The sequence below is a fragment of the Rhinolophus sinicus genome, chromosome 6, assembly GCF_057876585.1.
Source record: "Rhinolophus sinicus isolate RSI-liver-muscle chromosome 6, RSI-T2T, whole genome shotgun sequence".
NCBI lineage: Eukaryota > Metazoa > Chordata > Mammalia > Chiroptera > Rhinolophidae > Rhinolophus > Rhinolophus sinicus.
In genome coordinates this window covers 10,610,623-10,898,980 of record NC_142506.1, presented here as the reverse complement: position 1 = coordinate 10,898,980, position 288,358 = coordinate 10,610,623, and the positions used below count along the sequence as shown (strand labels likewise).

General features: G+C 42.0%; 1 protein-coding gene and 2 long non-coding RNA genes across 15 annotated transcripts; 2 read left to right on the top strand and 1 right to left on the bottom strand.

Annotated features, from left to right (window-relative positions):
- Window positions 1-50,447: 50,447 nt before the first annotated feature.
- Window positions 50,448-246,487, bottom strand: LOC109443351 (uncharacterized). 13 transcript variants are annotated; one of them, XR_012490850.2, is made up of 11 exons: window positions 246,365-246,487; window positions 233,717-246,199; window positions 233,381-233,562; window positions 229,824-229,919; window positions 225,473-225,566; window positions 220,215-220,317; window positions 213,105-213,204; window positions 128,082-128,202; window positions 79,799-79,883; window positions 73,102-73,201; window positions 50,448-50,876 (listed from the first exon to the last, which is right to left on the bottom strand). XR_012490850.2 is itself a non-coding variant. In XM_088798952.1 (10 exons), exons 5-8 carry the CDS (start codon window positions 220,219-220,221, stop codon window positions 79,800-79,802), a joined length of 312 nt encoding a protein of 103 aa, XP_088655078.1. In that variant the 5' UTR covers window positions 220,222-220,317; window positions 225,473-225,566; window positions 229,824-229,919; window positions 233,381-233,562; window positions 233,717-246,347; the 3' UTR covers window positions 50,448-50,876; window positions 73,102-73,201; window position 79,799. The 13 variants fall into 13 exon arrangements, 2 of the variants coding, with proteins under 2 accessions (XP_088655078.1, XP_088655079.1); XR_012490849.2 differs by having other exon boundaries at window positions 246,302-246,390; XR_012490832.2 differs by lacking the exon at window positions 246,365-246,487 and adding an exon at window positions 227,658-227,791 and having other exon boundaries at window positions 233,717-246,348.
- Window positions 246,488-246,991: 504 nt separating this feature from the next.
- LOC141567888 (uncharacterized) lies at window positions 246,992-250,419 on the top strand. The gene is made up of 3 exons (XR_012490868.2): window positions 246,992-249,173; window positions 249,635-249,745; window positions 250,339-250,419. It is a non-coding gene; the product is annotated as an uncharacterized LOC141567888 (long non-coding RNA).
- A 2,870-nt stretch (window positions 250,420-253,289) lies between these two features.
- Window positions 253,290-255,206, top strand: LOC148757831 (uncharacterized). The gene is made up of 3 exons (XR_016021631.1): window positions 253,290-253,823; window positions 254,636-254,712; window positions 254,933-255,206. It is a non-coding gene; the product is annotated as an uncharacterized LOC148757831 (long non-coding RNA).
- The last annotated feature ends 33,152 nt before the right edge of the window (window positions 255,207-288,358 follow it).

Here is a 288,358-nt window from a genome sequence, read left to right as displayed (position 1 = left end):
CCCCGCTCAATAATGCGCCCCTTATTGTTCCTAACTCATTCTCCTCACTCTGTCACTGCTGCTTCTTGGGTCACCTCACAAATAAACCAACTCCACCCATGTTCTTGTCTCAGGCTCTGCTGTCAGGTGAACTGACAAGGTTCTCTCTAAAACATAGCTCTTTTTATGCCTTTCCCTTCCCCAAAGCCCATTTCCAGAGCCCATGGATGGCTCCTGGATTGACTCCTGGATGGCTCTGCTTGGCCTGGCCCACATGGCCCCACCGGCTCTGGTCACCTCCTTTCCTGGCAGCCCTGTCCCTCACCTCTTGGCCCCCTGTGGGCCTTTGCTCCCGCCACGCCACGCCATAGCAGTTCATGCTCTGGTACCTTCTCACAGACTTGAACATCCCTTACCTTCCCCCACTGTGAAGACCCAGGTGCTTTTCACCATTCTGCTCGCATGTCCCATCTTGTGGAAAGCCCTCCCTGACGTCCCAAGTTCAACTGGAGCTGCCGCTGGTCCAAGGTCTCACTCTTCTTCTACCTTGTACGGAATCACCTAATTCGCTATTTCACTTTCCCTCTTGACGTGACTCTTCTTTCTAGAGCAAAGTCTACATATTCCCTAGGCAGGGTTGAAACTCAATGTTCGCTGAGTACAAACATTCCTAGACCGATAAGTGGTCCACACCCCGACACCCCTCACTGTAGCATCCCATTTCTTTAAGACTTGGTCTCCTGTCCTTTCAGCCTCAGCTCCTACCACCTTTCATTCTGCTCAGAGCTTTAAGCGCACCCAGACGTTTGCCCAACACCCATGTGCTGTCTTTCTTTTTTTTTTTTTTTTTAGTCAGACCAACAGCTTTATTGAAAGATAAAGAGAGCCAAGCCCCCCACTCTCATGGCCCAGGTGGCTTTGGCCTCCAGCCTGGAGCATCTGGGCACCCTGCAGCCAGAGGTCCACCCATGTGCTCATAAGCAGCCCTGACTCTGCTCATGGTCTTCCTTTACTTGAATTGCTCCACTCCCTCTACCCAACTTCCTGACCACCAGAGCATTTCTCTCTGCCCTTCAAGACCTGTATCTAGTATACCTGTATCCTTAAACCATTTCCTGCCAGGAACTGTGCTTTATACATTGTAGGTTCTTAGGAAAGCTTGTCATCATTGGGTTGGGTGTGTTGGGAAGGGTGGGGGTTTGAATATATGTAATAAATATTTACATAAGGCTTAACATAGTCTAGGCACTATTCTGTGCCATGCACATATCAGCTAATTTAATATGAAACAATTCCTTAAGGAAGGCCTTGCTATGGTCCTCGTTTTACACATTATAAAACTGAGGTACAGGGAGGCCAAGTAACTTTTCTAAAGCTACACAACTAGAAACTGTTAGAGAAAGGATTTGAGCTCAAGCAGTTTGGCTCCAAGATCTATGCTCCTAGATGGGGGCCAAAGTTGGGACATAGGCAGCCGGCTTTGACCGTCCCTCTGAGGAGGACGAACTTTCTCTGGCAGGCACAGGGAGCCGCAGATGGCTTTGAGTTCTGACAGTGTGGGTGGAATGAGGGCGGCTCCAGGCAGGACAGGATGATAGGCCGTGGGGCATGGGATGTGACGGCTGCTCCTCAGGCGCCCAGGGCTGGGGGGGTGGGGGTGGGCGGGAGCAGCTCTTAGTTCCTGGGGGGACATTGACTGACCAAAGCACAACATGTGGGGCTTAGGAAGGTCCTTGTCTACTGAGTCTGGACTGGAAGGAAAAAGTCAAATGTTTGGTGTTTCAATCACCTTCCCCTCCTGAGCCCAGGTGACGAGGGCAGCTTGCAGGACCCTCGCGGGTGACTGGGAACATCCCTAGGGGCCTCAGCTTCAGCCTGGCCATCTTCAAGCAGGGCAAGGGAGGAGACTTCCTGGCAGGAAATTTGCTCCTGGCTTCGACCAGCCTCTCTTCTGCTCTGCCTTGGTGGGTGGGATGGGCACTAGAATAGCAAAGATAATGTTTGCTAATAGATAGGGGAGAACAGGAAGACCCGTGCACCAGCAGTCAGGAGCTTTGACTTAATTTGCTGGGTGATTTTGGTGGCAAGCCACTTCCCATCGATGGGCCTCGGTTTCCCCATTTGGGAAATGCACAGGCTGGGCTGGAAGCTCATGGCAGCCTTTCCTAGCCTGACCTTTAATGATTCTAGCTACATGTGGGTTACCTTGGGGAGCAGAATAAAGGAGGGAAATTGGGGTGGGTTATGAGCTGAGTTGTGTCCCCCCAAATTTATATATTGAAGTCTTACCCCCAATACCTCAGAATAGGAGTGTTTTTGGAGATCGGGTCTTTAAAAGAGGTAAGTAAGGTTAAATGAAGTCCTTGGGGTGGGCCCTAATCCAACCTACTTGGTGTCCTTTTAAGAAGAGAAGAGATTAGGACACAGACATACAAACACAGAGGGACGACCATGTTATGACACCAGAAGAAGACAGCCAACGACAAGACAAACAGAGAGGCCTCAGAAGAAATCCACCTACTGACACCTTGAGTTTGGACTTCCAGCCTTCAGAATTGTGAGAAAAGAAATTTCTGTTGCTCAAGCCACCCAGTCTGTAGTCCTATGTTGTGATAGCCCTAGCAAATAGATACAGAGTGCTACCACTGACCGATCCAATGGCAATGTACCCAGACACAGTAACTTATTCCCCATGGGGTCAGCCTAAACGAAACCTGAAGGGAGTTCAAGGGTCAGTGTAGGTCATCTTGGACCATGTGTGAAGCTTACTGTGTGGTCAGGGCTGCATACGTAAGCCCTAGCACTGCCTACAAACAGCTTCTAATCTTAGGAGGAGGCAAACATCCAAAGAGGTAATACTCATCCAATAGGAGCCCTGCAACGATGAAACATATACACCATGCAGACACAGGAAGTACAGGATGACTTCACAGAGAAGATCCTGTCAGCCGTGGGGCCTACCAATCAGAGAATGGATAGAAGAACATCTCAGGCAAAGAGATCAATGTATGCAAAGGCACAGAAGCACATATAATTCCATGTGGGGAGCGAGGTATGATGCTGCAGAGCAGGGCTGGGCTGAATCAGATCGGATCTTCCATGGAGGGTGGACCTCATTCTGAATGTAGATGGGGAAACTGTAGATGGTTAGGAGGAGGTTGACTAGGCATTTCAACATCAGAGGGAGTGCAGCTTATAAACATGGGGCTCAGGAGCCAGACACCTGGGTCTCAACAGTGCCCCTTACTAGCTGGGTGACTTTGGGCAGGTTATTCAACCTCTTGGAACCTCAGCGTCCTCCTGAGCAAAATGATGATGATAATTGTATCTACCTGATAAGGTGGCCATGAAGATTAAGTAGAATAAACCATACAACATGATTTGAGCAGTGTCTGGCATGGGGATGGTTCTTCATCCACTGGCTGTCTTCTCAGCCTTGGTTTTCATACCTGTTCTCCCACGTAGCAGCCAAAATGATTATTTCATCAGACCTTTCCACTTGGTGCAGTGGAAAGTGAGGTCAGTGTAGGAAATCAATCGTCACAAAGTGGAACTGGGAACTGAGAGGTGCAGAAGGTCTCTTGAAAATGCAAGGAGAACTTGCCAGGATGCATTTCTGTAGGGTTCCAGGAGGCTGGGCCTTTGGTTGGACACCATCTGAGGTCTCATAGGTTTGTGACGCATGTGGGGGAAGGAACTGAAAAGGGGACCTGAAAGATGTGTGTTCTCAGAAACAGGCAAAAGGGGCAGAAGGGGTGGAGGGGCAGTGTTTTGGACGCTGCAGAATCACCACGGATCAAGGTTGAGAGGACTGAGAGGTTATCCGGCCTGCGGATGCCAAAATGGCAGCCACCGGACTAGCCTTGCTTTGAAGACATGCTTTGTTTAACTTTACAGTGTTTGATAAGATTAAATGATGCAAATAGTTACCATCTTTTAAAAAATAATTTTAAAAATTTATTTTTAAATTGTAGTTGACATACAATATTCTATTAGTTTCAGGTATACAACATAGTGATTAGACATTTATATACCTTACGAAGTGATCGCCATGTTAAGTCTGGTAACCATCTGATACCATATACAGTTATTACAATATTAGTTACCATCTGTTTTTAAGTCAAGATTTTGTATTAAAAAATAAATCAATCCATTTTGACTCTCTTCACCCATTTTGCCCAACCCCTGACCCCCAGCCTCTGGCAACCACCAATCTGTCCTCCATATCTATGTGCTTGTTTTTTTTTTTTTTTTTTTAAGATTATACAATAAGTAAGGTCATAGAGTATTTGCCTTCTTTGGTCTGACCTGTTTCACTTAGCATAGTGCCCTCAAGGTCCATCTGTGTTGTGGCAAATGGCATGTCTAGCTTTGGATGAAATCAGAATATCTGGGAATAGTGGAGGCATCCCCATGTGGCAACTGTCTGCGGGAATTGAAAGGTAGATGCCCCCCCCCCCCATGAGGTTCTCTTAGCTCATTTTCATTCCCTGCCCCATCTCAGTAGGCGTTTTCATGTAAATTGCCAAGTCTAGGCCAATATTCTCATTTTGCAGAAGGGGAAACTGAGACCCAGAGTGGGGAGGTGACTCATTCAATTTTATGCGAGTGGTCAAGCTGAGATGGTACCCCAGGTTTCCTAAGACACATTCCATACCTCTGGTTTCTTCCTTTGCCTCCGTGCCCATGTGGGAAGGACAGAGGAGAAAGGGGATGTGGTTTATTGCAGCTTTTACCGATCATAATTTTAATAACAGCCATCTATTAAAGTCTACAAAGTGTCACAGGATTCACACATGTTTAATCCTCATAACAAACCCGGAAAGTCAATATTATTATCCCAGTTTGTCAGATGAGGAAACTGAGGCAAGAAAAGCTTGCCTAAGGTCACGAGGAGACTGAGCTGGACTTGAACCATGGTCTATGTGGTGATAAAGCGTCACAGATTTGTTGAAGGCCTGTTATGAATTGAATGCTAGGTTAAACTCTGATGATGCAAATCTTGAAAAGTCTTAGAAGCCACGGTTTGAATGGTTTATCCATGACCAATTTGGACAGTTGAGGGCCTGTCAGGGGAGGTTTGAGTTCCTGAGTCCCCCATGAGCTATATGGGAGAGGGGAGACTTGGTTTCCCTCCCTGGGACTGCCCACTCCTTCCCTCTCCGGCATTCCTCATCATGGGAGGAAGGCACCTTGGGAGGAGAGTTGGGGTTCCTGGCCAGGGCTCAGGAAGGCAGAAGAGTTTGTGAATAGAAAAGACCTGCTCATCTTCGAGACACCCCCAATGATCCCATGCTGGGTAAATAGCCCCGGCTGAGGGCTCCCTAGCACCACGAGCTGACCTTGAACATGGTAGTTGCCACTTGGTGTTGAGGCTTCCTTTAGTTGGTCTGTCTCCCTCTATAGATTGTCTGCTCCCTGAGGCCAGGGGCCCTGTCCCATCTACATCTATCTCCATCCCTTAGCACAGTGCTTGACTCACAGTGGAACCAATGGCAATGTGTCCCTGGAATGAATAAATGAATGTACGATGAGGGAAGCATTTCTTCTCTCTGGGCTTCGTCTCCTGGGATTTGAACCTTGGGTCCATACTTAGAAACCCAGTGACTTGGGCAAATTATTTAGCCTCTCTGGGCCTCAGTTTCTACCTATGTAAAACGAAGATGATGCTTATCTCATTGTTTATTGTTAGAACTGATATATTACCCGTAAAGTAATTAGCACAATATCTCGTATTGTGCTGTGTGACACAGTAGCCACTTGTCACATGGGGTTATTGAGATGAACTAAAATTAAAAGTTCAGTTCATCCATCGCACCAGCCACATTTCAAGTGTGCAGTAGTCACATGCGGCTAGTGGCTATGAGATGGGACGGCACAAATATAGAGCATATCCATCATCGCAGGAAGTTCTATTGGACAGAACTGGTCCATAGTAAGTCACTATCATTCTTATTGTTGTTGCTGCTGTCTCTCGGTTCAAAGTGGAGAACTAAAGGGGGAGACCTGCCTTCGTGGGGAAGCTGAGACCATCCCCTAAATGCACCTTCTTTCGGGAATGCCTCCCTACCCCCTCTGTCACCTGGTGACATTCCACTTGTGCTGATGCTTGGACATCAGGCTTGAAGACGCCTCCGAATGGGCTAGCCCGCCACACGGGCCCTCCCGTCTTCCACAAGTCTAGGCTTTCTTCAGGGGCTAAGACTGGTTTTGATTCACCTTTGTGTTCCCAATGCCTGGCATTGGCCAAGCACTCAAAGCGAGTTTGTTGGGGAATGAAAGTTTCCCAGGACCTAAGACAACACTTTTGCTCAGCTTTGTGGCCGCACCAAAGGGTTCCTAATACCTGATGACTTACCGTGTGGAAGGGAGAGTGGCTTGGAAGCAGGCCTGGGTTGGCGGGAGGATGAGTGGCCTTCTTGAATGATGGCGCCACCAGGGACGTGATCGGAAGCACCAGGTGAGTGGCAAAGGGAAGGTAAATGGATGTCACCAGATTAAGGGGAGAACCGTCTTATGCATGGGAGATACCCCGAGGCCTTCTTGCATCTGAAAGCAGGGACTGAGGGTTCAGCGTAGGCCTGGTGGGGGTGGGACAAGCCATAGGCATCACGTAGCGTCTGTTACAGTGTCCCCTTTCGTCTTCATTTTTGTCCTGTACTGATGGGGACTGAGGAAATGAAACTTAACCAGAATCAAATATTTTGGGTCTGTAACCTTCAAGATACTTTAGTTTGGCTTCTCTCATCATTGGAGATTATTTCTTGTATGGACATGTTTTCTTTGTCAAGTCTGTATTGTTTCAAGAAGTGGGCCTGGACATCTGAGGTAAACTGTTATATTTAACTCGAGGTGATCAGGCTTAAGCTTGTTTAATCAACTGACAGATCTAGAGGCCCATTTAGGGGGACAGATGTATCGTTTGCTCCCTGTAGTCAATTGAAGCCACCACTGCCCCCAGGCCTTCCCCTGCTCAAATCTCTCCCTGGCTTAAAAGCCATTCAGTGCCTCTTCTGGTCCATTCCCCTTTGACCTCAGGGTAAACCCCAACTCTACGCCAGGGTCCACGTGGCCCTGTGACATCCGGCCCTGCTGTCTGTCCACTGTCAGCTCCCACCCTTACCTTCTCACTCTCCTCTCACCAGCCTCACTCACCTTTCTGTTTTCCTAACTGTCTGACTCCCCAGCACCCCTGGGATTTTGCATGTGCGCTTTCCACTTCCTGCTTTACTCTGCTCCTACCTTGTCATCTGGCCAACTTCTACTCCTCAGCTTAGACGTCACTTCCGTAAACCTGCTCCCATCCCAGCACTGCAACAGTGAGCTGACCCACACCTGCCACCTGCCACCTGCCACCTATATATGGCAACTACCAGCTGAGGCCCCGACTGCTGTCTAAAGTGTAAGCTCTGAGCAGGCAGGGCTGTGACAGTCCTTTTAATGATTGTCTACTCAGTGTCTAGCCTGAGCCATAGAGGGTGCTTGGTAATACTTATTGAATGAGTCGATAAAAGGTGAATTAATAATTGTCATTATCAAGTTCATAAGTCAATCTCTGACTCTTGGGTCTGACAGTCTTGGTAATGCCTTTTAAGTCGAATGTTGAAATGACTTACTCATCACAAGCGTTTTTACAATTACTTTCCTAAAAGGGTAAAATCAATGGCTTTCTGTTCTTTTGCTTTCATGGCATAGAGGTTAAGAGCATGGAAATGCGAACCAGACCGACTGGATTCAAACTCCAGCTCTGCCGCTCAAAAGCTGTGTGATGTCTGGCAAATTAATATTTCTGGGCCTCAGGTTTCTCATCTGTCAGATAGAGATACTAATAATACTTATCTAGTGAGTTTGTTGGGAGAATTAAATCAGTTTATACTTGTAAAGAGCTTGGAACAGCACCTAACACATAGAAGCACTATATAACATTTGTTAAACAAAGTAAATAAACCATAAATCTCATAAGCAATATGGAGGTCTCTTAGACGATAACCTCCTTTTGGAGTAAAGCTGTGGCATGGTCCCAGCACAAGGCAAATTCATGAAAGAGCTTAAAGTTTATCTTCAGGGTGGGACATTCCTCTGTTCCTACCACTTTCTCACCCTCAGTGGTACCTTGTTCCTCTTGTAACTCCCAGAAATCTCATCTTCTCCCCTTCTCCATCTAACAACTGCTTTCAATTCTGCTAGAAGGCCAATTCATACGCTCATGTAAATGAGTATTGTCTTAACATGTGCCTCCTCTCCAAAGTTACTGTCTTAACATGGTCTTTTGTTCCAGAGCCTATGCTTGTCCCAATTCCAGGACTCCAGGAGGTCAGAAAGACCATCTTATATATACTATACATACTGAGTACAGCGGACCTTCACCAGCCTTATTTATCCTGTCTCCCAGAATAAGTAATTAAGAGTGGGAGGGTTAGACCCTCAGAGCTTAGCATTGAGAATCTTGGTGGTGCACTGGGAGGAGAGAGAAAAAACACACACCACTGGGCATTTAATAACAACGTTTAAAATAAAACAACCAGAATCCTAGTTAAGCCACGTTGCAGCTTCAACATTATGGAGCCCTCAGAGGCCATGTGACCCAACCTCAAAGAGGAGCTGTGGTTTCAGGTCAGAGTAGCAGCAGCCAACGAGTTAAAAAGCAAGGCTCAGTGTGGGACCCGTGGCAGGAGGCCGCCTGGAACCCATAAACGACGCCATTGTTTGAAGTTACATGCAATCAAAGAAAAAAAAAATCAAGGAAAGAAAGAAAACCAAACCACTTAAAAAATTTGGGACAATATCCCCTGCCAAACAAATTTTTTTTTTTTTTAAGAAAAAAATGCAACCTGAAGCCAATGATGCAAACAGGAAAGCAGTGTCTGGGCCTGCTCTGAGGGCAGATGGCAACCTCTTGGGTTTCACATCAGTTGGTCATTGCATAAGCAAGGTGACCTCTGGGCAGGGGCGGCCTGCTCTGTAAGAGCTACCCTTCTGCCTGGGACTTGGGCCTTGTAGTGCCCACATTCTTCGAGCCCGGAAGTGTCCTTCAAGGTGGGCATTGCTGGCTAACTCACAATGTCCCATTCGGCTGGTCTCAGTTATCCCTCATGGTGACCCTGCCAGGGTTGCAATGGATTGCTAAGCCCATTTTGTGGAAAGGCTAACACTGAGGTTCAGAAAGGTGACCTTGCATGCTTCAGGTCAGTGGATGAGGAACTGGCAGAGGCAAAGGCAGGACACAGGCCTGTCTTTTGCCATTTGGCCAGGAAAGTGTAGACGGGAAGAAAAGAAGAAGACATGCTCGTCCTTGGGAGGACTGCGAGCCTTGACCATGACGTCACCTGCCGTTTGCCGAGTGTGTCAAGTGATAGCAAACACAGGCTCTGGAACAAAAGAACGTGAACTCAAATCCCAGATCCACGTCCTGCTAACAGTGTGACCTTGAGCAAGTCACTAACCATTGCTGTGTGTCTGCTTCCTTGTCTGTAAAATGGGGAGAACAGCAGGATCTGCCTTAGGAGGTTGTGGTGGGGATGAAATGAGTTGTGGCGTGTACAATGCTTACAGCCACTCCCAACACACCCTGAGTGTTAGCTCTTATTGCTACAGCCTTTAACATAGGGTTTTATGACGAGAGGGCTTCTTTATTTTGATGCCCATTTCACATGTGATGAAATGAGGCACAGAGAGGTTATTTGTAAAGAAAATAGGTGGGTCCAGGGCTTTCGATACGAAAACTGCATTGCTCCTGGCTTCCCACGTTGGTTCCCTGGGTCAGAGTTCTTGGCCTTTCCTGCCATGGTTCACCCCAGGTGTCTCGTCAGGAGCTGCGCCAGGAGGGACACCGAGTGGAATCCTGACTCAGTGTCCCCAGTCTCCCCAGTCTCCCTTGTCTGCCCTGTTCCCTGTATTGGTGAAAGCCTCCAACCTTCTCTTCCAGGTGTTCGATGTCCTCTGCACTTGACTTGTTCTCCAGCTCTAACGGATGTGAACTCATTCCCAATGCCTAGGAAATATTAACCCCTCCTCAGCAATCAGGAGGCTGTGGCAGTGTGCTGACAATACCTTGGACCAGGATGGAGGTGGTGGTGCTGGCGATGGATAGATCTGAGGGCCCTTTAGGAGGTGAAATAGGCTGTTCCAGGCACGGTGATCGGTGCTGGAGATACAAAGATGCATAAGGCATAGAAACCCATCTTTAAGGGGCTTACAGTCTGAAAAGAGTAAGGCATGTACGGAACACATAGGTATATACACGTGCAACTGGCTGTGGTGGAATGATTGTGGAAATGGCCATCAGTTTTTGGCCTGTGCTCTATCCACACCCTTTTTGATGTGACTTCCTAGCTCTTCTGTCAAGAGACGAAGGCTATTTTCCTACCCCTTGGATCTGGGCTGGTCTTATGATGTACTTTGTCAATAAAATATGATGAAATTGATGATGTTCCATTTTTGAGGCAAGATCTTAACTGGCCTGGCCTGTTACTACCATCTCTAGGAACCTTGCAGGAATTCTAGTCGAACAAATCCAAGGCTAACCTCCTTGACGACGAGAGACCCATGGCCTCGTCATCTCTGTCACCTTCTCTCATAGCAGGCCAACTACCAAGTATGCAAATAAGCATCTTAGACCAGCTAACTCCCAGGCCTCTGGCCAGTTGACCACAGATGCATGAGTGAGTCAGCCAAGATGAGAGGAGACCTGCCCTGATGAGCAGATTGGTTCAGCCAACTCATAGACTCATGAGCAATGACAAATGCTTATTGCTCAAAGCAGGGATTGGCAAACTATGGCCTGTGGGCCAGCAATCTGCCTATTTTTGTAAGTAAAGTTTTATTAGAGCACAGTTATGCCCGTTTATTGATGTATTGTTTATAGTTTCTTTTGAGCTACAAAGGCAGCTGTGCATAGTTGCAACACCGAAAGTATGATCTGCAATGCTTAACATCGTTGTTCTCTGGTCTTTGAAGAGAATGTTTTCTGACCACTGGTTGGAAGCCATTGAGTGTGGGAATGGTTTGTTATACAGTGATAACTAACTGATACATAGGGGCGGGGACAAAGGCTCCAGTGGAAGCACAAAGGAAGAATTGATTAGTTTTCCATTGACTATGACATGGAGCAGTTGGGAGAGGTTCTGTAGAGGAAGTGATGCTAAATGTGTCTTGAACCAAGTGTCGCCTTGGGCTTAGAGGGAAATGATGAGGAAATCAAGGGCCGAAGTCACATGGCAGGTCTCCTTGTTCCTGTTCAGAATCTTTCCCCGTGTTCAAGTAGGCAATTTAACCTTTTGGGTATAAGGACCGTGTGGCCAGGCAGAGCTGAGTTTGGATTCCAGCTCTACCATTTCTGAGATGTGTGATTGTGGGCAACTTAAGTTCTCTGTACCTTAGTTTCCTCTTCCCTAAAATGTGGAAAACTCTCATAGAGTTATTACGAAAATAAATGAGATGACGGGCATAGGTTCTGGTGTATCACTTGATGATTATAAAGAAATCTGTAGCGATAGAGCCAGCTTAGAAATCCTTGCCACAGGCCTTCCTATTTGAACCAGGGTGAGAGTTTTCAGCTAAAGGAGAGTTGCTTTACTGATAGAATTTCTGGTGGGATGGATGGTTCTGGACCTATACCAGATGGTCATGAGACCGATAACCATATGGGGCCACCTGTTTCCCTGCTGGAACCATCTCACCCTGGGGACCCCTCACCACCAACAGCTTCTTGGGGCCCACACGCTGTGCTGCCTACTCTCTGTTTCACAACCCACCACCAGATGGTGGGAGAGCCTGTGGACTGAGGAGATTCGGTCACTTTGTACTTATCTCTAACTTCCTGTTTCTCTGGGCAGAGGCTGAGCCAATTCACATGCCCATTTAGAGGGTGAAGGCAAATGAAGGGTATTGAGCCAGATTCCCGAAAGTGTTCTTCCAAGCACCCAACGTATGTCAGGCCCTGTGCTGGGCTCTAGGAATCAGGGAGGAGCCAGACATGGTCTTCCCAAAATTCAGAGTCCGCTGTGTGTGGCAGACCAGAGGGCAGATGTTTTCAACAGAAGGCAGTGAATGTTGTGGCAGAGGGAAGTACGGGGCTCCAAGGCGATGCCACGTAGCTTGGGATACATAAGATGACACTCAGGTGAGTCTGAGCTGAGTCATGTGGCATAAGTAAGAACTTGCCAAAAAAGACTGAGGGAAAAAGGCATCCCAAGCAAAGCAAATGGCATGAGCAAAGGTGGAGTGACAGAACAGCACAGCCTGCGCAAGGCATGATGGGAGTCTGGTGTTGTTGGCATGGAGTTAGAGTAAGAGGAAAATAAGGTGAGCTAGCAGAGTAGGCAGGAGCTGACACCCCGTAATCATCTAAAGAATCGGAGCATCAAGGGGCAGATTAGTGATAGGGTAAATCTGTGGTGTAAAGGATCTGAGGGACCATATCCATGGGCCACGATAACGGGTGATGGTTTCTGTTTTCTTGGCCCCCAGAAAGGGCAGGGAGTGAGGAAGTTTCCAGAATCATCATGGGCCAATTAACTCTGAAGCCCACTAGGGTTTCACCATCGGGTTACATTCTATTTCTTACCAAACCCAACAGGAGATTTTATCATGTTGCTTCATAACGTCTGGTGGGACGTGGCGGGGGCTGATAAACTGTGCTGAGTGCGTGAGTTGGGGATGGGACAGAGGAAGAGAGGATGGAGACATCCCATCCTGGGCCATGTGGTTTCGAGAGGTGACAGTCGGGGTCTGGGGCAAGGCCAATCTTCAGTGCTCAGAGATGTTGGGTAAGCATTTGGAAATCCTTTCTGCTCTTCCAAATGAATGAAGAAGTGAATCCAAACCTGGAAGTGGAAATGAAAAAAAAAAAAAAAAGTCCCATCATCACTTTGGGAGCTGAGATGTCCAAGTGTCACAAAAGAAAATTTCTCAATGAGGAACTGGCCAGCAAGGGAGAAAAATACCCTTTAAAAATACTTCCTGCTAGAAGTCAAATGGTAGGCAAACAAACGTTGCACCATCAATGCAGTGTTCCTTCTGGGTTCATTTGCTCAGTTTTGAGTAGGTTGGTTTCTATAAATCCAACGTTCTGCCGCCCACCCCACTCCATTGCCAACTCCCCCAAACTCTATCCACAGAAGTTGGAACTTCCAGCGAATCAGCTTGTGCAGGCCCCAGGCAGGTACTGATGGATTCTCAATGATTGATCTGTAGGGAGTAGGGAAGGAGGCAAGCGTTTCCCCAGGTACCCAGGAGTCAACTTGGCCCAAGACATCAGAAGGCCTGGGCTCTATACCTCTGCCCTCATGCCAGCTTGTGGGGACCAACTCAGATCAGCTGAGAGCAATTCCATTTTGCACCTAGGGACAGCTGATGCACAGAACTGGGCTCATCATCTTCTGCTCCCAGGGAGACTGTAGGGAGTGTTCCCTTTGACCACTATTTGTGAACTTCCCATCGTCTGGCAGGTGCTGTGCCAGGCTCAGGGATGGGAATGTGGTGATTGAGGGCACGGACCTCTGCGTTAGGCTCACCTGGATGGAGTCCTGATTCTGCCCCTTCACCAGTTGTGTCTCCTTGGGAAAGTTGTTAACCTTTTAGAGCCTCAGTTTCCATATCTGAAAAATAGGGACCTAAAATTGATGTCACAGAAAATAAATGATGCCATGAAATTCAAGGGTTTAAGACAAGCTCAGCACATAGCTAGAGCTCAATAGGAGTGTGTACGTGTGTGTGTGTGTGTGTGTGAAAGCTCTTAAGTACCTTTGGCGTTTGTGCTGAGTATTGAGGACAAAGCAGTTTGTAGAAGACACTGGGAGTTGGGGCTTAAGAATGCCTGGCAAGCTTTTATACATTCGGTCACTCAACAAATATGTACTGAGGGTCTCGTCTGTGCCCAGCTCTGTGCCAAGCCATGGGAAAAGCTCCCAGTGGTTATTAAACAGTCACCTCTGCCAGTTTTTCTCCATGGTCCATCTAGATCCAGTCCCTGCCCTGCCTTGTGCCCTGGAAGCTGACTTTGCCAACTGCATACCCCAGCTCCCTTGTCACTTGTGTTCTGGCTGAGCCGGGCTATGGCAGGCCCTGGCAGAAGGCCAAAGGGCGGGAAGAGACAGAGAGGTTGCAGCTTTGGGGGCAGCTGTCTGTGCTCCTCTACCACAGTGGTTCCAGCACCCTCTTTCCGAACTCGGTAATACCATCTCCTCCCCCTTCTCCTTCAGGCGTGTGATGGCGTCACCCTGCTCCTAGCCCTGGTAGCCCCAGCTCCAGCCCACATCTGTAAACGGTCCCTGCATGAAATGCTCTTTAACTGCACCAGCTAAAGGGGTAGATTTTGTTTTCTGGGGCTATGCTTATGGATACACCTACTGCCCTTGTTACGACATCAGCGCTCTGCTAGGCTCGAGCTGCCTTTTCTTGGAATGAACTCCCAGCCCCCTCCTTTATTTCCTCTCTGTCGTCAACAAAGCAGCTCATCAACAGACTAGACACTGAGGTTTATTTCACCTCTGAAGATTCTAGATTTGGTTTTCAGTTCTCTGCCTGCGCGGGGGCCGGGCTCAGCTCTGGGTGGTTCCGGGGTGCTCTCCACTTTGGGGAGGAGAAGGAGGAAGATCTGTGTCTGTACCCAGCTGTCCCCTGCCTTCCAGGGGCACCAGCAGGCGGCTGTCAGCAGCCCCGTAGTTCCTCCTTCACTATTGCCCTGCCCTCGTCCTCCTTTCCCCTTCCGACTTTACTCAGCCTGCTGCCTTCTGAGGTCTCCCTTCCTCTGCCCAGGATGCGAAAGGAGACTGACAGGTCATTCTCTTGTGCAACACATATGCACGGAGCACCTACTATGTGCCTGACCCTGGTTGGAGCAATGAGGATATAGCAGTGAACAGACAGGCAGTGCCCTGCCCTCAGGGAGCTTACATTCAAATGGCAAGAGAGGGACCATAAACAGATGTCCAACCCTAATTGGTCAGGTGGCGGTCCATATTTAGATTTATAAAATGATACAGGAGAAAGAGATAAACTTTGATGGTGTGGGGTATGGGAGCTATTTTATAAAGGGTGAAGGTGGGGTCCTTGCAGGTGTGTGGGGCGAGAGCTGGGCAGAGGGAACAGCAATGGCAAAGGCGGAAGGTGTCAGGTGTATTCCCGGAAGAGAGGCTGGACAGGAGTGGAGTGAATGAGCGAAGAGAAAAGATGAGGGCAGGGAAGCAACGGAACAGCTCTTGCCAGGCCTCAAGGCCATGGGAGGAGTGGCTTTGGATTTTGTTCTGAGTGAAATGGGCAGCCTTTGGAGGAACAGAGAAGTAATAAAGACTTAGATAAACATCACTCTGGCTGTTGTGTGGAGGACATGGGAGGTCAGAGAGGATGCAGGAAACCAGAAAGGGACCAATTACAGTGACAATAAAACCTATCCCCACTGCGCCACCGCTGCATCCGAAACACAGTACAGGTTGTATTATCTGCCCAAGGGCCACAGGAGATGATGGCTGCTATTGTTCTCACAATCAGCAACCTCATTATCTCCCCACAGACAATGCAAACTTGTGGAAGTTATTTGTTTTCTGTCTTGAGACTCAGTTTCCTCATCACTAACATGGGGATAATCATACCTACCTTTTAGGGTTGCTGTCAGGATTTAAGTCACTCACACACAATCGTTATAGAAACTGAATGAGATAACTGTCATTCCCATTTTAGGGATGAGGAAACTGAGGCTCACTTATGTAACTGAAGCCACAACTTGTCTACCTGATTCGAAACATCCAGGCCTATCGGAAAGGAACAGCCCCAAATTTGGGGCTTAACATAGAGATGCCACAGTTCTGCACCTTATGGTCCCTTGGGGCTGAGGTGACCCCATGACCCTGGGCTGCTAGTCAGTGAGATTCCAGGCTCCTACCCACTTCGACCAATGAAAGCCCGGGGTCCTACTCTCCTTGACCAGTACAAGCTCATAATTCTTTCTCGTTGGCTCTGAAATAATCATGTTCACCACCTTCTCTGTGCTCTGTTGCCCTCATGGGGGTGAGTAGCTTCTATAATAAAAGCTACTATTTGTTGCATATTTTCTGGGTGTCAGACAGTATGCCAAACGTAACTGCTCTCTCCTTTAATCTCCACAACAACACCGTGAGATTGTGTTCTCATCTGTGTGACAGAGGAGGAGCTGGAGGTGTATAACAGAAAAGGTAAGTAATTTGTCCATGACCCTGTCCTCATGGCAGAACCAGGCCTTGAATCTAAGACTTTATAATTTCCATCTCCTTTGCTTCTTATTCCACTGAGTATCCGGCTTGGTCAGAGTAGTCACACATAGATTCGTCAGGGAATCAGTTAATTAATGAACTGGTTTGATTGAAAGGATACATGTTGCTGACTTGGTACCACGGGGAGAGTGGAATAGAGAGAGTGGGGAAAGAACAACTGACGGGGATGAGGTAGGTTGGGAGGAAGCCAGGGCTTGCAGGTTGGTCCGAGGCTGGTGCGGATGGCAGGACGAAGGCCCTCCTAGATGCCCACACTTGAATCCCTGGAACCTGGGAATAGGTAAACTTACAAGGCGAAAGGGACTCACAGATGTGATTAAGGGTATGGATTTTAAGATGAGAAGATTATCCTGGACTATTATGTTGGGCCCAGTCTCATTATATGAGTCCTTAAAAGTGACCTTTCCTGGCTCTGGCTGGAGGGAGAGACGCCACGAGAGAAGGGTCAGAGAGATGCAGTGTGAGATGCCATCTCTGCCATCTCTGGCTTTGAAAACGGAGGCCATGAACCAAGGAATGAGCTGGTCTCTAGAACCTGGGAAAGACAAGGAAATGGATTCTCCCCTAGAGCCTCCAGAAAGGAACCCAGCCCGGCCAACATCTTGAATTTAGCCCCATGAAACCCGCGTCGGACTTCTGATCTACAAAAGTAGGAAATAAATTCGCATTATGTAAGCTACTAAGTCTGTGGTAGTGTCTTATGGCCACAATAGAAAATGAATACAGCAGTTTATTTCAGGCTATGGGACCTCTGGTTTCTCCTTGGCAAAATGCGGACCACAAACCCTGCATTCTTGGGTGGCTGTAAGAATCGAATGAGAATGGGAGTGGGAGTTATCTGACGGGGACCCTGGCACATCGTAGATGCACAGAGACTGTTAGCTAAGCTGGAATCTGAAGGGTAAGATGTAGAGGCTTTCTCCTCTGAAATCAGGCCGTGATTGACAGCTGTCCGTCAGGATTATAGACAGCGAGCCCTGGGGATGTTCAGAGGAATGGGGGGGACTTGGTGGATTGGGCTGGTCAGAGAAGTTTCCTCAGGGGAGGTGGGGCTGGAGACATGAGTTGGAGGGCACATCACAGGAGAATTATTTTGCTATAAGATACTAAAGTCTGTTAAATCCTAGTATTAGAGTTACCATCCCACACATGTCGGGTAGATGGCTCCAGGTCAGGGGATGCTCATAGTAGCAGGGTATTGGAGTCAGGAAATACTGACTTTGGCTTCTCCCTGCGCTGCATCCCAGCTTGTCATTAACTGGTATTCTCGGAATAGCTTAAAAAACACGGATAATACACCTGCTACATGAGTTAGACAGGATAAAAATAAGTGAGATATGGATTGTAAACATTCTTCAAAGGCTGCATAGTGGTGTACACGAGTGAATAACAGTTACTCTTTTCGTGGTCCGTGCTCAGGCATCCTTGCCCTGCCATGATGACATGGCCCAACAGAACACCTTTGGATTTTGGGTGAACACCATTTTTGCAAACAGCTGTCCTGGAACGCATGGGCACTTCCTGCTATTCTCTTGTCCTACTAAAGACCCAGTTCCTCCCCAGGAAAGGTTACCCACTTTTTCTATGTGCCTTGTAACCTGGAGGGAGATGGCTTGCTCTTTTGGGGCCTTTTTTCCTTGTCAGCAAAATAAAGATGCTGCACTGGACGCCCTTTCAGGTATCCCTTAGCTCTAAGAGTCTCTAAGTCGATGTGTTTCCAAGAAAAAAAACAAAACTAAGAGTCAAAACACTGACATCACCACTTTAAGACTAGAATAATCAGGGCTACCTTTACTTGCTAGAAGCCAGACACTGTTGCTTTAATTACTCATTTAATCCTCCCAAGAATTCTAAAAGTTCAGTGCTAGTCTTATTGTCAGGCACAGAGAGGTAAGTTTTCTTGCCTCAGATCACACAGCATGCATGTGGCGTGACTGGGTTTTACCCACAGCAATTGTCCTCCACAGGCCATGCTAGTAACCAGGAGCCTTGGGCCTCTGCCGTTCTCTCTTCCATTGTTTGGGCATCATTATGAGTCCCCACCAAAAGTTGGTCATGTCTTTCTTACACCCATCTTTTCTTAGCTTTCACTCTATTTTCCTACTATTGTCAGGTCCCATTTACTGTTTCCAAGAAATTCGAGGCTGAGATGGAATCATATGCTGAGATGTTTAATACCTCTGTCTTCATGCTGTTGGACGATATGTGAGCCCTACCTTCTATCCAATTGTAAGCTGATGTTTACTGAGCACTTACTGTAAACAAGATCCATTCTAAGAACTTGACCCATGTTCATAATTTTAATTCTCACATCCATCCTGTTTGATGAGGTAGGTCCTTTTATCATCCACACTTTGCGGATGAGGAAATGAAAGCACAGAGCAAGGGTACAGTAGCGTGTCTGTCACATAGAGAGTGAGTGACATTGCTGGGATTCAAACACAGGCTGTCTGGCCACAGACACCAGGCTCTTACCCACTTCACTTTACTCTCTTTCTCAAGATAGACTTCTCTGGAAAGACATTCTGTAGAAGGGTTTTAGAAATTCTGTAATAAAAGGGTTCTGTGGTCAAATACGTTGATAAAAGTGGGATTAAATAAAGTGAAATAAGTTGCTTTACTTTTGTATTCCTTGAAGTTTTGAAAAACCAAGTGGTGATCGGGATGTTTAAGAGCAGGACAGAGCAGGCACACTTGTTAAACTTATTTGATTGTGGGGACTCTTTACTTCTGGTGGATCAGCTCACAGCACATATTTTGTGAAAATCAACTCTAGAGGCATTGCAGGGGGGAATGTTTTTGGGTGGAGGAGGCAGTTTCCAGATTCTTATTAGTCCCCCCCACCCGATTACAGTTCTCCCCCAAATATCCCACCATCACTGCACCACCAGTTCTGCTGACACTGCAGTGTACTTTCCATGTGTTTAGGGGAACTTATGTATCGAGTCTCTGAAAACTAAAGTGCACTGTTAGGGTACTACATTGATAATTTGCCATTTAAAGAAACTTTTTTTTTTCTTTTTAAAGTAAGTATTTTCTGGATTTTCTCCTGTGGATGGGAGAGAAATGTTGGACGGGGACACAATGGCAGAATAGGGTGTGGAAGTCAGAGGAGCAGATGCTGTGGTTTTTCCCAAAAGTTGCACAAAATAATAATATAACTTCTGCTTTTCATATACTCTGGGTGGCAACTGGGGAATCCAGCAGCTTGTGTGAGAGTTCAGAGTTGGCTATGATGGAGGGCAGTGCAATTGTCAAATCTGAGACGTCTGGGTTGGGTAGCCTGCTGGCCTTGCTTGCTCATGGCACCTGCTGACATGTCGTCATGCTCTGACTCTGGGATGTAAGAATTTCTCCTGTGTTGCCTCATTTTGTCGATTTCCATGTCCAAATTCGTTCTGTACATGGTTAACAAGCACCTACCATGGCCTTGCTATGAGCCGGGGGCACTATGGGTTTGGTACCCATTTAATCCACACACAAATGCCAGGCCCAGGAGCTAGAGAGTTGACTAAATCACGGTCTCTGCTTTCAAGGAGAACTCATTTACTAGAGACAACTAAGCCAAATATACAGCCAGTCATAACTTTTGGTAGAATGTAAGGGTCAACAGAGATTGGCGAACAGAAGTTTGAGAGATCGTAACTAAGTGGTGGTGGTGGTGGTGGTGGTGGTGGGTGGTGGTTCTGGAGAGTTTTCTCAATGGAGCTGTCAGGGGAATCGGGCTTTGAAAAATGAATAGAGTGTAGCTTCCCAGGGAAGTTGGTGGGAAAGACCTTCTGGGGCAGAGAACAGCCTGAGCACGGAGGGGGACTTGAGAAAGTCCAGAGGGTGTTATCAGACTGCCAGTGGCAACGTGGCACTAGACCGAAGTTCTTTTGCTGTTTCTATCACAATCAGTGACCCCTTGTATATGAGAAGCGCCCAACATTGGGGTGACAATGGAAAACTTCCCAGGTAGAGAGTTTCTAAAGAACCCAGAGAAGTTATTTTAACCTGCTGGCACCCAGTGTTTCCATCAGCAGATTGGGGACAAAGTACGTATCTCATGAGGTTAAGGTAAAGATTAAGAGTGCATTCTGCGTGTAAAGCTTTAGAGCTGTGGATGACACCTCCTAAGTGCTCAATAAATGTGATGATGGTGATGACGACGACGATGATGATGGTGGATGCTTGAAGATTTCAGTAAATAGCCTGACCACAGCATTCTCTAGGGGCAGGCATACTTCATTACTTTTGCATTTACCAGTTTCTGAGCTGATAACTTTCAGTAAATGTTTTTCAGATGACTTGAATGACTGAATGAATAAATATGAGAAAAATATCCCTTCTCTCTAGGCAGCAGAATGAGTCAATCGCCTCTTACCCTTGAGGCTCCAAACCCCAGACCCCAGTGTGTGTGGGAAGACCCCCACAAGACTGGGCCTCTATCTTCCTGTGCATCTTCTGTAAGTTACTCTCGGATAAAGAAGAACATTTGACCCCTGTTTAGAAAGATTGCCTTTCACAACTTCCCAGTTCCCTAGATGGGATTTGCTGAGCTGACAGAATGTACAGAGAAGAGCTAACTATTTTTAGGATGAACTAGAAAGATTAGAACTTTGCTCTTTCCTTGGACATCAAACCTGCAATCTGTAGGAATCCAAACAGGGATTAGTGGAGTAATTCTTAGAGCAATCTGATGAGATTAGTTTAATTCTTCCTATTTTGCAGATAGGAAAAGGGAGGGATAGAGATGCAAAGTATTTTAACCAAAGCCACAGAGAGAAAGTTAATGAAGCTGGAATTCCACCTTTGGTCTGCCTGGCTTCAAGACCCATGCTCTCTCTGAGGGTGGAAATTACAATGGACACAAATCTGAACAAAGGGGAAACACTCTAGCGCCACCGGCCAAAGAATGAAATCATCCAAGTCACGATGGATTTCTTGAGCGCACACTTTTGCACTCAGGGACTATGTCTGTGGGGAGCTCACATCCGAATAAGGGCGATGCAAGGACTTTCTGGCTTCTCATTTGCCCAGCTCTCTTGTGTTCTTTTTGGGATCTCCCCTTCCCTCTTTGCATGACACCCTGGGGTCTTGCCAGGCCAGGTTCCTGCACTCCTCTGCCCAAGGGGTAGACATTTATCCCAAATTGGAAAATCAGGCTATGGCAAAGTAAATTATAACCCACCAACTTAAAATGGCTAGAGCTGACTGGTCCTATTAGCAGCCCCTGGAAGATAGCTGCCCATGTGTTTCAGCCGTCTGGCTACTCAGTCTTTTTTTCCCCCTATGAGCTTCCAAGCGGCAATAGGTTGATTACACAGCACACATTCCAACTCCCTTCAAGCTATAATATGTTTTCTCTACTCTAGAAAGTGGAAGGCTCAAAACTCACTTTTCCAGACTTCTTTGCAGTGAGAGGGGGCCATGCAACTTAGGCAGTGGGGGGACATCTGCTAGGGATGTATCTCACCTCTCTCCTTCTTCCTACTGGAATGTGGACGTGATGGTTGGAGCTGCAGCAGATACCTTATGAGCATGAGGAAAAAGTGAAGAAAACTGTACAGACATTAGCCCTACTTGGTGACATCAAACAACAATTTTCCTTTGGGGTTCTTACTTAGACCTCCTTACTGCTTTAGACTACCTGCATTTGGGGGTTCTGTTACTTGCAGCCAAATAAACCTCTTAAGTGATACGCAATCTGTATATTTCCTTTACACTTCTTTTTAAATAAAGAGAGTGCTTGAGGTAGGCAGAGTTTCTTTAAGCAACCCAAAATACCCTAATTGATACAAGGAAAGGAGGAAAATACACAGCAAACCACACGTCAGCCAGAATAAAATATGCTCTCTCGGGGGAAGAACTGTCACAATACAAATTCATGTTGACACAGTCTGTACATTTTTCTAAGAGTTTTCTCACACATTGTTTCCTTTGACTCTCTCAGCCACCCTGTCAAGTAAGAATTATTATTATAATACCCATCTTAGAAGTGAAAAAAAACCATCTCAGGGTTTCAGCACTTTGGAAGTAAAGAAAAGGAAGTGATTAATTTTCGCTGGAGAAACTGACAGCTTCATGAAAGGTATGGCTTTGTGCTGGAGTTTGAAAGATGAACAAACTTGTAGTAAGTGGAGGAGGCAGTGGGAAGTGCATTCCTAGCTGAAGCAAGAACCACAGATCCTAGAGGCATGAGACAGGGAACACCCCCGGCTTTCCAGCAAGCTGAGGCTGGCTCTCTGAAAGGGTACGGCCAAGGAATCGATAGAACTTGTTGACTATTTCTACCTGGATATTTTTATAATAGGACAAAAACATGCTATAGGGTAATGGGAAATGCATGAAGCTGAGATACAGGAGGGTCCTGGAGGGTAACAGGGGTGTTATGTAGTTAACTGTCCCCAGTCTGTTGTTCTAAGCTTCAAGTCAGGAGCCAAAATCTTCTTGACTACAGCGTGAAATCAGGCCTCTCCAATTACTGTCCATGTTTTAATCGAACTATAAAGCCTAGTTTTATTTTACCTTGTTCTTTTTTTTTATTGCTTATTTATTGAGTGTCTACCAGGACCCAGGCAGCCAGAACGCTGAGTAACCAGACAATAGTTCCCATCCTCATGGCGCTCACAGTCTAGCTGGGAAGAGAGAGCAGTAAATACTTACTTGCCGTAAGGACAACAATGAAGATGACGGTTTAATGAGCACTAAGCAGGTCGGCCAGCATTGTATTAGATTATCTCATTTAATCTTTCCAATGACCCTATGAGGAACTTGTATATCCCCATTTTGCAGATGGGAAATCGAGGTCAAGTAAAATGCCCAAGGTCATGCAGCCAGCAAGGGGCAGAGCTGGAATTTATTTCCTCACTTTTAAACACTTGAAACACTGCATGCTTTATTCCTCCATTACACACACACACACACACACACACACACACACACACACTCCGGGAGATCCTAGAGGAGGAGCACCTAACAAGCCTAGGATTGCAGGGAGCACTTCCTGTAGAGGTGACAGAGCTGAGTCCCCAGGAAGTCTGCGATTTTGCCAGATAGAGACGGGGAGGAAGAGGCTTCCAGGCAGAGGGAAGGGCATGAACCCCGTGGTAGGTGAGAGAGTGGTGGCGGCTCTGGGGCAATGTGTTGGTTGTTCAGCATGGCTGCCATGTGGCTTTACTGGAGGGGAGGGTGAGAGATGGAGCTGGAGACATGTGTAGGGCCAGGCCAGGCAAAGCGTAGGTGCCACACTCAGGATGTCCCATTGAGTCTGGGGGGAGAAGAAGCCACTGAAGGCTTCACGGGGACAGATTTGCATTTTAGAAACGTAACTCTGCTGGCTTGTGTGCAAGGTAGCTCAAGAGGGGTGCAGATGGGCACAGTCACTGGGACCATCGTCATGGCTGGAGGAGGTGACCTGACAAACGCTCGTTCTCTGTAAAGCAAACTGGCCTTCAGGCGACGTTGTCTCATTTCCCAAAATCCTAGAAGTATGTCAGGAAATGCCTGCCTGCTGACGTTCTTATTTTCAAAAGGATGGAGGTCTTCAAAGAATGAGTTCGGCTTCTAGCTTTGTAACATGCTTCTTCAGGGGACGACCTTGAGCTGGTCTCTTTAATTCTCCTAAATCTCAGTTTTCTCATCTATAAAATGGGGCATTAACAGTGAGTGCATCACAAAGTGTAACGGGAAGTAAACAGACGAGATAAAAAGCATACACATGTGTTATAACTATTTTACACCTACTCTGTTGATCTAGTTATCTATTGCTGCATGAAAAAACAACAACCCTAAAATGTAGTGTCATAAAACAACGTTTATTTTGCTTCTGAGTCTGCAGGTTAGGCAGGGCACCACTCATTTCTGCTCTACACAGTTTCAGATGTGGCAGCTGGAAGACAAGGTTCTGGAATCATCTGAAGGCTGTTTGCCCCTAGGTCCAGAGTAGCTGCTGGCTGCTGGCTGGGACAGTAGCTGGGACCGTAGCTGGGACTGCCAGCAAAACACCTCACCTGGGCTCTTCATGTGGCTCGGCCTCCCTTATCACATGGTGCATCCTGATAGAGAGAGAACAGAAGTGGAAGCAGTATTGCTTTTTATGACGCAGGCCCTGAAATCACACAGTGTCACTGTTACTTCATTTTATTAGTTAGAAACGGGTCACTGATTCTGGACCACATTCAAGAGGAGGGAAATTAGTCTCCATCTTTTAATGGGAGGTCAAAGAATGTGCCGACATGTTTTAAACCCAACACGTTCTTGTAGCAGATTGTTACCATGAGGCAATGGGCTAGGTGGGGATGGGTGGATGTGGGCAGTAGGGAGGTGCTGTGAAGTCTCGTTCCTATCTTGTGTTGACGTTAAGGAGGTAAACAACACTGACGTGCTGACGTCGCAGCTGGCACCACCTACGATAGCACTAAGCCATTATACCATGTTTATTACATAAATGGCTCAACTCCTATATCATGTTTCAGAGCTAGAGGGGCAGTAAGAGGAATCTTTCGATTGAAAGTGGCACACCTACTTCAAGCTGACCTATACAATACAGAGAATTTATTGGCCTACGTAAGTACAAAGTCTAGCGTGTGTGCTTCAGGCAATGCTTGATCCAGCCTAGGAAGACCTGTTTTTGTCTCTATTTCTTCACTCTGTCTTCTATGGTAGTGATTTCATTTAAAGCTGGCTCTCTTTTTGGTGGCAAGATGGCTTCCAGCCCTTCCTTTGTTATGTGCTCTTTTTCGTTTGTATCCCGATGGAGACACTATCGAAACCCCAGCCTCCCACCACTTTGAAACCATCGCAATGGGTGCCTGTCCCTCTGGCGCTGAGACCTCTGAACTTCACCTCAGTCTGCGGGCTCCAGGACTGAGAGAAAGGGAAAGGCCATGGATGCCCCAGGGGAACCTGCCTTCCGTGACCCAACCACAGAGGGAAGATGAGAGACATGGGTGAGCTGGCGAGAGTCCAGAGTGCCAGGCCAAGGATTTGCAAGGGTGCTGCTGGCTGGGTCTTGCTGTTCTGGTGCCCTGGGCAATGAATGCCGTCATGCAATGAGGCCACATGCCTGCCAGAGCCCTTTGGCTGACCAGAAGAGTCTGCGAGGCAAGGGGCATTGCATCTCTGCCCTCCACCCACCCCCACTTCTGGGGCTCAGATTACTGGATGTTTCTGGAAGGAAAGGGTTCTAGAAGGAGGACTGCAGTCAGAGGGAAAAACTTTAATGGCCCCTGCCCAGCCTTCTTCTTCCCCAAGACATGAGGATTTAAAAGGCTGTGGAACCGTGTAGTGAAAGGCCTGGGTCCACAATACACGCGTTAGAGGATTATTATTATTGTTAAAAATAATAGACAGCTTTGAAGTTGGCACCTGGAGGCTCCTGCAGAGCCCAGCCATTGCCAGCAAGCTGCTGCTTTCAGATTGAGATGAAGATACAAGAGGAAGAGAGAAAAGCTGCCCCTGGAGGCTTCTTCCTGAGACTTCTGTGTCTCCTTCTTCCCTTCCAGGCTTGAAGGGAATCTGGGAGGCTTCCAGCTTACCAGGTCTGACAATGAAGTTCGCAAACTCATCCTAGAAAAAGTGCTACCTACCTCATTGCTGAATATCACGACGGTTACATCTGAAGTACTCCCCTTGGGAAGCTATGTACCGACGCCAGCGCCTAGTCCACCCTTCAAAGCAATTCTGGAACTCTTTTTCTGGAATGGCCATCATAGCTGTCATCATATTACCCTTGATGTCCTGAATGTCGTCAAAATGTCTTCCTTTCAATATTTCCTTTATCTTCAGGTAAAGAAAGAAGTCCCTGGGGGCCAGATCAGGTGATCAGGGAGGGTGTTGCAATACAGTTGTTTGTTTACTGGCTTAAAACTCCCTCACAGACAGTGCCGTGGGAGCTGGTGCATTGTCGTGATGCAAGAGCCATGAATTGTTGGTGAAAAGTTCAGGTCGTCTAACTTTTTCATGCAGCCTATTCAGCACTTCCAAATAGTAAAATCGGTTAACTGTTTGTCCAATTGGTACAAATTCATCATGAATAATCCTTCTGATATCAAAAAAGTTTAGCAGCATTGTTGCAACAAAATTCGCAAAGTTAAAAGTCAGGCCTGGTATCCAGTGCTACCTGATAGAAGAATCTGTCCTGCCTCAGTGGCACCTGTCATCACCTCCAGAGAGACAGCCAGTGGGAGGTGGGGAAACAGACGCCTCACACAAAGAAATGCTCTCCGCCCCTCCCTCCTTTACCTGTGTTCCTCCCCCTTCACTCACCTTGACTCTTTGGTCCTCGGTCTCCCGAGCCCCTGCCATTCAGGGGCGCCCCCACCCTGCTAGCCGCATCTGTTTTCCATCTGTAACACTGCTTACGTGATCTTGGAGACTCAGTCAACCCACATTATCGTTCTAAAATCCATGTCTTTCACAGAAACATCACTGTCCCAAGTGTAAACCCAACTTACTTAGGAGTGGCTGTGTATATAAACACATGATTATTAAAGTAAGAGAAGTGTGTGCATCCTCACAGAGTTGATTTCGGGTCCTCCCAGTGGTTTCCGCACCGCACGTTGGAGAGCCCTGAGGCGGCAGATGCCATCAATGCTCTGACAGAGTCCTGCCTGGTAAACTCGGTGTGTTTACCTGTGTGAGGCAATTGACTCTGATTCAATCCAAGCCTGGGGGCCATTTTGCAGATCAAGCAGCCAAGGCTCAGGAAGAGATTAAGTGACTTTCTCAAGGTTCCCAGCCAGGAAACAGTAGAATTGGCATCCAAAGTGGATCTGTGGACCCTGGGCCCCAAATACTTGGCATCCTCAAAAGCTTTTAGGCCAGTGCGCGACTCAGTGGTGGCCAAAAGGGAGCTTTTGAATGAGGAAGGCACCCTCCGGGATGTGGGGTGCTCCTGTTGAAAGACCACGGGGTGAGAACATAGACTCAGATAAGTCACTGGGGTGCAGAGTACAGCGTAGGGAACAGTGTCAATTATATTGTAAAAACTGTGTATGGTGACAGATGGGTACTAGACTTATTAGGGTGATCACTTCATAAGGTATATAAATGTTGAATCATACGTTGTATGCCTGAAACTAATATAATATTGTATGTCAACTATAATTAAAATAAATTTAAAACGAAGTTGCAATAAATAATAATAATAATAAAAGAACATACTCCTAGGAGTTCTAGAATGTTTAAATGGATCAGTGGTTTTCCAGTGGTGTTCCTGAATCCGCTCTCCTCCTCCTGAGAGTACGTTGAGGGGCTGAAATGAGGGGTATCCAGATTTTCTACGTTTCCTCTATCAAGAGCAAGTCCTCTTGCAACCTCTTTACATTATGATTTTGAGCACTATTTCATTAGGGAAAGAAGAAAAACCAAAGATTCCTTTGTTAAAAACAAGTATGAATAGCTCTGTTTTAGGTGACCCTCAAGGCTGTCCCTAATCTCATTGACTGTGGTTTTGTAATTGGAATGTGGGCACTACCCTTTCCTGGCCGTGTGGTGTTAGACAAGTCAGTCAGCATTCTGAGCCTCAGTCGCTTCCCAATGGGCCTGAGCAGAGAACCATTCCTTTGTTCTCAGGGCTGTTGTGTGGAGGATTCATAGACATGCCCCCAAGAAGAGCAAAGGATTCTGCAGGAGTCAGGGATTGGTGAAGTTGTGCAATCATCAAACATTTCTTGAGTGGCAGCTCTGGGCTGCACTCTGGCTAAGTGCTAGAGATACAAAGCGCCACTGAACACAGAGCATAGTAGGAAATAGATAAACAAACCCGGGTGCACAGTCTCCTGGGAGTTAGATAAATAAAACAAGCAGTTTCAATGTGAAAGCAATGTGTACTCCAAGGTAAGCCTGGTGGAGGGTCATCCAACCCAGCCTGAGGATGAGGAAGCAGGTGGGGGTGGTAAGAAAGTAACATCTAGCAGGAGTCTTAAAGCAGAAACAAAAAATAATAGTGATACTGGGTGCATATGTATATATATATCATTCACATAGGATTTGAGCCACATAGAATTAAAATTTCTGAGATTCCACTCTCGCTTTTGTGCAAGACAAAAGCAAATGCAAAAATTACCATTGGGCTAATGTTGCAAGCTCTTTTTTGCTCCGTGCTTTTTGCAAACAAATATTATTCAACCAACAAGTACAATAGGCCCTGTCCTCTTGAGAAAACTCAACACACTTTCAGAACTGTCATATGTGAGGGCTCTCTGAGTGTCTCCTGTGCAGCAACATGTTTGCACAAATGAAAAAGCTGGAGCCCAGAGAAGCGAGGTGTCTTCACGGAGGCCAGGAAGTACAGAAATGAGGTTCAGATCTGGGGGGTGCCTCGGGTACCACAGGCTCTGAGGGCGCTGGCATGGGAGTGGCCATGTGTGCTGGGGACACAGCCAGGTCAGCAGTCTGAGGGCCAGAGGGTGAGTCCATCACTGACTTTATCCAGCAACGGTTGCATGTGTACATGCCAACTACCCTGTTTCCTCGAAAATAAGACCTAGCCGGACAATCAGCTCTACTGCGTCTTTTGGAGCAAAAATTAATATAAAACCCGGTATTATATCATATTATATTAATTATATATTATATTATACCCAGTCTTATATTAAAGTAAAATAAGACTGGATTTATATTATATTATATTATATTATATTATATTATATTATATTATATTATACCCGGTCTTATATTATAGTAAATTCAGACCTGGTCTTATATTAATTTTTGCTCCAAAAGACACACTAGAGCTGATTGTCCGGCTAGGTCTGATTTTCAGGGAAACACGGTAGTGAGCTGTGTGCTGAGGGTACAAAGCTAAATAAACCCCTCTCCTTCTTTAAGGAGCTCATAGGACAAAGATACATAAAGTGACAATTAGAATCCACGATGCTAAGTGCCAGTGGAGTCATGTGCAAAGAGCAGTATTTGCATGTGATGCTTTGGAAAAGACACAGGCTTTGAAGGCAGGCACACCTGGGTTTCACTTCCATGCTCTGCCACTCAGTGTGTTACCCTGGGGAAGTTATTTAACCTCTCTGAGGCTCAGTTTCTGTATCCAGAAAATGGGGGGAATGTTGGTATTGATGAGTGAAGAGCACTCGTATACTGCTGAAATAACACTCGTGAAGTGCCTGACTCAGTAAGCAGAGACTATCATCACCATGATCTGTAAGAACTTGGGCAAGATATGCAACTTCTCGAAGTCCCAGGAGCTTCGAGTGTTCTCATCTGTCCACAAGGTGATAGAAGTGAGTTGGGCTTTGTGACAGGCAAATGTTAGTTATTGCTCTTAGGAGTCTTTGCTAGTCCTAATGAGGACAGAGAAGGTAAGTCAGTGGGGTGGTTTGTCACAGTCCAGTGAGGAACTGCCCAGGGCAGCCTCTCTGATCTTGTACCCTTCTCACTCGCTGCCTTCCAGAGCCCCAGACATTTCTCTCCCATCATCTGAAACCTAAGTATTTTCTGGACCATGCCCTGCAGATTCTGGGCTTGGCTTCTTTGTCAATCAGCAAAATCCTGTTAGGAGGGGGACTTGCCATCAGGCCTGAGAAAGAAGTCAGGCGTGGTTGGAATGCAGTTGCAAAAGAGGTTACAAGAGCCTGGCGAGAATGCTGAAATCAAGTGATGTCGAGAGGTTTTGTTATTTTTGAAAAAATGACTCATTCTGAGAAACCCTAACGACCTCACAGAACGTTCACCTAGTTGCCTGTATGTCTAACCCCGAGCCCACTGCAGAGAAAAACAAATCCTGTTGTCACAGCTGAAGGACAGGGGGTGGGGGCAGTGAAGGCTGGCGGTGGGAAGAGGGATGACAGTTTAATGGAGGAAGAGTTTATTTAAAGATAACTCCTGCCCTCTGAGTGGACTGTTTTAATTCTCCAAGTCCTTCTCCCTAAATTGTTCCATTTAAACCATTACAAAGCATCCATCCCCTTGAAGGTAACGTGTTCTTTGGGTTGAGCGGAGATGGCCAGGGTGGTAAGGTTATTTCCATTTGCAGTACAAAGAAATAGGTGTGTAGACAGCTTAAGCTGTTTCCCCAAGATTGGGGCGGGGGGCAGTTAGGCAGGTGAGGAAGTAAGGAGGGAGAGAAAGAGAGAGAGAGAGAGAGAGAGAGAGAGAGAGGAAAAATAAGGAGGAGAAAGGAGAAAGGAGAAGGGAGAAGAGAAGCCCCATGAATGAGAACCAAAATGAGAACCACGCTTGTTTTGTGGAGAAGCTTGTCCTGTGAAGGGCTAGTTTCAGCGAGGGTACCTATTGGCCTTGCCGGGGGATGCTCAGGAGAGTACAGGGGCAGGAGTTAGGAGATAGACTCTTGCTCTGCCTCTGTTCTTAGTTGAATGGGTGACTTTGGGGAAACAGGTCTCCTCACCAAGTCTCCACTTCCCGTCTGTAACGGCGTGGGGCTCGAATAGACTCAGAGCTTCTAAAATGCAGTAGGCATATGAATATTCTGGAAAGCTTGTTACAATACACATTGCCGGGCCCTGCTCCAGAAATTCTTATTCTGAAGGTCTAGAGAGGGGCCGGGGAATCTGTATTTGTAACAAGCTCCCAGATGAGGCTGCTGATGCTGATTGGTCACCGACCCCAACTTGAGTATCCTGGGGCTGGATGATCTTGAATGTCCCTGCCATTTCTGCTGTTCAGTGATTCAAAAAACTCAACAGCTCCCAGTCCTCGGGTCATTGAGAGGTGTGCCAAGTGCTGGGAATGCAAAAACAAACAAGCCATGGTTTCTGCCTTGTGGGTCTAGCAGTCTAGGTCAGGACACAGACAAGACGAGGAATCCCATGATCACACATGGTACACAAGGCACATGCAGAGGTGGGAGAGGTCAGCTGCCTTGTGTGGCAGTCAGGGAGGGCTTCAAGGAGGAGGGTGCTGAGGCTGGGCTTAACTTGTCACTAACCAGGAGGAAGTGCTAGAGGACAACTTCTGTGCACCATGGCATGAGGTGTGGTGTTATGCTGCTCGGAGCTCCCTTCCAGCTCTGCCCTCCAGGAGCTGGAAAGCACAGCTGCAGCTGTACCCTGCCACCCTCCAGGGTCCCGGGGAAAACGGGAGGGAGCTCATGATGGATCAGCATCCCTGGGGACCACCATCAAATATATGTATGTATGTATATATATATTTACATATATATATAATATTGTGTATCTATGTATTATATAGTATATATATTATATCGTATAAACACACAATATATCCATCTGTACACACAGAGTTGAGCCTCATAATTTAAAAATTCCCTATTAGTGAATTTGCCTACTTGCTAATATTTGCTTGTAAGCCCCAAATGAATCCTCAAGGCCCTTTCACGGTCATTTGTGGACATGTGCAGAGCAGTGAGAAGTTTTGACTCACCCAGCATGTATGTTCCCAGCTGAACGGTGCTCTACTGTCCAGTGTCAGCCCTTGTACTGTCAACAAGGATCCTTTGTGTGGTCTACTGAGTGCCGTATTTCAAGCATTTTTGTGTTTTGGAGTTGGGTGGGGGGTTGATTTTCCTGTTTAAAATATATAATGCCTTGGTGCTGCCCAGTGTTCCTCAGCATGACAAGCCGAGATGTGCCTTCTGGCAAAAACAGGTGAGTTGGCTCTGCTTTCCCACAAGCATGAGTTATCGTACTGTTAGCTGTGAGTTCAATGGTCATCAATCAATACTATATATTAAGTAAGGTTTTTGTAAGTATGTAAGCAGAAACACACATAAAACCAGGTTACGTGTTGGTTGATTGATTGATGAAAACATTTTGAACATATCTAAATAACTGAGTAAAAAAATATAAATAGACAAACAAACAAATAAATAAGCAAATGGAGCCACTTCAAAATGGAGCTGGAGCTGCCATCCCAGAGGAACTGCCTTGCACGTCTTATATCTCAAATCTTGGAATGTTAAATAACTTGCGGACTGGGCCTGAAGCAACATCGTGTCCCAAAGAACTATTTTCAAGGATAACAAGAAAGCAGATGTTATGACTACTGGACTGAGGATTACCAGACTGAAAATTAAAGACATTGTGTGGAATTAGTGTTGTGTTACCTGCACCAATAGAAATGCCTTCCTTCTACTGATGTAATTGTTCCCCTTCCCTTTCTCATAAATAGTTTTTTGCCTTTGTCTCCTAACAGGAATACTACTGGGCTTCTGCCTAAATTAATGATTCCTGAATGGTGATTCTCATTGATCTCAAATGAATACTGTTGCCTCTCCTTTTGAAAGGCTATTTTATTTCTTAGGTTAGCAACCAGAGGGTCACAGAAACCTAGCCTTTTATTTCCCCTAGGGGCAGTGATGGCACATTCACTAATTCAGTGTTCATGGCAACTTTATAAAACATAGCTATCATGAATAATGAAAATTGGTGTGTGTGTGTGTGTGCGTGCGTGTATCTATCATTAAGCCACTGCTAAGTATTTCAGTTGTTCAGTATTACAAGTTAATATATTTAACAAGATAATTCACAGTTGCAGCAAGGGTTGAATGAAATCCACATATCAAGGTAAACTTTGGAAACTTGCTTGCTGATCCTAACTGGTAGCAATTTTGCTATCCCATTGTCTGCTTAGATTTGAGAAAACTCTTCTTTCCACTTACTCATCCTGAACTTTCCCTTAGCTTCTGTGCTCACTTGAATTCGCAGTATCTCACCAACTTGGTTTAGGTACAAATTTACATCTAATAGACCTTGGTGTTACAATGTGGCTGAGTGAGATTTCAACGTGGATCACAGACGATTTTAAATTGGAGATTATTTTGGCTTTACCGCTAGGATTCTGACTCCAATTCCGACGTGAGTTTTTCTCCAACGTCATGAAGCAATTTTCCAGACACCAGCTGGGTGTCTTACAATGTACTAAATTCTGACATTATCTACCCAGAGATAGCATCAGATCCCACAGGCTCAGGGCTCTATCCCCAAGACCGCCCGCACTTCAGAGGCCAATCACAAGTCCAGGTTGTTATTTGTACGTCTGACAACCTGGCAATAAATCAGAGGTTCCCGTGATCCTCTCCTCTGGTTCAATTAATTTGTTCAAAGAACTCAGGAAACCAGTTTACTTACTAAATTACTGATTTATTACAAAGGATATTAAAGGATGTGAATCAATAACCAGATGAAGAGATACATAGAGTGAGATCCTGAATACAGGAGCTTCTGGCACCATAGAGTTTGGGGCCTGGTTCACTATCCCACAAGCTCTCTGAAAGCCCCTTTTTTTTGGAGGGGGGTGTTAGGGGTGGGGCGAGTGGTGTTTATGGAAGCTTCAGTACATAGGCATGACTGATTAACTTATTAGCCATCGGTGATTGATTCAACCTCTAGCCCCATTCCTCTCCCTAAGGTCTGAGGGTGAGCCTGAAAGTTCCAATCCTCTCATCATACTGTTGTTTCCCCTGGCAACTAGCCCCCTTCTTCAGTCGACTTAGGGGTTTTCCAAAAGTTATTTCATTAATATAACAAAATACAGCTCGATTGCTCTCATCACTTAGGAAATTCTGAGGGTTTTAGGAGCTCTGTGCCAGGAATCGGGATGAAGACCAAATATACATTTCTTATTATAAATCACATTTGTACTAATTAATGCCTGCATTTGGTAGACTGATTTAATTTTTTTGCCTGAGAGGGAAAGATGGTACGTAGACTTCAGATTTCCTTTGGGACCCTGATTTGTGAGCAGAGAAACTGAGGCAGCTGTGTCATGGCCACGCTCGGCCGTGAGCCCCTGCAGGTTAAAGCAGAAGGCCCCGCTTACCACGCCTTCACCACCCTGCTCCTTACATCTGGGCCCAGCCCTCGGCGCTGTCCCCTAGGCCACGTAAAACCTTTCTGGCTTGTTTCTGAGAAATATGCTGAGAACAGAAAGGGCCCCTACAGGCCTTCCCGGGATTGGAAGTAGACGTGACTTCCCTGGGAACCAGCTCAGCCCTGTGGCCTTCAGGACTGCGATGTCCCTACCTCACGCGGGACAGCTGTGCTGGAGGGAGTCTGGGTGCTTCTGGGCCTCTGACTCCTTCCTGTGGGTCCTTGGGGACCTCGTTGGCCAGCCGAGCGAGAGGAAGCAGTGAGGCTGAAGAAGCCAGGCGGCTGGCTGCTGTCCCACATAAACACGCTCCGTCACTGTAAATTATTTACACGCCATATGGAAACTGGACAGGCTCCCCGATGGGGCACATTAATTAGAAGTCTGATGACCCTGCCTTGGCCCAGATTCCTGGGGGCTGGGAGGGGGCTGTGGAGAGGAGCAGAGCGGGGCTGTTTCCTTTGGCTAAGCAGCCCCCTGAGGAGAAGCCTGAAGGGAGCCCTGTCTTCTCTAGGACTAGTCCAAACTCCACGGCTCAGCCCTCGAGCCCTCTTCCGTGCACAGCCCCTCAGCCTGGCTTTCTGCTTCAGGCGTGACAACGTGTCGCTGTTCTCTGCATCGTTTCCACCGCCAGACCTCTGCCTCACGTGCTCTCTGCCCTGCCTGGGATCCCTTCTCTTTCTCAGCATCCTGTAAGGCACAGGTCCAAGGTCACCTCGTTTGTGTGACCTCCCCTCTCACCCACTGGAGGCTGAGCTTGCTCCTTCCGGGTAACCCCCATAACTCTGTACGTCCTACTTAGCAGCCCAGCCTCTAGTCTAAATTCAGACACAAGCTACACCCTCTGCTGAGAGATTTGTTTCCTTGAATAGAACTAGAGACAACGATGGTGTCCCCCAAAAGCTCTGTGGGGAGGAGAGAATACGTGCCAGCTTTCCACAGTGCCTGTCATTTGTGAATCACACCACACATGCTGCCTTTTTATTATTATTATTGCTAAGATAGCACTTATTTCCCTCTGTGGTAACCACTTCTTTTGTAAGATTCTTTCTTCTTAGACTCAGAACTACTAGAATGTAGGGGCCACGGTCTTGCTCATCTCAAAACCCTCTGCTTGTAGCCCAGTGCCTGGCACTTAGCAAATGTCCAGTAAAGAGTCTATACTCAATAGCAGTACACTCAGACAGTATGCAACATTTACTGAGTGCCTACTATCTGCCAGACTGTATTAAGTCCTTGACACAAATTAACTCACTTACTACAAGGGTCCTACATGGTAGGTATCACCAGTATTCTCATTTAACAGATGAGGAAACTGAGGCACAGAGGGGCGAAGTCACTTTGCAAGGTTCCCTGTCTGGTGAGTATCAGAGCTGAGAGTCAAACTCGGAAAAGTTCAGACCTGAGTGGTTCCAGTGCTTCTCCTGGCAGCAGCACAACAACAGCACATAGTAGGTATTCAGTGAATGCTGGATAAGTGGTTGTGCCCTTTGTGTGTTGTGATTGCCCAAACTAAAGGCAGGCAAGTCACACAGATCAGCTAAAAAGGTTAAAGGTGTTTATTTGTTAAACTTATCTCTAAAAACTGTTTTCTAGAGTCTCATGTCCTATGTATCTTTTCCTGAGCTGGCCTTCTCTCGACGTAGCACTTGACCTTCCAGAGGGGAGGAGCAGCCTGTGTCTCCCAGACAGGCTCTGTGCCCAGGCTCTGTGTTGTATCCGCATGGCCATCCTTGTAGGCTGCTAGAACTCTTCCCTCTACCTAGAATTTTCCTTCCCCCCCCTCTTCTGAACCTTCCCCACTGCCACCATGGTCCTATCTGGAAAACTCTTTACATCCTGTCCTTCAAGGTCCAATGCACACTGACTCTCCTCTGGGAAATCTTGCCCAACTGCCATCCTCATTCCTAACTCTCCCACACGGGACACACATCTGAATTATTTATATACACGCACATGTGCACGTTCGTGACAAAATGGTGAATGGCAAGGGCTTTAGTGTCAGACATCTGGCTTTCAGGCTGGCTCTGCCTCCTCCTGCAAGTCTCCACGCCTGAGCCTCAGTGTTCCCATCTGTGAAATAGTACCATAGTACCTACCCTGCAGAGTTTCTGCAAAGATTAAGTGAATGAATATTTGGAGAGCACTTGGCCATGACACAGGAACATAGCTGCTGCTACATAAGTGCCTCTGTACCTTTATTCTTCAAGAAGGAGCCCTCCAAACCCTGGATTACTCCCTATGCACCTTTGTATCTCCAATGCTCATTACAGTAGTGTCTGGCACACGGCAGGTGCTTAATAAATGGAAATGCAATTCAATTTCAACAAAGTCAGCCTTGATTGAGCACCTACCCTGTACCAAGCGCTAGGTATGTGAAGATGGTGGCAGCTAAAGGTCCGGATGCCTACATATAAAGAAAGCCATTAAGAGACAGAATGAATGCCAAGATGGCACTTTCATTGGCTCATTTATTCCTTAAGACTTTTATTCACCAGGCTCTGGGGAGATAGAGATGAATAAAATGCTGTCCTGGGCCTTGGAGAGACAAGACTGGGTACAGAAAACGTACAACAGGGGCAGATGACAGCTGCTGTAGAGGTGTGTACAGGGGGACCCCAGGGCGCAGAGCACAGAGCCGCTGGACTCTGGATCCCTTTGTAAGGGATAGGGGAAGAGGCGCTAGGTGAGATGGGCTGTTCCCTTCACTGGCTGGCCCTTCTGCTTGGGATACCTCTCTTTCTCATTCTTCTTGCCTCAGATGACAGGTTCTTGCCTCAGATGGTGGGCCTCTCGGAAAGCCCACCATCACCCACCCTGTTCATTTCTTCTCAAGCACTAACCATGGCCTGCAGTGAATGAAAGAGGGGAAGGGAACTAACATTTCTTGAACACCTACTATGTTACAGGCACTGTGCTCATCAATAACGAATACCATTTAATTAATTTTCTCAATGTTCCTTATTAGTCCACATACTGATATGTCGGTAGCATTATCCTCATTTTGCAGACTACAAAAGAGAGCCCAAGCTGGCAAATGCCTTTGCCCAAGGTCACCGGCTGGAAGTGGTAGAAGGGGACTTGGAATCCAGGGTCAGCCGCCTCCCCACACCCATGGCGCTTTCATGGCAAGAAAGGAAATGGAATGAGTCGTTTACTGCCCCCAGGCATTTTCAACAAGTAAGTGATTTCCCCAATTCCTGTCCGCTGTTAATACAGAGACTTGGCAGCTGGGAATCAGGCTGCAGAAAAACAGGTTTGCTTCTTAACTCAGCAGCACCACCTGCAGGATTTGAGGGAACACTGCACAAAGGATCAGGAGCGGGTCCTCCTCTTTCTGCTGGAGGAGATCCTGAAGAAGGGACCTGAGACATCATCTAATGACCTGTCATCTTAAAAAGGGGCAAGAAAGGAACTTACTCAAAGTCACAACGTTAGTGATGGTAGGTTTGAAGCTGTATCTCTTCCAAGAGATACAGTTCAGTACCCGCCCCCCCCCCTTCATCCTTCTCTCTCGCTCTGTCATTCAGTAAACATTAATTGAGTACTTACTACGTCTTGGGCATATTCCTTCTTGTGGGATATAAATACTTATGGCTACAACGTGCCTTTCCGGATTATTGCTTAATTGCTATTAACAATGTACTTCATAATTAGAAGCAGGACGTATTGACCATCACTACATATCAGACATTCTCTCAGCTGACCCTCGCAGATGAGAAAACCAAGGCGTAGAGAGGATTGGGAATGTGCCCGGCCTGGTTCAGTAAGTTGTGGAGCTGAGAGTCAACCCTCGATGTTTCTGACCCCAGAGCCAGAGATCGTAACCACTAGGTCATAGTTACTTTTTAAAGGATCTAAGGTTAGTTCAGGAAGAGTCCATACTCTAATTAGGATTTTGCTCCTATTTCAAATAAGTCCTTCTTTCCTGTCTAAGGCTGGTGCTGACTCCTTCTCAAATTCATTGCTTCTTAAATCCGTAGTTTAGATTGAGTTTCTACCATGCACCAGGCAATGTGCTGGGTGCCAGGGACACAAAAGTGTTGGTAATTCAGTTGGGAGCTGGTGGCCTTGTAGGCGTCAGCAGTAATGCAAAGTGATGGGCAAGTCATGTTGTAACAGAAGCACTGCACAACTCCAGGCGGCGCCATGCACGCTGTAGCTGATGCCAACAGCATGTCCTGAGTTGGGCAGACCGCTGCCTTTGTGGCAGTATATGGTGGCCCTGACCCAGTGGGATGGAAACAGGGGGCAGGCGCAAGGGGTGGGGAACAGTCACTTCCGCCTCTGCAGGGTGGGGAAGCATCACAGCTAAGGGCGCTGGAGTGTGACTGCCACCGAAGCTGTACTGACGTTGATTTCCTGTTCTCTTTAACTGGGAGGTAATGGCAAGCAAGGTTTGAGGAAACAGGCCTCTGCGTTTCGACCTGCAGAGCAGAAAACTCTATTTCAGTTTCCATTTCTGCATTAGCTACCAAGTTGTATTTCGTTTTAAGTTCCCAGGAATTTTGCCTTCCTTCTCATTTTGGGGCGGTTTGTCTCTTTGGGGATAGTTGGTTCCTGAAATTGGAACTCACCAACTGCAGGTGGCATATCTATAACCAGGTCCAGTGTAGGCAACCTTGCAGCCATTTGAAGAATTAATTCTCTGCCCGAACCAGAGGGAAATGAATTCTTTGCAGCCCCCACCCCAAAGAAGTCCTCATCTCACAGACATCAGCACCCCTTTCCCCTAACTCGTCTCTCCCACCGTTCCCCTAACTCGCCTTGCCATCTAAGAGCATTTTGTGTGTGTGTGTGCAAATCCTAATTTGTTTAACTTATAGTATGAAAACAACAGGAATTTGTTTTTCAGTTTCTAAATATAAAATCATTCTATGATGACTATACTTTCCCCCGTGGCCCACCTTGAACATGCCAAATCATACCCGTCTAGGGAGAGCATGGTCCTGGGTGACAATCACACGATTGTGTTGGGCCAGTGACCAGAAGGGTGCAGAGATGTAAAGGACAAAAAAGAAAGAAAAGGACCTGCTTCTAGCCCTCCAGGAGCTCCCGGTCCATTTGTTGCTGGCCTTGCAACCACAGGAGCAAACACAGCGATGAAGGAGGACCTCCCCTCCAATTAGAAGGCAAGGAGGTCTCCCCACCACGTTCCCATAATGCAGAGCAAGGGGAAACCTCAGCCAGGGAGGCAGCGGGAGGAGACGGGGGAGGGTTCCCATCTGGTCTGCCCTGGGACAAAGATGCTGATCAGCCTCTCCGTTTCTCATTAATTCAGAAGGTCCCTTTCTTTCCCATGTTGTGGGCTAAACTAGACATTCCATAGCCAGTCTGGGAATACAATCAACCGAGATAACCTTGTTTCTTTGGGAAAATGAGTTCTAAGGTCCAAACAACTGTCTTGGAAACCAACTCTTGAAACATATCCCTTTGTGAAGTTGAAGGGCCTCCTCTATTCATCACGGTAAAGTGAATGCTGTAAAAAGAGCTATGAACGGGGAACTCAGATGCCTGCTTTCCAGGCTGCCCTAGCCAGCTGTGTCATGATCTTGGGCAACTCCCATCATTTTCCTCTTTAGGGCCTCGCCTGAAGATGGGGTGGGACGAGACGAGTTCCCACACACTGTTGGAGTCTGTCTTTGGATCTTTGAGTCTGTTATGTCACTTTCATTTCTAGCATATTATTGCATTTCTTGCTAAATAGAGTGCTTCTTTGACCCACGGCTTGTTGGCTCCAGATCCATTTGTCATGTCTGTGTCAGATAATTTCTGGCTGGGTCCAGCCAATGAGTGGTACCAGACCATTATTGAAAGGCATCAGGAAAGGAGAAACCAGGGTACGTCTCCTTCCCTCTCCCTTTGGAGGTGTCCCTGGAAGAGGTCTCATTTGTTCCTTGGCTCCAGCCCTTGTTTCTTATAGGGAAACCCCAGGCCTTGGGTTCCTGCCTCTTTCCTTTTCCCTCTAGCTAAGGGGTGGCAGTGGCTTCCGGCTATTATTAACCTCTAGGTGGCCTCATTACTTTCTGGTTGGCTTGGTAGCCCTTCTGTCACCTGTGTAACCCATTCCTCGTATTAATTTCCCCATTTCAAATTCTTAGGGTGGTTTCTGCTTACTTGGTTGGACTTTGACTGGTACATTCACACTCTTGTTGGTTTTACCTTGTAACAACCAGCAATAAAGATAATGATGATGATCTTTGTGATTATAACCCCTCACTTGGTCTATAACCTCACATATTACAAAGCTTTCACTCAGGTTCTGTAATTTGAGTCTCATAATAACAGTGTGACATAAGAAAGGCATTTATCATTAATTCCACTTTACAGAAGAGGAAATGATCTCACTGAGCTCACACAGCTGGTGCATCTTGATAGAGCTGGAGCCAGAACCCAAGCCTTTTGATTTTTCCTCTAGTTTCCTTCCCCATCTTGTCTTTCTACTTTTCATCATGATCGCCTCCCCCACTGGAATGATGCCTTAATGCTATTCCTTTAGGAGGATGTTTTCTGAAATGAGGGTCACACACCATCAGTAGAGGGTGTATTATTAATCTATTGTCATGTAACAAATTACCCCAATACTTAGTTGTTTAAAACAATATCATTTATTATTTTGGAACTAGTCCATGCACGGATGCTTTCCCCTATCCCACATTTTCTGGGTTGATTATTTCCCCAGAACTTGAGTGGTTTCAGCCTGAAAAGGTTTTGAAGTGGTTCTTTCCAACAATTTGTGATGGGTTCTGGCTGTGGAGTGAGACAGAAGGTAGCTGGCTGGTGTTTGCACTGTGGAACTCTGAACACACTGCCTTCTCTCCTCAGTAGACCCTGCACAAAAGCAGCCTCCAGCCAAGGGACGAGGCCAAGAGGGGGAAGCCTAAACTTATTTGTATTAAAATTATTAAATAGGAAAGACCACTGTGCCTTTCTCTGCACCTGACTTAGACTCTGAGTGTCTAGTGTATAACATCACACTAGAAATCAAGGCGGATCTCCGTACTGTAGAGACTCCCAATACCATTGGAAAGAAAACCATTTCCTATTCCTAAGTCTTCAGAGACCCCAGCCTTAGGGGAGGGTCAGGGTCACCATATCTGTCACACCCTCCACTTTGTCAATCATCAATAAATAGTTATTTTTACCTTACGCTCACCTTGTGCCAGCCTCTTACCCTACTGCCGAGGTGTCCCTGCCAAGGATCTCACCTCAGTTATTGCTGGAAGTCCCAGGGGACGGCTCGTGTGGACATGGGAACTCTGACCCTCAGACTCTAGAGACTGTTTACTCTTTTCATTCTCGGCTCCAGCTTTCTGCTCTGATGTTTACAGCCAAGCTTTGGCTGGTGTGGCTGGTGTCTGAGTTGGAGCAGTTGTCCCCATCCAGTGTCCCATTATGTCCCACACTGATCCAGGAAGAATGCCTGTCTCTGTGTGTATCCTGTCTACTTACAGATGCCCCAAGCAGGGCCCCCTTGCCTCTCAGCAGCATGTGGGGATTTCAGTGAAATAGTTCTATTTTTTGTTGTTGGTTGTTTTCGTCTGTTTCAGTCTCTACCCTCCCTAGTTCTAGTACAAGCTCCAAGGCAGGTATAAAAAGGCATATCAGGAAACTCCTGAGCCACTAGACTCAGGTTGTCTCTACTTTTCGCCATGATCTCACCTACCCCATCGGAATAGTGTCTTACTTAAAACCTTGTTCCTCGATGTTTTATAACGTGTGGGCACAAACCACCGGGCAAGGGTGTATTCGTTATTTTTCATTTAATTTAATGTTTTTCAATTCCAGTTGATATGCAGTGTGAGGTGTATTAGTTATTTATTGCCATATAACAAATTATCCCAACACTTAGTGGCTTAAAAAAGCGTCACTGAGGATCTCAGTTTTTCTGGGTCAGCAAACAGGAGAGGCTCCACTGGGTCCTTTGGCTCTGGGTCAGTCATGAGGCTGAAGTCAGCTCAAGGCTGGACTGATAAGGAGCTGCTCTCTAGCTAACTCATGTGGCAGTTGGCAGGATTCAGCTTCCTGCTGGCTGCTGTGCCGACGGCCTTGGGGCCTTAGGAACTGCTGGCTGGAGGCCCTCCTTGGTTTCCTGCCATGTGGGCCCCTCCAGAGAGTGTCCTACATCATGGTACGGCCTTCATCATCATGAGCAAGTGAGAACGCAAACAAGACAGGAGTGATGGTCCTTTGTAACTTGGTCTTGGAAGTGACATGTATCACTTTTGCCAAATTCCATTCATGCGAAGCCAGTAACTAGGGTCAGCCCCCACTGAGGAAGGGATGACACAACGCTTGACTCACAGGCGATGAGCATCATTGGGGACCATCTTAGAGGCTGCATAGGCATGAGTGGGAGGGGTGGGGTGAAATGAATTTTGATGGTAAGGGAATCATGATTACATGTAATCATTAACCATCTGTTTTAAGGTGTAGTGGGGAAAATGTAACTGGATGTTATTGCCGAAGAAGAGGCTGAGCGCAAAAAGGGAGTTAATTAAAAGAAAAATGTGAAGTACACGTGGCTTTCAAACATGATTGCCTGTAGGAGCTATGACTTGTTCCTAACCAATAGAACATGGCAAAAGTGATGGAATGTCGCCCTCGTGTCTAGGTTATAACACGTAAGACTCTGTCGTATGAGAGATTTTCCTGTGGGCTTGATGAAGTAACAACCTTGTTAGATTAGCCCGCATGGCAAGGAGTTGTGGGTGGCCTCCAGAATCTGAGGACAGCTACTCGCTGACAGCCAACCAGAAGTCACGATCCTCAGGAAATGCATCCTACCAATAACCTGAATGAGCTTGGAAGTAGAATCTTTCCCAGTTGAGTTTTCAGATGAGAATGCAGCCCAACTGACACTTGGGTTGTAGGCTGGAGAGACTCTAAGCACAGAACCCAGTCAAGATTTTCCTGAACTCCTGACCCACAGAAACTGCGAGAAGAGGCCTCTGACCTCTGTTTGGGAGATGCCTTTAACTGGTTGGATGCGGGGCCCACTGACGATGAGGTAGCAGTGGCAAGAGAAGGGAGGTACGAAGCAGAGCCCCAGAGAGAATTTTGAAGCCATGATAATCTGAACTCATCTCTGTGAGTCTTGGAGTATTCTTCCAATACCAAGTATTCTTTGCATTAAGAGTAATAAATCACCTCTTGTTTACAACATGGCAGGTGGTTGAGATTATTGAGTAAAAAAGAACTTCCTTGGTGCAGAAGGGAGGAAGTTAGTCAAATACTAAGCTTTGAACTTAGGTCCTTAATAGTCAGACAATGGAAAGACATAGAATGGAGAATTAATGTTTGAACTCAGATCATTCAATATGATCAGTGCCGTTAGTAATTACTCACATGCATTGAGTGACTACTGCATGTTGGGCTCTCTGCTCTATCCTTTAAATGCCTGACCTCACAACCCAATTAGTGAGGTATTCTGAGTATCTCCGATTCGTATATACAGGAACTGAGACTTAGGTTAAGTTACTTGCCTACATCCTGGGTGTAGCAAGGGCTGAGCTGGGATTTGAAGCCAGAGAAGATTCTGTGCACGTGGGAAGTTCTATAAGGTCACCACTAGGCTCGTGTGTGCCCCCTGAAATGGTTCGCGTGTGGGTTGGCCAGGAGTTAGTGGGTTGTTATTGTTAGGCTGAGGTCCTCGGTTTTATACAATGCTAGCATGAGAAGACCATCAAAACATCTGATATTGCAGAGGGCGTGTGCCAACTCACCCTGTGTGCTGAATGGTTGGAATAGCCCTAACATTCTCAACATGGGTCCAGGCTTCCCAGGAACCGTCCATCTTCCATGCAGTGGGAGGCCCTGGAGTGACGGTGTCCTGGGAGTCTGGTGACTGAGAAGCTTATTTTGAGTTCCACCCTTTGCTGGCTGTTTGACTTCAGGCAAGGGACTTAGTCACCAGAGAACATACATTTCTCATCTGTAAAATGAGGATAATGAGACCTGACTGCTGCCTTCCTCACAGGGAGGGCAGGAAGCTTCCTGAGATCACCTCACCCGAGCCTTTTGATCTGCTTGAAAGAATCCTCCTTAATTGCTCAGCCAGGTACTCGAGCAGCTGGGCAAACGTTTTATGACCCGAGATTCCCACAGCCCATAATGCGTATGCTCCCAGTTTGCAATGACAGATTCGGCTGGCTAACGTGCTGCCAGGACATCGGCAGAGATTTCTGAGTGCCTTAGTCATATCATAGGCGGTTTCCCAGGGGTGCTCTTGCCAATGCTGCCACTTATTTATGTAGTATTTCTTAAGAGTTCCTGTGCACACATGGCAATTTCTCACCCCTCCTCAGTCTTGTCTGCAGCAGTCATTTCTGGCATCATGGAATGCCACTGGCCCTCAAGGACAGCTCTTGGCTCTTTTAGCCACAGCTTGGATGTGCTCTCTGCCCTCTGGTTCCAGTTTTTAAAAACCTTTTTTTTTTAAGTGAGGAGGATGTCTGCCTTCTCATTTCTTGTCTGGACCAAAAGCTTCCTTCCTAAATGTTCTCTGTGCCTCCAGCCCGGCTTTCTCTCTCTCTCTCTCTCTCTCTCTCTCTCTCTCTCTCTCTCTCTGCCACACTGTCCCTTGATCCATAGGACATGTTGCTTTCCTCTTCAAAACCCATTAATGCTACCCCATTGTTCACACAGGAACAATAGAACACATTCACCTGGCACCGAAAGCCCTGCCCACGAGCCTCACTCAAAATCTGGCCCCCAATTGCCTTCCTTCCCTCATTTCTCATTTTTTCCTCACAGATGATTCATTTATTCAGTCAACGATTCCTCTTCCTTCGCTTATGACCTCCTGTATACCAGGTGCTGCGTTACACTTTGGGGGACAAAATAAGGTCCCTGCTCTCAGACAGCTCACGCTTCATGAGAGACACAGACACATACACTGGTGAGCGCCATAACATGGGAAATGGAAGGTGAACAAGACCCTGCTGGAGGGGAGCCAAATTCAGCCTGGGGTGAGGGTATGATGTCTACTGCCCTAGGATAGAGCTTGACAACGTGTCGGGGGTGTGGGATGGAAAATGTGTCCTGGCAAGAATGACTCCAATGTGACAGAGGGCATGGGAGTTTGGGAGACTGACATGACTATGGCAATTCATGGCTTGGCAAGAAGCCCAGTTCCTAAAGGTCCCAGGGGGCTTTGTTCAGAAGCCTGGATTTTATCCTGGAAGAAAAGGAACTAGAAGTGGGGAGGTGATACGGTTACTGCCCTCCTGACTGGGCAACCTGTCAGGTGCTCTCAGAATCCCAGGCCTTCGTCAGGGTTAGTCTTTCTTCCTGCACGGCCTTCCTTTGTCGCCCTCCTTTCCCCTTCTCCTCCTGTTATGGTTCTAGCCATGTTTCACGGTCCCCTTCCTCTGCCATCTGTTCCTTGAAGACTTTCTGGATCCCAGGGTCAGAACTTACTGTTTCTTCCTTTGGACACCTGGAGGCTATTACTTGTAAATAACCACTGATCGCATTCCACTGTGTATTTCCTGTTTGTTGTGACTGTTCGTCTCCCCCACGCTACTGACAGCTCCTTAAAGGGCATATTAGCACTAGAATAGTTACCTCTGCATGTCCCATAACACTTAGCACACAGCGCTTTGGGCCGGGCCTCCCTGAAGCTCCAGTTCCCCTGTTTATTAGCAATGTGATCTTGGACAAGTCATTTTATCTCTGAGACCTCGAGCTGTCTCATCTATAAAATGGGGATCATGATTTTTATTGCATGGGTTAATGGTGAACATTAAGTACCTAGTCAGCACGTAGTAAACATTCGTTGTCTTCCTCCCTCCCCTAATTTCTGGCTTGCAACAACACCTTGGGAGAGCATCCCGGAGGGAGGAGTGCCCCACTTTTCCCATGGGTCCAGAGGAAGTGTCGGGTGCACCTATGAGATCCCATCTGCACTGGCTTGCTGAGCCCCTGGGCGGAGAGGCAGGCTATCGGCGTGACTATTGCTGGAGACTGGTTATCAGTCATCCCCACCCATTCTAATCTGATCACGTCTTTGACACCTTCCCTGGAACACTCACCCTCAATGTACACCAAGAGAACAGGCTGAAAATCATTTGCAGAAACCAAATTAAATAATGTGAGTCTCTTTGCCTACGATTATGCCTTAAACCAAGGTGTGCCCACAGGGAGAGGAGAAACCACGATCTGTTCATGGGTCCTTTCCTTTTGCTCAGCCTGTGTACAGAATCTGTACTATGAGATTGCAAGGCACATTGTCATGGCTGTGGGGGTCCGTGTCACTACCATCATGGGCAGCAGCCTCCCCCCTACTCTGTCATCATCATCACTGCCATTTGGGTGGAGGGCGGGGCAGACCCTCACCTCCCAGGCTGTTCTTTATAAGACCCCACCTGCATGCATCGCCTCATCGGTTCCTGTGCTGCTTTAACAAATATTTGGTTCTTACAACAACCCTGTGAGGCAGGTAGAACAACTGCCATCATCTTAATTGGCAAGAAATCGAGGCACAGAGAAATTGGGTGACTTGCTCAAGTCACAGCACAAGCTGGGAACAGAGTGGGGGATCGCTGAGGCTGAGACTGAGGTTGTTTGAAGCCTGAAAAGGATTGTTTGAAAAGAACAGCCTTGTTTCTTGACAACCAGCATCAGTTCCTGTTTGGTTCTGCTGATATCATGTCACCACGATGTCTGGGGGATTTTTGAAGCACGTGTGGAAACCAGTGGCTTTTTCTACCTCCTTTTGGTTCTTGGAATACCCCCGGTGTGCCGGTGACACACAAATGTTGGAGGTGTGCATACAGATAGGAGCAGATGAAGAATAATGAGGAGATAGGGTTTGCCCTTGGGCTATGGGGCTGGTGTGATTTTTGGAATATTCCACAGGCGCTCCCCACCTTCCTGCTTTGGCACACACGTATGAAATTGCATCAACATATTTGTCCTACGGAAGTGCTGGGAACAGACTTTCTTTCTCGCTACTGCTTTCCTCATGTTTCCTCAAGGACAGAGCAGAGCTGTTGTTGTGTTGGGGATATTGGGAAAGACTGATGTTCGTCAGTTTGCATATTGAGCAGGGTTAAGATTCTAGGCCTTCGTGTCTCTTTCTTCCTTCCAGACTTGCCTGGAATCTGATACAGGTCCTTGAACTTTTACTTTTCATGCTTAAACTGCCCTCCATTTCCCTGCAGGTGTTTTAGGAAAATGTTTGGCCAAAGAGCAGAGGTGTTCCCCTCCCCTCCTTTTTTGTCAGCCTCTTAATTTTAAAAAACCTTCAATCAAACCTTTTAGCATGTGAAAGGCTTAGAATTCTAAGACATATAACTGCAAATGGATTTTTCAACAAGACTCTTTCCAATTTATAGTCCAGCTAACATTGAGATACAATCAGGTGTCAACTGTATTGCATGCTCAGCTCTCTGCTGGAGAGATTTCTTTCCTGGGATGGTTTCAAACAATTTTGAACAATGAAGATCTCCCCCGTCTCACCCACCCTTACCTTAGGAGGGAGAGATAGAAAAGCTCCTTCAGGGGCCAGGTCCTGGGACACAACCTGGTCACTGCTTGCCTGGTGGCAACGTGACCTGTTTTCCTCTTTTATACTTGAGGTAATGGACAAAAATGACATTGAACTGCTATTTCTTTTTTCTCATTTGGGGCCTGGGAGCTCGATTTCCTCTAATTTCTAACAGGTGTATCACAAAGCAGCAAGCATGGAAGAAGTCTCATGATTTACAGCAAAGTATAAAGACTTTGAAGAACACCTCATCTTTCATTCCCTTCTCTTCGTGTAACATCCATAAATTATCTCCGGGGAAAGGAGGAGCCCCAGGCTTGAGGTACCGTGTTCTCCTAGATAAAAGCTGGCAAATTCATGTTTTCCTCAAGAGAAAGATGGAAAGTCACATGACAAGCAGCTGAGATGCTTGGCTTTCAAGTCTAGGATTTCCACGTCCCAGTGCATGTGGCTTGGGGTGGCTAATCCACCTCTAGCAGCCTGACCTGTGTGGACTGTGTGGGTGGGCTCCCTTTGATGGGAGGTGGGACGCTCTGGGGCTGTGGTTCTCAAGCTGAGCTGGAGGTGGGCCCAGGCATTGGGAGGTTTTCAAAAAGCTCCCCATATCAGGCATATGGAGATGAAACCACTGCTCCAAGGCAGTCTCCAGTTCTAGAGATTCTTACAAAACATTTAAATAAAGTAAGTATTTTAATCTCTTCTATCTATTATCTGGTGGGAACAAGAATCTAGTGGTAGCAAGTACCTAGTACCTGTTGGGAGAAGTACCTAGTAGAAAAGGTACCTAGTGGGAGTAGTGGGAGAAGTACTTAGTAGGCAGAAGTACCCAGTAGGAGAAGTACTTAGTATCTAGAGGGAGACGAGGGGTGAGAAACGGGACTCCCAGCTCCAGCACCTCCTAAAAGCCTGGACTGTGTAAACCTTCACCATTTAATCTGCACACCAAACCTTTGCAGTAGGGGCCGCCATTCAAATGGAATTCAGATGACGAGAATATAACTCAGAGAAGTTTAGGGACAAGCCTAGTTTACGTGGTGGGTCGAGGCAGAACTAGGATTTGAATGCACGGCCCCTTGGTCCTAAAGCCCCATTTCTTTACCTCTTCCTGTGGATAAAATACAGTGGACCCTTCATCCCTCTTACAGCCCCTGTGGTGGCAATTTGGAACCTACTTCTCTGAGGCCTTGGATGACAGGCTCTGTTATAATTGTGCCTCTAGATTTCCCTGGGAACCCCAGGGGCAGCGGTCCTTTCCTCTTGACACAGAGGACCACCTAATAGTCCCCCACTCTCCCCATGTCAGCATCCAAATTAATCTCCCAGCCTGCCCCTCATGGAAGCAACATAACGTTTTTGATCTGCACCTCATTTTCAGCTCAGAACAAGCCGTCCCCACAACGACAGCTCCCACTGGCCTCTCGTTTCTCAGAATCCCTCCAAGAACTTGGGACTATCATGTGCAAGAAACACAGACCTGTGTACACTTTACAACATTTTCTGATTGTTCTTCTCAGCTTCTCCTGTTAAAGAACAGCTGGTGATAGCTGTGGAGAGGCTGGCGTGGCAGACTAGGAAGAACAGTAACAGAAACTCTTGGTTTCCATTAAGAGCCAATTATACAGAAACTGTGTAAGAAAACGGGTTTCACCAGGCCTGATGATATTCACTTAGGGTTTTGACTCACAGGAAACTCCATGTGTATGAACAATACGAGCTGCTGCCCCTTCCCCATGCACATCTGATGTGACCGTAGGGTGTACTCCTGCAAGTGGTCCATCCTGTTGAAAGTCAGGCCCATCTGGGGATCATGGACAATTCTGGGCGTTGGCTTAGAGAAAACCAGGCACAGATTGGATGGTGTTTAGACGATGGCAGCTGGCATGGTCGAGGGATTTAAATGATGTATGAAAACTAAAAGAAATAAGATGAAGAAAGTTTGCATAACTTGGAGGGGACTTGGGAAAGAGAAATAGATGCATTCATTTTATATTTTATTTTCTTGAGATTGCATTCATTTATAGCATGATAGAAGTTTTTAGATATATTTTTTATGGCCTCAAGGGCAGCTCACTGTGTGTCAGGCAAGGCCAGGATTGTTGCAGGAACAAAATAGGCCACAAAGATTGAGTGGCTTAATAAAATCATGGTTTATTTCTCAGTCTGCAGACTGTGAGTACCCCTTAATTTTCTAGCAACACCACCTGGAACGTACAGCCTTTAGCACAGCTGCAGCAGGGGAGAGAGAGATGGAAGAGGCATCCAGCTTCAAGTTGCCTCAGTCCGGACGTGACAAAATCATTTGACTTGTGAAGCCAAAAACATTTACTCTCTGGCACTTTGGAGAAAAATTTGCCAGCTCTGAAATACAGAATCAGCTGGCTTCTGAAGTCTTTCCCTTTTCCTTTATTTAACATGACTTCTACAATACCATGTGCCAAACACGGTATTGTTTTACAAATATCTGTATAAAGCGATCAAATCTTTGTAATAACCCTATGAGGTTTATATTGTTAGCCCCATTTTTCAGATCAGGAAATTGACATCTATCGATGTTAACTAAATTGTCCAAAGTCACACTATTAGTGTGTGGCTGACGCAGGATTCAAAGGCAGGCATCGGGGTTCCAGAGTCGTTGCTCTAAACACTGCAACACGCACGTCACACACGCTTGTTACAAAACTCAGGTTCAAGGCGCTTGGGGTGGTGAGAGGTTGGAATCCATGAAGACCATCAGCTCACAGGGCAGCAGAGCTGGAGAAGGCTCAGAGAGCCCTGGGGGCCAAGGCTCTACTTTATCAGGACATGGCAGTTTCTGGGGAAACTGAGGCCCATGACAGTTTCCATGACAGGAAGTGAGGTGTTCGAACTTTCCCGGCAAGATCTGGGTGCTTTAGGAGATTAAAGGTGGCTGGACCATAGCTCTTAGAAATGATAACATCAACAAAGGTTTATTTTTTTATTACAGAAATTTAAAAACATACATAAAAGTAGAGTGAATGGTTTAACGGAGCCATGCAGCCTTCACCCAATCTCATCCCTACTTTCATCTCCCAATAATTTTAGAGGAGGGAGTACAATTAAAAAAAAAGAAATCCTAGACATCCTGATATTTTATACATAAACACCCCAGAGTTCAAGTTCATTTTGATGGAGCATTTGGAGGAGAAAATGAGGCATCGACCGGGGCAGAACTGGCCGCTGTGACTGGGGTGGGTTCTGCTGTTTTCGGCAATGAGCCAAAGGAAGGTTTGCACAGCCGGCCCTCCTTCCCTGGGCTTTGATTCCAGCCTGCGGCCTCCCCCCCATGAATAATGCCAGGCTGGCCAGACTCAGGCAGCTCCCGGTGGAAAACACTCCTTGTGAACTGCTGTCTGCAACCAGGATGATAAAAAAAGAAATCTTGAGTGAATCCCTTATTCACCACCACCGTCCTTCCCCAGAGGCAGCCTTCTGACCGCTGCGGGGCCTCAGCCCTGCCCATGGGTGTCCGTGGATGTCAGCGGACTCATCCATGCCATCCCTGCTATCGTAGTCACCCACGCCTGTCATTTTCTAGCACCGTGACTCAGCTGGCTGAGAGGGAAAGAAAGACCTTGGAGAGACACATCTTTAATCAAATCGTCACAGCCACTCTCTCGGAAGCAAAATCCTTTCCCCGTGAACTCTCCTCGGAGCCCCCAAGAGAAGGGGTGTGAAAGGCCGCTGGTCAGATGGTGCCAGGCTCTGGGTCAGGTCTAGGCAGCCCGCGGAATTCTGGAAACCCTCTGCTCCTGCTCTGCAGTGTGGCTGCTGGGTCTTCTCCACTGTGCTGGGTGGGGCCCTCCAATAGCCACGGAGAGAAAGCTGTCTACTCAGCACCTGAAGAAGCATCCTTCTCTGGAGGCAGCCAAGGCATGAAGCAGAAGGAGGACCATTGCCTGGGACCCTTGAGCATCTTCACTCTTTGCCCACGCCCGGGCCTGATAATGACAATGACACTTACACACAGCTGGCTCCTCCTGGAGCCCTGCTTCCTGCCCCTGGGTGGGGCATGAGCACTGTGCTGGGGGTCCCCCACCTCCACTGTAGCCCATCACCTCCCCGTCACCCAAGGCTTTGTTCTTCACACAGCAGCCTGGGCGATGCTTCCACATGGTAGAACAGTTCACAACACTCCCCTGTTAAAAATTCTCCAGGGGCTTCTCTTGGCACTTAAAAATCCATCTCATCACCCCCCTGACCTACAGCTTTGATATTTCAAGTGTGGCTCACCAGCCTTGGGGTGGAGGAGTGGGGGAGGGGGGCTTGTGAGAGAAGCAGAGTCTCAAGTCCCATCCAGACTTGCCAAATCAGAAGCTGTGGTTCAGCGAGATCCCAGGTGATCCATTTCACATTACAGAGTGAGACGCCCCCGCAACCTACAAGGGCCCAATGGATGGAGACCCACTTTGACTGCTTATTAAAATAACTCGGGGTTTTTTTATAACGATAACAACCAACCCCAGGCCCCAGGGATCCTGGTTCTGTCGCTTCTCACGGCCATCTAGAAGGTAGGTATTATTGGTCCTACATTTGTAATTGAGGAAGTCAAATCTCAGATTGAGTATGGTGCCCAAGAGCATCCTACCGTGAGGAAGCTGAGACTATGGATGGATTCATCTCTGGGTGAAGAGACCAAAGGCAAGAGACATCGAGAGCACGGTCTCTACATTCAGACTTGCCTGAGTTGGAGTCCTGGCTGCACCACATACAAATTGGGCAAATTATTTATCATTAGAGCTTCATTTTCCTTATTTGTGAAACAAGGATAAAATAAAGAACCCATGTCCTGGTGATGTTTAGGAAGATTAAATAAGATAACACTGTGAGTGTGGTCCTTGCAATAGGCTCAGAGCTTAGTAATGTTACCTGGTATTATTATCGTTGTATTAACTACTTCTCACCCTCAACGTTTGGTCCTTTTATGCAACAGAAGCTCGGAATTACCTGGTTCTAAGATTTTTCTCTAGTGGTTCCATGGCCAATGTGGCACAGGGAAAAAGGCATGAGGTTTAGAGTTCTCTTGTTTGTTTTGTTATGTGATTGAAGCGGGGCTCTAGGCCTCTCTAATCCTCTGTGTTCCTATCTGTGAAATGGGGACATGAACACCCATCTCCAGAGTTAGGATGAATACAGGATATGATGTCAGGCACAGGCCGGGTCATACTGCGCCTGGATATGTTGAAATGGGCTGATCCTGTTAGAATGTGACTCATGTGTACAGTATCAAAGCACGTCCCTTGAAATTTCACCCTACGGATAACAATAACTTTGAGCAGCGAGGCCCTCAGAGGATAAGATTAGTTCCTCTCTTCTGACAGGAATAGAATGTCGACATTCTACGTAGATTTCACTCTTTTCTAATGTTGAGGGACTTGAGGATCCAAAGATGAATGAAACGCAATGGGCTACCAACCAGTGACACCTCAGCCTCATCTAAGAGGCAGCGAGCACAGGTTCTGGGGGTCCACTGTGTGGATGCACAGTGATTCTACCCTCACTAGCTGTGTGACTTTAGGCAGATGGTTTAACCTCTCTGTTCTTCATTTTCCTTGACTATAAATTGGGGACATACCATTCACCCCACAGAGGGATGGTAAGGGCAGAATACGTTAATAAATGCAAGTGCCTGGAGTTGGGTTGAGCACATAGCAAGAGCTCCGTGATTGCTCTAGTCTCATCCTCCCCACTTAGCTGAATTGACTCCTTTGTGTTCCCATCTCACAGGACGTGTAATGTCTTATTTGTCAATCTCCTTTCCCCATGAGCTCATCCCTGTGTTCCTGGCGCCGAGCAGCAGAGAGCCTGACACATACTTTGGGCTTACAATTATTATTATTTTTTTGTCGGAAGGGATGAGAGAGCTGAGCCATCAGCTGACGTGAGCGAGAGGCCGGCAGACGAGCCTCCCAGGAATTAGACACCAATCAGAAAGACCTTTGGCCACAGTCGAGGAACGCCTGGTCGCAGACCTGGACTGACCTCGTAGCTTCAGAGGGGGGAGTACTCAGAAACAGGGAGACAGCTCATCAACACCTGTTCTACTTCAGGGGCTGGGCATACACACACCCCTGCATTAGGTCTGTGGTGCTGCAAAGCTGGGCAGGTTAACAATTATCACCAAGAAAGAAAAGACTCTGATGGCAACCAAGCATAGAACCTTCGGGGTTTTTACTTTTCTCATCAAACTCTCTTTCTGTCCACCCTGAATCAGGTGGGAAGGAGGCTTCCAGCCTTTCAAAATCTTCAGAGTGGAGCATCAGTCAGAAAACCAAATTTTCTCTTGCTAAAACTGGCTTTGATGCATTTTAGGTAATCAAATTCTGTCTTTTTACCAAAGTCTAAATCACTTAGGAGTCCCTTCCTGTGAAGAGGTGGGAAAAATCCTTTCCTTAGGTACATTTTCATATTAATTTTTAATTTAGCAAATGCTCATAGAGCGGTACCCTGCCAGCACATATTTAAGTCCTGTCTTACTATTAGCTCATTCTAACCTTTGTAATGACCTTTGAGACAGGGAGGATTATCACATTTTATAGATGAGGAAACCGAGGCACATAGAGGTAAAATGTATTGCCCAAGGTCCATAGGTGGTGTCAGAAAGGTGACAGTCTACTAGCTTGGCTCCAGAATCTGGGTCAGAACCCCTATGCCATCTCATTTAAGTCTCACAACCACCCTGCAAGGTAAATATTGTTCCCATTTACTCAGAGAAAGTTCAGTTTGCTCAAGGTCACACAGATAGAAGTGACAGGGCTACAGTTGGAATTTACTTTTGTCTGACTCCAAAGTGACTGCAGGCCGAACTCCCCGCTCAGTCCATGGAAGAAGAATGTTCTACCTTTATAGGTGTAGATACTATGGGCACTTTCCTCCAATCTCCCGTAGGTGATCAGGAGAGCCCCACTACTCGAATTCTCCTTTCTCTTTTTCCATTTTCTTTCTTTATCTCCACTTATCACTGTGTGGGAACCTCTAGTTGAATGTTGAATGGCAGGGTTGATAATCAAGGCATCTTTGTCTGTCTTCCATGATAAAGGGACTGCTGTTAGTGTTTTCCTTTCTTTTCCAAGATCATTGATTTGCTGTTGGCTCCTTGGTGTCTAGACAGAGCTCTGCATAGGGAGGAAAAAGATGGGGTCCTGACTGGGGCTCTTGCTTGCAAGAGAACTTGGACAAGTCACCTCATTTCTCTGATCTTCAGTGTTAACATTTAGAATGAAATAAGATTTAGGCTTGGTTGACTGGATTTTTCATTTAGTTGTTTTATAAGCTGCAGAATATTTCAATTACTGAAAATCTTAGAAGTACCTCCGAATGCAAAAATAGGTGCCACGCTTGTTATTGTGTCATGCAGGCCACGGAGGGCTCTGCAGGGCTGAAGTTGGAAACTCACTGGGTTAGGTAACAACAAACTTTGGACGATTGTGTGAACCCAACAGGATGAGTGTATTAGTTTCTTAGGGCTGTGGCAACAAGTTACCACACATTTGGTGGCTTAAAACAACAGAAGTGTATTCTCTTACAGTTCTGGATGCCAGAACTGTGAAATCAAAGTGTTGGCAGCATTGTACTCAATCCAAGGATTCTAGGGGAGACTCCTTCTTTGCTGCCTCCTGAACCTCTGTGGCCCTGGCAATCCTTGGCATTCCTTGGGTGTGGCTATCTAACGCCAATCTCTGCCTCCATCTTCCCATGGCCTGCTCCTCTGTGTTCTGTGTCTTCTCTTTTATCTCTGACAAGGACACTTGTCATTGGGTCCACCTGGCTCATCCAGGATGTTCTTAACTCAAGATCCTTAACTTACATCTGCAAAAACCCTTTTTCCAAATAAGGTCCTATTCAGAGGTTCCAGGGATTTGGATGTGGACATATCTTTTGGGGGCCACCATTCAACCCACTACAATCAGCAACAACTTTTATGCATGTACTATACGCCTGGCATTGTGCTAAGCATGCCATAGATACAGAGATGGTCATGACAGACATGCTTCCCCCGGGAGGCTCCAGGTTCATCTGAGAATCTCTACTACATTTCAGACATCAGCATTGAGGCTATCCTTCCTCCCTTCTTTTCTTCCTCCTTCCTTTCCTTTCTCGCTCCTTCTCTCCCAACTCCCTCCCCGTCTCCCTCCCTCCTAAAGATGGGTTTATTGAGATATAATTTCCATTCAGTAATATTCACCCTGTTTAGGTATACAGGTGAGGAAACAGGCTTGGAGAGGTAAAATAATTTGCTCAAGCACACACAGAGTAGAAGGGGCAAAGGTCAGGATTTGAACCTATTTTCCCTATCTCCAGGGACTGCTTACTAAACCATCCGTCTACATGGTCTCCTCTCTCCCTCTGGGCACCACCAACTCCTCATCTGTCAAATAAGGAGACTGACAAGATGATTTCTAGAAGCTCCTAGAGGGCTAACTTACGAGCCTCCTATGGTGAAGTGCCGTGAAGCACTCCTTATTCAAAGGAACCCTTCAGTGCCAGGAGAATCTTTCTGAAATAGAAACTTGTGTCTCCTCTGACCATTTAGCCTACTTGTGTGTGCACCCGGTTAAGTGGATTTACAGCTCATGATTCTCATTACAGTTTAACTCATTCTCACAAAATGGACAAGCAATTTAAATGATTTCTGTGAAGAAACTGCAAGCTGAAGACATAGTAATGATGTGAGCCCAAGGGAAGAGGGGTGAAAGGCTAACTTGATGCTTCTGCAACTGCTGGTGCTTGCTGCTTTTCAGCTAATTATAGGATAAAAAATAATGGCAGTCTAATTACATCAACCATAAAATTTGTCAAAAGACTTAGAAAAACTATTGAAAAGACCATGTGAAATACAGTCTCTCATCCGCTATCATTAATGACGACTTTCCCCTTTGAGTAAATATTGTATCTTGAAATAGGTAATGAGAGTATGAAGCCATTGCACTTAGCAAGACATTTAAAAACTTTTTTCCTATTTGAAGTCATGATCTACTCAATCCATTCCTTTACAAAATTTGATTGAATTTGATAATTTTGAATTTTTTCCTTAATAGTGAAAGTGAAAGTCCATAATACATTGGTCAAACACTTGCTCCTTTTGCTATGGTGAAAATGGCTGAAAAGATATTTGAAAACTACATAGTGAAACATTAAAATGGACTCCTTGGTCATTGAATATTGTTAGGAGATGCATAGAACTTGTCACTGAATAGTTGAAAAAACATTAAGACAAATAGTGGGAGAGGTTTGCAATAGAATTACTTGAAAGTACAGGTATTTCCAACATATTTCAGGTTACAACATTTCTAGAGTCTTCATTTCAATAATGAAATACATTAGAAGACCCTTTCTTGTGAACTCTTAAAGGAAAGATGTACCAGAAAAAAAAAAATCTCAATAGTAAATGAGTTTCTTAACAAAAAGCAATATTTTTGGTATTTGTGTTGACTGATGTGAAGGTAAAGAAAAAAAATAAAGGTAAATTTCCTGAGCTAGCACCTCATGTGAAATTTATCTGCTGCAACTCTATAGTAAGATATTAGAATCAAGACGTTAAAGCCACAAAGCACAGAGCACAGTAGGATGTCACTGATATAGATTATTATACACAGGCAAGAAGTTTAAATTACAGCAGAATTTTTATAATTATATACAGAATGCACCTGAAAATAGTTTGTGCAAGTACAGATTCCCTCATTCTCTTTTGGCAAAGTAATTGAAATAATTGGTGAACATAAAATCAAGGGTTCCAAGTTATTTGACCTTTTCAAAGATGTAAAGTGACTGTTGGGAGTAAGCTATAGCAGATATCTTTAAAAAAACCCACAAACATGCACTTAGGTTGTCCCTTCAGAGTAAGTGTCACAATTTCATAGTGAATGAGATAGTAACTCCTGTTCAAAAGAAACTTGTTAACCACAACGAGACACCATTATTTCTGCACCAAAATGGCTAAAATGAAAACACAGACAACACCAAGAGTAGATGAGAACAAGGAGCCCTCAGAACTCCCACAGTAGTGGGAGGGTAAATCCACGGAACCAGTTCAGCAACAGTTTGGCAGTGTCCATAAAAGGAAAACATAAGCAAACCCAATGACCCAGAGATTCTACTCTAAGGGAAATCCCTGACGGAAATGCAAACAGATGCTCACCAAAAGAGAGGCACTGAAATGCACACAGCAATACTATTCATAATACATGGTCACTAGAAATTATCCAAATGTTCACCAAAAGTGAAATGAATAAACTTAGTGTTGTGTATACTACATGCAGTAAGAAAAAATGCTCCCTCCTAGAGAGATCCAAGATGGAGGGGTAGATAAACACTGTGCCTGCGTCCTTCCATGAACACATGAAAATTACAACAAAATTATAGAACAATCAACCTGGAAAACCATCTGAAGTCTAACCAAACAGAAGTCCTATAACTAAAAATATAAAGAAGCCACGTCAAGACTGGTAGGATGGATGGAGAGGTGGAACAGGCCCCAAATTTCCTTGTGGTGGTTGAGAATCAGGAGGGATATCTCAGCTGTGGAGGTTCCCCTGAGGAAGCCCAGCACCCCCACAATAGGCTCCCCAACCCAGAATATTAATGCTGGGAAGCAGAGCCCCCACACATCTGGCTGTGAAAAACAGTTGGGGTTCCAACAATTTGGGTGGGAGGGAAGGCTGCAGGAAACCCAGACGTCCTCTTAAATGGCCATGCACAGACTCACTCGCACAGGCACTCATCTTGGGTTCCAACGGAGGGACGATGACTCAGGGGGGCTTGGAGACATATGGTGGGCAGACTGAGGTGTGTGACTTCAGGGGGAGGACTGTAGGACAGTTGGCATTTTCCCAGTGAGTGGTGCTTCTCCCAAGCAGCCAGCTGGGGGCACCATCTTTCCTATGTTGAACCCACCCTCACAGGCTAAATCTGAGTCTGATTCACCTGGTGAGCTTTGCTGCTCTGCCCTGCTGATTCAGTTGGGACCCTGCCCCACCCAAGTCATGCACGCTGGAGGCACTTTCTCTGTGAGCAGCCAGCCCCTCCCGCATTGCACTCTTCCTTGGAAAACTGTCGGGCCCCAGGTGGACAGTGACTGGCCTGTGTGTGTTTGAGACTTCTACTGAGTCACTCCAGGTTCAGCACTGGCACCAAATGAGAGTTTACATTAACCTGGTGACCAGAACTCTACCCACTCTAATGACTTCCTGAGACCCTGCCTCACCCAACTTGAGTACCACATGAGGCTTTATCAGTGGCTGAACCTCAAGGGAGTCAGCAAGTGGAAGCAGGCTTCTGGGTGTCCTGGCTTTTTGTGAAGTTATCCCAGGCCTGGTACTGGTGGCAGCCATACTCAGTTTAGAGCGTGACATCTCCCACGCACCTCCAGGGTTAGCACAGGCAGCGATCAATTGTGGATTATTTTATAGCTCCTACCATGTAGCCTCCAGCAAGTCACAGGCAGTGGGTGACCTTGGCCTACACCAGAGCCCTTCTCAAGAGGCCCGAAACCTACATATTTGGAGGTTTGATTCAGACCACAGCAGAGCACTGCCCAATTAACCCCACAGCTGACACACCCAAAGGGTGGTCTCAACAGGCACCAGAGCCCACTAGTGCGAATCTTACTCAGTGGGGTAAGCCTCTTACACAGCAGCCCATAAGCTGTGCACTGACCAAATTCCACAGCCAGTCAGCCTGAGGGTCAATCCCACCCACTGATAATAGCAATCAAGGCTCAACTATAACAGGAGGGCACACACAAGGGACATTCCTGGAGCAACTGGAGCAGGTGACCAGGGAGACTCTGCCAGAGCCCTACAGGGCATCTACTACTTAAGACCACCTGGTAAGAGACATAGCAGATCTATGTAATACGCAGAAACAAACAGAGAGGCAGCTTAAGTGAAGAAACAAAGTGTCCTAAATGAAAGAACAGGAGAAAACTCCAGAGAAAGAACTAAACAAAACAAAGGCAATCAACCTACCAGAGATAGAGTTCAAAAACAATTGTTTTAAGGATGCTCAAGGTACTTAGTGAGAAATTCAACAAAGAGATAGCAAGCAAAAAAAAACCCACCATATATATATATACAATAACTGAAATGAAGAATGCACTATAAGGAATCACCAGCAGACTAGATGAAGCAGAGAATTGAATCAACAATTCAATTGAAGACAATATAGCAGAAAACACCCAATCAGAATAGCAAAAGGAAAAAAGAAAAAAAATGAGGATAGTTTAAGAGGCTTCTGAGACAACATCAAACATAACAACATTTGCATCACAGGGGTACCAGAAGGAGAAGAGAGAAAGCAAGAGATTGAGAACCTATTTGAAGAAATCATGACTGAAAACTTTCTTAACCTGGCAAAGCAAATAGACATACAAGCCCAGGAAGTACAGAGAGTCCCAAACAAGGTGAACCCAAACAGGCCCACACCCAGACACATTATAATTAAAATGACAAAGGTTAAAGACAAAGAGAGAATCCTAAAAGCAGCAAGTAACTTATAAGTGAGCTCCCATAAGATTGTCAGCTGATTTCTCAACAGAAACTTTGCAGGCCAGAAGGGATTGGCAGGAAGTATTCAAAGTGATGAAAAGCAAGGATCTACACAACCAAGATGACTCTACCCATCAATGCTATCATTTAAGTTTGAAGGACAGATAAAGAGCTTCCCAGACAAGAAAAAGCTAAAGGAGTTCATCACCACCAAGCCAGAATTACAAGGAATCTTAGAAAAACTTCTTTAGGACGAAAACCCCCCCCCCCCCCACACACACACACGAAAAGATCAAAACTATGAATAATAAAATGGCAGTAGTACGTATCTATCAACAATTACTTTAAATGTAAATGGATTAAATGCTTCAATCAAAAGACATAGGAGGGTTGAATGGATAAGAAAACAAAACCCTTACATATGCTGCCTACAAGAGACTCATTTCAGATTGAAAGACATATATAGACAGAAAGTAAAGGGATAGAAAAAGGTATTTCCTGAAAACGGAAATGGAAAAAAACAAAAACAGCTGGGGTAGCAATACTTATACCAGACAAAACACATTTTAAAACAATGGCTATAACAAGAGACAAAGAAGGACCCAGTAATCCCACTTCAAGGTATTTATCTGAAGAAACCCAAAATGCTACCTTGAGGGGATGTGTGCATCTATATGTTCATTGCAGCATTGTTTATAATGGCCAATGTGTGGAGGTAGCCTGGGTGTCCATGGATAGAAGACTGGATAAAGAGGAGGTGGTACATATATACAGTGGAATATTGCTTGGCCATGGAAGGGAATGGGTTCTTGCCTTCTGCGGCAGCATGGATGGACCTGGAGGGTATTGTGCTGAGTCGAGTATGTCAGACAGAGAAAGACAGATGCAATGTGATTTCGCTTATATGTGGAATCTAAAGAACAAAACAAAGAAAACAAACAAACACAACAGAAATAAACTCACAGATTCAGAGAATATTTTGATGGTTGACAGATGGGAGGGGGTTTGGGGGTGTGGGTGAAAGAAGTGGAAGGGATTAAGAGGTACAAATTGGTTATTACAAAGTAGTTATGGGGATGTACGGTGTAGCATGAAGAATATAGTCAATAACATTGTAATAACTATGTATGGTGTCAGATTGGTACTAGATTTGTTGGGGTGATAGATGGGAGGGAGTTGGGGCACAGGATGAAAAAGGTGAAGGGATTAAAAAGTATAAATTGGTAGTTACAAAATAGTCATGGGGATGTAAAGTAAAGCACGGGGAATATAGTCAGTAATATGGTGATACCATGTGGTCAGATGGTTGCTGGACTTACGGTGATCACTTCTTTAGGTCTATATATATATTGAATAACTATGATGTACCCCTGAAGCTAATATAATATTGTATGTTAGCTATATTTTTAATAAAAATCTTAATTAAAAAATACTACATGCAATGACATGAATGAACCAGAACAACCTTAGTGATATGGGCAAATCGCACAAATGAAATTCTCTGAGCAAAAGGAGCCAGACATACAAAAGGGTACTTCTTGTAGGATTCCACTTATATGAGGTTAAAACAAATGAACAGGAAAACTTAATCTGAAAGGATAATGGTTACTCTTAGTGGTGGAAGTAACTGGAGAAGGCAGAAAAGGCCTTTTGTAATGGGGCTGTAGAAAAGGAATGTTCTGTTTCTTGATCTGTGTCTTGAACTGGTTGGGCTCACTTTGTGAACTTAGGATATGTACTTTTTTCTGTGAGCATAGTATTGTTCTTGAATAAAAAGAAAAAAACAAGACACTATTTCTATGAAGATGGTGTTTGAGCGCTGATGATTTGAAACATTCCCAGTGTTAACATAGTTAAAAATGACCCAGCTAACCTATATATCTATTGCTGGAAAGACTGAAATCAAATATTGTAGCCTGTTTTTTAAATTTCTAAATGAAACGTTACTGGATATTGAACTAGATGTTTTTTTCATTCCAATAAATTGTGGGGAAAATTGATTGCCATCAGGGAAGTTGGAAATTTACTCACCGCATTTCACCGTTTGGTTTTTGCTCAATTGGTAGATGGAATTAAAAAATTGTGTCTTATGACTAAATAGACAACAATACTGCATTTCTTTTATTTGAAACAACATATCTTTGTGAGGTGTTTTTTCCAGTTATGATAACCCTTAGAAGCAAAAATCAAAACAAACTGAATTTAGGGCCAAACCATCTATTACTATGTCATAAAGATTTTTTAAAAATTAGGAAAGCGTATTCAAGAGCACATTGCTCTCAATAAAATATTTTCATAGGTTGGTGCCAAAGTAATTGTGGTTTTTGCAATTATTTTTAAATATTATCATCAGTCATTTTTTTTGGGAAAGTATAAAAAGGCTGTTAGGTGTTGCAAATAAAATAAGAATTATTTAAACTGGTTTGATGCATCTTGATTTCAACCTTCTAAACTGCCATTTTATGTGCATTTTGTAATGTCAGTAATATGTTAGAATAATGGTCTGAGTATATAAATTAAAAGTGTGTATATATTGTAGGTGTATGCTCCAAATTTTATTACTGACACAGTACTAAATAAACAAAAGTTTAGGGATCATTGGTCTACACCAACATCAAGGCTTTAGTAACAGGTTATTTTAGTTGATGTGAGTTAGAAGTTAGAGAAATTTTGAATCCTGGCTCTGCCACTTACTAAATGTATGATTTTTGAGCAATTATGGGAATTTAGCACCTGTCTGAAGAAGTTTGCCGAGATAATTAAATGAGTATATGTAAATTTCTTCGCACCTTGACTGGCTTATGGAGGTTTAATCAATATCCCAACTATTGCCATATAATTGTTGACTAGTGTTTTCCCAACGTGCTGCGTAAGAAGGGCCGCCTGGGTGCTTGTTAAAAATGTTTGGGTCTCACCTCAGATTTTTCTGAATTAGAATCTTCATGAGTGGGGCCTTGAAAGTTGTATCTTTAGAAGGTGATTCTTATGATCAAGCCAGTTGGAGAAAGACTGATTTACAAGGAACTATAGCTCTCTTTCTAATGATCATTCTCCGTATACGAGTCTTTGCTCCTAAGAGCCACAAACACCCATAGGACCATTTAGGCCCCGCACAGCGTGTAGCAGGGAGCTCTATAAGCCACTGGGAAGGCCAAGGGGAAAGCTCCATGTCTGGGATGATGAGCAAAACATAGGTCCCAGGGGGCAGAACACAGCAACAGGAGACTGGGAAGGGTAACAGGGCAAGATCTCAGCAGGAGAGGGAAGCCATGAGGGACCCCCCTCTCCCTTGGGCCTGGGGCTCAGAAGTAGGATTAGGTTCTTGCAGGGCAGACTAGGAGACATTGGAGGCAAAGCATGGTGCCCACACATCGGGCAGGCTCTGAGTCATTAAGTGCTACATCCAAAGTGGGGCTGACCACAACTGAGGCATAAAAGCAGATGGGTCCAGGCGTAGGATAGACTTCTGCTTTATCATTTGATCTTCTTGATGAGGATCCATACGTTCCTTTCCCGTTGACTTAGGAGAGATTGGTCCCTGAGTTGGCGGCTTGAACGGTGCATGAGGATCAAGGAGGCTAGAAGCGTGGGAGGTGTCTGCTTAGCCAGGTCTACCCAAACCAGGTGCTGAATAAATACAGGCACCTTCAGCCTGTGGTTGGGTCATCAAACTCAACTGCTCCGGTCATTTTGTCTTCTGTGCAGCTACTTATTTTCTCCCCCTCTCCACGTTGCTCTCCAGGGCAGGCCATCCGGGTTGGGCTGCACTGAGCCCGCGCTCTTCTCTGGCACAGACGTGGCTGTGTCCTGACAGCCTGGAGTTGCCCTCGATTCTGAAGGTGTGGATAATTAAGCTAATGAACACTTTTCCACTAGCTGCTGAAAGCCTCATTAATCTACGCGCATGTTGCCACAAGCAAATTGTGGCGTCAAGGGTGGGAGAATCAACAAAAATACCTTCAGAAATTCATTAATAAGGCTCAGTCAAGCATGCTGTTCAGAACTGAGAGTTCTTATCCTGCAATGGCCAGAGGATTAGATGGGTTTTTTTTCAACGACATGAAAAGGACTGAAGCAATATTTCAGAACATCTAGGTTATTGGAAAGGCATTTATGACTTGAGTGGTTGATGCTAATGGAATGTGTCCAAAGACATCAGTGTGGAAGATTCTACAAATATTAAATATGTTAAGCGGAGGATCAAGGTTTCCAAGTATGGAAGAAGGAAAACACGATCATGGGATCACGCACAGAAACATACCCACAGCTATGGCAGAGATGGTTTGTGCCACCCAAAAAGCATTTTCTCCCTGACATTTCACAGGTGTCCCTTGGAGTCAGGTTGGAGCCACACGACTATTTCCTGCTAATGGATGGTGGGTAGGGGCAGAGGCTGGGTGGCTCCAATTACTCTCTCTTTGTCTGCCTCAGCCAAATCGCAAAATAATAAGATGGAGGAGAACTGTTTGATCCATACTGGAATTCATGTGTATGAAGAATAAAGTATTATGATAAGTTATGGAGATTTCCTGACTTATCTGTTACTGCAGCAGAATCTGCTCCATCCTGACAAATACACCAACCATTTAAGGCCAAAGACTTTCTTTTTAATATGGCCATTACACCAGTTGTTTCATGCTATCCCCATGAGCACAGTGTCTGGACTTCAGCATGGCCTTCAGTGGAAACTTTTATGGATACGTTGGGGTCTTTTTCAGACAACTTGAGGTCATGGGTGCTGGGTGATCAAAAACAGTTACATGGATTTTAAGTTCCTTGAATAACTATTTACCCTAAAAGTACTCACTAGTAAATCAACACCAACCTAAGGAGAGGACATTAGGAGCAGAATCCTGCTCTGTGTCATTCAACAGTTTAATCAGTGGCCTGAATGAAGACAGAGATCCTGGGTTGTTAAGTCTGTGTGTGCCACAGACAAGGGGAACACTGAGTGTTTTAGCTAACAGAGTCAGAACAAAAATAAACTCTGGCAGGCCAGAACAAGGGGCCTAATGTGACAAAATGGGAGAAAAGTATCACACATAAATATGTGAAATGGAGATTTGAACTCCAGAATCACAGGAGAGGAGGGATGAATTTCAAGAGCATTTTGAAAATAGCTGTACATAGGCCATTATTAATATTAATATCGAAATAGCTGTAAGTAGGCCGGTAACCAGGGTCAGAGTGCAAGTGTCTGCTAGAACTCGAATAATCTCTTATTTCTCGATAACCCCTCCACCTAAAGACCTACCTAGACGACTGGGGAGAAAGCGAGATGGGGAGAGAAAAGGGAGGATAGATGGTCTGGGAATAAGTTGAAAAGTCTCCAAATTCTTTCATAAAGTTGAACCCAGGTCCTTCAAAGTTGGCAATGAAAGGAGAATCTTCAGGAACACAGAAGAGCTGGTTCTTCCAAGTCCTAACTTCATTCCATGACTGACCTCGGAGGACACAGATCTAACTTCTCGGGATAGCTGGGAACCTCCTTCCACTGGTGGGTAACTGAAGACCGTAAGTCTAAAATTCCTTTTTGGGACTTAGGAGATTGCCATTGTACATAAAAGTTATACCAACTCAGAGGTGTTGCAAACATCTGAATTTGTTGGCGCTCTCAATCCTAGTTGAAGTTTCTGGTGGCCTTTCTTAGACACACACACTGTGTGAAACTCTTGTCTTAAAATACAACTGCAACAATAATAGCAATAATACTAATAAAATATGGACCCAGGCTTTTGTTCTTAGAATTTGAAAGGTCCCATGTCTTTTCTCCATCCTCTCTGAGTGTTTGGTGCTGTGGTGATAGACATGCCATCTTCAGAAGAAAGCGTGCTCTTAGAAACGGAGCTAAGCACCAGGAGCCCAAGCACAGCCTTCGAGTCATAGCTCGGGTGTGTCCCTATCTCCCTGGGCTCCAGAACCAGGGCCAGAATCTGACTAAGTATAAGCACGGGTTTAAAAAGGGAGCTCAGAGGTGGAGTGAGCAATCCTACAGCACAAATAGACCAACCCATAACACAAGCAGACAGCCCTCCAAAAAAAAACCATCAGCCACGAAACAGCAGGAAAATGAACCTCTAAGTCAGAGACAAGGTGACAAGTAATTGTCTTCACTAATTCTTCAGTGGAATTTGGGACCACCGATTGAGTCCCAGTGTAAAAGCACCACATTGGTTTGGAGTAGTGTGTAGGGCCATTGGTTCCTTCTCTTGGCCACCTGAGGGATGTGGATAGAGCAAAGATGTTCCCCCTTCAATGGAGATTCTTAGGAAAATCCTCAAATGGGTAGAGCCAGAGACCCCTGATAATGTTTTGGAATGGTCAGAGTAGATCTTTTTCTTCTAGATGGTCTAGATCATGACCATCCTCTTAAGCCAGGAATGTCAACTCTACAGCACTATTTCCTCAAGACGGGTTGTGTATGTGCATTAGGGGCCGGTGATCACCGGACAGGGAACCTTTGCTAAAGGGCCTTCTGTTTAGGAATCCTACTGGCGTGCTCCTTTTGATACGTCTATTTCCATTGGGAGATTGAGAGAGAAGTGTCCTTTTATTTTCCAAGTGAGATAAAATTGTGATTGGATTTTTCATGGGCCCACAATTTATGCTCCAGGGAAGTAATTAAATGATCCGGATTAAATGATCCATCCCCTTAACCGCCACCCTACATCGTTGCTGGAGCATGCCCAGTAATTCCCATATACCCTCCTCTGTAGGATGCGTACCCTACCCCCATCCTGGGGGTGAGCCAAGAACCAGAGCGTCTCTGGGGCTCAGGACTGTACAGACATTGAAAATTCCTGCCTTTAGCAAGAGGGCTGGAAATGTGAGGCATTTTAAACACTACGTTTGAGAGGGAGCAAAGGGCACATGACACGTGGGACTGGTGTCCTCATCTTCAAGTTTGTGATCTTACAAAACTCCTTAAACAGGTGGGTAAAGAGAGCAACATGGATGCTGTGCCGGCAGTAGCTACATCTGCAACCCAGAGAGAGGGATCAAGGTCATGCCCTTCACCTCAAGTCTTTAGTAGGGTCAGTGTGATATAGCTGTCAGACTTAAGTTCTGCCACTTCTCAACGTTGCAACTTTGGATAAATAATTGCTTTTAGCCTCAGTGTCTCTATCTGTGAAATGGGAATAATATCATGAAGGGTGTAGAGAGCATTGCCTGTCATCACATAAGTGCAGTGCCTGGCATGGCCTTTGGCACATGGCAAATTCTTTCTTTCTCTCTCTCTTTCTCTTTCTTTCTTTCTTTCTTTCTTTCTTTCTTTCTTTCTTTCTTTCTTTCTTTCTTTCTTTCTTTCTTTCTTTCTTTCTCTCTCTCTCTCTCTCTCTCTCCCTCCCTCCCTCCCTCCCTCCCTCCCTCCCTCCCTCCCTCCCTCCCTCTCTCTCTCTCTCTCTCTCTCTCTCTCTCCCCCAGCTCTGAGGATATGTTTTATCCTGCTCAGTGAAAATGTATAGAGTTTAAGTGTGAAGAAAGTTGAGGAAAGTCCAACCTTCTCCTTTTATAAATGAGGGAACTGACGCCAGAGACGTTAAGCAATCTTTCTCAATGTCATGGCACCGAGATCTTGATGTTTTATCCAGCAATTGCTTCATGGTTTGATGCTTCTGTTGAGATTGTGTAAGCCCTAATGCATGGGCATTTGTACGCAAGACAATTATACAACTAGGAAAGGAACACTCAAAACCATTCGTCCATGAACCAGCATAGCTGTGTACATGTCTGGGGACTGGGGGTTGGGTAATGGTAGGTTGTCAGTTAATTGCTTCCTGAAGACACTTCAGAAGCATGGCTTCCTGGGGACAAAGGTGGACAGGAAATCCCCTGAGTATTCTCCAGGGCTTGATCACATCTAAGTTTAGTGCAGAGTATTTTGTGAAGACATCTCTTTGAAGAATATTTACTGGGCAGCTAGGAGTTAAACAGGAGCTTTCTGAAGACAAAGCTAATTTGGGTCCGTTAGACAGCATAGCGCCTCCAAGCAGTGATGACCAACAAGTATTCCCTGGACTACGAGTCCTACCGTGTTTCCCCAAGAATCAGACCCAGCCGGACCATCAGCTCTAATGCGTCCTTTGGAGCAAAAGTTAGTATAAGACCAGGTCTATACAATACAATATGATACGATACGATACGATATAATAATAAATATAATAATAAATATAATAATAAATATAATAATAAATATAATATAATATAATATAATATAATATAATATAATATAATATCAGGTCTTATAGTAAAATAAGACTGGGTTTTATATTAATTTTTGCTCCAAAAGACACATTAAAGCTGATGGTCTGGCTAGGTCTTATTTTCAGGGAAACACGGTATATAATTGGCCATGAAAAAGGATCCATGGTCACCATGGTGACCTCAAGGGTATTTATAATTGCACATTGCTTGTTATATTTCCCAAAGTGATTTGAGGACAACATTTCTTATAATTATCATTCCTTGTATCTAGTGTTCCACTGTCATTTTTAAGAACCATTAGCCTACAGACATTGAGCTGTGTATGTAGACCATCAGGCAACACTGATACATTAGTATGTGTTCTATGAAGTCACACATGCACGGGCCACTTTATGGAAAAAACCATGCGATCAACATAAAAGGCTAAAGCAAGTGGAACTCATTGGAGGAAGGACTCTACAGGAAGCTGAAGCTCCCAGTCTGCACAAATGTGCATTAACTGGTCAACATGGGTCATGTTCCTCAAAGTAAACAATATGCTCTTCTGCCTGCTACCAGTGGCTTTCTCATACTAGACCGGTTGAGTCTGGGATGGGATATTTCAGCTACTGTAAACATCCTGACTCACTGAGCATCTCCTTGGTGAACACGGGTGCTTATAAGTTGCCAAGGATTCCAGTCCTGGTTTAATCTTTCCTGGGCGATTCAGAAGGTCCACCAGGAGCTGAACATACCTGCAAGGTCACAGCCGTGAACACTGGTTCTCAGTGCATGGCCTATCGAGGGGGAGGGTGTATTGAATAGGCCGCCTTACCCAGCGTGGGCTCTGAAGTCTTTGGGTCAAGGTGTCGGGTGCCCCTTCTCACATCTCCGTTGGGATGAGAACTCCCACTGGACATGCTTTTTACAAACGATGCCACTGTGAGGTTGTCAGGACGTGCATTGTTGTTTCCAGTTGAGATGAAGAGTCTGAGGTGAAGTGCTTTGCTCAAGGTCATGGAGCTGGTAAATGGCTCACCTGGGACCACCAGCAGGCTCTCTTGACTCCAAATTCAGGGCTTGTTTTCATGCTCTGTGATGGGTTTCATCAACACAGAGGGCTGGGGGCACCTTGTCCATTCGGATCCCACTGAATATCCAGACAACGGATATAATCTACTTCTTCAAGTCTGGTGCTCTGCTTTACAACCCTGTCATGCATCTCTTAAGTAGAACGGGTCGCTAGCTAAAGCCCTGACAATATTCACAGGGAAAGGGGACAAAAACTTACATTTTAATATTACAGTGATACATACTTATTGTTGAAATTTTAGTAACTACAAAAAACGTATATGCAAAATTCAAATCACAATTGCACTACCCAGTTTATCTACATACTTTTGCAGCGTTTCCTTCTAATTGTTCTGTAGGCATAGAATTCTGTTTCCTTTGATATCTTTATTATTCTGTTTATTGTTTTGTAACCTGGCTTCATTTATTTACGATGACTTTTTCTTCTATAATTAAATATACTTAAATATATTATTAATGGCTGCATAGTATGGCTGCCCCATAACCTCTTTAAGTGGAGTCCCAATTTTGACTATTTTGATTATGTGTAATTTTTGTCAATACCAATTACACTGTGGTGAGCAATCTCATGTATAGATATCTTTATATAATTTGACAGAACGTTTTAAATAAGTGTACTATTACTTGCTTTGGACAAATTCACGACATAAGAATTTTGAAGATTCTTTATGCATCTTCCCAGTGTAGGTGCTGCCAACTTCATCTGTATTTCCCGAGCTGTTTTGTTTTTCATCTGATTCCCCTGACCTGATACCTGCCATGCGCTTGGCCTCCTTTCCAGGCACTGTCTACACACCTCTGTGTCATTTTGGGTCATAAATCTCTCAGCCAAACCCGCCTTACCCTCCGGACCCTGCTACGCTGGTCTTCATTGCTCTGGTGGGGCGTTAAATGGCAAGGAGACATTGGACCCTTTTTGGAAAATCCCCTGTGCCCTTTAATTCAATAAAACTTTATGAAATGCCCACTGCACAGCGGACTCCTGCAATGTGCTCCAGAGACCCTGTCTGGTTCCCACCCTGTCATGGGAACAACCGAGGAAACAATGTGGCCTCCTGCCACGTGTGTGTCTCCATCCCAGGATGAACGCCCAATTTGTGGGGAGGCACCGCAGGCCTGGATCTTCAGGAGTCATCACTTTCCTTCTTGCTCCAACTCCTTGTTTGCTCAATCGGCACTTAATAGCTCAGTCACTTAAGAGTGCAGTCACTTAATAGCCCTTTCTATCAGTTTTCCCATCTGCAGAATGGGGACTGTGATTCTGGGCCGACAGGGTGTTGTGAGCAATAATGAATGTTTTGAGGCACGTTGAGATCTGCAGATAAACGAGCTTCCAGAAGCAGAGAGCACTAATGAGCCCGCTGTTGAGCAACCTACTCTGAGAGGCGGGTTTGTTTCCCACAGAAGTGGGATCAGTTCCTAATCCCTGTGCAGACGGGTGTCTTCTGGCTTTTTCCGGCTGCACCAAAACAGTGGATTCCAAAGGAAATTGTTCCTAGACATGTGCAGTTCTCATGTCAATTGGGAACTTAAACGTAGGTCTGAAGCAACACCAATCTCACACCCAAGTCAGGCTGTCTAGTGATGGCACCATTTGATATGGTTCCCTGGCACTTTCTCGAGTCATGTTTACCTGAGTGCGGGATGGGCACTACTGATGATTTTAGGTGGTGTATGGATGAACCTGTAGCAACTTTTCCCAGTTTTGCATGTATTTCGGTGATTATTTTCTATTTGCAGCAAATGGTACTTTTTTTTTTAATTCATCATAATAAGAACCATGTTTTCTGAGTGCTTATGGTACGCCGGGCTCTGATGTAAGTGTTTTACAGCAAAACATTTAATCATTACAAAAGCCTGATGATGTAGTTACTCTTATTACCCCCGTCGGACATATGGCATATTGAGACAGTGAGACTTCAAGTAGCCTGTCCAAATTGACCCAGCTGGTAAGCAGCAGAGATGGGATTGCAGTCAGCCAGTTTTAATTCCAGCACCCGGCTCCTATTAATTGCCTGTCATATTTCCTTTCAATATATTTGCATTTAAGGTACTGATATAAAACTTGTTTTAAAAATAGGTTTAAAGCTACAAATGCATGTGGATGGGAATGAAAATGATGAATAAAAAAGTATGTCAAAATATTGAGATGGTATAAGAATATGGTGGACATCGATTGTGATGTTGGAATCAAATGCCGCAAGGCCAGTCTCCTTAGAGGGTGGACTGGAGACCACCTGTGTCAGCATGCCCTAGAAACTGGTTAAACATCCAGACTTATTGAATCTGAACCTCTCTGGGTGGAGTCCAAGAATCTCTATTTATAACAAATTCCTCAGGGCATTCTTATTATCATGAAGCTGTGACACACCTCTCGCCCACACTCCCAATCCTTACCCCGGTCTAGAAACAACAACAATAACATCTCCTGATGGGCTGGGTGTTCCATTGAGTTGTCACTCTTTTGGCCTCATGTCGGAGAAAGGCTTAAGTGAAGGGACCATGAACTACTGCTTAGGACATCTGTGGTTAGGCCTGTACTGGGTTTGTACCTAGTGCTTACAGCTTACTGTGTGGTGTGTATGTGCTCATTTGACAGAGAAGAAAAGTGAAGCTGACAGAGGCGAAGTGATGTGGTAAGTGGTAAGGCCACGTGGGGTTTTTAAACTGTGTCCTTTCCTTTGCACTAGCCCATTGAGGCCAGACTTTGAGGGTCAGTCCATCCCGCAGACCAGCTGGAAGACACCTAAGTCCGGGAAAGAAGCTTGCATCTGGAAAACTGCACTACCTGGTAAATCCGGCACCGAGTGCTAGAATTTAAGGTAAAAAGAGCGAGCATTTAAGTGAAAGAAATGTGTCTGCTCCTAAGTACCAGTGTTAGGTGCGAGGCTCATGGGTACAGGATGCACAGAAAGAAGGATGAGACTGGGTCATTGCCCTCAAGAAACTTACTCTTGACCTGAAAGGGGTAGAATGGGAATGGGATGGAAGGGTGGAATTTGCCTGTGTGAGGGAGAGAAGAACTACGTTCAAATCCCTCTATTGGATTGGCTACACACATGATCATAATTCAGGAAAAGACAGCACAGTGTGGCCATGAGTCCAGGCTTTTTGGAAGGACCAGTGAGATGGCCAGGGTGTGGCTTTGGTTTTATAACCGGACTCCAAGGGCTCATATCTGAATTCCACCCCCCTTGCTAGCTCTATGTTCTTGGGCAAGGATGTTATTTAGTTTCATGAAGCCTCAGTGTCTTCTGCTATAAAATGGGCACAATAGCCCTATCTACTCATTGGGAGGTTCTGAGAATTAAATAAGCTAATCCACAGAAAGTGCTCAGCACAGCGCCTGGCACTTTTCCTGTTCAACTAAGCCTTGGACCGTGAATGTACAAAACCTACCTCATCATAGTGGTTGTAAGGATTAAATGAGACAATTTGTGTTCGGGTCCAGCAGAATGTCTCTATCTTACCCTCCAGGGTAAGAACAATGCCTTGTATTTTTTATACCCCGCATGGCCCCTAGCAGTGTCTGGCCCGAGGTTAGTTTGACCGAGGTTAGTTTGGATGGGAGGTTGATAACAGGTTAAGGGATTGAAAGGAGGCCGTTCTAAGTAGGGGAAATAACGTGAGTGAAAAGAAAGTGGTGGGACATAGCCCAAATCCTCAAGGACTTTAAGAATACCTTTCACAGGTTGTCCCGGTAAGATCAATTAAGTCCCTTTTGTCCCCCCCTGGCGGCCATCAAAAGCATGCACAGCTTACTTCTTGGGGGAAGGGACTCAGCAGCTTCAACCACAAGAACCGTTACACCCCTCACCTGAAGATCCTGGCAAAGTTGTGCTTTGGTTGTGATTCAGCGCTGCAGAATGATTCATGGCCTGTCTTGACCATGGTGACGTGCTCTTGGTGACATTTCCCTAGGAATAACAAACAGTGACATAAGCTTCAGCCCCGAAACTACAGAAAGAGCTGTTATTTAATCTCTTCTGTCTTTACCCATCCGGGTCCTTTGGAACCCTGCCCTTTGACCTCCTTCTTTAGGAACCAGAGTATCAAATCTTCCCCTCTTTCCTGTGTCATTTTGGGCAATTAATCATGTAACGATGACAACAGTTTTGGATGCTTACTCTGTGGCAGGCAGTGTGCTAAACTCTCTATGCATTTAACCCATTCCATCCCCCAAACAACCTTATTATATGGGTACTAGTTTGACCCCAGTTTTTCAGAGGGAGAAACTGAAGCACAGTGAGGACTGTGACTTGCCCAAGGGGACACAGCTAATATTCAGCCAAGCCAGGTTCCCAACCCAAGCAACCTGGCTCCAGAAACCACGTTCCTAACCATCATGCCATCATCTTCTCACGTCACATGTGCTCCTGGTGACAAGTTCTGACCCATTGTCTAGTATTACTGAACCTTTGAGACATAAAGGCCTTGACTCCTCAACTTGGGGCCCCTGATTTAGGAGAGTGTTCTCACCCTTTACGAACCCTAAAATCATGGAGCGAGACGGTTTTAAAAGCACAACACTAGATCCCACCCTCAGAGATTCTGATTTAGCTGGTCTGGGGCGGGGCCCAGGAATCGGCACTGTTCAGAGTGGTGATCTGTGTTGTAGCAGAAAGAGCACAGATTTTGGGACTGACTCATCGAGTTACTGGTTCTCCAGCCTTTGATGAATCACTTTAAGCTTCCCTGCATGTCTGTTTCCTTATCAGCTGAATAGGTATGATAATCCTGACCTCACTATAGTTGTAAGGACGAATTAGATGATTTTGGTTAGGCACCCAGCACAGTGCCTGGTACCAGCAGGCAATCCTTACGTGTATTTGCCCTCGAGCAAAAGGGCAAGGACTCCATTTTCTTTGTATCTTCATGGCCCCTCGCCTAGGGTGCTTTCAGCTGAGAGGCTGACCGTGAGAGTCTTTAGTCATACATGCCACACCAAGATGGGACTTCCTGGGTCAGGAATAGACACCTCCTATTCAGAACAGCAGTGGTACAATGACAGGAGTGACCCTGCCTTGGGATGAGCCTTGGCACAATTAGTTCCAACCACAGTTCCTCATCTGAGGAGGGCGGATAGACATGTCTTCCACAGGGGTTGTTGGGAGAATCCTCAAATAAGGTTACACATGAGGCAGAGATGTTTCATTCTTCTAAGCATCATCCTTCTTATAACCTAGACCATTTCCACAGGGAGACTCAGCCGAGTTCCAGCCAGGCCATGGCTGAGCACGTGAGCAGAGCCGAGAAGAGGGGAGTTGCACCCTGGATTTCTGGAAGGCATGTCCCAGGGCGGCAGGGCAGGGAATGACTCTCTGAGACCCCAAAGCTGTGTGCGAATACTCTGTAATGGGATGCTGCAATTCTGACATAGAGGGAAGGGCGAGGACATCTGGGGGGGCTCTACGAATATTCCACTTGACCTATGGGGTTGATGCCGCTGTGGGATTGAGATTCTCCCTTTGCTGAGGGAGGTAGGCAAGGAGGCAGCAGGCCTCCAAAAATGGAATCAATAGCACTCGCTTCTCTTTTGCTTGACCCACATCTCCCTCTTCCTGCTTTGAGCGCTTTGATGTTTCCTCACTTCTCACCTCTAAAGACTGTCTGTCTCATTATTCGCCAGCAATGACTCCAAGTGCAGAAGCTGCCCTTGTGAAAAGTCACCGGGGAGCCCGCAGAGCTTTGGTGTAATTCTTGGACTCATCCTGGAAAGTGAAACCTAAGGGGGCTGCTGTGTTCCGAAGGCTGGAGGGGTTCACCTGGGGTGGCCATGCCTTCCAAGTGTCATCCTGTTGTCTGTAACAGGTGGGCCTGCTGGATCCCTGTGCTGGGTTTCCACCAACATTCGTGCCTCTGTACTTCGTGCTCTGCCTATGATGTTTTCTCCACTCTTTTATTCTGGAAATCTTCTATTTATCCATTAAGATCAAGTTCAAATGTCTCTCCTAAGAAATCTTTCCTGATTCTCCCTTGGTTTTCTTACCATGATGCCTGTATCTCTTTCTTCTCGTGTCCCTATGGAACCTCATATATCTCTGTTATAGCACAGACCCATTGGTGTGGTTATTATCTGTCCCCACCAGACTGTGCACCACTTGTGGGCAGGGACCACATCTTAGCTCCCTTGTAACCTGAGCATCTGGCCCATGGTAAGTGCTTTGAGAATATATTTTGCATGAATTATTCACAATGTGGTTGATTTCTGTCATGGATCCTACTGTATACACGTGTGGGTCTCGTGCCCATTGGATTGATGGAACTTGGGAGATTTTATTCTATAATAAGTTTAACAGAAGTTTGTACAGCATTTCCTGTTGTTTGTGGTGAGAGTTGATTTTCTTATTCATTCCTCCCGTTCTATTGTACAACGCCTATTGTTTGAAAGGCCATTCTGGCATCGTAAGTCATGACATCAAACTATATTTATATCAGTTAGAATTAGGTTCAGCTGGATTGATAGAAAATTGACAGTGGCTTAAACAGATATTTATTCCTTTTCATGTAAACATCCACAGACAATCCAGTATAGGACGGCTGTGATGGCTGTCCCCACAAAGTCGTCAGGGACCTGGCTATGCTAACCTTCCACTCCACTCCTCCTAGGATTTAACCACTGTCTTCATGGCCCAAGATGGAGCTTCAGTTGTCACATCCACATTCCAAACACAGCATGGAAGAAGGCGGAAAGAAGGGGATACAGCGGGTGGACCAGCTGTCTCTAAGGAAGGCTCCCATAATCTACCAGAATGTACCACATGACACTTTGTTTACATCCTATTGGCAAATGTTAGTCACATGACCATACCTGCAAGGACATCTGCGAAATGTGGTCTTTATTCTGGGCAGCTATGTTCCCAGCTATGACAGAAGGGGAAAATGACATTGAGGACTATGAGCGGTCTTTGCCGCAATATTTGCTTGGTGCTATACTGTTTACATATCATTTTTATATCCATTATCTGGGCTGGTAATTATATGGTAGCTTGTTCAAGGACACACAGTGTGAGAGTGGCAGAGTCAGAGGAACTGAGCGGTATTTTGATGCTGTACCCTCACTGATGAATTGAGTTGCTTCCCATGCTGGATTGGAGCCGGGCTTTTTGCAAGTTCCCACTGGTCCCAGTTGTGTCAGCTTGAGAGAAAAGGAAGGAATACAGTTTTCCTGCTGGGTAGTGAGTGCCCAGTGCTGTGGGGTATTCTGAATACTCTTCTTCCTCCCCCAACATGGTACCTGGACCACAGAAGCACTCAATAAATCGTGGAAGTGGTGAACCATTGTGGAACCCCAATTCTTCTTGTCTAATAATGATAACAATGGGTATTGTTACAGCACATAACAGTTAGTCTTCACATCTCTACAGTTTCCAACTAGCTTCACAGTTTATAAAGGAATCTACAGTTCACAAAGCCGTACTATTCAGGAAGGGTTTTCTTTGGTACCTACGAAGGCTTAATACTTGATGAGACACTTTCAAGTGTGATGACCCTTTAATCCTCAGTGAATTTTTCAGAGCTGGAGATTATTCTCCTCATTTTAGAGAACAGGAAACTAAAGTTTAAAGATGCTTCATAATTTTCTGTAAAGGGACAAGCTGTGCCCCAATCCTACCTGCCTGACTCTGAATGACTGCGGTCTTGGGGTTCCTTTGTCTTAAAATCACTCCGTTGACATCGATGAATCACCACCAGTGTGCGCAAAGCATTGTTTGGGAAATACCGAGAAGGATTAGCAACGTGATACCTGCTGTTCTTGGAGACTCAAGAAAAGCTAACTGCTGAGGTGGCCACTGCTAGGGAGTGTGTGTATGTGTGTGCGTGTTCCTTACCCCAGCAGGTGTGGGTGTAGAAGGCACAGAAAGGAGTGAGAGGAGGGAAGACGGGGGAAGGCCCTCTTTTTAGAGGTCAGGCCAGTTGTTGGATCTCCTGCCTCAGGTGATCTTCAGAAAGCAAAGCTTTCTCATACCTGTCCTTTGAGACACGGCCTGGGCCTGCTGGACTCTGAAGAGGGGAGGATGAAACCTGATTAGATGCCTTCCTTGTCCATCAGCAGCGAGGGGTTGGACAATAGCACTCGATGGTGGCTATCACCTGGAATCCAGAGTGCGGAGACCCAGGTTCAAGTTCTGTTTCTTCTCTGAGAGTGACATTTGGGAGGGTCTCTTCACCTCTTTTCATTTCCTCATTTGTAACCTGGGGTTGATGACACACCTGCTCTGAAGAGGTGGTTGAGGTGACTGCACCAGCTCATGCACCTGTGTGAGCTTTGTAAATTGTAGCACACTCTACTACTTTAAATACGTCTTCTCTGTCTCCTTCGGGTAAGCATATTATACAACACTGGTGCAGAGTAGAAGGCAGGCCCATGGGAGTTCAAATCTAGGCTGTGCAACCTACTTCCTGGACAAGTCATTTCCTCTCTCTGTGCTTCCATATCCTAATCTTTAAAATGCAGATAGCAGCAGAACCCAACAAATACAGTTGCTGTGAATATATAATGAGATAATATATATGCAACAATTTCTTACCATGTGTTAGCTGTGATAGTCGTGAGGAATATTTTAGAATAATTAATTATGCTATGAGGATTAAGGCATTTAGCACAGGAATTTATTAGGTGTCTAAATGGCATTTTACAATTCTTTTTTGAAATCTATCATTACATTTATGACTATTAATTTTATTAGTAGTAGGGTATTTCAAGTTGAAACAGGAATCAAAGCAGGCATTTCTCATTTTCACCAGCAGATGGCGCTGAAGTTGTTTAAATTCTGAAAACGCTTAAAAAATACATACATATTCATATTTTCTATTTTTAACTAGAAAGAGTAAGAAAAAAATCTTTAAAAAGGCCATTGTCGGTGCCATGGGGAGGTAATTAGAGTATGTAAAACAGCTGATACAGTAATTAATAAGAGCAGTGACTTGAGAGTTTAGAAAAGCTTTCCTCACAACTGAGGGAGAGTAATTGACCTAACTGACACACGAAAAAACGTCTGGAGCTCACACACAGCAGGAAAAGGCTGTGTTCTTGCCTGTGTGGATTTAGAACCAAACCAGGGAATCCTGGAGCTGTGCTTCTGAGCCACACCTGGGAAGGCTTTGCAGTGGTTAAGTTCCGAGAAGGCAGGCTCTCCGATGCCAGCTCTCATCCATCACATGGCAATGATCAGCACATAGTAGATGCTCAATAAACACAAGCAAAGTCTGGAAATCCAGGCCTCCATTTCCTCATGGTAATCCTGGACAGACTTGGCAATTCTGGGTTCTTGTCTCTCATTCCATGGTGTGGCCCTGGGCGTGACCTTCCTCTTGTCTGTGTGTCACTTACCTGCTATGTGGAATGAGGAGGTATTGTGACCCTATACAGAGTCTACACGGATACATCTTCCAAGTCAGGAGGAAATGGGTGAGCATAGGCGGGAGCAGTCAAGGTCATGTTGTTTTGGGTGGGGAATCTGCCTAAGTCTCATGGGCAGGAAGTCGTGGCTGTGCAGGGATTGCAGAGGCTCACGTGAATTATGGCTCTGCCTGGACTTGCTGCATAACCCTGAGTAAGTGGCTTCACCTCACAGTTCTCCCGCTTTGATGCTGCAGCATCTCTTCGTATTGAGAGCATGGGCAATGGAATGACATGGTCCTCAAGAGCTTTGTAGAAATATATTCTAGGTGCTGAGTCTGTTACACGTGTTAGAGGTGGCCAGTAAAGAGCTATGGCAGACATGTCGGTTGGATTTTCTGTGTAACAGAGCCCTCATCTGGCCCGTTTTCCATATCTGTTTGGGCCCACAGAGCACAGGGCTTCGCTTCTAATCTTGCTGGGTGTGGCGACCATGGAGATGCAGGGTTCAGATCTTCTTCAGGAGAACCTGCTGTGGGGGGCACAGCTGACCATGAACCCCAGGCTGCTCCCAGACAGTGATGACCCTGGCAGGCGCACCTGCTCACCAGCAGGTTCCCCTAAAGAGCAGCTCTGGCTCTGGGACTCCCCATCATCCTGGTTGACACTTTTCCAGAACTGAGCTGCAGGGTGAGGCCCCTCATCCCCAATCCTTCCTTTGAAGTCTCCTTTCTCAGGTGTCAGACCTGCATCACTGTGAAGGCTCTTCCATTCTTCTTCATTCCTTCCCCCTCGATTCGTCTCTGGTGATGAACCTCTTATTCCTCTGATCTCATCCTAACATCTGCTTCCTGCGACACCTGACCTGACATACCAGGCTGCTGCAGGATTAAGCCCTGGTCTCTGCTTTTGCCCCAGTCGCTGTTCTCCAGACCATGGGGTTGACTTTTCCTCTTCATGAGTTTGCAGAAAGCAGAAAATAAAGTTCTAACCTACCACTATTTCAACAAAAGGGGTTTCATTACTTTTAACCAACAGGATGCAGGTTAAGCAAGGCTGTTTGTTCATCCCATTGGGGGTCTATATTAGTCAGCTTTTGCTTGGTTATGCTGTGGTGTCAAACCTCAAAATCTCAATGGCTTGCAAGCCCAAAGGTATAACGGTCACTCACTTTACATGTTGGCTGTGATCCATGTATCGTCTTCATTCCAGGATGCAGGCAGAAGGAGCAGCCTCAGTTGGGACACGCTGTTCTTCTGGAAGAAGAAAAAGAACAAGAAAATGAGTAAAACCATGAGACAGCTTTCAGAGGTTCTCCTGGGATTGGCGCATATCACTGCTTCTTTCAATTCATTGGCCAAAGTAAGTCACATGGCCAGGCCTAAGGACTAGGACAGGGACATATAATCCCTCCCCCTTAAGGAGGCACAGCAGGTCACATGACAGGGGATGGGGATGTATAAGCCTCTTACCATGAAGACAATGAATAATTAGGGGCAATACTACAATGGACAGATACCATATTGCAAATTCATCTGCTTGCTAAAATGTACGTGTGACCGCAAACCAATCCTCTCGGCACTTTTGCAGTCATTTGCAGACATGCTCAGAGCAACACAAAAATTTTAGTTGGCTGACACGTTTGCTCCCAGCTGAGGAGGAAAAAGGCAACCTTTGCCTTCGTGTTTCAGCTCTCGTGCAGAGATGAGCAGAAGGTAGAGACGGAAGTGGGCAGGGCTCAGGCCAGCTGGACCGGGTTTGAATCCCAGCACTGGCTCCTATGAGTGGGGTCACTTAACACTCCTGAGCCTCCTTTTTTCTTTTGTCACATAAGGAAAATGGAATTAACCAGGGTGAGCTGTTTTTAAGATCTAAGGTTATGAGCTATATAAGATGTGTGTGTATTTTCCTTAGAAGCCATGGTTTAATATTCACTATTTCTGTGTTCTCAGCAAGTTTAGAGACTATAAGTATCATGAATAACGAGAATCAACTGTATCTCTAGGTCACAGGGGTGGAGGGTCCCCTAAATAGCAGCTCTCTCCATTACTCATGTTCTAAGCCAGTTGAGAAATCACACAGGACTCAGATGTGGAGACTGAAATGCCACCTTTATGATTGACAAAGATTTGTAGAGGCTGTAATGAGAGCCCAAATGGGCTTACTTATTTCCTATCTACAGGCTAGTGTCCCCCAGGTATTTTGTGTCTGCAGGTCTGACACACTTTCTCAGGCCACTGCTACCTACAGGTCTGGGTGGAGAGGGAAGGAGAGAGATCAGTGACTCTCACTTAGCATCTTTGATAGATTAGCTCCCCTCTAATGAGAAATAAGGACCAATTTCTGTTGTATATGGTCCAGGAAACTCATTCTACCTCTGTGGGGAGAAGTGCAGGGCAAGGGGCTGGAAACGTTTGGGGGAGAATTGCTCCTCACGGAAGGAAAGGGCATTCCCATCTAACACATCAGAGGAAGATATGGACCCAGCTGTGGGCTGTATGGATGTACTGTGACTTGCCTTCTGTCACTGCTGTGTGCGACTGCTGTTCTAGTCTCTGATCTCACATGCAACCAGGAAAGGGAAGTCACATTCTGGTGTCTTGCTGGGGAGGTGACATGGGGACACCTGATCCAAGACACGCTGGCCAGTTTCTCTTTGTGGGTCACTTACATGGTATCTGCTTGCCTAGGGCTGCAAATAAAAATCACTTCCACCTGCTTATTCCTCGTCAGTTTGACCCGGTGATGGAATTTTCTCCCAATGGTTAAAAGTAAGGAGGAGGGGAAGCCAGAGGCTGGCTGGACCTCAGGCAGCAGGGAAAGCTGGGGTTGGCTGTGGCAGCTACAGTATTGATTGGCAGTCTATGCAGACAGGGAATTGGGACACGAAGATTGACAACAATCGTCAAAGGAACAGGCAGTTCATGGGGAACAATTTATCTTTGTTCTTTATCTTTCGCACAGAGATCTTCCTGGTAGCTCTTTAAGGCTAAGCACTAGGGCTGTTTCCTTGGTTACAAGGCTCACTTACTAGGGCAAAGGGGGGAGGGGTGTATGTGCCACCTGTAGGTATTCAAAATGGTAAAGTACAAGTGTGTGTGCATTAGTGACAAGGTACCACAAACTAGGTGGCTTAAAAGAGCAGATATTTATTCCCTCCCTGTTCAGGGGGATGGAAGTCCCAAGTCAAGGCGTGGGCAGGGCCAGGCTCTCTGTGACGGCTCCTTACTTGCCTCTCGCTAGCTGCTGGTGCTTTCCCAGCAGGCCTTGGCACTCCTTGGCTTGTAGATGCATCACTCCACTCTCTGCTTCCATCTTCACATGAGAGCCCAAATGGGCTTATTTATTTCCTGTTTTCGCTGTGTCCCTGTGTTCAAGTTTCCCTCTTTTTATAAATCCACCAATCATTGGACATAGGGGCCACCCGAATCCAGTATGACCTCTTCTTAACTTGATGATGTCTGCAAAGACCCTATTTCGGAATAAGGTCCCATTCACAGGTTCCAGGTGGATGTGCATTTCTGGGGAACACTATTCAACACAGTACACTGCCTGTGTATGTACATGAGTGTGCAATGCACCTGGAACAGGCTTTGCACACTTCCATTACTCTCTGCCTCCTCTGTTGCTGCCTTTACTCAGACCTCATGAAATCTCGAGTGCTTTAGAGTTTGTAAGATACTTTCCTATTCCTTATTTCATCAGATCCTATCAATAACTCAAAAATGATTTTTTTCCCCACTGCCAGGAAGAAACTGAGGCTCAGAGAGGTGAAGTCACTTTTCAAAGATCACACAGCGTGTGGCAGGAACAGGTCTGTCTGGTTCTGTGCTCATTCCACGTGGCTGCCCATAACTTCTAGTCCTAGAGGGACCTACTATCTCTTTGTGTTCCCAGTACCTCTAACCCCATGAGCACATAGTAGGTGCTCATTGTATTTTTTTCCAGTGGACTTTTTGTTGCAGTTTAACATATACAGAAAAGCACACAAATCATAAATGGACACCTTTTTGAATTTTCACAAAGGGAACACACCCTGTGACCAAGATGAAGAAGCAGAACAAACTTCTATTATCCCAGAAGTTTCCAGAGTGCGCTGTTCCAGTCCCCAAACCCTCCACTCAGGCGCACCAATGGTAACCACTATTCTGTTTCTAACAGTAGAGCTTAGTTTTGCCTTTCTCTGCACTTTACATGGATGAAATCCTACAGACATCCTATATTATGGATGTTCATTTCTTCTTGCTACTGTATAGTATTCCATTATAGGAATATAGCACAATTTCTTTGTCCTTTGTACTGTAGGAAGGCATTAGGTTGTTTCTAGTTTTTGGCTGTTATGAATAGGGCTGGTATCAATATGGTGGTATCTCTATGCAGAAATGCTCAGTAAATATTAGATGAAAGCATAATTACTTGCTCTATGTGAAATCACTTATACCATCAAGTACTTTATAAGTGAAGCCCTTATATCTGTTTCATAGAGCGAAGCTCATGGGAGTTTGGGGGTGAGGTTGGATCTGTAAGAGGATTCCTGGGAAGGGAGTCCTGAAGGAACAAAGGAGGAGACACTGCAATGAGTGGGTCCATAGAAAGGCCTGGAAGGGCAGGAGTTGGAGTGAGGGCAGAATGTGGCTGAGGCACAAGCTTTGAAATGTCAACACCAATGCTTGGTCTTCATCGGACAGGCAGGAAGCAGTCGTGGATGGCTTTGGCGTTTGAGAGTGTGGTTAGGTTTTCTTTTCTTGAACTTTTTTTTTTTTTTTAAGGGAAATTAAATTGTCCATGGTTGCCATGGTGAGTTGGGGACAGAAGATAGGAATCAGGGAGCCAGGGTAAGAGGTTGCTTCACTAGTTCAGTGTGTGTTAATGAAGTTGTTGGTGAAGTGGAAAAGACCTGCTGGGAGAAACACTGAGAAGAAATAAAACACTGGTTCAGAAGAAGGAGGCCAGGAAAAGGCATACTTAAACATGATTGAAAGGGTTTGAGCTGAGGACAAAATGGGCACAGGCCAGGTGGGTTAGTGTATTCAGGGAAGTGAGTGGGGGGTGGGGGGGGGGCGCACCTAATGGTTTCTATTTCCTCAGTGACAGTTGAAGCTGAGAGTGACAGGGGAGGTTTGGCGGGGTAGGAGAATTGGAGGGAGGGGACCAGGTATAAAATGGTGGATTCTGAACAAAACACAAAGAATTATAAGTACCTAGGTAGAAGGTTGCGACCCTCCAGAGTAAATCCTAATTGTTGGCAATCGTCAGTTAACAAAACAAAATGTTCCTTTCTAATCTTTCTAATCTGTTGTTGCAGCATTTCTAACGTGAAATTTCCTGGTTCCTTTGAAGTGTGGGTGTTAACAGGGTTTCCTGCTGTGTCTGTTTTATTGTTCTTTTGAAATAATCAGCCTTTGGTTTTCCTTTTCTTCTGTTGTATATTTTTGTTTCCAGTTTTATTAACCTTTCTTCTTGTCTTTATTATGTATTTTTTTTTAGATTTATTCTGCTGTCCTTTCCTTAAATGTTTGCAAGCTTAGCTTATCAAATTCCAATCTTTCTTCTTTTCTAATGTTGTATTTAGGCTATTATGTCCCTCTAAGAGCCACATTAGGTAAATTCCACAGGTTTGATGGATACTATTTTTATTGTCATTTAGATGTAAATATTTTCTAATTTCCATGTTGATTCCTTATTTGATCTTTGAGATTTTTAGAGTATATTTTATAATTTCTGACCATAATTTTCTTCTGCTATTGATTTTTTTCAATGCGCTGTATTCCTTGCGTTTTCAGGAGTTTAGAGATATAACTTAATTACAGACTTATTTAGTTTAGAAGTATGTTAAAATTAAGGGTAAGCAGTAAAAGATTACATGTATAAACTATAATTTCCAAATGGGAAGGGAGGGAAAGAGGAAATGAAATAAATTAAAACACAGGGAAAGGGATGCAGGGAAGCCCCTCACATTGCTGACTATTGGTTGGTGCTTTCTGGAAGGCCCCGCACAAACAGCGGGCATTTCTTGGCCACCAGCCAGTTTGTCCCTTTCCTTTTGTTCCTTTCTCTGTTGAAAATCCTTCCCTTCTCCTTATTTTTTTATTCTCTGTCATCCTTGCTCTTCTGTCTCTGAATGACATAAAATGGAACAATTGATCTTGAAAGAAGAGAGAGGTGTTTCAACCCATGCTAACATTTCCTCTTGGAGGCTGTTACTAGTTAGTGTTCTCTAGAGAAACAAAACCAATAGGGTCTCTCTCTCTCTCTCTCTCTCTCTCTCTCTCTCTCTCTCTCTCTCTCTCTCTCTCTCTCTCTCGGCAAGTGCAAAATCTGCAGCATAGGCCAGCTGGCTGGATACTCAGGGAAGAGTTGATGTTGAAGCTTGAATCTGAAGGCCATTTGCAGGCAGGATTCCTTTCTTCCTTGGAGGGATCTCAGTCTGTTTTCTCTGAAAGGCCTTTAACTGATTGGGCGAGGCCCACCCACATTATGGAGGGTAATATGCTTGACTCGAAGTCGACTGATCCAAATGTTAATCTCATCTAAAATCATACCTTCACAACAACATGTTAGACTGGTGCTTGACCAAATACCTGGGCACCATGGCTCAGCCAAGTTGACACAAAATTAACCCTCACAAGCACTGGCTGTTCTGAGTCCTGCTTTCCTATAACCTGCTAGTGAGACTGTAGGGGATGAGCTTAATCCACCTTGACCTTTAACCTTCGGTAGCTTCTGAGCATACATTCCCAAATTGTCATATAATAAATGTTCTAGGCATTACAATCCATACAGTCTCTGTTGTAACCACTCAGCTCTGCCATTATATCTGAAAGCAAATGTAGACCATATACAAGTAAATGAGCATGTTCTGTCCCAATAAGACCTTACAGATGGACATGGAAATTTGAAATAGCATTGTTTTGAGGCCTCCCCTTTGGGGAAACTGCAGCTTGCGACTGTCGCTCTGTACCATTGGCGTCTCCATGAAAATCCACCCGTGTCTTTCATTCTTTCATCATCCTACTTATTTCCAGGTGTCAATTAATATGTTTAATAAAACAATCTGTTCTGGTAGCTCAAGACATTGGCTTCCTCTGATAATGTGCTTTTTAACTGAGGCATCTGGGGAGAATTCTTTCTTCCAAGGTTATAAAGGTAAAATTTCCTTTTGGGGTGTTGGGAAAATTATTTTTCTGAAAGGAAGTTAGTAACAGTCCATAGACCGTGGACATATAGAGTAGGTGGGATAGAAGATGCTTTAGAATGTCCCTTTCTGATTTAAATCATTTATTTATAGATCCATTCAACTTATACTTATTAAGTGATATAGGAGACATGAGTATATATCTCTGCTCATAACAGAAAATTCTTAGCCAATGGCAGACTCTTGCCTTTGGAATTTTCTGAAACAAACCTTCTGCTTGGAGCAGTCTTACCAGCTTCTCCAGCCCTAGGAAATGCTAAATGCAATTTATTCTTCCATGGGAATGAGCTTCTTCCTCTGCGATGCCCCTGAACCCATTGTCCTACCATTTCTGCCCATTTTACAGATTAATGGACCCATTCGTTCTCTTATTTGTCTCTCCTGCTAGACAGTCAGCATCTTGAGGGGCTGCCATTCATTTCTATATCTCAGACCCTGACACATAGTAGGTGCTCAGTAAACATGTGTTGAAGTCACCTATTCATTCAGCAGGTATTTTTGAGCCCTATTACCAGGTCCTGTTCTGAACAGTGAAGAGAACATAAAAATCCCTGCCATCTAGAGCTTCCATTTTTGTGGGGGACAAGGGGGGACGATAGAAAAACTAAAGACGTGCGCATACATATTACATAGTATGTTGGAAGGTGGCAAGTACTATGGAGAGAAATAACACAGGAAAAAGGAGGCAGGGAGTGACTGGGAGTGGGGGATTGCTGTTTAAAAGGTTAAAAATAATTGCAAAAACCGCGATAACTTTTGCACCAACCTAATAGTTGTAAGTAAGATGATTTTGTTATCTGGGTGAAGGACTTTCTGGGAGAAGGAAAGCTAGTGTAACAGTCCTGAGGTGGGTGTGTGCCTGGAATGTCTTAGGAACAGCACAAAACGTAGTGTGGCCAGAGCTGAGTGAGCAAGGGAAATAAATGAATTTTATTGTATTGGTTGGAAGGACAGAAGAGAACATAACGGTAGATGCCTTCTGGAGACTTGGAGATGAAAAGGGAAACTGAGGCTCAGAGAGGTGAATGACTTTTTCAGGATCAGACAATACAGCTGGTCAGTGTTAGATGTGAGGCCCTGGGGGAGCACCCTGACCCCTGCTACAGAGGATGTTGCAGAGCCCCGTCTGGTGGGCACAGGCCCACAGGGAGACCAGCACCCCATCACAGAGACAAAAGACTGCTTTGTCTTGCAGGAACCATGTCCTTGTGTCCTGTCATAAAGAAACAAGGAGTGTGAGACGCAACCAGACTCTGTGCCCAGGGAGACAGTGTCAGTCAGAGTGTCACGACTGCCAGCAATTTTGAAGTTGCCCATGTTTCTCTCTCAGCAGGAATGTTTTCTTGCTCTGAAACCTTTTAGCAGATGACAAGGTCTTGCCCTGGGTGTATTCCAGAACACAAGGCTTTGCTAAAGTGGTGAGACAGCCACTTCCCTTCAAGTCCGCGATTGCACCCAGGGATGAAACCATTTGGAGAGTATTTCACATTTGCAAAATGTTGCTCTGACACGTTATCATTTATTTCCCTCAACAGATCAGTGAGATTGGGCTGCTTTCTCGGGTGCCCCATACGTCTGGGAGGAAGATGAGGGCCAAGAGGCCTGCTGATTCAGTGGTGGTCATTCTCATTGTCCCCGGGTATCACCATCTTCATCATCATCACTGTCATCATCATCGTCATCATTTTCGTTTCTGGTCAGTTACAGAAAAGCAGAAGGCATGGCTTCTGCCCATAAGAAATTTAATATCTAGAAATTTACGTTTATTCATTCAGGCACATATTCATCCAATAATGCCTGTATTGTGCAAGCTTTTATTGAGCACCTACTGTATCCCAGATAACTATTGGAAATCTAAATATATACTCCCTGCCCTGGGACAAGTGTTAGGAGAAGGCTTCCCAGGGGAGAGATACTTTGCTTAGTCTTAAGGATGGACAGGAATGTATATGGAAAGCAGAAAAAAAGGGGACGTTTAATTCTGGTTGAGGGTGAACTCTGCCGCTGGTGTGAAGAGGAAGAGGCAAGAGAGGGCAGGCATGTCCAGGGAAGGCCGGGGAGCCTGGTAAGGCTGGAACCTGGGAGGTGAGGGCGGGTTGTCTGGAGGTGAAGTGCACTGGGCCAGACAGGGGCCAGATCCACCTGCCATGCTAAGCTGAAAGACACTTTTCCCTCTAGGAGACTAGGAGCAGGAGACTGATGTGGTTAGATGCGGTTTTTGAGGAAGGGCACTCTGATGGCAGTGCAGAGGATGAGGAGAGGCAGACGAGTAAGTCAGAGGGGTCCCTCTGGAAACAGCATGGAGCAAGATGCATGGAATGTGCAGTGTCACGGGGACATGGACACACAGCTCCAGGATAGTGCGGTGGGAGGTAACGTTATGTGCGGGCTGCAGAGGGAAATGCTTCTTCCCACACTTGGTATTCCCTTTTGGAGGAGGCTGCCTTCCTGAAACATGCAGGCACGTGCCCAGCTCTGCCCATGCAGTGAGGGCGTGGGCCTGGGGCCTGCCTCTGTCCTGGGAAGCAGAATGGATAAGTCTGTCTCATCCTGGGCTTCAGAATTAGGAATCCCACTTGCTCATATTTGTACTTTGCATTCTCCAGTGTCCGTTTTCATCAGTAAAAGGAGCGTGTGCTGATTCTCTATAAGGTATTTCTCAATTAATTCAGAACTGGGCTGGGAAGAGAGTATTATTATTATTGGACTTTCTCAAAGAGTCAAGAGAACAGCCTGGGTGCTATGGCCTTGACATTCCCGAACCGTGGAATGGATGCCAGCAACCACTTACCTCTGGATTACTTGATATGCAAGCAAGATTAACCCCTGTTCATTTAATTCAAGGGTGCATATCAGGCTTTCTGAATAAATTGAGTGAACACATTCCCAATGGACACAGGAGGGTCTTGACACCATTGCATTTGGACTTACAGTGAGGACAGGGCTAAGGATTGGGGTTTAGGAGCCATCGGTGTTTAGATGCAAGTGAACATCATGATACTAGGTAGGAGCACAGAGGAGGGTCATGTGACAACCATGAGAGTCAAAGAAGGCTTCCTGGACGAATGGTCATCTATGCCATCCAGAAGGATGAAAAGACAGAACCAATATGTTAAAGTAAAAGAGTGGGGATTCGGTGGGGGTAAGATGAGGTTGGGTAGGGCTACGCTCAAGGTGGGCAGAGGCACGATGCGTGTAAAGGAATTAAGCCAATGACAACATATACGCACGGTGTTGTGTTTGCTTGCGCGGTGAAGACAAATGAGAATAGACAGGTAGGTGGGGGCCAGATCACAAAGGGACTTTTCGATATTGTTAAAGTAACCAGATGAGAAATGATAAAGACTTGAATTCAGAACCTGGTAGAGGAGATAGAAAGAAGGGAACTGATCTGAGAGGAACTTCTGAACAGGAAATGCAGACTGTGATAACCGTTTGAATGATGGGGTTGAGGGTGAATGGTTGTCTGAGACGATTTATAGATTTCGGGGTACTGCAGACATCGTTACCTCTGTGACAATGTCGGGGTCCCACATCTTCCTAGCTCACAGCACCTTGATAGCGTGTGGTATATTTGGCAGTAAGGGGCAGCTGTATCCCTGAATATGCCAGGTACCCTGGGAAACATGCTTTTCCTGATAAAATGGAAATGTACAGCAGGCGATGCCTCTCTCCTTTCTTATGGCCTCATATTCAGTAGCTTCATGAAACCTTGAAATGATAAGCAGGAGAAAAAGTCAAGAGAGCAGCCTTGGAGCTGGCTTTGATGTTATCGAGTTATTTGAATGGATGCCAGCAATTGCTTACCTCCAGGTGACTTGACATGTGAACAACGTAAAGCCCTGTTTGTTTAATTCAGGGGTGCACACAGGCTTTCTGATAAATTGAAAGGTATTCCATTTATAGGATGTATTCCTAACTGATACAGGAGGGTTGTGACCCCATTAAATGAGGACCTAAGAGAGGACAGGGCTGAAGACGGGGGATTCGGAATCATCAGTGTTTCGATGGGTGTGGAAGTCCTGGGTGGGGATGAGTAGAGAGTGACAAGTGAGGAGAACCCAGGAGTGACTGACCTTTTAAGAGTCCGAAGACTAGGACAAATAAGCAAAGCAGAGTGGGTGCACAGCCTGTCTATCTCAGGTAACATAAGAGATCCCATGATGCTTCACGCTGGGCATTCAACCCACTCATTCGTTCATCACTTGTTTACTGAGTGGCAACTCTTTGCTCAACACAGATCTTACTAAGGCCACAGGCTACTGGCAGCTTAGAAAGCAGACATCTTGGGAATGGGGTTCTTTGATTTCTGGGGATCCCCACGTGGCATTTCCATGTGTAGAGGAAAGGAACTGTCCCATTTCTAAAGGAACCATGGGCGGGAATCTGTGCAGAGGGTCCTTGTGGAATCCTGCCCTGGGCAGCGTGTGGGAAAAATCAGACAACCGCGTGGCCTTGAACAGTCCAAAAGTTCAACTGTCTGATCTCTAGGAGTCTTGGAAAAATCAGGAAACATAAACAAGTTATATATTTGCCTTGGAAATGTCATCAGAGTTTTCTCTGTAACTGAGCAGATTATGGTGGTGATAATCCTCTTTCTTTAGGGCCCATTTCCAGACAGATGCTTCCCTTCTCAACTGGCGTCAGTGGAGGGGAGGCGGTTGCAGTAGAAATCTTCCAGGCTTTAGTACCGAGTCTGTCAGGAGGCATCGCGAGTTTGCGATCAGAGAACCCACTGGGGCACCAAAACACCTCAATATGACCTGAGTCCTTGTAAAGTGGGGACAACAGTAATCTATGTTAGCAAGCTATGTGGCCCAGTGACCGCGGGGGCATTAATCCCGTCTCCTATTTCTTTGTAACTAAAGAAACAAGTTTGCTTCTATGGAACTTCTTGAATGACAAGCGTGGCATCTCATATTCAACTTTCAACTCTGCCACCAGAAATCTGTCTGATCTTGTGCAAGTCTCCTCCCCTCTCGGGCCTCAGTTTCCCCCTGTAACATGAGGGACTTGACCTAGAATAGGACTTCTGAGGTCCTTCTGTTTTGAATCTCTTGGTTGCTTCTATTAACATTGGTTTCAAATTCAGCAGCTTATAGTTTTCTCTTTTTCTTTTATGCCAGAAGGTGGTGCTATTGAGTTCTTTATGTCATTACAAGGAGCTCTCCATTTGCTTCAAGTTCTGGAAGATTCAAGTTGGCCTCCCTTAGTGCTCTGAGTGGAAACTTTTGGTTGAAAGGGGTATCTTTGTAGGTCCTGGCTCTTCTGTGCCCCCGTCCCAACCCTGCCGATGCAGGATGCAATCTGGTTCAGCTCGTTTCAAGTTTCAAAGCCTTGATCAGTATTGTCCCAGAGCCACTGGCTTCAGTTCAGGGCCACAGAAGGGAGGCTGGGGGCCTCTGAGCCATTTTAGGGTGTGGGGATGACAGAGGTCTGAGAGTTGGCCCCCAAGACTGTGGCTAGTGCAGGCTACACCTGAGATTAGAGTGGCTGAGGGCCTTGGCAGAAACAGTGGCTTCATCAGAACTCACAAGACCATTCCTTACCCCTTCCCTCAGATCCCCAGCCCATATCCCCAAGATCCATCCCCTCCTTCCTTCCGAAGATCCTCTTCATTACTGAACTCTCATTACATAAACTTAAGGGTAACCACTCAAAAAAAAAAAAAAAAAATCCAGAACTGAAATATATACTGTAATAAAAGAAGAAACAGAGGGAAACATCATAGAATACCACCACACAGAAATAATAGACAACAACAAAAAGGCAAAGAAACAATGGAGACACAGCCTTACCAGAAAACTAAAGATACAATGACAGGAAATCCTCACATATCAATAATCACCCTAAATGTAAATGGACTGAACTCACCAATAAAAAGGCGCAGAGTGGCAGATTGGATCAAAAAACTAAACCCAACCATATGCTGTCTCCAAGAGACACATCTCAGCTACAAGGACACGCATAGACTCAAAGTAAAATGGTGGAAATTGACACTCCAAGCAAATGGTATCCAGAGAAAATCAGGTGTAACCATACTGACATCAGATGAAACAGACTTCAGGGTAAAAAAGGTAACAAGAGACAAAGATGGACATTTCATAATGGTGAAGGGGACTGTACAACAGGAAGACATAACAGTCATCAATATTTATGCCCCCAATCAGGGAGCACCGAAATACACCAAGCAACTACTTACAGAACTAAAGGGAGAAGTTGACCAAAACACAATTATACTAGGGGACTTAAACACATCATTGACAGCTATGGATAGATCATCCAAACAGAAAATAAATAATGAAATAGCAGCCCTAAATGACACATTAGATGAAATGGACATAATTGACATATATAGAGCACTTCATCCTAAAACATCAGACTATATATTCTTTTCTAGTGTACAGGGAACATTCTCAAGGATAGACCATATATTGGGACATAAAACCAGCCTCAGCAAATTTAAGATTGAAATCATACCAAGCATATTCTCTGATCACAAGGCTTTGAAATTGGATATCAACTGCAAAAAGAAAGCAGAACTCTCATGTCTGGCTCTCCGGATCCAATTGGAAATATGTCTTTAGGTGGTGGCAAAGAGTTCTCACATCATCACCCTGGTTTTTGGTGGGATTCCAGTTTGGGTGTCTGAGGAAACCACTGGCCTCTTGTCACTGTATCTCCCCAAGATCAGGACCTAAGAGGCACTCTTGGTGTCCTCTCACAACAAGGGGAATGTGCCCGGATGGTGTAGGCTACCTCTGCCCACAGTCAGCAATCCATTGCACTTTCTCTCAGGCACGTCATATTGATAAGGATGGATCTGCCCTTCGATCAGCTGTGATCAGGAAGTGCTCCTGACTCAGGGACCAGCTCCCAGGGTGAAACCTGCCATGGTCAAACCAATCTGTGCTTCCTTGTTCCCTACAAGGACAAATCAGGGATTGTGGGTTTCAGGGTTTTGCTGTGGGTCACTAGCAAGGACCAGAGAACACACACACATACACACACATTGGAGTGTTTGGCTCCAGGTCATGGTGAAGCATGGTGGCTTGCTGTATGTATATCACTTCACATCCTGCCATTGGTATATTTATCACACTTGAGGAAATACAGGATAATTATTAACTCTCGCCTTGAAAGGACACTGTTTGTGATCAGCAATTTCCTGGGTTCTGGCACTATTTTCCTTGGGTTTAGTTTCCATGGCCTTAGTTTGGTACGTCTTTTAAGAAGCCACCCAATATATCCCCAATTCTGGGACAAGAATTTCTTTTCTATTCTGGAATTCTATTCTGGACCTAAGTCCAACACCCAAGAGCATAGTTGGGTGCCAACATGCTGGGCATCGTGAAGCAATAGTGAGAAAATATTCTCTGATCTTAAGGCCTCAGGTAATTCTGCAAATCTTTCTTTCTTTTTTTCACTTCATGAAAATGCAGAGATGCTATATAGCTTGTTGCTGCAAGAACGGCCAGGGCAAAACGGTGGCCAGCAGGATGAGAGATGGAGCATCAAAGATGTCTGACAAAAGGGCTGGGGGGTGGGTCGCAGGCTGAGATCTGAGTGTGGGTATGGAGAGAGTGGAAGAGATTATCCAAAGTGCATCTCCCATATTAGAGACTGTGCAATGCAGAGACCCTGTAGGGTCTCCTGAATGGGGCCACGAGACAGCTGTCCCTTGGATGCCAACCTCTCAGAGCTCATACATGGCCTAAAGAGTACCTGCCATGTAAAATGACTTGCCCTCTCTTCTCCTTAATTCCCTCTTGTCCCCTAGAAGAGCTAGGAGTGGGGACAGATGAGTTAGGGGAAGAAAAGGCTGAACATATCACCTCAAATCCTTCAGGCCAAGACAGGTTGAGCACTGATGGCAGGATGTGAATGCAAATTAGACATGACACTATGTGTTCAGTTGGACTGGACTAAATTTTTAATATCTAAGAGTGACTGAAAAGTTATGGGATGTCCCTAAGGGATGGAAAAGGAGATGTAACACAGCATTCAAGGCAGTGATTAGACGGAATGAAGGTTTCATGTCTGTATTTCACCAGGTTTAGACTGTTCCAACGGGCCACAATTATGATTTAGCTATTTATCACCTAGGACAACTGGATATTTCTTTTTCTCATCAGCGGATTCCTCAGTTTAGGTAGTGTTAGGTTTGTATCGTACATGCAATGTTAAGAATAAAATGGGTTTTTACGATGGTGGTTTCAGCCTCCAATGCCTTCAGGAGCTGACAGGTAACAGAAATGAAGGAAACAGGCCCTCTTGGGACTGATGCACCCGAGAGCTCATGCCCTCCTGAAGGGGGCGCTGTTCAGCTCTAACCCGCTGCTCTGCGCAAACCGCGGAAGGAACTCAGATTCTTGGTTAGGAGTCTCAAATACCCGGATTGACTGTCACCACCTCTCTGTCTCCATGGTGGACTATACTAATGGCCCCAATCTTTTATCCCACTGTAAACAGCCCTTTTCTGTAGAGTGTTGGGGACACTTTCTTCTCTCTGGGCTTATTTCATTCTTATGACTTGTTTTGGCCAATGATGAATGAGCAAATAAGACACAAATGGGGCCTTGGGTTGCCCTTGTGAGTGGGTGTGCCCTTTTACATCTCCATCATCATCATCATGAGGAGAACACGCCTGAGCGAGCTACTGATCCCAGGAGGGGAGTGAGCCCAGGACAGAATGCAGAGCAGAGCTGAACTGCACCCGCCTAACCCATCATTAATCAGCTGACCCTCAGCTGACCTTCAGATTACAAAAATGAATGACTGTTGTAAGTTTCTGGGTTTTGGAATAGTTGCCTATGCAGCAATTTTATAGCTGTAGTTAAACCAATCCATCACCCATGACACTGGTAACATGGCACTATTTCCTGCTGAGTCTCTAGGTGGCCTCAGATTCTCCTACACAGCCGTCCAGGCAGCCACTATTAATCCATGGGACTAGCAGACCAGGTGAACTGTTTACCAGAGGCCAAGAGGTGACCGGGAGCCTGGGAAGGCCGCCCTGGGTGTTGGGGTGTGTTCACGGTGCCACTGGGTATCCCCTCTTCCTTGCCTTGCTCTGTCTGCCCTTGTCCTCAGAGAGTTGGTGGCCCAGCTCTTCAGCCCTCACAGCGCATCTGAGTTAGTCTGCATGGTCCCTTTTCTTAGCACTCCTACTCTGGGCTTTTTAACAACTTCAAAGAGCTTCTCACCCATATTCACTAATTAATGCATTACTCCTGTGAGTAAAAACTGAAGCAGTAGGAGAATGTCATTAGCGAGACTACCAGAGACTCAATATTCAGAATAGGTTGCCCAGAGCCAGGCTCCCTCCACCGGAGCTGTTAACCCTTTCCCTGCTGACAGGGCTTCCACAGGCGAGTGCATACCAGGGTAGGAATTCCACAAACACTCATCAGTCGCGAAACACCTAGTGTGTGCTCAGCTATGCTAAGTGCCATGGGGATACACAAAGATACAAAACATGAGTTCTGACCCCAAGGACCTTCAGTTAGAGTCCTGGCAATTTATAAGCTATGCGATCCTGGGCTAAGTAGCCTCCCTGAGCCTCAGTTTCCTCATCTTTAAAATGAGATAGCAATATCTTTTGGGGGACAAAGTGAGGATAAGCAGCATTCGACTACTAAGTGCCTGGGGTGGCCCTAAAAATGCTCCACTAGGATTTCTTCCTGAGGGAGCGTGACTGACTGCCAGCCTCTGCCTTTTTGGATCCCCCATGCATGGGCACCCAGGGTTCGTTTCTCCTGGGCTGGTCCCAGCTGACGATTACAGATGGAGGTCTATTCCTGTGGACTGTGGGACTCCCCATTGGCCTGGCTGAAACTTCTTTAGGACTACACTGCAGTCTAAGACGCTTCCTAGCCAGTCCTTCTTCCTTTCCCCTCTGTTTTCACCGCTGTCCGGTCTGCATTAGAGTCCTAAAGCTCTCCTTGCTCCCCACCCCCTTGAGCTTTCATGGGTGGTATCCCCAATACAACTCTTGCACTTCTCGCTCCGTTTTCCTATTGGCTTCTTCCTGGAGGAGCCAAAGTAACATAACGACACAATACCTAATATGCGTCCTGTACTGCTTTCTGCACTGGGGAGATAGCGGTGGCCAAGACAAAGTCCTAACGTTGGGAGCTGCTGGCTGGGTGGGGGGTGGGGTGGTGACACAACAGAGGATAAGTAGGCAAACAAAGAGTTACATATACTAAATTTTGACAGTGAAACTCGTGACAACGAAAAGAAAATGGAGGCTTAATCGAGATCAGTGGGTAACACTTGAAATGGTAACATTTGAACTCAGACCACAAAGTTGAAGAATCAGCTCTGCAGGTGACTGAGTTTGGGTATGTGAGGATTAACTTTATCTACCGACTTGGCTGGGTCACGATGCTCAGGTATGTGGTGAAGCATTATTCTGGATGTTTCTGTGCGGGTGTTTTTGGATGAGATTACCATTTAAGTTGGTGGACTTTGAGTAAAGCAGATGGCCCTCCCTCACGAGGGTGGGCCTCATCCAATCAGTTGAAGGCCTGGATAGAACACAGAACCGACTACCCCTGAGCAAGAAGGCGGCTTTTGGACTTGAACTGAAGCATGAACTCTTCCTGGTTTTCCATCCTGCCGACCCACACTACAGACTTTGGACTTGGCAGCCTCCGTAATTGTGTGAGCCAATTCCTTAAAATAAATCTTTACACACACACACACACACACACACACACACACACACACACACTATTGGCTCTATATCTCTGGAGAGACCTGACTAATACAGGGTGGGAGAGTCTTCTGGGCAGAAAGAACAACAATCCTTGAGACAGTGACCATTCAAGTCAGCGAGAAGGAAGTGTGGCTGGAGCTGAGTGAGGGACAGGTGTGTGGGGAGAGACGCAGCCTCATAGAAACAAGCCGTGGGAAAAGCCAACTGGGAAGGTATTGGTGATTGACCTTTGAGAGGACTTGCAGTCCAGTAGTGACAGCAGGAGCCAGGCTCCAAGGGGTTAAGACACAGGTGGGTGGTAAAGAAGCTGTAGCTGCAGGTTCAGACAACTCTTTCAGGAGGTTTAGTGTTTGCAGAAAAAAGAGAAAAGCGGGGTGGGGGTGGGGAGGACGGTTTTAAGAAAGCAAATCTTGCTCATAGGTATGGGCAGGCGACTGAGAGATAGATTTACATGGCAAGAGGGATAGAGGGCATAGTTGGTGAAAGGACCTGATGAAGAAAAAACATCTTGCAGACGTAATGAAGTTAAGGATTCTGAGATGAGGTCATCCTGGATTCCCTGAGGAGGGGCCCTAAATCTAATCACAAGTGTTCTTATAAGAGACAAAAGAGGACACACAAGCCACAGGAAGAGAAGGAGGCAATTTGACTATGGAGGAGGCAGAGTTGGGGAGAGGCTGCCAAAGACGCCAGCTGACACCTTGATTTAGGACTTCCGGCCTTCAGAACAGTGACGGAATAAAATGATCATGTTTTAGGCCACCAAGTTTGTGGGAATTTGCTAATGTAACTCTAGGAAACAAACACAGGTATGATCAACCCACAGTGACATCCCTTCCTCCTAAAAGCCTGAGAGCCTATGCTGCACTGGAATACTTGATTTACTGTGGGCTTTGTTCCCTCTCCCATTGCTCTGGAACTTTCAATGTGTTTCCATCTTAGAAGGCCAAGTGGTGTAGGGAAATGACATGGCCTTGGGAGACAGGCAGAGCAGGCTTTGAAACACAGTTTCTTGGTGATGTCTGAGTCTGATTATCTCAGGCCTCCTGAGGACTGAAGGTTCTAATTTACATAGAATACTTAGCACAGGCCCTGGGACCGAGTAGGTGCTCAACAAATGCCCCTTCGCTTATCTCAACTGGGGAATCTTAAGGTCAGAAAGTGGGTCGGTTTGTCTTTGCACTTCTTTAAGAGTTCCTGGATATAATAAATTCTCGATACAAATTTGTTGTGGGTTGACCCATGGTAGAAATATCTATTTATTGAATAACTTCTACATGCCAGGCATTCATCTCAGCATTTACACTTCTTATTTATTTAATCCTCATGGCAATTCCAAGGTATAGTTTTTGCTTTACAGGTGAGAAAAAAGAGGTGAAGCTCTGATTGGCACCAGATCTGATCCCTGGGTCTACGATAGCATCCTGACCAAGAGGCTCACTGGTAAAGAAAGTCGAATCCATCTAAATTCTTACTGTCAGCTTCCTGACAGCTAGCCTAAATCTTTCCTGCTGCAGTACGTCTGTGTTCCCCAGCCGAGTCCCCCAAGCCAAAGATTGTCCTGGTTTTACTCCAGCTTTCTCGTTCAGTGTTTGTCTTCCTTTTTCTTTTCACACAGTGGGTGTATGGTTAAAGCACACTGCTAAACCTGTGTCTCTTCATGGATCTTTTCGCATAACATTTAATCGCTGGTAACGACTGTGACCCCAGCGGCACTCATCTGGTGAACTTCAAGTTGGCATTTCAATTAGCTGTACTGATTGCTAGGTTTGGGCATTTCATATATTTGTGAGAAAGCTTAGCCTAAGAGCAGTCAGCTAAGGGACTTATTACCACAGTGCTTCTTGGGGGGAAATAAATAACCTCATTACAGCTTCTTTTGCTCTGGTTGAGAGTCAGCAAGAGAAGTTGAATCACTCAGGCAGTTACTTGTGCAGGGAGGAGCTAGGCGCCCACATGTAACAAGCAGGAGGGTTTTTCTCCCCTCCCATCTCCTCCCTCTTCCCTCTCCTTTCTCTTATCCTCCCTTCTTCCTTCATTTCCTCCCCTTCTCTCTGCCCCTTCCCTCCCCTCCATTTTCCCTTCCCCTCCCCTTCTCTCCTACCCGCTCTCTCCGTCTCCTTGCCTTGCCTCTTTTATATTTCTTCTATTTTTCATTTCTTTCTTTCCTTGACTAAAGCCTTTGGTAGAAACAATAGTAACTTAGGGTCCTCAGGCCTCATGGGCTCAGGGATGTAGATAGAGTTTCATTGACAGTAGAAACTGGAGTTTATACACACACACACACACACACACTTGTGCTCCTGCAAAGTCCTCTCTTTCTCCAAGTATCCTGTGTTTTTGGAATACTGACTTTCCAAATGCACATTAGCCAATAACCATCAGCTAGGAGAGACAGAAGAGTATGGGCTTTAACACTAAATACACCTGGGTTCAAATCCCCACTCCAGAATTTATTAGCTCTGTGATCTTGAGCAAGTAACTAAACCTCACTGATTCACAGTTTTCTCATCTATAAAATAGGAATAATAAATCCTATATCATAGAGTTGTCAGAGGACAAGGGAGTAAATGTGCAAAGAGCTTAGCATAGTGTAAGAGCAAAATCATTAGTAGGCATTGGTTTTATTCTTACTTTACATACCATGGGGTTATTTACCGTCAGCAGTATCCAGCAGTCTATCTTTCCTCTTTCTTCTTTCTCCTCCTTTTTAATTTATTTCTTCGAGAACTCTTTACTGAAAACTTGATTAAGTTAGTACCTCTAAGCACAAATACCAACTTTCTACAGTTAGCCTTGAGTTTCTGGGGCTGGGACTCTGCAAGGATGAATGGGGAGAGGAGACCCGCTTCTTCCTGGGAGCTCCCTGGGGCTTTCTATCAGCTTCCGGTTCCTGAAAGCATCACCCTGGAAGCAGCAGTGCTCTCTGGGAGCAACAGCTGAATCCAGTTTGCAGTTGGATTCAGCCTCATCACTGTGAAGACATCAGCTGGGCAGCGCCCGGCCTCAGACCAAAGTCCTGAGCCCACGGAGGCTTCTAAGCTCAGAGACACCAGCCCCAGCCCTTCTCTGAGGTCTGAGTTTCAGCAACATGACCCTCTTCTCCAAGTTTCCAAGTGTTACTAATTAATTATATCACTGACACATTTTTAGCCAGAGTCATTAAGAAAAAAAGAGAGAAGGCCTAAATAAATAAAAAAAATCAGAAATGAAAGAAAACTTATATTGACACTACAGAAATGCGAAGGATCATAAGCAAATACTTAAGCAATTATACACCAACAGATTGGACAGCCTAGATAAAATGGATAAGTTCTTAGAAACATACAATCTTTTAAGACTGAATCAGAAAGAAACAGAAAATCTGAACAGACTGATTGCCAGTAGCAAAATTGAATCACTATTCAAAAATCTCCCAACAAAAAAAGTCCAGGACCAGATGGCTTCACAGGTGAATTGTACGGAAACATTTAAAGAGTCTTTGTCAAACTAGTCCAAAAATTCAAGAGGAAAGAATTCTTTCAAACTCATTCTATGAAACCAGCATTACCCTGATACCAAAAACCAATAAACACACTACAAAAAAAGAAAATTACAGGCTAGTACCCCTGATGAACATGGATACAAATCTTCTCAACAAAATATTAGTAAACCAAATTCAACAATACATTAAAAGGATTAGACACCATGATGAGTGGGATTTATTTTAAGGATGCAAGGATGGTTCCATATTTGCAAATCAATCAATATGATACATCACATTTACAAAACAAAGAATAAAAATCATGTGATCATCTCAATAGATACAGAAAAAGCATTTAACAAAATTCAACATCCATTTATAATAAAAACTCTCAATAAAGTGTGTATAGAGGGAATGTACCTCAACTTATAAAAGCCGTACATGACAAACCCATAGCTAACATCATACTAAACAGTGAAAAGCTTTCACTGAAAGCTTTCTCTCTACCGTCAGGACAAGACAAGGATACCCACTTTCCCACTTTTAGTTAACATGATATTAGAAGATCTAGCCACAGCAATCAGACAAGAAAAAGAGATAAAAGGCGGGTGGGAGATGAGGGTAAAGGGGATCAAATATATGGTGATGGAAGGGGAACTGACTCTGGGTGATGAACACACAATGGGATTTATAGATGATGTAATACAGAATTGTACACCTGAACTCTATGTAATTTTACTAACAATTGTCATCCCAATAAATTTTTAAAAAAAAGAGATAAAAGGCATCCAGATGACAAAGGAAGAAGGAAAACTGTCACTAGTTACAGATGACATAATACTATATAGAGAAAACCCTGAAGATTCCACCAAAAAAACTATTAGAATAAATGAATTCAGTAAAGTTGCAGGACACAAAATTAATATAGAGCAATCTGTTGACTTTCTATACCCTAGTAACAAACTATCACATGGAGAAATTAAGAAAATAATCCATTTACAACTGCATCAAAAAGAATGAAATACCTAAATTTTATCTAGGTATAATTTTATACCTATAAATTTAACCAAGGAGGTGAAAGACCTATATTCTAAAAACTGTAAGACATTTATGAAAAAAAATTGAAACTGACACAAGTAAATGGAAAGATCTACCATGCTCATGGTAGAAAAAATATATATAATTAAAGTGTCCATACTACCCAAAGCAATTTATAGATTTAGTGCAACCCCTATCAAAAATACTGATGGCATTTTTCACATAAATAGAACAAATAATTCTAAAATTTGTATGGAAGCACAGAACACCCTGAATAGCCAAAGCAATCTTGAGAAAAAAGAACAAACCTGGGGTTATCACAGTCCCTGATTTCAATATATATTACAAAGCTATAATAATCAACAACATGGTACTGTCACAAAAACAGACACATAGATTGATAAAACAGAATAGAGATCCTAGAAATAAAACCAAACTTACATGGTCAATTAATCTCTAACAAAGGAGGCAAGAATGTACAGTAGGAAAAAGACACTCTCTTCAATAAACAGTGTTGGGAAAACTGAAGAGATATATGCAAAAAATTAAGCCAGACCGCTTTCTTGCATCATATACAAAAATAAACTCAAAATGGATGAAAGACTTAAACATAAGACCTAAAACCATAAAACCTGTAGAAGAAAACATAGTTAGATGCGAGGTCTGACAATTAAGTTTGCGAACTAGAAAACAGTGCTACATACCTCCTTGCTGAATATCACTATGGTCACCTTCAAAGTACTCCCCTTGGGAAGCTATGCACTGACACCTAGTCCACCCTTCAAAGCAATTTTGGAACTCTTTTTCTGGAATGGCCACCAGAGCTGTTGTTGTATTACCCTTGATGTCCCGAATGTCATCAAAATGTCTTCCTTTCAATATTTCTTTTATCTTGGGGTAAAGAAAAAAGTCATTGGGGCCAGATCAGATGAGTAGGGAGGGTGTTCCAATACAGTTATTTGTTACTGGCTAAAAACTCCCTTACAGACAGTGCCGTGTGAGCTGGTGCATTGTCGTGATGCAAGAGCCATAAATCAATTGTTGGCAAAAAGTTCAGGTCGTCTAACTTTTTCATGCAGCCCTTTCAGCACTTCCGAATAGTAAACTTGGTTAACTGTATGTCCTGTTGGTACAAATTCATCATGAATAATCCCTCTGATATCAAAAAAAGGTTAGCAACATCGTTGCAACAAGTTCGTGAACTTAATTGTCAGACCTCATATGTCTGGATGTGAGGCTTGGAGCTCTGGTGACCATCCTATGACCACAAAGGACCAAGCTACCTGAGGATTGCGGAGAGAGTGATGAGAGCCTCTGGATGCTATCTGACAGGCACCACAGAATTTATCATCGACCTCTGGATTTCTTGTTCTTATTATAACTTTTCTCTGGTTTAAGCCAATGGAGCTGGGATTTCTATTTCTTGAGGTTGAAGGAATCCTAAGTGATGTACTCATTTGTGTTGTGGTGAATATTAAATAAATTAGCCTATATAAAACACTTTATACACTGCTCGGCATTTAATAAAGATCAATAAATGCTAGCTTTAATAAAAAACATGACTAAACCCATTATATCTGTCACCAGGAGTAGCCTAAGGTGTAATTCATGTTTCACTTGGTTTTTCAGACGTTCTTACAAAACAGAAAAATAAAGGATATGGAGGCCAGCTGTTATGTAGAGAAAAGTTGACAGATTTTTTTATATTCATGATAATTTCCTTAGGCTAGATTCCTAGAAATTACATAGCTGGACACAAGCATTTTAAATTCTTTTTGGACATATTACCAAATTGCTGTCCCAAAGGTTGAACGATTTTACACTATACCCAGCAATCTCGTGAAATGCCTCTTTCACTCATCTTGGTCAGCATTTGGAATTATTATTTAAAATACCGTTTTTTAAATTTTTGTTCTGTTTTTGTTTTTGGTATTTTGGTTGGCAAATTGTGGAATTATCATTTTAATTAATTTTTTTTTTTTGACTAGTGGTAACTTTTAAAGTCGTTATCTAGGTTTCAAAACTCCTCTGGGGCTGGTTGAGGTTTAGGAGTGCTCACCAATATGGGTTGTGGGAGTTCGGGAGGGCGTGCTTTCCTACCTCCCAGTAATTTACAGTCATCTGCTGGTTTGAAGTGATTAAAGGACTTGAAATAATCAGACTTTGTAGCATCCCTGGATCGTCTTGAATTTCCTGGCTATGTTTCTCCTGAACTTCTTGAGTTCTCTCCCTGAATGGGAACAGAAAAAGGGTAGCCAATGGTATGGATAGTATCTTATTACCAGGGCTGCTCTAAGGTATGTAAGGAGGCCCAGAAGATACTTTTTACGAACCCCGCTGTCTACATAAACAATTTGAGTCACCCCAAAGCAATGTGTCAGCACCATTTTGATGGACGAATCTTGCCTAATTCCCACAAGAGATATACCACACTGACCAGTGGGAGTAATCCTCTTCTTAGGCCATCCTCCTGAAACCAGGGCTCAGCCATTACGTTCCTGAACAGTTTAACAGGCAAAAGTCTTGGAAATCCATGGGGCATCTGGTCAACCCCATACATCGTAGGAGTGGGAATGGAGAGTTGGAGAACATCTCAAAAGGAGGAAACAAAGCCCAGGGTCCATTCATGATCCAGGCCGAGTGCATCCTGTCTGATGACATTGCTTACCCAAGTCCCAGTTTAGACACCAGAAGTGTCTTTAGCAAATCAGTAGGAGAACACTCTAAATCATGTGGGTCCTCTTGCCTGGATCTAAGGGATACTTATTATTATCACTATACTAATAATAGCTAATGATAAATGTGCTTTCCTCATGTACCAGGCCCAGTGCTAAATGTTTTACATTGAGCTAGATATTCTTATTCCCTCATTGACAAATGCAAAAGCAGTGCTCAGATGTTCACAGATTGGCTTGCTTAGGCGGTCTGACGTACTGCTGGTGCTCTAACCAGCTCTGGTGCAGTGTCTTAGCTCCAAGGTGAAGACCCCTCTAGGTTATCTGTCTCCACCTAGGAGCTCCCCCTTCCACTTGCCTTTTCAATCTCTTTTACTTCCAGAGGGTCTCGCATCTGTTCTTTCCCATTAGTTCTGTATCTAATGACCCCCATGTCAGCCCCTTTCTTTGATGGCATTTCCTATTATAAATGTCTTCTTACGTTCAGAAAGATCTTTTCAAACAACATTTAATTATGGTTGCAGACTATATTTCTTTTTAGAGGGTTGACTCTGAAAATAGTACAAATAGCAGGGTTACCGGCATCCACAAAAGACCTCTCTCCCTGTACGCAGGCCTGCTTAGCACTTGGGTTTTTGAATAGCTGCCCCAAGAGCTTTGAAAAATGTTTTCCCATCTCCATTATTTTCCGAGGGAAATGTCAAATGAACATATAATTTCAGAAGAAATATCTCTAAGTTAAAATACTATGTAATTGGCAATTGTGGGTCTCTTCCATGACTCCTCATCTCATCATAAGATATTCATTCATTCTTGTACCTGCTGGGAAATTCAACAATGGCACATAAATAGCAAAATGGAAAATTTTGAAGTCTGCAGTAATTTCTAAATTGCTACATTTCCTCTCACGTTTAAAAAAATAATGTCAAGGTGTGCCACCTGATTCCCCTCCTTCACGCCCCCACAAAACATATTTGGGAAATACAGACAGAAAGTCAAATTTGACTATATATATATCTATATATCTGTATCTATCTATCTATCTATCTATCTATCTATCTATCTATCTATCTATCTATCTATCTATCTATCTATCTACATACAACATGGCGTGCTGTTTTGGTGTGCAATTTGCAATCATGTTAAAGTAATTGGACTGTTAGTCCACCATTGGTCAGAGGAATTTGCATTATACAAGGATCAGTATGAATTTTTCATTCTCATATGAAAGAGACCTCATTTTATTTGCTTTGCATTGCTGAAGATGGTGAGTAAGAGGGCTGAAAGCTTGGCATTCAGCCACAGAGACTGCAGCCTGAATATTTTACATCCGTCAATGGGATTCCTTTTGGCATCTTATCAGAACACAATGAATTTGATTTTCGAGAGGCAGGAGATCCTCTGCACCATTTTTCTTATAACAGAAACATCTATTGTGTGACCCAATGGGATGGTTTGAATTCATCTAGCTTATGGTTCTACTTTCAATTGTCAAACAGTTACACTTTCTCCAACTTTTGACACTTCCATTTTATGTGATTCTTTGGGGAGGGAATTGTGGCACCTAAGATTTAATTTAAAACCTGTTTATTGTAATAGGCAAATACCATGCGAGCCATTCGTTTGAATCTCTGAGGGCTGAGATGGTTGCATTTGGAAAAATACAAAGGTTTAGCAGGGATGCAATAAGCCAGGAGAACTGACCACTGAGGGGAAAGGACAGCCATGGAAAAAGGGCTCTGCTGTATTATCACAGTCCAGTCGGAGGTACTTTTAGATAGGGGAGTGAAAGGGGTTCTTTTTTCTTCCTCCCGTACAAAGCACAGAATCAGAATCAGGGTACACAGAGGGCATAGGAGGTTGATTTCATCTTAATCCAACAATGAGCTTCCTGTCTATTCTGTTTGTCTCGCAATAGACTGGGCTGCCGCAAGGAGGTAAGTAGTCAAAGCCACCACCCACAGCAACCCTGGATGGTAGGCAATGTGATAACATTTACCTGGCAAGAAACCTGAGGCTCAGAGGCTCTGTGGCCGGCCTGCCGTCCAGCTAGTATGTGCTGGGTTTGGAACACAGGTCTGTCTGACCCTAAATCTTGTGATTTCTCCACTCTGCCAACCTATCCCCTTATAATCTCAGTGAGTCCCCATTGTGGGAAGTCCCCATGTAGAGACAAGTTGGCAGGGGAAATTTGTACCCTGGGTAGAAGTTTATTGCTGACTGACCTTTCAGGTCCCTTCTGCTTCTAAGGTTAGTGATGGTGTGATCTTGTGACTCCAGCAGTCTCCTTGCTGGGACAAGACAGAAAAAGAGGAGATGTCTGTTTTCACATCAGTACAGAGATTTTTGCCCTTTGCAGTTACTTCTCTGAGTGAGTTTCTCCTTTCTTAGGTCTCTCATACATCATGGCTGGGTCCCCTTCAGCACCTAATATCCCAGACCCTGTCTACTTTGTACCAATGTCTATGTCGTCTGCCAGACTCTCAGGGATGTTAGGAGCCATCTTTGGGTATCTCTTCCTTCCCCTACATCAACCTCCCCACTCCCAGGATGCAGGGAGTGGGGAGGTTGATGTAGGGGAAGGAATTCCAAGACTTCAATGTTCTTGGAATAAGTGAACGGATATAGTGATTTATTTTCCTAAAGCATCTTTTACCATCAAGCTGGAGATGTAAAAACCCAGAGAAAATGGAGTTATGCCTCTGAGACCAATGATTTCAAAGGGGGAGATGCCACCATGGGTATTGGAGGTGTACAAAATGACCCTTGACTGTATAATTATAAGTGATCCTAATGTAGCAAATGAGGTAGACAACTATAAAAATTAATATGGCAACATCAGAAAGAGTAAGCTGAGGCTCTATAAAAGCGCTAAAAAAATTTGAAGTTGAGTTTAGCTATGTTTAGAGTAGGAAGCAGAACAATATATATATATTTCTATAGCTTGGGTCAAAGGATGTCATAAGAACGTGACAGAAGGAAACATATGTGTGACTGTGTTTTCATCTTTTTGTTCCCCCAGTGGCCAACCCTTGAGCTTTTCTATCTAACCCACTTTTCTAGGAATTTTCTATACCTTTGACCAAATGATTTACACTGGAGTTGCCATAAAAGCGTAATTTGATTTGGTCCTCAGCTCGGTTACCTGGTCCAGGGATGGACTGTTAGCTTAGGTTTAGCCAATGAAGCCTTTCCTTGGAACTTTTGGAACTGGGACAAAAGAGATCTTGAGGGCTGTCAATTTCAGGTGACCAAATTCCTAAGACAGAAAAGTGTTGGACCATGCAGTGGCCATATTTCCCATTACTATAAAAGCCCAGTCTGTAGTGATAGAAGCTAAAGGAACCACAGAGAGAAGGGAGGGGATAGAAGCCAGTATAGGAGTTCAGGCAAGTTCCAGTCCGTGGGTCCAATGCCGTCAGACCCTGTCACACTCTGGCTCTTCTCCATTAGGTCAATTAACTTCTTTATTTCCTGTGCATAAGGAAGTTGGAGATGGTTCTCTCTTACTTACAACAGAAGCATTCTAGAAAATACACTTGCCCGTTAAGATGAAGGGAATCAACTGGAAATATTAGAGAGCCCCATGTGGATTCAGGAAAGTCCCCCCAAAAGGACTGGAAGTGTTCAGGTGTCTCAGCCCAGAGCACTTCCATCCAAGGGCGTTGAGAGTGTTTATGGCATGAAACAGAGCGCTCTTCCTCAGAGATCTTTCAGGAAACATGGAGGATGTGGGAGGGGTTGGGTAATGGGAAAAAGAGATGAATTTCCTAAAAGGACACCGATGGGAGTTCCTTTCCCATTTTTGCATCCCACTTTACCTACTCTCTCTGATCTTTATTTTTTTTTTCTCTGTATAATACAGACACTATGACACCTCACTGCCTTAAGGTGCTTTGTACACCTTTGCTTTCTGTAGAAAGGTCAGGGTTTGTTATCCTCATAAGCTGGCTAAAGTAACAAACAGAAAGCAATCGGCAGCTTCTCTTATTACCAAGTCAGACTCAGGTAATAATTGTTAATGACAAAATGCTTAGAACTACACTGTACCAAATATTGATTAATTGTCCATTAGCTTCCCCCCCTTTGGAATAAGGTACTCTTGTATGTAATAGCAACTGTATCAGGGTGGGGTAGCGTTATTACACATTTTTACAAGATTGAAACAAATCTTGTAAAATTTATTGTCCAGCTTGTTGCAAACACTAGACAGTCCTGAAATAAAGGAGTCCACCCTCCCTCCATAAACCTCGTTAGCCACTTATTTCATGAAAAGCAAGCTAACTAGCATGGCAGAAAATGAGATTTCAGAGAGGAGGAAGAATGCCTATGCAGTAAGAGGCCATGGAAATCAGGACGATGAGCTCAAAAATAACAAACGCAGCAGATAATAAAGACAATTTATAAATTGGAGAGATGTCCACTCATTCACCAGGACGTGGAGATTCTCCCTCCTTCATATCTGTGTTCCATCTCTCTCTCTTTAAATCCCTATTGACAGTTTTCGAAGTCCAAGTCTCCATTAAATCTTCCTAAATTACTGTAACCAGCTACCTCGTCCCCCCAACCCCTACACTTGGCGAACACCCATCCTCCACTCTGGAATTTCAGCTTGGAGACAGATGATGGGGTCCTGCAGTCACCTCCCTTCCTTATCTCTGCCTTTCATCTTTTCCCATCTTTCACTGGGATAACAAAGGACAGGCTTCTTTAACTCCTTTCTCTTTTTTTTTTTTTTGGACTGGGACGTCCCTTCTATAAAGTGCAATAGCAATTACACCAGGACAACTCCTGAGATGTTCAAGGAAAGAGATAAAGGAATTTAGAAAAATCTCTTTCTCGATGAAGCCCACATTTCAATACTATTGTTTGGTTTCAAATTAGCTAGAGTGATTCTTTCCTTGAAGTCCTATTATAATTTTCTTCCCTCTCTACCCCAGGAGTGGCAGATGGACCATTGAGATGGATGACACAGATTGTGTATACAGAAATGCAAAAGAGAAAAACCTATTAATTGCTTTAAAATGTTATACTGATGGTTATCCTTATTTTACAAAAGAGGAATCTGAGGCTCAGAGAAGTTAATTTCCCAAGCTGTGGAGTTAGGGACAGGCAAGATTAAAATCTCAGGAACATGCCATTTTCAAGGAGGTCTTACAGAATGATTAAAGGCTCTGTCGAATGGAGAGGGAATTTGGAGTGCCCAGGAGAGGAGAAGTAATGGTTAGAGAAAGGGGCAAGAAGGTGGATGGCGAGTGTAGGTGAGGAAAAGGTAGTGAATAACCATCTTATATAACCGCCTCCTATGCCCCATGGTTAATGGTCTCTTCGACAATTTAGATTTACTAACATTACTTCCATGTAAATACCCCCTTGGTCTCCCCTCCCTGCTCCATACATTCTGTAGTGAATTTTATGATATGTGCAAATTCTTGGTGCTGAGTGACTTTCTTGTTTTTGGTGGGGACGGAGGGGTCTCATAAAAGGGGCTGAATGTCCCATCTGGGTAGCCCCCCTCGACCGAGAAGACAAGCAGAGACAGCCTAGGCAGTAACCTAGGAGGTAGAGAAAGTCATGATGTTGAATGATGTTGAAATGAGACCTCAGGGTCATTTGTAGAAATTTTGTGGGGAGGATTTAAACTAACAGAGCCAATGGAATTGAGAGCTCTGAGCTCTCCTAGGGGCAGGTGGGCCCCAGCTGATCTCTGCATTACATCTGTCCTACCCCCTACACCCTATATTCTTGAAGTGTGAGGACCAGACTGTCTTATTCCCTTCTATCCTAGAACCTCACATGGTTCCTGTTTCACAGCAACAATAAATCAATGGTTCGTTTGACAGAGATGCCTGAGAAACCTGGTCCAGTAGGATCATGGGGGCTGAAACCTGACTGAAGTAGGTTTAGGAGAAAGTCTGAGATGGAAGTGCAGAAGTAGGAGACATCAGCTACATATCCAAAAATTGGGGCAGTGGTAGCTAAAGTAAGCAGCGTGGTTGGAAAAACGTTGATTTTTCTTGTTTTAAGAGGAAAGATACATGGCTCACGAATATTAGTAGGCCGAGAGAATGGACATGATATTCCTTTTAGAACAAATTGGTTTTTCCCTCCTCAATTACATACAAATACGCACTCTATTAACCAATTCATGTGAAACAGTCACCCAGCCATCATTAACTCATCACCTTATCTGTAATAGTTATCGTTATATAACTTTCCTTCTTCAAGTCTTTCAGGATTTTCCAGAGCCTTCTGTTTACAGTTCACAGTTGACAATGTGGTGGTCCTTCTTGACCTGGTTCTTGCTTAATTCGCAGGCCTATCATCACCTACCCGCCAGGATGCCACCATCCAGCTATATTGCGCCACCTGTAGTTTCCAGAGGGCGCTACACTCTTTTACATAAATGACCTGCCTTCCGGTGTTCTCTGCCTGCAATTTCCTTTCCCACCCCCTTTTTCCTTGGGTAAGTTCTCCTCTTAGCGCAGGTGACACCAGGCATCTTGTTGTTTGCAGAGCAATTCTTGCTTTCCTCTTGGCGAATAGAGTGATTTTCGGTTGAGTAGCTGTCGAGATTCTGTGTTTTTGATGGCAGGGACCATTGTGTTTTGTCTCCATGTCACTGTTTCTTAGTCTGCCACCTATAGGGCTGCAGTAATTTTTTATCTGCTGAATGAAGTAAGAGCAAAGGACATTTGACCACTTGTGGCATGCATTATTTCAAAATTCTACTGCCTGTTTCCATTTTATGGTTTTAAAAGACATTTTTAAAAATTGTATGTTATATTTATGACTGTTTGAGTCTAACTTCCTTTTGCTCATATCGCCCTGCTATCCATTTCAGGCCTGAACAGAGTTCTCGGAGGCAGTTATGGTAACAATGGATGCACAATACTTTGATTTTTTCTTCCTCTGTAATTGCCACATCTAAGGACCACATCCTCTCCCAGTGTATACAGCATTTGAGCCGATTAGTCAGCCTGTCAAGAATAGCTGTTTCTAGTTTCAAGTGATAATATTTAGGGCAGCTATAAACATCTTTGCAGAACTCATTTTTTTCCTTTAGATTAATTTCTTGGGATAAATTCTCCAAATTGATATTCTTAGGTCAAAGAGTGTAAACATTTTTATGACTCCTGTCACCACTTGCCAAATTGCTTTCTGCAAAGATTATGGGACTTTTTAGGGCCACCACCAAACTTATTTTTCCTCTGCTGTCTTGATGACATTTGGCCATTTGAAAAAAAGAATAAATAAATAGATTGGTTTTAATTATTTTGGTAGATATAAAGTAGATGTTCAGAATTGTTTTAATGTATATTTCTTTATTAGTAAGAAAACCTGTGTTGCACATTTGTATTTTTTTGAGCCAATTAATTACAAATATGGAGATAAATCATTTGAATGCAGAAATAAAAGAGTAAGTACTAATCCTGAAAAAAAAGCTGAGATAATTGGTGGAGAGAAATAAAAAAATATTACTGAAGAACAGGAGGTGAGTTTATACTTGTAAAGATGGACAGGCACATTTTCTCCTAAGAGAGGCCTAAAAGAAGACAGACAAGATAGGTAAGAGAGAAGAGACACAATAATAGGAAATGATAAGTAGCATTAATTAGGCATTTAATATATTAGTGTTACTGTACTAACTGCTTTCTATGGGTTCTCGCTTTTAATCATCAGAACCACCCATTGCACAGATGGGGAAACTGAGGCTCAGCAAGATTAGGTGGCCTGTATATTGTCGTAGAGGAAGCCTGTGTTGGGCCAGGTTTCAGACCCGATTCTAGAGTGTATACCCTTCATCACGATCCTGCACCTTATAGCTGAGTTGTGGGAGAGAAGGTAAGTTTCTTTGTGATTCTGATTCAGTAAAAGAGAGGCAGTGATGACCTTCTGAGAGGGGTCAGAGTAAGGAGAGTGTTTCGTGGACACAAGATGACAGCAGCAATTGTGGGCTGCATTTTGATATGAACCTGGTTAGCATATTTCTGTGACACTGTCAACAGTAGTCTGGGCTTTGGAAGGCAGAGGAAGAAAGGACAGAGAGGGATGTGCTATGTTTGTGTGTTGTTGGGTTGCAGCTGGACCTGGAGAAAGGGGTTCCACATTCTAGATCCAAGAGGGCAGGATTACAGTGGCTGACAGAGCTGTTCAGGTCACACAGGGACCCACCCATGGCCACAGGGAATGGCTATCTGCACAGTTCAGTTACCACTGCAACTATTAATACCACGACTACTGTGTTCTCAGGATTCTCCTGAGACACCGAACCAACAGGCTATGTGTAAAAGGAGATTTATTACAAGGCATTGGATCCCGCAGTTACGGAGGCTGAGAGCTCCCACTGTCTGCAAGCTGGAGACCCAGGAAAGCCAGGGGTGTAACTCAGTCTGTCTGAAGGCCTGAGAATCAGGGGAGCTGATGGCATAGATCTCAGTCTGAGGGCAGGAGAAGATGAGATGAGAAGTCTTAGCTCAAGCAGCGAGGGAGGAAAAAAGGGGTTTTGTTCAAGTCAGGCCCCAAAAGGACTGGATGTACCCACCGCCATCTGCTTTACTGAGCCCACTGATTCAAATGCTAATCTCTTCTGGTAACGTCCTCACAGACATGCCCAGAAATAATGCCTAATCTGGACAGCCGGTCAAGTTGACACATGAAATTAACCATCACAACTACAATAATAACTGCCACATAACATACTGATCAGACAGAAGGTGCCAGTCTGCTCTCGGGACTTTGTGTGGCTTATTTAGCCCTGCAGACAACTGTCTGGGGCAGCATGCTGCCCTGTACATGTCTGTGCTCAGACGCACGGCCGCCGTTTCCTGCTCTGCTCTGCACTGCAGAGGACGGACCCCTGCGGACTCCACTTCCAAGGCTGTTTTGCCTGCTGGCTGCTGTTAGGCCAACAAGGGACATCACCAGCAGTGGCTGGGTCTCCTTCATGGCTCAGTGCCTACCACCCAGCCCCTCGAACTATGGTTCTGGGCTCAGAGGTGGGCCCCCCGTGGCTCCAACTCCTGCCTATGTGACAGGTGCTATTATTATCCTCATTTGGCATAAAAGATAGAGAAGATACTTTCCCAAGATTGCCAGCTAGTAAGTGATGATGCTAGAATGCAAACCCAGGCAGTCTGACGAAGGAACTGAGGCTTGGAGAGTCAGGAAACAAGTCCAAAGCCACACTGCTAGAAGGTGTTGGGGCCAGAATGCGAAAGCCGGCTGCCTGAGAACAGCCATGGCAGGTGCGGGACGCAGAAAACTCCTTTGTCCCAGATTTTGCTGCCTCTGAGTCTGGAAGCCTGGAGGCCAACACTACCCCACTGCCGGCTGCGCTGGGAAGAAGAAAGAGAATGAGGAGGAGGGAAGAACGCAGAACCTCTGTGCTGACTCGTCTGAATGATCAAATCCACACTGTGGCCATCGGAGGCTGGGCTTTGACACACAGTCTCCTTGCCCTAGCCAGCCAGCCCTGATGAGCTGTAGGCGTCAGTGCTTCTCCAAAGCCACTGCCCATGGCGGCTGGCTCTCTTTCCCTTTGCCCATGCTTTTGATCAGAGGGGGCCGGGAACCAAAGGCACAGCTAGGAAACCCTTCCTTAGCGTTGCCTGGGACTTCCTGGGATGGCTTCAAAGGTTGGAAAGCAATTTGCAGCTTTTGTGTGGAAGGCCACAGGGTTTGGGGGGAGTGTTTCCATTGGTGGGGGAGCTAATTAGGCCCAGTAACTGCTTGCCCACCTCACAAGTCACTTGAAAGCCCTCTGGGATGACGAGGTGAGGAAGACAAAGACCGCTTTGTGCTCTGCAGGCAGTTCACTGCTGCTGTGCAAGTGGCAGGTTTGGCAAATGAGGTCTGGGGAGACCAGTACTTACTAACCCTCGGGGGATTGGCCAAATGGGCTGGGTGGAGTGACTGTCCTATATTTACGTCCTGCTGCTGGTTGCACGAAGGCCACAGTCCTCTAATGCTATACGCTGTTGTTGGAAAGCCTTTCTACGCAGAGCTACTAGTGATTTGTCACATAAACTGTTGTATCCTTATTGATAAAGGTCTCCACTGGTATCAATGAATTAGCTGTTTCCCTAGTGATTAATGCACTTTGCAAGAGTGAAATTAGAGTACTCGAAAAGCAGATCACCTAAGGAAATGCCACAAAAGTAAGAAAGACCTTTCGATTATTCGTAAGCCTTTATTACTGCCAGGTTTTTGACAGGAAGAGCAAGCTATGTGTTATTAGACCCCTTTTGGGGGTCGGGGGGGTGTATCTAGAGCTATAGCAAATGGCTTCATTTTTAAGGTTGAGTAGACCTAGCTCTGTTTTAAACTCCCTACCTATTTCCTCATCTGTTTAGTGAGGATATTCGTGGGTTCTCATAAGATGGTTAAAAATAAATAAATAACCCAGGCAACTCACATAGCATGCGTTTGGTGAACATTAGTTGTTATTATCCCGTAAACATTCCTCAGTACTGGTTAACCCCGTTCACAAGGAACCACCTCGTTCAGCCACCAGCTCTCTAAATCTTTCATCTTTCCTTTCCACCCAAGAGGCGGCAAACAGAGGCACTACTCGCTCACTCCTGTAATACAATATGCCTGTTACGTCCCCAGCAGGTCGTACAGCCATGCCTATTGCCATCTTAATGAGTGCCCTTTGGTCGGTAACAGGAATAACTGGATAACACGGGCAGATTTGCTAAAGAGTTAGGCTAAATAGCACAACTTAATCCTGCCAGAGGCTGTGCATTGTTCTCTAGTCTCCGATTCATTGCATTCCTTGTGTTCTTTGTGCTTTGCTCTGCTTTCCACATCTGTCTTCTTTTTATGTTGTTTGTAGTGACCTCACGGGACCCCTCTGCAAGGGACGCAGGGTCCAGGTGTGCTGCTGAAAGGCTTTGTTGTCCTGCTGTGAATCCTAAGCAGGAGTCATCCTTTTTCTCCAGGTCACTTCTCTGTCCTGTGTTCCCCCGGTGGCAGCATTTACAGCCTGAATTTGCACCTAGTGAGCAGTGGGGCACAGCCACTGGATGGCCTTGCCTCCTTCCACATTACATATTCGAGTCTCGAGCCAATGGGGTGTCAGCTATTATTTATGGAGAACATTTTATGAGGTTTCAAGTGCTCTCCTGCTTTCAGGGTATGAGCAGTTTTAATTAACACAGCATTCTGAAAGGTAGGCAATAGGAGAGTCAGGCACACTTAGGCTGGCACAAATCACTTACAGGCCTCAGTTTCCTCATCTGTAAAGTGGCAATTATGCTGACTGCCTCAGAGGCTTATTGGCAAGATAAATGAGCTATTATATGTAAAATGTGAAGTCAGATAAAATAAATGGGAAGTATTTATCCATCTTGAAAGTCCTGTTGAATAATTTCTGCAGGTATTTGGCCCTCTGAAAACTGCCTTAGCTTTGATTTTTTTGTGTGTTCCTTTTTTTCCCTTTTTACCACAAGTCCTAGTTCCCCTTTTCACTCTGCCATGGAGCTCATCTCTTTTAGGCTGCTGAAATATGCACTAAAAGCCACATGCCTCCTATGATTTTGTTTCTCAGAAGTTTGTTTCTAGACTATCTGTTTCCATGGACTTTCTGGCAAAGTGTTCCCAGGAAGACTCAGCCTCAAAAAGATTGATAATTTTAGCATTTACATTAGGTCTATTTTCTATTTTTTTTTAAAGTTAATGTTTGCTTATGCATGAGATAAAATTTCTTAGGTTTTTAAATTCTGTTATTTCTTCCAGATATCCAATTATTCACAGCACCATTTGTTGAAAAAAATCTATGCTTCACCATGAAATTGCCTTCAAAATGTTAAAAATTAACTTGAATATAGGGTGAATATCTGGGCTCTGTATCTTAATCTCTAAGTCTAACCTTATGTCACTGTCACACTGTCTTGATTATTGTAGCTTTATAGTTAGCTTTGAAATTGGGTAGTGTGGTAGGCTGCCGAATAGGTAGGAAATGGTCCTACCAATGACATTTACATCCTACCCCCTGGAAACTGTGACTGTTACTGTAAATGGCAGAAAAGGGTTTTGCAGATGTGATTGAGTCTGGGACCTTAGGATGTAGAGATAATTCTGACTGATCCAGGAGGGCTCCAAATGCAGTCACAATTATTCTTATAAGAGGGAGACAGAGACAGAGTTGACATGCGCTCAAAGAAGACAATGGGGAGATGGAACAAAAAGATATTTGACGATGCTGGCTTTGACGAGTGATGTGGCCACACACCAAGGAATGGCAACAGCCACCACAAGAAGCAAGGAATGGATTTACCTCTAGAGCTCATGGAGGGAACATGGCCCTGCTGGCACCTTAATTTTGGCCTGGCGATACTGATTTTAGACTTCCGGTCTCCAAACCTGGAAGAAAATACATTGCTGTGTTTTTGGCAATGAACGTCATGGGGATTTCCTCAGAATCCCTAAGGAACTAATACATGTAGCACGAGCTTCCGAGACCAACAGTTTGACCATGATGTGTTTAAATGTGGATCTCTTTGTGTTGATTATACTTGAGGTTTGTTAAATTTCGTGGATTCATAGATTAATATTTTTCATAACGTTTGAGAGGTTTTCAGCCGGGGGAAGAGGTATATAAAGTGTAGAAGCAAAGAAAGCACATGATCTGATTGGCTGTCGCAGAAAACCTCGTTGCTTTTTGCAATGGTTGTCCTTAGCATTTTGATGTTGTAACCTTGAGGCCATTAGAGGCTTATATTTTGGTTCATTAACGTGGGTCCCCACAGCATTAGAGCCACCTCAGTCTAATGGCCTCCTAGTTTAACACTTGCTTTGCAACCTTATGTAAATCAAGTGGCTTTTCTGGACTTCACACTTCTTAGCTTGTCAATGGAATTATAATCATAGAATAGCAACGTTCACGCACACAGCATCAATGTCATAAAGAAGACTAGATAAACCTGAAGTGAATACAACTGGCAAGCGTTAACTGTGCTCTGAATGATAAGCCATCCATCTCTCCAAGGACTGGCTGACGAAGGGTGCTCGGTGCCGATTATTCTCCATTGTCACATCACGAGGCTGGTAAGAGCAGATGCCCGGGACCTCATCATGTTTTCAAAACTGCCTAATGGTTTCCAAAACGGCTGTGTGCTATGTGTGGGAATAAACAGTTCAAAGAGAAGCAATAAACCACAAGCTGGTTTTCAATATCTCAAAAGAAGCAGGCAGACCTCAAGGTTCTCATAAAATTAACACCTCCATAGTCTTTCTCAGCTAGACCTGAGGGAGGTTATTATTCTGTTTGGCTTTGTAGATGGGTTCCTAACGCATGGAGAAGGCTGTCCTTAGAAGCAGGAAAAAGCCAGTCTGTAATGGCATTCAGATTTTCAGAAGCTTTACATCAAATGAAACCTGTTTCCTCCATATTACTGATCTGAGCAGTCACAACCCAATAAAATAACCAAGGGGACATTCTCAAACATCGATAAAATATGACATTTCCTAGGTGTCTAGAGCAAGCTCCCAAGGGGCACAGGGCACGGAGCTGTGGTGAAAAAAATCCCTGAGTAGACCCAATGCCTGAACTGAGGTTTAGATTCTTCCTGTCTGAGTGTGTCTGTGACTTCATTTCATCTTCTCTCAAAAGGCTACATACATGCCTATAACTAATACATGACACATCTAGTTTTTAATAATTATCTTTTTATATTTTTCAGAGCTCCATAGAATGGAATAAAATAAACCATAAATAAATCATATAAAGTCACTTCCTCTGGTTGAATAAAAGGAAAGTTCTGTATCATAAGGAAGTAAACCAAGGCTGCAAACCAAGGCTGCAGAGCTGAAAAAGGCCCATCATGCCAGCCAGTCTGGCCCCCTGAAGAAAATATTTTAAAGCATGGGCAACTTCTGTCCACCCGAGCTATAGTTTGGAATCCGCAAAGGGAAAAACAGGCCAAACCATTCCACTTGCTCGGTCTCCAAAGCCTGTAACCACTGCTGCCAAGCATCTTCTAGTCTTGGTGGGAGCTCCAGCTGGAGACTAGATGTTTCCATCTGTAGGATGGCAGGTGGTTACATAATTAGCCACATACATTTGTAACACTGTGAAGAGAAGCCTGGTAACAAATCCATCCTTGCTGTACATCTGTTGGATGTTATGATGGACTGGAAAAGGGTCTGTCCTTAAAATAAATGGATCAAAATACTTGTGTCTTTTAAATCTTCTGGAGTTGCTTATTTAGGCAAAGTCACTACTGAAGCCAAAATTGGAATGGCAGGGGTAAGCGAGCTTCAAGTTTTATATATATAGCGACATCCTCTGCTATCCACTCAGCTTGAGCCTTTTCTGCATTCTTCCGGAGCTTGCACCCCTCTGCCCCCTGTGCCCTCCGGAGGGACCACTTTTCACTAGAGTTGCATGCACTTCTATCTTCTGCCTGAATTGAGGGACTTGGTTTTATCATAGTCTGACTTATTTCTCACCCCTCCAGACCATGTGGACACATATTTCTATCTTTCACACTTACCAACAATGGAAATAACAAGTTCAATTGCAGGCCACTCAAATAAAAGACAATTCATTGGTTCTGAACCCAAAATATATTTGTTTCAAAAAGAGAAGCAGACGCAGCCCAGAAGATACGGTCCTAGCTTAGCCGGCAATCGAATTTCTACGAAGCCCCAGTCTTGTTTCTGCAGTTGTTGATTTCTTCAGAGCAGAAAGGAAAGCGAACTCAGAAGTCAGTAACTGGATGCTGAGGTGACATGTGGGGTAGGATGGGAAAAGGGGATGGTTTGGTCCTCCACCTGCTGCTTATCTTACTTTTTATTGTGTTCAGAACCCGTTGAGGCAGGGAGGTGCTGGGTGTTCCCCGCAAATTCCCAACAACGTTGCTCTAGTTCCCTGAATCTAGTGACTTCTCTCATCTCCGTGTAGGTCATTTTTCAAATTTTGGCTAACCTGGAAAGTTGCCACTCAAAACAATTCTTAGCCTTTATTCGATAGTCATGTTCTTCATGCAATAAATGGCTCTCCTAATCCCCAGCTAGCAAAACACTGGCTGGACTACCACCAGTAGTGAAAGGGTAATGTTAGCTAGCAGCGGTTGCCCCATTTATTGCCAGCCAAATGGGTATGGGATTTCAAATGAGAGTTTCATTAAAAGTTTAAAAAGGCCCAGAAGAACACAGTCCTGTTCTTTTCAGTTTGTTGAGATGTCTTCCTAATGGCTCTTAGGACCCAGAGCAAACCCCTCATTGAGATAAAGGGCCGGACTGCTATGGCTTCCAGGGCCCTTAGTAGAGACAAAAGCCACGCCTCTGGGTGTGCAGGTGTCTGCATTAGCATCTGAAGCTTTGTGAGCCCTCTCCCTGAGAAGGTTCTGAGACTCACCTGGCAAGATGAGATAATGGGTTTCTACATTTAGCACCTGGGCTATCTAAGCACCACAACTTTTTAGCTCTAACTCAAAAACGTATCACTATAAAAGATGGGAGATGGGGCGAAAGCCACTTTCGGAGAGTAAAGGGAAAAGACTTTTTGAAAATCTCTGTGAGCCAGAGTAATGAGTGAAGAATAAGAGAAATGAAACTGGCGAGATATTTTTACTTCACAATGCCAGGAGGGGGACTTTTCTGAGTGATTTTTTTCTTGCCAATAGTAAGTACTTGAAACCCAGCTCAAGATTTGAGTATAGCTAGCTTGGCTTGTCCCTTCCCTAATTTAGGGTAGAAAAGGGAATAAAATGAATCGGTAATAATTTAAACCCTAGGGAGCCACGGGAAATTTCAAAAAAGCTTCTTATGTGTTGTTACTATGTAAGGAAGAGGCCATCTGCAAACCAGGAAGTGGGCCGTCACCAGGAACCAAATCATATGCACCTTGATCTTGGACTTCCAGCCCCCAGAACGGTGAGAAATAAATGTTTGCTGTGTAAGCCACCCAGTCTATGGTCATTTACTAAAGCAGCCTAAAGTGACTAAGACAAGTGCTTTGCCACATCCCCCATTTCCATCTGTCAACCCTGACATTCTCGTGCAAGGACTTTCTCTCTGAGGCATGCTTTTCCTGCCCAAGTGGTGGGTTGAAAATGCAGCGGAATTAGACTCTTAGAGAACAATGATTAACGGGGACTGTTGTATAAACACCCAGCTTCCTCATTCCTTGGGTGTGATAACTCAGTGGTGAGTGTAAAACACTGACTGCCCAGTGAGTCCAGGGGACGGAACTCAACACCCATAATGGTAGTCGGCTTTATAATTTCCTCTTAATTGGCTGCTTTCTCTCTCTTGTCTCCTGCACGCCTCTGCTAGTATTTTCTTCACCTTCCAGATAAACTCCCTCCATTTAGGTCCACATCTCAGAGTCAGCTTTTTCTAGAAGAATTCACACTAAAACAGACTCATCGTCTACAATTCTTTGTACAACTCCTCCCAGTAAGGCTGATCTAGCAGCTCCCAATTGCTTTAAAGAGCTGGGAGGCAGAATAGGTATATCATCTCCGTCCTTGTAAACCATGCTGTCATTGTGCAACACCAGAAATGTGACAGTGGCAGTAACATGCTTCATCTGTGTAAATGAATACAACACTCAGGCACATTCCGTGTCTCTGATACTAAGTGACGACTGAATCATTGGTAACCAGTGCCATATTCTCTTGAATCAAATGTGAATATAGCAATATCTTGCATGGGATGGTGAGATTCTTTTTGAATGATTTCATCACTCAGAAATTCGACCACGTCTTTCAAGATGAAGGGGTGCATTCTGGGAAGAGAAATTAAGGAGATGGAGTGTTTAAACATGGCCTGTTGTATTCAATCAGAGTTGACACATGACAAGCTTTCCCTGGGACAAGAGTCAAACGCCAAAGAAGGATTTCAATTATCTGAGGTTTTCACTAGGGTCTGTTATAGAATTTGTTTTTGCTGACCTATTTCACGGTAGCCTTGAAATGGGAAAGACAAAACACAGGCGTAGCAGAGTTGGAATGGGTTTTCCATCTGCATACTGCACATTCGGTATTTAGTTCCAAGTATTTTAGCTTATGTGATCTCCCTCTCCCCTGGGTTTCTGTAGCAATTTCAATCTGTCCTGCTCTTACGACACATGTATGTACTAATGTGTCTTGTACTAATACATTTATTGGTGTATATCTTGACTTTTCTACTGGAGCATATTCTCCTTGAAATCATGGTAGTTGATGTTGTTGACACTGAGAAGTTGTCTCCCTGAGCACCTTACGTCTTACCCATCCTGGCATCCCAGACCTTAGTGAAAAAGCAGGAATATTGTTGGAGCTCCGTAAATGCCTGTGAATGACTACCTTTGGCATTAAATGCATGCAAAGGACCTACCATCTCAGTAAGTTTTAGGGGCTGAGAGGTGCTTAGTTCATATCCTTATCATCTCTCTACTGCCTCAAAAATACTCTTTTTAATGATTTCAAAAAAAAGGAAAAAATGCTAAGAGATCTGAGCCACCCCTTTGGGAGAAGATAAAAGGCTATGTTAGCTTTTTAATTTTGTTATATTACTGGTACTCCTTGCCTTACTTTGTCATTCAACAAACACATTTGCTATGATTTGGGCACTGTGCTGAGTATCTCGGATTTTCAGTTTTTTTGAAACATTTTGTCACTCATTGCTATGTGCCTCTAGGCAAGCACAAGTCATTAGTACGCATAAATAAAGGTCTTAAACAGTTACATCATTTTCTTAGTGTGTTGCTAAAACAGGGATCGGAGGGAGTTACCACTCCCAAATAATTGTTATGCTTATATCATAAGTAAAAAGAGAAAATTTAAAAACCTAACAGCAAGCTAGGCCCTGTGTTGTATATGAATGAACTATGCCCAGCAAGTTATTAACTTATGCAGATACTTGCAAAAGTTCTATGGATTATGTACTATTATCGTCTGGTTTCCCAGATAAGAAAACCTACTTATGGTCACACAGTCAGTAAGTGGTAGATTTAGGCTACGAACCCAGGGAGTCTTACTCCAAATGCTGCTCTCTTAACCACAATGCAGCTAATTGTCTCCCTTTTCACTTTGGCGTCCAGGAAGCTTCGAGAGAAATTGGTCCTTGAACTTCACTTGGAATTTTATATTTACATTGGACTTTGACCTTGAATTTCGTTGTATCTGTTTTTCTTTTGTTCTCTTCTACCTCTATTTTCCTGTTGCCTTGATTTTTGAAAATTTCTGTATTTTTTTTTCTACCTGATTGCTCTATATATGTGGGGGCAACAACACTGGTTACAATGCCACTTTTGTCATTCCTATTTCAGGTGAAAAGGATCTGGAAATTTTATAGCCAGGCACTGTGTTAGGAAATGATGATCTGGACAGATGAAGTGACTTGTTCTACTTCACACAGCTGGTGAGTGGTCATCCTGTGGCAAGAATCTAGCGCCCCTGACTTCTGGTCCAGTGCTTTTTCGCCCATAGCATACTGTCTGTCGTTCCTGATGATTTACAGTCACTGCCCATTTCTTAATCATTTCTTGTGTTGTCTCTCTCTTCCTAGAATACATTTAATCTTTCTCCCTTTTATCTGAAGAGATGATGTAATATATAAGGAAACATGGGGCTCCAGGAGGCAGAAAACCCTGTGACACTAAACAAATTATTTACCTTCTATGGGCTTTATTTCTTCATCTGCATTGATAAACGCTCTAATCTCTAAGGTACTTTGTGTGCATGGACATAAATAGTAACATTTGTAATTTATTTAATATGCAATTTATTAAATTCATATATCTAAGAATCAAAAGTTTGAAAACCAATTTTCATGAGTATTAAAATTATTGATTTAAAATTTGATTGATCAAATTCTCTCAAATAATTAATTGCAACTTCAAATTTAGTAACGTATTCCTTTAAATGCTGCATACATTAAACTGTAGGCAAAACACAAATAGAATTGTTATAAAACATATTATTATACCTGCTTTCAAACCTAAGATTTCACTATCATGATTTTAATTCTTTTCCACATTAGTTCTACATTTGTTTTTCTATTTTCTAAAGCTTATTTCTTTACTTAGCTGGGATCCTTCTAGACCTTCAATAATCATATTTGACACTTGACCAGGGAAAAACTAAGCTGACCAGACTCAAAAGAAAAAGAATATCTTTGTTGACTATTCAAGCATTCAGTACCTAGGTTTTAGATCAATTGATTCTCACTCAGAGTACAAAATTTCTGCTTTGCCCGTGGCCATTCAAACACAAGTCACTGATCAATACAGATAAACTTATGCTAATATTGAGTTTTAGGACTACATCGTCCATATTTTCAATCTGGTATTGCCCCCACAAAATGATGGCCATAGTTTCTTTTTTAAAAATAGTATTGTTTTTTTTTTGCTTTTCAACTTTATTGAGACATTATATATATATATATATATATATATATATATATATATATATATATATATATATATATCCATTTAAAGTGTACGGTTCAATGAATTTTCACAAATGCATACACTGAGTCGCCAATGCTACAATAAATACATGGAATATATAAAATACTTGTATCACTACCCCAGATTTCGCTTGTTCCCTTTGCTGGTCAGTCCCCATCATGACCCCAGATCTAAACCCAGGCAACCATTGAGCTGGTGATTGCAAATACAGCTGCTATGCACATAAGTGTAACATTAGCGTAGAGGTCTTAAACATAGTTTTAAAAGTCATCTCTAAGGAGTTCATGTTTTTTGATGCTATTGCAAATGATACCTTTCAAAATTTCCATATCCAATTGTTCATGGATAGTATATAGAAACCAGTTGATTTTTATATTGCCTTTTTACCTTTTCTCCTTGCTCAATTATTTTAAATTCCTTAGGCATTTTTTGTACACAATCATTTCTTCTGTATATGAAGACAGTTTTCCTTCTTTCCACCCTATATGCCTTGTGTCCTTGCCTTATTGAAAGGTCTAGGACCTCCATTATGGTGTTTAGAACTACTGAGAGTAGAAATCCTGTCTTGTTCATCATATGGTGTCTTCAACCATTAAGTATGATGTTCAGTCTTTCGCCACTAACTATACTATTAATTGTAGTCTCTCGCCGTTAAATATGATATTAGCTGTAGGTTTTATCGTAGACATTCTTCATGAGGTTAAAGAATTTCCTTCTATTCCTAGTTTGCTGAGAGCTTTGTTTTATAATCATGAATAAGTGTTCACGTTTGTTCAATGTGTTTTCTGCATAAATTAAAATGCACACATATTTTTCTTTTATTTTCTTAATGTCAGAAGGTTGACATTTACCTTTGATGCTATCGTTAATATATTTGGATTTAAATCTACCTTGTTCCTGTTTTTTTTCTACATGTACCATCTTTTCTCTATTCCTTTTCTTCTCTCCTTTTGATATTTGAAGGTAGGTTTTAGAATTCCATTTTATATTCACCATTGACTTATTCCCTATATTTCCGTTTTATTCGGTAATGGTTTCTGTAGCACTCACAGCGTGCAGCTTTCACTTACCATAGTCTATCTTCATGTAATATAATGTCACTTCACAGATAACGCGTAAAAATTATGACTGCACTTCAATTTCTTTCTCCCATCTTTTGTACTATCGTTATCACACATTTTCCTTGTACATGTATTTTAAGCCCTACACTAATCTGTTATTACTTTTCTGTTATTTAATCAACTGTATCGTAAAGCTTTTGAAAATTGAGAAACTGTCTTTTATATTTATTCACATATTTATCCTTTCTGGAGTTCTCATTTCTTTGTGTAAATCCAAATTCACATCTAGTGTCATTTCTCTTCTGCCTAAAGAACTCACCATTAACATTTCTTGCAGCGTAAGTCTGCTGGTGATGCATCTCCCATCTTTTGTTTATCTGACATGTGTATTTCTTTTCTTGCTTTCATTTTTACAAGATATTTTCAAAGAACGTGGAAGTCTACGCTGAAGAAGAGACTTCTTGCTGACCCTGAGTAGAAATGCAATATGAGCCAAAGTTTTGTTTTAAACCACCAATATTTTGGGGTTATTTGTAATTGGGGCATCACCTAACTTATCCTGATTGATCCATTTGCTGACATAAGAGAAAACTCCCGTTACAGACCCCTTACTCATTCTTTCTCTCTCATTTTTGTCTTTGTGTTCAAAACCTTCCTTAATGGAAAGCAAGCAGGCTCTCTTTCTGGTGTCTGTTTCCTGAATTCGTTCTGAAATATGAAACAAAGGCCCAAATTCTTAAGCTAATGTTTGGGGTTTTTTTCCCCATTCTTTTTTCTAAGAGCCTCTTATGCTTTATGTTTAAACCCTCCAAACTCCTGCTAGGTTGGGCCATTCCCTGTTTGCCATCCACATCTTGCATTTCCTTTCTTCTGTGCATAGCATAGTGATTCACTAAAGAGTTAGACATATTGGGCTCAAATTGTAGCCTCGGCTCTCACTAACTGTGTGACCACAAGTAAATCATTTACTCTTCTTTCAGAGACAGATTTTTTCTTCTGTGAACAGGAGATACAATATCTTCCTTGCAGTATCGGAGTGAAGATTAATGAGAAAATGTTTGAAAAGTGTTTAGTCCAACATTTGACTCATAGTAGGCCCTCAAAACTTGGAAGTTTAGTTGTTTTATGCATCCCTTCTACATGGAGTCTCCTATCCGTGCCTCTAACTCAGTTCTTTAAGGACAATTTAAAAGCTTTGTTGCTCTCCTTGTGTGTTTTTATTCCTAGTCCACGTTTCCTTCTTCGTCGGTAACACCTACATATCATTTCTTATTTTCTGAAAACCCAGAGTAATGGTTGGTAGATCTTCTGGACGATGATATGACATATACCTTAATGTTTTAAATGTATGTCTTTTAGCATGTATTAGATTTTAAGCTTCTTGCGAGGAGAATCCATGTCTATTGTTTAAGTTTTGTATGTCCCACAACAACCAGTACGAGGCCTGAAAACCACTGAGTAGGAACCTACCACTGAGGTGAACTCGATAAAGGTGTTTTTGAATGAGTAATGAATGGAAATTGACCACATTTGCCCTGGTTCACACCATAGCCCTATCTCCATTCCCTAGGTCCGGAGTTTCTGCTGAATATTTTGTTTACTAAAAGAGGGACAAGGAAACTTTGTCTTTTAAACTTTGGAGCACCTACTGAGCTAGGTACATTATAAACTTTGTCTAATTGGATTTTCATTTTATTCCCTGAAGAAGGTATTTGCTAAGCCATGCATCCAGGGTACACGGGTGGTAACTGACAGAGATGGGGTGTGTTGACTTCTAGAAGCCATGCTGTTTTCATTATATGATATTTGGTTTTGAAGCAGGCTTTGTAACAATGTTGACAATGTGTTCTCCAACGAACTCATTCTCTGTTCTGACTCTATTAAATGGGATGGAGACATTTTAAAATATGGAGTTCTTAAACAGACTGCGATTTCTTCTTTCAGACCCTGGCAGAACTTTAGAGCTGAACACTGAGATACTGAGAGCAAATGCTCATGGCTGATTAATTCCAAATAAGAATGCAGCCGTCCTGAAATGACCTTGAGCATCAATTGGAAAGTAGGTTTTTATTCACATGAACTCCATCCAGGAACCCAACGAAGAAACCCTGCAGGGTGAGCTTAGTCTAAGGAAACTAATGCCTTCTGGAGTCATGGCCACACACAGAAAGTAAAGAGCCCAGTTAACTTGGAGGAGACATGCAACAATGTCATTGTATGCATGTGGAGAAAAGGAGAAAGGTCTCCTCTGCAGGTATCACCTGCCACCTCAATACATCTCTTGATAGCTAATGGCTGCAATTGGAATTTGCTGAACAAATGGGGTGAGGAAAGGCTGTAGGAGATTGTGAGAGACGGAGCTTTGGGAAGGGGCAGTGCTAGCTTATTATCCTTGGCCAGGAAGGGCTGTTCATTGATTTTAGTACTGGCTACCTTTTGGGCTTGTCTCAGTCAAAATGAGTCCTATCCAGGAAGCTACTTACAAAGGAATGCTTTGTTTTCTTTGGATCAAATTCAGCCTGAACCTCGTAGACAAGGCGCTAAGATTCTCAGGTCAGGGATTGGGTTCCAAAATCACCCCCTAAGCCTTACTAACTACCTTTGCCACTCCTATTTTGTCTGCCACCCCCTGCTTCATGTTGTGGGTGGGCGCTTGTCAGTGTAGGTTTGACTTCAGTTATTGTACAAACTGGCAAACTTTGCTAACAATTGAAATTTCTGAGCCACACATGAGTAAATTCCCAGGTAGAATTAATTTCTTATTCTTATTTTTCATCACCTCCTAGGTACTTTTATGAATTTTTTTTTTTTTTAAAGTCAAACCTCTTGGGCTAGTTTTTTTGTGTAATTATCTCCCTTACCTGATTTCTTGACTAATCCTTATCATATCCATAAGGTCATACTATATAGATGGTAGATAAATAGACAGACACATGTGTATATATGTATATATATATGTGTGTGTATATATATGTACATATATATGTATGTATATATCTGTGATATGTGTGTATACATATCTGTGATGTACATATAGTAATAAATATTTGTTGAATTACATTGAATTTATGGAAACAACTCACTTGTCTAGTCTAATTATAATAACTAATTCTTATACAGCAATTATGATGCCAGAAACTCTTCTAAGAAATTTTCATATATTAACTCTTTTAATCCTCACACCAACCCTCTAAGGTTAATACTATTGTTTGCATCCTCATTCTCTAGCTGAAGAAACAGAGGCACAGAGAAGTTAAGTAAATGTCCATGGTCACACTAATCCAACCCTGGAAGTCTGTCTCTGGAGTCCATACTCTTTATTTTATGTGGCTTTTCCATATTACACTAGTGGAAGGGAAGTCAAACACACATGGGCAGAACATTTCTTTAGAATTTTGTGATACTGCTGGCTATAGGAACTTACATCTACACAAACATACACATTTTATTTGTTCATTCATTCGTTCATTTGCCATTTACTGAGTGTGTACCAATATGTTTGTATATGCTAAGTATTTGGGATAGGGCGTGTGTGTGTCTGTGTGTGTCAAATCTTGGTTTGGGCCTATCTCTGAATCTTTCATCATCTGGTATTTTAGGAAAAGGAGAAGTTGAGGCAGGAGGGGAAGAAGAAACCATGAATGACTAGTCTCAGCAAATCCACTTCCATAATTGAATGTTGCATTCAAGGTAGCGATCAATTTGCTACACCAACTTTCCCTTCTAGTTTAATCTGTTCATATGCAACCCCTGGGACTGTTTGCCCTATGTGCCTCATAACCCATCCCCTGCCACTGCTGACTGGACCAGAGAAAGACACAGGACCCAAGGTAAATCACTGTACCAGTGAATGAAGAGACACAGAGATGTCAGTGTACTAAACATGCTTACCTGGGAGTCATGGAGAGCAAAGCCTTGGGTACGGAGCTGGGTCTGCATCAGAGAAGATATATCGCTGAGCGAGAATGGAGCTAATGCCAGAGAGAAGCAGAGTTCAGGGAGACCACTGGGCCTTTAAGAGACAAAAAGAGTAAGCTGCAATTTTCAACTTCCCAGCTCTAGCCCTGTGAGATCTATCTGTGTTTGTTTAAGAGTTAGGCTTTCTGTGAGTTTCCCTATTTGATCTTCCCAAGAAAAAAACCCCAGGTGTTTTTGAAATAGCTTCAGTGGATTTCTTTTCGCAAACACATAATGCCCTTTGACTTGAACAGACACTGACTCCTCTCTCCTTCAATGAGGAAACTTGTGGAAAATAAGGCTCTCTAGCCCAGGAATTATGATGGTGGTTCTGTATCGTCATTGCCTCTAGTGTCATGAGGCCTCCACTTCTCTACTCTAAAAACACAATCACCCCACAATCTTGACTTCTTTTTAATCCCGAGCACTGACTAGTAGTATTTGACAATGGCCATGAAGAATGGAAATAGCACAGGGAAGGGCGAAACCTTTAGTCTGAGCTCTAATGACTGTGGTTTCAGTTATGGGACAGGACTTGCCAACTCTGCTCTCTGGTTGTTGGAATGCTGCTGTCATTTGGATGCTTCTCAGTTCTGCCCAGAACTAAGGTATTGAGTGGTCCCCAGAATCAATGTAAACAACTGGGTAAATCAATATAAACAATTAAAATATAAACAATTAGAAGGTTAAATAGAAGACCTAGACATGTCAGACAAAGTCATCCCTTCTTGGTGGGTGGGTTGTGGGAAGTTTCTATCCCTTTAAGTACCTGAAAATGCACAGGAAAATAGAAAGGTGATGGGGGCTGCCTGTCTGCAAGGCTGCCCTCAATTTTCTGATCTATGAAGTGGAGGAATTGTAATGGATTCGATGACCCATAAGGGCTCTTCCAGCTTCATGGACAACTAGGAATGGAGTCAGAGTCATCATAGCAAACTCAGCAGTTTAACTGCTCAAAAGATGTTATGCAACCCATCTTCCTGCATATACCAAGGGTACCAAAAAATGTGTACAAGTGGACACGTTGGTCAATGTTGCTCAACCAGTAGTTCACCGTAATCAGAAGTGTCTGGATGTTGATGGTAACCACTTTGAGCACCTCTTATAATTGCAGAAGTCAGGCGTGACTTGTATTCATCTTTTGTTAGTGGAATATATTGAGTATTATAATTTTAATAGTTTTTTTCTTTCTTAAAATGTACATGCATGTTTTTGGCACCCGCTGTTTTTACATGATACCTGCCCAAGGAGGCCAGTAAATAATAGTGCATAAGTGGTTGTTATGGGTTGAATGATGGGGAGCTCAGTTTGTTTCCTAAAAAGAAATTCACTCTGTCATTCCTTGGATGGATTTTTGAGCAAAATGAAATTTCCCCTGTAAGTGCAGTCAAAGGTGGAAACCTGCTAGGAGAGATTAAGATTAAAACCTCCAGGGGTAAGGAGTGTAGAGCAGCATTTTAATTAATGAAGCTACAAGTGTGAAGTTCTTAGTCTACTGCTTTTCATGTAGAAGGCGCTTGGTACAAGCAAGATCTTTCCTTTCTTCTTTAGTTTTCCAAGACTCTTTGCTTCATAAGACCCATATAATGACATGGGTGGGTGGTTTAATTTGCCTCCTTAGGAAACCAGTAAAACTCATTCCTAGTTGAATTAAACTCATTCCTAGTGCCAAGAAGACACAGTGGAAGAGGATAATTTTTTTTTTTTTTTTGGTGGAATAATTCAAGAGCTCTCAGAAGCAGGATTCACTATGGGTAGATGCAGGCTAACTGACCATAGAAATGCAATGCACATACAGATATTTTGAAAACAAGATGGAACATTCAGTAGGTGAAACAGAAGTGCCCAATCCATGCTAGGATGAGGTAATGATGTATCTCAGTTAATTAAGGGGCGCTCTTACAGTAGAATCAACCTCAAATTGTATTTTTAGGAGTCCAGTAGATATTACATCAATAAGATGTTCTAGGGCAAGACAATTAAAAAATACTCCATGAGAACTACGTTTTAGCATAGCATTCCAAAACACATAACTTTTAATTTTCAGAAAATAATCTGAAGTTTTTTGGGGGAGAGGGTGGAGAGAATCCTAGTTTTGGAGCCAACAGGAGAAAATGGAGATACTGAGAAACAAAGAGAGAAAGTTTGCATGGTTTTTACCTGTTTCCCTCCCTGTCAGCAACCAGCTTGATATCCTGCAGCCATCCATGTTTTGCAACAAAATTAAAAAGGAAACTGGCCTCTCAGGGCCTTGAGAACTCAACTTCTCAAGACCTCCGGGTCATGGACTTGATTTTGATGTTTACAAATAGCTGAGGTCCTACTAGTGGTGATGCATGGATGAGAACTCACAAAATCATATCGTGTTTCCCCAAAAATAAGACTTAGCTGGACAATCAGCTCTAATGTGTCTTTTGGAGCAAAAATCAATATAAGAACCAATTTTATTTTACTATAAGACCTGGTATAATATAATATAAAATATAATATAATACAATGTAATGTAATATAATGTAATATAATATAATACCGTGTCTTATATTAATTTTTGCTCTAAAAGATGCATTAGAGCTAATTGTTCGGCTGGGTCTTATTTTCGGGGAAACATGGTACATCAAACCAAAGGCACATAGGTTTTCCATGCATAGAGTTTTACCTCCCTCCAAGTTCCATCCTTTGAATCTTATTTAATGCTTAAAATAACCTTGCAAGGCAGGAATTAGTTTCACCACTTTTAGAGGAAGAAACTGAGGCTCAGAATTTAAGTGATTTTCCCAAGTGATCTGGCAAAGTAGAAACTTAAAATTTCCACAGCCAGATTCAGTTTTCTTTCCCACAACACCTGCTTCTATTGATTAGAACTTCTCCAAGGGCTCTAAGTCTTACACTTACTGTGAGAATCATTATATTAAGGAAACTTAGTTAGTTCTGCACCCAGCTGCTATTTTCATTTTGTGCTACCAGGCGAATAAACAGTTTTACGGTGTTCTATTTCAGTAGCTTTCTAACTTTAAGATACAAAAGGATCACTCAATATCTTCTCAAAATGCAAATTACTGGGTCCCATCTCCAGAAATTTTGAGACAATAGAGCTGGGAAAGGGCCAGGGAATCTGCATTTTTCAAAATGTAAAGTATACTTGACACACAACATTGTGTAAGTTTAAGGAGTACGTGTTGATTTGATATATCCATATATTGCAATATCATTGCCATTATAACATTAGCCAGCAGCTCTATCATGTCACTTAATTATCTTTTTTTTTGTGTGTGGTAGGAATAATTAACATCTAGTCTCTTAGCAAGTTTAAATACAATATTAGTATCTATAATCACTATGCTGTACATTAGATCTCCAGGACTTATTCATCTACTCGTGGCAAGTTTGCAACCTTAAACAACATCTCTCTATGTGATCCAGCAATTCAACTTCTGAGTCTACATACAAAGAAAATGAACTCAGGATATCAAAGGGATATCTGCACTCCCATGTTTACTGCAGCACTATTTACAATAGCCAACATATGGAAACAAACTTAATGCCCGTCAATGAATGAATGGATAAAGAAGATATGCAATGGAATATTATTCAACCATGAGAAACAAGGAGATGCTGCCATGTGTGCAATGTGAATGGACCCTGAGGACATTATACTTAGTGAAATAAGTCAGACAGAGAAAGACAAATACTGTATTAAGTCAATTATATGTGGAATCTAAGAAAAGCCCAACTCATAAAAATGGAGTAGAGAGCCAAGATGGCAGAGTAGACAAACACTGTGCTTGCTTCCTTCAGTGAACACATTAAAATTACAACTAAATTATAAAACAGTCAACCTGGAGAACCATCTGAAGTCTGGCTGAACAGAAGTTTTATGACAAGGATATAAGGAACAAGCCACGTTGAGACTGGTAGGAGGGGTGGAGACGCTAAACGGACTGGCCCCAAATCTCCATGTGGTGGTTAAGAACCAGGAGGGATATCTCAGCCGTGGAGGTCTCCCCCAGAGGAGCGAGATACCCCAGCTCCACACCGGCCTCCTCTGCCAAGAGGACAGGTGCCAGGAAGAGGACCCCCACAACATCTGTGCAAAACAGTGGGGATTCCAACCATCCGGGTGGGATAGAAGGCTGCAGGAAATACAGACGTCCTTTTAAAGGGCCCCCCACGCACAGACTTTCTCAAGTGCAGGTACTCACCTTGGGCTCCAGCAAAGGCATAGTAACTCGGTGGCTATCAGAGGCATACAGAGGGCAGACTGCGGTGTGTTGTTTGGAGTGAGAAGGATAGTTGCCAACTTCCCTGTGTGGGGTTCCTCTCCCAGGCTGCAGGCAGGTGGGCGCCATCTTTCCTGTGTTGGGCCCTCCCCCACACGGACAAATCTGAATCTGATTGGCCTGGTGAGCTCTGCTGAGATGCCACCTCAATCAACTTCTTCAACCCCTGAGGCACTTTCTCTACAAGCAGCCAGCCCCACCTGCATTGCATTCTTTCTTGAAAAACTATCAGAGTCCACAGAACCGAGGTGGGCGGCAGCTGGCCTCAGGTGTGCTCTGAGACTTTTGCTGAGTAGCTCCAGGCTCAGCACTGGCACCAAACCAGAGTCCGTATTAATCTGGTGACCACAACTTTTCCCACTCTAGTGACTCCCTGAGACCCTGCCTCACCCAACTTGTGGACAGCATAAAGCTTTATCAGGGGCTGAAACCTAACAGAGCTGGCAGGTGGCAGCTGGCCTCAGGGTGTCCTGGCTTTTTGCAGAGCTACCCCAGGCTTGGTGCTGCTGGCAGCCATCCTCATTTCACAGTATGACCTCTCCCACACACCTCCAGGGTTAGCACAGGCAGCGAACAAACACAGATCACTTTGTAGCTCTTACCAGCTAGTCCCTGGCTTGTCACAGGCAGTGGGCGACCCGGGTCTGCACTGGAGTCCCTGACAAGAGGCCCCAGAACCAACATACTGGGAGGTTTGCTTCAGACCACAGCAGAGCACCATCCAGTTAGCCCCACAAGTGGCACACCAAAAAGGCAGTCTCAACAGGTAACAGAGTCCACTGGGGCAAATCCCACTCAGTGGGGTAAGTCTCAAATATAGCAGCCCATAAGCTGTAGATGTGGCCAAACCTCACAGCCAGTCAGCATGAGGGTCAATCCCACTTACTGACATGCTAATAGCAATCAAAGTTCAACTACAACAGGAAGGCACACACAACCCACAGAAGGGACACTGCTGGAGCACTCAGCCCAGGTGACCAGGGAGACTGTGCCACTAGGTTCCACAGGGCACCTACTACATAGGGCCACCTGGCCAAAACTGTCTAACCACTAAGCTGTACACCTAAAGTTAATATAAAACAATATTGAATGTCAACTGTAATTGATACACTTAAAAAGGGGGGAAAGGGGAAGGGGAATGAGGTACAAAATTTCCAGGTATAAAACAAATAAGTCATGGGGATGTAATGTACAGCATAGGGAATATAATCAATAATATTGTGATAGCATAATACAGTGTCAGATGGTTGCTGGACTTATCATGGTGATCACTTCTTTAGGTATATAAATGTTGAATAATTGTGGTTTACACCTGAAAGTAATATAATATTGTATGTTAGCTATATTTTAATAAAAATATTAAAAATAAAAATAAAAATGGAGAGTTGAATGGTGATTACCAGGGGCTGGGGGAGGGGGGAGACAGGAAAAATGTTTAAGGGAACATGGCTTTTAATCAGCATCCTAGGTGATTCTGTTTCTGGTGGTGAACCACACTTTGAAAACATAGTCTGAATTATTTCTCTACTTAATACTGCAATAACAAATGGAGATCTAGATAATTTGTTTTTCACTTATTTTTGTCTCTGAATTCATAACGCTTTACCTCTCAGTATTGCCAAAAGATTCTTCCTGGAATTATGACTCTGCCATTGAATTTTGCAGCTCTTTTATTACTAGACGTGATGAAAAATTTTCTTCGTCTCAATTGCCCAGAACAATCCTATCATGTATGGTTCAGATTCCACATGTTGTGGAGATACAGACCTATGAAACCTTTTATCGGTTACTATTCTTCTAGCTTGGGCAGCTTTAAGCCTGGTGTAATAAGAAGTGTCCAACATTTTAGAGTTATAAGTTATGGCTTTTAATTACTCTTCCACCAACCTTAGTGGTTCTAGCAGTTCACTTAACTCTTTGAGCTTGAGTTTCTCATCTATGTTGTGAGGATAATGACACCTACCTCACAGGATTGTTAAGGCAATAGAATTAGATAGAGTAGGTTGATTTCACAAACGGCAAACACTATAGAAATGCCTATTGATTTCATTACCATTGACTTTTTTTTTCCAGAAGGTTATGTGGCTGAAACAAAACTGGGTTGCAGAGACTGGTTTCATCCAGTGAACTGGTCATCATTCCTTCAGCCTCATGTCAAATTTCTACCAGCACAGCCCATAAGTGGATGGTTTGAGGACAAATGAGAGCAGAGACACTGGGGAGGCCAGCATGGCATCCATTCCCCAAAGTCTGCTGTGTGGAATCGTCCTGACCCTTAGGTAGAGAGGAGGCAGTGTGTCCCAGATGAAGAGAAGGCACGCTCCAGAGTTTCAGAGTGGGACGTTCTCATCTGTGCATTGAGGTTAGTGTGGATGTATTAACACAAGGAAGATTGTGGGGTGCACAGCACTGTTCGTTACCTCAGGGTCTGCAGCTTTGGGAACAACCCTAGGAAGAAAAGCAGCATTCAGTTCTCATAGGTTGTACCAGCAGCTGTAGCAACAGAGTTGCCTCCCTTGCAAGACGTGTGGGCAGAGGAATATCACTGAAGGTGCTGAAGGGAAACAAGTGTCAGCATGTGTGAGTCACTACTCAGGCACCTGAGCAATGACTGGGGAGACTTGGGGAGAGATGAGTGCTTCGTTGCTAGAGTTGGGTAGATGGCGTTTCTCCAGGCTCAGTTCTAGATTTCATTTTCTCCTTACTCTAAATTTTCTTTCAAGTAGCTCTCCTCCTACATGCCGATGAAACTACTGCACAATACATACATCTACCTGTCACCCAAGCTCCAAACAGGAATGTGCTTTGCCAGCTCAACAGCTTCTCTGGATGCATTTGGGCATCTTGAGCTCAACATGACCCCAAAAGCATCATCAGTCAACTCTGCAACCTGATTTCCTCTTGTAATTCCTTAGGTCAGTTTATGACGCCATGACCATTCCTCTGTACCAGTCATCTCCCTTCTCATTCTCTCACTACTTTTATTCAATCTATGACGAGGAGCTGCCAATTTTACTCCTAAATATTCATGAGTCAGCGTACATTTCTCCATCCCACAGCCCCTGCTATGGTCACAGCTACCATAGCTTTTCAGCTGAACTGCTCATTAGAGTGCTATTTGGCTTCCCCACATCCTTTCTCGTCTTCTCTCATCCTATCCTGAATAAGCTCCACGAAGGATCTTTTAAAATGGCAAATCTTACTGTGTCGCTGCCTAGCTTAGACCCTTCCATGCTTCTGTATTGTTCTTAACATGAAGACCACACTCCTTAAAGAGGCTGGTGTCACCCTGCTTCAAGGGGCCACGCTGCTTCTTACTCTTTCTCCTTCTCCGTCTGCTCCAGCCTGAAGACCCTCGTGTTTCATGGGGGTGCCCAGCTCCCTCCCACCTCAGTGGCTTTTCATCTCTGTTTTTGTTGGTGCCAGAGACTCTTCTCTCTCCTCTTCATCTAGTTATCACCTTGGTTGTCATGCCAAACAGAGAATTCCGGTGAGGTATTACAAACAAAACAAACAACCCTTCTCTGTGCTATATTCTCTTAGCACCCTATAATTCCCTGTCATGCTGTGTCCCACATTCATCTAAATCTTTCTCTAAGGTGTAATCTCTTTGGGGGGGAGGGACTGTGTCTTCCGTGTTCACTTTTATGTTACCAGTGCCGAGGATGGATGATGTACTACCCAGCAGATACCCAATTAATATGCATTCAAAGATTGAATAAATATGAAATCCTGAGAGGTTCTTTTGAAGTGTGTCACAGAACTCTCATGTTCAGGAAGATTCTACCCAGTGACTTGTCAAACATCCATGTTAACGGCCAGACTGACACAGATGACAGGCATCTAGAATTGTTAACTAAACAGGCACATTTCTTTCTTTCCTCTATAAGTAATTACTGGTTGCTAAATATTCACACATGCATTCAAAAAGCAGCTCATTACATTATGTTAAAGAAATTACTATTTCTAATTGCTTCTAGTAGTTAATTACTTCTAATTATTAGTCTGAGTAATAAATTACTGCTTCTGATTATGTGGTGGGCACAGTTGGAGCATTCAAAAATGCAATTTTCACAGTTGTTTACATCAGAACATGTTTACTGAATTATAGAGCCATAATTACCTCCAAATAACTGGTAGCAAAAAATAATAAACATTTGGTAAATTCAATCAAACTACGCCATTTCTTTGTCAGCATATTAAAGAGAGCTAGCATTAAAATGAAACGACCATGCTTGAATTTTCCAGTTTCTTCAGGGGGTAACAGTATGTTAAAATTGGGATTTGGGGGCTGGCCTGGTGGCTCAGGTGGTTGGAGCGCCGTGCTCTGAATGCCGAGGTCGCTGGTTCGATTCCCACATGGGCCAGTGAGCTGCACCCTCTACAGCTAAGATTGTGAACAATGGCTCTCCCTGCAGCTGGGCTGCCATGAGCAGCCGGAGGTCGGTGTGAACTGCCGTGGGCTGCCTTGGGCTACCAGGAGCAGCTGGTGGCCAGCATGAGTGGCCGGCAGCCATCGAGAGCTGCTGTGAGCTGCCGTGAACGGCCAACCGACACCTGGTGACTGACTGCCTCAGCTGGGGGAGCGCAAGGCTCATAACACCAGCATGGGCCAGGGAGCTGTGTCCTACACAACTAGACTGAGAAACAACGGCTTGAACCGGAGTGGGGGGTGGAGGAGGAAGAAGGGGGGAAAACAATTGGGATTTTTAAATTTTTTGGTTGAAAAAGAATGAAATTAGAATTTCTTTTGTTATTTAAAACAACATGGAAAGTAATCAGGCCTCTAATAGTGTTAAAAATTGGTTACACAACCAGCATACAACTCAAGGGAAAAAATAAATTATGCCTACTTAAAGGGAAATTGTAAGAAATAGTAAAAACTGCAGAACTATTTTATTGAGTTATAACATCTAAAGTACACAAATCTTAAGTGTAGAACTTTATAGGACTTCCAAACCCCTGGCTTGAATCTGTCACTTCGCTTACCAGTTTGTCAGGTCAATGACAGAAGCAGATAACCTATGGCAAGCTGTGGGCTGACTTTTTAAATCTCCAACTATTTGCTACAACCACCTTTCCTCACTTCTTTTTTTCCATGGGGATCTGTCGCCATCCCTTGTGTGCTGAACAGACTCTTAAGATATCTCCAAGATCTTTATCTTCTGGGGATGCCCTTGTGTAATCGCTTCCCCTTGAGTGTGGGTAGGATCTGTGACTTGCTTCTAACCAACCACATAAGGCTGAGATGATGGGGTATACGTGACTACAATGGATGTGATTATATGGTTAGTTACATAGGTTGTAGGGCCCATCTTGCTGGAGTCTCTGTCTACTTTGCTGGCTTTGAAGAAGCAAGCCTCCATGTTGGGAAACCCCATGTGGCGAAGAGCTAGAAACAGCCTCTAGTTGCTGAGGGTGGTCCCCAGCCACAGACAGCAAGTAACTGAAGTTCTCAGTCCTACAACCACAAGGAACTTAATTGGGCCAACAGCCTACATGAGCTTGAAAATAGATCCTTTCCAGTGAGCCTCAGATAAGATGGCAGCCTGGCAGATCCCTTACTTAGTTGCATCCGTGAGAGACCCTGAAGAGATCCCCCAGCAGAGCTGTGCCTGGACTTCTGACCTATAGAAATTGTGAGATAATAAATGTATGTTGTCTTAAGGGGCTAAATTTGTGGTGATACTGAAATTTAAAAGTGCCTGCGTTCTCTCTTCCTATTGACACTAATAATTAGAGAACCCTAAAAGACTAATCTTTATACCAAAATTATTAAAAGCTGCTAACACTACAGCTCTCAAATGTTCATCTATGGTTCAGTCTGTAGTCCAGTAAATAGTGCAAGAATTTGGGACAGAAGACCCATTAGGTTGAACCATGTGAAATTGCCATTTCAGTAAATGGCATGGGGAATGTCAGAAATGTCACAAATTTCAGTTTTTCTTGAGTCTTCCACAAATAGTAATTTAGCTTTGAATAAGCCACTTGATTTCATTGTTCCTTCTCTCCTCACCGATCAGATTAGAAATAATAACTAAGATGTGTTAACACTTCACCTACTTTGTCTCACTCAGCCTTCACAAATGCCTATGGTAGGTATTAATTGCCCCATTTTTCAGATGAGGAAATTGAGGCTTTGAGAGGAAACATAACCTATATAAAGTCACACAGTAGTACAGTTAGGATTCACTTCTGGCTACGTCAACTCTCGAGCTCATTCTTTGGCTTCATTATGCTATAATTCTTCACTTACAACAACACTGTAATGAGGTCAAACAGAGTAAAAATTCATAGCCAGACAGACCTGAACTTGAATTCTAGTTTCGACCTTGTATGTCTTTAGAAAAGTTTACCTCTCTGGGTTTCAAGTTGCTTGTCTACAATATGTGGATAATAGTAGCTACCTCACAAGTTTATTTTGATTGTCAGTTTTGCAAGCAAAAAAAGTAGTAAACATTAAAAAATGCTAGCTAGCTTTTAACCAATATTGTGAGGCCAAAGGTGAGTTTAAATAAATGAATGTAGTTTTGAACTAGAAAGCATGGAATATTTAATAGCATTTATTGCAAGTGTGTGGTCCTTAAGTGTGTAGAAAGCAAAGAGCTACTTCTTATAAAATGTGTTTGAATCGTTATAATGGCCACCTAACCAAGTAATAGGTTTGAGAGAACTGGCCAAAGACAGACAAAAAAATAGAGCATTTGGCTGTCATCAGAGCAGGTGAACATTATGTAAGCAAAAATAAACATGTTTTTGATCTGGTCAAGCGCTGGACCAGAATGAACATCTTGGGACTTTCTAATGACTGTGAACATCTGTCTACTACTTCTTTTCCTCTCTCAGTTCTTTGTTAGTTGTGCAGGCAAAGCTTCTCAGACAAATAATCTGGAGGGAGAAAGGTTAGAAGGAGAAAAGTGACATCATCTGACTTGAGTTTTAATATAAAACTCTGCTTTTTGAGTTGAAAATAGACCACAGGGAGACAAAGTTGGAAACAGGGAACAGAAGGTTATTATAATCGTCTAAGGAAGCGATGGGCTAATTTGACAGAGTAGAGGGTGTGAGAAATGTTCAGATGCACTTTAAAGGTAGAGCCAGCCGGATGTGCTGGTGGATTGGATGGAGGCAGGGAGGAAGGAAAAGAGGGAGGGAGAAAAGTGGAGAGAGATAGAAAGAGAAAGTGAGAGAGCAAGACACACACACACACACACACACACACACACACACACACACACTAATTTTAGTCTGAGCCATTTGGGGGACAAAGTTTCTATTTACCGAAATGGGGAAATCTGCTGGAAAGCTGAGTCAAAGAGGAAGATAAGAGTTCAAATTTGTGCTTGTTAAGTTCTAGATGCTTCATGTAGAGATGTTGAACAGGCAATAGAAAAGTTGTGTAAGGACCTCAGCGGAGGGTCTGGGGTGTACATTTGGAAGTTGTCATATACGGACAAGATAAGATGGTGTTTGAAGTCAGGAGACTCGATAAGATCTCTGAGGGAAGGTCAAGGTTTCCTCCTTGTCAAAGCCTGCAGGTGCCCCCCACGTGGCAAGTAGCAGAGGACGTCATGTTCCTCTTACCTGCGCGTACTCACCAGCAAGTTTACAATCTTCCAAGTTGAGACTCAAGCAAGTGAGGCTCAAAGAAGGACGGGAGAGCCCTTTCCTACTTGGTTTTAGGACTACGTTCTTAGTTCCACTTTCTTTTCCTCAGGTGACTGACATCCCTACACCCCACCCAATTCTAGGGGTGACTCTGCTATTTCCTCAAGGCTGCAACTTGTTTGGCCTAAACTAAGGGTCAGAAACTGTGGTCTTTGGGCTAAATCTGGCTCACTGCTTGCTTTCATACAGTTTTCTTGGAACACTGTCACATCCATTCATTTCTGACAACTTTTACGCTGTAACAGTAGAGTTGAGTGCTTGCAACAGCGACCATCTGGCCCACAGAACCTAAAATATTTACTATCCAGCCCTTTACAGAAAAAGTTTGTCGACCTCTGCCCTAAACGTAACTATTAGGTTGGTGCAAAAGTAATTGTGGTTTTTGCAATTATTTTTAACCTTTCAAACCACAATTACTTTTGCACCAATCTAATGGTACATCTGAATGCAAGCTGTTTGCCTGAAAATATTTCCGTGAGATGTACATGTATACATATACAGACAGAAGCAAAAAATGGTTGTTTGATATCATAGTCAAACCCCAAACTCAAAGGGAACAGAAGACAGAAAGCACAAGGAGACGGATTCACTGAGTTCAAAGTAATTTTGAGTGGAGAAAAGTGTCAGCATCACTTTCCGGGAATGAGACTTACGGGTTGGTGCCTCTTTTGAAAATATGGGCTCTGACTTAATGCATATGCCTATGTTCCTACAAAAATCCATGTCCTCTACAGAGTTTGTTGACATTATCAAACATACCACTTCGAAATACCTGTGTTAGAGAGATGGTTTGCGTGTGCTAGGTTGCTGCATATTGGAATTGTTATGAAATCTTAAAAAGTAGAATTGAAAATGTTTTCATCAGTGACACAATGATATATTGGTGTCAGTATGCATGGGTACATGTATGTGTGTGTGTTTGTGTGCAGAGTACAGAGAAAAACTGGGAACAGTTGGGTTAAGGCAAAACCCAGCTGGCTCAACTATTTTGGGATCTGGAGACATCTAATACATCCAAACTTTGGGAAACACTATATGACAATTTGTTGGAACATGAACAAAAAAGAAAAGTCACAGTGGGGTGTCAAGTTCAGAATATAGACTTACTGTCATCATCATAGGTGACTTCAGCGTTGATGACGCCTTCTACAAATCTGGCCTGTGGGTCATCTTGAGTCCTCTGTCGTTGTGCACAAACGCACACCTTGTCATCACTTGGAAATGCTTGCTATGTGCATTATGAATAGGAGTCAGTCTCAGCTGTGCAAACATGGGAGCTGCTTCCTTGGGGCCAGGGAGCTCCCTGGTTTGTTCCCAAGCAGAGGATGGGCAGTTCTTCATCAAAGAGGCTATAGCTGTCACTCAACCATTGCCTGGCATGTCATTGGTGCTACGAAGTATTCACTGAATGATAAAATAAGGCGAGCTAGATTCGACAACTTTCTAAGTCTGTTCAAGCCAGTCCTCTCATTCTAAACCCAGTGAACTCTTTTACAGCATTTAAAATGTGACAAAGACCATGGAGATGTTCGCCAACTTCATTTTCTTTTCTGGGCACAAGAGGCATTTTTCAGCCTTTCCTGCACCCCAGGAGACATTTCTTGTTCTTTCTTTTTCCATGGCTCCCAGAAGGCCAGTGTTAAAGATTTTGGTGTCATACGATGGAAGGAGCCTGGATCCCTGAGTTACTTCTTGGAGAAGAGCAGCCCAGCAGGGTTGCCCACTTGCTTTGGACTTTGATGTGGCTAGAAAATAAAACTTTTATTTTATTAAAGACACTCAGATTGAGGGTTGTTTGTTGCAGCAATTAGTATTACTTTTCTATGTTGATGCATTTGTACTACATGTCTAAATTAGTTAAAAATGACTAAATTTAGGAAAAGGAACACCTAAAGTTGAAAAATGATTTACTATAGAGCAGTGAAAATGAATGAACTACAGCCACATGCAGACACACAGAAACAAAATGTTGGTCAAAATCATATTCACGTAATGTAAATCACACATGAATCCATACCATATGACACCATTTATATAAAGCTCAAATGCAAGCAAAACTAAGCAATGTGTTGTTTAGTAACACAAACGTGTGAAAATTGAAAATCAAAGCAAAATGCAGGATAGCGTTAAGCTTGCAGGATACGGTAGAGTAAACAGAGGAATGCTAATAGGGAGAACAACATAGGAATTAAAAATTCTTGGCAATGTTCTATTTCTTAAACCTGGTTGAAAGTACACTGGTGTTTATTTAATTATTCTTTATAATCTAAATATTTGTTATATGGATTATTTTGCATATATGAAAATATGATGCTGTCATCACATGTACTTCTAATTTATCAATTCCATCACATGTATCCTGGATATTCAATTATACATAGTTATATATCACAATATTTAATAATGGTTGGCACAAATACACTTGATTTTGGGCTGCGTATTAATGCACACACTGCAAATTTGCAGACACTAATGCAGAAGAGTGTATGTATCTGTATTTGAATCTGGGCGATTGAATGCATTTTCAAATGTAATTTTGACCAAATGCATGTGTTTTCTTAACTGCTCACGTTGGAACCCAAACCTTCAATAAGATGCCACTTTGTTGTATGACATAGATCGTACTAGGGAAGTGTTTCCCAAACTGGGTTCCCCAGGCCCCCACAGGTTCATAAGCTAGTTTTTGAATTTCGATATCTTAGGAGTGATTGTTCATTTGCTTGCAGGAAGGTCACCTAAGCCAACAGGTTGGTTATTGTATCTATTTTAGCCTGAAATTAAACACCTCAGGCTAGTTACAGTGCTTACATATTTCATGCTGATTAGAAGTACTGGTTAGCAATTTATCTGTCTTTGATTAATTAAACATGGGAAAAACCAATTTGTTACTAGTCTCAGCTTGGAAGATGAAATTTATCAAAGCACAGGGCCCATGGGAAGAAATTAATAAAAGGAATCCCTGCTGGTGTAAAGGTTTAGAGTCAGTGTCCTATATTAATTCAAGTTTATTTTGTGCTCCCTCATTTATTAACTCATTCATTTATTCAACCAGTATTTTCTTAGAACTTAGGGAGTTCTAAGCACAGGGGGTAGACTGGTGAACTAACCCAGTATTTTGGTGTAGACCGAATGCTTGTGTCTGTCTCCCCTGCAAATTCATATGATGAAGCCCTACCCCCGTGTGTGGCTATATTTGGAGATGGGGACCCCTGTGGAAGTAATTAAGGTTAAATGAAGTCATAACGATGGGCCCTGATCTGACAGGACTAGTGTCCTTACCAGAAAAGACACCAGGGCTCTCTCCCTCTTTTCCCACGCACACAATGAGGAAAGGCCATGTGAGGACAGAACGAGAAGCATTTATCTGTCAGCCAGAAGGACAGCTCTTACTAGAAACCAAACTGGCTGGAACCTTGATCTTAGACTTCCAGCCTCCAGAACCTGAAAACATAAATTTCTGTTGTTGAAGTCACCCAGTCTCTGGTATTTTGTTATGGTAGCCCAAGCAGACGAATACAACTGCTCTTATAGAAATAATCGTATCGTGGTGGGTGTTAGCAGAAGTAGTTAGCTTTGCTGACAGAGGGAAGGGAGCTAACATGCGCGTCGGGAGGCATAGAACATAATGGTCCAAAACACTGTTTATGGGGTCTGACAGGTCTGGATCTAATTCCCTTCTTGGTCATTTAATACCTTGAGAACTTTGGGCAAGGGATTTAATTTCTTGAAGCCTCAGTTTCCCCTTATGTAAAATGGGAGAGCAGTGTCTGTCTTATAGGGTTATTGTGAGCAGTAGATGGGCTTGTAAAATACTCGCTCTAGCCCCTGAATGTAGGAAAGCCTCTATGTAGTATTAGCAATCTCATACATCAGTTCACACATCTCATTTAATCCTCACAACAAACCTATCAGGTGGGCATTTGCTATTTTTTAAGTTTGGAAACAAGAGCGGAGCTGCTGGAACTTGGACTCAGATCTGCCCACACCAAAGCCTGAGCTGTCTCCCCCACGCCATGGCTCCTCTGTGCATCCAAATTGAGAAAGCCCAAGGGGGAAACATATATCTTTCATGCTGAAAGCTCTGATATCGTCCTTTTCTTCCAGATCAATGATTGTCAACCATGCATGGGTAGGGGTGATGAAGTTACCCTGGGGAGATGTATTATAGTTCCTGGGAGATGGGGATAGCCAAGTTTGAGAAAGCAGGTTGTTTCTTTGATGTGATTCTATGAAAAAAAAAATTTTTTAAATATCTTAGCATTGGCTTTTTCACTTTGCAATTTCATTTGAAACGTTGGATTAAAAAGAAAGGTTTATGTCTATACAAAGAGGGTATGGTTTAAAAAATAGATTGAGACTCTGCTCTCCTGGGGTCTCTGCAGGGGCAGGTCCATATTTTGCCCCTGTTTCCAGCTGCTAGGCCTAGCCCGGGGTTCTCAGAGGAAGCTTCTGTGAAACCGAAGTGCGTCTCAAAAAAATTATGGCTTTAGAAAAGCTGACAGGCCCTGCATGCTAATCAAGATGTCTGCTGGACTCGCCTGTGTGTGGCATTGGGTAGGGGTAGCTACCTATAATATTCTAGTTCGCCTGCTCCCAAGTGAGCAATAGACAGCTACCTTTCTGCTAATTATCGTAACCAATTAGTTGAATTCTGAGTGAAAAATCTTCAGGGCAAAAATCACTGGTTACCAGGGTTCACAATGAGTTATTGAATTATAATACATGGGATGGTCTTTTCACGACTTACAGCCAAGAGACTGGGTACATTCCTGGCAACAGGTCTCCCCTCTCAGAGTTGGCTCCCTGAGAGGGACTGAGGGGAGTAGGCAGAAAGCAAGCGGGTGTGCAGGGAATGAGGCTTGGGTAGAAAGAAAATGGCAGGAGCAACACTGCTTCTGCTCTGGAGACTCCAGGAACCCAGGGCACCCTTGATTTGTTGCCTTGTAGATGGCTGCAGAAGGTGCAAATGTCTCAGAGGCTAGTTAGGGCAGCGCAGGTACTGTTTGCAAGGGTGCAGTGGTGCCTCTGAGAACTATAGACCAGAACTAGAAATTAAATCTTGTAAGACTTGAAAGTGTCAATGTGTCCATTTTTCAGATGAGGAAGCTGAGGCCCGGAGAGGGAAAATGATGTGTCCAAAGTCACAACAGCTAGTTTGGCTCAGGATCTTGAATCCAGACTCTGGAAGCCTACCCCAGGGCTCTTTCTTCTTTGTCATCAATTCTTCTGTTTCCAGGAAATCTGTGTCAGAGCCCCCAGAAAACTACCTGTGTCACAACTATTGTTCTATTGTTCTGTACCAGTCAGTAGCCAGGCAGGAAAACAGGTCCATGCCAGGTAGTCAACTGTGGGATCTAGTCAAATAGGTGTGTGGAGAGCGGAAAACAGGAAGGTGAGACAACTTGAAGATGAACACTTGTAGGAAATCACCATTAGCCGTAGGGCTGAGGCTATGGGAGGAAAGAGTATGGCCAGGACTCTAGAGCTGGTGTCTCTTGGCAGGAGGTGGCATTTTGGAGGACAGACCAGTGAGCACTGGAGCCAATGGCAGGGGGCATTGCCTGAGGGGTGCTGGACTACAGAGGAATTGCAGTCATGCTGGAGTCACCTCTCAAAGTGGAGAGGAACAGGACTATTCAGATGTCTCTCCTTTTGTAACCTTCAGATTTCTTGCCAATGCTTTCCACTGGATGGAACTCCTGAGAAGCTAGTGGGCAGGGGATGCCAGGAAGTATAGTTTGCAGGGATGAAAGCAGAGTAAGGAAAGGGAAAGAGTGGAGCTGAGAACAGAGGTTAAATGAGCCTCCAACCATCCACTTGCCCTTATCTTGAAGGTTCTTTAAAGAGTTAACTTTCAGATGGCTGGGTGACTGGGACATTTGTGAATATTAGAGGGATAGCCCTAGAATCCTTACTCATGGAGTCGTGGGGCTGGAATACTAATCGCAGTAATTTGCACGCACGTGGTGTGGCACAGAGGAGAAAGGCAAGTTAGAATTAGCACAACTTTCGTATCAAACAGATCTGGATTCAAGTTTATGCCTTTTCCACTCACCAAGGGGGCAATGACGGGAAGATAAGTCAACCATTGTGCTCTCTGGTTTACTTATCTTTAAAACACAGGCAATAAAACCTTTCCTGCAGAGCTTCTGTGATATGACTCTGCCCTCTCCAGATACTTGTTTTAGGAATATTCCATGGCCTATTTTTCATCACTCTAGAACTCATATCCCCTAATGCCATCTTTCAGGTGTTTAGTGTAAAGTTGTAGAAATAAGTGGAGTCAATAGAGATAACTCACAACGGAAGTGAACTCTGTCAATTACTCACAACAACAACAGAATCCCACCGTATCAGGTATGTGCATATCTTCATGAGATCTCTCTGGGTTCAAAATGCCATCCTCATTGTTGTTACTACTGAGCTCGTGCGTGGCTGTATTCAGCAGCATTTCCACAATTTCCCCATCCCTCCGGGAGTGTGCAATAGTGCCAGTATTCAGAACTTCTACGTCAGCCTCTTGTGAGTTCTTGACATGTTCAGCTGATGAAGTGTCAGTGTCATCCATGAAATTTGGCATGATCCGATTCTTGTGACTGATTAAACCTTCGACGTCTTCACCTGCACGTTCATTTTCAACCACTCCGATGTCCAAAGACTGTGTCAAGCATTTGTCATTGCTGATGTTTCAACAGTATCCTAAGCATTAGCTACTATAGAAATGGCAACCTCAACTCTTTTAATGTCTTGGATTCCTGGGTCTTTGTTAACCGCAGGATTCAGCTAAAGGAAAACATAAGATGGAGGGGAATTTATGCTTGCCCTCCTTGGAGTATAAAATGTTTTTGACCAACAAGGCTGTTTCACAGGTGTAACACTGAGAGGAAAAATTAAAGGGCAAAAACATTATTTTCCCCAAGAAGTTTAGGAGGGGGATAGGTGGAATAAAGTCCAGGGACAATAAAATTCTACCTTTTTTTCCCAGTCCAGGTTGACTAGCATGACCTCCAGCCATAGATGCAAAATATGTATTAAATCAATTAGAAGGTACTTATCAGCTCACCCACATTTTCCTGTTTGCACAGTAATGACAGACAACTTTGTACATCGTTTAAATATATTGGAAGTTGTCCTTTTCCAATCACTGTCTATTTAATCTTTCCTGTAGAATTGGCACATGTAAAAACAGTCACCCTGGACTCAGTGTCAAAACCTGCAGGGATTCGCTCGTCAGCCATTGCTAAGATTTTTCTAGAAACTGCACCAGTAGAGCTGTTTCATCAGCATTTGCACATTTGTTAAGGATTAAGGTTGTCATCAGATATAATCTTACCAAATTTATACATGTAACTCTCAGCTGCTTCATGATCAACAGAAGCTTTTTCAGCACAGATTTTCAAATATTTTACACCATGACACGAGCTAAGTTTTTGCATCCAACTTTCTGAATATTCATACTCACCTTTCATGTTTACTTCTTCATGGAATGGCCTGGCTGGTTTTACAATCAGCAAGCAAGTCAGTAGCATGTAATCACTTTATTGTTTTCAAATCTAATAAATCCCAAATCAAGATCTTCATATTTTCCTCAAGGCAATGTTTCACTCATTTTTCTTTAGGGCATTGTTGTCACTGTCCCTGTAAAATGTTGTATATGGTGGTGGTTCCCACATTATATTTTATGGTAAGTGACCTCACAGACACACCTTGATTTCTGCAATAGCTCTCCTTTCTTTGCTATTGATGAAAGTAATGCTTCTTCCTCCCTCTTTATTATTAATTGGGGTATCTTTACCTTTATTCTTTTTTTGGAAAATTTTCACAGTACAATTAAAAGTCATTAAAAAAAACCCCAAAATGCCATAAAAATATTAGCTAACGGTAGATGCATGTGCGACTGGTAGAAGCACTGAGAAAAAACTGGCATAAATTTCAGTTATGGTCTAATTTTGGCAGCAAACTTGTAAACAATAATACCAATGACACTTTTAGTTTTCAAAGCTTTTTGGATTCTGGAATTGTGGGAGAGGGATTATGAGCTATATTTTCATTTGAAAAATGTGAAAATCGAGGGTTGGCAAAATTACTTGGATTGCACATTTATAAGACTTGCTCGCTCTAGCCCATTTTGAGGTTAGACAGACTGAGTTTTGAATATACACTTAGACACTTCATTAAGTGGTGTGACGTGGGCAAGTTGTTTATGCTTTGCATATCTATTTCTTCAATGATAAAACGGAAATACTAATTCCATTTTACCAAGACACTTGAATCACATAACATATTTCAGTATATAATCTGATTACTAACAGATAATAATGCTTCTATGTGGGGCTCTCTTTGCCCAGTATCATTATTCCAAAGGCAGGAGTCAATGAGAACTCTCTAAATACACTGAGCAGAATGGTGAAGTCAGCTGAGTAGTTGAATGGACTTTTGAACACTCATAGCTAAGGCTTTTAGTTGTGGGGGCCACACTTTTGGAGAGAGCAGTGGTTTTCCTTGAGGCTAAAATCCAGGATTTGAGTCTCAAAAGTCAAAGAGCCCTGAGGAGTCATGAAGCATAGATTGTCATACTATAGATAATAGCCAAGTTATGAATAAAAGAGGGTATGAGAATAGTTTTTCTCTCTTGCCATAATACATATCCCAAAGGAATATCCCAAAGGGAAGCAACAGGGTTGGACATCGGTAGATATTCCGGAGGGGAGTTTTGAGCCCCATCCCTACACTGATTCTTGAATCTGTTTCTACTGGGGTAGAAGGAGGGAACTGAACCTTGGGTAGGTTTCAGAGAGCCTGAGAACAGATGAGACTTGTGTGTGAATCCACGTGATACACACAGAAGACCTACACAGTTCGTGAGAAGTGTATAGTATCAGAAACGCTTGGAATGAAGGAGAGAACTAAACGAATGAAGGCTGCCAACCTTCAACCTTCTACTCACGGAAAACAAGCTGATAAACCACTCAGCTGCAAGTAAACACTACCTTTTATGAAAAAGTAAGGATGACTCAGAGGATGGAGCCTCAAGCCCAGCAGGTGGAACCGTGAGCCCAGAGTAGGGAGCCTGGGGCCCAGGGCGAGGAGGCACAAACCTCAGAGGATTTTTCACCTGCCTTGAAACCTAATGGAGTTTTTCTGGCTGGATTTCAAAACTGCTTGACTCTTTTTTCCCCTTTCATTTTCTTCCCCTTTGGAACACGAATGTTTATAACTGTCATTTTATGTCTTTTCCAACACTGCATTTGGGAGCAAATAACTTATTTCCTGAGTTTCACAGGCCCCCAGATGGAGAGGAATTGTGCCCCAGGATGGATTATACCCAAAGCTTCACCCTGACTTAGATGACTTAGGTGCTGAGACTTGGGACTTTTGAGCTGATTTGATTTATATGAGGTTTTGAACTTTGAATTGATCTTGTCATGGGTTAAGACTTTGGGGGAACTTGAGATGGGATGAATATATTCTGCGTGTGGGACAGGTATGAATCTTTCAGGCCAAAGGCAGACTGTGGGAGGGTGAATAACGGCTGCTCAAAGATGTTCACATCCCAATTCCCAGAGCCAGTGAATATCTTACCTTAAATGGCAGCGGGATGTTGCAAATGTGATTAAAGTAAGGACATCGAGATTGAGAGATTATCCTGTGTTATCCTGTTGGGCCCAATATAATCACAGGGGTCTTTAAAAGCAGAGGCCATTTTCCAGCTGTGATGAGACAAGGAGATGTGACAATGGAAGCAGGGTCAGTCAGATGCTACATGGAGGAAGGGGTCCGTAAGCCAAGGAATGCAGGCAGTCTGTAGAAGATGGAACAGTCAAGGAAACAGAATTTCCCCTGGAGCCGCCAGAAAGAAACATTGTCCTGCTGACACCTTGATTTTGAACCTAGTAAACCCATGCTGGACTTCTGGTCTTCAGAACGGTAAGATAGTAAACATGTGTTGTTTTAAACCACTACATTTGTGGTGATTTTGTAGGGTGGCAATAAAAAATGCATGCAGGCATATCAAGGCATTTTTCATGTGGATCTTACTAGAGAACAGGTAAAAGATGCCTCTGGGATTAGAAACTCCAAAATACGTTGCAGTTCGAGTTCTTAAATCACACTGCTTATTATCATTCTCTTGGGAGACTCAATAATTCTTATGCATACAGCAGAGACCTGTATGAATTATTAGTCCCTGAGATGTCATTCTTGGTTTTAGGTTTTTTTGTCAACTTCCTGAGTGACCATGGGCAAACCATTAACCATCTCCTAAATTTCACTTTCCTTTTCAAGGAGACAACAGTGTCCTAGTTTCCTTCTCTTACTGCCCCCACCCCCTCCCACTCTTGTACCTTTGCCACATTCCTCTTCCCAGCTCCTAGGACAGTGAGAGGATGACTTAAGAACTTTTTGTAAAGGGCTTTGAACTTTTCTAGAGTGGTTCTTGAACTCACGTAGGAGACAGAGCGTCTGGAAGATGGCACTGTTTGAAGAACACCGTGAGATGCTGATATATTTAATTCCGGGTTGTGCAATAGGAATAGTTTTACTTCCAGACAATCTGACAATCTGCGTATGACTTAAAAACCACAACCTGAGTACACATGTCCATGAAAAGAACAAGCTGTTGGTCTAAACACGATCGGCTGTTCCCGAGTTTTTCTGGTAATGCTTGTCTGCTGCTTGTTCACTTATTTTCTCATCTGCCAGTACTTGAGGGAGCAGATGTCCAAAGTTTAAGAAAAATATATCTGGGAGGAAAACTTGAAATTGGAAAAAAAAAAGTGATCTTAAACTAATTTATTGTCCTGATAATTGGAAAATATTATCATTAGTTGGATTGATGGCTGAACACCTCCATCAAGCCCTCAGAGACTGGCATTCGGTGTGAATATGTTTGTGAATTCCCCTTACGATGAATACGCAATGGGATTCTTAAGGGGAAAGGCTAGCTTCTTATTTCTTTTTGTATTCCCGAACATATTTCAGTTGTTACTGTCTCTCCTTACTATTTAATAATAATAGCTGCTATTTACTGAACACTTACTGTTTCTCAGATGCTGTGCTGAGACCTGAGTATGTATTGGGATGCTGTCATTATTACCCCAGTCTTACTGGTGAGATAGTGAACCTCACAAGGATTATCTGCTCACGGTCACAAAACTGATAAGCAGAAGAGGCAGGATTCGAACCCGGAACCTGAGCCCAGAGTCTGATCCCAGACAGAGCCTTGAACCACGGCATCTCACTTCCTCCTCTGTGAAGGCCCTCCCTGTGGCCACTCCCCATCCCAGGATGCTCTAGCCTCTCCCATCCTGAGATGCTTATGGTTCTCACCTTGTGCCTAGGTCTATACTTTCTTGCCTCCATCAGTTTGGAATCTCCTTGATCCCCTGGCAGCTGCTGGAGTACCAACAGCTGGATGACCTTGTGGGTCATGCTGTTCGGTGCAGAGCAGTGACAGTAGCAGACAGAGAACTAATCTTTGCTGTAGGGAGCTCCCCTCGCTCTTTGCCTGGTTGACTCCGTTTCAGTTCAAATATCGACTCCTCAGAGAGATATTCCTGGATCATATTATCTAAAAATGTCTCTCTCTCCTCTGATGCTGCTGTTTCATTTCTCCCACAGCACGTACCCTGACCAAAAAGCACTTGTTTGCTTCCTTGTATATTGTCTGGTCCCTCTTCCCAAGAATAAAACACTCTGGAAGGGCAGAAACCTTCTCTATCTTGCTCACATCTGCACCTCCCGTGCCTAGAACAGTGCTTGGTACTCAAGTATTTGTTGAAGAAGTACGTGAATGAATATACTGAAATGTTTTTGAAATGTTGTATTCATTAAATAAATATTGAGTATCGTCTTTGTGCTGGACATTGTTCTAAGTGTCAGGAATATAGTGATGAGCATTGTAAAGCAAACCCATTTTTAAAAATGGACACTGGTTGTGTCTTCAAATTATCAACAATCTGACCCTTTGGTCAAAATTAGGGTGATCATATATTTCAGCTTATCTTGAATTATGCTTTTGTCTATAAATAGTACCCCTTTCACTCTCCAAAATGTCCTGGTGTGGGTGATAAGTTATCGATTCCCCATAGTGAAATTTATGTATCAAAGCAATTAAAACTAGCAAACAGCAGACAGAGTCAAACCCTGGTATAAGGTAATCAAACAATGGGTTTGGTTGCTGTGCACAGTATTAATTTTGTGAATTATAAGTGATGACAAAATAATTCAGCCTGGCCTAAGCAAAAACAGAAAGAGGAACTGACAAATTTACATAGCTGAAAAGTCTGTTTCAGGCACCGTAGGACCCAGACCTCCAACTCCAGTGTTCCCCTCCTCCCTGAGCAGCTCCAGGCTCACACTTCCTAGTATCAAATAGCAGCAAAAGCCCCTGCCTCATCCCATCCCAGTGCAGGTCCAGGAAGGGAAAGCCAGAGCCTTTCCTAGGAGCACTTGTCTAAGTCCTGAGATGGATCCTGATTGGTATAGCTTGGGTCCTCCCCTTCACCCCAAAGAAAGGCGGTGTGTTGATTAGCTCAGGCATGGGTTATGCCTTTCATCCCTGTAGCTGAATATGGAGCCCTGCCCAGACCACATATCCAGATTGAAGGAGCAGCAGATCTGTCTAGAAATGGAAACCAAGGGATTTTTCCAGAAGAAAAGAGAATGCATTTAAAATATGGGTGGGAACCAAAAGTGTCCTCTATAATGTGTGTGTGTGTGTGTGTGTGTGTGTGTGTGTGTGTGTGTGTGTGGCAGCCCTGCACACAAGTGCATCTGTTTGGAGGATGACCAGCTAGCTTACTGAGCAATGGCTTCCATCAAACAATTTTATATGTTCACAGTCTCTTTCTCAGACGCCTGTTTTATAGGCCCAAATGAAGCTCTATTTTTCCATCCCATCAACACCTCATGTCAGAATCCCTTACTGTCCACACAGTATATGGCAAGTCTTCACACATATTGGGTCACTCACTCAAAGGACATCTACGTGCAGATGTTCAAACTGTGCGTTGTACAGACTACAGTGTGAGTTGTGCAATATGGTGACCTTATGTAATCCTCATAGGAATCCTCTTGGCAGATGAGGAAAATGGGGCTCAGTGGCCTCGTTTCACATAGAGAGCCTGGTAACTCAGAGGACTTCTCATCCTCGTTTACCTTGGAAAGAAGTAATCACTCTTTACCGTTACATTCTCTCCATGCTCTTAAACAAACACGATCACTGAAGCCTTGGAAATTATAACAAGGCATTCTCATTTTGTTTTACATTTAGGCAAATTAAGCAAAAACAGATTTAAAAACTCAGTGAGCCATCTGTAGTGTTTATATCCTTAAGTGCAGAAGAAGTCCATAGACATAATTCATTCTGCAAAGAAATATGCAAGGCACCAGAATTTCTAAATCTTTCTTGGGTCTCGTTGTTCCCAGTCTTAACCATTTAATAGTTTCCAAATCAAACTTGGGAACTTAGAGTGTGGTTCTTGAATTTTACTGCTCTTAATAATCATGGTGGGTGCTTGTTAAAAATACAAATTCCCAGCCTCCGCTCCAAGAGATTCTGATTCTGCATTTTTAACAAGCACCTTGTGACTGGGATGTGTTTTTTTTTTTCATGAAAGTTCTTTGAGAAATAGAAGTTTTGAAATATAATTTTCCAATAAAAATGAAAGAAGGCTTCCTTCTTTCCTGCATCCATTTAATATCTGTTGAATGCCTGCTGCCTATAAGAGTCATAGTCTTAGGGATGTATAGTTTTTTGATTTCCACAGTCTGTTGTTTATTTGTTTGTTTGTTTTTGTATTCACACTGACAATGTTTTGGAAGAGGTTACCTCTTTTAAAAGCAGACGAATATGTAAAGGTCAGAGGCATGAAAGGCCCTGGATTCCAGGGAAGGTATGTGAATGCAATGTGTTTTTCTTTCTGAGGTCTCCATTAGGATGAAAGAAGTAAGATGGAGCGCCGGCAGCTGGTCTTTCATCCTTATATAGAAGCGATGGTGCAAAAGATACTCAGGTTGATGTCATTCAAGGAGAAGTGGGAAAAGTTCAGGTGCATCAATAATGCATGCCTCTGCTTTCTTATTTCCCTGTCAAAGCAAGAGGAAGCTCATCCTTTCTCTACAGATGGTGCATAAGAATGGCAAAACAAATGTAAAATCTCTGCTATAGCCTTGATAAATGATGGTAAGGGAAGGAATATTTATTTTGTGTCTCCTCTGTGACACCTGGGGAAACTGAAGCTCAGATACATTACGTGGCTTTCCTAAGATCACATCACTAGCCTTCTCAGTGATCTCTTACTGTGAACAAACCACTCTAGAGCTTAGGGCCATAAAACAGCAAATTATTATTACATGTCAGAGTCCTGGGAGTTGATTGGGCTCAGCTGAGTGGTTCTTAGATGGGGTCTCTCCCATGGTTGCAGTCAGATGGCAGCTGGGGCTGGAACCTTCTGAAGGACTAACTGGACTAGACGTCCACCAGGTCTTTTCACTCACATGCCTGGTACCTTGGTGTCCTTTGGCCTTTTTCTCTTCCTACATCAAAACTCATCCTCTAGGGCCTTGGCTTTTACTTTTTACAGCATAGTTGATTGAAGGTAGTCATACTTCTGACATATCGGTTAGCTTCCAAGGTGGTGCAAAGAAGAAACTTCCAGAATAGGCAGAGCTATACATGGGACTGGCATAGACTCATTTCCACCATATTATGTTGGTCGAAGCTTCATAGGCTCTCTCAAAGCCAAGAGAATAGAGAAACGTATTCTCCCTCTTGATGGGGGAGTGTCAAGTTCACTTTGCAGAAGAGCCTGTGGGATGGAAGCCATTGTTGCAGCCATCTTTGAATGAGTTTATTTTGCACATGGGAAGGATGTGTATCATTGTAGGGAAGAGGGAAAACTGATATCTTGTCTCCAAAGACGGCACTCCAACGAGTCACTGTTGGCCAATAGTCTCTCTCTACTTTTATCTCTCCATCTGTGCTCTTGATTCACGGCCTTTCTTCAGTTCTTCCTTCTCCTCATGGTCTTTACCTTCCTAGGGCTCCCTTCTTGTCAATGTCATTGCTTTCCTGCCCTTCTCCCTCAACCCAGTGTTCCTATTTAACTGCTACTCATCCTTCACGCTCCAACGAAGAGGACCTTTCTTGGAGAAGTCTTTCCTGATCGCCCCAGGCTGGGTCAACTCTTTTCATAAGCACTCATAGGAATTTTCCTCTCAACCAAAGCTTGTCTGAGTATTCTAATTAGACAACTAATGGTGTGATTAGAACATATATATGTGTGTTTTTAGAACATATATATTAGAACATATGTATTAGAACATATATATATATATATATATATATATATATATATATATATATATATATATATATTTATTTATATATCCTTTAATGTATAAATTACAAGAAAGCATGGATTTTATGTATTTCAGTTTCAATCCCAAACTCAGTGCCTCCCTGACAGGTGGTGGTAGCCAATTCACTTTTGTTGAACAAATAAAGATTGTTGAAAATAAATTTCAGGCTCGTAGTGTAGTCATGTGGAAAAACAGTGCTCACCTGGATGTAACAGCTCTAACCAGAATTAATTAAAATTAATTTTCTCAGCTCATGGTCAAAGCCATGGAAGAACAATGGCAGGAAATGAAGATCAATTATAGCATGCTATTCTACTATGCACATATGACGCATCTTTATATAAATTCTGCCAGATTTAGATATAGTAGTTACTCTTATTTTACGGTGAAGGAAGCCAAGGTCTTATAGCTAGTAAGTGAGGAAGAACTTGACTATTGCTGTCTTTTATACATGGGTGATATAGTTAAGTTTTATATATATATATATATATATATATATATATATATATGTGTGTGTGTGTATATATACATATATATATACACATATATGTATATATATACGTATATAATATGTAATATATATGCATTTGATCAATTTCAATTATGCATACACACATATATCTATTGCTTCAGGAACTTACAAAATTGCTTTGTTAAAAATTATAAAATTACACTTGCTAAAAGAGGAATAGTGACACTAGGAGAGTTGAAGAAAAGGACAAAGAAAATGAATCATTGGAATATATAAACTATCTGAAAATGGCATGGGCATCCTGTATGTTAGCCCATCGAATGGGCCTAGAAAAGCCCATGGCATATTTTATAAATGAAATGAAGAATGTACATTCACTCAAATAAACTCACAAACTGACACTCAATGGGAAAAATCTGAAAGAGGAGCATGAGATAATATTTTATTTCTCACACCCAGCCACCAAAACAGCATGGCAACCAGGAGACGTTTGAAGGGGCACATGGGTCCCCGTGCAAAGCACACTAAGAAAAGGACAAGTACAGGATATGAGAGTGAAGACAGCTCATCCAAATTAACTTCCTTCAGAAGGACAAGTAAGCATGAAGGACAGATGTGAGTTTCTATTCTGTCCCTACCATTCAGCTGGTGACCAATTTGTGTTCCAGTGTCCTTATCACCAGAGAGGGAAAAAAGTGCTTATTTTACAGTACTCTTAAAGGAGCAAATGGAATATGTTCTATAGATGCCCATAACCGCACGCATGGAAGATAATAGATGTCCAATGCTCACGTACGTCTCATTCTTCGTTTTTCTCTTTTCCCTTGTTTTCCTTTGTTCTCTTCTTCTCTCCTTTATTCTCTTTGTTCCCTCTCTTTCTCTTATGTATGACATAAAGGAAATTGAAGGCCTGATCTCTTTGCCTTGGACCTACAAGCTCTCTGGAGACACATGATTTAGCACACATAAAACAATTAATGCACCACACAAGAGAGTAACACATCAAGCACAAAAGTGGTGGGGCATCGGCTATCAAAAGCTTATCAAAGTTCAAAGATAAGGAAGACGGAAGATATTCTCTACAAAAAACACCAGGAATGGATTCTTTCAAGCGCATTTGAAGGAGAGATAATGTTACTCAAATCTCTAATATAGCTGCTTAATGGAAGGCGTTTAGTTATGCTTGAAATAAGTGCTTTCAAATTTTAGTTGTTCATCCATTAGAAACAGACATCTGCAATTGAGGGAGCAAAAACAAGTAGCACATTATTACCCTCCAAGTCTTTTTTTTCCGTCTCTTTGTTATTCACTGGTAATACCAAGCCAGTAAATGACATGTCACCCTAATTGATTTTAATTAGTGCTCCACAAAAGAAACCCGATAAAACATTACTCTGAGAGCATGTGCCCAGGTGAAATGTGTGAGCACTGTTGAATTGGGGGTTTCTAGGATATTCATCACAAGTAAAGATGGGATACAATAGCTTTGATGAAAACAGTTATACCTTCCACTTTATTATATATTCATGAAGCACTCTTTTCAATCATTTGGGAGGTGGATAATTGTTATCTTAGCTATGAACAAATGAAGGACAAATGGCTTCTTTTGTTTTCCATCATAATTGTGGAGCAAAGAGTTTCTCTCTTTAAGCGTGCTTTTTCACCTAGGAAATTCTTATTGAATTTCTCAAGATTCAGGAAAAGTTTGACTTTTTCCTTAAGGCTTTTGCTCATTTATTCCAGAAACATTAAGTACTCTGATCTCTGCCTTGATCATTCAACAAATATTACTGAGTCTAAGCCAGGTGTGATGTTAAGTTCTGGGTGTACAACGGTGAAAAATATAATCATACTCCCTACCTGAAATCATGGAACATATCCATTTATAACATTATTATATTGTTTAAGAATTACCTGTTTATAGAACTCTCTCCCAATCTGATGCGGACACTATTGAAGATGGAGACTACATCTATTCATGTCAGTATACCCTGTATCCAACATGGTACTGACACTCAATAAACATGTATTGAATCGTTTTGAATTGATTCTGGGCAGTCTCATAACCAGTTTGTACGTGTGTGTGTGAGTGCGCGTGCGTTACCCAACAGAACAGTCCTTTTGCTTTTCCTCTTCTACTCTATCCTTTAAGCAATTCTATTTCAGGTTTTGATTTAGGCAGGGATTATTATGTATTATGAAAATATATAAAATATATATTATCTATCGATCTATCAATCTATCTATCTATAGCTCCTTTAATATATAAATTACAAGAAAGCATGGATTTTATGTATTTCAGTTTCAATCCCAAACTCAGTGCCTCCCTGACAGATGGTGGTAGCCAATTCACTTTGGAAGGAAAATGGGAAAAATCCATGCAACTTTGAGTCATCTATCATCTTAGATAGATGGACAGTAGTTGTCTAGAGTTGTGTGGGGGAAGGATTCTAAGGTTTCTGTACAATATAGTGGGGAATACTGTGGTTGATTAATGTCTGCCAAGTAGAGGGGACAGAACAGAGACAGCATGCATGCTGTTCTTTTGTCATCTCTGTTTTATGCCTTGAGACCCCAACTCAAGTATAGGTTTGGAGCTAGCACAGGTGAGAACAAGCACAATTAACTACACTCACTACCATGTGTCCTATGTAAGATACTTGGGTAAATTCAAGTCCGAAAGCTGGGACTTTATCTGTATTGCTTATCATTCATCATAGACACTCAATAATGCAGAAATTAGAAATGTGAATAAGCTCAAGTCATAATCTCCCTCCTGTGGGTCAATTTATCCCATCCTAGTAACTTAAAGTTCTTGAATTGTCTCACCTCCCTTAAGACATGAAGTGAATCTAATGCCTTACCCCCCCACACATTCTACTCAGGGAGATTAGTTATGGCATTGGGACTTGAAATTGTAATTACCCAGCCTACAAGGTTCAGCATGGAAGTCATGACATTTGAATTCAGCTTGAGCTTCGCTGTGTAACTTTGAACAACAATGTATTGTTCTGCACCTTCATTTTCTCATCTATAAATTGAGGTGGTTGGATGAAATGATATCAAAGGTTCTTTTTCAATTTAATATTTTGTGTTTAAATTGAGACGGAAATTCACTAGGATTTTTCTACTAAAGACCCACCCTTCGTATTGTTACCACTTCATAGTGGCTCTTCTTTGCTGGGATCTGACACGACACTAGAATCACAGCAGATCTATTGATCACTAGGGAAGAGTGAGGTCCTTGAGGGCAGGACCCGTGTCTAATGCGTCTTCATTATCTCTGTGCTCAGCAGATACGCATATGGGTTGAATCGATGAAGCAAAACTTTTAGTGGAAGGAGGATTCTGGAAGCATCCGTGCGGGCCAGTTTCTGGCCAGCCTCATTTGTGTAATTAACATCAGCCTGGGACCTGATGACAGCAACTGAATCATTTATCCAAAAGGTCGCACAAAATCTGATGCCTAGGACATGGATTGGTTATGGGTTGTGGTTATTGCTGTTTTAATAAAACAGGGAAATGAGTCTTTGCTTCTGAGGAAAACCTGAATACATGTGCCTGATTGCCCTGGTATCTTTCATGTTCTCCCTGACTAGGTATTCACAGCATGAACATAATGAGCATGTTTGGAGCGAGGGGCAGAGGAAAAAAAGGTGGTAGATTAAACAGCAGCTATTCCTCTTCTCTGACTTTCTTCCCATTTCCATTCCTTTCCCATCTTCGGCACAGCCCAGGCAAGAATGAGTTCAGAATTTTAAGTACCTGGACAGAGATCTTAATTTTCAGCCTGGCAGGTAGAAGAAGTGAGACTACACATATGAGGAATTCTTACCAACCCCCTAACAGGATGTTGGGTTCTAACTCTCTCTGCTTGCACACAGACTGGTGCTCCAAGACACCACAAATGAAATTCTGATGATTCCCCTTTGTCTATGGCTGAAGCAGAGGGATTTTAGTTTTAAATTACAGATTCCCAGGTCTATCTATCAAAAAGTCAGACATAATTGGTATGGGGGAGGGTTTTAGGGTTTGTATGTCCACAATGTTCCCCCAGGTAATTCTGATAACCACTTACGTTTAGGATCAACTGATGGATTAAATAAGGTAAATATTTCTTAGTACGGCATTCAAGGCCTTTTGTGATATTCCCTCCAACTCCCCTTCCCCCTTTCCAGCTGATGTCCAGTCATTCCTCCAGTGCCATTCCTACCCTCACAGCCCACCAGATCATGTGTGGCTCTGCAAACATGACACGTTCTGTGCACCTCCATGTTTTTGCTCGTGCTGTATCCCGTGACTTACAAGGCTCTTGCATAGGAGTTTGGTGAATTTAACATCGTTTAAGGGCTCCTTTAACCTGTGTTTTCCATCTTTGAGCTTCCTGGTAACCATCCATCTGATTGCAGAATTAATTGATCTCTCTTTTGTGTTCCCATAATATGCTGAACATTTTGTCTCTATTATAGCTACAGTGACATATTTTCTACTCCGAAAATTGGCACAAACAGCTGAATAGCGGGACTGAGTATTTTTAAATAGAACACAGTATTTAAAATTATTTTTATGCTTAATTTGTTTTAACCAAAATAAAAATAGCATGTTATATCAAATAATATAAAAGTGAGCTTATAATAAAAAAAATGAAAACTCCTATTTCCCTTTCTCTGGTTTGGTCTCAATTTCCTGAGGCAATAGTTTAAGGAATCAATTTTTTTGACCAGATAATAAAAATTTATCAGAATCAAGGGGTGGGGGCACCAAAAAATAGCTCTTTTTTCTGTTTCTGTCCCCCAGACACCCATTTCCTTCTCCAGAGACACACTGTTCCTAGTTTCTTGTGTATTCCTTCTGGGATACTCTATGAGTTTTCAAATGCATATTCGAACAAACGTGTATACACACACACACACACACACGGAACCACACTGCATTACTGTATACACATTGCACCTTTTGTGACTTAACAGTATATCTCGGAGATTTATTCCATATTTGTACATAGAGTAATTTCTCCTTTGTTTGTCGGCTGCATATTATTTCATTGCTATTTGCTGCACTACAATTTACTTAACAAATTCTCTACTGATGGAAATTTAAGTTGTTGCCTAACTTTTGCTTCTACCAATAATTCTGCGGTATCCATATATCACTTTTCAAAGCACAAAAATACCTGTAGGATAAATTTCAAAGAGTGCATTTGCTGGGTGTGCATTTTTATATTTAATAGATATTTCCAAGTTACTCTTCATAAAACATATATGAATTTGTACTCTCACCACAAATGCACTTGTGAAATCATTGTGTTAAGTTTCTTTTTAAAAATTTTTGCCAATCTGACATTTATAGAGTAGAATCTCCTTATATGGAGATGTTTTGTGTATCTCATTTTATCAGGAATATGCATCTTTTTATATGGTTAAACGCCAGAAGTATTTTACACTTTTTTTTCATGACCCCTGGTCTGGTTTTAAAACATATTTTTTTTATTATTATTACTAAAGAATTCAGCTATGTAATATGAGGAACTCAGCATACTTACATAAAATGCCAACGTCTTTACCCCTTCCAAATTTCTGCTGATTATATAGTTTCTACATGTCATGCTTACATCTACCCTCATAAGAGATTTTTAAGGGTACAATACAGTACTGTTAGCTACAAGCTCAGCATGGTACCACAGAGCTCTAGAACTTACTCATTTTCAATTACTAAACCTTTATACTCATTGTTTTAAAGGGCCGATTGATTTCTTTTCATCGTGCTAAGTTTGATGACAGCTTTCATCTGTCATCAATTTTCATGGCCATATTTTCCTGGTGAGTGTTCTTTCCCCTTTATTTTCATTCTTTCTTCTTTTTTTAATGTAGTAAAATTTTGTATTTTGGAGAGCATGACTACTAGTTGATAAATCCTCAATTTTTAAATGAGGTAAATTTTCTGTAGACTCATTCTTTACATGTGGTTCCTGCGGGGGGAGGGGCCATAGCATTTGTCCAAGACAGTGGAGATTTCCTTGGTTCTATGAGACTAGGTAGAGTGTACAAGTGAATTCTTTTAGCCTATACTGGTCCCAGGTGAGTAGATAAGCAACTCAGAGCCTCCTCCAAACTTCTTCATGTCACCTGCTTCTTGTGGTGACAAAAAGATTTGGGATGCTCGCTTCATCAATTCCTGTACTTTGACCCTCAGGATATGCCAACTACTTTTGTAATTGTGCTGTATTATCTCTTCCTGAAATTCAAAACCACAGGCATTTTTTTCTACACATTTTTCTGAAACCTGAAAATCTTCACTGTAATAGGTAATTTTTTCTCATCCACACCAGGACTGGTTATTGTTGTTATTATTCCCATTTTACAGAAAAAAACAAATAAACAAACAAAAAAACCCACAAAAAACAAAAAACCAAAACCCAGAAGCTCAAAGAAACTAAAATGACTCATCCAAGGTCACGTAATTAGTCCTTGATAGACTTGGAATTTAAAGCTAAGTCTGTGATTCTGAAGGAAGTTCTGTCCCCTATACCATGGGACTTCCCAATAAAGATGAACACGTCATTACATACGTCTTGGTTTGTTTTCTAATTGATGCTGGTGTGAATCTCTCATGGCCATGAGATAATACACTGATTCCAAAGAACGTGCCTCCTACTTCTAGATTTCTAAGAATACCATACACTCGATAAATGCTTGCTTTGTCTGTGTCACAAGGTTAGATGGGGAAGGGCATGTAATTGCTATAGCCATTTGAACCTGGGAAAAGAATTGTGTTAAGACTAACTCTTACCAAATCCCTTCTTGATTTCATTTTAAGAATACCCCTATTCTGTTTCAAAACAGCCTGTACCACATGCTCTTACTTTGAAGTTGTCGCCTTCTCTCTGTTTTCTATAATTTTATGTTTAGGGAGTGTGTTGGTCCAAGGAGATCTTACATGAGGCAACACATTCAACAGACCTCATTGACTTCTCTTTGAAATTCTAGTTATGCCATGTTAGAGCCATTTACATGCACCAAGGAAGAATAAGAAGTGGTTATTTAGTGAGCTGCATTTTTTACTCCATTAGGAAGCAGGAAGTACAGAGGAGAAAAGTGTTCGAAGAGTGTATTCATTGCTCCAAGACATTAAAATGACATATAGGCTTCTAGATTTGTTTTCAGATTTATATTTGTATCTTCTCATCCTTGGCCTTGGGTTCCATTGAAAGACTTATGATGCCAAAGAGGAGCAATTTCCTCTGATTCATTTAGGATTATGGTTAAATTTATTGGGGAAGTTTATGTTTTACTTACCAGAGAGCAACTTGATTTCCTTGGTCTTGAACCATTCTTAAGGGGACACGAAATCTCTCAGAAGCCAAAACCAAAACCAGTGGCTTGTAAAATTTATGGAAAATGTTTTTTTTTTTTTTGCTGTTTTTTTTTTTTAAACCATCCTGAGCCCCTTTAGCACATTAATTTCTCCCCATGTTCCTTTCCAAGCCTTGCTCACATACAGACCTATTTTAAGAAAGTGGATACAAGCTCACATGCCTTGTACAGTCATATTTATTTGCCTTATATTCTATCACAAACATTTTATATGATGAATTATTTCTTCATACTTTACATTTTTAGTGGCTGCATAAAAACCCCCTGAGTTATAGTACCATAACTTTTTTTTATCATCTTCCTATGACCAGATTTTAAGGTTTTCTCCCCCTCACAATTAATGCCACAATAAATAGCTTCACACATTTACTTGAGTTTCTTTTTTGTTGTTAAAATATTTCTTTAGGATGAATTATTTACAGTGGGTTTGCTGAACCAAGGAACATGGTTTATGGGTGGTTTATGTGGGGGAGGGGCTGTAGCATTTATCCAGGAGAGCAGGGATGTCTCCGGTTCTATGACAGTAAGTTGTGTGTATTTGCAACAGTCTTGATACACCTTGTCAAATTGCTTAAAGAAGGATTTTTTAACTACCTAGACTTTTCAAGAACGGGATGTGGCCATGGTTTCCATATTCTTAGTGCTCACCACCACTAGGAGTGTCCACCCAGAGGGCCATTAGTCAGTTCTATTGCTATGACCATAGCCTAAGCACCATAGGCTGGTTGCTTGCCTAGATGATGCCAATTGCTTCTGAGTTGGTGCCCCATTGTTTTCACTCTTGCCCTTCCTAAAACCCTTTCTGTACACATCTATTAAAGCACTGTGGTATAATAAAAAAGAAATATTTGGTCTTTGTCCCCTGTTGCTGGCACACACAGCTCCTAAAAGCCCTGAAAGCTCTGAGTGATAAGAGTGTCTTTTGTATGTTAATGATGGCTGATGGTTGGGGCTCTCTAGATAGCTTCAAGGTGAGGGGATTAACCTTTGGGGATTAATCATCAATGGCTAGTGATTTAATGAATCCAGCCTATGTAATGAAACTGATATAAGAAAAACCCTAAATAAAGAGGGTCAGAAAGTTTGGGGTTGGGAACATATCGAGAGGTTGGGAGGATGGTGAGCCCAGAGAGAGAATGGAAGCTCCCTGTCTCTTTCCCCATGTCTTTCCCTATTCATCTCTTGTGTCTAGCTAGCTGTTCCTGAGTTGTGCTATACAATAAACTGGTAATATTAAGCAAGGAAGGAATAGTAATTAAGTAAAGTGTTTCTTGGCTCTTGTGAGTGGGAACCCCTGACTTTATAGCCAAGTTGAACAGAAGTATGGATCACCTGGGACCTGATACTTGCAACTGGCATCTGAAATGAGGGCAGTTTTAGGGGACGGAACCCTTAAACCTGTGGAGTCTGACGTGTTAGACTGGAGTCTAATTCCAGGTAGTTAGTAACAGGATGGAATTGAATTCTAGGACACCAAGTTGTTGTCAGAATTGGTTGATATCAGGGGGGAAAAAAACCCACTCAAGCACAAATCTAATACACTCACCTACTTCAACCTTTCCCACTGCATTTCGAATGAAATCCCAAGTCCTTTCCGCGTCCTGTAAGCTGTTCATGGACCGGCCCAGCCCACCTCTCCAACCTTACTCTCCAACACACTCTTCTGACTCGTTACTTCTCAGCAACACTGGTCTTCTTTCGTTTGAAACACATATCAAGCTCATTATCATCTCAGGGCCTTCGCATTGGTCCTTTGCGTTGCCTAGTCGTCTTCCTCCAGAGCGTCACGTGGCTGTTCTTTCTTATTTTTCAGCTTTCAGCCTAGAGGTGCATTTTGTGACCTCCCTAACAGTAGCATCCTCTCTCTCCCTAGCTTCTAGTCATCCTTTTCTTTTTAAGTTTTAGAAGTTATATATATATTATTAGTTTCAGGTGTACAAAACAGCATAGTGATTAGACATTTATACACCTCACAAAGTGATAACCCCAGTAAGTCTATTGCCCATCTGATCTAGTCATGCTTTGCTCTGTCATACTGTTCTATTTCTCTGTATAGAAATGCAGTCTATCTATCTATCTATCTATCTATCTATCTATCTATCTATCTATCTATCTACTATGTATCTATCTATCTATCTATCTATCTATCTATCTATCTATCTATCTATCATCTATCTATTTTCTATCCAGTCTTTATTATTTTTCCTTCAATACTAGAATGTACACTCCTTCCATGGACACCAAGCATTTTTCTGAGGATGAAGAGCCTGGTATCCATGACCTTGCTTCTCCCAATGTAGCAGGTAGCATTAGCCTCCAGAGGGGGTTCCATCGGTAGACTCCCAGAAATCCATGTTTTTCCCAGTCTTGAGAATACCTCTATTCTACCTGATTGTTTTGACTGAGAGTAAAAAGTATGGCTACTTGTTCTTCTGGGTTCAGAGCATTTGGGGGTGGTTGATTGCTCCACAGATGGATGTTTATAGCCCCTCTTTTTGGCCCCAGTTCACAGGACTACTGTGGCTGTACCTTTCGTTGCCAAGTCTAGAGCTTCTGCAACGTTCTGTCAAGATAATGCTCCCTGGTTTCAGGGAAGCCCTCTCCAAACACATTCCAGGCTATAGCTCCCTCAGTCCCGTTTTATCCACCATTACGTTATCTGTTTTCCATCCTCCAAAAGTTTTTGAAACCTCTTACTGTGTGAGGGACCTGTTCCCATTTCCTTGTCCTGTGATGAGTCCATTCCTATTTTCTTGGCTATTATGGATTATCTTGTTATATTCCTTTATTGCCATTTTATTGAGAACTGCCAAATCAGTGGGTTCATTCTATCATCTTGAGTCTGAATCTCATCACACGACAACTCAGAACATTTTTAGGCATTTTATTTGGAATTGTCTTTTGAGTTGTTTATAAGTCAAACAAGAAAATTGGCTACTTTACATGATAATTGGATATTTACAAACCAAAATGTCACTATCCAGTGAAATTAATAAGCTTATTTGCCAAAGAATCATTATTGTTTCTTATAATAAAGTCTACCATTAACGTGGGTAAAGATGAAAAAAAAACATGGCTTATATTTAATTTCTCCCAAATTTTCTAAAATGTGTGAAGCTTATTGGAGGAAGTGCGTAGCTTCACAAAACAAATATATCATAGGCAAAAGCACTCATTGGCTGTATATGTTCTGATGCGTTTGCTGGAAAATTACTCCCAATTATCCTGTAGTCTCCCCATTATAACATCTCTCCCCTACAAAGTCATCCCTGCTTTTAGTATGAAATCTCAGCTTCATATCTTGGCCTGATATATAAAATACCCTCTGGTTTCTTCTTTCCAAAAATAGGACTTCTCTCTTCTGTTGGGTGCAAATGGAGTGTTTCCCCAACTGTATGGAGTGAAGGTGGGTGTCTGAGTATTTAGCTACTTTATAAATAGACTTTCAATTAATCTACCTTTTTTGCACTCACTTTCCAAGGTGCTTGCTGTGACCAATTCTTAAACCCTCTAAGGGTTCTATGGAAGGAAGAGAATTGCTTGTTGGTTTTATCCCATTATCGGTCAAGGATTCAGCTTTTTCCAGCCTGTTATAAATGTTATTATTCATCCTTCTCATTTCTAGCTTCCAAACGTTGATGCTAGTATCCCATGTTCTCTTTTCCTTGTGTGTCCATGATTTGTTTTGTTTCTTTGTTTTTCATCCATTTACAGTTTTAAGTAGGATTCTTAGAAATGTTTAGGAGACCTTCAGAAAGCTATAGCTAGAAATAAGAGTCACTCCCATAACAAAAAAAAAAAAGTCAAAGCAGGGCTACTACTCAGTGACCATAATCAATTAAATGGAAAATACATATACATATATGTGTGTAATTAATTTTTTTTGAAATAACACACACATAAAAGCAGTTCATTAAGAAATGTTATCTCTCATCCTTAGGTTTGAAAACAATAAAGTGATTGTATGCTACTGATCATAAAACCAGCCAGGCTATTCCATGAAGGAGTAAACGTGAAAGGTGAGTATGAATATTCAGAAAGGTGGATGCAAAAACTTAGCTCGTGTCATGGTATAAAATATTTGAAAATCTGTGCTGAAAAAGCTTCTGTTGATCATGAAGCAGCTGAGAGTTACATGTATAAATTAGCTAAGATTATATCTGATGACAACCTTAATAGTTAACAAATGTGCAAATGCTGATGAAACAGCTTTATACTGGTGCTGTTTCTAGAAAAATCTTAGCAATGGCTGACAAGCGAACCCCCGCAGGTTTTGACAATGAGTCCAGGGTGACTGTTCTTACATGTGCCAATTCTACAGGAAAGATTAAGAAGACAGTGATTGGAAAAGGACAACTTCCAATATATTTAAACAATGTAGAAGATATCTGTCATTACTGTGCAAACAGGACAATGTGGGTGAGCTGATAAGTACCTTCTGATTGATTTAATACATACTTTGCATCTATGAGTAGAGGTCATGCTAGTCAACCTGGAAAAACCTGTGGAATTTTATTGTCCTTGGACACTATTCCACCCATCCCCCTCCTAAACTTTTTGGGGAAAATAATGCTTTTGGCATTTGATATTGCATCTGTAATACAGCCTTGTTGGTCAACAAGTTTTACACTCCATGGCGAGCAAGCATAAATCCCACCCCTTTTTGTTTTGTCCTTTAATTACATGCTTGCTGAGGTTGACAGATGACTAGAAATCCCAAACATTCTAAAAGAGTTGAATTTCAGGGATGTTAATTCTGCAGTAGTTGATGCTTAGGACAACGTCGACATAAAATGTAAACGCTATCAATCTTAACAATGCAAACCCAAACCATAGAATTTATGAGTGGAAGTTGGAGGTGGGGTGGGGCATGGTGAGAAGAAGATGTGAAAGGAATGGCAAGATTGTTAATGTATTCATTTTAAAAGTTGCTAAAGAGCTAATATCAATATTTAATGAATAAAAACTAAAGGATCAAATATAGAGTTTAAATGTAAAAGCTAGTCAATAAACAAACAAAAAAATGGTGATATAAGGGTATTGGGAAAAAGGGAAATTGGGGTGGTGTGAATTGATATTTACCTATCTGTAAATAGTTTACTTGGAATTAAGTGTGCATTAGAAAAAGAATCAAAGGTACTTAAGAGCAATAATAAAGTGCAGCAGCCCCTAGGACCCACTCGCCTTGATCCCAGGCTCTTCCCCAGAAGGATCTGCTTTTAACCTTGAGCTGATATATGCATATTTGGGTTTTTTTATTGTGACCTTCTATAATTATAACTAAAATGAGTTTGAAAAATTAAAAATAGAAAAACTGGAAAAGAGTTCCATCTTAAAGGAGAAGGGAGATGCTAACACCATTTTACATACGAACCATATCATTTCAGAGTGTACCTTTATGTATTTTATTTCATTGGTCCTCACGGAGATTTTGTGAGTTTGGCAGGTCTTCTCAAGGGTAGGGAACCCAAGCACAGAGAAGATGACTAATCTTTCCAACATCCGATGGATAGGGAAATACAGATGCCATGATCAGAACTTAAATCACATGTCTTCTAGTCTTGCCCTTATTTCTGTATATCAGTGGTTTCCAAACACTGGTCGTTACAGCACGCTGGTTTAGGAAGACATTTTTATTGGCCCAGAGCTTCTCTTTAGGTAAATTCCTGAGCATCTTTCTTTCACCTTGAGTGCCCTGAGCTGTGTAGCTTTAAGGACAAGTAGATCAGGAGAGAACTCTAGTCCCCTTCTTGAAACTGTTGTGATCTGCCTCTACTTTTAACATGCAGATGTAGGGTCTTGAAAAATATCTGGGGTGGAGAGATGAAGTTTGACCTTCACTCTTCCAAGTATCACTCTGTCATCTGGGAGACAGTTTTTAAGAGATGACTTTTGTAAAATATGAACGTCCCTGTGACATTCAGATTTACATTTCTAGGCTCTTATATCCTCTGGTATTTGTGCTGTGATGATTGTTCTCAAAAGGACATGTCAGTTTCTGTAGATTTGTTGAGATGGCATTTCAGCTTCCTTTCACATGTTTTTGGAATTGAACTCTGATTGACAATTTGTTCGTTGAAGTTAAGTACACATCCAGAAGGCACTGTTTCCTGTCCACTTAAATCCCACAGTAAATTCTTTTTACATTCCTTATTGTCCATTTCAATGAAATCACATTAGTGTTCTCCAATGGAAGTCCAGGTTAGAAAGCTGATTGAGCAGTTCTGCTTGCACTCTTCATCAAGAACTCGCTCTCCTCATCAACGGTGGACTGATTATGTATTAAAATCATCAAATTATCCCCAAATAGTTGATGCATAGACTTTATTTCTTTTTTGAGAAGAGTTACAAGTATTGAAATTTGATGAATTTTTCATGCATTTGTAGTATTTTCAGAATGATAATTTATATAAGGAAGAAAAATAAGGAAAGAGAAAGGCTATGTGGTCAAATGGGTGGGGTTTACAGATCACTCTGTTGGTTATTATTATTGTGATGTCAGGCAAGTTATTTACACAATCCAGATCTGTTCCCATATACGTAAAATGGGAATAATATTTTCTATTTTACAATTTTGTTGTGAGGCTTGAAAATGAGGAAAAACCACTTAGCATGGAATCTAGAGTACAAGTTGTACTCAATAAATGGTAGCTACTATTTTTACAAGCCTTTTTCACCTGCGGGGTTATGATAAGGGAGGTATAGTAGACCCCCCGATCTGTGGGGGGTACATTCCAAGAACCCCAGTGGATACCTGAAACTAAGGAGTATACTAAACCCTATATATACTATGTTTTTTCTTCTATACATACATACATACCTATGAAAAAGGTTTATTTATAAATTAGGCACAGTAAAAGATCAATAAAAATACCTAATAATAAAATAGCACAACTATACAATATACTGTAGTAAAAGTTATGTGAATGTGATCTCTCTCTCTCAAAATACCTTATTGTGCTTATTAGCTTTTCACTTGGTGAAAGCACTCTATGGCTTCTCTTTGGCGTGTCCGAATTACACAACACCAGTAGTCTTGCTATTCGAGGCCATTATCAAGTGAAATAAGGGTTCCTTGCCTACAAGCACTGTGATACCATGTGCTTGTTAATTTGACAACTGAGCCCACTACTAAGTGACTAAGGGGTGGGGAACTTAGTGTGGATACGCTGGACAAAGGGGTGATTCACATCCTGGGTGGGTCGGAGTGAGACAGTGTGAGATTTCATCCCACTACTCAGAACAGCACACAATTTAAAACGTATGATTTATTTCTGGAATTTTCCATTTACTATTTTCAGACCACAGTTAACTGCAGATAACTGAAACCACAGAAAGCAAAACCAGGAATAACAAGGGGGACTAGTGTATCTAGCAACATTCCTGGTGGAAAAGAGATAATCGAAATATAATGATGAAGGAATCCATGAAGGAGCTATTTAACCTCGTATTCAATCTCCAATAAGAACATACTGAGTGGGCTTTCATTTTACCGGTAGATTGGATCTCTTAGATCTGTACCCCACCCTGAGGTGTTACATATACCCTTTATAGAGGGAGGGACAACTATAGCGTTTTGAGTTAATGCCATGTCACCCTAGCTGAGATTTCACTGCTTAAAGTGGAGCGGACAGTGGGTGATTACCTGCATTTTCAACCTTCATTTTACCTCAGGTCCATGTAAGTGAGCCCACTGAGCCTGGTAGGGTACCAGAAGTTTCAGTAAAAATGATCCTGCTGCTGTGATCTAACTCAGGAGTCACCCTTAGCCTGGGTCACAATCCATTTGTGCTGTTCGTTAAGCCTAGTGCTCTGGCTTTCACTCCAATTACATTGTTGGGATTGGAGCCTTTTCCTCACACCTTCTACACATGGCTGGATTCTGGATGTCTTGCCCACATACGTTTTGTCAGGCCCTCTCCTGAGAGTTCTTATTTCTCCGCTGCTGGTTTGGGTCATGTTCTAAAATAGACTTACTGTCTAGGGGTAATAGTCATCCACCTGACCTGGAATGTTCTCCATGGAATATCCGTATCCGTATCCCACTCATTGGACAGGTCCTTGTAAAGCATATAGTGATTTGCAACTATGCTCAGGTAATTTATGCACATCTACTGACTAGTGGACCCCTGCCCCTGTGGAATGCCTCTGGAGTTCCAGCTTCCCCCTGTCCTCTGGTTTATGCTATGAATATCCCAGCAAGTCTTGCCACAGAGGCTTTTGCAATACTGACACACTGTTTGAATTTTGCAGAGGGCTGTCAACGGAATGCCTGGTAAAATTCCAAGTGAATGAAAACCTTCACAGTGGGTGATTACCTGCATTTCAGCAGAAGGTGGTTGTAACTGCTACCCATAACATGTTATTCTCCACTCCCAATTTCTCGCTCCTCCACGCTCTGGGCAATGTGGAGACACTGCCTCAGGGGGTCGGCAAAGCAAGTTTCCTGAGCTGGTGCTGTGATGGGACTACCATGTGCTGCCTTAAGTTCAGGGTCTGTCTCACCAAGAGAGCTTTAACTTTAATTGGAATGGAACATGGGTTGCTGTGGCAGAGATGGGTTTCTTCTCCAACTGTCCCTGGTCAGACAATAAGTAGCATAGTTCTTGCTCTTAAACTTGTGGTTATTGTTTCAATTAATCACGATCTGAGGCCCCTTTATTTGCCCAGTCCCTTGAGAACTCATAGGGGCTCGTACTGGGTAGAGACTTTTGAGATCAGATTACTTAAGCCAAACTCATTTCAAAAGTAAGGAAGCTGGAGCCAAGTTAAGGGCCTGCTTGAGGCTCCATTGCTCATTCGTGGCAAAGCCAAGACAATACCTCACGACTGCTGGCTCTTTTGGATCCCATTTGTATATTAATATGAGTCTGAGTCTTGCTCCATTTTTCCTATTGGACATAGCACACTGGGCTGTTGTCAAGACTGAGAACTCAAGATTTAGGAGTGCTGGTTATTTTGCAATAGGCATTGCATATCGCTGATCTCTGCTCAATCACGATGGGAACGTAAGGGGCTCTTGGAGTCAGTGTTCAAACAGAGCTCCCAACCCTGGAGAATTTCCAGACCTGAATAAAGTGATCTGTCTGAGGCCTGACTGACACATCACTTTTTTTTTGTTTATTGAGCATGTACTTGAGGGAGAGTAAGCAGAAGAGCATCAAGTTAGCTAATAATGGGGCTCCCACGTTTACCTGCAAACTCTCTTCCCTGTAGTGCCCTGAGATGCCTTGGAATCACATGACAGAGCCAACACCCCACCTGGGAATAGTGCACCAACATGCTCTTTTGGGGGCATCTTGTCAGTTTCTCTCTTCCTTCCCACGTCTGTGTACACCAGATTCTGACACTCCTGCCTCCCCAATTTTGTATTCCTCCCTTCCCTGATCACTTTCATGACACGGCCAACCATTCAGGTTCTCAGGTCCTCTAAGCTGGTTGATTGCATAAACCTCTGACATGATCTCTGGCCTGCAATATCCTCCCCTCCGATCCACCCTGAATACCACCTTGAATAACCACCCGTCTCACAATGGCACCGCTGATCGGAAACACTGGGTGATGCAGGAGAAAAGGGTCTGTTTAGGAATTAGGCCTGCATGTGACCGCCTGCTCTGCCACTTCCTCGCTAGTGCTCTGGGCCACGCTACGTCATCACTCTCAGTCTTAGCTTCCTCGTCTACAAAATCAGGAAAGAAGAATAATAATAAGGACCTTGACACATTGTTGTGAGGAGTAAATGGGGGTAACACCTATGACGTGTTTCGTTACCATAAGCACTTAAAATATGTTCTCTTCTTTCTATTCTAATTCGGGCCAGACATGATATCTTAGCTTGTGTTTCTCCTATAAAATAGCCCCTGAGACAAGGATTAGAGTGAAAGCAGTTCATTTGGGAATTGATTCCAGGAAGCAGAGTGAGACAAGGAAGAGAATAAAAGCAACAAAGGATATGTAAATGCGCAGGTTGGCACTACAGGCACCTGGGATGTAATCCCCCCTGTAGACTCTTTGATAAACTCTGTAGAACCCACTTCAAACCTGTCCCATTGAAGGTCGAGGAAGTTGGAGTCTTTGTCCATCAACTTGACCCCCTCATTTGTTAAGCATGGCTCCTGGGAGTTAACTCCACTGTACTCCTAGCCTATGCCCGGGGCCGGCCAAGCACGGCTCCTGCTGGAGAATACCCTCAGGCAGAGATGGTGTAGGGGAACTCTCTGTGGCCACTCTGGGGAGGCTTCGGGGTTTGTCCAGGACACTGACAGCTTGCTTTACAGTGCCTGGCACTCAGTAGGTCCTTGTTGAAGTGACTAGAAACAGGACATCAATGTCAAGTTAGGGCGATGCCCCACGGTAAAGAAGAAAAATGCTGGTCCCTCAGTCCCTTAGCTTCTGGAGCTGTGGTTAGGCTGGCAGGGTCAGATGCATATACAAGAGCTCTGAGAATAACACGTTTGCAGGCACAGGAAGACTCTCTCTCAGACTGTGCTTGGGACTGCTTCGGGTTGGGGCCCTCCAGATTTCACCTCTCTAGAATGTAAACCTACCAGAGACCTCCATTCCTCTTTCCACCTCTGCTTAATCTATTCTCATCTACTCATAGCAGTAGAATGCCCAAGAGCACCAAAGCCAGCCGAGGCCTCAAGACAGTTCATGTTTATCTCTGTCTCCTCTCTGCTAATCCTTAGAAACAAAGACTGACCCTGCCTCCCATTCAGTGCTCAACTGTCTCTCCCAGGACCTGGTTTATTGTTATGTTACTTCAGTCCTCTCACCTCTTGTAATTTACATCCTGTAATTTCCAATATAAGCTTTGTGTCATCTCTTTGCTACAGATTTCCTATTTGTTTTCCCTCTTTCTGTTCTAGGCAGAGGAATCCTTCTCATCCCTGTCTAATCTCCCTTGATCTTTTCACTTTCCATCTTGTTTGCCTCCTACACCAAAGCAAAGGTCCTGGTTTATTACTCCTTAAAATGCTCAGTTGATTAGCTGCAAGAATTCCACTTTTTTGCCTCCCTGCTGACTCCCTCGTGTACAGCCAGACAATTCACTTTACTGCAGCAAATATACACTGAGAGTGTATTATGTGTCCAGTCCTGGCTGTGTGGCATCTAAGCAAGATATAAGCAAGGCCCTGCAGAATTAAGAGTCTGCTTGAGAAACAAAATACACAGTCATGCCGCAGTTAAAAAACCGACAATGATTTCCCTTCATATGTGTGTCACAGGCTATGACAAGCAAAGGAAAAAGGCACACAGGGCAGAGTCCAGGAAAGACCAGATGCAAGATTCTAATTGTCCTCTCTCAGTGGAGTCATCTGGATAGCACTTAAGGCTCCTAGCCATGATGCGTGACAATATGTATGGAATACTGGCGATCAGGGAAGCCCACCCAAGACTTGGTGTTTAGGGTTTTTATTGGAAGGTCAGGCATGCAACAACTGTGTAAATGACCTCAGCAGTTCATACGCCAACCCTACCCTAGAAGTCCAATTGATATAGCATAACCTAAAGTCCCAGGCAGTCAACGTAAGTCACTTTGTTAGCATAAGCTGCCTGCTGTGGTCCAAAGCCTCAGGGATCCAGACACACTCAGATTGGCTATTCCAAGGGCTCAGAGGTTATCTCCCAGGACGTTGTTGAAGGTCAATCTTGAAGACCTTTGGCATGTGCAGGGTTTGGGCAACCCAGGCCTAAGGATTTAACCCGGTACTGAATGCTGCCACTCCTTCCACCTTAAAGCATACCATGAGTCTGTAGAGTGGTAGAACGGGAGAGCAGGAAAGGGCATCTGAGAACACTGGAAGTTTAGTCCAAATCCTGTTTCATAGGTGTGGAAAGTGAGGCTCAGAAAGGGAAAGTCATCTTTAATAGGAAGCTTTCTCTGATGCTCTCCAGATCGATGTGTTGCTTTCTTCCTAAAAGCCCGACAGAACTTCAATGCAACTACCATTTACTGAATGCTTTCTAGGCACTGAGAACTGGACTAAGTGGTTTTCATGCATTATCTCCTTGCTAGCTGTGCTTGTGGGTATTTACATTCATGCCATGTCTCCTCCAGTAGATGGGGGAACTACTTGCAGGCAGAATTTGTGACATAGTCACGTGGGCACCCTTAACGCTTAACCCAGTGCCTGACACATAGTAGGTGTTCAAGAAGTATTGATAGAATAAATGTATAAATGAATGAATATGTGCCTTGGAACAAAAGGTAAATAATGTCAGAAGCCAGAACTAGAATCCAGGCTTCCACTGTACAATCCTTTGAACAATTTTGTGAAAACCACACTAGAAAGGATGACAGTTGTCCCAAAGCTAACACCTCCAACTGGTCAGGGACTATCTATGGATAATCTTTCACTGGCTCATCCACAGAGATACAATCAATAGAATGAAACAAAATCATAAGTCTTTAGTGCTAGAAATAATATTATACAATACTGGTTATTAGTAATGGAAACAGCTTGAATTTCCCCAAAGATGATATGTTTTTTCCTAACTGTGTGCCTTTTCTCAGAGCCTCTGGTGCTTGGGGGAATCCCCATGGCTCTCCCCAGATTCTCCTGCTCAGCCACTAATTCAGCCTGGGCCTTCCCCATTAGACAGGGGTTCTTAACAAGGGTTCCTCACTCCCAGCAGGTGTATGGATAGAATTCAGGGGGTCTGAAGTTGGGGAAATGACCTTTATTTTCAATAACTTCTAACTGAAGTTGTTTATTTCTTTTATGAATGTGGTTGCTAGCAGGATTTGTGATTTTTCTTAGCAAAGAAAGCACAGATAGTCTCATACCAAATTATATGTGTTGCAAGTATTTCAAACTATTGACTATGTTCTTCATTATTTAATAACTGCAATAATTATTAGGTCCACCACTTGCTCTTACTTCAATAAATTAACCAAGGAGCATGTATAACATGAGCCCACATTTTAAAAATATTTGGTAACTGTATTTCAAAATAATCAGTTTATCTGTGATCCTAATTTTTTCTATTATGTATTTAAAAGCACTATTTCAGATAAGGGATCCATAAGTTTCACCAGACTGCCAAACGTGTCCATCACCCAAAATAGGTTATGATGTTTTGATTCTCTTGGACATAGTCTTGGGTGATTCTTTGATGGCTATGCATGTGTCTATCAAAGAGCTTCCCCTGTTTCTGAACACTCCGGTAAATGGTCTACCTCACAAACTATACTGTAAGCATTTCAGGGAAGAGACTGGGACCTATTTGTTTGAATGTTCCTAGTACCTAGCACAGTGCTTGGGGCTTGGTAGATGGTGAACATCCTGCTAAATTAGTGAAAAAATAAATAGGAGAGCTTTTCAACATTTATGCCTGGGCTCATACTTATATATGAATTTTTTTTCTCTATCCAAAGTACCTCCCTTGGAGAGGCCAGACATTTATTCCTATTGGCCTTCTCTCAATCACGCTATTTCTATGACCCACCCCAACTTCTTCCCCTACCTTCCCAGGTTCTGAGAGCACTGCTAAGTAATTCAGTCCATAAAATCAAAGTCAGACTAGAGTTGTGACCCACCTGGGTCACCTAGCTGTTTGTTCAAGCTCAGCTCTGAGTGACAGTTTTGAAAGTTTCAAATGTATAAATAAACATTAAAAATAAATCTCTTTTTTGAGCACAAAGATCTAGTTACTGTCACAGATGCTACCTAAAAGGATGTATTTCATGCTCTAAAAAGAAATCCAGAAGAGGGATACCCAAAACGTCCTCATTATGGCAACTTTGTGGGAATAAGTTTGTAGTTTCTCAAAGGGGACTGTTTTGAGTTGGCTAAGAATTTGTCTAAGTTCTAACATGTTGACTAAAAAATGGCTTGATTTGCTGGCTCTATACTATCTTGCAGCAATCTTGGAGAAGTTTCAGTAGTCCCCTCCACTTTAAGAGATAAACCCTGGAAATTGACACTCCAAGCAAATGGTATCCAGAGAAAATCAGCTGTAGCCATAATGATATCAGATGAAAGAGACTTCAGCGTGAAAAAGATAACAAGAGACAAAGATGGACATTTCATAATGGTAAAGGGGACTATACAACAAGAAAACATAACAGTCATCAATATTTATGCCCCCAATCAGGGAGCACCGAAATATACCAAGCAACTACTAACAGAACTAAAGGGAGAAATTGACCAAAACACAATTATACTAGGGGACCTAAATATATCATTGACAGCTATGGATAGATCATCCACACAGAAAATAAATAACGAAATAGCAGCCCTAAATGACACATTAGATGAAATGGACATAATTGACATTCATAGAGCACTTCATCCTAAAACATCAGACTATACATTTTTTTCTAGTGTACATGGAACATTCTCAAGGGTAGACCATATATTGGGACATAAAACTAACCTCAGCAAATTCAAGAAGATTGAAATCATACCAAGCATATTCTCTGATCAAAAGGCTTTGAAATTCGATATCAATTGCAAAATGAAAGCAGAAAAAACACAAATACATGGAGATTAAACAACATACTTTTAAAGAACGACCAGGTCAAAGAAGAAATTAGAGGAGAGGTCAAAAGATACATAGAAACAAATGACAATGAAAATACATCCTACCAAAATTTTGGGGATGTAGCGAAAGCAGTTTTAAGAGGGAAATTTATATCATTATAGGCCTATCTCAAGAAACAAGACAAATCCCAAATAAATAACCTCACATTACAGCTTAAAGGACTAGAAAAAGAATGAAACCTAAGGTCAGCAGAAGAAAGGAAATAATAAAAATCAGAGCAGAACTAAATGAAATAGAGAACAGAAAGACAATAGAACAAATTAATCTGACAAAGAGCTGGTTCTTTGAAAAGATTAACAAAATTGATAAACCCTTGGCTAGGCTCACTAAGATAAAAAGAGAGAAGACACTAACAAACAAAATCAAAAATGAAAAAGGGGAAGTTATCACGGATGCCACAGAAATACAAAGGATCATCCAAGAATACTATGAAGGACTATATGCCACCAAATTCAATAACCTAGAAGAAATGGACAAGTTCTTAGAAACATATAGCCTTTCTAGGCTGAACCATGAAGAACTAGAAAATCTAAACAGACTGATCACAGTAACGAAATTGAATCAGTCATCCAAAACCCTCCCAAAAGCAAAAGTCCGGGACCAGACGGCTTCACTAGTGAATTCTACCAAACAAATCCTGCTCAAACTCTTCCAAAAAATTGAAGAAGAGACAGTACTCCCTAATTCATTCTATGAGGCCAACATTACCCCGATACCAAAACCTGGCAAGAACAACACAAAAAAAGAGTACTACAGACCAATATCTCTGATGAATACAGATGCAAAAATCCTAAACAAAATTCTAGCAAATCGAATGCAACAATGCATTAAAAGATTATTCATCACGACCAAGTGGCGTTCCTCCCAGGGGCACAAGGATGGTTCAACATATGCAAATCCATTAATGTGATACATCACATAAACAAAATAAAGGACAAAAATCATATGATTATATCAATTGATGCAGAAAAATCATTTGACAAGATACAACATCCATTTATGATTAAAACACTTAATAAAATAGGTATAGAAGGAAAATACCTTAACATAATAAAGGCCATATATGACAAACCCTCAGCTAATCTCATAATTAACGGTGAAAAACTGAAGTCCTTGGCTCTACGTTCAGGAACACGACAGGGCTGTCCCCTATCACCTCTGCTTTTCAACATAGTGTTGGAAGTCCTTGCCAGAGCAATCAGGCAAGAGAAAGAAATAAAAGGCATCCAAATTGGGAATGAAGAAGTGAAATTGTCACTCTTTGCAGATGACACGATACTGTATATAGAAAACCCTAAAAGCTATTAGAAACAATCAATGAATACAGTAAAGTTGCCGGCTACAAAATCAACATAGAAAAGTCCATTGCATTCCTATATACTAACAATGAAATCTCAGAAAAAGAAATAAATAAAACAATTCCTTTGCAATTGCAACAAAAAGAATAAAATACCTAGGAATAAACTTAACCAAGGATGTGAAAGACCTATATGCTGAAAACTACAAGACATTTTTAAAAGAAATTGAAGAAGACACAAAGAAATGGAAAAACATTCCGTGCTCATGGATTGGAAGAATCAATATAGTTAAAATGGCCATATCACCCAAAGTAATTTACAGATTTAATGCAATCCCCATCAAAATCCCAATGGCATTTTTAAAAGAAATAGAACAAAAAATCATCAGATTTGTTTGGAACCACAAAAGACCCTGAATAGCCAAAGCCATCTTCAGAATAAAGAACAGTGCTGGAGGTATCACACTCCCTGACTTTAGCTTGTACTATAGGGCAACAATAATAAAAAAAGCGTGGTATAGGCAGAAAAACAGACATGTAGACCAATGGAATAGAATTGAGAACCCAGAAATAAACTCCCATAAATATGGACAGATAATTTTTGACAAAGAAGCAAAAAAACATACAATGGAGAAAAGACAGCCTCTTCAATAAATGGTGCTGGCAGAATTGGAAAGCCACGTGCAAAAGAATGAAACTGGACTGCTATCTGTCACCATGCACCAAAATTAATTCAAAATGGATCAAAAATTTAAGCATAAGACCTGACACAATAAACTGCATAGAAGAAAACATAGATACTAAACTTATGGACCTTGGGTTCAAAGAACATTTTATGAATTTGACTTCAAAGGCAAGGGAAGTAAAAGCTAAAATAAATGAATGGGACTGTATCAAGCTTAAATTTTGTTAATCTTTCTTCTGCACAGCAAAAGAAACCATCGACAAAATAAAGAGGCAACCAAGTGAATGGGAGAAGATTTTTGCAAATAGTGCCTCCGATAAGGGGCCAATATCCAAAATATACAAGGAACTCATGCAACTCAACAACAAAAAAACAAACAACCCAATTGAAAAATGGGCAGAGGACCTGAAGAGACCTTTCTCCAAAAAGGACATACAAATGGCAAACAGACATATGAAAAAAATGCTCAACATCACTAATCACCAGAGAAATGCAAATAAAAACCACAATGAGATATCATCTCACCCCAGTCAGAATGGCTATCATCAACAAGAGAAATAGTAACAAGTGTTGGAGAGGCTGTAGAGAAAAAGGAACCCTCATACACTGTTGGTGGGAATGCAGACTGGTGCAGCCGCTATGGAAGGCCGTGTGGAGGTTCCTCAAAAAATTAAAAATAGAATTACCATATGACCCAGCAATCCCACTCCTAAGGAGTCTACCAAAAAAATCTGAAAACATTTCCCCACAAAGACACTGTTCATTGCAGCTTTATTTACGGTGGCCAAGACATGGAAACAACCAAAATGTCCTTTGATAGATGAATGGATAAAGAAGTTGTGGTATATATACACAATGGAATACTATTCGGCAGTAAGAAAAGATGAAATAAAATGATTTGTGACAACATGGATGGATCTTGAGAATATAATGCTAAGCGAAATAAGTCAGACAGGAAAAACAGAGAAGTATATTTCACTGATACGTGGTATATAAACCAAAAAACAACAAAAGAACACGACAAACAAATGAGAAACAAAAATTCATAAACACAGACAATAGTTTAGTGGCTACCAGAGGGTAAGGGGAGAGGAGGGTGGTAGGTGAGGGTAAAGGGTATCAAATATATGGTGATGGAAGGAGAACTGACTCTGGGTGATGAACACACCACGTGATCTATAGCTGATGTAATACAGAATTGTACACCTGAAATCTATGTAACTTTACTAACAATTGTCACCCCAATAAACTTTAATTAAAAGAAAAGAGAGATAAACCCTAAGTTGCATTTAAGAATGATGGCCAAAAATTCCCCAAATATGCAGCAGTTATTTATTGTAATTTTTTTCTTCCTGAAATGTAAGTGTTGAGGATCTAACACTTGGAATGAACAGTTATTTTGCTGTTGTTCAGCACATATTTAAGCCCCTTGCTGTAGAATCAGAGATTTACATAATCATGAGCTACTTAAAGGGTGAGCACGCACGGGCTCATATTAAAAATTCTTTTCACTAATCAGCATACTTTTATCACATACTAGTCTGGATTAGACACACCTATGGAGAATTAAGAAAATCTGGAATGATGCTTTTTCATTAATAACACCTTCTTTTACCCTCCTCCAGTGCTCCAGGAATGAAAGCCACAGACAAATCTTTCTTGTAATGCTTCTTGTTTTTTTCAGCCACAGAGGAAACAGACAACACAAACACCACCAAAAAACCCCCACAAAAACAAAAACCCAAAACAAAACAAAACAAAAAGGCCCCGTGAAGGTGAACGGTAAGAAGAATTTCTCTCATTCTTCAATGACCCTTGACAGATCAATTGTAAAGATCTGTCCCTTTGCAATTATTAAAAATAAATAATTATTGTAAAAACTGTTGTTTATGAGAAATCTAGCTTTAAAGATAACATTGAGATCTGGTCAAGACGGCAGAGTAGGCAAACGTTGTGCTTACCTCCTCTCACGACCATATCAAAATTACAACTAAACTACAACACAACCATCATTGAGACTCATCTGAAGGCCTACAACTAAAGACATACAGAAGATGCCACCCCAACACTGGTAGGAGAGGTGGAGAAGTGGAACGGGCTGGTCCCACACCTGTGAGTGACTGTTAAAAATCATGAGAGAAGTCCCAGTAACTCTGGTGGTGAAAACCGGCAGAGATTGTGGCTGAATGAGATGGAGGGTGGCTGAAGTTCCAGGCACTCCTCTCAAAGGGCCACACATGGACTTACTTGCTGATGGACTTGAGTTCTAGCACTGGTGCAGGAGTTCGAAAGGCACCAGGGACATATGGGTTGGAACTAAGTTGTCTGGCTTCAGAGTGAGGGCTGCCGGGGCAGCTTTCTCCTGGGCAGAGGAACTGGCAGAAGCCACTGTTTCTTTGTTGAGTCCTCCGTCCCTGTGTGCAGACATAGGTGATTGCTACATCACAGAGGTGGTTGTATGTGATGTACAGCAAGGGAAATATAGTCGGTGGTGTTGTGTGGTGTTGATTGTTGGCTGGACTTATCATGGTGATGGCTTCTTTGGGCATGTAGATGTTGGGTGACTGTCATATGTACCTGGAACAAGTATAGTATTGTATGTTAGCTATATTTTAATAAAAATCTTAAAAAAAGAAAACAACATTGATTTATTAGGTTTCCAATCCAATAAGCTGTGTTTTAATCATTTTTCACAGCAGATACTTCAAAGGAGAAAAAAGACATAAAGAAAGTCTTTAAGACAGTTTGGGATGTCTCAAAGTCTCATTGTATATACAAACTCCTGGGCTGTGTATGTATTAATTTGGATTTTCTTATTTATATAATGAGTCGACAAACTGATAGGTCCTAAGGGCCACCCAAACCTAGGTCTGTTAATTATCTAACATAATTATGGCAAGAAACATCTGTGCTTTCCCCTGACCCACTCCAGCAGAAAGAGGCATTTACACAGTAGGTAGGGGATATTACTGTTATTTTAAAAAATGTATAATTGTTTATACATCTTATTTAAGTTAATGAAAAAAATAATATTCAAGGGGTGTAGGCTTTTTTCATTTTTTTTTATGTTCAATTCAATAACTCAACAGTTATATACTAACTCTGTATTTCATACAGTTCCAAACTCAGAGGATAAAATTTGAAAATTGTTTGAGTCCCTGCTTTCAGTAGAGTGGGAGAAAATAAGTATATTATAAGGGACTAAGTACTATACTTCGGTAAAATATTCCACATGGGTATGGAAGAAAGATTAATGTCTGCTTTATTCTGCAAATTATATCCTCCTCCCCTCCTCTATCATCCCCTCTCTGTCTGCACTGGCTTGTCCCGTCTTAAAATAGAAAAACAGAAAAAGCAGAACCATCCCCTAGAAGTCAGCAGGCATCATGCAACCAAGAGGCGACAAGCATGAGGATGAAAGCCAAGTACATTTAGAAGGGAGGGGCAACCAAACAGTAGGAGTCGAGAGTCTCGATGACATCTGTGAAGAGCTGCACGAGGCCCAGTTGCCTTTTCTGGACTCTCAGTTACATGAGGAAAAGAATTAACCCCTATTTGTATAAGCCAGTGTTAGCACAGATTGGTCTGTTTACTCAATTCCTAACTCATACTGCTACTAAATGGTGGAGTTGGGATTCAAATTCACCTCTCCGTGAGCTCAAATCCCACATTATTTCCACTTTATCATATTCCAGTTTATTCAACATGGACAGAAAAAAAAAAAAGACTAAATGGCACAGAAAATGGGCAGTACATAGTCGAGAGTTAGGTGGTAAGTTGTGCCTCTCTGCTCAAGTTTTCCACGGATAGATGAAGTTAACAGTGGTGGAATGATGAGAGAAGGCTTCATGGAGGAGGCAGGTTACAAGTTAATTCTCCACTAATGGGTAGAATCTGGATGCACAGAGAGAGGAAGGCATAGGATGGTGCCACCTAGAGAAGAAATGAAGGGGAATCATGAGAACATTTGCTCTCTCGTTGGCCTCCCTTTACCTTTCCAATGTGCTCACTTGGAAAAGTGAACTTGAAAATCCTTTCCTTATTCTTTGGCAAGGCGTTTGAGAAGCAATTGCATCATAATTGGTAACAGTCATCAAGTAGGGACAGGTAGAAGAGGAAAGTCAAGTGTCTTTTTGCAGCAAAAGCACTGCTGATGTAAGACAGACAGCGGAGGCAGCTTGAGACGTGTAGGTCACGAGTAAGTCAGTTTTTGCCCTGTCATTCATTTCTCAAATGAACTCGATAAATCCCCTCATCTTCCTACCAAGATGCCATATTGCCATCCTTATACCAAGATGCCGGACTGCTGCCAGGAAGACCCACGGCAGAGATAATCATCAGACAAAGGTTTGGAAGAGTACCGTGAGTGGATGCCAGCATGTTAGGCCACCTGGAGGGCCCTTGAAATGATGACCTGAAATTTATCTGGTGTCTGAATCAGAGTGGAAGAGATCTGGTAGACCACAGAGTCTTGGCTAGATCTATCATTTTCCCTCCATAGATATAAATTTCTACTGAGGGTGCACTTGGGGGGATGAGATAGTTTTCAGTTCCTTCCCTGTCACCTAAATCATTTTTTCCTCCTGTACAGATAAAAACTAGGCATCACTCTCTTCAGATGACCTTGTACAAAAGACCTAGCAACATGAAGTGCATTTAAGATGTTTCCTCAAGTTTTCAAATTCGATGTGTACATTATATATGGAAATGTTTAGAGAATGCTTGGAAAAACTTGTATAAACTAGTCATATTTTGCATAGCAAAAAAAGCTCAGCTAAAGCAATCTCCTGAGCAGCGTTTAGAGCTAGTTTTCCTGTAGTAAATTTTGCCTTGAATTAAGTGTTAATTGGGTTCTCTCTATATTGCTCTTTAAACATAATTCCAACTGCTAAATAAAAATATCAGAGTAAGGATTTTATTTTTAGACTAAGCTGTACTGACCATTGAAATGAAAACAAACTTAAAAAACTCCAGGGATAGGCCTGCATTAGAGAAAGGGGAAGCTTTGGGAGAAAATTGAGGAGATAAACTTGGTGGACATGAGAAAGGAAAAGTAATCTGAAACACAGCATGATGTATTCTGCATTGGTTTCCAAGCCCAGTCTTCACGAACTCAGGTTTGACTCCTGTGAAAGCTAAAGCTGCTTAAATTCTTTTTCTTTGAATGGACAGAATAGTTTCACATCAGACCTGTATTTCCACTCTACTGTAACAGTCCATCATGGAGCTTTTGTACCTTTGTCTCTGAGGCTCAAAGCAACAGTAGCAATGACCATGCATAGAAGCAATGGCAGAAACAGCCATAGTGCAGGTTAGAGCGCTGGCACCTAATGTACCAAGGAGTTCCCAAGGACATTCCAGAGACCCCGCCAAGCCCAGCAGCAGCCAATGAGAAGACATAGAGGGCACCTCTTTCTAGTAGAAAGACAACTGCTTACTCATGAGCATGCTGAAGGCTCCAGCAGACAATATAACATGACATTGAGAGGGTCATATGGCTCACATTAGGATGAATCCCTGAATGGATGGGGTAACAGTTGCTGGAACAGCAGATATTAACTTTTTCTAATTTGTATATATAGGTAGCACTAGTTTTGAAAGCTACAAACTACCCAGGCAAAACATTGCTGAAAATGCAATGAATGCAACATAAACTATCTATACACAGAAGCTTGGATGTTCTCCTCCTCTTTCCAGCACTCCCCAGAGATAGCATACCTTACTGCTCATTGTCTTTCTTCTTATCTATATGACTTCTGAGTTCACTTTCTCACCTGTTCCTGACATTTGTCACTATTAGTCAAATGGACTCCACTGTCACCCACCCGTATGTAGGACAGTCCACTCCCTGGGGCTGTCGTAACTTGTGAGATAAGGTGGGAAATGGGCCTGAGAAACCCACCAAATTCTTACACGTTCTCTGACTGGTTCTTGACTCATCATAACATCTCAAAATGAGGACTAGGTAAGCCATCATCAATGAGAACAAATATTGATAAGCTACCCATTGGCATATGCAACATGTCACAAGACAAAGGACCGTTGGCCCTTGACCCTTGGCACCTTCCCTCTGGAAAACAGAGAAATCCATCTCCCCAGACACAGAAAGTCATAGCAGTGCAAAAGGCTGCAGAGAAGCAGAGTGATGAATTCTTTCACCTTATTCTCCCCTGCCCTCATAGTCATTAGCCTTTCAAGAAAATTGTCCTGCACTGTTCTTCTGGTGGTTGTCCAGGGGTCTGCTCAGAGTTCATGCAGTATTGGCACGTGGCCTTCTTTCTGCCAAGCTTGTATATAAATTATTCAGAGATGTACTTCATAAGTAGACTAATTCACCAACACTAATTTACTCATGGTCTTTGTCCAACACAGGGTCAGGTTTTGAGTAAAAACCCTTCTTCCTTCGAATGTATCCTCCCCAACTTCAGGCACCATTCATAAGCCCACGGTTCTTCTGACTGACAGGTTACAAATGGGAAGATCCCAAGATCCCCTCCTGGGTTCAATGAATTTGCTAGAGTGGCTCATAGAACTTGGAGAAACATTTTCCTTACGAGATCACCAGTGTATATTATAAAAGGATATAACTGAGGAGCAGCCAGATGGAAGACGTGCATAGGGCAAGGTATATGGGAAGGGGCATGGAGCTTTCATGCCCTCTCTGGGCATGGCACTCTCCTGGAACTTCTACGTGTTCACCAACTGGGAAACACTCAGAACCTCATCCTTTTGGAGTTTTATGGAGGCTTCATCACACACACATGTTTGATTAAATCATTGACTGTTGGCCATGATTCAACCTCCTTCTCTGCTCCCAGGAGGTCAGGGGTGGGACTGAAAGTTCCAGTTCTCTAATCACAAGGTTGGTTCTACTGACAACCAGCCTATATATGCCCTTAGGTGCTTTCCAAGTCACCTCATTAACATAACAAAAGACATCTTGAAGACTCTCAACACTTAGGAAACTGTACCCCAGCCAGAAAGGGGGGGCATACTGGGGACCTTGAACCAGGACAAAAATGTGTACAGATACATCTCAGAGAAACACAGGACAGATATGGATAAAGGGTAGCAGTGGGGATGTGGGGAGAGGTGTCAACTGTCTGCAAGCCTCATGAAAAACTGTACATTTAACGATTAATAGCTAGGTCACAAAAGACCACGCATTCCATGAAATGTGACCTTTCTGAAGAGTTTTAATGAGGGAAGAACATGGATTACTTTCGCATTTTTGAAAGTTATTTCTGGCATAGGAAGAAGAGGTAAGACAAGGTCTTTGCAACAGTTGATGGTCGAATTTTCTGGGATATAATTCCTCAAGCAGTTCAGCTACCTTCCCCTCCTGCCTCTCCCTCTTTTGCAAACCCTACACTTTATTAAGCATCCCCTCATAAGGAGTCACTGTCATTCTATGAATTGGCCAAGCCAAGTGAGAGGCATTGTAGTCTTACATCTTAGTCACTGTGTTGATGGCTGTGATTCAGAAAGCTGACATCTCTGTTGAGTTATCTGCTTTGACACCTCACTCACTAGTTTTTGAGACATTTTAATTATCTCAAGGATGCCATTAGAATGCATGGACAGAGTCACAAGTGCTTCCAAGTCCAGAACGCTCATGTCGTTTACGTTATTTTTCACAACGTAAGTGACCTCTGTGCTCCTTTCTGCACTGCGGTTTAATGTCTTGTGGACATACTTCTTCCTGATGCACCTGAGTGATTTGATAAACTGCAAATCAGTCCTCTGGGCTATCGGCACCGCTCCCAGATTGTGAACCAATTGTTAAATAGCCATGTCTCCCTTTGCAATGTTAGTGAGAATACAGGTATTTCCAACTCTTAACCTTGCTGAAAGGCAGGGGGACTTTTACTCTCGCAGATTTCCCAAAACAGTGTTTCCTCAGAAGCTCTTGGGGAAGGATTTGAGCAGCATCATCTAGATGGGTGGGCGGTTGGCTCAGTGGTTAGAGTGCAGTGCTCATAACACCAAGGTCTCCAGTTCGATTCCCACATCGGCCACTGAGCTGCATCCTCCACAACTAGATTGAAAACAATGACTTGACATGGAGCTGATGGGTCCTGGAAAAACACACTGTTCCCCAATATTCCTCCCCCACCAAAAAAAATCATCTAGATGAGGAAACTATAAACTGTCTCAGAAGGGCAGGATTTTAGATACGGTGTCTGAGGCATGGGGGCATTGTGAGTGCAGACTGCAGTTGTTTGCGACCATTTAATTAATAAGGAACAGAACTCAGAGATGACAATAAACAATAATATGAATAAATAAGTCCATACCTGCTACATCCGAGCAATATGAGTAATAAATGTGCGCAAAGACAATTTGATGGGCATTTTGATTATATTAGCTCATTCGGTTCCCTATGAAGACCATAATTTTAAGTCCAAATTTTAAAGGAGAAAACTGAGGCCCAGAGAGATTGTATAATAACTGAAATACCTGGAATTTGAATCCAAATCTTCCACAGCAAAGTCTGTGAGCGAAAAATAAATGTCTACTGAAGGATGTAAAGTGAGACGAATTTTCTTGAATAAATAGGTTAATTATTGAAAACCTATCTGATGGATGTCTCAGGCATTTGCACTTAGGAGACCATCATGTCTTATAAATGAAAAAAGGAATACGATTTACAGACTGTGATGTTGATATTTTACATGACTGAACAGTGTCATTGAGGAAATTCCCCAGACAGAGTTATTATTTTTGTGTGCTGACAATGCTTAGGATATCTAAGGTGGAAGGGTCCTAGCCCCTTTCACTCTGCTCATTGTTTTAAGGAATCTGAAATAGTTAGGATAGGTCAGCCGGAATTGCCAATATTTTCTACAGTGTAGTAAATGTACATTTCTCTATGATCCTACAGAGCGTCTGATTCCATCTAGTTTTGAGAATGGCCATTTAAATACTGTTTTTTGTTGTGATGGTTCAAGGTAAGGTTTTCCATTTGCATTTTTATTATGTTCTCAAACCTTCCTTCTTTGGACTTACCTACCACTGTTTAAGACACCTAGGAAGTAGGCGGCAGAGGATTAACTTTTGTTTAGTACCTGTTATGTGCCAGGCACAGGACTGGACTCTTCACATACGTTATGTCATTTAATTATACAAAAATCTTATAAAGTAGATGTGGTTCTGATTTTTCAGGTAAAAAAATCCTCGATACTTAAGGAGGTTAAAAAAACTTGTCAGTGGTCACATCGTTCTTAAGGGATGGAATAAAGAGCTGATCCCAGGTTTAGCTGACACTACGTCTATTATACTACACTTTTTGATATTTTGAGTATTTAATCTTGTCTCTCACTGCGTTTCCCCGAAATTAAGACCTAGCCGGACAATAAGCTCTAATGCGTCTTTTGGTATATATTTTACTATAATATAAGACCAGGTCTTATGTAATGTAATGTAATGTAATGTAATGTAATGTAATGTAATGTAATGTAATGTAATGCAATGCAATGAAATGCAATGCAATGCAATGCAATGCAATGCAATGCAATGCAATATAATATAATATAATATAATATAATATAATAATACCGGGTCTTATATTAATTTTTGCTCTAAAAGATGCGTTAGAGCTGATGGTCCAGCTAGGTCTTATTTTCAGAGAAACAAGGCACGAACTTCTTACTAGGGTCTTATTAGGTCAAATATTATTGCATTCCTTTCCTTCTTTCCTTTTGCCTCTCTCTGTCTCTCTTTCCCTCCCTCTTCCGTCCCTCCCTTCTTCCTTCCTCCTTTTTCCTTTATCTCTCCCTCCGTCTGTTTTTTTTCTTAAGTGAAAAGATGAAAGACTGAGTGCTTGTAACAGAAGCTTTTTAGATCTCTTCACTTCTTTATTATATTTTCAGGCACCCTTTCATATGAGTATGTATTAAAATAGCAACTTGCACAAATGTCAGCTGATGTCATCTCTCTGCTATAACTTTTGCAAGGAAAATCAAATTCGAGGAGTTTTTGTTCCATGATTTTGGCCTGAGTCTCATAGTTGCCACTCCAAAACCTTGTGCCCCAGTCCTCAAAGTGGCCTTGTGTCAGGCACAGGGCAGGGGGTTTGACTTTGAGACATAATGCCGATTATTGATTCCTTGGCTGTGAGAGCTGTAGGGGACACTTAGCAATCATTTCTAAAAAAAAGGGCAGAGACCAGAAAGATAAAGTCAGTTCCTTTATTTCTAAAATGGGGATATTAATCACAGCTACTTAATCAGTGATTATGAGTATTAAACAAATTAATACTTGTACTTAGAATTGTGCTCAGCCCTTGATAAGCCCCACAGACTATTTGAAAAATAAACGTAATGACTCGTCTAAGGCCTAGGAGTGAGAAAAGGCAGTATGTTTTTCTGAATAATCATACCTTGGTTCTAATGCACTTGTATGACCGGGCAAGTGATCGAACCTCTTGGAAGTGCAGTTTGCTTCGTCTTGGAAACACATGTGATGTTTCTGACTTCATAGCATTGTTGGGAGGGTTGAATGGAATCACACCGGCCACGTATTTGATCCCTGATAGGAGCCCAGCATGTGCGAACTAGACTCAGATCCAATGTTAGAAGCAGTGACCCTGTTCTCCTAATAAACTCAATGCTCTTTATAAATCGTGAAACATTTACATGATTGCAAAGAGCAGAGATTTCATATCTATAACATAACTGCTTCCTCTAGGGCTTGAGGGTGGAATGTTTAATACATCTTCAGCCAACTCAAGAAAACCTATATAATCTGAAAGAGCAAAGCATGCCACTTTTCTCCTCACTGGCATCTTCATCAGTCAGCACGCTGTAGTTGCCTAAGCTTCATTTGTATTCTCTAAAAATTATAAGGGGAGGTAGGCTGAAGTCTCAGATTTTATTTGGAAGAAGATGTTCTAAGTATAGTACTTTGTTATCTCCCCCTATTTTGATTCTTTGTGTTTACCTGGTAGGCCCCGAGTCTCTCAGATCTCAACTCTGATTCTAACTCAGACATAACTAGTTGAATGACCTTGCCCCAGGCACTTGCAATTTTCTTTGACATTTAACAGCATCTATTGCCTTTATTTACCATTAAAAAACCCCACAAAACTCCGTTTATCAATCTTTAATTTTAGAACAGCTTCAGATCTATAGAAAAATTATGGAGGTAGTACTGAACGTACCCACATACCCCTCAGCCAGTATCCCCAATATTAGCATCTTATATTATTATGGTCCATTTGTTAATACAATGAAAGGATAAATCTATTATCCTTTGATACATTGTCATGACCTAGTTCAGATTTCTTTAGTTTTTAGCCAACATGTTTTTTTTCCCCATCCAGGAGGCCACATTACATTTAGTCACTGTCTCCTTAGGCTCCTTTGGGCGGTGACAGTTTCTCAGACTTCCCTTCATTTTAATGACCTTGTCAGTTTGGAGAACTACAGGTTAGGTATGTTGTAAAATGTTCCTAAGTTGGGATTTGTCTGATGGTTTTCTCATGATTAGATTGGGGTGATGGGCTGTTGGGAGGAAAACCACAGAGGTCAATTGCCATTTTTATCACATCGCATGAAGAGTGCATACCATAAACATGACTTGTCGCTATTTATTTTCTTTTTAAGAGGGCACAGCTTAAAGTGGCCCATGTGGGGATCGAACTGGCAACCTTGGTGTTAGTAGCAACGTGCTCTAACCTACTGAGCTAACCGGCTGCCCATGACTTGTTGCTATTGGTGCCAACCTTGTTTATTTGGCTGAGGTATTGCTTCTCAAGTTTCTCCACTGTAAAGTAACTCTTTACATCTGCTTCCCAAAGTGGACCTTTTGGAAGGAAGTCACTATGTGTAGCCCACACTGAAAGAGGGAAAAATTATGCTTCACCTTCTTGCAAGTAGAGTTTTGTCTTTCACTGCTCATCAGTATGAACTTTGATCTGGTCAGGCAAACCCGCTCTATATGACACGATATTTTGCCCAAATTCTACCCCTTCCTCTAGATCGGCTCCAGTGTGTCCTGTCTCTTTCATCTAGTCCTTCCTAATCTCCTTCTCAATGTCTCCCTCTTTGGACTCCTTTCAAGGTTTGTATCCCTAGGCAGCCCTTGAAATGGCATCACTTTGTAGGTTTCCTGCAAATGAGGTCTGTATGTTTACTGGTTTGAGATCTCATTTTATTGCAGATAAGATTTGAAGCATTTTCCTTGAATGCATTGAACTCCACAAGATAAAACACAATTAAAGATAAGCCTAAGTGGATGAGGACAGTGCAACAAAGATGAAATCAGGGTAGAAAAGATAAGATGAAGCCATAGATGACAGAGTGCTCTATTTTTTTCTTATTTTTTTCCAAAGTTCTGGCACATTGGTATAAACTGTTACAGTTTTCAAAGTCCCTTGTCACACCTTATTTTGTTGTTTAAAGAGAATAAGTGTACTACAATGTCAATGTTTTAATTTCTTTTTTTCCCAGAGTAGAAAACCTATATTCAAAGAGTGCCCAGGGCAGTGAACAACAGAACAAAGAAAGGAGTCCTAATGTATGCAAGTTCAGGGTCCTTTCACGTGTTGTGCATTTCACAATAGGATTATGAGGGTTTTGTGACGAAGGGGCCATGTTTTGTAGTTGTTTTGTTTCCCATATTCTGCTCATGTGGTATTAGGTACCTGATATGGCAAAGCACATGCTCATTGTTTGCATACCGTCTCATTTTGCATTGAAGTTTAAAAACAGTGTGGCAAGGCGGGTTAATGAGAATTTAAGGTTGCAGACTAGGAAGACTCAAACTTGCGTTACGTGTGTTTTTTGTTGCTTGGAAGAAGTAGCTGTTCATCCCTGGGGACAGAAAATGAACCCATGCATGATTAGACTTGTCTTATTTCCGTAAAAGACAAAAATGCTATCTGATAATTCTTCAATCTAAACTATTTTATGCATCCCAGTTAACCATTACATTTCCTTGTTAAAGAGGAAGTGTGGAGAAAGACCAGTAGCTGGTGGTCCAAGGGTTGAAAGTAACGGTTACTTTACTTGGTGGGTTAGGAGGAGATTAAATGATCTTCTCTGATATCGAGAAGAATGATGGTACTTCCATATCCCTTGAGTTAGTTAGAACTGCTCCCAGCAGCACACAGGAAGTGTCAGGGTCTTAAAGGGATGGGAGTTTAGGACCACACCCTGGGAGGCATAGAAGGGCTGGTGACTCTATGGCTGGCGCAAATGGGAAGAACCAATGCTCTGTGACAGACTGAGTGATGGTGATGACCGTGAGGGGTCTAAAGAAAAGGCCCCGTCCTATTTTCTGAGTAATCCTGAGAGCTTCGAGCGTGTGCCAAGGTCATACATTGACTGATTAGCATAGATGAGTGAGCTCTTGAAAGGGCATAATTTGATTTGCAAATACAGAGAAATGGGATCTTTCTTGCATCTTATGTGTCACGGAGGAATCCATACCCATTACATCAGCTAAGTGCTAAAGATGCCAAGCATCCACGCTGTTAAGAAATATGTTTTTGTCCCCTGAGTAGGCAACATGGCATAGTTTTTCATACCTACATGTCCCTTATAATAACCCAGAGGACTTGTTAAAGCTGCAGAATGACGAACTCCATTCCAGACGTACTGAATCAGAATACTGGTGCCAGCCTGGGACATGGACATTTGTATTTTTCCTTTCCTGTCAGCCCTGTTCTGATCAGGGGACTGCTGGTTCAGAATTCCTGATCTGGTGATAGAACAAGGACTCTGGGTTCAAACAAGTCAGGGTTTTGATGGAACCTCAGCCACTAATTCTGGGCAAGTTACCTAAATTCTATGAGCTACAGAATCTTATTTGTACAATGGGGATAAAAATATCTACCTTTCATGTACATGGTAAGATTAAGTGGGACTATATTTAGAGTTTTCAATTCAGTGCTTAGCATGCAGTAGTCATTCAGTTAATATTAATACATCCCTTCCCCCTTTAGTTTTTCTACTGGATTTCAGAATTTCATTCCATTTAAGTAGCCAAGTGTTGGAGTGTCTGAGTTAGTCCACCTCTTTGATGTCTAAAAGTTCTCCTTCATTATAAACCTGCCCACAGCTTCATCTGAAATTGTTCTAGATACTGACTGGCAGATAAGAACACTGAGAATGATGTATTTGAAATGACAATGTGTCCTAATCTTTGCTCTACTAGAAGCCATCTTGGAGATGGTTAATTAAAAGATTACTGTTTCTGAGTTTGAACCTTTTCTTTCAACTTTACATGAAAAATCCTCTTTTGTGTTTTCCAGAAATGATACTATAGATAGATAAAGTCATTAATCAAGTTTAGTCAGGAAGGAAATGTCTATTTTCATTATGTTAACACTTGGTTCAATGATTACAGATGGGTTGGTTCAGTGTTCAAAGATATACGGGCTGGTGGTTTTCTAAAATGGAAAGAATTTGGGGTCCAAAAAAGATGAGTAATTAGGCTACAGTCACACAGCTAGTGGCAAGGTGGAAATATGAACCTGGGTCTGTCTGACCATAAAGAAGGCCAGGAAGTACATGAACTTGAAGAGGAGTGATTTTTAAAAAAAAGGTGTTAAAACCTTGAGGTGCTTTTTATGTCTCAGCAAGATCCAGTACTGAATAATAAGAATTCTGTGCCTTTCATCACCCGTGCAATTTTCCGTCTGGTAAAATTAGATATTTCTCAACCCTTGCCCTAAACTGGTGAAGTCATGCAGACCTAGTTTAAACTTATGTTTGAAAGACGGTAATTTACATTCTTCTGTCAGTTACAGCCCACCCCGAAGTCATCACGTAGAACAAACTGTGGAGCGAATTGGTGAAGAGGATGACAAAGACACCTGTGAAACTGGGGCAACTGCTAATGATCCAGTCAGTTTCTATCATCCTCCGAAGGGCAGGGGCAGAAGCGGCCAGGTTTTAAAGGCAATTGTCACAGGATAGTTGTGACTTCATAAATAATTTTCACCCTAAGATCCTTAGGATGGTGAAATCACACTGTCAGCTCAAAATGACAGCTCAGGTTCCAATCATGACCTGTAAAACTGCTAGGCCACTGTTTTTATTCTCTACTTTCTTTGGTCTTCTGCTTGTCTTGTGGTGGGAGGAGGTGGGAGGAGGTTCTCACATGAATTCATGTCAATCGAGGTCTTGACTCACAACGTCTTCATAGACTCTGCCCTGAATTTCCACTCCCTCTCACAGCTCCCGTTGGGGCATTATTCCTATCACAGATGCTTCTCTTCTTCTGAGCTCTTGACTTCAGCAGTCTCTGGGCTTTTGACTAGTACAACTGTTATAGCTTCTCTAGGTGAGGGCCACACGGTTTCTGCTTGCAAGGTTCTGCCTCTTTTTCATGATCACGTAATGGATTTCTGGATGAATCCATTCAGAAATTGGCTGTGGTATCTAAGAGCCAAGCTGAGGTTCTTGGAATTACCATGGCATGGAGGAAAAGAAAGTGAAGCAATGGATTGCATTCGATTTTATCCAATCGTTTGTACCTGGTGAGAAAGATTTAATGGCATTTTTTCATTCTTTGGCTTATATGCAACCTTTTTTACCAGCCACAGAGGCTTGCTTGTGATTGGTTCAAGACAGTTCTCCACACCATGACCAGAAACGTTATTTCCCATTCTAATGTTTAGGTTCCAGTTTGGAATTTTGTTCCTGATGTGTCAAATCGGCTTTTCTCTGCCTCTTGAAATTTTATTTGGGGACTATAAATAGCACTAAGGATTCTAGATCTTGAAAATATACTGACTCAAGCTGTTTTACCTTCAGGGCCATGGGTGCAAGACAGAGTGAGTATCCTTTGATCTGTCAATAATTGGGGCAGAAAATAAGGTGGATCTTGGGACTAGAATGTAAGCTCTTTGAAGGCAGGGATTATTTCCCATTCATTCTTGGGTCCTCAGTGTTTAGAATAGTGACTAGCTGATACAAGGTGCTAGATAGAAATCTGTTGAATGAGTGCTGAACAAATGGTGAATTAACAAATGAGAGAGGGGGAGTAATTATTGACTTAGAGATCAGAGAGGGAAGCATGGGAGAGTGGAAGTGGGTTTTGGAGGTGGTGAAGGAGGTGGGACGGAGACATATGAATTGCCTTTGACCTTGTGGTGACAGGCAAGGTTGAGCACCACTGCTGCCAGCTGAGTGCAGTGGCAGAACAAGTAGCAGCAGCAGCCCCAGTGTGCTGGAGCCCCAGATCCTCATGGGAAAATCTCTAGTTATTCTCTCTTTGCTAAGAAATGGTAAGAAAAAATAGGACTGACCTTCTGGAGTGGAATAAAGTAGTATTATGCCTGCCTCCCTGTCTTAGAGGTCTAGTTCTGGATACAATGTGTGGCTGATGGTAGAGACCTTTCTAATTTTGCCAACCTATCCTGTGAATGAGTCTCACACACACAAATATCCATGAGTGTGTGTGGAGGTAGGTCATGAGAACTTGAGCTACGGTATTGGATTCAAGTCCACGCATCTTATGTGACCAAAGCAAGTTATAGCATCATGAGACAACGGCTTACTCCGTGGAGCTTTTCCTGAACCGATAACAGCATGAGTATTCAGTCACTACTGTAGACCGGGACTGTTGAAATGTGAAGGATGCTGTAGACCAGTGACAGCAACAGGAGATAAGGAGAAAAGGGCGTCTCGGCACAAGAGGCAGCTTTTACCTCTTCTTTCCCCAACATTTTTATAATTCTTGGGACCAAAGCCAAAAAACAAACAAAATAAACAAACAAACAAAAATAACAATGCCGGAATTCTTCAAGTGATCATGGAAGGGATATGACATGAGTGGTAGGAGTTCTGGAAGGTCTCCAGATGGTTTGAATTATAGTGAGGGCTGTAAAGCATTGTTTGGATCAGTGATTTGTAAATTATGAAAGGTTAACAAGGATATCCCTGGAGGTTTTTCAAACCATATACATGCCTAGGACTTCTCCACTCTTTTCCTCACCACCCAGGTAATTCAGATTACCACCCCCTTCTCCTACCAATTTCAGAAATATAGCATTAGATTATTTCTAATGCCTCTTTCAGATAAAATATGCCGATGGTTATTCTTTTCCACAGAAGGATTTTTCTGATCAATGGATTTGGCTAGATCATAGATTAAGAACTTCCTTTTTATTTTTTGAACATCAGTTACAGGGGACTGAGTTCATTATCAGCTGGGTTTGCACATGGTCAAGGTCCTGACTGAGGCTGGTGGGATAGTCTTAGTTTCGGCTGTATGTATACACATAGCCCACCTTTTAAATCCTCAAGTCAGTCAAACCTCACTCAAAATCAAACTATTGAGCTAGAACAACATTCCATTCTTTTGCTTATACATTAAGTTTGACAGGCTGTGAATAATTTAGAAGATGATCTGAAGAACAAAGGAATAGAATTTCATTGAGTTAACATTTGCACGGAGGGACTAGGCTCTGCCAAGGGTGATTTTTCTTGACTCTCTAAAAACCAGTGGTATTGTTGGAGGGTACATGGACGACCCTAAGAAATTGTAGCTGTAGCAGCAGGATGTGTTCATTACCAAAGAATCCCAAACAGAAATGATTTCTCACATATTCAGCCTTGTAAGCCAGTTTAGACACCCATGAGATCAGAAATTTGGCAGCACAGAAGAGAGGCGACTTGCCAACTTAATGCTGTTTAATATTAATTAAACTTAATATAACTCAGATATCTGTGTTTCAGATATTCCCAGACATAATACCAGAGAAGAATAAATCTATATTCATATTATATGCATATTTAAATTACATAATCATAAATGTATTCATAATTATACATTCCTATTACATAATATAGTATCATATATTCTAGATTTCTAAATATTTTTAGACTAACCGAATAGGAGGAATGGATATGCCAAATCAATAACTTCCACGAAACTGGGTACCGGGGGAAACTCACATGAGAATGTACTGATGCAAGCATTACCCATAAATACACATTCTCATTGCATTAAGAAGGCTAAAATACTGCTACGTGCCCTTCACAATAAGCATTCAGGAGTGGGAGCAATTAAAGCCACCTCGAATTTTGTGAGAAGACATCATGGAGGAGGTGACTATCCAACTGTGTTTTAAAGCATGTCTAAGAGTAACCGACATCACTGGGAAATAGTTACTGAAGTGGTGTAACCTTGATAGGTATTTAGTAACATATAAAGAACAAAAAGAGGACAGCAATCGTGGTGAATATGCACTGTATTAAAACTTTGATGGCTTACCCTTTCGGAAAATGATGTGTTATATATTATATTATATTATATTATATTATATTATATTATATTATATTATATTATCAATCACGGTCCCTTTCTCATCTGATATAAGCATGTAATAGTTACAATAGGGCAAGAAACACCCAATTTCTATTGAGCAACACAATTTATATTAGTTAGTATCTTGAATATTTAGCTGTTAAGCATAACTGAAATACACAAAATTAAATTACCATTCCAGCATTAGCATTCACATAGCAAACACGGACATTGTTGTATATACGGGAAGGAGTGAGAGTCAAGGTTAATGGGCAGAGAGCCTGGGTCCAGCGTCCTAGTCGTGCTCTGAAACTTACTCCACTGAGCTCAGGTTTCCTTAGATATAAAATAAGGGGTAAATCTGGACCTCACAAACCAGGATTGTCAAGAAATTCAGTGGGGAATTCTGAAAATATACAAATTCTCAAGACCTAGCCCGTGATTTACAGATAGAGTGAGGCCTAAGAATATGCACGTATAGGAACACCCTGGGAGAGACTGCTGCTTTCAACATAGATGGAATAACAGGAACTCTGTTAACCCTCCTGCAGAGACAAGTAAAAAACTGGACCAAACCTATGAAACAATGATTTTTAAGACATTGGACATCAGGCAACAAAAAACAATGATCCCTGAGAAATAGGAAACAATGAGGAGAGCCCTGCCCATATCCCAGATTACTGCCTTGGGAAGGTGTCCAGGCTATGTGCTGGCAGGAGGGACTCAGGCTAAGCCTGGAGGTCTCCCTGTGTCAGGGAAATGGACTTGGGAGTCCGAGAAGGCCAAAGTGGGTAGAGTTTGCAGAGTAAAGCACTGGAGAAAGAGAGAGCAGCATACAGAGAGAACCCTGAAAACTAAAGACGGTCCCTTCTCTAGTCTTCAGCTGAGTACTGATCAGTGCATATATGTGAGAAAACTACAGAAGGGCAGAGAAAAGTGCAACATTAACTCCTGATAAACACTCTCAGCAAACTAGGAAAAAAGGAAACAACACGATAAAGAACACTTACGAAAAAAACAAAACAAAAACACACCTTACAGTTAGCATTATATATACTTAATGGTAGTAGACAATTATTTCCCCTTAAGATCAGAATCAAGATGGGATATCTGCTCTCATCACTTCTATTCAACATGGTACTGGTGATTCTAGCTAGTGCAATTAGGCAAGAAAAATAAAACTAATTGCATTCAGATTGGAAAGGATGAAGTAAACATGGTCTTATTGTCTATGTAGGAAATCTGACGAGATTTACCAAAAAAAATCTATCAGAACTAACAGATGCATTTAGCAAAGTGGCAGGATCCAAGAGTTGAGAGAACTAAAGGAGAAAAGAGCTTGTGAAGAGCATGAAGTTCAAAGGATGGCACTTATATTAGGAATTTGGTAATATTAGAAATATACATGGTTTTCAAACACTCCTCCCCACTCCAAATAATGGTTTCATTTAGAATTTAGGAGAGTAAAAGCATTGCCTTCTGTGAGGAACAATGTCAGCCACGCAATTTGTTCCATTTCCATTATCGCCATGATTACATGGGAGCTCAGAACCTAGGAAGCATCGTCCCAACAATTCTAAAATTCCCATCAATTTTGTATCTGATTCATCTTTCCTTTGATGTTAGTTTCCTGTTTCAATTAACTTTCATATAAACTGACTATTCCTTTTTGGGAAGAGGGAGGAAGATGGAAAATAAAGAAACAAATAAATATAAATATATAATTGGTATACATACATGTGTGTAGTTGTTATGTATATCTAGAGCATCCTAGCTACATATTTATTCACATTCATTCAAGAAACATGAGGCAGGGCCTATGGAACCCCCACCTGAAACCTAGCCTCGTTATTTCATCACCCAGCATCTGTGAATGTGTGTATGCCCATCTTGTGTTTCTGTATCTACTCCGATTCCATGAAATCTCATTCTTTAGGGACTTTGAGTTAAAGGAAAATCCATCCTTTCTTGGCTAAAGAGGATGAGGCATGAGTTAATTCAATTCCTTGTAGGCATCTTTCCTGGTGCAGTAATACTAAATCCAGAGATAATTGGCAACTGCTTTGGCGACTGTTACCAGCTTGCTCTTTAGGCTGGTGAATAAAGATGTTGGAGAACGTAAATCACCAGCTGAGGTCTAACAGATTTTATTCTTGCTCTTGCATAGAAGCTGGACACTCACTGATAAACAGTACACTTTCATTTATGTTTGAATAATAAAGCAATGTTCATAGTTCAGCTCTTGGACGATTACATATATTACTCATGCTTTCAAAATGTAATAAAGATACAAACTTACTATCAGTTTCCCAATTAAAGTTGATGACCAAGCTTGGTGATGGTTATAGTTTTTGGCAGAGGTTTTTAATTTTCTTGAAATGCTTTCTTGGGATTCACAAACCAGCTTCAAGCATAAATACGCTTAGTTTGGGGGAATGGAAGTGGCAGAAACCAACACATGCACATAAAGACAATGTGTATATACAAAAACTATTCAGGTGACAAACCTGGCAAAAGCTGATATTGGTCCTATTTAAATAAATTATTTATTTTTAATTAAAAAATCGTTTTAGGGTTCACATGCACTGGAGAATTTAGTGAGTGAATTGAACTGTCAATGTTATGGCTAGCTAATGTACACTGATGTTTTTCTTGGCATTAAAATAATATGTGCTGATAAAACTATTTTTACTGGATAATAAAATAATCCTCATCTGGGGAGGCTTTCTAGTGGATATTTTACAGAAATCCAGGGTATGAACACTTACGAAGAATTGAAAGGGGCCTATGACCATTTGGTCCAACCTCTTTACTTTACACAGGGGGCTCCTGAGATCCAGACAAACTGTAAAAGTCTTGAGCCATTTTAACTACTATCAAGCCATGAGTTCCCTCCCATTGCCAAAGCAATATAACAGGTCCTGCCATAGTGGCCTTCTTTGCATTTAGTATTTTCTGGCTAAAATAACACTGTCAGGATGTTTTTTTTCCTCCTCAATATTGGCATGATTTAAAAGTTTGAACTTCTGAATCACATAGACTTGAGTTCAAATTCAGATTACTTATGAGGTCTGAAAATTAAGTTTGCGAACTCATCCTAGGAAAAGTGCTACATCCCTCGTTGCTGAATATCACTGTGGTCACCTTCTAAGTACTCCCCTTGGGAAGCTATGCACTGATGCCAGCGCCTAGTCCACCCTTTAAAGCAATTTTGGAACTCTGTTGTATTACCCTTGATGTCCTCAATGTCATCAAAATGTCTTCCTTTCAGTATTTCCTTTATCTTCGGGTAAATAAAGAAGTCATTGGGGGCCACATCAGGTGAGTAGGGAGGGTGTTCCAATACAGTTATTTGTTTACTGGCTAAAAACTCCCTCACAGACAGTGCCGTGTGAGCTGGTGCATTGTTGTGACTCAAGAGCCATGATTTGTTGACGAACAGTTCAGGTCATCAAACTTTTTCACGCAGCCTTTTCAGCACTTCCAAATAGTAAACTTGGTTAACCGTTTGTCTAGTTGGTACAAATTCATAATGAATAATCGCTCTGATATCAAAAAAGTTTAGCAACACGGTTGCAACAAGTTTGCAAACTTAATTGTCAGACCTCATATAAACAATGGAGTATTGCTTGGCCATGGAAGGGAATGGGTTCTTGCCATCTGTGGCAGCATGGATGGACCTGGAGGGTACTGTATTGAGTAAGGTGTAAGACAGAGAAAGATAGATGTTATATGACTTCCCTTATATGTGGAATCTAAAGAACAAAATAAACAAAGAAAACAGAAATAAACTCATAGATACAGAGAACATATTGATCATTGCCAGATGGGCGGGGGGTTGGAGGTGTGGGTGAAAAAGGTGAAGGGATTAAGAAGTACAAATTGGTAGTTACAAAATAGTCATGAGATGTGAAGTACAGCATAGGGAATGTAGTCAATGATTCAGTAATAACTATATATAATGTCAGGTGGGTACTAGAGTACTCAGGTGAATTAACTTCTTAAATTGTATAAATATCTAACCACTATACTGTACACCTGAAATTAATATAAAATACCATTGAATGTCAGCTAAAATCGAAAAATTTAAAAATGGGGGGGAGGTGAAAGGGAATAAGAGATCCAAATTTCCAGGTTTAAATCACATAAGTCATGGGGAGTAATGCACAGCATAGGGAATATAGTCAATAATACCCTGATAGCGTGGTACAGTGTCAGATGGTTGCTGGACTTATCATGGTGATCACTCCTTTATGTATATAAATGTTGAATAACTACAATGTACCCCTGAAATTAATATAATATTGTATGTCAGCTATATTTTTAATAAAAATCTTTTTAAAAAGAAAGGTTATATGACACTATAGCTCTCTAGTACAATGTGCTCAACTCTTATTCTAAGCCCATCACTTCTGTCGCATATGGTATGGTCTTCCTTCGAGCATCACTCACCAGGGCAGTGCTGTCCACTAGAAATTTCTGCAGTGATGGAAACGTTCTGTGTTTGTACTCACCAATATTGCCGTCACTAGCCTCACGGACTATTGAGCACGTAAAATAGAACAGTGTGATGGAGGAGCTCAGTTTTTTTCTTTGCTTAATTTTAGTGAATTTAAATTTCAATAGCCACATGTGAGTAGAAGCTACCATACTGGTCAGTGCAGGTCTAGAGGTTGGATGGATAGATATTGGGAGCAGGCCTCTCTACCTCTCTTCCTTCTCTTTCCTCTCTTTCTTCCCGCTTTCCTCCTCTTTCTACTGCAAGTTTATTCCCTAAACATATGCTAAAGTAACCCAGGCCACATAAGGCTTCTTCTAGGGAAACATATTTGCTTTTTAATGGAATCCTCCTAGGGACGATTCCTAAACTGGAAAAAGATAAGAATGTCACAGAATCCTGGTCAGGAAATCCTTTGAGGTTAAGTTACACCCCTCAAACCACACCTTACAGGTAAGTATCCACTCTGCCAGTTTAGAACACAAGGCATAATAAAGCATCTCCTATATTACTTACATTGACATTTCTTGATATGTGGAGTAATATCTTATGCCCTTTAAATAACCTGATACAGATTTTAATGTCAATAGCTTTTAACGTGCTTTAAGTTATTAAGTGCTTAAGTCATTACGTCTAGACGGTGTTCTTAAAATGGGTAATTATTTCATTTTTAAAGGATTTGCTCACCTAGCTCTAGCCCCTCCACCCCCAATCCCTATGTGTCATGTGCTTAGAGATACTACCCATGTCACACTAGCGTCTTTAAATTGTGTGTTCATTCATTGCACTAACACTATGTTTGCTTCCTTCTACTAGTACTGGAGGAACAAAAAGAAGAAGAAACAAGATGAATACAGGCACTTGTAGAAGATAAAGTGTTTTCCAGGTAGCCCTTAGGAAGGTTTCCTAGTTTCAATAGAAATGTCCCTCTTCCGTGTCTCGTGTCTAGTGTCTGGGCTGGAGATTTTGTTTTGGGAAGTCTTTGTCTCGCAGTTTCTGAAGTCACATCCCTCAACAGTGACTTCTGAGGGCATGGCCTCTGGTTCCCAAAGCCCAGCTCTGTTCCTTCAAGATCCGACTCTGGAAACACCAGCTGGCTCCTGACACAGTCAGATAGGAACCAAAAGGCAGAGCCTTCTGGGTAGCTGAGCATAGGGCTGCTTTGTAAAGCTGTTGCTCCAATAAACTACTTCCTAAAACTGTGCCCAAATGTGCAATTTAACCCCCTATGATGACTACCAGTTCCCAACTCCTCTTAGCTGTCTGATATCCTTTTCATGTGTTTTTTTTTTGATGATGTGAATGGTTGTTTCTTGTACCCTTGTAAAATCCTTGACATTTAGAGTGGTGTCGTACCAAAATAGTTTGTAGCTCACTGATAAGCAACTTGGTCAATTAGCCAAACATCCTAAGAAAATCATGGTGTAGATAAGGAAAACTGTTATCTGTTCATGCATTAATAGTTTGGTGTTTTCTGTTTTAGGACTTCTGTGTGTGTGTGTGTGTGTGTATATATATATATATATATATATATATATATATATATATATATATATATATATATACATATTTTCATTTAACAGCAATAAGAATTATTAGCAAGTTGTCAATACCAGTCTTACTTGTAGGTGAGGAAACTGAAGCTTATGTAGTTCAAGAAAATTCTGCAAGATCTCCCAGCTTATTGTGGCACAGTTGACACATACATCAGGTCTGTATGGCCCCTGGAAACGCTTTTTCCACTTTTCATACATTGAATCCACTTGAAATATCAAGCTGGTGTGAAGTATTTAATTCAAACTTCATATTTAGATCTCCGGGGCCTTTACCAGTGAGTTGTATTTATTCATTACAGCAGTTCTCACAAGACTTGAAAACTATAGATATTTGTTTGAATTAGTTTGTGTCTTTGAAAAACAAAGTGCTTCTTTAACAGTATTACAAAGTATATTTTTCGTGAAATAAAAGTTTCTATCATCCAATTAGTCCTCATTATAAAGTTTTTAAAAATGTGTGGGTATGTGAATACATGTATGTGTGTATTTTACCCCCACATACACACGTGTAAGTCCAATGTTGAAATTTTACTTTTGTTCCTAAATTTTTTCTTTTAGGATAAAAAGGCATCTCATTTTTGAAGACATTGGCTTAAAAAGTTAGTTCCCACTTTGGGTTCATCTAGCAGTTTGCCATGCAAGTTTGATAAAACAATTGACTTCTGGGGCCTCAATCTCTTCACCTGTGAAATGGGAATAATGGCCATATTACTGGTCTACTTTTTTCTCATGGAAGTAAAGACTTATATGTGGATTAACATAACCAATACTTTGCCCTTGAAAATGAAGCCTCGTTTCTTGCTGGGAACTAAAATTGTCCTTTCTTGACTTCTGTCACTTACTATTCAATAGAGATACATAAATCACGTGTTCATATAACCTCGATATCATGCTTGGTGTTCCTATTTTCAGCATTCTCTTCACCATGAAAAATCCAGAACCTGATCTTCTTTATTTCATTGTCCAGAAATATCAGAATATATACCACCAGGCTTTGCATACTTGAGAAAAGAGAAAAACCTCCAGCAGTCTGAGATCAGCCTGTTTTAAGGAAGCTGCTACAGCCGTCACTGCAGAACGACTGACCACAAGGTGGCAGCCTGTAAGAATATCAGGGCTAAGCAGAAGTCCTGAGCAATAATTAATTGCTTTGGTGGCTGATGTCCTCTGGCTCAGCCATACTGAGGTCAAGTATCTACTAAGGTGATAGCTGCCAAGAGGTCCATCAGCTAACAGTCTAGGAAACCACTTCTGGGCAGTGTTTTCTAAAAAGCAGTAACATCACTCTTTCATCTTAGAATGCCACAGCTTTCAGAACGCTTCATTCCACTCAAGAATCTAAAGCATACAGTGGTTAGAAAACAAATGGAGGTGGGGAAACCATTCCTTATATTTTCCTATTGTTTAAAGTCATTGCTTCTCAGCCTTGACTGTCCATTAGAATATCCTGGGAACTTTCAAACTAATCTCTGGGGTAGTGTCCCAAAGATTGAATTTTGAAAGCACCCCAGGTGATTATAAGTGCATTCAAAGTAGAGAACCATCTTTTCAATCCTCTCTATTCATTCATTCCGTCACCATGTATTGCATACTTCCTCATGTCAGCTTTGAGCAAGGTGATAGCGATGATGTAAAATGAGATTCTGCAATTGTCCCAACGACCGCACAAGTTATTAGGTTGGTGCAAAGGTAATTGTGGTTTAAAAGGTTAAAAACAATTGCAAAAACCGCAATTGCTTTTGCAGCAACCTAATAGTAACTCAATTCAATGGAAATCGATTCAGCAATCATTTATCAAGATCCCACTACACGACAGGGACTATGGGAGAGATGGAGGAGGCTGAGATGACAGAAATTCCTGCTGTTTAGCACTTCCGTTCTAGTGGGTGGTATGTACCAATAATTATATGGGGCAGAATTTGGTATTTAATGTCTTATCTTTCTATAACACTTCACAGTAGCACAAAGCATTTTCATCAACCTATATAAGTCGAAGCTCACCCAGTAATTCCTGAGACTGGTAAGCTAGTTAGCATTAGCTAAAGTTCAGAGAAGAAGGCGGACGTGTTTTGTCCATAAGGAGCAAACTTAGGCCCTCACACCCAAGGCCACGGACTCTGTGGCCAGGGCTCATTGCCTCATTCCATGCTGTGTTGTGGGGATCAGAAAAGGGTGGTTGATTTTCACTGTAAAAGTATTTGTCCAAGGGTGTATTTGTGCATTTGCCTTGGGAATTTCAGTTCCTGGAAAGTGAGGAGAGGACCACTTCTATCCACACATTTCCTGGGGTCCTTCCTCTGTCCAGTCAGAGGCCTCGTCTGATGCCGTGGTCATGCTTGTATCCTTTTTATACGAGCTCCTCTTACTTCCACCAAATGTCTGGTCTGTAAAATTGTTCTGGATGTCTATCGTCTTGAAGAGAAAACTGAAAATACTGAGTTCCATCCGCAGATCTGCTTGCCATAAGCTTCTGTCAGCCCCAGAAATGTTTGATGAGGGGACAAGGCAATTGCATGTAAAGAAGCCAGACAAGTCTTATTTTTCAGAGATTTCATTCTGCTGCTAATAAAGTGTAAAGCCAAATGCCATCTGGATGGAGACTGGCACATAAGACGATGAACACATTTTAGGAATTAACCTTATGGCTGATTTGGAGGGTTGACTCTTGAAGTGACGTGTAGGTGAATACAACTCCTGGAGTGCAGATTCAAAACGATATTAGAATCCCTCAGGGTCAATAAACAGAGGACGATCTTCCTGGGTCACTCTTTTATTTTCCCGTAACAGCAGACTATTGGCTAAGTGACTGATTCCCAGAGGACCTATGACCTTTCTATTGCACGGAAGACTTTGCTGTTAAAATCCCGCTGTGGGGCTGTGGAATTATCTATCTGTTCCTTAATGGCGGTTAGACGGCTGTCCAGATTTAGGTGCCCATAGCCTAAGAGAAACACTACAAACTTGGAGTCCATCCAAGAGAAGTCATTCGTGTGATGAGGAATAGGACGATCACTTGCAAGAGAGACAGTTGAGGAGCTGTCCAGTTTTAGGTTGAAGAAGCAAAGACTCAGAAATGAAGTATCTTTAAATATGGAAACATCTATTTGTGGAAGTGAAGTTGTATTCATTCTGTCTAGCTCCAGAGAGAAGCTCCAGGTTTGGCAGTGACAGGGGGGCAGAAGTCCACTTACCCGGCTACAGAAGAATATTAGAATTATTAAGCAGTAGAAACAGTTGCTTCATATTTGTTAAGAGAGTTTCATGAGACTATGTTAGGAATGTGAAGTGGGAATTCCTCCATTGGGTAAGAAGTGGTTTTAGTGCACTTTCCTGGGATGAAGACCTAAAGATGGTTTAATACTCATGTTTCTAATTATGCTACCATCTTGTCTAAGCCATTGAACTTTACTCTCTTAGGTGAGAGAACACACTTGACTGATGTTAAAAATTAGCCATAAATGTAAACTGGATAGGTAATCCTTACCCACACTTCTAGGTATAGGGCACTCAACTACTCCCTGTTAAATGAGCATATGTATCATGTTTTTATTTTTCTAATGTCAAATCAGCTGTGGACTAGAGGGGTCTAAGGGTCCCACATACCTGTTTCCAGTCTACCTGTCAACCTCATATTGACCTTGACCTCTCATGCTTTATCGTTAAGTCATCTTCAACTGCTGGGAGTTTTCTGAGCACACTTTTCTTTATCACACCGTTTGCTCCGGCAGTTTCTAGGTCAAGAACTACTGTATCGGTTCCTCCACTAACACCTCTACCCACCTTACTTGCCCGTTTTCTGCTCCTGACAGTGTCATCTCAGACAGCATCTCTCATAAGAAGTCATTCCTGACTCCCAAGGCTGTGTTCATTGCCACTCCTCTGCCCCCATAGTACCTTGTACGTCACACTCCGCTCCTTTATTGTCCTGGCACACATCACCAATCAGTGATGACACACTTTCTTGGCTGAGCCTGGATTCAACTTTAGAATCCTTCTCAAGACATTCCAGGCAGCCACTACTAATGAACCAGCGTTGACAATCCGGATGAAACCTGCCTGCCAGTGTCAATTTGGAGCATGCTTCACTCGGGACACTTTTCCATGTTGTACTGAAATAGTTCATGAACTTGCTTTTCACACAAAGCTGTAATCACCATTAGGGGAATCACTGTCATTTTTAATTGTTTTTTAATTCCCAATACCATGCACAGTGCTTGATACTGGTCTTCCCAGAAGAGCTCTTCCTGCTATAGAAGTAAACTGGGGCATTTGGCTGGTCGCAGGCTAGAAAGTGGCAAGGAAACTCATCATAGAGGCCGTGTTATGGGAAAAAAGTAAGAATTTAAGATCAAATTGAACGGGTTCAGGTCCTGCTTCCCCCTCTTATTACCTGTGGGACCTGGGAGGTCACTTAACCGCTCCATACTTTAGTTTCGCCATCTAGAAACTGGAGATGAGAATTATACCCATTACACAGTGCTGCTATAACAAGTAACGGACAATATGCATGAAGCACTGAGTTTCGTTCCTAATACGTGCTCTTGCTTCTACTTCCTCTTTATTGTCGTCTTATTCTTCTTTCTCTTTCTGTTCCTCCCTTTCTTCTCCTTTTTCTCATTGTCATTCACAGATTTTTAATGTGGATTAAATTCGTGCATATAAGATGTAATTCATTCCTTTTTTCCATTTACGCCTCACCAAAACCACACTCCAGGAGGAATTCTAGACCTTACCGTTGGGTGGAAGCCAAACGTGGCAGACCATATTCTAAGGTAACAAAACTGGCTTTCTGGAAAGAGACATAGCCTCGCGCCCCCTCTCCCTCTTTGGATTAATAAGTTTGAAATCAAAAGCCTTCTTGCTGAGAAAATGGGGAAAGGCTGATATGACGACAAGTCAGTGTGGGGAGTTCTCAGGGAGAGCCAGGATGTGAGGCATGGCTGGAGGTCAGGAGGAAGCCAAGAATTCCACACTAACCTTCCTCGTCACCTGGGCAAGTCACTCACGAAGAATAAAACCCTTCTCCCCTCTCCGGGGGATCCCTGAGGTGCTTGGAGGTTGAGAGTGTCACATTGCACTTTCGAGCAGGAAGAGGATTTGCCATTTTATCTCCTGGCCTCTGCATCTCCTTTCTCGATGAGGACTTGTGCTGCCTACTCTGGGGTGTTGTGGGGACGATTAATTAGCTAATATTGGTAAAGGGCCCCTAGTAATGACTGCTAAGTGTTTGTACCGTGTAATTGCCATTTTTCCCCCAAGAAAATGTTCATATCGTTACTAATTAGGCATTGTTGAAGCATCTCATGCCCCATTATTTTACAGTTGTCTTCCAATTAATTGGCACCAGTACCATTTCAAATGGCACTTATTGCCTTGTTCCCTGGTTTAATTTCTAGAAATTATATGGGAAGCCTGGGCGTTGCTTCTTACTCACTGTAACTTGAATAATGACAACGTAGATATAGCTTTGGGTGGTGATATTGTCAACAACGAGATTACTTTAGAGGTTTCAATTAAGAACACTACAGCACCGTAGTTCACGTGAAAGTTTATTATGGTGCTTGAGCCCTCTGAGCACTTCTTCCCTGGGTCTGCAGCTCCTGCCTGAGTGTCTGTACACACGTGTGCTCACGTGTACATATGCGGGTGTGTGGATAGTGTAATGATGGGGGTGTAGTGTAAGACATGACGTCAACAGCAGAGTCCTCCTTTGGCGGAGTCTTCTCTAAGGCACAGACCAGAGCAGCTGATTAATAAACTGTTCTCACCAGAGGAGAAGGGGAGAAAGGGTGGTATATGAGGGTAAAGAGGGTCAAGTATATGGTGATGGGAGGAGGACTGACTTTGGGTAGGGAGCACACAATTCAATATACAGACGACGTATTACAGAATTGCATACTTGCAAACCACCTAATTTTATTAGCCAATGTCACCTTGGTCCATTTAATAAAAAATAAACTTGTCTCCATTTTCTTACGACAACCTAGAGACAAGAGTTGGCTCAAATCAAGCATTGTTTGTTAAATGTCTATGATGTTATCAGGTATTGGAATAGACGTGTTTCATACTTTTTTCAAGTTTTACGAGTCAGTGAGGCATCTCACGTTGCCAAAACGAAGACTCACAGAAGTTCAACAAGGTGGCCAGGGTCCCGTAGCTGGTCATTGATGAAGACAGGCCTCAAACGCAAGTCTGTGAAGGCTGGGCCCCTTCCACTCTCTCTTAGACAAAACTGCTGAACTTCTTATCTGGAAATGAGTCTTGGTCATTTCAATGGCCAACGTATATCTTCTCCAGGAAGCCTTGAAGAACTGCCTATCTAAATGCATCTTCTCTCCTGGATCTGATGCTACTTTCTATCACTCATAGTCTGACTTTTATTTTTTACTGTGTTCCAGTGGGAAGGGCAATATAATATGATGGTGATGAAAGCATGGGCTTGGAGACATCTGGATTGTATTTCTCACTTTGCCTCTTCCTGTCTGGGTCATCATGGCCAAGTTTCAGCACCTACTAAGCTTCATATTGTTGATGTAAAGATGAAAAGCAAACATGTGTGGAAAGTGCTTAGAATGTTTGATGGCACTTAGAAAGCACACAATACATAGTGGTTAGATGGATGGATAGATACATAAAAAGTATGAATGAATGAATGAATGAATGAATGAATGAACGAATGAATGAATGAATAGTAGACATCTTTGCTCATTTGTAAGATTACCCCGCAAATTCTTTTTTTTCTCTTGAGGTTTATTGAGAAATAATATATACCACTGTATAAGTTTAAGGCATATGGCATGATGGTTTGAGCTACACATATTGTGAAATGACTACCACAATAGGTTCAGCTAATATCCACCATTTCTCATGCAGACAATAAAAAGAAAAGAAAAAAGAAAAGAAAAAAGAAAAAAAATTCCTTGTGATGAGAACTCTTAGGATTTACTCTCTTAACAACTTTCCTATATATCACACAGTAGGGGTAACTATCACCATATTGTACATTACATCCCTAGTTCATATTTACTCCCCCCAAAACGTGTCCCTCAAGCTTGTACTTATATCAGCTCAACAAAAATAATTTAAAAAAAAATAAAAAGGAATCTCAAGAAGATTTGAGAAAGCCTAGTGTATCTGACTAAGGCACAGGAGTGGTGGGAAAACTGGACTAGATCGCACTAATTATGAAAGGATAGCCAACATCTTGACAAAAATTACCACTAAGATAAGAATACGGTGATTCTTGATGAGCTGAAATACCTATATGGGTCTGTTGTGCTGTCACTTCTTCTACCCCATTTCATATGTAGAGGACAGAATGACAGGCCAAAAGGAGGCTTAGACTTGAAATCACGGGATTCATATCAGAATTCCACCCCACCATGTGTAATTATCTATGTAACACTTGGCCCTTTGCAGAACCATCCACGATAATAGCAAATTGCCCGGGCGGTGTCAAGACTCCAGGAAATGGACTCTGAAGTGGGCCGTGTTCTGTGTACAAACATCTGTCAGGGAGTGAGAGGAGTAGAATTTGGGTAAAGGTGACTGCAAACAAAGGGGAATTTCTGGAGGTGGGGTGGCCCTTCGGAACTGAACTGAGAAGAGGGCCAAGCCTCTGATCCCTTGGAGATTGTCCACAGGACAGAGGTGTAACTTTGGCCACTGGGGGGGACAGTTCCTGGGGAGGAACTCGGCTGTGAGCTGTGAGCACCCCACATTCCCAGCAGCTGCAGGAAGGAGGCTTGCAGTCCTGGGGAGAAGTGTGAGGAGCACCAGGCCTGCACCGCAGTGAGGAAATGAGGATGTGAACTCAGGAAGTGGGACCCTTACGACTGCATCGTGATTTTTGCCTCTGCCACTCAAGGACTATTCTCATTTCCATTTTGCTGAAGAAGCTATAGACTCTCAGAGCTAAGCTGAATGCCCTAATGACCTGCTAAGAGATTGTAAGGCCCAAAATACACCGCCAAAGCCCATGCACATTCTCTGGGCCAGTGTGTCTATCTACTTGGACAGCAAATGAGAAGTCACTCAATAACTTGCTAAACGAGCCAACTCTCCATAGCTCTCTAAAACTCGTAAGAAAAAGGTTGAAGGGGACCATGTGTGTGCATGTGTGTGTGTGGTTTCAGAACAAGCAGATGCTAATTGTTCCCTCAGCATAGTTAGTGCCACTCAGGATGTTAAAGGAGTAGTACAAGGCCATTTCATATCATTACAACCCACTTTATAGCATTACAACCCACCACACATCAGTGGATTCTGAGGCAGGTCTTATTGCTTATAAATGTAGCTCCATACAATCAAACCTAATATAGGCTTTTTGAGTTTCACTCACTAGCTCCGTATTATTTCAACAATTATTGCATCCCAATGATGTGCTTACTAGGACCATGGAGGTAAATGGAGCTTAGTGCTTGGTGACAGGGCGATGTTAAATCTGGACTCCAAGATCATAAGCTGATTCTGTAGATATGGTGGCTCAGAGAATAAAAAAGACAAAGAAACATCTCTGAAACCTCAGCCTATTCCACCATCCCAAAGCTGACGTGAATGCTGCAAAAGGAAGCGAGGAAGGGAAAGGCTTTAGGAGCAGCCATGACATATCTGCTCCAGTCTCTGAAATGTCCTACAACCCAAGAAGCTGTACTCGTGCGTGCCACTGGCCATCTCTGCTGAGTAAGCCTCTGCACGGTTAACTGGCTTGATTGCCATCTTATGCACTTATAGGATGCGAGTCGCAGCCACCTGAGCTCGTGAAAGCACAATAGCTACCATGAGTCTTCTCTCCAGCGCTGGTCCAGGCACCCATCCTTCGCCCCTTACTGCTGGGAAAGGCAGGGTTTCACTCTAACCTCTTCCTTAATATTTGCTCTTACCTGCCTGGACCTCCCCAGGATCTGTGTGTCTTCAACCCTCACAACTAAATGTGAGAGCAGAGTCTGGCCGGTTACCTGGTTTGCAAGCAGAATGCAGGGGCTTGAGTCACGGTTCCATCACTTGCTGGTGGCTGGTAGGCTACTAAACGAATCTGGGCTCTGGTTATTTCATCATCTGCAAAATGGAGAGAGGGGAATAATAACCATGTCACACTGTGGGGAACAAAGGGGAGAAAGATATAACTCCAAATGAATGGCTGAGTTCAGATTAAACTGTCATGTATTGGGCATGTACCAGAGGCTGGGTATGTGCTGGAAACATTATCTCGTTATCTTAATGATCAACTGACACTCCAATCCCCTTCTGTGCAGTTGAAGAGATGGAGGCTTATAGAGATTATTTAACTTGGAGGAGGTTACCCAGCTCTGGTGCCTGTGCAGTGTCCAAATATCCAGTGTCACAGAGATTAGAGACTGCCTGGGCCTCCGAGAGGGCAATGTGCCCTACCTAGCAGGTGCTGTGACGAGATGATGTCTGAGCCCTGCCAACGCTGAGGTTATGATCTAGGTGGCTTGGTGAGGACCTCTACTGGTGGAATTTGGGGTGCAGGTGTGAATGCAGTGAGGCTGGAGGTTGGGAGGAAGGAGCTGAGTTTCATTATTTGTTTACTCATCGGCTGCATGGGATCTAACTCATTTCATGCCACTGCTCTGCTAATGTCCTTTAGGGGCTTCTCAGGGCCCTTTGGACAAAGATCATGACACAATCAGAGGCTGCATAGTCTGCCACTGCCTCCTGTTCCAGACTCATCTCACCCCCCACTCTGCTCCCTTCCTCGGGCTCGGCACACTGGGCAGCCTCAGTGCCTGCTCCCACCTGCCTTTGCACATGCTGCTGCTTCTGCCTAGAACGCTCTCTCTCGTCACTCTGTGTCAGTTAACTAAAGCCTTGTCATCCTTCAGCTGTCCACCCAAGCCTATTTCTCAAGGCAGGCTGCCCACCGCCACCCCAGGGCCAGCGCAGCTTTCTCTGTGAATCGCCATGTCGGGCCCGTCCTCCTTTTCCTTCCGAGCACCTCACTCCCTTTGCAGCTATACATTCATATTTGTCTTTCCCTTTTGACTGTAAGCTCTGTAAGTACAGGGACAGGCTAGCACCGCTGGCAGGGCCCTTAGATGTCCTGTAATCACTGATACCCGCTATGTCAACAGTCTCTAAATCACTCACTAAATCTCAGTCTCCACTCTGTGTGAAACAAGCATACGGTAGGTACTAAATACATATTGGTGATTCACCTGCAAAAAACCGTCTTCCATTCCTTCAGAGCCCTAACTCAGTTCATATCTAGCCACTTCTTAATGGGTCAAATGACTAATACTAAACACGTGGAGGAAGAAAGCAAGGGACAGAACTGGCACTTATATACTTTAGTGTTAGCAAGGCTTCCGTTTCAACAAATGCTTCTCATTTTTTGGCAGGGTTTCAACCTCTGGAGGAGAATGTGAGGGCTGGTCCGTCCATGTACTCAGGAGCCCCGTCCGTAGGAAAAGCACTTCTTGGTATCGTATGGAGGGTAAACGCATGGGATTCGGAACCAGTCTGGCTGGACCTAACGTCTGACTCCACGACTGACTAACTTTATGAATTTAAATGAGCTACTTAATGCCTGACTCAGTTTTGACATCTGTAATATGGGGGTAACAATAGTAGTTACGTTGCAGAGTTGTGAGGATTAAATAATTTAATCTTTATTTTATAAGGTGTTTAGAAGAGTGCTTGACATATAGTACACACTACATAAGTACTCGCTATTATTTTATTTGTTTAAGAGACAGATCGTCTTATGCCTTTTCAGGTGCCAGCCCCAATAATCACTTCCTTTCTGAGTCTCCTAGCATTTCTCTAGGAGTTCTAGGTTTTTCGGCCTCATTCTGACCCTAGGTGCTAACATTTATCTCCTGAGCCTAAATGAATTATGACAGTGTTTCTTGTTTGTTTGTTTGTTTTTATTCTCTGTGATTTCTATTAAAAAGAAAATTTCCTTTCAATTTCAAAATTCAAATATCAATCTCAAATTCAATTTCAAAGTGATTTCCATTGAAATTTCCCCACTGGTGGAAAATAGTTCTATAGTCTTGAATATACTTGAGTTCTGCCCCAAGAAGATTTGGTTGAATAGATGCAATCAGCCCCCAGGAGCAGTGCTGGGGAGGCAAGAAAGCTCGAGAAAGGTGGCTTTTGCCAGCATTTGAGTAAGCCCAGTTCAGTTTCACAGTGCAAAGTGGAGTTGCAAGTTGCCATTAACGCTTCCCTTTCTCGCCTCTCAGTGGACTCTGTGGCTAGCAAGCTGACATTAAAAGGAAAGGAATGTTAATGAAATGCCTTTGTAAGATGGGCTGCTAGGCCGATTGAAAAACAGAACCAATTATTAAGGTCGACTAGAAGTACAGAGGGTTGAAACGTTTAAGTCTGATCTGGCTAAGCCAGAGAATATCGTGGGGTGGGAGGATAACACCCAGAGTCCAGAGCTACGATCTGAAACCAGGTTCCCCCACTTACGCCTTTGGGGACCTTGGGGGAAGGCCCGTCCTCTCTCTGGACCTCCCTCTGGACCTCCCTAACGAAACGCTTCAATCATTTATTCCACAAATATTTATTGAACTCCTACTTTGCTCTGGGCCCTGCTGGACTAGAGGAACTTTCAGATGTTTTACAACTGAACCCTTTTTTTGAAGCACATCTGTGAAATCTCAAAATATGGAGAACTTGGGGGCAAGGACACCTCGGAATCCGTGTTTTAATTATATAATTAACATATGGCATAAAGAGCATATATAATATGCTCTCTGGAAATATTTGGTGTTCTCTTTAAACATCCAACTTATGCCTTTCTCACTTTCTGGATTATTCGTGTACTATTTTATTGATGTAGGTTCTCATAGTTAGTAGCTCCTTTCTTTTATTTACTCTGCGCTCATTTTGTTCCTCTTTTCCCAACCTATGTGATGGAAACACAAATCACTGATTCTTAGCTCCTTTTTTTTTTATGTGTAAGTATTTAAAGTTGTAAATTTTCCCTCTATCACTGCCTTAGCTATTTTCTAAAGCTTTCGACATACTGTCCTCGCATTATGATTGAAATATTTCAGTGTCCTTTGTGAATTCCTTTTTTTTTTTGACCCATGGAACATTTAGAAAGGTGCTGTTTCATTTCCAAATATTTGCATATTTCTGTTTTATTTTTTAGTTATTGAATTCTAATTTACTTCCTTTATACGCAGACTCAGAGTCTGTAGGCAGTGTGCTATTCCCTTTCAGCTCTAGAAGAGACTCACTCTACAAATGTATAGTCCAGCCCAGGGCCAAGGATCCCCAGAGATTTCCCCAGTTGGCAGTCTGGGGACAACTGTCTGCGCTGTGCCCTTCTCTTTGGTACACGGCCCAGCCAATTCTAGTGGCTATAGCAGCACTTGGTGCTACTCTCTGCTTCCTCAGCTCAGCAAGGCTGCTTTTCTCATCTTGGGCTCTGTCACCTTGTGACATGTGGCAACCTCAAGGCAGAAACTGAGGAAACATTGAGCTCACCACATGTGTTTCCTTCCTTGCTAGGAGACAATCTACACTGACATCTCCCACCCCTCCTTCCCCAATTCTCCCCCCAAATATTGTTTTGTTCAGGTTTAGAGTTGTTTACAGTAGAGGAAGCGGGGAGCAGTCTGAAACCCATACTCTGTCATGGCCAAACCCAAAGTGTTACTTTTTAATTTAATCCTTTGAAGTTACAAATATTAAACAGAAGAAAGTGGTTTAGGAAATTTAGGTTTTAAAATTCATGTTTTTAAAAATTGAACAAAAGGTACTTATTTTTACCAGGGGTTTTAACTTAAGTTTTCCTCGCATTTCTAATAGCCATGTCTTTCATTTTATGAACTCGAGAGGGAAACAGTATTGAGCCATTTTTTTTTTTTTTTCATTTGTGAGCTTCCATCACTCTGAGCAACTAATCTGAACCAACAATTGGTTTATAAAACCTCTTTCCGACAGTACCTGAACAGTGCTTTTTACTTAGGCTTTTTAAAGATAACACAGAGAACTATTAAACAACGACAAATTTAATACATAACATCCGCTACGAATGGCTAGCTAATTGGTTTACTTCAGCACATATCATCTCACAGTACAACCGATGTCCTGATGTAGCTATAACATAACTGGTTGATATCTCCCGCCTCTTCTCCCTCGGGTCATGCTGAGTCCTTTAGTAATACGTTAAGGTAATGTTGCTCTCAAGTTCCTGCCTGGATGTCCTTACTGATTCAGGTGTGATTCTGCCTGTTTTGCTGAATCTCTTCTGTGTTTCATACTTGTCTATGCCAGATATGCCAGATAATGCTGTTTCCTAAAAGCCATTACTTTATGTCTTTATTGAAAGCCTAACTCCACAGCATTTTCAAACTCTTGGCCTTCCGTTCCTTACAGTATACTCATTATAAACAGAGTCTTCATTTATTGCATTTATGTTAAGCCATTCCTGTTCCTACTGCCTACTGCATACATGCATGAGAACACTGAAAAATGAAGGTTTTCTGTTTTGTTTTTTTCCCTCCTCCAGAGTCCATTCTGCAGAATTACATTGCTAAAGCTCCTCTCTGTAGCAAAGGGATGGGGGTTTAGGTTTCTTGGCTTTTGATGAAAAGAAAAAAAATATCCAAGTTTCATACTATCTGAAAAACAATGTTTCACTGTGTCAAAGGTTATTTACCTAATACTGAATTCTGTGTCACACTGTGAGAATAATTCCTATCTGTGACCATTGCAGGTTTTCCCTTTTAGTTATCTTATGCTCATTTAAAATGGTACAAATGAACTTAATAGCATCTATTTTTGGATGTTTGAAAGCTTTTCTTTTTCTTGTGGTTCTTTCCTATGTTACAAAAAATCAAGATACTGGACAGTGAATTCTTGGTAAATGAGATATTATTGTCTTCCATTCACTTGTATGGATTCATCAACCAGCTACAATTTAAAATCACGAATACCACTATTTTGGGGGAAGCAGTATGCTTTGTACTCAGAGGATCCAAAATAAGCAGACTCCCTGCCATCACGTTGCTCAAAGCACACATGAAAAGCCCAGACAAACGCAAAATTAAATAATTTAAAATTTTGTTAGCAATACAAAAAGAAATAAAGGAAATTTTGTGAAAAACAAATGATTGGGCAGGTAATGTAGATAATTTAGAGAAGAAACAGGATTAGTGTGGGCTGAGAAATCTTTTTACAGAAAGACTCTGTTGTCAGGAAAAGTTTGTTCAACCTCTGCATGCTTATTATAGCCTAAAAGTCTTGATGCTTAAACCCCATGATGTGTTTACAGGCAAAGGTTTACAACACTCTTGGTTGCTTGAAATACAATGGTCTGTGCTGTCTAATTTGATAGACTATCTCCTTATTTAATATATAACCCACCAGACTGTGTTCTGCTCTCTTTTTCTTTGTAGAGAACCTGATCTGCTTTCTAGAGCACCAACCCTCTACTTTCATTCTTGCCTCCTCACTGGTGATGCAATCAGCAATGGGACTGGTTCCATATTCTGAATCCAGAGAAGGTTGCAGGCCAATATGGACGTCTATGGCCAGACCATAAGTAAATGAGGAGCAATGGACCAGAAGGAGCATTTCTAAACACACCCCACACTATAATTGGATTGTACAGGGCCTTTTGGAACTAAGTAATTGCAAATACAGTTACTGCTTGGAGGACAGACTGAGCCTCTTTCCTCCGGCCATGCCCTCAGGGACAGCTACGTGGGGAATTTAAAGAAGAAACATCAAACGCAAGGGAAGACTTATAATCATATTAAAGAAAGGTTCCCCTTGTCTTTAGCTATAGAGATCGCATTCTAAGCGTATCCTTCTATTCTCTTACATATAATATACCATATGGTTTCCAAGGAGGTAAATAAATCAGACGCAAAGACTACAGTGCTGTTCTGCAATGGTGAGTTGGGGAAGGAATGTGTGTACTTTTTAGATGTTGGCGTTTTCTAGACAGATGTGAACACTGGAGCTAGGACTTAATGCTTCAGCATCCATATCTCTTTGGGAACACTCTTTATCCTTGTTTGAAAGCATGGCCTGAGAAGGGAAACATAAGCTCCTTTTACAAAACCCTATTTAATCAGGTCTCTTGCTTATCTACAGGTAGGTATAAGCCAGTGTCCCCGGAGCTGAAACTTTGTTTGTTTGCTGGGCCATAGAAATGTATACCCTCCCACTTCCCACTTCACATGGATCAGGGCCTAGCTCTTAAATGATGGGCAGAATAAATGCTACTTTCAGAAATAGCCTCTTCGCCTCCAGGTTAAATAACTGTTCACTTTATATTTTTCTTTTATCAAAAAGTTTGGAACCATTTCTTGGTAAAAAAAAAAAAAATAAGGTTGGAACTCTATGTCTCGTAATCCATTAGTCAATTGACCCTCTAACACTGATTGAATATTTTACCCCACTGGTAGGACATTTTTATTATGTCACACTCTCATGTATAATTGAGACTGTACTTGAAGTTTTCAGTCTGATCAATTATTTATTAGGCCCCATACCTGCACCACAGTTTTAATACTTTAAGCTCAGTGTCTTAACCTCAGCACTACTGGCATATTGGGCTGGGTAATTCTTTGTTGTGGAGTGCAGAATGTTTAGCTGCATCTTTGGCCTCCATCCACTAGATGTCAGTAGCACATTCCCTACCCTCACCCCAAGCAAAAATGTCTCAAAGACATTATCAAATATCTTCTGGGGGACAAAATTGCCCCCAGCTGAGAACTACTGTTTTAGCCTAAAATTATATTTTGTATATTACCTAGAACAAATCAACTCTTATCCCTCAATTCCCCTCAAACATATATAAATTATTCTCATACATTTATTATTCTCATGGAATTTTAGATTTATTTTCAAACATATTTAAAATATATTTAATTTCTATATGAATTTGGGGGGAAATGGCAGTTAAAATATTAATTATCTAACAGAGATATATTTCCATATATCCCATCGTTTTTTTACATTCTAAATTAACATGTAGCTCTGTAATTTGTTACGTATATTAAAAATATTTCTATTTGTCCTCTTGTTTAATTCAAACTTATATCCATATAGATATATAAATTATTATTTACATTTCATAGGTGAGACTCAGAAGTTGGATGCAGGAAGGTAGAACTCAGGCTGTTGACTTGGGCTTTAGGGCCTTTTCTTTCACCCTCTGCCTCACTTGAAGGTCTGCAGTTGGGAAACAAGAAAAGGAAGACATAGAAGATAGCATGAGACATTTCCTACATTTAAAAGCAGGGCTGAAAGCAAAACTTTCATTTTTCAATGAGAAAGGAGATGTCCCCTCATGATTTAGAGCAGGGGTGTCCAAACTGCGGCCCATGATCCATTGTTAATTGGCCCGCAGCAAATTCCAAAAATATATTTAGTTTACTTAAATAAACCAGGTGAGGCAATATGTACTTCACCTGAGTGAGTGGCCCGGCTGTTTGTGTATTTTACCGCATATGGCCCTTGGTGAAAAACGTTGAAAAAAGTTTGGACACCCCTGATTTAGAGTGCCCTAACTTCCATGCTTTCCCTCCTGGGCTGGAAATCACATACATTTTCTTCAACTGATTTCAATCTCCATTTTAAAACTCAGGAGATTTGTGCAGTTATTCCTTTTATTAGTGATGCTTGGGTGACACTCTGAGGCACTGGTATCTTGTTCATTGTAATAGGGCTCTGGAACTTTATTTAAAGGAGCTGCAGTGAGTAATTTCAAGGTGGTTGTCATGCAAGGTCTCTGTTCCCACTCCCCACACAAGAACGCAGGACATGGCGAGGCCAAAAAGGAATACCCACATGCCATAGATAGGGGAGTCATACCACTATAGTCTCGCTGGCGGCTGGGTTGGAGACACAGGAAGCAGGAGCCACATGATCCGCAACCCACCATCCACTTCTCTCTCTGCCAACCAACCTCACTTGCTAGCTGCAATCCGCCGTGCTAACTTCAATCCGTGCTTGCCAGCCACCATCTTCTTGCTAGCCCCCATTTGCTGCTAACGTAGTCACGGCAGTTATATTAGTGGCCAATGGCTCACTGGTTACAGCTGACGGCCAACTAGCCACAGCTGATGGCCATCCAATCACAGTTGATGGCCATTTACTACCTGAGCCCGCACCTTTCCACGTGAGGCCGAGAGCCTGGAAACTGCACTCCTGGCTCTGTCCCCACAGTGGTCACGAACAGAAACTCATTCTGATCACAAGACTTTTGACTTCTTCCCCTCTTTTTCTCTCTCTGCCTAGATCTTAGGAATAGAGGAAAAGCTTGGAACCTAGAAACTACTGCACCCTCAGATGTTTTTGCATGCTCACCTATGCACGCATGATCACGAAAGAAAGATGTCTCCGTTTCTTCTGGCTCAGGATATGTCTATAAGGGAATCAGTGCACTGAAGTAGGATGTGCAAGGCGAGCAGGTGTTAGAAACAGCAATGACACCTGGACAAGTGAATCAGGGCCAGTTTGGGTGGCCACGTCAGCTGGAGAGGAGGAAAGGTGGTCTGGAGCAGATGACCATATTGTGCCCTAGAGCAGGTAACAGACTACAGGAAAGGCAGAGACTAGCGGCTCAGATTGGATAGGATGTGATACACTCAACACAAATTAACACGGGTGTGCCAAGAAAAATGATTGAAAATCCAGTGGGTTGGGAGCATCACGGGAAACTGTCCCCAAATCACTGGGCTCCAGCTTCTGAGCTAAGTCCAAGAACAGACAGGGAAAGGAATTTGGAAGGACAAAGAGCACTAATCAAAGTTTTATAGGAACCACATGATTGGAACAAGAAGCTAGATCAAGGAACATGACAGAGACTCAATTATCTAGGGTGGAGAATGAGATCCCAGAAGATAACTAGCAAATATTTCTTTATTCTGTATCTTTATGGGTTAGATGGACCTGCTTTCATCACACCACCAGTGAGAGTTTATTCATTAAATTGACAAATGCTTTTCGAGCACCTACAATGTTTGTACTGGGTGATATGAAAAATGATGTAGGGTAGAAAAGATTGGGAGTGCTAAGTGTCAAATGAAAATAAATATGGACTTAGCTAAAGAAAGACTTTATTTCAAAAGACTATTGCAGTAGGGAGAATGCTCCGATGTCAGAAAACTGCACAATTCACAGAAGAAAAAAAGATTTTCTTTTATGGGGTGGGGTGGGCAAAACTAGCAGGAAATTGGGGGAAGTTGGGTAAGCGGGTGGGGTGCACAGGTGGTATTATTGGGGCATTTTAATGAGGAAATGTTTTCCTTTGTGGTTAGAGAATTCAATTCTCAGAATCAGCTGTTAAGGGGGAGACATTTTGTACCTTAGTGGTTTAGCACTTGAAACTTGAGGGCAAGCTAAATTTTAGGGGCTTATGGGGAGAAGAGCCGGACTAAACTTGGTCCAGCCAAAAATTCAATGGCTACGTCATGGGCAATTGTGAGCACTTGGTCATAAGGCAGAGTGTTTATGTAAAATGTTAAATAGGGTGGTCCAGGCTGGGCTGATTGAGAAGGTGACATATTAACAGAGTTGAAGTTAGAACGCAAAGACTTGAGAACTTTGCACTCTCAAGGGGGCAAAACATGCTGATAGTGGGAGAAAAGCATTCCTGGCAGAGGGAAAGGCTAATGCATGGAGGGATAGCTATTGTATTTGAAAAATAGAATGATGGTTTATATTTTTCAAAGATTGCCCCGATAATACCTGTCATCCCACATGGTCCTTTACAGTGCAGCCTTGACATTCATGCAAACAGGTGTTTATTTCTCCACATCCTTAAACCCTGCCAGGATCTGTGACAGCTTAAACCAATAGAATAAGATGGAACTGTCATGCTGCCAGGTCCAGTGTGGCCCTTACCTGGCCCAGAAACTTCTACTTCCTGCCTCCTGTAGCACTTGCTCTCGTGATGTTGACCATGAGAACACTGACTCCCCTAGCTGTCATGCTGTGAGAAGCCCAAGGCACGGGGAGAGGCAAGTGAGCCATCTTGGATGCCCAGCCCCCTGAGCCTTCAGATAACTTCAGACCCAGCTGACACTGGACTGCAGCCATACAAGAAACTCTGAGCAAGAATGCCCAGCTGAAGTCAGTCAACTTATGGAGCCACAGAAAATAACAAAGTGTTGTTTTAAGCCGTTTAATTTTGGGGTAGTTTGTTAAGGAGCAATAGCTGGCTGAAATAAACAGCAAGAAGGACGTGGTAGCTAGAGGGGAGTGAGCAAGAGGGAACTTAGGAGGAGATGAAGTCAGAGAGAGGCATGGGGAGTCCAGTTGGATATTTCCTCATCTTTGGGTTTTGCTCTTAGCAAAATGGAGGGCCATTGCAGGGTTTTGAAAGATCAGTGACAGTATCTGATTTACATTCTAAAAGGATCTCTCTGGCTGCCGTGTGGGGAGCCAATTGCAGGTCCTATTGTAACAATCCAGGTGAGCAATGATGATGGCTCCGAGCCAGTTGGTAAAGGGGTGGGAGGTCAGAAGTTGTTGGCATTTGTACATATTGTGGAGGTGGAGCAAAAAGTATTTCCTGATGAATTGAGAAAAAGACAGCTCAGAATGCTTGAATACTGGAAGAGGGACGTTTCCATTCTTAACTGAGGTGAGGAACCCTGTTGGAGAAGCAGGCTCACGGAGGAAGATCGAAAGTTCAGCCTGGGATATATTAAATGTGAAATGTTTATTGGACGTTCCAGGGGAAATACCAAGTAGGCAACAGGACTTCATAGGTTTGGCGTTAGAGAAGGTGTCATGGTTGGAGATGTGTACATGGGAATTATCATCACGTGCGTTTTTTTGAAAACTGTGAACTAATGAGGTCACCTAAGGGAGTGAGAAAAGAAGGACCTTAAGGATCCACCCCTGAGGCATTTCAAGGGGAAGGGCCTGGGAGAAGACAAAGGCAGTAAAATAGGCTGAGAAGAAACCGTCAATGACTTGGGAAGAAGACCAAGAAAGTGAGTGTTCTAGAAATCTAGGAAGGAAGTGTTTCCTGTAGGAAGGAGTTACCAGCAGGTCAAATAAGAGAACTGAGAATTGACCTCAGTACGTGGGTAGCATTGTGGTCTCAGCCAAATCATTGCATTCTCTCTTTCTTTCTCTCTGTTTTTCCCCATACCCAACCCAGCATTTATTGAGCATTTATATCATGTCACGTCCTTCCTGTGCTTTAGGCATACGAAGGTAAATGAAATGTTCCCTTAAGCAGTTTCTACCATTCAATCTATTAAACAATATTTACTGCAATTACTATGTGTAAGACACTCTGCTAAATACCATGACGGATGGAAATACTATGACAGATATAGGATACATGTTGAATCTAATTAGAAATGTTAGACAGAAACACCCAGACTGTTAAATTGCAGTGAAAGTAAAGCCTGCAAGAAACATTACAGTGAAGTTTCTGTTTTCAGCAAGTGGCAGCATACAAGACGAAATGCTACAGATGAAGGGATAAGTTGCCTACGTTGGAAAAATCTGGAAAAGCTTCAGGAAAGGCACACAGATAGAAAACTGCAAGGGTAGGGACCATGTGGCACAGGCATTAGAGGTCAATAATAGGCAACTTTGGAGGAATCAGAAAATGAATATAAAGAGTAAGCACGACACCATGAACGAACCAGGAGGCCATATTCTAAGTGACATAAACCAGTCACAGAAAAATCAATACTGTCTGATTCCACTTACATCAGAAATCTAAAATAAGTCAAACTCATAGAAGCAGAAAGGAAAAGTCCCCTGGTGGTTTCCAGGGACTGGGGGGCAAGAGCAGAGGGGCGATTGTTATCCAAGGGGCATAAAAGTCTCAGTTCTGCAGATGAGTAAGTTCTAGAGGTCTACTGCACGCCATCGTGCCTACCGTTACCACTGCACTGCACTCTTAAAAATGTGTTAAGCGTTTTGTGTGAAAAGTTCTTACTGCAATAAAAAAAAATCTTTAGGAATTTTAAAACAGTTAAGTGGAGATGCGTTACGAACGAAGGGGGCGATTGTGCATGATTTTGGATTTTGACCTTTCTCTGTGCTATGATGGGGGTGGGTCTGGTGGCTAAAGATGTTTGGGATCCCTGGATGCCTCAGAAGTTTCTATTTTAGGGTAATCAATCTGGGGGCAGAAGTTAGGATAGAGTGTTGGTTGGGGGATGACAAGATTCAGACATAATATCACTGAAATGAATTGTTACTACGAATAATACAGGCATTTTAAAGCCTGTTCAACCTGGTGGAGACTTTCCCTCTTCATTGATGTGTCTGTTCGTGTACATTTAGGGGTGTGTACGTGTGTGTGTGTTGTATGAACATCTATTTCTTAATGCATTAATTCTTAAGTACTCACTTTTTGCTTCCAGGAATAGAGTCCACCCACTTCACATTCAAGCCATCACTGGTACTTAAGAATTTAATTGCAATGCTTGGAGTTTTCTTATATCCTACAACAAAAAGAGATTCATTTGTTTTAAGATTTATTTTTCTCTTGTTTTCGTGATACCATCACATCATCTACAAACACTGGCCTTTCAGTGTCTTTTGTGCTGACTCTTACATTCCTTTTTTAAAATCTAAACTCTGCGCATACTGCCTGGCACATATTATCTCTCAAAACTAATAGTTCCTTCTTATTTTCCTTTCCCTCATTCTCTAGATGTCTGGACAAATTATCCAGTAAACATGTCACATGTAGGTGCTTTTATTTTTAGGTCACTATTAACCTTTTATATTGTTTTACATCTCTTGACCTTGTCCTGTAACTTAAAAATCTCTTTTTCTTCACATTCTCATCTATTTTTACTGAACACTATTATGTGGGTAACCAAAACCTGAACATAACCCACCCACTATCCCCATGGAGGTCTCAACCTACTCCTAGCAGAGGCAGACACTGATTTAAATCAATGTAGCTGCAATAAAATAATGGATATTATACAGGTACAAGTAAATTGCTAGATTTCTCATTTCTTATTTCAAGTTTTGTTAATTGTTATATTTTTCAATTTTTGATCAATTGGTTAAATTAAAATATATAAATTTATGAATGTTTTCCAAAGCACCTATCAATATTGCTATTATATTATTAGATATCAATTTTATTTTATCTTTCCATTGTTTTATTCATGAGTTTATGTCGTCATCTTCCTTCTCCCTTTTAACAGTTTTTAAGTATTTGTTTATATTTTATTTTATTTTACTTTATTTTATTTTATTGGGGAAGGTGAATGGGACTTTATTGGGGAACAGTGTGTATTTCCAGGACTTTATTGGGGAACAGTGTGTTTTTTTCCCAGGACCCATCAGCTCCAAGTCAAGTTGTTGTCCTTTCAATCTTAGTTGCGGAGGGCACAGCTCAGCTCCAAGTCCAGTTGCCATTTTCAATCTAGTTGCAGGGGACGCAGCCCACCATCCCTTGCGGGAGTTGAACTGGCAACCTTGTGGTTGAGAGCTCACGCTCTAACCAACTGAGCCATCTGGCCACCCCTTAAGTTTTTATTTATTGTGGTCATATTTGAGGGTAAGCTTATTTTTTTTTGGTATTCCCTTAGTAATAGCACGGATTACTACATTTTTGCGGGTCAATTACTCTTTTGGTACTATTTCCTCTGCTTTAAATACATGTTTTCATTTTGTTATATTAAACATCTCTGTAGGCTACAATTTGTTATATTTTTATTTTGAAATTTAGAAGAGACTTTTTTTACTAGAAACTACCAGGAGGCTCACAATGAATGGTGTATCGGACACATTTTGGATTCTCTTTTATCCCATGAACTTACTTTTGCTATTCCTAGAGTTCTCTTTCCAAGCATCTATTATGTGCAATAGATGCTTCAAAATAGTCTTCCTTTTTAAAATCCATCTGAAAGATTACGAGAGCTCATCCGATTTTCCTTTTATTTTAAAATATTATGTGGGTTTTTAGCACTCTTTCTATTTTCCCTCTTATTTATTTTTTCTTCTGTTTTTGAATTAGCAGATTGCTTCTACACTCAGAGAGACAGGAATCTGGGCAATCTTCTGGCCTCAACCTCTGTTGAAGTAGATGATGTCAATTTTAACAGAACTGAATCCAAGTGTCCTTAGGCCCTTCCAGTTGTCCTGGTAGACACGTTGGGCGACAGATCCATGGAAAGCAGGGCTGAGTCAATGATTCAACTCTCTCCCGGCTGTGAGCACATACATTCCAGCTCTCAGACAGGGTGGACATAAAGGAATTCTGGAGAAAACCTCTTGTTGAAAGATACAGAGGTGAGAAAAGAAAAGGCTTTATTTACTACGAGTAGAAGGGTTCGGCTACAAGTAAGAAGGCCCTGACATCTGGCAATGAGCACAGATTTTGTACACGACCGATCCCATGGTCCTGAGGCTGGTCACGAGACTAGTGGACCAAGAAACAGGAATGTGTTATGAGGGGTCAGGCCGATGTTCTCTAAGGTCACTTAGCAGTTGTCAATTTTCCGAGAAGTGAATTCGAAAGTTAGGTCTTCTCAGAAAATGTGCCAGGAAAGTAAACAAATCTGAGAAAGTACCTTTTGTACATTTTGTGGTTTGTCGCTAACCAAGGTGACCTTGAGGCTGGCAGCTCTGTTTTTGCAGAAAGCCCCGTACCTTCATACTCTTGTCCCTCCAGGATGCATGTATCCCATTGAAAGTCTGCTCTGCCCTATGTGGACAACAAACGACATCCACATCATAAGTGCCACCAAAACAAAGCGAGGGCTGACGCAAATCACAGATACCACTTTAACTCCCCAAAGCTGAACCGGGTCCCCCACGTTTTCACTACTTGTTAGCCCAGAAGTGAAAGGGAGAGGTTATCTTCTGGTGTCTGGGAGCGACTGGATGAAGTCCAGCAGCAAGTGTTGCAGAACTGTCTGGACAGGCAAGAAAAATAACCTCAGGACAATGGGTCTCACAGGGCAACCGAACGGCCCAATCACTGACTGTGGATCCCTAAGGTTTTGTTGTTGTTTTTGTTTTTTTACTTGATTTACAGTTCTAGTTTGTAACTGCTAAGCAGGAAGGTTGTCTTTCCCTTTCTCTTAGCTCAGGCCTCATTTCTCTTACTGTAAGAGTGAACAATGACAATTCCTGGAAAGGTAGAAACGACAGCCTAATTCAACGCATGGATTTGTATAACTGCAGAGTGGAAGAATCCGCAGCATCTGCCTCAACCCAATATAATTTCATTACTTGCTTCTCAAGCTACCTGTGAAAAAGGGACAATTTTACGTTTTAAACTTCTAATCCATCACAGCCTGATTCTTTTATAAAATATAATAAAAATGAGCTACTAGAAAAATTACAAAAAGGCATAAAGTGAAACTCTAAACTTTTTATTATTAGATTGAACAGACATGCAATTTCTTTGTCAGCCTGCTAGAAAGCTTCTAAAGACTTCCTCTCAATTTCCATTCTCGTCTCGTCATAGATGGATAACAAAAATTCATAGGCCTGCTTTCGTTTTTGGATAGCTTTGGAGTAGCTCAACTCCAAATTTAGACATCTGAGGGAATACTGTGCTAATCTTTTTAAACACACATTTATTGAAATTTCTCTATATCTCTATATCTATCTCCTATCTATCTATCATCTATCTATCTATCTATCTATCTATCTATCTATCTATCTACCTACTATCTATCTACCTATCTATCTATCTATCTATCCTCTCTCTCTCTCTCTCTCTCTCTCTCTCTCTCTCTCTCTCTCTCTCTCTACCATCTATCTACTGTCTATCTGTCTATCTAGTATCAACTACCTCTATCTTTCTATCATCTATCCTCTATCATCTATTATTTATCTACTGTCAACTATATCTTTATCATCTATCATCTATCAGTCTATCTCCTTTTTTTCTACCATCTATCTATCCATCTATCTCCTATCTTTACCTTGTATATCATTTTCCCCCTAATTCAAATTGTATGCTTGAATTCTATTCTATTCTATTCTATTCTACTCTACTCTACTCTACTCTACTCTACTCTACTCTACTCTACTCTACTCTATTCTATTCTATTCTATTCTATTCTATTCTATTCTATTCTATTCCATCCTATCCTACCCCATGGATCCCACAACAACTGCTGGAAAACAATAGCTCTGGTCATGAATATTCATTTTATAATTTCCTGATTGAAGATTTAAAAATAAATTATAAAAGTCACATTAAAAAGTAAATCTGTTTATATTTTAGGCTTGCTCTCCTTTATTTCTTGATATAAATCTTTGGGGTCCTGTTTTGATTGTTCTTTGGTTCTTTGTTCTTTCTTTGTTCTTTGATTGTTCTTTGTTCTTTGGTTATGTCTTAAGTTTTTCACAATGAAATGCTTAGTTGACCAGTTTTCTTTGCTGCTTCCTTTTTTTAAAAAAAATAAATAATTGTTCCTATTTTTAAAATAATATTTCACCTGGTTTTATTCTTGAATCATTTATTACTTGTATTTTTTTTACTTGTATTTTTTAAAGGTGAGGAACTCAGCTAACAATCTTTTGCAGTCCCTATGTATTATCTCTGTTTTCTACGTCCTGTTAACATATGTCCAAATTAGCATATCTGTGGCCGAATGCTCATCATAATTGTTTTGCTTGTTTTAGATTTGTGTTGATTTTCATCTAAGCCCTAGACTTCTCAAAGTCTAAGAGGCAACATCTGCAGTCATTCATAGTCTTATATCTTTAATATTACTTACTTTCTCCTGGGGCCATGTAAGATTATGTCTTTGTGTTTGTACAGGAGGGATACAAAATCCTTTTTCTTTCAATAGTTTTAGGTTCCAGTTAGAGCTCTGTAGCAAAGACAGACCAACAAGAGAAAAACAAACAGAAGTCTGTTAACGTGTGTAACTCATATATACAGAAGAGAGACTCAGGGATGAGTAGCTCAAAGCTTTGGTTAGAACTTGATTAGCAAGGGAACAATACATTTTTAGAGAGTGACAAGACAAAGGAAATGACTTTGGGTCTCCAGGGGCTGCAAATTGTGAGAATTGCAAATATAAAGGAAAGTGTGCTGGGGGCGGGGGTGGGGGGCTTACCTGGTATATTAAGAATATGCAGATTATGGCTTGTTGAATGAGGGACACAAGCCACCCATAGGAGATCACTTTGGAGAAGTGAAACTCATGTGGTAATTTAGATTGAAAGCTCAGTTCCAATCCACCCAAACAAAAGAAGTAGAGTTACAAGATTTATTACTTACAGACTTCAGAAAGGGTGTGTGTGTGCTGGGGCGGGGGCGGGGGGAAGAGGGCGGGGGGGGGGGGGGGCGTAATGAGCTGGGGGAAGGGCAATCCTTTGTCTCAGGTCACAGACACGCAGGACATAGAGAGCAAGAGAGCGAGCCCCTATTACTTATAAGGTGGTTGGGGTGGAGGTCACTGATGTTTTGTGAGCTCAGCTCTAAGTGATTATTTTAAAAGGTGCTCGGAAAAAGCAAAGCGAGAACTTGGGGTGGGAATCCGAAGCTCAGGTCCTTATCTAAATGTCCAGACTCGGTGTGAACAGTTATATAGTAAAATGCCGACATAAGCAGCTACTCCGAAAAGCTGTTTTCTGGTCACCAAAACTAATGGTAAGTGAAGGTTAGTTAGTCAAGTTTGTGATGTCGCTATTTCTGGTGCCACCTGCAGGCTGATAGAGGTCTACAGTTGTCTCAGGTGATTAACTTTTGTCCTTCCTGATAGAGGGGACACACTTGTCATTTAATGTACTGCTTTTAGATTCCTAGGGGGAGGACAGAGAGCATTTTTTTGTCAGCTCCTTTTTTCCTGCCTTCAGTCTAAAGTAATCCTTTTGCCAAATTGGTATATTTTGGAGTGGCGAGTTCAGTTACTCTTCATGTTTAAGGTTGTAAAACTTGAAACTGAGAGGAAGACTTTTCTCTTTTAATGGTGCTTTTAAGAAATAGCAATGATAAATTAATATTAATGTACACATGAGATTTAATATCTGGAATTTTTAGAGTGCAATGAAAATTATTTTATTTTCCAGAAATAAATGCAGATCATAGACCAAAAGCAAGAGTGAAAGAGTCAGAGAAATAGGAGATAAAAATATATATAAAAATCCATTCTGAAACTAGACCTGGATTCAAGAAGAAAACCAAATTACTTTCTTATATAGTATAGAAATTAAGAGCATGGATTCTGGAGCCAGACAACCTGGTTTCAGATCCATCTGACGTCATTAATATAATTGTGATCAGGACCGTAAACTGGTGAAGAGTGAAATAAGTGAGGATTAAAGTTAAACCTTCCTTACTGTGTTGTGAGGACTAAATGAGTTGCTATATTAGAATAGTGGCCTGGGAACTCTGGATATGAAGATGAAGGTGACATGCTTTCTGCTCTTTGAGAGCTTTAAGAGTGACTATCTTACATACAAAATATAAAACAGTGAACGTTAAATACTCTAAGACAGACAAATGGATGGGTAGATAGTTGGAAATAAACAGTGTGGGCATCAGGGGTTCTCCTCAATAAATGAAGAAATTCAGGACTGAAGAGTTTGTGGTTCACTTTTCAGCCCTTGGCTGAGAAGACCAGGGCGGGAGTACAACTTAGCTGTCTTCAAGTAGCAGGCTGGGGCTCTTTCCTGTGCATAATCTCAGCTTCTCTGCTTACTAGCTGTATGCTCTTTTAAAAGTGACTCACCCTCTCTGAGCCTTAATTTCTGTATCTATGAAACAGAGATAATAATAATACCTATCTCTGGAAATCGCTACAGATTTTCCAAGTGGTGTGGTAAGTGCTATAAAAGAAAAGAATATGGAATAGAGTAGTTTCAGCCCATTCAGATGTGGAGGGGTTGAGGGGGGAGGTGAGGCAAGGGACAAAACCAGGTATTATCTAAACTTCATTACACACACATTGATGATGACTTAGCTAGATGGCAAGAGGGCATTAGAGGCAGAACAATAACACAAGCGTCTAGACATGGAGGAAATGCAAGTGGATACATATAGCTGGATGGCAGTCTCCTAAGGGTGAGCAACACAAAGGAGGCAAGCCCAAACATGAGGGCTTGAATGTTATGCTATGTAGTAAGACTGTTTTTGAAGGGTACCAAGGCAAGATTGAAAATTTTGAACAGATTAGTAGCAAAATCAGATTCTCATTGTAGTTCATTCACTCTGCTCCATGGAAACTAAATTGTGAGAAAGAAGACTGGAAGGAAGGAGACATTTATGAAGGCAGTGCAGTGGCCTTGAAGGGATCCCGTAATATAGTGATTGGGCCAGCATCAGAGGAAATGGAGAGATGTGGATGGATATATTAATTGGGGCAGAAGAGAGGCTACATGTAAGGAGGTTGGGGGGTATAGGCTCTTTCCCATACAGAAGAGCCAGCTGGGCTGAGGAAAGAGACATGATTTAGCCTAGATTCAGCACTAGATAACTAGAGACTAGACCAGAATCTAGTCTAGACTCATGACTAGAGACTAGACGAGATGAGTTTATTTCTTTTGTTGTCACTTCTGCTTGAAACTGTTTCTTAAAAGATCTTTGTTCACATGTGACCAAACTAAAATTGAATTTCAAGTCAAGATGGCGAAGTAGATAAATGCTGTTGTGCTCACCTCCTCTCAGGACCATGTCAATTGCAACTAAACCACAGAACAACCATTATTGAGAATCGCCTGAAGTCTAGCTGAACTGAAGCCCTTCAAATATGGACAAACAGAAGAAACCACCTCAAGACTGGAAGGACGGGCAGTCTAGAGATGTGGAACAGGCTGGTCTCACACCATTAAAAATCGTGAGAGGTTTACTAACAATTGTCACCCCAATAAATTAAAAAAAAATCGTGAGAGGTGAGAGACAAATAAGATGGCACAGTAGGTAAACACTGTGTTTACCTTCTCTCACAACCATGTCAAAATTACAACTAATCTACAAAAACTATTATTGAGAATCACCTAAAATCAAGCTGAACTGAAGCCTTTCAACAAAGGGTGTACAGAAGAAGTCACCTTCAGACTGGTAGGAAGGTCAGAGACTCAGAACGGGCTGCTCCCACACCCACATGTGAGCATTAAAGATCGTGAGGGCTATTTCAGCTGTGGGGGTCCCGCCCCCATCCCCTAGAGGAGCAAGAGATCCCAGTCCCACCCGAGCCTAGGGTTCCAGTCTGGGGATAGAAGTCCCCATAATTTCTGCTTGTGAAAACCAGGGGAGATTGTGACTGAATGAGACAGTGAGGTTACCACCCCCAGGTCCTCCTCTTAAAGAGACTGTGCATAGACTTACCCACCAACAGTATCATTCACTCTGAGCTCCAGCACTGGGGCAGCAGCTGGAAAGGCAGCAGGGACAAATGGTGGTGAATTGAGTTGTCTGGCTTGGGACCTGGGCTGGTGAGGTGGCTTTCTCCTGGATCGGGGAGCTGGCGGAGACCATTGTTTCTTTGTTGAGCCTTCCCCCTTCCTGGCCTATGAACACAGGTAGCCACTATTTCTGAGTCTCTGCCATTCATTCACCATGCCCTGATGATTTGAGACCTGGCCCAACTTTTGGGCACAGCCAGGCTGCAGTCAGTGGCCTTTTCATGCTGACTGCCTGCCTTGGCTCAAGCTTCAGACCTACCTTGACTCTCAAAGGTTCACAGAATCCAAACAAGCAGCATCTAGCTTGAGGGTGTCCTGTACCTCTAGCTGAGCAGCCCTAAGCTGGCACTAGCGGCAGCCGGCCTTGGTTTGTGGTTTGGCCTCTCAAGGTGCTTCCAAGCACAGCACAGGAAGCAGCCATCGGCGGATTTCTTTCTGGCTCCTGCTGGGTGGCCCTGGGTGGGGCATGGGCTGTGGGTGAAGTAGACCTGTGGCTCCCTCCAAGGTGGTCCTGGGGCTGGAGCCCCCAGTGGCCAGCTTCAAAATGAGCTGGAGCATCACCTAGTGGTCTCCAAGTACCATACACCCAAGGAGCATATTGGGCAGGCACCAGAGTCCTGCTGAAGCAGATCCTGCTCTGTAGGATCAGCCCCTGCACAATTCATCTACTGTAGTCAAGGCCAGTCCTTACAGCCAGTGAGCCCAAGGGTCAGTCCCTTACATTGATGTGCAGTTATCAACCAAGGCTCAACTACAAGAGGAGGGCACACACAACCCCCACAAGGGACGGACCTGGAGTGTGGCTCAGGTGACCAGAAAGATTGCGCCACTGAGCCCCACAGTACACCTACTACATAAGGCCACTCTACTAAGACCAGAAGACATAGCAGCCCTACCTAATACATGGAAACAAACACAGGGAGGCAGCCACAATAGGGAGACAAAGAAATATGTCCCAAATAAAAGAACAGAACAAAGATCCAGAAAAAGAACTTAGCAAAATGGAGATAAGCAATCTATCAGACACAGAGTTCCAAACACTGGTTATAAGAATGTTCAATGATCTCAGGGAGAACTTCAACAAAGAGACAGGAAACATAAAAATGGAGATGGAAACCATGAAAAAGAACCAGTCAGAAACAAAGGATACAATAAGGGAAATGAAGAATATATTACAGGGAATCAACAGTAGATTAGATGAAGCAGAGGATCCAACCATTTATGTAGAAGATAAGGCAGCAGACAGCACCCAACCAGAACAGCAAAAAAAAAAAAAATCCAAAAAATTAAGGAGAATTTAAGGGCCTTCCAGACAATATCAAGTGTACCAATATTCACATTGTAGGGGTACCAGAAAGAGAAGAGAGAGAGAGCAAGGAATTGAAAACCTATCTGAAGAAATAATGACAGAAACTTCCATAACCTGGTGATGGAAATAGAGATCCAAGTCCAGGAAGCACAGAGAGTCCCAAACAAGATAAGCCCAAAGAGGCCAACACTAAGACACATCAAAATTAAAATGCCAAAGGTTAAAAACAAAGAGAGAATCCTAAAAGCAGCAAAAGAGAGGCAATTAGTTACCTACAAAGAAGCTCCCATAAGACTGTCAGGTGATTTCTGAACAGAAACTTTGCAGGCAAGAAGGGAGTGGCAGGAAATATTCCAAGTGATGAAAAGCAATAACATACAACGAAGATTGCTTGTCTGGGACAAATAATGAGCTTCCCAGACAAGAAAAAGATAAAGGAGTTCATCACCACCAAACCATTACTACAAGGAATCTTAGAGGGACTTCTTTAAGATAGGAGTGGGGTAAGGATGGGTGAAAGGGGAAGGGATTAAGTAGTACAAATTGGTTGTTACACAGTAGTCATAGGGATGTAGCATATAGTATAAGGAATATAGTGAATAATATTGTATTAACTAGGTATGGTGCCAGATAGGTACTAGATCTATCAGGGTGATAGATGGGAATGGAGTTGGGGGCAGGGTAAAAATGGTGAAGATATTAAGAAATACAAATTGATAGTTAATACAGTATGGGGAATATAATTAACAACGTTGTAAAGATCATGTAAGGTGCCAGATGGGCACTGGACTTATCAGGGGGATCACGTCATAGACTGTGTAGGTGACTGACCAATGGGTTATACACCTGAAGCTGAAGTAGAATAATACTGAATGTCAACTATAACTAAATGTATAGGTATATATAGTCACGGGATGTGGGGTGCTACATAGGGAAGACAGTTGATGGTATTGTAACAGCTATATAAGATGTCAGAGGGGTAGTATCTTGGGGGGGTGGGTTATCACTTTATGAGGGCTTTAAATGTCTAACTATACATTGCTTTGTACACTTGAAACTAATAAAATAAATTTTAAAAAATCGTGAGGGATATGTTGGCTGAGGAGATCCCCCCACCGAGTAGTGAGGGGTCCCAGCTACTCCCCAGTCCAGGGTTTCAGTGGTGGGGAGAGAGGTCCCCATAACTTCTGGCTATAAAAACCAGCAAACATTGTGGCTGAGTGAGTCCCAGGTGTCCCTCTTAAACAGACCGCACACAGACTTACTTGCTGATGGAGTCACTGGCTCTGAGCTGCAGTGCTGGGGTAGCATCTTGAAAGGCACCAGGAACATACAGGGAGGAATTGAGTTGTCTAGCTTCAGGGTGAGGGCTGGAGGGGCTGCTTCTCCCAGACAGAGGAACTGGCAGAAGTCATTGTTTCTTTGTTTAGCCTTTCCCCTCAAGCGTGCAGATGTATGCAAATGCCAATCTGAGTCTCCACCCAACTGGCTATCACCTTTCATTTGCCCCATCCTATTGATTCCCTGAGAGCATGCCCCACCCAATTTTTGGACACACCTAAGCTGCTTTCAGTGGCTTTTCCATATAAACTACCTGCATTGGCTCATGTGGCAGACTTTCCTAAAATCTCTCAAAGGTTCTCAAAATCCAAACAAGCAGCATCTGGCTTCGGCATGTCCTGTACCTCTGGCTGAGCCCCCCTAAGACTGGCACTAGCGACAGCTAGCCTTGGTTTGCCGCTTGGCATCTCCACGCACCTCCAAACACAGCGAGGGCAGTGGCCATCTCTGGATTGTTTTGCACCTCATGCCAAGTGGCCCTGGGCAGGGCACAGACTGCTGCTGAACTTGGCCTGCAGTGGGACCCCTCCCAGGAGGCCCTGGTGCTGGAAGTCCCAGTGGCCAGATGGACTGGGTCGGAGCATCACCTGGCCACCTCCAAGGATGACACACCCAAAGGGCAGACGGGGCAGGCACCAGAGCCCCGCTAAAGTGAACCCTGCTCTGTAGGGTCAGATACTGCACAACAGTTCTCCCCCTGTAGTCATACCCAGTCCTCACAATCAACAAGCCTGAGGATCAATCCCTCCTATTGAAGTACAAACAGCAATCAAGTCTCAGCTGCAAAAGAAGGGGACAGACAACTCACACAAGGGACATATCTATAGGACACGGCTCTGGTGACCGAGGAGACTGCACCACTGGGTCCCACAGAACACTTATTATATAAGGCCACTTACTAAGACCAGGAGGCATAGCAGCCCTACATAGAAACAAACATAGGAAGGCAGCCAAAATGGAGAGACAAAGAAACATTTCCCAAATAAATGATCAGAACAAATCTCCAGAAAAAGAAATAAACAAAATGGAGACAAGCAATCTATCATATGCAGAGTTCAAAACACTGGTTATAAGGATGCTCAACGATATTAAGCAGAATTTTAACAAAAAGATTGGAAACATAAAAATGGAGACAGAAAACATTAAAAAGAACCAGTCAGAAATAAAGACTACAAAAACTGAAATGAAGAATATATAAGAGGGAATCAACAGTAGATTAGATGAAGAACAGGATTGAATCAGTGATTTAGAAGATAAGATAGCACAAAACACCCAGTCAGAACAGCAAAAAGAAAAAGGAACCCCCCAAAATGAGGAGAGTTTAAGGGGCCTCTGGAACAACATCAAGCATACCAACATTTGCCTCATACGGGTACCAGATGGAGAAGAGAGAGAGCAAGGAACTGGAAATCTTTTTGAAGACATAATGACTGAAAACGTCCCAAACCTGGCAAGGGAAATAGACGTTGAAGTCCAGGAAGCACAGAGTCCCAAACAAGATGAACCCAAACTGGCCCACAACAAGACACATCATAATTAGAATTCCAAAGATTACAGACAAAGATGAACGATGAAGTATAAATCGGTTGTTACAAAGTAGTTATGGGGATGTAGGGTATAGCATAAGGAATATAGTCAATAATCTTGTAATAACTATGTATGGTGTCAGATGGATACTAGGTTTGTTGGGGTGATAGATAGGAAGGGGGTTGGGGGACAGGGTAAAAAAGGGTGAGGGCATTAAGAAGTACAAATTGGTAGTTAGAAAGTAGTCACGGGGATGTAAAGTAAAGCACATGGAATATAGTCAATAATATGGTAATAACTATGTATAGTGTCAGGTGAGTACTCGACTAGTCAGGGGGAATCACTTCTTAAATTATATAAATGTCTAACCACTATGCAGTACATCTGAAATTAATATAAAATAATATTGAATGTTAACTGTAATTGAAAAATTAAAAAAGGGGGGGATAAGGTGAAGGGAAATACGAGGTCCAAGTTTCCAGGTATAAATCAAATAAGTCATGGGGAATACAATGTACAACATAAGGAATATAGTAAAAAATGTTGTGATAGAGTGGTACAGTGTCAGATGGTTGTTAGACTTATGGTGATCACTTCTTTATGTATATAATTGTTGAATAATTATCGTGTACACATGAAACTAATATAATAATTATGTTAGCTATATTTTAATCAAAATCTTAAACAACAACAACAACAACACACACACAAAAAACGAAAACTAAACAGACTTTCCCCTTTGGCCTGGATCTGCTGACAAAGGAAAACATAGACACTTCAGCTTTCTGTTCTTTGTCTAATAGTTGATTAGCTGAGATTAGCTGAGATAGAAATGTCAAATCTCTCAGCCCAGCTCCAAAACCACTTCCTGTTCTGATGACTTGTGGCTGGAAATATAACTCCCCGCCCAGCGGTACACCCTGCCCCCAAACCACTAATTTGCCCTATAAAAGCAGAAGCAGTTCTGAAAGTCTTCAGATTGGGCTGAGTTCCCTATTGCAATAGTCTCAATAATATCTGTCTCCTAGCTTGTCTGTTTTTTGTCTTTGACAGTTTGGTGCTCTGACTCAGGATCATAACTTGCCTTCAGATTCAAGTCTGCTCCAGCCAGGTAATAACAGGCCATTTGGAGCTTTTTGTGCTCCATTCCCAATTGGAAATCCAGGAACTAAAGGTGAGTTTTAATCCTAGTCCTATGTTCCAGCCTCTTGTCTGTTGGTAGCATGGTAAGAATTTGATTTTGGTTTTTTTGAATAGTTAGTTGAGTTTTGGTACTGGATTATTTTTAAATAGTCTGACTGTTTGTTAATCTCTATACATGAATGAAATGATTTATAGATATGTTATGTCTGTTGGGTAGAGGATGACAGAAAATCAAATTTATTATTCTTTTCTCTTTGTTTATCTATTTTCCCCTATTTTTAATGCAAATCAAGTAAGACCCACTGGGAAGACAAGAGCTCTTTTTATATGAAAAGTGAATTTTGTATTTCTAGGTTTATGCCTGACCTAACCTATAGGCTAAAATTTTAGACTTGAAGCTATAAGTTCTCTATGTCTGTATGTATGTTTATGTGTCTGTGGTATGTAATATTTTCATATTTTCAGGTAGTATTACTAAATTAGATTATCAAAAATGTAATGTGTACTATTCTGATTGACTTAGAGCTAAATTATGTATTACACAAATGGAATATTGCTAAAATTCCCAAATATTGAAGAAATTGAACTTCTAATACTTTCTTCTTTTTTTTTAATACTTTCAATGTGCTAAAAATATATTCTTACAGCCACTAACTCAAAAGTTCTAAGAATTCAAATTTACATAATCTAGGTAATTTTGGCAAATGAGACTAATATTGTTGGTTTAATAAAAACAGTTATACCTTCTGAGTTATCATTAAGCACATATTTTTATGTTCATACAAGCGTATATTTATCATACAAACACATATTTTTATTCTGCTTGGGTACCTTCTTTCTCAACTTATAAAGATTTGCTGATTTAGTAAGCTATCATTACAGTTACTATATTTTTAACATGGTAAAAAAATGAAAATTTGTACTTTGTTAAATTAACTCATTATTCTGATAAACTTTATTTCAAAAGTAATTGTTTTATAGTATGTGAGCTTGAAGACAGTTTCTAAAATCTTTCGTTAACTGAAAACAGTGGGCTAATCGTAAATTGAGTTAATTCATTAGATACTTAGAACGTAGTTAAGTAAGATAAAATATTGAAGCATTAATTACAAAATCTCATTTAATTTTTACACACTTTTTGCCTCCTATTTTTATATAATACAGAGAGGATATATATTTGGGTCTGTTAAGGGATGTGTTTATTTTTGCCACGTTAAGAAGTTGTACTATAAAGGATATTTATAGCTATCGAAAGTTATATGACATATATTTATAATCTCTGCTAGTCTGTTAGAAAGTATTGGTGTATGAAAGACAGTTTACATTTTTCTATCGACAGAGGCTTCCTCCTTGATCAAATTTTAGTTAGGCTCTTGTGAACTTTCTTGTAGTCTAGGTCTCGACCTTAGCCCGCTAAACCCAGTTTTAGCAGAGAATCCTTCTAAGCCAGTTAATTTAGACCCCACCCCCATATCTGATTCAGTTCCTGTCTCTGCCCTACATATCTAGTCTGCTATTGTATTTCCCTGAAAATAAGACCTAGACGGACAATCAGCTCTAATGCATCTTTTGGAGCAAAAATTAATATAACACCTGGTCTTATTTTACTATAAGACCAGGTATAATATAATATAATATAATATAATGACCGGGTCTTATATTAATTTTTCTCCAAAAGATGCATTAGAGCTGATTGTCTAGCGAGGTCTTATTTTCGGAGAAACGGGGTATTGGTAAGAATCCTGTTAAACCAGTTTAGCAAAAATCCCCCTACCCTTGATAACCTATCAAGTTCCTCGTAGTAATTTTCCGTCCAGTTTCTCCCTCACTCTGTTCCTTGGCTGTACATCTCCAGCTGTCTTTGCTGTATTCGAAATTGAGCTCAGTTCTTTATTGAAGACTCTTTTCTCTCCTGCAGTAGCTTTAATAAGATCTGTCTTATTAAAGTGTCCAGTGCATAACATTTTTTATGCCACCTCCTGGTTTTCTCTATACAACTGAAGTTACTGTAGTTATAAAAGTATAATCCATATATGTGAATGAGATTCTAATAGGAGCAATAGTAGCAAAGAGGAAAAAGTCTGCAGGATTTTGTTAAGAGGAGAGTAGTTTTGTTCTGCAGTAAAATAACTAGTTGTCCCAGAATGAGAAAGAGAAAAGTATATGACAAAACCTGCCTGGATAGGGAATGTTGTAGGTCGTTCATGGAAAGGAAATTTTATTTCTTATAGTCAAATCTGGCTTAGGTTTAATGAGTTTCTTTATAAGATTTTTAATAAGAGTGTTAGTTTCAAAACTAGAATTTTGTTTTCTCTCTATTAAATGACAAATTTTTCTTGGATTATCGGTCTTAATAAGAGTTTGTAAAAGATTTTTCTTTTTTTATTATATTTTTCTTTTTATTTAAATGTTTTATTTTTTTTTATAATAGAGATATTTTTTAATTATAAGGGATTCTGTGGGCTACATAAGAGAGCTGAGTTTTTTTCTAATCATGCTACTGCCTATGTCTACTTTTAAAATTTTTTATTATTTTGGTTATATAGATAACCAGATATTGTTTTTTAGAAGTCCATGATGCTATTTAACCAAATGTTCAGGCGTCCTGACAACGTTTTGTATTTTACTTTCCAAGAATCAAATCCTACATACGATCTTGCATTGTCAAGGAAAACAACGTAAATCTAGACTTGAGTAAGGAAAGACGTTATTAAGCAAGACTTTTCCAACAAGGAGATGCTCCAAGCCTAAGTCAGAGAACTTTCAGGCAAAAGGCGGACAAGCAAGGTTTCTATATGCAGAGACCTGGGATAGATGCCTATGGAAAGCAGAAGAGAAAGGCAATGCTAAAAGCTGGTTTGAGGGAGGAACCCTTAAACCTGAATTGTATAAAATACTGTACTAAGGAAAGTCGAGGCAGGAGAGTTGGTGGGTGGTTAGGCGCAAGGGGTTGGGACTCTGCACCTGATATGGATCAAAAGAGAGGGGGTGCAGGAAGTGCAGGCAGAGTTGAGGGGGCCAGAGTCCTCAGCAAAGCTGTCGATGGTTGTGTTCAGCACAAAGTTTAGTCAGTCTTCGCCATCCCTCTTCTTGTTCAAGGCAGACTAAGAGAGACTGTCCTGGAACAATACAGAGATAAAGACTCCCAAAAGGGATGGCGGAGTGAAACAGCCCTCCAGGTCAGCATTTTCTCATTGATGTCCCTATAGGACTCATTGAACAATGTGTTTGCTGTGCTGGCAAGGGCCAGCTGTTTCAATGTCCTTTCAATCAGGCATCTTCAAAGTGGGATTCCTAAAATAAAATAAAAAGAGAAATGTTAGCACAAAGGGAAGTAATAAAGAGTCAGAAGTTGAATCCTCAGGGTATCCAGTCCAGGGAATTTCAAGAGGTTGGTGGACAAAACCATTTAACTTGGAAGCACAGATTTTTGAGTCATATTAGGCTCTTAATTATGTTGCCCAGAGTCTGAGTTGACTTCTTGAGGTCAGGCACAGCCTGAGCATTTCACCAGACCTCCTTAGTGACCCAGACAGCACCTTGTCAAGGGAGAAATCGGCCGATGCATAGTCTGCTGCCCTGATGAGTCCTTCTGAATTTATAACAAGGTGTCAGGCTTTAGCCTGCAGTGTTTCTTCAGATCCTAGGGGAAAGAGCCAACTACAAAGCAATCTAGAGTCCTAATAAGGATCTGGGCAGTCAAGTTTTAGATCTCAGTGACTTCAAGTCAAGAGAAAGGGAGAAAAATTAGACAGGTTAATTTGGAAAGTTGTGGCAAGATATTAAAGGAAACTGAAAGAATTGAAAAATTTGATAAGCATTGACAATTTGTGCAAAATAACAGATCCAAATCCAATTTATAAATAGGTATCAAAACTAGTTTATCCACAGTGGGGGAGGAAACCAATGAAGCATCTAGCAGAAAGGGCAGAGTTTGTATATAGATGGGTTACCTGCAATTTACAGAGAGGTACAAAATAGCTCAGAGAAAATGAGGCTATGGTTAGTTGATAGCCAGACATTGAAGGAAACTTGATGAACTGAATACCTGGTAAGGGTTGGCAAGCTGCACGAGGTGAGACAATCCAGTCCAATTTAGAGGTAAATACCAAACTGATATTTCCATATGAAAGAGAAAGCCCAATTCCCAGACAAGACAAAGTTTGCTTATCTATCTAAATCACCTGAAATTTAGAAAGACGTGCAAAATAGCTCAAAGACAATGAATAGGACCAGAATCTGACATCCAGAAGAGTGTGCTATAGTTTCCCATTGAAACACAAAATGTCTCTCGGGTCTGCCTTCCCCTTTGGATCCAAGACAATCTCAAAGAAAGGTTACTCTTGATCACAGAGAAGGCTGGTCTCACTACATGTGGCCTGGTCAGCTACATACATGCAGCAAGAATGACAATTTCCCACATAAGTCTTAGATCTGCTTCGCTGGAACTTTCATGAAGAATGTCAGATTGACCTTTGCGCAGTCTCTTGAGGGTAGGGGCCAAGCCAAGAATCCACCATCATTGTTCACCTGCAGTACCCACAGACTTGGTGGGAATTGCTCTCTGCCTGAGGTCCCCAAAATAGCCTAAGATTCTCGAGCCTGCCAGAAGGAAAGCGACCTTCCTTGCTCACCTGTAAGGCTGGGAACCCTAGAAAGCCAGTTACCAGGCCAGTCTTCCCAAGACAGACTTTGTAAGCATTGGCCCATCAAGTCAACCTGAGTTCCTCAAAAGTGTCTGGTCATAGCTGATGAAATGAGCATCATTCTCAAATGCGACCTTGTAGGCAAAGCATAAGCAATGCTTCCAATTATGTCCTATTAACAAGGTGGACAGACTCTTATGAATCTGTGCACATAGCTAGGTTGCCATGAAAATAAGAACACTCAGCAAGAGTTTCTGAATTTTGGAAAGGTGAGTCAGGGTAGAAAAGATACGTGTTTCCTTTCTGTTTACAAGAGCACAATCTACTAAATTGTTGTGAGTGATAGATAGCTTACTAGAAAGCGGTTCCTTAAATCCAGAAAATAGAACATTAACGCATCGGCACTCTTCCAAGGTCTATACTCACGCATCATCAGTTCACTCATTCCTACGCAGTCAAATCTGTCTGACTCTCTCTTGGATTAGCTGTCTCATGAATCCATCTCCTTCTCAGTTAAAGTTCTGGAAATCTTGACTTAGCCCACCAGTATGGTCCCAAAGTTATTTTAGCAATGCCACCAGAAGCCGTTGCCCAAGAGTACCTGGCATAGTCCTTTTCCATGGGTCTTTGAGACAGTCCTTTTGGTTGAAGACAAAAAGGACTGACTCAGTAGCTGACCTGGCATCACTGCTTGCGAAGCATCAGAGGAAAACACAAACCTATCTGTAGATGATGAAAGACTTAAAATGGCCAGGGTTAATGGATTTTTGATAATTTTCAAAAGTGAAAAATTTGATGACAGTTCACTATAAAAATAATACCATTGATAAGGAAATTTGATTATTTATGTGACAGTGAAAGTGAATTGAAAAGGTTTTAGATAAAATATGCATAAACATAATGGTTAATCCTACTTTCAAAGAACCGTGGATATTACATCTAATTAATGAAAGTGCAGGAGCATATTTACAGGGGAAAAAAGCAGATGTAATAATCCTGAAACATAATATGCCATAACTATGTCAAACATATAATTAGAATAAAGCCATAACATATCTAGATTATAAATCAGAGAGGTTCAGTAAACCTATTTAATTTTAAGAAAAACATATCCGATTATAATAAAAATGTATTTTTGCAAGGTTGATAACTCAGAAGACATAGACGTATTTATTAACCCAGCAACAGCATAATCGTCTCATTTGCCAACAACTTACCTATATCATATGGGCTTGAATTTTTAAAACATTTTGGTGAGTTTATACAAGAATACCCCCCCCACACACACATTGAGTATATTAGGAATTTAATCTCTTTAATTTCTGGGAATTTTAGGAATATTTAAAATTATATTGGCTCTTATTTATCTCGTAACCAATACAAAAGGAGTTTAGCGTTTAATGTGGTAATACAACTCGTAGGTAAGAAAATTTTACACATGCATTATACACACACATACATACTTACATATATACACATACAGAAAGACACAAATAGAAAGTTTATAGTTTTAATTTTTAAATTTTAGCCATGATTCAGGCATAAACAAAAATACAAAACTCCCTGGTTCATATAAAAGAGTTAACTCTTGTCTTTACCTCACTTTTATATTTTACAAAGATTGCATTGCTGGTAGAGGTAGCTAATTGAAGTAAATTCCTCACTATGAGGGCTGAAGCCTCTTTACCAGTATTTGTGGAGGAGACCTTTGACATGTCCTTCGTCCTGATGTGTAATCCTCTGGAGACTGTAGACTGAATTTCAGGAGAGGGTGGGAGGACGGACCAAGCGGCCATTTGGTGTCTCCAAAGTCCACTTGAATGGAGAAAACCTCCAGTCTGTTTCTAATGGCTTTTTGCACCTCAGGCTGTCACTCTTGGCAGCCCCGAGGTCCTCCAGAGTCCCAAGAATGGTAGAGGGACTTAAATCTCGAGTGACTACAGGGAGTAAAGGGGTTGGAGTGAGAAAGAAAAGGTCTGGCAGGGCTGGACAGAGGACGCAGGATGCAGAAGTCTTGAGGGGGGAGACTAATGGATTCCAGGGAGCTGAAGCAAAGGTCAAAGGAGGGGAAACAGGAGGAAGGAGAAATTGCGGGGTGGGTGATGGGGAGAGATAGGTCTTAGAAGGTGTTGTGGAAGGAAAATGGTCTTTGAGAGAAACAATAGTCTATTTGTCAAAAACAGAAATCTACTTGGGGGATGAGGTCTTGGAATCAGGGATTCAAGAGCTCCACTCAGAATGAGCCAATATAGGAAGGTCCTAAGTTTTCCAAAGAGGCCACTGATATTCTCAGTGGTCTTCAGTAAAAGTTTGCCATTTTTGGAGAAACTGGGTGGAATTACTACCATAATGATGGAGCGCATACCCCACAATGAAGAGATCTGAAGGACAATAATTAGAATGACAATCTCCCATGATAATGAAAGGAACACCTGTGGGTGCTAAGATCTTTGGACTTTAACCCAGGGATAACTTCCAGGGAGAAAGTAAACCTTCAAGGACACTCCAAATAGCAGAAGGAGAAAACAGAGAAGTAGAAAAAAACAAAGAGAGAGAGAGAGAGAGAGAGACCAAAATAAAGGAAAAATCAAACCAAGTTTTTACCATGCTACAACAGACAAAATTTAGAAAACGGGGCTAGGAGCTATCACTTACCACTGTGGAGCCTGATTTCCTCAGTCAGGAAAGGACGCCGAGTCTAATAAAATGGCCTTAATACTTGGGTGAAAAAAGCAGGGTCCGAGGGCTCGTCAACATCAGAATCATCGCATCAGCACTGTCAAAGAGAAAAAAAGCAAGCTGGACGTTAGTATGAAAGACTTCATTAAGAGGCGACTGCAGTAAGAGGAGCAGAGCGTCGTCATAGGAAGATGCTCACGGACTAAGCTGGAAACGTCTCAGGGAAGGGATGGGTAGGCAAAGCTTTTAAATACAGAGACACCTGGAAAAGATGACTGTAGAAAGAAGGCGGGGTGGCGGGTGGTGACGCTGGTGGCAGAAGGGGGTTTTTGAAGCGTGACGAGCTTCATCACATATTGTACTGACAGAAAAGTCAACAGGAAATGTGGGTTTATGGTTACACACACGGGTGGGGTCTGCACCTAAAATGAAGCAAACAAGTAAAAATGCAGGCAGTTCACACAGAATTCAGAGCCTGGAGTCTCCAAGTGAGTCAAGTTCAAAGTTTGATTCGCATGGTCAGCACCTACACTTGTCCCAGAGAAAATCACACTTGTCCCTGGAAAATCACAAAGAAGGTTCTAGAGAATTGTCAATGTTTTTGCTGTTCATGATTTGTTTCTGTGTATCCAAGTCCTGGTGTTGCTTTGCCTGTGAGACAAAAGCAGCCTAAGTGTTATGAGTCATAATTTCAAATACTTTTTAAACAATATTAACGTGGTTGTAACTTTATTTCTTTAATTTGAACCTAGTATATTCCAGGCCAGTAGTTTTCTATTTACAACATGTACCTATTTACTTCTATTAATCTACTGATGTTTAAAACCCACTCCAGATTTACTGAATTTACTTGGTAATCTTGATATATTCTTGGCATATTCTAACAATGAGCTAGATATATATGGCATCTGATGTCTCATGATTTTTATGTATTATACTTGAAAATACTTTCTCTGTAAAGATTATGTTCACCCATTTTCATAAACTAGATGTAATATCAACCTTTATGTGAAAATAGATTTAAATCTTTGTGCTTATAGATATTTTGTTTAAAGTTGTTTTGGATTGACTTTGTTTTGCATGCCATGGAAACAGCCAGATATGCTTGTCAATTACATTATTCTTGTAATGAATTCTCTTTAGATCACTCCCGTCTGAAAAATACCAATAATAAGTAAACAATAGCCATTTTCAGTCTTTTGTCATTTACAGATAGTTTCGTTTGTGTGTTTTGTTTTACTTGTGATGCTCCCATGAAATGACGTGCAATCAGCTATAGGGCAGAGGGTTCCATCTTCAACACAGAAAAACTGTCTTAAAGCCTGAAGGAAAAGGACTATGCTGTACTCTTGTGTACAAGCTTCTGATGGCATTGCTTAAACAACTATGAAATCATACCAGCAGACCAAGTCAGAAGTTCCAAACCTCTAGTGGAAAAGAGGATGTGTTCATGAGACTACTGACCCAAGATCAAGAGGAAGAAGAATTAGTTACACAGGAATGAATGGACTGATGATGGATGAATATGGACTTTGGAAGTCAGGATTTGCAGAACTTTAACTGAGAAGGAGATGGAGTCATGAGACAGCTAATCCAAGAGAGAGAGTCAGACAGGTTTGACTGCGTAGGAATGAGTGAACTGATGATGGATGAGTATAGACTTTGGAAGAGTGCCGATGAGTTAATGTTCTATTTTCTGGATTTAAGGAACCGCTTTCTAGTAAGCTATCTGTCACTCACAACAATTTAGTAGACTGTGCTCTTGTAAACAGAAAGGAAACACGTATCTTTTCTACCCTGACTCACCTTTCCAAAATTCAGAAACTCTTGCTGAGTGTTCTTATTTTCATGGCAACCTAGCTATTTGCACAGATTCATAAGAGTCTGTCCACCTTGTTAATAGGACATAATTGGAAGCATTGCTTATGCTTTGCCTACAAGGTCGCATTTGAGAATGATGCTCATTTCATCAGCTATGACCAGACACTTTTGAGGAACTCAGGTTGACTTGACGGGCCAATGCTTACAAAGTCTGTCTTGGGAAGACTGGCCTGGTAACTGGCTTTCTAGGGTCCCAGCCTTACAGGTGAGCAAGGAAGGTCGCTTTCCTTCTGGCAGGCTCGGGAATCTTAGGCTATTTTGGGGACCTCAGGCAGAGAGCCATTCCCACCAAGTCTGTGGGTACTGCAGGTGAACAATGATGGTGGATTCTTGGCTTGGCCCCTACCCTCAAGAGACTGCGCAAAGGTCAATCTGACATTCTTCATGAAAGTTCCAGCGAAGCAGATCTAAGACTTATGTGGGAAATTGTCATTCTTGCTGCATGTATGTAGCTGACCAGGCCACATGTAGTGAGACCAGCCTTCTCTGTGATCAAGAGTAACCTTTCTTTGAGATTGTCTTGGATCCAAAGGGGAAGGCAGACCCGAGAGACATTTTGTGTTTCAATGGGAAACTATAGCACACTCTTCTGGATGTCAGATTCTGGTCCTATTCATTGTCTTTGAGCTATTTTGCACGTCTTTCTAAATTTCAGGTGATTTAGATAGATAAGCAAACTTTGTCTTGTCTGGGAATTGGGCTTTCTCTTTCATATGGAAATATCAGTTTGGTATTTACCTCTAAATTGGACTGGATTGTCTCACCTCGTGCAGCTTGTCAACCCTTACCAGATATTCAGTTCATCAAGTTTCCTTCAATGTCTGGCTATCTACTAAACATAGCCTCAAATTAAGCTTTTCAGTTTTTCTCCTTTCTTGACATGGAGTCAATGAGAACTAAAATCTGATTGCCAGATCTTTATTGGGACTCTAAGGTTTCTCTACAGCTAGTCCTTGCCTCCAGGATCTGAAGAGTCACTGCAAACTCAAGCCTGAGGACTTGTTATAAGCTGAGAACTAGGACTTGTCATCCCAGCTGACCATTGATAGCTCTTTCCCTTGATAAGCCACTGTCGTGATCACTAAGCCATCTGGTGAAATTCTGATGTCATCCGCGCCCTGATTGGAGAAGCAACCAACGCTGTGGACAACATCAGCAATGCAGTCGACATCTGAGCTTCAAAAAACTCAGTGAGTAGTGAAAGACTGAACATACAAACAGGCAATGGCTGGATCATAGATACAAAATAAAACTCTGACACACAACCTCTATAGTGACCAGTCTAAGAGTCCAACCACAATCTGTTCAACATCAACCCCAAATCAGGACCTGGTCAATAATTTCCAGCTTCCCCAATCTTGTCCCCACTTCTAACTTAGGACTGACCATAGAAGGCCACATATTCATTCCTAACCAATCTTATAGACTTGCCCACTTCTAGTTAACCTGCTTGCAGACTCTGCATGCCAATAGCCTCCAGCTAGGGCACACCTGAAGACTTCACACTTAGACTTTCCCAGTATTCTACATTCATTTGTGTTTCTGCCAAATTCAAGTGATGGGGGCAACTCTTGCTTTAGCAAGCTCTGCATAAATACCATTTGCTTGTTTTCATTTGAGTGACCCTCATTTATTTCCTGTTTTCTTGAAGGTTCCACAAAGACACTGTTTGCACTGACTATCACCATGGACGCAGTCTTCACCCAGGTGTAGAACCCCTTGTGACTTGCTGCTGGCCTCTTGTCAAGTCCACAGTGACACAGTAAGTCAGCACAGGTCTGCCCTCTCCACTCTCTGTGTTGACTTACTCAGTTATTTATTCTCAGTTTGGCACTCAGGTTTTATTATCAGTTCCCATTTGTTTTGCATCCTGGGTGGGATCAAGCAATTCTTTACATCCCTTTTTGCTGCATTTGTTACCATTTTGTGGTGTGCTGTCTCGAAGTGTTATTTGTCATAAGAAGGAGAATCACAGGGTAGAACACAGGCAGATACCTTCTAAGCGTGTGGTTCATGGCAGCCTACAGACTGGTGACTTTGCAGTTTTTATGGGAAATGCCCATTTGGACAAACTTTACGGCAGGTCACTAATAAAACTGGATGAGGTTCTCCTTCTGTCTCCAGTTTTTGTCCTCAGAGGTTGTTGGTTTTTTTTGTTTGTTTGTTTTTGTTTCTCAAAGAAAACATTCTCTCTGGTATTCCACCTGCCTGGGGTGCACATTGCTGGGTCTGTGTTTGGAGGCAGCCAACCATCAATTTGGGGACCTGACATATGAGATACACAAGCATTTTATTTCTACCAACCATTGCCAGCTCTCACAGGTTCAGCTAAATTCAAATCTTCTTCTTTTCCAGGGAAATTCTTGCTTCCTGTATGTGTTCTCATTACAGTCCGGCTTCTTGTATCTATCTTTCCCGATGACATAAGTCTCCCAGGTATGATTTAGGTCTTCAGTGGCCACTCTGGGGAACATCTGACTTTCACAAAATTGTTCATGTGAAAGTCTCCTTAGAAAAGAAGAGGAATACGATTTCTCAGTCCAAACAGGCAGCATATTTTGATTGGTATGCAGAGACCTCCAAACATCATTCTGAAAAAAACCCAAACAAAAAGTGTTCCACTAAAAGACCAAACTATGAGCAATTTCACAAACTGAAGCAACAACCAACGAATTTACCAGGCAAATATTCTTTGTCCTCCAGCTGCTTCCTGATCCTGCTCCCCTCTTCCCTCTTATCCTTCAGATCTGACCTCTTTCCTTCCACATCTCTGACAACCCTTCTCTCTTCTTTCCCTTGCCCAGATCTCTTATCTTTTCCCAACTTTTCTAAAACCCCCAATGCTGGTTGCCTCTAAAAATTCCTCCTTTCCATGTGCTAGGCATGCAGGGAACTGTAGAATGTAAACCTTGGACTTGAGCTGATTTAAGAGCTGTAAAGACTTCTCCAGGGTCGGCCCGGTGGCTCGGGTCGTTGGAGCTCCATGCTCCTAATGTCGATTCCCACATGGGCCAGTGGGCTCTCAACCACAAGGCTGCCAGTTCAACTCCCACAAGGGTTGGTGGGCTGTGCCCCCCCAAAAAAAGATTTCTGTAAACCTAGACAAGACCAACAAATATTCGTAAGATAATTTAGAATTCTTTTCTTGCATATGACCCAGAGTTACTTGATGTATATCAACTTCTATACATGTTGGTTGGAACATCAGATGCTAAATTCTATTGGCAAAAGCTGATTGGACTTACCCCAAAAGGGCCTTAGAGGATTCTTTTTTTACAAGAAGCTTGAGAGTCAAAAAGTGGCTTGAAAAATAGGGCAAAGTATCCTAAACACCATAACTGAAATGTTTCTATTAAAAATCGATTGGACCATAATTCAATCATGCAAAAAGAGCAAACTTTAGAATATTTTTAGGATAGACTAGAAAATATCTTTCAAAAACATTTGTGAGTTAAAAAAGAATGCTAATGTAGCCTCTTTATCTCATTTTGTCAATGGCGCTAAACCTGAAATTGGGCACATAATTCAAAGAAAGATATTAGAACAGGAAATAACCCCTTTATCTGAACAAAAACAACCTGGCATAACATTTTGAAATGGCTTTAGAATAAAAATGAGATAGACTCAAAATAAATGTGTGACTCTAAAGATCAAACAGCAAAGTAGACTACTTCCTAATCAACTACCCATTGATAAGGAAACTTGTATATATTGAAAAAAGGGACAGTAAAAAAAAAATTTCCCATCTCACCATCGCCCCCCCAAAAAACACACACCCCAAAACAACAAACAAGCAAACAAACAAAAAACCCAAGACCAAAACAAACAAACAAAATAACAATCCCTCAATTTGGATCAATGATGGTGCTCTGAGGAAGGAAAATACCCCCAATATTCTTCCTTGCTTTTAAACATACGAGGTGAATTATAAATATAAGTGGTCACTAATTCCTGATAGATACGGGTGCCACTATTTCTACATTAAATCCTGTCACCATTGCTCAACCTCTTCCTCAGAGTAAACATACCACACAGGTTGTAGGTATTTTAAATAATCCATAGATTTTTTTGTTTTCCTATCTCCCGGCCCTTAACTGTCACCCTGATGTCCTTGACTGAAAACAACATTCCTCCCTGCTCTGTGATGGCATCTTGCAAATTTAATCAGGACATATTTACTTTGCAAGTGTGTTTGTAATGTTAAGTGTACATCAGAGGAACTAGTTCTTGAAATTCCAGAGGACTCCTGTTCACAGTCAAGTTATGTCAGCTCTGGCTGCACCTTGGCCTTCTCCATAATATTTAATACATACCCCCATAAAGATCTTGACACCACACTTGATACTTAGTGGACTAAACATTTCAACACTGGGATGGGAACAGAACAAAATTCTTTGCTTCTGTTTCTCCATAGTACCTAACTCAAACACTATCCTGTCATCTATTCTGCCTAAAGCCACTTCCCTTACTGTAGGGGGTCTTTGCTTGCTCTTTTCAGTGTGCCTCTACTTGACGTAAAATCATCTTACTGGAGCTTTTCAACTAGCTAAAGATCAGAGAGTAAACATGTATCCAGATAGCAGATATGCTTTTGGAGTGCTGCATGACTTTGGGATGCTTTCCTAACAAAGTGGGTTCTCGTTGCTGAGAGGATCCTCCTGAAAATGGACAAAAACTTAGGGGAAATTTTACATGTATTTCTACTTCCCAGAGAGAGGGCTATTACAAAGATTGAGGTCCATGTAAAGAGAGATAATAAAAAGCTAAAGGAAATGCTCTAGCAGATCATTATGCTAAATAAGCTGCTTTAGCCCAGCTTATGTTCCTATCTAAACCCTCAAAGGATAAATCTCGGGAGGGATTCAAAGAGGTTATTTAAAAATCAGCATTTAGCCTCTGAGTTTGAAAGGGAAGAATGGAAAGAATCTGGTTGTATCCTTCCCTCCGATAATATCTGACTGCTTGGTGATACCACATCATTTCAAATGAATCTTAACTAAATTTCTCAATGAAAACTGCTCCTCAGGGGATACATTGATTGTTATTTTAAATCAACATTGGTGAGAAAAGTTTTAAAAAGACAGTTGAGACTATTTTCAGGTCATGTATCACCTGTCAACACATTAGTCCTGGAAAAACTGTAAAGGTGGGGCATGGCCAAGACTCAAAGCATCAATTACACGTTGAACAGGTTCAGAAGGATTTTATCCAGCTTCCAACCTCTGTGGGATTTGCATATAGTTGAATTATTGTGTATCTATTTTCAGGGTGGGGTGAAGCATTTCCGCGCTGAAAAGCTGCTTGATTTTGTGTTTTCAACTATTACATCAAGTGATTGATGTACACACCTAACTGAAACCATTATAACAGAATCCTGTAAGACATTAGTTCTTACTCAAAAACTGTACTGTCCTTATTACTTATAATCTTTTGAAAAGGTTGAAAAGACTAATGGTAATCCTTAAATTAAAATTGGCAAAACTTTCTGAAACCCTTGAGTCCAATTGGCCAAAGTTACACTCACTAGTTCTTCAGGCGTCTTGTGGCCATTCCCTCAGGGACGCATTGGTTATCCCTTTCTGAATTGGGACCAGAAGGTCCATGCATTCGGGAATTTTACTCCAATATTAGAGTCTGTCCTGGTTCATGGTGACATGGCAAAATATTGCAAGAGACTCTAATACTATACCCAGTTCTTTCACCAATGGGCATAGGATATCCTTTTCAAGACATTTTGCTAAACCATCTCTTCATGATCTTCAACCAGATTATTTCATCTATTGGAAGAGACATCAAAGGAAAACTGCTGCTCTTGATTTCATCAGCAGGGACCTTATCAGGTACTGTTAACAACAAATACAGTAGTGAGAAGCCAGAGTCAACGCTTGGGTTCATGTTCAACAACTAAAGAAGTAATTCAGAATTCCATTCAATTGGAAGGCTACTCAAATAGGGGATTTCAAATCGAGGTTATTCAGAGACATTGTAGACACAGCTGATTCCTGGAAAGAGACAGTTGACCAAAAATCCTTGGAACAAGCAGATGGTTTTAGACAATGGACAGCTTCTGCCCAAGATGATGGAGCAGGATCTCTGTCTGATTCTTTTTTTAAAAAAAATCTATCTGCTAATAACCATTCTTCTCATTTTCTATAGCCCCTTGGTTGTCGTCCACACATAATAGCCCTTTTTCCCGTCCTTATATTGTTAGGTCAGAGCATACTTATTTTAATGATATTCTAAGATTATCTCAAATAGCCACTCAAATAGCACTCAGTCTTACTGACCGCTGGATATGCCATCCATCATTGGATCTTATTATAAAACCTCTGGGCAATTCCATTCTCATCAAATAAATCCATAAGGAAATACAGCTGATGGCATTTTTACTTGCACCTACATGGATACATGATATTAAACAAATCAACTGGTAAATTACTTTACTAGTGTCCATCTCTCCAGGGGAAAGAAAAATATTACAATCTATTGATCAAACCCTGTGCAATTCTAAATTTTATTTCCATGACCTTCTTAGGGCAATGGGCCAAATATTTGCCGTCAGGAAGAGACTAATCAAGGTCCAAATATGTAATACAACTGATGTAAGGCCTGGGTTCTGACCTCATGTCACAATTAACTCCTTTTTTCCTAGATCTCCATGTATCCCTACTGAGTACTACTTCGTTTGTGACCAAAATGCCTGGTTCTGTTTGTTTCAAACTGCCAAATGTAAGTGACTGAGACTGATTCCCTTGCTATAGCAAGCTAATAGTCTTTGCTCATTCTTATTTGGGTGTCTTCATTTCCTTTGATAGCAGTGCTGCTTAATCTAAAAATTTTCTTCTACTAACCACTTGATACCCAATAGATTTGTGACCTACAGTGTGTGACTCTGGATTATTTGTTTTAATCCAAACTTTTATATTAATATTTCTCTTTTTCATTTCAGGCATCCCTGTTTAAGATGTCTCGACTTCAAGATTCTAAAACAACTTACCTGTGCTATAACCTTCCAACAGATGGCTCAACTAATTTTACAGAAGCAAGACCAATAAGAGTCCTAGAAAGACTATTAGATCCTATTTCATTTTACTCAGGAGTTTTATGCTTGTTGCTTAGTTGTTTAGCAATCTGTTATATCATTTATATTGAGAAAAAAAGGAGGGGCTGAGAATGTTGAATGTCACCTAAGCTCTGTGTTCCTGGAAAACAGCTTAAGAAATCCTCCATGCTTACAGCTGGGAAGGATAGTGGGTGGGCAAGGGATGGGAGGTAACAGCAATCATATATTTTTTTTCTTGAGGTGACAAAAATGTTCTAATTTTCTAAAATTGACTGTGGTGATGATTTCAAATTTGTGGATATACTAAAAATCACTGCATTATACATTTGAATGAGTGAATTGTATGGTATGTGAATTAGATGTCAATAAAGCTGTTAAAAACAAAAGAAAGCAAATGACCCATGTTTGCAGATGTTTAGCTCTTTGGAATCCTGTCTTCTGACCATAAGAAGTTGAGGAGCCCATTTTGAATTACCTTTATCCCTTTTAATTCAAGTTGCCAGCATTTTCATCAACACGATTCTCTTAAAAATTTTATGGGTTTTCTATGAATCTGATGAGACACACTCCATGTCCCAAAGCTACATCCATGATTATTTTTGAGTCAGATCTCCATCTAATTCTGGCTACCTGTGAGAATACAGAGGACCATTAGAAGGCTTTCTGTCTGCCTGAGGGGGTCTACTATGCACCACCTTCAATATTTCAGAAGTCTTAACAAAGATCTTACAGTTATCTATTACTATCGTATAACAGTTCATCCCCAAAGTTAGTGAATTAAAAAAATATGATTTAAAAAATTTCTGATCATTTTGTGGGCAGTTGGGAGATTCCCATGCTGATTTCACCTGAATTCACTCATGTATTTTTTTCAACTAGAGATATAGCTGAACTAGAAGGTGCAAAATGACCTCACTCACATATTTGGCTAGTGGCTGATATTCCTGTTTTTTGCTACATGGTCTCTCATCTTCCAGTAGGCTAATTCAGTTTCCTTTCATGGCTGTCTCAGGAAAGTTTTCCAGGAGAACAAAAGCAGAAGATGCAAGGCCTCTTAAAGCCAGACCCCAAAAGTTGTGTTATGTCATTTCTGCTATATTCCATTGGCCAAAGCAAGTTACAGGCTAGCCTAGGTTAAGAGGATGGAGAATCATACTCCACAGCTGGATGGAGGGAATGTCAAAGTGACATTGAAATACAGCCATGTCTTAGTGAAATAGGAGAAGTTCTGGACATTAAACAATCTACCACAATATTTATATGTAAGGATTCTGGATTTTATTTTTTAGCGCTTGGGGCATCTCTGAAAGGTGTTAATAACAGGAGATTATATGGTCAGTTAGCATTTTAGAAAGATGACTCTGACGGCGTGTGAAAGATGAACTAAAGAGAGAAAAGATTAAAGGCAAAATGTATTAGGAAGAATAATAAAATAGTCTATTTGGAGATGATAAAGGCTTGAACAGGAATTAAGTAAGGGGATATCTGGCAGATTTTTGAATGACTCAATGCTTAGCACGTTTCAAGATTTTATATATTAGATCAGTGCAAAAGTAATTTTGGTTTAAAAGGTTAAAAATAATTGCAAAAACCTCAATTGCTTTTGCACCAACCTAATACCATGATAACTCACTCTACCATGACTATACGTGTATATAATAAATTATATATCACATTTTATTAATACATGTATGTGATATAAAACTATATCAAGTGAAAGCAAGGAAATAATGAGCACAAATTTGGGATGATGACTGTTTTAGCGGAGGGATGCAAGCTACCATAAAAGTTCTGGATATTGGATTGGGTGGTAGGCTTATACTTTCTTATTGTTTAAAAAGGAGAAAGAGAAAGGAAGATAGATAGTTATAGGCCCAAGATGAGAGCAGCGTATGAAACAAGGATTGTTTGTGTATCTGACTCATGAATGAAAAAGATGATGCTAATCTGCTTTGCGCATCTCCAGAGAGATGAATTAGCAGGCGGCAGTTCTGAAACTTTCTTGATGGGAATCATTTATCCACAGATACGCTGTGGGAGGTGCCAAGGCACTGATCATTTCCGTTCACAGATAAGAAAATTGAGTTTATGAGATGTAAAACAAATTTGCCCTTCTTTCTTATTACGAATTTTATATCTTTCGTTTCTTAGTGATTTGCTCTAATTTTATTAGCTCATAACCAGTCAACAACATTTGATGAGAACTGGATACTTTACAAGGTCTTGTGACTACTTTAAAAAGAGCAAAAATCCACATTCTAGTCTCCAGAAACATGGTGTCTAATACGATGGCTACAAGCCACCTGTGGCTTTAAGCTCTTGAAATGTGGACAGTGTAGCCAAGGTACTACATTTCTAATTTTATTTAATTTTAGTTAAAATTTACAATAGTTTCCATTAAGTAGAACTATTGTTTTGGTTGGACTACATTTCATTTACACTGCTGAACGTTTAACATCCAAACAGATGTGCTGTAAGCGTAAGGTACACACTGGACTTTGAAGGCTTAGTGTGAAGAAAGAATGTCAAATACTATTTCATTAATAACCTTTTATGTTGATTACATGTGGAAATGATAATTTTTGATATGTTAGGACACATAAAATATACTATCAAAACTAAGCTCATGTGTTCTATTTCTAACGTGGCTGCTAGAAAACTCAAAATTCCCTGTTGCTCATATTGACTTCTATTTGACAGCACTGTTTTAGAATTTTTTTGTCAGACAAAAATACAAAATCCAAACTTTAAAACACTGTACCTGTGACCTTATGATCATCAGAAAGAAAAAAATCTCCTATTTTGGACTTCTGACTTTTTTTTTTTTAATTGGGAAGGGGAACAGGACTTTATTGGGGAACAGTGTGTACTTCCAGGACTTTTTTCCAAGTCAAGTTGTTGTCCTTTCAATCTTAGTTGTGGAGGGCGCAGCTCAGCTCCAGGTCCAGTTGCTGTTGCTAGTTGCAGGGGGCATAGTCCACCATCCCTTGTGGGAGTCGAACTGGCAACCTTGTGGTTGAGAGCCCACTGGCCCATGCGGGAATCGAACCAGCAGCCTTCGGAGTTAGGAACATGGCTCTCTAACTGCCTGAGCCACCAGGCCGGTCCCATGGATTTCTGACTTTTAAAGCTGCCAATGACGCTTTCCTAATGTGGGTGGTCACTGCCTAAGATTTGGGGGTCTAGTCACCCCACTGTGAGTGAGCAGAGAGGGGCTGTCCTTTTGTGGCCGTGTCAACCAGATAGATAGCACTCATGACTAATTAGAGGCCTCTGCTTGACTTGTCTGTTTAATCAGTCTTGGCAGCCATTTATGGCTTGCTTGACTGAAAAAGTGCTGGAGAGCATTGTTTTCAAGAACATTTCTCCGTTGGCTCCTCCCGGAGCAGAGAATTCTCCTCTGGGCCGCACAGATTACCTGTGCATATGTCAGTGATGAAAAAGGCAGGAGGTGGGTGGGAAGAATAAAGCTGACAAACGTGAGCACTCAAAAGCAGCCCGTGCCTTTTCACATTGGCGTCTCTCAGAGCATTGGGGTTCTCTTTGCAGAGCCTGGAGTTCAACCCACTGGGAGGGAGCTGAGTGCCTCCCAGACATGTGGGAATGACAGACGAAGCAGTCCTGAAGGGACAGGGACACACACACACACACACACACACACACACACACACACACACACGCAGTATATAATTTAAACATTTTCACCCTTCCAAATGAAGACCTACAATGAATGTCTGCATTTCTTCATGCATCTAACATTTACCCAGTACCTGACACAGCTGATGGATTGGCAGTAGATGGAAGAGAAAGAGAGGAATGAAGGATGAAGGCCAGGTTTCTGGCCTGAGCAACTTGCTGTTGCCATTTATGAGACGCAGAAGATTCAGACTGAAGGTCGAGGTGATAGAGATGACAAAAGCTGTTGTGTACCTGGACATTTTGAGAACCTTATAGTACATTCAAATGGAGGTGGTGTGGAGGCCTGGTCCCTTTCCAGGACGAAATATATAAAAATCTCTTGAGTGATACTCTAGTGTTGGCTTTTTTTTTTTTTTTTTAATCTTTCCCAGGTGATTCTACAGTGTAGCCAGCATGAGACGCCTGGCACAGATTGTGGCACTGCTCACGTGATCTAGAATACGGTTGGGGAAACAGGTTTTAGAGGCAAAGAAGAGCCATTCCATTTTGGACATGTGAAAAGGGGGACACGGCACCGTTCTGAACTTGTGGCCTTACAGCTGCCGAACCATCTGTTCCCCGCGCCTTCCCCGTGATATCACAAGGAAGTGTCTGGAAAGCTGGGAACCGATGGAATGAATGATATCGGTCAGGCTCTCTAATCTGATGGTTTCAGTACAGTGACTCCATCCCCTGGGGTTGTGCGTGCGTGTGAAGGCACAGTACGTGTTGGAGCACAATGGGGGCTTTCGGAAGAACAGCCAGTCAGGCACGTGATTCGTGGACCATGGAGAAAACAAGCTTTACTTCCTTGCATGATTATTAATAAAAGCCATGCGTTGGCCCGATTCCGCGCTCAGTCCTTGAGGCTTCAGTCCCTTGGCCCCACTGGCACTCTACTCTTGTCTACTGCCTTTCACCGCCCTTCTCGCTTCCCACTGCTCTTGTCATGCAGGACGTGACATGAACTGAGATTCAGGGATCCTGAATTCTAGCCTCTGCAACCTTGTGGAGCCTCAGTTTCCTCACCTGTAAAAGGAAGAGACTGCACTAGGTGAGCCATCTGTCAGTCAACTACTCCTTAGATGGCTGGGGATCCCCAGTCTTTGACAATATACTCTGAGTGGTACAAGGCATAGCACAGAGCTTAAGAACATGCATGTGAACCCCAGTACTGCCCTTGTCCAACTCTATGACCCTGGATAAGTTACTCAACCTCTCTTATGATTGATTTCCTTAGCTGGAAAGAGTGGATGACAATACCTGCCGCCCGAGTCATCATAAAGATTAAAAAAATTAATACTTGTACTTCACTTGATGACTCTTACCTGAAAGCTGGTCAATAATAGTAGTAACTATGATTATTATGTTCTTTTATGTCCTTTTTATTTAACTTGTTAACCCTGAGTTGCAGGGAAATCAAGAGACGAGCACACAGAAAGTAGACTTAGTTGATTTTACACGGTTGGCTACTTCCTCTACAGGTTCTCATGGATGTATTTTCCAACCATGCTTGAACGAAAAGAGATTACAAAAGCTTCACAATCAGTAGAGTTAATTATCATTCATTCTCCACCCTCAGAATCTCTCTAGTACAGTACTTGGATAGTGGAATTATCCCGGGGAGATTTCCAAAGCATTTTCAGGACAAAATCTTAACTTATAAAAGGGGAAAATAAGTCTCCCATAAGAATACACGACTTCTGGAAAGTACAACAGCAATAATTGTTTAATTAACTTGTAATAATTTCACCATTCCCTTAACCTACGCACAAATACATCTTTCTGTCTGGAAATTCCACTGCCAGAGAGCTTGTGTACACATTTTGCGAGAAATGGAACAGAAGAGTGGATATTTATTGTGGTAAGCCCTGTGCTTTCTTTATTAAAAATTTAACAGCCAGACAGCATTTTAAACGCATGGATTTTTTTGAACCCTTTAAAAATCGATTTTAGGTATATGTAATTATTTACTTCTTAAGCTGGGTGTTGGGTGCACAGATACTTATTTTGTTATTCTCTACCTTTTCACATGTCTAAAATACTTCATAATGCTTTCCGTTTTGACAATTGGTTTCTGCTGTATGACCTCAATCTTACAAAGAACTCTGACACTTTCTGTGCTACATTCAGACCGCCTTGTGTCTTATTTTAGTTTTCCAAACATATTTATATTGGGAGATAAACGTTAAATTGGGTTGTATTTTTCAGTACATTTTCCCACTATTCTTTCCCATCAAACACAATTCCCTCATTGCTAAAAGAGAAGGAAAAAGGGTTTTGTTAAAATTTTTTTGATAATTTAAAATTTCTTATATGTAGAAATATACAGTATGTGGAATATAGAAATAGAATGCGGAAATATTTCTTTAAAAAAAGTCATGAATGAATCTTTAGAACAATAACCCATGTGAAGCTTCCTGGTTCTATGAGAGAAGGCAGAACTAGAAGGAAACATTTTGGCTTTTTTTTTTTTGTAACATTTTTCCCTCTTGCATCTTTTGCTACCTCCTGCAAATTGATCCTTTGCATCTCTTTTCACTTCCAGCTTCCTGAACTAATTCCTTACTGTCATCTCCAGCCTTTTAGAATTGTTCTCAGTGAGATATTCTATTCTTCATTGGCTGTGAACAGAATCGTCATCAATCCATAGGCGGTGAGAACTGAAAGTCCTCTTACAGGTAGAGTGATTCTCAAACTTGATCAGGCGTCAGCATTGACCAGAGAGTTGGTTAAAACATACAATGTTGGGTCCAGGCTCAGAATTTCTGATTCAGTTGGTCGGTGGTGAGAGCTGATCATTTTCATTTCTAACAAGTTCCCAGGAGAGGCTGATGCCGCTGGCCAATCTTTGTGAAACACTAATCAGTGTTGAGAGATTAACGCTCTTCCATGTCTCACCTGCTATTTATTTTGTAATTGAAGGAATGCTTACAGAACACTCTCCTGTGATAATGAAGTCATTTAATGTATCACAGTGATGCTACCATGCAATACTGTTCTGATTCCCATTTTACAGATGACAAAACTGAGAAAGAGAGATACAGTAACTTGCTAGAGGGCACAAGGCCAGTAAGTGGCAGAGCGTGGGTTCAAACCCAGTATGTCGTAGCCTTCAGATTGGGCTTTTCACCCGTACGCTCTGCTGCCTTTCTCTCAAGCTTCAATAGAATAAACAGGGCGGAAAATGGGAACACAAGAAAGGAGCAATTATTTTAAACAGGAAAGGTGCAGAAAAGAATTTGGGAATGTTGGAAGCATTTTCATTGGGCCATAAAGGAAGAGTAGATTTTCGACAAGTCGAGCTAACGGGAAGAATATTCCAGGCTCAGGAAAAAAATAAATCCTGCACTAAGACACGATGAAGGAAAATGCATGAAGTATTCTGGGAACAAAGAGTCTGGTTTGGCTGAACCATAGTTTGAAGAAACTATAGTAAGAAACGAGACTAGAAAATATTGAGGGACCAGATTACCAAGAGCTTTGAGGGCTTGCTGAGGAGCTTCGATTTATTGTTTCCTACGGCAAGAGATGAGCAAAAGGGAGTCACGGAAGTGTTGTAAGCACGAAGGTAGCCAAGTTCACTTCCATTTGGGCGTCCACGTGGAGAATAAATGGAGGAGGAAGACATTCCTTAGAAAGCTGCCCAAGAATTCAGCTGAGGGATTTCCGCTGAGGGGTGGCCTGGATGCAGATCATAGCGTCACAGAGAGACGGAATGGAGCTGCGAGGGGCTGAATTTGAGGACCATTAAGGTGGCTAAATCTAAAATGTTCCAACATCAATTAGACAGAAACAGATGATACAGAATGAAGGAAAGAAAGGTGAGGTCAAAGCAGACGAAACTTTTTGGCACAGCTACCTGTGTGCCAGCCTCTGGAACAAGCACCAGAAATGCAAGGATAAATAAGACATGGGGTAGGTGCCTGCCCAGGTGGAGCTTCTGGTCTGTGGGGAAGTCTCTGTGGCAACCTCAGTCATTACTCCTTCCGTGAAAAACACACTGGGAAGTTGCATGACCCAGAGTGCAATTCTCCATGCTGAAGCTTGGTTGGACTAAGTACTTTTGGATTCAGGAGGGTTCCTTCCCATTAGGAAGAATAAAATTAACTAGCTACAGTCAGCATGTCCCACAGAAGACAAATGCCTCTCCAGCAACAATCCTTTCCGCCCGTACACAGACCTGACATTTAGGCATCTATTGCTCCTTGTGCAGTAATAAGTCTAACTTGAGCCTCTTGAAGTCATTAGGGGAATGAGAGCTTTTAATGAGCTCTAGGAAAAGAATATGGTTTACAAACCATGTTACCTGCAGTGAAGCAGCGCCAAGGACGTTAGTGTTAAAATGTCTGAGAAAAGTGCTCGAGGAAGGCCAGAGCCATTATAAAAGCGAGACATCACCGCTGTTTTAGAAAAACAAATTAGATCATTCTTTTAAAAAGGGTCCACCCTAGAGTTTATTTACTAAGATCTCATAATAGGTTTTATCCTACCGCTACTTTTTTTTTTACCCCCTTCCTCCCCGTGGTGATTAAAGATTAGGCTGAAGAACAGGCAGCAGGTCCATGCTGTGAGCTGATAAATGCATACACTGGCTTATTTTTCTGCAAAAGGATGCTACTGGGAAAGTGGATGGCGGTCTCCCCTACTGTCCTTTTTTTTTTTCTTCTTTTTAAAAAGATTTTATTGGGGAAAGGGAACAGGACTTTATTGGACAACTAAGATTGAAAGAATAACAAATGGACTTGGAAAAAGTCCCCTATTGTCTTATTAAAGCAGGTCCTGGTTGGGACGTCCCTAAGAGGGGCCATGCAAGGTCCCAGCCTCACCTTTTCTTGACCTACAGCTTAAGGATAGATAACCCCCCTATGGCATGAGCTTGGAATGTCCCTTGTTCCACCCAGTTCTCTGTTTTAGAAAATTACCCTGAACTTTACAATTAATACCCTTAGGCTTATTGATCACAATCTCTATGGTCCAGCATTCTTTCCAGGATACTCCCATCATTGTTCCTGGGTGGCTGACTCCACCAGAGAATCACATTGCCAGAGGGAAGGCTCCATGCAGACCCCTGGAAACTTCAAGTAGCCTCTGGAGGAACGCCCTGAGTTTTCCCTTAAATAACCCAAGCTGGTCTGAGAAGGTTAAGGCAGATTTTGGAGGTGTTAACCCGCTGCTTTCTCAGACCACCTGTGCTCTGATAATAAAGGCTTATTCTATAGCCCAAGTCCTATGTCGGTCGATGCAGCATGAGCCCCAGACTCAGTTACCCTCTGGTTTCATTACCAACAGAATGTTCCAGGTAGCCACTATCGAAGAACAGGAGTTGACAAACAAAATGGAAAGTCTTTTCTCCATCTGACTTAGAGGATTACCAGTTTTTGTCCAGGTAGGTGTGTTATTTACTAAACACTGTAACCTTAATTTGTAAGAGTGAAATTCTAACAGAATTTTACACATTTAATAGTGTAGTGGGGTGGGGCAACCAACTAGAAACGTTGCAAAACGTATTTTAAAAATACACAATAAAGAATAATTTGTTCTACGCATATTAACACTGATCCTCATAATTGCTTTATTTCTGTGTTTTTTTACTTGGTTTTTTCAATTCAGTTCTCAGAGAATTGGAGGAAAGAATGAAAAACAACAAGTACTGTTTCTTATTATAGTTTACCGAATTCAAATTGAATGCAATAGTGGCCCTTAAAAGATAAAATTGATTTTATGTTGATTGTTTGCTGGGAAGGAAAGAGTTAAACAGCAAGTCTCCATTCCATTTACTCCTTCTTTTCTGAGGGTGGTGGTGGAGGCTAGGTGAGGGGGAGAGACTCCCCAGAAAGAGGGATGCCTTGTGACTCAGTCTAATCTCCTTTCAACATACTAATGCTAGACCTCCTGCCAATCAAACTCAATGGTTTTTGCTAACAGGAGAATTCTTATCTAAAGAATGCTTTTAGCAGATTGTGCCTGGTTGTCTAGTATTGTTTATAGCAAACAAATCTGGAATGTATGGATTTATGAGCCGTGCTTCCCTGTTGGATAAGCTAGGTAACTCTCGGAGTAGAAAATGGAGAAGTTTCAGGAGTTAGTGAGGTGCTCACACCTCTTACTTACACACCCATCTCTTCATCTGGACCAGAGCTCATCTGATGTGGGAAGAAAGGGCCTGGGCCTCTCCCTGCTTTGCCTGTGTTTTGTGATTACTTGTATCCTTGAAAACATTAGCAAATCCGGTATTGGATGAAATCTTGGGTTCCCATGAGTCTCTCCCAGTAAACAGTCTGATCAGCTCCTCACTGTGGAGAGTACAGCTGCTCCTTTAACTTTTGACTTAGTGTTTCCACTAGGAATGAGAGACTACAGCTTTATTTTTGTTTCTCTTCACATGGTTGCAGATCAGGAATCACCACGGAGTAGCTGTAAAGACAGCCATGGTTTAAACTGCCCAATTTGTTGAGGGCAAAAGCAAATAGTGGGGTAACTATCAAGGCCTGTTGGTGATGCTTGTGGATTCTTGAGCCTTTGGAGAGCATATATTCAATTTATAGTTTAGGATGGCAGTTTGAAATATGCCACAGCTTCCCACTCCTGCTCCAAATGCAAAATGACAAAAACGAGATATAAATACATATGTACGTACATACATACATACGTACATACATAAATACATAGTACTAAATCCATAAACGTGGTGCACATAAAAGAGTCATTGCATGGACCAGGAGCTGTGAGAAATCCCTGAAAGACATAGAGAACATAGAATTGAAGACAGAAATCACTTCTAAAGCCACTACAGGAGGTCTGATAACAAAATTGAGGTTGGCAGCAAAACAACTGCAAACCTGGGAGTGACCTATACCCGGAATAGGAATCAACCCAATGACAACAAAGTCACTCATTGGTTTTGCCCACAGAACAGGTTGGCGGTTGACCATATATCCCCATCTAGATGGCTACTTCCAGGTGGAAGCAGAGAGTGTGGAGCTTGGGTTACAAATAAAAGAGAAAAAAGAGGCTGCACCCTGGATGGCTGGTCAATCTAGAGCAGTTGCTCTGAGAATCATTCTCAGGGAAGACAGCCTTGTTAGGCATGGCTGGAGGAATGTGTCACGGGAGACCAAGATTGGCCTATTAGAATTTATTTGGCGTATTTGTGCTGTGGGAGGTCAGGCTAGAAAAGACCATAACCTCCCCGAGCAAAGAGCGGTATAGGGTTTTATAGTAGGGGGTAATCGAGGTTGTTTCCCCTTCAATGCTTCAAGGGGTTTTCCTTGCATTGTCTCTAGCAGCAAAGGGTTTCGGGGCATGACCAAGCCCTCTGGCTCCACATCCTGGGCCCCAGGCCTCCCAATGGATTGCCCAGGCCCGCTGATCACAAGCCCCTAGGCGACAAACAAGTACAAAGCAAGACAGGATAAGATGGTTTCTACATTCCAGGCAGCTTTTCCAGGACTAAGGCAAACACAAGCCCGTAGGTACAAGGTACAAAGCAAGACAAGATGGCTTTGAAGATGAGGAGGTTCCTGTTCCTGGCCTCTATATGGCCTAACAAGTCTTAGCAGCCATTCTGTAGTTATCTCCATGCGGACACTGCAGAGAGAGGCATCAGACAGTCTGACAGGGAACGTCCCATGGAAAAATGAACACATGGCCCATCACTAAACATCTGAGGAAAGACAAGATTAGAGGAAGAGAGCAGAGGAACCTGACTCAGGAGATCCAGCAGCTCTGGGTATTAGTCAGCTGTGGTTCCTAAGACTAGAATTCTGAGAAAAGACCCCGAATTGAGAAAGACTCCAGAAGAGAAAGGAACAGTCCCCTTAATATAACTTAATATAACTTAGCACACATTCCGTCCTTTAATTTATCATTCAAGTCCTCGGTTGGCAGTAGCGTGCCATTGTCACTCTACACTAGAACCCCAGGAGACAAAGAACACAACACAACATAAGCACCTTAACAATTAGTCCACTGCTCAGCCTGACCAGCATAAGTGAAAACATTTTGACAAGAGTTCTAAGTCATTAAGAACTTCTTTGGTTCTGGTGGGAAAATTGGGACAATGGTTACCAAAGTCACAGAGACCATATTTTCTAAATATATGTAGTGGTCCCCACATGGGTCAAAATCGATTACATGTCTGAGAGTTCTTAAAATTAAAAAAGAGAAAAGTATGCAATGAGATTTTCTTTTTTATGACATTGGAAGGAAAGAAAATTTCTGAAGAGGGCTACCAACCTCAAAATGTCATGTATAAATAATGCTCTGAACCTCCCAAGGAGAAAAACTCTAGGCTAGACCATAATTATAAAAATTCAGGAACAGCATTGCTCAACTCCGTCATTCAGTGTTTTCCAACTAAGGAAGGAAATTCATTTATTGGGGTATAGAGGGTAGGAAAAAAGAGACTTTTAATGTTCACTTAAATGTCACTTAAAATAGTTCTGAAAACATAAAAATCTTTATCAAGACTTCTTAGGGAGGATACAGACAAAAAAATTCTTTAACCTAAAGGCCAAAGAAGAGCAAAGAAAAAATTTGCAATTTTTAAACTTTATAGTTCAAATTCTGCTTGCCTTCTTGTTTTATTTTGAGAAATTTACTTCCTCCTTCTTAGCTTTTATGGCTTCATTAATAAAATAGGGATAACATGGACCTGACATGTTTCTAAAAAATAATTATATAACACTTATTTATTTTAGTAAATAAGCCAGGCATACGGAAAATGTAAATCTATATAATTGCATCTATAGTATCTTGTCCTCACAAAATTTTTTAAGTTTAGTCCCCTAACACTTAATGCACTTTCTTGCTCATACTAGGCATCCGGTAAATATTTGTTGACTGAGTGAGTGAATGAATGAATGGTCTTATATCTCTAGGTTGGAGAGGTAGTCAGGGACCAGGATGTGCATGGATTTGAATTCCGTGCTGAAGAGCTTTCATTTTGAGCAAAGAAACGTTTTTTATCAAATTTGATATGGTGATATGGAGTATGGCGCTGAGTGTTGGAAATAGGGGTTGGGATATCTTGATGGAAAACTTAGTGAACAGAGGTGGTGAAGCAAGTTTGGTGGGTTTCGTAATAGACCAAAGGACGTTACCTTCTTAACTACATTTCTGTTTATTATCTTTTATGATGTCCCATTATGAAGGAAAAATGGAAGAAGCAAGGGAGGCCAAAAAAGAGCAAGAAACGGAATCACTGTTAGTTTTTGGGTTACTATGAATTGCATGATTTCCCGGAAAGCTATTCCAAGTGTCTATGCAATTTCTCATCTTATAGACAAAACAAGCCTATAAGCTGGACACCCCTTGTCTGCTACCCTCTCTAATGAGGGAATAGAGACTAAGGATCGTTAAATACCTTTTGAAACCTTCCCCAGCTAGGGACTATTAGAGTGATTTTTCAAACCAAGGTTGATATAACTACAAAGTATTCTTCTCCTTATTTTAAACCACACTTCTCCAGATTGGGGGGAGGGGGGAATCAAGCTTCTAAGTATTACACTGAAGGCTCCGCACACACTGAGATGCTGAAATTACAATGAAGACCCAGTCACCAACCTCTAAGAAGTTGTTTGTTTTTTAATTTTTATTAAATTTACTGAGGTGACATTGGTTAGCTAAATAATATAGGTTTCGAGTGAGTAATTCTATGCTCTTTAGCTGCACTCATTTCTTAGGGGCAGATGGAAGGAATTGCAATCAAATTTCCAAATGTATTGTGGACTGTTCCACAAATCCAGCTTCCAGGGAAGGCACAGTCATCTGTCCTCAGTATTTGTGAGCTACCAAAGCTGCACTGCAGGCTGGAATTGGACTAGGTGCTATTCATGTCAAAAGAAAACCATGTTAAAGTTCTCTCTGGCTAGTTGACAATGTTCATGGTTTTCCTTTCGTAAAAAGATAGTGCAAATCTCTACCTTCATTTAATGCCATCCCAAAAGACCAGTGAGTCATTGCTCTCACATTTTTCTGTAGTAGCACCAACATCATTCATTTTCTGTGTTGTATTCAGAGAACCCTGCCTTTCATGAACAGGGTGACAGTCATTCACACACTGACCTTGACATCTGGCCTGATCCCTTTTAGGAGTCACTGTGCCTTAGTGGCTATTACTGCCTCTCTGACTCCTCAGTAGAATTGACTCAAGGTCTGACTTTGACCCCTCTCCAACTTTACTATCTCTCTCATAGCTGAGACCCGGCATAGACAAATATAATTCCATTCCGTCAAAGTGCAAAAATGAGGAGAAGAAACAAGAAATAGAGCGAGGAGGAAACCGCCATGCCCTCCTCCTATCTAAGAGTAGACAAGTTCCATTTGATGAATATCTGCTCTACCTGGAAAACTGCACTGGAAGCTAAAAATAACATCTGTCCAGTGGGTGTGGATGTGAGAAGGGTATCCAGCCAGATCCCCGACAATTCATATACCCTGCCTGTTGGCAAGCAGTGACACTTGATGGCTCTCAAAACCTCGCCTCAGTGGAGTACTGAGGACAGCCTACATACAGAGTTTATGAAAAAATAATAGAGAATTAGAATGAGGAGAAAATCCTGAAGTCTAAGAGAAGGATATATCTGAGAATTATCCACTGCAACACTCGGAATTAAAATGTTGGTCTCTGTTTGAAATCCTCAGTATACTCATAGACCATAGACAGAAAGCTCTATGAGACTGGTGTAGAATGGTATTAGGACAGAATAGGCCGACTGGAACTATAAGAGAATAAATTGCAAAGGGGAGACAGAGGATGTAAGGAAGGCCACAAAAAAATGCAAATGAAATGAAGCTAAAACTATCATGGAGAAAGTGAAAACCAAATTTAAAGGATAAAATCAGATGTGTGGAGGACAGAATTGATAAGCTTTCCAGAAACAGGAAAGAAAAAGAGAAATGGATGAAAACAAAGGGCACCAGACACTGAGGACTAAGATTGGAAATCCAGCTTGGTAAATGTTCTGAAATAGTAATAATCTAAAACTTAATTTAAGAAGATCCCCCTGAGCTGATTTCACGCCCCCCAAGCCCCGTATTCAGATTGAAAAGAGTCTGATCAAAATCAAGGCAAAGGGATAATTCTTTTTTGAATTATAAAGTTCTACAATATAAGTCCCGTTATCAGATATCAAGATGCATTATGACATATAATAATTTAGCAATTATAATATTGTCCCAGAAATTGATACATAGACCTAGAGCAATGGAAGGTAATAAAAACTCAGAAAAAGACCCAGCAATACACAGAAATGTGATATACGACAAAGGAGGCACTAAACCTAATGGAGAAAGAGTCGACTATTCAATAATATTGCTTCAATAATTTATTATGCACATATAAAAGTGATAGAGTTCTATCTCATGCGATACACAAAAATATTCTGTGAATTAAAGGCTTAATGTGCAAAGTAAAACTTTTGAAGACAATGTTATTACCTTGGGAAGGAAAGAACATCTTAAGACCCCACAAAACCTAAATCATCAAAGACAAAGAAGCTACAGCGAGTATCTGCAAATTTTATACTTTTTTTTTTGGCCAAAAAAGGCATTATAAAAATGACAAATAGTAGGCTTGTAAAAATTATAGTAACACATATAACTGATAAAACTTTTGTGTCAAAAGTCTCTGTAAAGTCAAATCCGTGGCTCAGCAATCCACTCTAACGCTTTGACCCTGGAGATCCTTTCAGAAGAAAACATATACCAGATCTTTACAGCCACATTGTGTGTAACAGTGAAAAGCTAAGAACCTAAAAGTCCATGTACAAGAGGTTGATCAGATCAGTTTCAGTCTATTCAATTATCACGTTTAAAGTATCCACACGAAGATACGTATACCAATACAGGTAATCTCAAAAACAGAATTTTGAGTGAAGCAAGTTGCAGAATAGTCTGTGGAACATGTCATTTTCATAAGGCTTAAAACATGCAAAACACTACAATGTATATAGTTTATAGTTTATGGATATGTATATACACACACACATATAGTGAATCGTATATGTAGTAACAATTTTTAAATGTCGGGAAAGAAAATACCAAATTCAAGATAGAAGTTAACTCTGGTGGTCAGAGAAACCTTCATTTGTCTTCATAAAGCTTTATCTCATAAACTGGAGTAAGGGCGCGCGGGTGTTTTTATGATTGTTTATACCATTTGCAAGCACAAGATATTTAATATAATAAAACATGAGAGTATAACAGTAATACAATTTACAATTCCAGGTTACTTTTATAAACATTTGTGAGGTTTATATTATAGGGGATGGGATAATGGTGAAAGCGAATAAAATGTACTAACTTCTGTTATAATTTAGAAATAAATGATAGCATTTTCTTTTTGCCACTGATAATTACAGAAATAGAGCTTAAAGGTGTTTTTTCTTTCTTTTTTTTAAACTTAGGAATTTTTTTTTATATGTAGAATTACAATAAGAAAAATGAACTCCTCAAAACACTGGGAAGATAAAAGCAAATGAAACTTTGTTCTTATAGAAAATGACATACAAGAACAAGGAAGCAGAAAAACAAGAAAGCATAAAAGAAGTTAGTAGAAAAAATACCAACCCCAGCAGCAGAATACAAAGTCATTTAACTGAAATATCCTGTAATTGACTTGTTTGGATTAAACATTTTTTTCTGGAGTTTAGAAATCTTAACCTCAAAATATGTTTTAGTCCATATGGCATAGTATAAATTTAGGATTTAAAAAGAAAAACAAATTTAAGAAGATTATTTATTTTAGGAAAACGTGTATTTTACCTATATATATCTTGCCAATCAATTGAAGAATGTGTTAAATATCTGTTATTACTTTGCTTTTGGGTCAATCTAAATATAAGTGAAAAAAAATTAGTAACGAAAGGACATAAATGCAGTTTCTTTTCAATATTTATAACAAAATAACATAACTTAAAATGTGCACTAATTTTCTTAAAACATTAATTTAACATCATGCAATATTAAAAATGACATGTTAAATAAAAAGTGGTGGAAAAATAACTTATCAGAATGATAGTTGGGCAAGCAGTAAAAATAGCGGTCAAGATCATAAACTCCAGAGCTGGTCTTTCTGTATTTGAATCTCAGCTCTGCTATTTACTAGTTTATAACCTGAGCAAGCTACTGAACTATTCTGTACCTGGTCTGCTCATTTCTAAAACAGAAAATAAAAATTGAGCCCAGACACTCAAAATACTCATCCCCTAGTAAAGTAAATTAAATTACTATTTAAATAAATACATACATTCAAATATAGTCCCTTTTATTTTCTAAATATACCCATAGAGTGTATTGAGAAGTGCTTACTAAGTAACATGTTACAGGGCAAATTCTTTACAAATCATTAATTCATAAATCATTGGTTGATTTTTTTAGATACTATTCTAGATCCTTAGTATATATTAATGAAAAAAGGAAAAACATTCCTGTTCTAATGTATCTTATATCCTTGTGTGTATAGTCTTGTCCAAAATGCTTGAAAAGCAAAGAGGGCTAAGTAGCATATGGGAAAAGATATATTTCATTCATATATATATATATATATATATATATATATGTATATATACATCTATACATATATATATTCATGTATGTATATACACATATATACATATATATTCATGTATATATATACATACATACATATATGTATATATGTGTGTGTGTGTGTGTGTATACACACACACACTGGGGGTGCCAAAGAATGTATATAAGTGGACACTTTGGTCAATGTTGCTCAAGCAGCAGTTCACCTTAATCAGAAGTGTCTGGACGCTGATGGTAACCACTTTGAGCACCTCTTGTAATTGCAGAAGTCAAATGTGTCTTGCATTCATCTTTTGTTATCAGTATATACTGAATATTACAATTTTAAACAGTTTTCGTTTCTTAAAATGTGTATACATTTTTTGGCACTCTATCTATCTATCTATCTATCTATCTATCTATCTATCTATCTATCTATCTATGAAGAATCACAACAGCTTTATTCATCACATTAAAAAATTGAAACAGACCAATTGTCTATAAATAGGATGATAAATAAATTGTGGTATATTCACACAATGGAATATTAGAAATTAAAAGGAATAAACTACTGATACACATTAAAAGTAGTGAATGAATCTTTAAAATATGCTTTTGATAAGAAGATAGACACAAAAAAATACAACCTGTAAAATTTCATGAATATAAAGTTTAAGAACAGACAAGGTGGATCTAATGTTATAGACGTCAGTATAAGGGTCAAGTAACTGGGGGAAGATACTGACAGCAGAGAATTTTCTAAGTTGTTGGAAATACTATATCTTGACAAGGCAGGTAGTCACACAGATACAGACTTGAAAAATTCATAGAGCTCAACAATTAACATTTGTGCATTTCACTATATGTCCTTCTTTCTTTAAATTAAAAAACGCTTTCACTTTTAGTTGACTCTCTCAGAAGCTCCTACCACATGGTATACTCTGAACCAGTACACCTGAATGAGTGAACAAATACATGACTGCTTATCTTGATATCTTTGCCCTGTTCCCAGGCATGTCAAGCCACATTCTGAAAATAAATAGGCCTATCTTATTCAATTATCCAGAGGAAGGAAGTATGACAAGCAGAAGGCAATGGCAAGTAGCTCACTTGATTATTTTTATCGTAATTGAATACATTGGCATTCTAATATGTATAGGTCAGTCTCACCCAAATTTAGTAATAGCAGCCAATATCTAAGAGCCGGATTATCACTCGATATATTAGTAATTTTATTTCAAACGAAGAAAGACGAAAATCAGATTGTGACCTTTGTGACATCCCCCCGCATATACCTGTCTGGGTGATCTGTCAGTCTTTGTAAGGCAAAACAAAACAAAAGTTTCATCAAATGCCTCTGTCAAACTGCATGATGCATCAACTCTTGAAAACTCTGGGTTATTGTGAGACCCTCTGATTTTATTGTGTGATATTATTGTTCAATAGGCTGTGTGTCTAGAAGAGATCTCCGTAGCCGTCTTGTGCAATCCCTTCATTTTGAAGACGGGGGAACTAGATATTTCTTTACTAAACATACAAGGACTTTGGGTTTTTCGTGGGTTTGTTGAGTTATGAACTATTTCTGAATTTCTTGCCCTATGACTTCTTTTTACACGAGACAAATTCCTACATGTCTACTGACCCATTTTTAATAATGTGGGGTGTTTTTTTTTAAATTCTTGCAGCCAGGAATATTTCTAACTAATGCAAAATCCCTTACACATAATCTGTTACAGCCCTGTCCTTTTTCAAAGGCAGCATTTGAAAGCCAAGAGAAATTAACTTCCTAAATGATACCTGACTTTTGACATCAATGCTTTAGCAAGTCTGTGGTGCAATGTCTTTAAAGTGTGGGAAGAAAAGAACTTGGGAGATAGCATTTTACCTTCAACTAAGTAATCACCTAAAAGTGAACACATAGTAATAATATTTCTGTGAAGACAAAGTTTCTCAGGAATTTTATCACCTTAAGCCTCTTTGGAAGTGCTCTTGATGTATATGCCTTAGCAAGATAAAGCAGATATCTCTAAAAGTTAATAATAAAATATATGAAATATAAGTAAATGAAGATTTTTAGAAGGTGTATGCTATCCTAAGTAAGGGATTACTTATAAAAATATTTTTAATAACCTGGAAATTTAAGAATGATGGTGGAAGATGAGAGCTGCTCTGGGAGAAATATACATATTGCTAAATTTTGAGCATTGAGAGGAAAAAGTAAATTTAAGTGTGAATATCAGTAAGCCAGCATTCATTTTCTCTAGGAGAAGGTAGAAAGAAGTAAAACTAAAAGCAAAAGAGCTTAATAATTAGAAAACACAAAATTAAGGGCAAAAATAAGGGCAAATAAGGGCAAAAATAAGGTCAAAACACAAAAAAACCCCACAAAATTAAGGGCAAAAAATAAATCATAATATTTACATATACAAAACTGTGTATTGTATACTGTACTGCTTAGTATAAAGTAGATTTTAATAAATAAAAACTGGTTAAACTCATTGGTCAAAAATAGCAATACTCAGATAGTATTATGTAATAAGAGCAAAAACAGCAACAACAAACATATAATAAACTGATATTTCATCACTGATTTCCATAAGAAGACATTCTTAATGGACATACAGCAGTGAAAAACGAAGTTAATGTAACCATGTGAGGCAAATGTAAGCCAGAAGAAACACAGAGTGGAAATTTTAGTATAGCACAAGATGGATTTCATGAAAAAGCATAATCAGGGAACGCTGTTTTCTATGGAAAACAGTAATAGATCCAGAAGATAGAACAATCGGCAAATACATGCATGTGACTATATATAAGTGCAAAATACGTTACAGCAACAAGTGACATTAACGTAGAGATTAATCTTGTAATTGGAGATTTTAACACAACCCTTTCAGAAATTTATAGAAAGAACAGACAAAAACAATCAAGATCATAGATTTGCATGAGTTGATTAATGAGGATAATCCAGAGATACATAGAGAACTTTCTGTAACCATTGGAACTGTCACAAAAATCTGATCTGTCACATACTAGACCACAAATCTATCTTTCGACATTTCTGAAGAATTAACATTGTCGCATACAGTAGTATCTCTTACCACACAAAATACAAAGTTAGAATCAATGTCCAAAAGGACAGAATTTTAAATTACTTATGTCTTTAAACCAATAAAGCACTTGACAGAGAACCCCTGTATTAAAGAAGATATATAGTAAATGACAAAATACTTGGAGCCAGATGACAGTGAGAGAAGGCCTCACAAAATGTGTGGGATGCTAATCGATACACACGTATTTTTTAATCCATTGATAAGAAAGACCGAAAATACATGAGCTAACGTAAAATCTAGAAATAAAGAACAAAAAGTCTTATACTTCCAGCAGCATGGCAGTCCAGGTGTTCTAAAAATAGCCCATCTGCCTTAAAATACACATATTCTGGATCATTTACAACAAATTTATTTTAAATATATTGCCACAAGAAATTCTGGGAAATCCCCCAAGGGCCAGGGATAACAGAACAAAAGACGTCTGAAAATACAGAGACAGCTGGATGCAAACACGCACACCCATTCTTCCCTAGGATCGAAACCAATATCAGGAACTCAGAAAGTGGGGTACTATTCCAGCTTGAGAGAATAGGAGGCAAGTCTTAGGGCCATGTCATGTCAGTGAGTTCCTTAGAAGCGGACCCCAAACTAAGTGTTCTTGTGAGGGGAGTTAAGAAAATACCCCTGAAGAAAGCTAATAAAGAGTGGAGAAAATAGGAGAGGAAAGCCAAGCAAAGGTGTAATTTCAGGCAAATTCATGCTTTGATCAGGCTCAGAGATTTAAAAGATGAGTCTGTCCATTGTGTGAAAAGTATTCTGGAGGTAAAGAGTGTAAGCAGGGAGGCCAGTTGGGTGGCTCTTGGCAGCAGTCATTGAGAAAAATCGAGGAGATGAGCAATTAGCCAAAATGTTATGGCTGGATTGAATGTAGAAGGTGAGAGAAATATAAAAGTCAAAGAGGAATGATTCCAGAGTTGGGGACCTTCAATATTGTTTGCTTGGTGCATTTTGCAGAGATGAGCAAAGACATGGGGACAGCAGACGGTTGAGAGTTTATTGAGATCGACATGCCTATTAGATATACAACTGGAAATGTTGAGCAAGCCAATGGAAATGAGAGTCTAGATTTCAGGGCAAGGCAAAAGATGGACCTAAATTTGGGAGTGATCACCTTGACCAAGTAAACAGGTCTGGATGACATAGCATAGAAAGAGAATGAGCATACTTAGAGAAGCAGCCCATAGATTGGACCTGGGACACACTGACATCTAGAGTTGGCAAGGGAAGGGAAATCTGACTCTTGAGAGAGGGGGAAAAAATGTTCTTTGTGGAAAAAGTAACACCGACGTCAACTTTGAGGACAGAGATATTCCAAAACGCAATTTTGCTAAAGGAAGAACAGAAAGCAAGGACTCCTAAGAAAATGCCAGTTTCAAGTTACTGCAGGAAGAATTCCAGCTTCCACAAAAGGTGCTTGGTTGGGGTCAATGCCTCTGAGAAAATTTACTCTTGTAAATATAAGGTGCTCTTCTTTGGCTGGTTTCTGATAATCCTGACATGCATTTTCATTTTTCAAAGCTTCTTCGTGTTTCCTCCCATTTTTATTTTCACAGCAATTCTTACTTAGGAGACATGATAAATTTTTAATAGCCATTTTATAGATGAGAATGCTGAGGTTCAGTAGGTAAAGTGGTTCCTGCAGTCACACCATGAATTAATGATGACACCCGCTCTGCAGCTAAGGTCTCTGGAATCTTCCTTCTATTTGCATTCTACTTATTCAAGCTTGTTGAAACTTATATTCACTATGTTTTTCCCACAAAGAGCATTTTATACAGTAAATTTCACATACATAGGACAAGAAATGCCAAGAGAATGTTTGCATTATTCATCCATTCCATTTAACCATCCACAGATTTATCAATCCATCTATCACTTCAATAAATAACTTTCAAGCACCTACGACGTATGTGTGTGCCAGACACCATATTTCATGGATTTACAAAGAGGAGGAGGCAGACTTCCTCTCCAGATGGTCTTATCTCAGGGCTATTTTCACACTTTTACTCAATATGCAATAATGGTAATTCATAGTAGTTCTTTCTCTGTGATTGGTTGAAGTTTAAATTGATCAATATTTCCAGATTTCATCATGGGCTTTAACTTCTTCAGAGTAACAAGACCTAGCTTATGGGGTAGAGGTTGTCTTTTATTTTCTTATTTGAAGCTACAGGTTAGAGATTCATAAGACGTTAAAAAAACACCTTGGATATCATTAACCCAACACTTTCACCTTATGGCAGGAAAACTATAGCCCAGAGAAGTGAGAGTGATTGGACCAAGCCACAGAGCCATTCCATGGCCCTGACATTGAACGCTACTTTGTTTGTTAAAACAATTTCTCAGTTTTTGGAATTCTGGCCAAGGATACTTCCTGGTTGCCAAAAATTTCCAGGAAGTTTATCTTGGAAATTCCATAAGTTTCTCACCCAAGAATTCATTTTACTAAGCGTAAAACTGGGGTGTCACGTTCTTGAGGCTTCATAGCCTTATCTCCACAATCAGAGAAGGAGCCAGCATTTCATGAACAGAATTCAGATGATCAATGTTTATTATTTGAGACTTTAGTCAGATATTGTCATGCTTGGGAGGGTAATGTATTAGCGTCTCCAGAGAGCACACAGATATTTTTTCCTTTATTTAGCTTGAGCATAAAGTCCCTGATTAATAATATTATATTAATCTTATTCATCTTTATCTGAAAACCGATTACTAATGTGAAGCTACGAGCAATATTTTTTGAGGTTTATTATGGTAATCTCCGTGTCTTAATTAAAACAGCAAAGGTTTATCTCTTAGCACTTGTGCAAAGTCTGCGCTGGATTTGGGCCTCTCTCCAGCAGGGTAGCTGCTTTCCATATTATGGTACAGCCTAGACTCTCCAGAGCTAGCCACACCTCCACAATCCCTCCAGCTGGGTGGGGTGCCCTGGAGGGTTATCAACAACTGAGTTTTTCCATGTGGAAGTGCCACATATCACTTTTGTTCACACAGCCACACCCAAAAGTTGAGGGGGACAATAGTTACATCTACTACAGTTATGCTTGTTTAGCTGAATGGAGAGATAGGATAGGCAATGTAGAGGCAGCAGAGCCCTTACTTGGTGCAAAGATCACTGTGCAAAGAGCTTTTCAGACGTTCTTTTTTAAAAGTCGTCTCACCATAATTTGAAAAAGTTGGTATTGGTCTTGCCATTTGAAGAATGAACAAACTAAATTTCAGTGATTTGTTCAGGGTTACACAACTAGCTTAACAATGGGGCGAGACTTTTTTAAAGAAAAACAAAACAAAACAAAAAAACAATAATTTGTGTCATACTTAGAAATCTTAGAAATCTAAACCTAGTACATAATCAGCATGACAGTCATAACAGAAAAATGTAGTCGTGTCTTTTGCTTCCTAAGAAAAAGTTTACCTTTTTTTCAAAGAACCGTCCAAAACAACCAGGAAAGCTAGAGCCACCCAGTTCTTCAATTTTGCATCGCATTTGTTGTTGGTGCTTTCATTTGGTAGTAATTCTTATATCGCTCTGACAAATATCTTTCATTGTTATCTTAAACCGTACTTTACACCATTTTGAGGGTAGGAATCACAACTGTTTTTAGCCTGTGTTCTCATTAATAATGAACGAAGTACCCGGCACATGGAAGGTGCTTCATAAATTTAGTATTTTTAAGGGACTGTCACTGCAGCTTTGATGGGAAGAACAGTACAGGGGAAAAAGGCATTGTAAGAATATTAAAATGACTGATATGACACATTTGATGATTCTCCCTTTGTTTTGCATTATGCACACCATTACTTAGAATTTTAAATGTTCTTTCTCAGTAGGATGCTTATTATTTAATCATGGAAAACACAGAGAGGGAGAATGGGAGCTGGGGAAGACCTTGCCTTGGAAATACTTATCTTGAGCCCATGCAATATTTCATTTTCATCTGGGTAGATGTGAGAGCATCTAGGTTGGGATAATATTTAAACTGCTTGTCAGGCCTGTTAGACAAGTTGGCATAAATCTCACTTCACATTGACATTCTTCGGCTAGAATTTAACAGTCTGAAAACTCAGGTAGATGCTGCCCAAAACACCACAAAACCTGAAGGCTTGGAATGTCTTCAAGAAAGGACGAACAGCACTGACAATTAATTTCCTTGAAGGTCACAGTCTAAAAATGATGCAGTGTTTTTAGAATTTTGACAACTTGTCTGCCCCGAAGAGGCCCCCAAAGTATTCCTAGCGAATACTTAATAATGCTTCTCAGAATAGACGTTGCTTTAGAAATTTAATAGAATGAATTTGGGGCTTAAAAATAGCTTGCTTCCCCCCATCCTTCTGGCCTTCCTGGTTGATCTAGACAATGGAGAGTCATTTAGACAATTGAATGTATGCTAGAGAAAGCATATCCTACAGTAAGAGGTCCTAAATAAAAGTCATTATTTATGAGGGAATTATCCTAATTTTCCTTATCTCCTTTTTCTGTTCTTTCACTTGGTTTCTACCTACGCCTTAACTTTTCCCCCCACATTTTCTCCTCTCTAGCCCCAAGTGACCACCTCTTCCTCAATAGAAAGTAGGCTGACCTTCCCTTCTTTCCCTCATTAACTCCCATGCACTAGAGAGGTTTTAACCAATGTTAAGTGGGACACTTCTTCTCAGCCTTGATCCCAGCAGTACTCTTGACATTGAAGGAAAAGCTAATTGACCTAAGTGTTGTATTGATTTCTCCCGAGGCATGAATGACTGACAAGGCATCATATAGAGTCCTCACCAGTTGCTTTTCTTGTAAGTAGTGAGGTAGGAAAGTGAAATAATACATACAGAGCACCAAATATGTTAAGTAGCCAATGTCTTGCTTGGATGCATCTACTCTACTGTGGCCTAGGATGTCTGCACCAAACTGGAAACTCAATCCTCACCTGGTCAAGAAGGCAACCTTCTTAAAATCCTTTTAGTTTAGAGCTTTTTTTGTTTTGCGTTTTTAATAAATGGGGTGTCATGTTAGGCACACACTTAGAAATAATGCTAGTTGTTTCTATGATTGATTATATGCGGTCGGATAATTAAGTTCGCGAACTCATCCTAGAAAAAGTGCTACATCCCTCATTGCTGAATATCACTACTGTCACCTTCACAGTACTCCCCTTGGGAAGCTATGCACTGATGCCAGCGCCTAGTCCACCCTTCAAAGTAATTTTGGAACTCTTTCTGGAATGGCCATCGGAGCTGTCGTCCTATTACCCTTGATGTCCTGAATGTCATCAAAATGTCTTCCTTTCAATATTTCCTTTATCTTCAGGTAAATAAAGAAGTCATTGGGGGCCAGATAGGTGAGTAGGGAGGGTGTTCCTATACAGTTATTTGTTCACTGGCTAAAAACTCCCTCACAGACAGTGCCGTGTAAGCTGTGCGTTGTCGTGATGCAAGAGCCATGAATTGTTGGCGAATACTTTTTCACGCAGCCTTTTCAGCACTTCCAAATAGTAAAAGCTGGTTACCTGTTTGTCCAGTTGGTACAAATACATCATGAATAATCCCTCTGACTTCAAAAAAAGGTTGGCAACATCAGTGCAACAAGTTCGTGAACCTAATTATCAGACCTCGTAGGAGGATGTTAGAGAAAATGTGGGAAGAACCACTTACTGATCTCTTTGCTTATGACCCAGGTGAAGGTATAACTGGACTTGAGGGTTGCAGAGACCTGAGAAGGAAGTGGACCCGCTTTCTCATGGAACCCGTGTCAAGGAGAAACACTAAGTCCCTAAACCTTCCTCTCGGAGATTCCAATTTAGAGAAACCAACAGTGGCCCTCCCCGGAAGTCATGAAGAAGCAATAAGCCCCGGAATGAAATTATCATGAAGAAATGAAAGCAGAAGGCTGGTCCAGTCCACGAATCAGTGAGGGGAACCTAGGAAGGAAGCTTCTGGAATTTGAATTAATTTCTATGAATTCCAACCCAACTCTCCCAGGGGCAACATGATAAAGTTTGTTGGTTAATCAAATGAGCTTCAACTTTATAAGGGAGTCTAGGCCAGGATTGTGTAAAACTCTTTTGATTGACCAGGTGTGGTATCGTCTGCCCTCAAAGATGGCTGGAATAGTTACACACAGGAAGGCTTTAGCATGAGTACATTTCTTTGAACAAAGCCCTGAGCAAGTCTTCACTCTAGACCAGGATTTCTAACATTGTTGGTTCTACTGAAATTGAGGGCATCATCGTTCTTTGTTGTGGGGCTGTCCTGTGCATTGTAGGAGATTTGGCAACATCTCTGGTCTGTACCCACTAGATGCCAGTAGTACCACCCCAGTCGTGACAATCAAAAATGTCTCCAAATATTTATCAAATGTCTCCTGGGGGGTCAAAACCACCCCGGTTGATCACCACTCCTCTAGATCTTGTTCTTTTCCCAAAGACAGCTGGGGCCAAATAACCATAACCTTCTAGAGACCCCCAGGCCCGTGTGAGACAATAGGTATTTTGGTTGAGGTAGAAACAAAACAAAACACACAGAAAAACACAATGGTTTGGAACACCAAAGAAACAGAAATGTAACTAACTAATTAGAAAACAATGTGAAAATTGTTAAAACAGCAGGAACAACCCAGAGTAGAATCTCAGCACCAGGAGTGATTGATTCTGCCATGGGGGAGAGGTAGGCATAGGAACAGCTTAGCAGGGGATGTGAAACTTAATTTGGACCAAGAAAGCTGAGTGAGTAAATAAGGGAAAGGCATTGTAGGCTGGAGGGAAAAAAAATGATCGAACATGTGGAGTTGTGTTGACTGCAGGCAGAAGGGTGTACGGAGACTGGATAAGGAAAGGAGCAGCAGGTGATGAAGGTGAGAGGGGCTAGTGTTTGCAGTCTTTATTTTCATTCTTCCTTATACATAGCTTGAAGTTTGCATCAGGTTTTGCTTATGCAATTTTCCCTGGCTTCCCAGGGGGTGAAAAGAGTAAAATCAAAACCAGAGGGGACCTTTAAGTCCATTTTCTAAAATATCCAGAAGAGCAGATCAACATAAGAAGGGCTTTTTCCTGTTTGAATGTCTGCCTGAGAGCAAAAGAATTTTTTTTTTTTTCTACTTTCTTTCCCTTTTCCTGATCCCCTGAGAAATTCCTGCTCCCCTGAGAAATCCTCTTGAGCAGAATGCTTGCTAGGGCATAGTTGAAAATAATCGTAATTGGCTCTTTTCAGTGTGTATTGTGGGGATGTGTATGAATGTTCCTCATGTATTGAACTCTGATGGTATTCTTATTTTAGGTAATTCTTTAAGTGAATGATAATAGCTGCATGCAACTTTCTTTCCCTCTTGGAAGCAGGCATACCTGAAGTTATTTCAACACAGAAAAGCTAACGATAGGCTTAGAAAACTGTCAGTCATTCTGGAGGCAGGCAAGGTGTCATTTCAACTGGTGACATTCATCTTGACAACAAGACTGTGATCATTTAAACACTTTCTGTGCATTATAGCCATTGATTCTGACCAGAGTCCCATGAGATAAATAGTATTAAAACCCTTGTATTGTAACTGTGGGCACGGGGCCTTGGCGAGGGTCAGCAACAAGTTCCACGTCACATAGAAATCAGTGGAAACGCTGGGATTGAATCTGGGGTCTGTTGATTTCAAGGTCTGTGGTTTTAACCCTGACTTTATGCTGCTTCTTTTCTGGTCCCTAAATATATCTGAATATACTCTGACATGTTTTCTGTTAGAGTATCAGAACACTTATATAGTACAGAATTATTACACCAAGATCAAATAGCACAGTTTTCTAAAAAGACAAGGGCCATGTCTTATTTTTCCTAAAGGATGGTAGCATTTTCACGCAGATGCTGATGTCTCCCATGGTGATGGCATACTTAGATATCCTAGGTTTAGGAAGCTGGATGCCGGCTGCCAAATGGAAGAGGGAAGCTGCACATGTAAGTGTCATATGTATCATTTACTAATACGCACCGCTGGCTTTAATACAGGACAAACAGCTCCCAAAAGTCAAGATTCCTTAACTATAATAGTCCATTTTAAAATAAAACTCTTTTTCATGGATGTCATAGATGGTCTTTCTTCATATGGAGGTTGGGCCACATAGGACTATAAAACTCAGACCAGATTAGATAAAACAGAAACTATTCTTTCTTCCAGGCCTCTGTGGCTCCTCTGGAGAGGAACACCTTCTTGCAGAAATAGTTGGGTGGACACTTATTCAAGCGTCAAATGGTTCTCACTAAGTGTCCTCTGCCTTCTTATAAAACGTTAAAATAATCACAATATTCAAAATGCTAATAAGAACCTCCAGACTTCTTCTGATCTCTTGGGAGCTGTGTGCAAACATGTTCTGTTACAGCTGAGAAAACATATCAAATTTGCTAGTAAGCCACGTTATTGACAGAGCTCTGGGAATTCTACCCCATGAGTCTCAGAAGTTAGAAAGCACAGCAAAGCTTATGCTAGAAAAATAAAGTTCTTTGACTCTGGCCTTTACTTTTCATTATCATGCTTTAAAAGTTACAATTCTATTCTGCCTTCTCACCAGGCATTTAAAAAACAAACAAACCCGGGTTGCAGCATCTTGCCTTGAAAGAACATGTCTGCATCAAAACATACCCTGTCTCTACCTCCTGTGGAATTACCTAGTAATTCAAAGGCATATTTCATCTGAGTTGTCTAGACTGGCATTGTCACTGGAAAATTAAAAATAAACACATTCAGCTCTTACTGTGCTGTGTAACGAAGGGATGGGAAATCCTCTGAAAGAAAGATCTTTTTAAAAAATCTTAAAAAGTGCAAAACACCATTCTGTTCTGAAAGCAAAACAAACCCAAGAGTGTCTGCTATGACTTTACTGAGGAGATTTTAAAGCTTTAGAGTTAAAATAAAATGCCTCTGCTAGAAATGGAGGTGTGGGCCCCAAAACCAGAGTATGCCACATCAGTCTCGTCTTCCAGGGAGAGTTGTTGGGTTTTCCTCGGTCACACAAAACCCCACTGGAATAAACTTCTTCATTTGTCCAAACTGTTTGGTTGTAATGGGATTTGGGAACAATTATTGCTCTGCTAGAAATCACAGTCGAACACTACTAAGGCCAGCAATGAAATAGAATTTATACCAGCTTCTCTGTAGTTAAATCAGTGGGAGAAGAATCTTGGGCTTAATTTGTTTCAGGAAATGATATGCCCAGCCAACCTGAGACTTACTCCAACTTTGGAATTAAAAGTGCCTGCGTTCATAGCTTAGCATTGTTGATTTCTAACAAGTTACTTAAACTCTCTGGGCCTTAGTTTCCTCATCTGTAAAATGGTGGTACACATTTTAAAAGCTAACCCTAGAAGGTAGTGATAAAGGTTAAACTGACTCATCTAATGGAAGCCAGTATGTGGGTCTCAGATATAAAGTGAATGCACATAAATGGTAGGGAACATGGATGTAACAGCAAGCATAGTACTTTGCAGATATTTAAGCTTCTGAGGTTTTTAGTGGGGAAAGATGCTATTTTGTTTAATCTTGAGATTGGTATTTGGGGAGGATTTAGCTTAGGCCATAGAGAGGAACAAGGAAGTTTGGAAGGTAATTGCTCCCAACTTTTGTCCTGATTTTGAAATTGGGACAAGAGTTTCTTCAACTACATTAAAAATATATATATTATCTAAGTTTCTATTTTCCAGGCTCTGTGCTAGTTCTGAGGATACAGAAACTAACAAGCTAGTTACCATCATTGGCATTATAGAACTTGATGTTTATCATGGGACATAGACATTAACCAAGCAATTACACAAATAATGATACACAACTGTTAATATAATGCTACCAAGGGAGAATGCAGTGCGCATGGAAAATATATAACAGAGAAAGTCTAACCAAGAGCATAGCTTTCTACTCTCTGAAGAAAGATTTACCCCCAAAGGACATGTGAAATTTAAAGTTTGTCTTCAATATGCTTTCCCAAGTCCTGCTGTTCTCTCCTTACTTGGGGGAACTAGTTCCTTGGAGTGTTTTAATGGCTCTGTATGACTTGCCTGTGTATTCCCAGAACTTAATAAAACTATATTTATACTGCATGGAAAGAAGAAACGTATTTCATTACAACCTAATGTAATTGTCCCACTGGGTACTGTCCTCTACCCAAAAAGTCTCTCCATCGTCTCACCCAAGGAAGAGAAGTCCAACTCAGCTCTCCCTCTGTCTACACCGTGTGACCCATTCTGTTGAACTTCTCATTGTAAGACAGGGCAACAGTCCTCTTATCAGGGTACTAAACAAGCTTAACCTTTCCTAAACTTGCCAAACCAGATATCCAATGGCTGGTTTAGGGTACGCTGCCCCCTCTAGGGACGGTAAACGAAAATAAGGTTGTGGGACGACAGTCGGATAAAAGAGAAAGAGAGAGATCGACTCCACGTTATTCACAGTTTTGATCTAGGTCATTTCTGTTACCCTTTCTCCCCAGCAAAATCATGTCTGATAAACTTCTTGAGCCAAGCAAAGTGAATCACACGGTAGAACACTAGAGTTGGAAGGAAACTTAAAGTGTATAGCAATTAGGATTCTGGCAAGTGGCAATAAGCACAGCTTGACTTAAGCCCTATAAAGTAATGTATTGACTAATGATAAAAAAAGAAAAGAAAAAGGGGGTAAGGGGGCAGCGCTGGGGGTCCTGCCTAGTTATATGAAGCCTAATCAAAGATTCAGAATCTGGCTTCTCTCCGTCTCTTACCCATGCTATGAAACTGGAAGATGCATAAACTGACTTGCTCAGTAGCCATCCATTCTTCCTTCTAGAAAGCCTTCCACTTTTCGGAAACTGTAAAACCCCAAACTGCATTTCTAGCCTTCCTTGTGGCTATGGGTAGAGATATGATTTCAGCTGTTCCAATCCATTGCATTTGCGTGAGATCTAGAGTTGGGAGGAGTGGATAAGGTTTGCCATGGATCTAACACTGCTCTAAAAAACTCTATTAAAAGTCTAGACCTTGTTCTAACAAAGTCTATTAAAAATATACAATGAATATATACAACATTAGATGGTAATAAATGTTATAACAAAAAAATATTCAGGATAAAGGAGAAGAGAGAAAAGTTCTATTCATGTATTTATTTCCTGCCTTCCTTTCCCATTCAACCTCATGTATCTCTTTTCTCAATTTATGTTTAATTCTTAGCTTCTTACAAGCACAGCCCACATAGGTCACTGATTATTTTCAAGGTTCTTTCATGTTATAGCATGTATCAGTACTTCACTCCTTTTTTCATTGTGGTGGAATTTACATCACATAAAATTAAACAATTTTAAACTATGTAATTCAGTGGCATTTAATATATTCTCAAGGCTGTGCATCCATCACCTCTATCTAGTTTCAAAACGTGTTTATCACCCTTAAAGGGTTCCCTGAACCCACTGTACAGTCCTTTCCCATTTCACCCTATCTCCACTACAGCTAATCTGCTTTTTGCCTGTAAGAATTTAAGTGTTCTGGATACTTCATTTAAATGGAATCAAAACATATATGATCCGTGTCTAGCTCCTTTCAGCCAGCATGTTTTTGAGGTTTATACGCATTGTACCATGTATCAGTACTTCATTTCTTTTTATGATCAAATACTATTCCCTTGTTTGGATAGATCACATTTTGTTTCTCTATTCATCCACTGATGGACGTCTGTCTGAGCCATTTCCACCTTTTGGCTATTGTGAATAGTGCTTTTATGAACACGTGTGCACAAACATTTGCTTGAATACCTGTTTTCAATGCTTGGGGTATGTACCTAGGAGTGGAATTGCTGGGTTCCATGTTAATTCTATGTTTAACTTATTGATGAAGCACCAAACTGTCACAGCAAATAAATCCTTTTACATTCCAACCAGCAACATATACGGGTTCCAATTTCTCTGCATCCTTGCCAAGTCTTGTTATTTTCTGCTTTTCTGATGATCGCTGTCCTCATGGGTATGAAGCATATCTCACCGTGGTCCCTTCAAGGGCAGTTTCTATTGTCTGATTTTCTTTTTCATATGTATAAGTCATATTTTCTTGTTTTTGTTTGTTTGTTTGTTTGTTTTTGCACATTTTTTGCATACCACACATTTTGGTTGAAACCTCTACATTTTAGATCATTTTGTGTAACAACTCCGGATACTAACTGCCACCCCTTGGGTTGTTTAATTTGGCCATTTGTTTATTTGCTTAATGATGTGGCTGAACTAATCTTGCCAAGTTTACTTCCCCTGCACTTTGCTGCCTCTGATATCCATTGTTCACATGTTTTTTCCCCTTGATTTTTATCTTTTATCCTGGTTACTTGGAGTTCACTTCTGGTCAGCATAAGCCACTTATTGGTGAAAGATTTTGCTTAAGCTCTGTTAGCTAGTTTCTGCCCTTTCACATAGGATGCATGTGCGGCTTGAAGGCCACTGTCACAATTCAGGGCATATGTGTATTTTGCTGCACAGTCAGCCAATGACTAGGAACTTGGAGATTCCCTCTCTGATTGCTTCTGAGAGGTTGCAGCCTTGGCAATGCACATAATCCAGACCTCCAGTGAAGAATGAGATTTCAGTTTTAATCCTCACTTCCTAGAAGTCTCTCCTGGGTCCGAGGAGCTTATTGTTCAGTGTTTGGTCAGTGAGATTTTTTTTTTTTGTCAGGGTTTATACCAGTGAGATTTCTACCCTGCACTGATGAGTCTGCATGTGGCTTGTGGAATGCTTTGCAGGCTGCCTCACGTTCTGCTCTGACTGCTTCTGTGTGAGTCAGCCCAGGGCCTGCACACAGCCTTTGGGACCCCGCTGACGGTGATTCCCAAGGGAACTATTCTTTCCGGTCTCTGTTCCCAGTTCTCTCTATTGAACATCATATTTCTCCGCCACTCTGCCTGTCATGGAGATACCAGCCTCTTCTTAGTTGCTCTCCTCTAAGATCTCCATGGTTTTGACAACACTTTAAGCATGAATTTTCCCAAGCCCTGTTCCAAATACAGTAATGCCGGCAGCAA

Excerpts from the sequence above, each read along its gene's own strand:
- LOC109443351 (XM_088798952.1), bottom strand. Across the intron at positions 128,203-213,104 it reads GCATTCTGCTTGCAAACCAG|GCCCAGTGGTCTCCCTGAAC; the intron begins GTAACCGGCCAG and ends TGTCTCTTAAAG. Across the intron at positions 79,884-128,081 it reads TTGCTCTCCATGACTCCCAG|AAGAACAGCGTGTCCCAACT; the intron begins GTAAGCATGTTT and ends TTCTTCTTCCAG.